The sequence below is a fragment of the Rhinolophus sinicus genome, linkage group LG03 (assembly GCF_036562045.2).
Source record: "Rhinolophus sinicus isolate RSC01 linkage group LG03, ASM3656204v1, whole genome shotgun sequence".
In the NCBI taxonomy this organism is placed as follows: Eukaryota; Metazoa; Chordata; class Mammalia; order Chiroptera; family Rhinolophidae; genus Rhinolophus; species Rhinolophus sinicus.
The window spans coordinates 26,698,830-26,987,187 of NC_133753.1; the positions used below are offsets into that span (position 1 = coordinate 26,698,830).

The 288,358-nt window shown below is 40.1% G+C and overlaps 2 protein-coding genes, 1 long non-coding RNA gene, 2 other non-coding genes and 2 pseudogenes across 7 annotated transcripts; 2 read left to right on the forward strand and 5 right to left on the reverse strand.

Annotated features, from left to right (window-relative positions):
- Positions 1 to 3,246: 3,246 nt before the first annotated feature.
- Positions 3,247 to 3,353, reverse strand: LOC141570971 (U6 spliceosomal RNA). The gene has a single exon (XR_012495396.1). It is a non-coding gene; the product is annotated as a U6 spliceosomal RNA (small nuclear RNA).
- A 6,588-nt stretch (positions 3,354 to 9,941) lies between these two features.
- On the reverse strand, positions 9,942 to 14,120 carry LOC141570534 (protein BRICK1 pseudogene; annotated as a pseudogene).
- A 130-nt stretch (positions 14,121 to 14,250) lies between these two features.
- Positions 14,251 to 144,537, reverse strand: PCNX1 (pecanex 1). Its single transcript, XM_074329172.1, has 34 exons — positions 144,010 to 144,537; positions 109,762 to 109,970; positions 106,228 to 106,333; positions 104,790 to 104,835; positions 103,905 to 103,994; positions 95,719 to 97,428; positions 89,047 to 89,179; positions 83,665 to 83,849; positions 71,159 to 71,249; positions 69,656 to 69,713; positions 67,512 to 67,729; positions 62,057 to 62,210; positions 59,422 to 59,454; positions 55,607 to 55,778; positions 55,061 to 55,171; positions 53,125 to 53,216; positions 50,672 to 50,781; positions 50,162 to 50,267; positions 48,643 to 48,735; positions 46,603 to 46,753; positions 45,802 to 45,943; positions 44,206 to 44,383; positions 41,427 to 41,535; positions 40,540 to 40,661; positions 35,427 to 35,681; positions 33,424 to 33,654; positions 29,488 to 29,588; positions 28,580 to 28,730; positions 25,809 to 26,039; positions 24,715 to 24,989; positions 23,097 to 23,302; positions 20,596 to 21,038; positions 20,044 to 20,184; positions 14,251 to 19,801 (listed from the first exon to the last, which is right to left on the reverse strand). The coding sequence occupies exons 1-34, from the start codon at positions 144,160 to 144,162 to the stop codon at positions 19,661 to 19,663; spliced, it is 6,747 nt and encodes a 2,248-aa protein (XP_074185273.1). The 5' UTR covers positions 144,163 to 144,537; the 3' UTR covers positions 14,251 to 19,660.
- LOC141570838 (U6 spliceosomal RNA) lies at positions 52,624 to 52,725 on the reverse strand. Its single transcript, XR_012495289.1, has one exon. It is a non-coding gene; the product is annotated as a U6 spliceosomal RNA (small nuclear RNA).
- A 9,772-nt stretch (positions 144,538 to 154,309) lies between the features above and the next one.
- Positions 154,310 to 182,421, reverse strand: LOC141570535 (uncharacterized). 2 transcript variants are annotated; one of them, XR_012494621.1, is made up of 4 exons: positions 181,214 to 182,421; positions 174,323 to 174,465; positions 169,187 to 169,340; positions 154,310 to 167,052 (listed from the first exon to the last, which is right to left on the reverse strand). It is a non-coding gene; the product is annotated as an uncharacterized LOC141570535 (long non-coding RNA). The 2 variants fall into 2 exon arrangements; XR_012494620.1 differs by having other exon boundaries at positions 181,095 to 182,421.
- LOC141570934 (U6atac minor spliceosomal RNA) lies at positions 161,044 to 161,195 on the forward strand (annotated as a pseudogene).
- A 6,434-nt stretch (positions 182,422 to 188,855) lies between the features above and the next one.
- On the forward strand, positions 188,856 to 263,436 carry MAP3K9 (mitogen-activated protein kinase kinase kinase 9). Of its 2 annotated transcripts, XM_019733341.2 has the most exons (12): positions 188,857 to 189,777; positions 196,184 to 196,597; positions 231,076 to 231,256; positions 239,739 to 239,887; positions 240,829 to 241,004; positions 245,186 to 245,426; positions 246,987 to 247,109; positions 248,208 to 248,361; positions 250,671 to 250,739; positions 252,157 to 252,269; positions 253,181 to 253,984; positions 255,299 to 263,436. In XM_019733341.2, the coding sequence occupies exons 1-12, from the start codon at positions 189,378 to 189,380 to the stop codon at positions 255,781 to 255,783; spliced, it is 3,309 nt and encodes a 1,102-aa protein (XP_019588900.1). In that variant the 5' UTR covers positions 188,857 to 189,377; the 3' UTR covers positions 255,784 to 263,436. The 2 variants fall into 2 exon arrangements, with proteins under 2 accessions (XP_019588901.1, XP_019588900.1); XM_019733342.2 differs by lacking the exon at positions 250,671 to 250,739 and having other exon boundaries at positions 188,856 to 189,777.
- The last annotated feature ends 24,922 nt before the right edge of the window (positions 263,437 to 288,358 follow it).

The window sequence follows — 288,358 nt, forward strand, 5'->3', positions numbered from 1 at the left end:
GAGTAATAGCAGCATTATTCACAACAGCCAAAAGGAGGAAGCAACCCAACTGTCCCTCAGCGGATGCATGGATGAACAGAATGGGGTCTCCACATACAGTGGAATGTTATCTACCCTAAAAGGGAATTCTGACACATGCTATCACATGGATGAATCTTGAAGACGTCATGCTAAGTGAAAGGACAAATAATGTATGATTCCACTTACGTAAGATACCTAGAATAATCAGATTCAGAGAGACAGAAAGTAGAATGGTGGTTGCCAGGGGCTGGGGAATTAGTGTTTAATGGGTACAGAATTTCAGTTTTGCAAGATGAAAAATGTTCTAGAGATGGATGGTGGTGATGGTTGCACAACAATGTGAATGTACTTAATGCCACTGAAAGACACTTAAAATGGTTAAGAAGCTAAATTTTACGTGTATTTCACCAGTTATTTTTTTTTAATAAAAGAAAAAATAAGGAGGGGTAATAATAGTACAGGGTTGTTGAGGATTGAGTTATGAGTGTAAATCAGAGCTTCTCTACCAGGGAGCTCCCTCCCCCATGACCAGACTTGTTGGGCCCAGAATGTCAAAGTGCTGAGGCTGGAAGCCCTGGTGGAAAGCACACGGCACAGAATAGCTCTCAATAAACAGCAGCTGTGAATTTTACTTCATTTACATGAAAGGAATTTATCATGGCCCAGAGTTCCCTCCTCCTTTGCAAAGTATCCAGAAACACCCATCGGGGCCACCCGTAACAACCAAGGGCTGCGGGTGAGGCCTGAGTGTCCCAGGCACGTGGTCATCAGTCACGCCCAAAGGACCTCCGGAAACTCAGATCTGTTAACACATTTATGTTATGTTACTTTCTTCACATCAAATTAATTGGGACCAGAAACCCTCAACCCTCTGGGCTGGTGGAAATACACCCTGTCATTATTGGTGCCTCCTCCTGCACACACCCCAAAGATGAGCAAAGAATCTGGGGTCTTACACAGGGCCAGGCATCCCAGGGGGCTCCTCTGGCCTGCAACCAGCCCAGGGTCATCCCTGGTGGCCCCTGTCCATACCTGGGGGGTCCCTAAGAGGCCGCGCAGCTGCCTGTGCCGGCAGTCCCAGGGTCAGGGTTCCAGCCTTCCAACACCTTCCATAGTCATTCTCCTTTCCTACACATCCCACCACTACTGTGAGGAACCTGTGACCTCTACCCCCTTCTCAGGTGTGGAGGGCTCTCCCCTCTCTCCTGGCATAACTCTATCACGAGCTGGGAGGCATCTCTGCCCTTCAATACAGGCCTGCCTTGAGGCCACTCAGCGCAGACCTCCGGGCTGGTGGCTAGTCTGTCACCTCCCAGCTCCAAAACCTCCATCCACACGCTGCTCACCACCTTTCTCCTTTGTCAGTTGGCTCCTTCCTGGGGTCTGACAAGGGCTAGCGAGAGAGTAGAAGTTACGAGGGAGAAGGGACAGCTCCTTACCTTCAACATTACTTCACCAAAAGGCCCATTTCAGTCGTCAGCTGTTCCCCACCTGCCCCCCCAGGAGGAGCATGTCACCTCAGAAGTACCCGAGGCTCCAGGCAGAGCCACCTCCTTAGAAATTGAAGTTGCAGCTCAGAAGGGACCCTCCTCCAACCAACTGGGTTCTGAGAACCCCCATTTCTTGCTTTTGTGGGCCCCCCCCAACTCCTGCCAGGAGCTGTTTTCTGTAATGACCAGCTCTGTTCCTTCAGGGGTCCCTGTCCACCCTCTGTTCTCCCTCACCTGTTGAACCACTGCCTCACGTTAAATTCTCTTAAGCCACGCGGTGTGGTTTCTGTCTGTTGCCCTAAGACGGTGTGGCGGGGCGAGGCATGCCGGCACGCATCCATAGAGCAGATCTATAGCACCGAGGATCCTATAAAAAGACGCTGGCTGCTGTGGTGTCGTCAGAAAACTGCCCAGGACAACAAAAATCACTTTGAGTTAACTAGAAGAACAGAAGATGCTTGGCTTCCTTCACTGTAGCACATTCAACTTATCCCTGTCACCTGTCCCCATCTGTCAAAGGTGGAAGCAGAGCAGTTTGCTGTTTGAGCTCCATAGGCTGCCACTTGGTTCTCCTGAGGGGAAAGGCTGAATGGCCTGCAGACACACACAGAATGTTCCTCTCGGGTCTTGTGAGAAGCACCAGCTTTACAGCCCCAAGTGAAGTCTCTTGAGAGGTTCAGTGAAACAGCGGAAAGAAAGCACTTTGCACAACATGTTTCAGCAAGACCCGGCTGTTTTAAGGGGCAATCTTGATATTAAGGTTTATGACTGTTGGGCCCTTATTTAACTGGAGGAAAGAACTCAAATGGGGCAAATGTAAATAGGTACAGGAGTCAAGGTATAAATGTGTGCCCCTGGGAGGGTTTAAGATATGTTGTCTAGACACCCGATGTAAACAGGTTCCAGAGCCTGGCCATTCAGTAATTTTTTTTGTTCCTCACACCTCATCTGGAACGTGTGTGTCAGGGGTATCAACGCAACTTCTCCCGTGTGGGCTGAGCTCCTGCTGCCATCTTGTGGCATTTTATGTGAGAGACTCTTGAAAGACAGAGCCACTGTTCCCCACACCTGTACTTCCATTTGCAGAGATTTGGGAGCGTTCTTGACTCGGAGCTCTCATTTCCTTAATGAACAGAAGGAAAGGCCACTCCTCAACACACTACCGCCACGTGTGAGGGTCCCACTGGCGCTGCCATGGGAATCTCTAACAGTCCATGCATAGTCGAGCTCTCCCATCCTCGCGTGCCATGCCATTCACACCGGGGGATGCGGGGGGGGGGGGGTGTCACTGTGGATAGGGCAGGTACCAGCAGGGTGGGCGCTAACACTAGCTCTGTACTTTAGAGTCTGCCAGGAAGAAGTTGTCTCCTTTAGAGTCGGGGTATTTGGGTGTTTCTAGAGGGAGGAAAAATATGAGCACCAACACTAATTTAAAAGCTCCATTACATCACAGGATTGTCTTGTCTCTTTAGCCACCACCCCCACCCCCCCATTGATGTCGTACACTGAAATCTTGGCACTGTCCTGACTCTTCTGTTGGTGTTTGGTTCCCAGTCGTGAGCTTCTTGAGGCCGGGACCTTTCCTATCCATAACCTGTATCTAAACACAGCACCGAGCACAGAGAAGGAATTCAATGTTCTTGAGTGAAAGAACTCTATGCTATCTGGTCAACGTATCCTGTCAATTCTTCTTCCAGAAGTCATTCTCTTATCCGTAGACCTCTTCATTTTTTAAAAAAATATGGAATGCTTCATGAATTTGCGTGTCATCCTTGCGCAGGGGCCATGCTAATCTTCTCTGTATTGTTTCAATTTTAGTATATGTGCTGCCGAAGCGAGCACCGTAGACCTCTTCTTTATTCTCAGAGTCAATGTAATGGATGCTGTGTGCCACCCAGATTTCCCTTCATTCCCCTTAACCGCTCAAAGCTAAGTTCCTCCCCAGGAACTGCCCTCCTTCCAAAGGAAGCTACTTACCTAAGGTTAAGTCTCCTCCTGGGGGCAGCCCATATCTAATAACTGACCACTGCTGGCAGGGAGGCTCCAGCCTCTGCACCTCACATTGAGGTAACGCTACAGGATCACTGAAGCTGCAGAGCGGCCCACAGAATGGGCTGAGACCTTTGCTGTGACTGTCTCAGTTCACCTCTTCCTGCTGCTTCCTTCCGGGCAGGACATGGAGCCTAGGACAGTGACAATCCCCTCCAGAGGTGCTTCATGGGTTACACAAGTAACAAGTGACTGTATCCAGTAACTGCATCTGGAGAAAAACAACAAGAACGAGTTTCATCCAGCTAGGCTGATCCCTAAAGGTCATCTTGACCTGACCTTTAGCTAATTTTAATGTCATTATAATCTTATTTACATTGTGGTTACTACAACTTCCATCACGCATCTGACACCATGACAGTCCCAGAGAAACCAAACAAGGAAGAAAAAGTGGGAAACAGAGGGTCCTGCCAAGGGGGAGAAGATGAATGAACCATGTCAATGGGACGTCACCAATTCTCACCCTGAGAGAGATGAAAACCCCTGATCGTGATTTTATCAGAACAACTCATTCTATGAGTTCCCCTGCAGTTTTCTCCCAAGTGTGTACTTTCATTTTCAATACACCACTTTCTCTTCCTGCATCTGTCTTGCTCTTGAATTCCTTCTTGCACAGAGACAAGAACTCAGTCACCGCTGCTCCGGGTTGAGTCCGATCTTGGACATCCCATGAGCCTCTGCAACTCCGTCACCCCTGGCAGGTTGAGGCTCTCAATGCACTGGAGAAAGACCGCAAGAGGCTGAGGACAATTACCTATTCAAGGCAAAGTGTCAAAGTCAGAGGAGCCTCCCTGGTAGCATATAAAGGGATTCTCATCTTTAGCCTGAGAGCAGAAGCAGCTGAAGCTTGGACCAGGACATAATGGGAAGGGAACAAAACTCCAGAGAAGACTGAATTTTCAACTTAAGGGAACAGAGATCCAGAGACGATTGAATTCTCAACTTAGGCATGCCAAGGTGAGGGCTCCAGCTGGGAAGGAATTGACTTGAGATGGGCATCGTGGCAGTTCTAGAGTTCCCTGTGAGATTGACTGACACCTTTGTTTTAACTGCATTGCAGTTCAACTTGATACTCTTGAGAACTTTGAAGCCCAAGATCCCCTGAACACGAACCTGCAGATGTGACCCACTCCCCACTGCCTGAGAATGACTCAAAGGCTGCTTATCCCCTTCATAATGTTCCCACCTCCCTCCTGGCTGCTTGGCCAGTAACTGGTCAAGTCACACCACCACCTGGCCAGGGGAGTGCTGAGTCTGCTGAGGGAGAAAGGCAACTGACTACACCTTGAAGATGCTGGAAGACCCTGCCAATGTGTACAAGCAGAAGCAAGGGGAATACATATGAAACTGGATCTGAGGGTGCTGATTCGAGAGAAACACTATAAAGTTGGGTAAGAGAGTTTATTTCTGCAGCCAGCTCGGGATGTGGTGTAAACAGCCTTGTGACATGGTCCATACAACCTGCTGGATCTTATGGTATCAAAGCATCTATGATGGGAAAAGCATCAGTAGCGAGTTTATATAAACCTATCTGGAGAATCACAATGTAGATCCATAGGGTTCTGGAGTAAGGCCATGGCATTTGCAACACAGAACTGCCTTTCGAAAACAGCTCCTGGTTTGCTGCTGGGCCTTGGTAAAGAGTATTTGACCACGTGACTTGTCAGATATTAAGCTGTAAGTCTGAGTAGGCCCAGCAGCAATCCATCCTAAGATGGAAGTGGTGCATGGAGCACTGGACGTGAGCAAGGACAGAGGGCATAAGTAGGCTACATGAGCAGATGGCCCAGACACCCGCCCATGTCATTCACTACTGTCCCACAGGTGCCTTTCCCTCAGCTCACACCTACAGCCAAGGGAGTGGGGATGTGTCCTTTATAATCAACTTACAGAAGAGGAAAAAAGCCAAGTTTGTTTCACAGATGGGTAGATGCAATCCAGAAATGGACTGCTGCTGCAATACAGCCCCACCCGGGTGGACCTGTAAGACCGTGGTGAAGGGTAATCACACAGCAGCCTAGCCGACTCTCTCCCTGTGTCTTTCCTTGAGGAAAGAAAAGTCTGTGAGACTGTGCCTTTTTAGGACTTTGCTTATCTCTATGTTTTACACCTTATGTCCCTCTGTCTGGTCCCCAAAAGATGGTTTGCAGCCAATGACAAGTAAGATTCCCCACGGGGGGAAACAACTCAAGCCAGGCGGAACCGAGTGGGGACCCCCAATGAGCTGCCTTGGAAGATCTGGGAAGGGGCCTTGCCTCCCTTTCCCCCCTGCCTGGGAAAAGCCACTGCTGACTCTGGCTTTCCTCTCTCACCTGATTGTGAGAGAAGTCATGAGAGCGATAAAGATCAGTTCTCTCCGCTTAGCTCAATGGAACTGTTACAATATGAGAGACTTGTCCCCGAGAGGGTACATACCTTAAATAAGACATCATGGGATTTTATGCTTCGGCTGTTAACAGACTAAGGGTGATTGGAATAAGCATTTTTCTGCTATGATGTATGAGTCTCACAGACCGTGTAAGAAACAATGTTACTTTCTTGTATTTGTATACTTGTCAATAAAACCTCCAGTCGGCTTTATTCTGGGCTTGTCTTTCAGAACTGTGAGACCCCTGGCCTTCTGAGATTTAACTGCATAAACTCTGTTTCTTTCTTTCTTAAAAACTTAACCCAAAGCCGCCCCTTCTCGTACCTGCACTGCCCGTGTTGCGCTGGACGACAGTGAAGAGAGATCATTACAAGGCAATAACTAGGCTATCAGTCATCCACTTTGTGTGGAAATAGAATAGGCCCGAGGTCAGAAAAAACATGAACTTATGAGAGTAGCAAATGGCTGGCTGATTGGTCAGGCTCCTAGAAGGAGAAAAAGAAGCAAGTCAGGGAAAGGGTAAAGACACATGGAGAGATACATGGACGTGGAGTATGAAGATGTCTGAATGTGTGTTATTGGTCACCAGAGAGTATCCACTATGGAAGAGGCACTCAACAATCAAGTAATCCAAATGATTTGGCCAGTTTATGTCAGCCATCTTCTCACTCCTGTGCTGGCAAAATGGGTGCATGAAAGGCACGGCCATGGTGACAGCAATGGAAGGTATACGGTGGGGTTCCATTCACCAAGGTCAGTCTACCTACTGATGCTGCCAAATGTTTAACCTGAGTGCTAGAGACCACTGCTGAGCCCTCAGTACGATATGCATCTCAAGAACAACCATGCACATGATGGCAAGCTGTCTACATTGGACCCCTCCCACTCTAGATAGGGAAGTTATTTATCTTCACCCAAATTGACCCATGTTCTAGGTATGGGTCTTGCCTTTCCTGCTTGCAGTGCTTCAGGGCTATGATCATACGAGGGCTTATGACTCAGGATCCTATGGGCACTGAATCAGACCAAGGGACTTTACAGCAAAGTGGATGGAATAGTGGGCACATGACCATGGGCCCACTGGTCCTATCATGTACTGTAGAAGCCGCTGGCCTGATAGAACAATTGAGTGGCCTTTTAAAGGTGTAGCTGAGGTACCAGCTTGGAAATGATATCCTGTGAGGATGAGGCACCATCCTTCAGGATGCAGGATACATCTTAAATCAACGATCATTCTAATGGTTCTGTGGCCCCAACAGGTGAAATACATGAGACTGGGAATCAACGGGTAGAAATGGGAATGGCTCCGCTTAACACCTTTACCAATGACCCACTTGGGGATTTGTGCTTCCTACACCTACAACTTTAGGCTCTGTAGGTCTAAAGAATCTCTTTTCAAAGGGTGAAAACTTCCACCAGGGGATATAGTTAAAAGAGTCTCATTCAACTTTAAGCTATACTGTTAAAAGACTCAGGCCAAGACATGTCTGTACTTCCCCATTTTCTAAACCCAATCCAAATGGTGTGGAGACATCCAGCGACAAGGAAAAAACAGGTCTTCGTTGAATCTTCTAATTCCACACCTTATTTTACTGACACAGAAAATGTTGAGGATCTCAAATTCGGTTGGTTTGAAGAGCATGGGCAGGGCTTGACTAGATGATGAATGACAAATATTAAATCTGCTGGAGTTCCATGTGCAAGACGAAGAGAGACACATTCAAAATTAGTTAAGAGATGATTTCCTTAAATGTGCCTTAAGTATGGACACATAACATTCTACCTTGAGAATGAATAGATTTTATCTTATCTAGAGATCAAGGATGGATTTGGAACAGATTCAGTTTCCATTTGGTTCATTCAAGTTATAAGGCTATACAACAGGCAACACAAAAAGCTTCCGTGATTCTGTTCAAATGTACACTAGCAGGAACTTCCAGGTGTTCCTGTAAATCCTCAATGTATAGTTTCACAGCACTAATTTAATGTCGATGTAACTCTTAGATTAGGATATATATATATATATATATATATATATATATATATATATTTATTTTTTTTTAATTTATTATTATTTTTTTTTATTATTATTATTTTTAAAGATTTCATTGGGGAAGGGGAACGGGAATTTATTGGGGAACAGTGTGTACTTACAGGACTTTTCTTCCAAGTCAAGTTGTTGTCCTTTCAATCTTAGTTGTGGAGGGTGCTGTTCAGCTTCAAGTTGTTGTCCTTTCCGTCTTAGTTGTGGAGGGCACAGCTCAGCTCCAGGTCCAGTTGCTGTTGCTAGTTGCAGGGGGTGCAGCCCACCATCCCTTGCCGGAGTCAAACCAGCAACCTTGTGGTTGAGAGGATGTGCTCCAACCAACTGAGCCATCTGGGAGCTCAGCGGCAGCTCAGGTCAAGGTGCCATGTTCAATCTTAGTTGCAGGGGGCAGAGCCCACCATGCCTTGCAGGACTCGAGGAATTGAACCAGCAACCTTGTGGTTGAGAGCCCACTGGCCCATGTGGGAATTGAACCGGCAGCCTTCGGAGTTAGAAGCATGGAGCGCTAACCGCCTGAGCCACTGGGGCCCCAGGATTTACATTGTTAAGCTCTCACTGTTCTCTTGGGACCTGAACACTTTCCTTTGAGGCTTTGGAGTTGACATTATATTTGACTTTTTATATAGTAATTGACATGTGCCAGGGCCAGGATGGCTTGGAATCTACCCCAAATCCAAGTATAATGAGTACATTTTGCATATATACTTATCATTTATTCCTCTTCAAGAATGGCAGATTCTTTTAGCTAAACAAAGAGTACAAGTATACTGACCTCAGCTAATATCAAATGCTTTTTATATATTTCTGCATTATACTGAATACGTTTTACAATTTAAAAAATGTTTTGAAGGTAAAATTGACAAATCTTAAAATTGAAAAGCCAAATATGTAAAGGAGCCAAAACTGCAAATCAGGTATTTAGGAAGTGAAAACTGAAAACTTACTTACATTACATTCAGAAAAACTTTTATACTTTCTGTACATATTTTCTGAAAAAACTATGAATCAGAATAGCCACAGTTAGAACACTTTATCGGTCAGTATTTCCAGATAGAACCTGATCCTAAGCCTAATGTGGACTTGATTCTGGAAAGTAAATCTTCTCATAACTGCCTCGATGCACAGAAACCTCATTTAGAAGACACTTCTTAAAGTCTTTGATTTGCACAGTCACATACTGATGCTTAGATGTTCCAATATTTAGTATGGCCAGCGTCATCTTGATAACCAGTCATTTTTTCCCATCTTTAGAAACCTACACAGGAACACCATATCCAACAGATCTCAGGCTATTGTGTGTGTGAACATTCCCTCTGTTACATACCTGAGTCTGTACAACTATTTTGGATTATATACTGTGTATATCTATGCTTGGATTCACAGTAACTTCTCATGTTATAGAATTGATTTGCATTGAACACAAACTGTAAATAAAAAGAAATGGCTGAGAGAGAAAAAAAAAAGAACTGGGAATCCTGGAACTGAAAAATACAACTAAGAACTCAACAGAACAGTTTAACAGAAGATTAGATACAGTTAAAGGAAGAAATAAACTGAAAGATACATAGAGTATGCAGATTGAAACATGGAGGGGCTAAAGATAGAAAATTCAGAAAAAAATATGAGATAAGGGATGTGGTAAAAAGGTTTAACATATTTGTAATTGCAGTATGAGTAAAGACAGACAACATGGCAGAAGGAATATTTGAGGAGACAATAATGACCGAGATTTGAGAGATAATAAAAATTTTGGCATAATACAAATAAATACAGAAAACTACTAAAAGTCAAAGACAAAAATGAAATGTTAAAAATAACCAGAATAAAAGGGCATTGCCATTCTTAATATATATATTTATATAGCTATATATCATCTATCTGTCTATATAGTATATTTAAAGCATTGCCTTTTAAAAATAAAAGAAACCATGGAAGCCAGAAAACAATGAAATTATACTTTTTTTTTTTTGAACACACTGTATCTTTTATTGAAGCATAACGTACCTACACAGTAAGTACTTGGTAAATGTCTTCTGAATGACCGAATGATTCCCAGGATGAATTAGTCAGCTTAAAGTCCAAATATGGGGGCTCCAGCTGGTAAGCCACCTAGGCTTTGATCAAACAGCTACCCCTGAAAGTTTTATGTTAGAACAATCCCACACATCAGATTTCTGTAGAATAGGTGAACCCCATCTCTAGCTCCTCTCCCCACCACAATCACAGCAGTCAGATAAAGTTGGAGTTTATTAGGGAAATGTGAGAGGCACAGACACCCCAAGTGACAGAAAGAAAATTCTGACAATGTCCCTTCACGCCAAGTGGGGGCCTGGCCTTGACCTCCCCAAAAGGATGAAAAACTGGTGGGTTAGCAACCACATGCTCTGGCAGCCACCTTGCCAGGGCATGTGTGTCTCCTAGCCCCCAACCAAGGTGTTGAGGAGACAGAGACTGTAGATTCAATGCAGAGGCCATGAGAGCTATGAGGAAAGTCTGAGAGAGAAAGAGAGGGGTGGGGAGGACCTTCACGAAGAGTCCCAGGCTTTTGGCTCTGAGTGCCTCAAATACATTGACAAGTAGTTCTACAAAATGTTACTGAAAAGGTAAAATGCCTAATGTTTTCAAGAGTTCCCCTGGAACTTCTCCCCACATGCCACATCACACGGCCAGATGTACATGGCAGAGCCCAAAGGCCACATTGTTGAAGAAAGAAAAACAAGAATAAGCCCCGTTGCTCTTTAAGAGAGGAAGGGGCTGAAGGCTGCCGGGCCTTTCCCACGGAGGCCTGGGTTCTGTAACACAACTTCCCAGCAGCAGCCTGGCACAGTTCCACGTGAGGGTCTCACCTTTTGTCACCCATGCTTCAATGTACTCTATTCTCCGTTCAAGAGCTGTCAATTTCTCATTTTATGTTGCGAGTCTTGAGCTGTTAACAAGACATATCGAAGGAGTTGAGAAAGTCCGCGATTTTCTTGCTGCTGCTGGTGATGATCTCAATGTACTCCCGGTTCGCCCAGTCCTGGTGAATCTCCCGCTGCACTGGAGCCTCTTGTCCCGCCATGGCTGCCGCTTAATCAAAATTATACTTTTGAAGTGCAAAAAAAAAAAAAAAAAGAACTGCCAACTCAGTACTCTATCTCACCCAAAAAAGCTTCAAGAAAAAAAGACTTTTTCATACCAACAAAAATAAAAACTCAGGGAATTTGTTACTAGCAGACCAACAAACACTGAATGGAGTTTTTTGGGCAGAAGTAGTATTATCCCAAATGAAACCATAAAATCATAAAAGATATAGAAAATAAAGAAAAGTGAAAGTGTAAATATATGGCTAAGTCTAAATAAATATATACTATACTAAATTGTAATGTCTAAAGTTTAAATACACACACACACACAGACACAGAGTTAAAAATGCATGACAAAATGGTACAAAAGATGGGAAGGTAGTAATGTAGTCCAGGAAGTAGTAAGGTAGTAAGCGGACAAGTTGTAATTTCAATAACCACTAAAAGAATAAAAAGATGTATAGATAGCCATTTGTGACAACATGGATGGATCTTGAGAGTATCGTGCTAAGTGAAATAAGTCAGACAGAAAAGGACAAGAACCATATGATTTCATTCATATGTGGGATATAAAACAAAAAGCAACAAACAAACTCATAGATACAGATAACAGTATGGTGATTACCAAAGGGGAAGGAAATGGCGGGGGGGGGGAGGAGGATGAAGAGCGTAAAGATGGGTAAATATATATGGAAAGAGACTAGACTTTGGGTAGTGAGCATATAACGCAATATATGCAACCATCCAGATTGGGGAATGGACTCCAGGCTCAGGGCTAGGCTCTGATTTGTCTAAGCCAACCATGGTTATAGTATTTCTCTTGTCAGTGACTAGTTTAGGAAACTAGGACATGGGGACAAATTAAGGATACAGCACATGTCAAATCTTTTATAATGAGATGCAAGGAGAAATATGCTGAGGCTTCTGGGAAATTTTCCCACTCGAGAGAGGTAATAGGGTGGGGTTTTTTTCCTGGATGGTGATACGTATATAATGAGGTCCAGAAATACAGGTACCTGGCTCCAGCCTGAAAAGAAAGGCAGTATACATAGGAGGGTAGAGTTGAGAAAATTACATACAGACTTGGAATAACATGAATAAACCTGTCCTAAAAGCCCAGCCTATCTTTGATTTTGTAGTGAGCCAATTTCCTATTTCACTAACTTTGAATTGTTTTCTCTTTCTTATAACTGCAAGGATCCTAAGTAAATCAGTATTTTAGAACTATTTACAAAATTGGGATCATCTAAACTGAGCCCAGCTGGCTAACTCTAATTTTGTTCACTATAAAAAAATAGTTTCATACTGCAGTTGTACAAATGGATTTACTCCCAAATTTATAAGCGAGACAAATCTGCATTTTGTCTATAAGAAAAGTACACTTTACTTTGGACATTTGTGCTACACTGCGGATTCCCATTGGGACATCTGTGGCATACTTAATTGGTATAGAACCGAGAAGTGCTGCGTGGTGTGTGAGAGCAAACCCATTAACAGTACTGTTGACCCTTGAACGTGGTGGTTAGGGGCACCAATCCCCCACATGCAGTCGAAAATCAACATGAACTTTTGGCTCCCCCAAAACTGCAGTTGTCCCTTGGTGATCCCTGAGGATACCAAAATCTGTGGATTCTCATGTCCACTATATAAAATGGTGTAGAACAATCTGCATCTGTGGATTCCCAACTGGGGATCGAAAATACTATTTTTGATCCACAGTTGGTTGAATCCGTGGATGAGAAACCCAGGGCTACAAAGGGCTGATTCTACTTTTTAAAAATCCACATGTAAGTGGACCTGTGCAGTTCAAACCTTTGTTGCTCAAGGGCAAACTGTATTATGAACACAGAGGCACAACTTGGTATCTGTTTAAATTCAGTGGTGTCCAGGGATACTGACTGTACCTGACAAAGACAGGTCAAGAGCATGTGCTTCAGGATGGGACTGGAGACCTGGAGTAGTCTCACATGGGCCCATTCTTATGTATTCATACAACATTCTTGGGAGCAAAATGGAACCCTGGACTAAAGAATGACTTTTCCCTTGTGGCACAATTTACTGGGCACTGAAACTGAACGGTTTCTTGTAAGGCTTCCAGACGAGATGGATTCATCTCTAGCCATTTACTGTGAATGTATATCCTGTACACGGCAATCTAAGGATCTTCTTGTAACAATTTTTATTTCCCCAAGTATAAGGTTTAATTATATTTAGTTTCTTTAATAAATACATATGGGAGAGAATAAAACAAATATTTTGTATAGTAAGTGCTGAATGAACACTCAAAGAAGCCATCATTTGGTCATGCCCTTACTTCACAAAGGTGCTTTTTACCTTCCCCAGAAGAAAATGCACCTACATGGTGAGATTCATTGGCTACAGCTCAGCAAAACGTTTTGGATCCTTTAGGAGGAAAAATCCTAAGTAAACTGCACTTTAAAAATAATGAAGAGGGACCCAAATTTCATGTCCACTTCCCTTTGAATCTCTGGCTCTAAGATTAACGTGGTTCACATACGTGAAGAGTTCCTTCCTTTGAAGATGTGTTTCATTTAACCAGCCTGTTTCCTGTCACCAGAAAAAATACTGTCCTTTAATACTAAATACCACTCCATTTACAGTGGTGCCACTGTGATCCCCGGGCAGGAAGAGAGCAAATTGTTTGGGATTCTGATGCAGATAGCACATACCCTACATCCTGCTGGTTTGGGTTGTAACTATTAGTTCAAATGACTCCCTGAAGGCTTAATAAGTAACTTCATCAAGAGTATATCTATTTTCATTGAAAGTCAGCTTGTATTTTCTCTAAGTATTACACATGAAACCAGTGGGTTAATTACACACCCGAAGTTAGCATTTCCTTGATTTGGATGACCATAAACTTTCCTTTTTCTGTACTGTAATTTGGTGTAACATAGTGAACATATATACATTTTTTTATCCTACACATTTCAACTAATATTTTATCATTAGTATGACACATTCAGATAAATTCAGAAGATTTAAACAACCTTTCTGCCAAGTGTGAAAAGATATCTTTTTAATATGAAATATGTACATTTCTATTATTCTATTATAAGATAAATCATGTGGCCAAAGCTTGTTTCAAATGATTATTTCAGAACCAAGCACATGCTTTAAAAATATGCTATGCAAAGTTTAATATTGTGCACTTTTTCATAATTTGACAAAAATGGACAGAAGGCAAAATGAAAAAAAAAATTTATTTCCTCAGTGTTTTATCCACTGTCAATACTGTATTTTTGATGCAATATATTTGCAAAGAAAAAAAAAACAATTGCAGCTTTTATTTTCCATTTTAAACAACTACAATATTTACAAGCTGTTTAGAATAACAAACACTCAGACACACACACTCACAGACACACGCAAGTACATATATTCTTTCTTATCTCTGGTTTTATATTGAGTGCTGGTAGAGGCAATGAATCCTTTCAGAGCCCATGTTCAGAACAGGGAAACCCATTCTCCTTCCTCACACCTACCTTCCTAGAACCATGACCAGTATTCTTCCTTCCATTTCCTCATGCAGAGCTCATTGCCAGACTTGTATAGGGTTAAGGTAATCAGTTCTTACAATTTATTTTTATTTAAACTACAAGCTTTTAAAAAAGCATAAGCAGACATGATTTTGCCCCCAGTTCTATTATTTTGGTTGTAGAATCAAGCTTCATAATACACAAAATCTTGCTTAACTGCAATTACACTAAACCCAAGAGTCATCCGGAGCAGCCATTATTGTCTACTACTACTCTGTTTGGAATTCCAGGTTAGCACCCGATCTGCGCAAGTAACACCCAGGAATTCATCATTATCACAACCTTAGATGATCTTTGTTTCTTCTAGCTTGGCTCCACCGAATCATAAATCGTCAGGTACAGAGCTGAGGCATAAGAAAAAAGGTATAACCCTATATAATAGGAATAAGTCTTAGAACAGAGTTGTCATATAACCTTGAGATGACAATCGGCTCTGGTTCCCCCAAAGAGTGTTACGTTGCTTCCATAAAATGGCAGATAATGAAGTTCAGCTCACAAATGGAACTTATTTTCTAATTCAGAAAGAATATGTGGCTGATAGGAAATAAAAAGAAATTCTTATCACATATAATTCTTGACAGATAACTCTGATGAGGTGATTCAATGCAGAAATTATACTTCTGTTTCAAGCAAAATTAATACTCACATACCTACCAGATCTATTTCTATAATAATTAATTCTTTTCAAATTAGAGTTCTTACCTAAACATTTAACAAGTTAAAAATGAGAAGGCCTAGATGTATATCAGTCATATTTTTTAAAAAAGAGAAATGAAGAGAGGCTGATTTTCTAATATTTTAAAACAAGCAAACTCACTATACATATCCAACGTAATATTAAAATTTATGCTGCACAAATACATGATAATATCTAATTTTCCTCTTTCTCCAGATCAATAAAACTCAGTTTCCACATATGACTGAAACAGTAAGGTCAAACTCCATCAACACGTTCCAAGTATCATCTTAGCCTTAATTGACATTATTCTCTCCATTCTTCTTGGAATGAAAAGGAAAAGCCTTTAAATAAAAATGGATGTTTCATACATCATTTGAACAATGTATCATATCAAAAAAAAAAACCCTAAAAAACATGACTGGGTCTGTGTCCAGGCAAAGTAATTTTATATTGTCACATTACAATACAAAGAAAACTAAGAATGAATACTGAGGACTTAAAAAAGGGGGATTTTGTCCATTCATGAAAAAGTAATAAAAATAAACACAAAAACAACAACCTGGGCTGCAGTTTATAGTTTAGTAGCTAGTAAATACAAATTCAAATGGTTCTCACTCAAAATTACTAAGCTATCTTTTTCTTAAGTCACACATTTAAGAGGAAGGATTTTCGAAAGTTAATAAAAAGGATAGACTCTGGGAAAATCAAGTTTAAACGAGACAGTTCTGGATGAATGACTTTATGCAGCAATCCAGCAAATGAAGAATTTCTACGAGAAGCAAGATGGTGCTGAGACGCAAAGCAGAATTTTTTTAAGGCTAAGCTAAGCTTTCCGTGCTTAGTTACATTTGAGGCTGTTTTTATATCTTGATATGAGATGTAAAAATAACCCAACCCAGGAAGAAAAATACATCTTCTTAATGAGATGTAGTTTCTTACATAAAAACTTGTATTTTCATTGCCTGACATTTATTACACAGAGTAATTTTCCATATCTCACTCAGGATAGAAACAGTCTGACTACTTCTGTTTCATGGATTAGTAGAAGTATCTCCAATGTACTTGAAATATTTTAAAAACTACTTCAAACCTAATGGAAGTTAATCTTCCAGTAATGGAAACCCAAAGAAGGCGGACACTGATGAAGTGTGTTCATCAATTTCCTGAAAGGTAACTAATCTCCTCTTATCTTAAAAATACAGCCTCACCAACTACACTCGCAAGCCTCTTAAATATCAACATATTAATCTAGGCTCTTAAAAAAATTTGACTTCTTTAGAAAAAAGTGAACATTTAAAGTTTTATCAAGTATTGAAAATGGTGTAAAAAGAGGGCACACACCAAGTTACAAGCTGGAAGATTAACCAAAAGCTTAATTTTGAGTTATAAAATTATTTTTGCCACTGAATGAGAGGAAACAAGAAGAGAAGCTAACAATTTATAACTCACTCCAGGACTCTCTCTCTCAAACGGGGGGAACATAAAATGAAACAATAAAAATAAAGACATCAACGAAACTCTAAAAAAGGAAATAAACAAAACTAGTGTTTTAAATACGTATTTTTACTTGCAAATTATGGAACTCTGAAAGTTTTGGCAATTGTGAACTAAAGACACTAATGTATGTATGCTGGAGTCATACACACTAATGAAAAAAGTTAAGCAAGGAACCTAAACAAATAGCTCACTATTCTTGGGGTGGGGAGTAGAACAGGATATGTATGAGCAACTTAATCAATGAAAGTATGTATATTTCTATATAATAATTTAGGTCAAATTATTAAGACATGAATCTTTCTTTAATTATCACTATTTCCCCTGATGCAATTATTAGAAAAGTATTATAATTTTAAAAAGACTATCAATTTTAAGTCTTAAAAAATAACAGGGCTCCTCTTACGGTTCCTAATCATAAAACTTCACAAAAAGGCTGATAACAAAATTCAACTTGTTTTGAGAAAAATGTCCATTAGTTGCTACCCCAAATCAAGACCCAATATATACGTTCCATATAAAATCTAGTTTGGTATTTGAAATACAACTTTTTTGAGTGTGTGATGTGTTTAACAATTGGGGGTCGGGGATGAGGCTAGAAATAAAAGTAATTCTAGCCCTTCTGATTGAATCATCTGAAATTCAGATTTTTTTTTTCTGTGTAGGAAAATGAATTATCTTCCATTTAAGACTGAAAAGGCTCCACGTCTCATCTAGGCAATGACCACAAAAAGATCATATTCATTTCAGAAAGGGGACAAACAGTTGGGAGCCTAATTCCTTTGAGAATAATATATAGATAGATAATCATGTATTTAGCTTCGGAAGAAAAAAACAGAGCCTGAACCTTAATAGCATACTACAGATTTGCCAAAAAGAGGCAAATACAGAATATAATAACAGTATCAGGAAAATACATTTTAATTGGTCAATTTAGAAAGGGTACCTTTGTGTAAAGGTTCAGAAAATCATTTGACAAATGTTTTGAAATAGCAAAATTTGCAAAACGTGAAGTCTGGAAACGTCAACACAAGGCACATAGGGTCCTGATTAACCACAAAAATTTAAATTAGAAAAAGGAAAAAGAAATAGGTTTTGAGTAGAAATGCAGTAAGATGCTGTATAGTAACTATTTACTTCCTTCGTTTTTATTCCTTCTACTGAAATGTTAAGCTACACTGTAAGATCTACATCACAGTTAGCAGAAAAAAGTTTGTCTCCCATCATCTCATCAAAAAGATTCTTTAAACCCAAGCTGTCTAACACAGTAGCCACTAGACACACGTGGCTAGCGAGTACTTGAAATATGGCTAGTGCTACACGTTAAAACAGTAATACTTGGATATATGAGATTAAATAAAATGTATGGTTGAAATTTGTTTCACCTGCTTCTTTTTACTTTCCATTCATGGGGTAGAAAGATGGCTGCTCCTAATGCTCAGAGGAGACGTACAGTCTTCTTTGGAGTTTCACACAAAAAGATAAAAGTTTTCTGAAGGATTTAAAAAATGCCAAAAGTTGACAAATTAAATCTAAACTGCAGTTCTCACTAGCCCAATTGTAAATCTGAGTTACATATTTCCCTGAAAACATGCATTTAAAAAATAAAATAAAATTTAAGTTATGAGACAACATATGAATTAAGTCAATTTCACAGTTATAAATATTTCAAATTACAGCTACACACTATAAATTACAGGAAATAAAATTCAAGTAATAGAAAAAGAAGAGAGGAGGAAAATAAAAGGCAAAGTTATTAAAAGAGGGATATAACAATAAGAACTGCACCATTTGGATAATTTTGTCTGAAAAAATTTTAGTTGATTAACTGAACTGCATGTGAATAACTTCAAGAGCTAAGAGCTCTTAAAATAAAAGGCAATCGGTCCTTTTTCAGATTCCTGGACGTTCATCTTCTTCTTTGAAAAGCACAAGTATTTTCTTCCCGAGATTGACCCCAGCAGAGCTTGTCCCAAGTAAAGAGAAGCAGAGTACCTGGGGCACTCGCCGTGCGAGAGCTCATCTGCAATGTGGACACAGGAGCTGGCAGTAGTGTTCACAGGACCGAGTCACTGACTATTGGCTCCGGGAAATGCCAATGATGAAGCTATGTTTATCTTGAGATTTAGTATTCATTTTAAAGAAAACATCCAAAGTACTGGCATGAAGTACAGACTACTAACAGAAAAATGGGCAGCACAGTTCCTGCTATGTGTATGTTTACAAAGGAAAGGGAAGGGGTTAATCCCAAAGGCAATTTAAATAATGGTATTTTATTTTTATATATAAATAAATGTTCTGAGAAATCTCAGACTTTAGTGCATTGTTGTAAAAAATTAGTGCAGTTTTTTTCATTAAAGTTTTTAGCGCTCAAGGAATAAGATAAATCTATGTCTGTTCATAGTCTCTTTCACTGTACATTAAACTTTTATACTGTTATATGTCAAACTGAAGGTTTCTACACTGGTCTGTTTTTAAAAATGAAGGTAAATGGATTTCATGTTCTATGACAAAACATGGCAATTGTTTTTGGCGAAGAAATTAGAAAAATATGAGATCATACTTTAGAAATCAAGTTTGTTGATTTAAAGCATAGGCAATGCATAGGAAAACACTTTTTTAAAGGATGTATTTTAACAGAACTTTATCCTTCATGCAAAATGTTTTCTCGGCAGCTAACTTAAAAAAATATTTCAGATTTATTCGGGGATGAAGACAGCGACAGGAGTCAGGGTGGAGGGCAAAGGAGAGGCGCTTAACCAAGCCCACTCCATATTCAAGTCTCTCCTGCAGGAGCAAAGTGATGCCTGCACACGTCTTCTGTTCTCTCCTCTTTTCCCAATGTCTTGGAATTGACAGGGAAAATACATGTAGTTATAATACTGGCTCACACTTCAGCCCCAAGTTCTAGTACCCCAGTTTCAATTACAGTCACGTATTTATCATCAATCTGAACCAGAAGTACTGTCTTGTCGATGTGGGATCTAGTACCTGGATCTCTGCTGCAAGGCACCCATCGGTGAATCACCTAATGATTCAGAATAAAACAAGAAGTTAGTGGCAGAGACCTTGAATATACTCACAAACTCTTATCCTTCATTTAGGATTATAGGTAGCAATTCTGTTACATAATTAAGCATAAGTACATAAATCAATTAAAAACATGGATATAAGTCATAAGTACACAAATCAATTAAAAACATGGATACAAGTCAGTCAGGCTATAAAAAAGTCAGACTACCACACAGCTAGCTTCATAAGAGAACTTACATGGCCTTCCATGCCCTCCTGAGGACTCCAGTCTTTCCAGCTGTTTCTCCCAGCTTTTAACCGAATACCCTCATCAGGCCACTGCAGCTCTTTTCTTTTTGACAGGTTGATCCCATCTAGAACTTGACTGGGGTCCACAATCTATGTTTTAAATAAATATAGGTCATTCCCAATTCATTTTTGTCTTGAAGATCAAAAATTATATAATCCTAAACAAAATTGCTTTAACAGGACTCTGTTTCAAGTTCTCCACTGCCTATAATGGAATAAAAAACAATCTAAAGAGCCACCTCCCAAATTCCTTTTGGCCTACTGGTAGACCTACTGCAATAGCCACACGACAATGACTGACTAGTGAACGAATATTACCACTGAAAACCTGCTTACTTTCAGGTTTTACGCTGGCAGAAACTTTTTGAATATTCAAGAATGGCTTAGTCTTCAGACTAAGTAATATAAGGTTATGTTTTCACAAGAGTCCTTCACTCAACCAACAAGAAATAAAAACAAATGAGTAACAGAAAGTGCAAAAAGAATTCCCGGCTTACTCACTTGCACTCTGTAAATCACCTCCCCCTTTTTGGCGTGTGAGTTATTGGCAGGACTTAAGGTGTTTCCTGGCTGTGCATCAGCGACACTGCTCTGACCTCCATCTGTCCCAAGAAAGCCCACGAGAGTGTGATGTTTGCAGGCTGGGATGCTTTGGCTGGAGCTGCTGGAAGAAGGAAGGCCGTGCTGCACGTAGGCCATGCCACTCTGACCGGAGGGCTCCATCTGGTTCACCATAGAGAGACGGGACTGGATGGATGACGGTAAGTTCCGAAGCGATATCTGACTAGTAGAAGAGCGCCGGCAAGGCACGAATCCTGTGGTGGACATCCGGAGGGATGAATGGCGGCTGCTGTAGCAGTACGAAGACTGGCTGGCTACGGAGGCCCGAGCGGGGGACTGTCTGACCAGGCCTGACTGTACAGAGTGAGAGCTGTGGCTGGTGCCTAGGGAAGAAGAAAGGCCAGCACTCATTCTGAGTGATTCAAACACAACTCTTCTTCTTTTTTTTGTAGTTTCTACAACTTCCTCCCTTAAGCAATTACTTGGATTTATTGAACTTAACATTTATACCTAAAATTTTTAAAGTTGTCAAAAAGAAATAAATAGATGAGATATGTTTTCTTGTATGGTTTTTATAATATAATTTTTATTTGCCGAAGCATTTTAAAATTCAAATTCTGGAGCAAAAGAAAGACAAAATTAAATAATTTACAGCAAATGTCACTATTTAAGGTTGGGATAAATCCTAAAATATCTTTCATAGAAGTATTTCAGGATAATAAGAATACCTTTTTAATACATTAGAAATATCTCATGGAAATGAGACTGAGAAATATTTATTAAGAATCTACTACTGTGTTTCCCTGAAAATAAGACCTAACCAGAAAATAAGCCCTAGCATGATTTTTCAGGATGACATCCCCTGAACATAAGGCCTAATGCATCTTTTGGAGCAAAACTTAATATAAGACCCGATTTTATTTTCGTGGAAACATGGTAAGTGGCAAGTATAAATACCCTTACAACCTATCCCAAAGAGAAGCTACACTGCCTACAGACAGACAGTGATACCACATTGTAATTTTCATATACATAAGGGATTACTAATAAATATGAATCATCAGTGATGCTGAACAGCAGGTTCTTCTGTGTCCTTTGTCAAATGGCTTGATATGATTCTTCAGATTTGTCCTTTTCCTGACTCATAAGTGATGTGAAGATTAGAAAACAATTATTAATTATATTGAAAAAATAGCTACATGTACTTTTTTTATCTGAAAATAAATAGAGCCAATCAATGCCAGAACTAAAGGTACATTTAAGGAAGTACATTGAAAGTTTTAGGTTTTTACTCAAAAGTTAATAAATAACCTACAAAATGTTGATCATACATCTATTTAGAGTCTTAACAATTCCAGTGCCACTGGATTTTTTCAACTGAAGTAAATTATCTTAAGATTTTGATCCATGAGAAGTGGGGAAAAGGACAGTGCTGGCAACTAACCAGCCATATGGAAACAGATGAATTCTGATTCTTGCTGCATACCAGGTGGATTGTGGATCTCTTGTGGATGTAAAAGGTAAATTAGTGAAAGAATACCTTCTTTTGGGATCTTAAAATTTTCTTATATAGGATATAAAAAGTACTAATCATAAAGGAAAAGATCAGTAAATTTCTCTACATTAAAATTAAGAACTTCTCACCAAAAAGTGGCAAGCCACTCTTCACAAGAAGTGAATGGAAAGCCAAGAGACAGAATGGGAAAAGACATCTGTAGTACAGAAAACTAACAAAGAGCTCAAATCCAGAAAATATAAACCCAAATAAGAAAAAGATAACCAAATAGAAAAATGGGGAAGAAACAATAGGCACTTCAGAAAGAGGAACAGCTGACAAACTCCTTTAAAAGCTTCCAATCTCAGGTGTCAGAGCAATGCAAATTAAAACAATAAAATAAAGACTACTCTACCTCTTCTCCTGTCCTGCTGAGCAACAGGAAGCAGAAGTGGGAACTGATAATACGCAAAGCTGGTGAAAGTTTACTAGATGGGCATTCCTATATATGACTGGTTGAGAGTACCAATTGGCAAAGAAATTTCTGGCAAGATTTTTGACACAATATATCAAGAATCTTAAATATTCTCATAAACTTTGACATGGTGATTCCATTTTTAAAGTCTGCAGCCTAAGAGAATAATATATGATTCAAAGATTTATATACAAAGATTATTACAACATTCAAATCATTGTCCAACAGGAGAGAAGTTAAATGAATTATATCAATTACATATTATTAGCCTTTAAAAAGGATACTTTCAAAGAAACAGTTCAAATAATATATATAATGATTAAGATAAACAAGTAGGATAATGACCACCTAGAAATCAAACAAAATTTCCATTTATATACTTCCAATTAGGTAATATATCATCCTCTTTATACACACATACTAACTGAACCCTACAGCTATCACTATACACGTAATTTTGTTTCATGTTACCGAGTGGTGGAGGGTACGATGTGACAGGCGGATGGAGTCCTGAGCCTAATCCCTGGCTTGGGTTTCCGGTGCTTCCTTGAGGCACGCTGCTGTGAGGATCATTGACAGCTGTTGCATTGTTACTAGTGCAGGAAGTCCCACCTCCAGTATCAGCATCTTCAATATTGCCACCACTGTTACATCCAGCTCCACAACCTTTCCTTAACCTAAGAACAAATACCAGAGTAGGAGGTATTATCCCAAGATCACTTCAAGATAGCTATTTTATTCTTTTTCCAGCAATTCTGAATGTTTAATGCTACTAATGTTCACCCTTGAAAGTCTTTATAGTGCAATCAGTATTAGGAACAAAAAAAGTCTGCTATGTTTTCATACCCTCATCTTATATTCACTGCCTCAATACTCCCAAGTGATTCCACTTTTACATAATCTATCATCTTTCCTACACCCAGTATAATAAAGAACTGTACATAACACAGTTGTACCATTAAGATCACAGCTGGACATGGAATTCTTGCCAGTGTCTGTTCAGTGCCTCTGAAATATGCAGCACCTGAAGACCTCATCTATTTAAACTAACCCTAATTTATGCTGCAGCACACCTGAAGGGAGCTGCTGCAGAGATTTTCCCTTTTAAAAAAAAAATGTTTTTATTAGTGTGTAAGGTGACCAACTGTCCTGGTTTGCCGATGACAGTTTTGATTTAAGCATTGAAAAGCCTACATCCCAGGAAACCACTCAGTCCTGGGCAAACAAGGCATTTCCACCAGCACAACACATTTTTTGAAAAATACATTTCTTTGAACACTATCCTGGTTTGTATTCTTCCTTCTGTCTGAATAGAGATTGGTGCCATCATCCATGATGATAAAATGGTACAACTTTACTCTTTAATGGTGGGTATTCCTAGAAGACTTTAAAAACACCTATTTGAGAGTCTGTTGCTTTAAATCCAAGATTGTGTTTTTCTTAAGCTCTGATTTAAGGATCTGAACAACTCTTAAGAAGTTGAAAATAATATTCTGTGATTTTTCTTCATCAGCCACCAAATTACGATGTTCCTGTACCATACATACATCGTAATTTACTAGACAAAAGGCAAAGAAAAAATTCATGTGCATTCTTGATGACACCTCAGATTTGTGATTTGAACGATGATTGGATTGTTAAAATGGCAGTAGTGTCTGCACTGCACAACCAGGAGTTTCAACATGTATAGAATGCACCCCCTACTGCTGGAACAAAATAAAATAGAAGAAAGGAATCAATTTGCACAAGTTTTCTCTAATTCGCCCTGTTTGCTGACCCACACATTCTAGTAATTATGGCAATATGCTGCAATGGAGAGCCAAAAAAATTAAACAAAGGGAACTATTCAAGACCGTAGTAAATGCTAAAGCAGTGGTTCTTAACCAGAGTTGTACATTAGATTTATCGAGTAAAAGTTTGAAGATACAAAGCTCAGACTCTTTTTCCTAAAGTTCAGATATAATAGATTTATATTGTGCCACGGCACCTGTGATTTTCCTATAACCTTTCCAGGTGATGGTAATGCACACTGCCTAGCTTAAGACAGGCAGGACACACCACCACTGAAAAATGCAACCCGATGGCTCACCTGTGCCATGTTGACACTATGAAGTTTCTGATATTTCCCAAACTGATAGGTCCCCCAAGAATTTTTTTAAGCTGCTCATGGCTGTCAGAGTAAGAAGTTGTCAGGGGTGAGACAAAGATTGGGTAACCAATAGGTTGATCACAAGATGAGTTTATCATGTTTCTCAGAGCTTGCTTTGCATTTTGGATGCTACCTCTCTCTGGGTTACGATTACGTAGGAAAACAAGCTCCTGCTGTTGACCTGCCCAAAGACCTCGGACACATTCCTTATTCACCTGAAAACCAGAACACATGAGAATTATGTTAAGGGGCTAAGAACAAAATTCATATAAACAGAAGAGCAGAAATGGGAGGGGTACAAAAGACGTTATGATAACCAACTGTGTAAAGCAGGAAACAAATAGAACTTGGCCACATTTGAAGAGGAGTTCAAGTTCTTCCCTCTGCTCTGTCTTGTAAAATAACAAGTAGAAATGTAGTCCATTTAGTTTCCCAATTTATTGAAGCACTGAATTTTGTAACTGGGATAATAAACATTTTTGATAGAAATGAGAGGTAACAAATACTTAGAGTTGAAAGAATGTTTGTGACTTGATTAAATGAAGTAAAGAAAAAAATAAACTATTACAAACTATCAAATTAAAATTTCAGAGATGAAGTCTGCTAAAGTCCTGAGATATTTAAAAAACCAAACACACAAACAAAAAATCCATGGAAATATCAGAGGAAACCATCTACTGATCTCTATTAAGTACAAACTCTGGTATTATTTTGCAACCTAGGAATCACATCATATTAGCAATATGGAGCTGATGTTTTAAGAGATTCTGCCCAAATAACATATAATAGACGACAGATTGTCAAAACAGAACTAAGCAAAAATGTTAAGGCTTTATGGCACATGAGAAAATTTCAGAGGACAGACTAAATCACTGACAAAATAAGTCAAATTAAGTGCTCATAAACAATAAATGCTAATGCAGTATGGTCATTTTTTTTCCCTATAAAAGAGTTTCAACTACTTTTTAAAAGTTTGGATAAGGTTATCTAAGTTCCAATTTCTTTAGGTGCCAGTAAGTGCCTCAGAAACTTACTTGAATGACTCTGAAGCTCAGGTAGCGCCTGTTGAGCATGATGATTTTATATTCGTTGGTGCCATCATCCATGACATGCCGCAAAGCAAGTAGGGAGGGAGAGTTGGCAAGGACTGCACTCCGCCACGCAGGGTCCCCTTCATGGGCTATCACGAGGTTTTTTTCATGAGATACAATGGCTTCATAGAGCACAGTAGGGTCATCGTACTCGTCTGGAGAGGTGAAATGATCCTTTACAAAGAATAAAAATTTATCTTTTTTAGGAAAAGAAGAAAATGACCTCCAGGATGATAAAATCTTCTGTAATTATTAAATCAGTTACTAAATGAAAATTCTTAAAAATTGGTTTCTGTATTTCAAATTAGCACATGTTAATATTCTTAGAGATAAACTACATAAAAAATACTCTAAAAAATGTGTTTATATCCTGGCATTACCATTTACTAATTTTCTAAACCTAGGAAGCAGCTAACCCTATTTGAGGTTGTTTTGATATGTGTGATTAAGCCAGTATCAGCTTAATCAACTTGACAAGGTTGTTTTAAGAGTTAGCTGAAATAGCGTATTGGAGAACTTTTTACACTATGAAGCACTTCACATGTACCATAAAAACATTTATTATTCTCAGGTAGGCTAACCTCAGACCTGGACGTGCATCCTTGAGGATATTGCCTTTTTGCTCTCACTCATCTCCCCTTCAGAAAGCACATATTCCCATCAGTTGGCTTGAGTACAAATGAGTTACTTTACCTGGATATAAAATTTATCACCCTCTCAATTATAAACATGAAGGCAGCCAATATATTCTTGTGTTTCCTTAATAACATATCATTTCAGAAATTCAGATTGCATTCTCTATCTCCTCCCCGCCACAGCCCTCCATGGCTCCCGGGTTCCCGATTCTACCTCCTTACCCTCCCTGTTTGTCAGTTGTGGCTAACGTTGTGTGCTGTACCCAAGTGTGTTGGGCCTGATTATATGACAGAGACCCAGTGCCACAGGCAATAATGCCATAGCCAAAGGAACATGTAAGGATATGGACCTGACAGCAACAGTCAGGAGTACTTGCAGGGAGAGACTAGAGGCAGAGACCTCAGGTATCAGAGGCTTTGAATTCTGTGCCTATCACAATGTCTAGAATTAACCGAAGATGTCTGTCAGGAACTGTTAGATAACTATGCTATGTATAAAAGAGTATCTCTTACATAGCAGAGAAATAATTGGTACCTTCTGAGAAACTCTGAAGTTTTAAAAACATTTTAATCTGAGATCATTACCATTTTCTTTTAAATACACTGAATTTTGTTTCAGAATTTTAACGCTAGTCTGAAGATGGACGATTCTATTTGATCCCAAATATGTATTTTTCCCATCATCCTCAAAACAGTATTCCATTTTTCACAGAGCTTTTAAAATAATATATCCCTTATTAGTAACGTTCCTAAATAATGTGGGACATTAACTTCATTCCAACACTTTTGATCATAGTAAAATTACTTGAAGAGTAATTCACCTTTTATTTGGGAAAAACAGATTCAATCAGATTTGAGCATAGCAGATACATTTTAATGAGTCTTATCATGTGGTCTCTAATCAGATCTGATTAACTACTATCAAGTGAAATGATTAGAGCAGCAAGTGCCAGCACAGCAAGTTCTCAAATTACATCGTTTTGTTATAATGTTCATAAGAAAAAAAATCAATTCCTGGCCGATGCCACTGTCTGTGTGGAGTCTGCATGTTCTCCCCATGTGTGCGTGTGTTTTCTCTGGGCCTCCGGTTTCCTCCCACATCCCAAGGATGTGCACATGAGATGAACTGCTGTGTCTATGTTGTCCCAGGGTGAGTGTGGGTGTGCGTGCGGGTGTGAGTGTGCCCTGTGACGGAATGGCGTCTGTTCAGGGTTAGTTCTCGTCTTGCTGCCTGAGCTGCTGGGAGAGGCGACCTAAACTGAAATAATCAGGTTGAAAAACAATTATCTTATTTGTTTTTATTCACCTTTCTTAAATGTATATATATCTCACATTAATTTCAGTATTTAATACTGGAAGTGTTTTGGAGTTTTATTTAGAAGTTTGGTGATGTTTTTGTGACCAGAAATATACCATAGGAACTTAACTCTCGTTTATATCAATTAGTCTATGGTAAAACTGGTTTAAGCTTCATTGGGCTTAAAGTCACAGTTTCCAAGAATCTATTGACAACGTTAAGTGAGGAATTACTGTACTTAATTTCAAAATACATCCTTGAAATGATCCAGGGCTTTGGATATACATTTTGGGGCCTCACTTTAATTTTTTTCCCCTACTAGGATTATTTACCTAAGGCTAAATCTGTCCTAACCATCTATTATTCTATATAACATGTTAAATGAAACACAGTTCAGTAACAGCAGCACTTATCAGACTCCTGAGATGCTGCTACACTGCACTGGGAGTGAGCCAACAGTCACTCACGGAAGAGGTGTGAATTATAACTACATGAAGTCAAAGCAAGTATTACAGAAGCCAAAGACTTATTTCCAGTTTGTCACTGCTTACATTTTTTCTCAAGCTCATGCTCACACCAGTCACTCTCTAATATTAATCTTCAAATTTACGGTTAGAAACACAGGTGCAGGCTTCTAAGATTTACTATCTTGCCATGAATTATGTTTTTCTTTGTTTCAAATTAGAATCCTTCTCAAAAGGTTCCTAAGAAACATAACTTGGAAGTCAAATGAAGAAGTACCATTAAACAGCAGCGATGCATTAGAAATTTCCTCTTCTTACCTGATGAAGTTTAATGGACATACGAATTCCAGGGACAACTACTTTTCTTAGCAATTCCATGTCAGCAAAAATCCATTCATCTCGAATTGAAGAAATACGGAAATCTCCCTTAAATAGCGCATGCAATCCATAGAGGAATGACTCTAAATTACTGTTAAGATTGGAGATAAAAGTTCACATTGACAAAGGTCTTCCATTACATGGATTCTTACATCTGGCTGTGCATCACAATCATTTGGGAGGTTTTAAAAATACAGATTCCAAGAACCAAGGTCAGCACCCCTGAATCATCATTACAAGTCACAGGGTCTTCTGATCTGGGAACGCTGTTTGTGAATCATTGTAACAGTGAGCCCACGAAAATAAACGACAGGCAAAGAGTCTATAAGTTAAAAGAAATTAAGGAGGGCCTAATGGAAAACACGTAATAATCACAGAAGAAATTTAAAATACACGGTATTTCTTAATTCTAATTCATTTGGATGCATATGTCAAGAAATCTAGTTTATATTTAGAGTTCCAAAATCTAATGCACAGCTATATTAAAAGTATAAATGCTCTAGACAAAAATTGCAAGAAAATACAGAAAAATAAAAAAGAGATGAATTATTAGAAAAACAGATGCATATGGGGGGAGACCAAATGTTATGAAGTGATTATTTTTTTAAATGTCTTAAATGTGTTAAATTCTCATTATCACTAGTTGCTCACGTGTATGTCAATTTTAAAAGCCAGTTCTGTTAAACACTTAGAACTCAACTATGTTCAGTAAAATGATCTATACAACATCTGAGGAGACTTTTAAAATAAATCAGCATAGAATGCTTCCATGAAAAATTCAGATTTTTCAGATTTCAGTTATACAGCTTCCCACCCTCTCTCCCTAAAAAGAGACATGCCTTTCTTACCTGGACATATGGTGGGATGCAGTCCCCAAAGCTCTCCGTCCCAGAACACATAGTCCATAACAAAGAGTCACCAAGGAGGATTCTTTGTCCACATCCAGTGGCTTAAAAAAAAACAAAAAACAAAGAATGAGGTGAAGGGGGTCAAAAGGTACAAACTTCCAGTTATAAAATAAGAAAGTCACGGTGATTTAATGTACAGCATGGTGACTATAGTTAGTAATACTGTATTGCATATTTGAAAGTTGGTAAGAGAGTAGATCTTAAAAGTTGTCATCACAAGGAAAAAATGTGTAACTATGTATGGTGACGGATGTTAACTAGACTTACTGTGGTGACCATTTTCCACTATATACAAACACTGAATCATTATGTTGTATACCTGGAAATAATACAACGTTGTATGTCAATTATACCTCAAAAAATAAAAAACACAAAGAACGTTAATCAAAAAGGCATATAAGCATTTAACAAACCAGAATATATTTAATAAATCAGAGAGGATGAGAAACTCAACTAGTACATAATTTCTATCTCTTCAAATAAAAGTTCTAATACAAAGAAACTTAACAAAACAGTATAAAATGAAGCATCAATGTATATGAGGAGGTTCTCTGGACTCTTTAAATAAAATCTAGTACTTTATAATACTAGGACATACTGAAAAAGAACTGGGTGTACAGAGTCTTAGGATTTTAATTAAACACCTCAGAGTATTTACTGATATACATCATTACTGACATTGCCCTCTCCTAAGAATATATGTTATCTAGTAATTAGTTATTTCTGGACTTAACCTGGCAAGGCAGGCTATTAGTGACAGCTGCATTAGCCTATTAAGATCATAACCATAGTAAAGAAAATTAAATTGGTATCTGTAGAATAGTGCTTCCCCTCAACCTTTTTTTAAACCACTGCATATCTTGATTATTTACTAGTATATACAAATATTTCACATATAACACATAAATATAAACAAAATGGTGCACCTTATATAATACTAAAGAAAATCTTGATAGCATCTCAATTACTGAGAAACCATCGAGGACAATGGTTTTCAAAGTGTAGTTAGTCCTAGGACACAATATCAGCATCACCTGGGAACTTATTAGAAAGGCAAATTCTTGGGCCACTTCAGATCTATGAAATCAAATTCTGGAGATGGTGGTCAGCAACCACATTCCAGGTGACTCTAATAATGTATGCTAACATTGAAAAAGCAGACATAGGCTAATAATGAGCTTAATTACCCTAACTTTGCCAGTGGTATGTATTTTTGCCTTTATTAACTTATGTTCACTAAATTTAATTACCATCAATTGAGAAATTTAGTTAATAGTAAGTATAAGATACTCTATCTGCTTGTCAATTAGAGTGGTTTCAAAGATATATTATCTCTTATACTATATATCCTAGTTTCATCAAGCAGGATCTTTGATGGAACTTTGAGTCCAATTACAAAACAGTAGATAAAGAATTTGAGAGCACTTGTTTTCCTATTAAGAAATGGAAAAGAAATATAAAGGGGGGGTATGTACAGACTTCGATTTATATGAACAAAATAATATTAAAGGTGATTATAATGGGTAATAAAATTACGGATGATTTTCTTTTCTGTCTCCCTTGCTCCCCAACCTAGTTAACTTTCTGAGAATGTATTGCTTTTGTGATGAAAAAACAATTTTTTTAATTTAGTTCTAGCTTCTGCATCTGACCAAGACAGAGCAATGAAGACCAGATTTACCCTTGTTGTACCTGAGCAACCAAGACCATATATTCAGAATATATGAAACAATGGTTTTGAGATACTGGAAACTAATCCCTGAAAGAGGAAAAACAAAAGAGGCGGCCCTACAAGAGTTTCTAGGCCACAGCACAAGAAGGGGAACAGAGGCGGAACCTCGAGGTCTCCACGTTGAGGATACAGCTGGTAGTCTGGGGAGGCTGAGGCGGCCAGAGTTTGCAGGCAAAGTGATGAGGAGGAGAGCTACACAGCCAGCAGGCTCTGGGTCTGTGAAGAGGGCCCCTCCTGAGTCTTCAGCAGATTTTTGATCAGCACAGGCAGCAAAGACCCAAAGCCAAGAAAAGTATTATCAAAAAGGAATAATGGAAAATCTCGTGTAAAGCTACTAGAGTACTCAGAAGAGTACTGTCTGGGTAATGGGGAAGAAAGTTCCAGACTAAAGGCTACCCTGGTCCCACCTAAGAAAAAGCAAGTCCTGAAAGTATCAAACTGTCCCCAAGGAATTTAATTGTGTCACATATAGCAAAGTAAGAATATTTACAGTAACACAAAAATATCCAGCATCCATCAAGGTAAAATTCATGAAGTCTAGCATCCAATCAAAATTATCAGGTAGGCAAAGCAGCAGGAAATTATTACCCACAATTGAAGAATAATCAATCAAAACTGACCCAGAATTGACACAGATGTTACAATTAGTCAACAAGGACATTAAAAGAATTATTACCATTGTATTCCATAAATTCAAATGATAGAGGAATAACAGCATGTTAAGTTGACACATGGAAGATTTATCTAAAAGATACAAATTAAATCTCAAGAGATACAAAAAAATGCAATGTCTGAGATAAAAAAATACCTGGATGGGATTAATGGCATATTAAACAATGAAGAAAAAAAATAAAGGATCTAAAAATATATAGCAATAGAAATTATGCAAAATTAAACACAGACACAAGAGATTGAAAAAAGCCTTAGTGAGCTGTAGGACATCAGGCAGCCTAATATAAATGTAATTGGAGTTCCCAAAAAAAGGGGAGAAAAGAACAGAAAAAAATGTTTGAAAACATTAGTGGCTGAAATTCCCAAATCTAATAAAAACCACATACCTAAGACTTAAGCAGGTGCTACATCTGAAGACAGACAGTATGTATATCCCAGACCATGGGAAAGGCGCTAGCTGACAAGGTTGCTCCCTATGCTCCCTGAAACAAGAGTAATCCTGAACACACGATACTGGTGGTGCAACTACACAAGACTTCTGCTTGGAAACCAGTAATGGTGGGAGCAATCAGCTTTTGGAACCACAGGCCTTGGCATTGCGGTTATGCTAGATGGAGTCTGACTAGGGGAGCAACACAGCCACGAGAGCCATGAGACCTAGAAGGAAAGTAGTAGGTGGTGAAGTCTGTAACTCACCTTACCTTTCGGATAAGACAAGGTACCCAGTAGTGTGGATTAGGAGTCAGATGAATTACAATCACCCAAGGTGACACAGATTTGGGGTCTCCAGCCTAGACCTACAGAATTAGCATCTCTCAGGCAAAGCCCAAGAATCTGCATTTTTACCCATGTTAAAATCTGAAAGCCAATAGTCTAGATGAACCCTGTCCAATATGGTAGTCACTAGCCCACTAGTCCTAAATTTAAACCAATAAAATTTTTAAAAAATTTAAATTCAGTTCCTTAGTCATACTGGCCACATTTTAAGTGTTTAGTAATAGCCACATGTGGTGGGTTAGTAACTGCCATACTGGAACAGCACAGAACACTTCCACCATCACAGAAAATTCTATTGCTGCATTGGTCTAGACTTTGAATTTGGGACAAAGATATAAATTATCCTTAAGTCTGGTGTGTGTGGGGAAGGGGGTGCCCCAAAATGTGTTCTTTAAGAAGGTGCTACATGTAATGTTACCTAAATTTGTGCACATGGCTGTGCACAGGGGGTAGGGCATGCTAACTGGGGAATAAGATTACGACACTGCAAATGAAAGAATGACGGAGGCCACTTTAATTTGTTTGGGCAATTGGTTGGTTTGGCCCAAACATAATGAACCAGACAGGTTCTCTTACCCAGACGGTCAGAAAAAGGAAGATCTGGAAAACCTGACCTCATAATAACAAACAGAGTATTCTTTCCATCTTTGGAAAAATAGACCCAAATAGTTATAAAAGAAAAAAATAAACTCTACCTTTGCTCTTCGGGAAGAGCAATACTCTATCCAGTTGAGGTAAATCACACAGAAACTCTCCCTGGATATGCCTGCTAGTCGATGGTCATAGTCTTCATCAATGTTTGGATTAAATGTAGGGTCCACATCAACATAATTTCGATCCGCACACAGACGTAGTCCTTCCTGCATTGTCTCATTAGCTAGCCACTCCTCTAGCTTAGAAGAGGTTGTAACATAATAAATGATACCCTAATGAGGAAAAGACAAAAAAAAAAAAAAATCCAGGCTAAATCACAATGTGCATTAACTCTAGTTCCTCAGTAAATAAATCCCAACTGTTTATACTGATAGTACAACTCACAAATATTCTAGCTCAGTAGAATAATATACATATTAAGAATGCTATAATAATATATGTCAGATCTTCCTCGTTGAAAAACATTTAATACTTTTAAAATCATAACCATAAATTCAGCAAGGCAACTTCAAAAACAACTCTAGTCTATTGATTTTAGATCTTTTGAATTTAGGATCTTTTAAGAGAGGTGAAAAGATTTTGTTGTGGTGCATTTATTTTGAGAAATTTCTCATAAAAACCTACTAACTCATCCAGTGGTCCTAGGTCAAGTTATACAAATATAACTAATAACAGAACAACAGAAATATACACATTTAGAGACAGAAAATGCCATGCACACACAAATGCATACACATGTGAAAAACGTAAAAATCAATCTCTTCTGCTTCCTAAAATTGAATTTAACCAAACATTAAGTAGAAGACTCAAAGTTCACCCCAATCAGCACAAATAAGGTGGTCCATAGAGCTAACAACACAAGATATGGAAAATTCAGATCCAGTCATCAAAATTTAGCATACATTTTCCTCTTGAAAATATTGGCTTCACCTGCAAGCTCCCAAATCATACCCATACTGTATTTCTGTAAAATCTTTAGCAATTTAGCAATAGAATACTTGTGCAGTAAAGAGGTAATTTCACCCAAAGATAGGTTTAGTCTTTGCATTTGAGTCCTGGGAGGTAACATCTAATTCCTTGGGATGTCCTGCCTGATAACAGAGTCTTTGTTCACCTGGAGGCTTAGAGCCTTGACCTCTAGAGGAGCTGGAGAATAAGGCTGGCTGTGTGTGGTTAACCATGTCTAAATGACTGCACTCCATAAAAACGCTCCACATTGAGGCTCAGGCGAGCTTCCCTAGTTGGCAACACTCCGTGAATATTGTCACGCATTGTTGCCTGGAGAAATAGGTGTCTGCACAACTCCACTGGGAGAGGACAAGTGGAAGCTCACGTCCTGGTGTCTCTGGACCTGCCCTATACCTTTCCTCGGCTGATTTTAATCTTTTTCCTTCCACTGTAATAAATCCTACTGTGAGTGCAATAGCTTTACTGACGTCTGTGACACCTTCTAGCAAATGAATTTACCTGAGAGTGGTCTTGGGGACCCTGAAATTGCAGTTGGCTGTCACAAGTGAGGGTGGTCTTGGTGACCTCTCAAATCTGGCAATACTTTTATTCAGTTTGTCAAAAGCAGAGCACAGCAGTGGTGAACAGCAAGGACTCGGGAGTCAGACAAGCCTGGGTTTTAAATCCCTAACTTTACTTGCTAGTTACAGGACTTCGGGCAAGTAAACTTCTGATTCTTAACTTGTTTATTTGCAAAACAGGGGCGTTAATATTCCTTGAGAGAATTAGGTAAGATACACATATGAGCACATATGCATGCATGTGTCTGTGAATCCCTAAGCACAGTGCCTGCCACCTATGAGCTACAAATGATAGCTAGTAATATTAATGAACTAATGGAGTAAGTTTCACTGAAGAAAGAAATAGCAAGACCTTTATAGGTATAATTTACTGACTGGACTGGATACCTGAGAATTTAAATCACTACATAGAAGTAGTGATTTAGCATAGTAAAAAAAAAATCTGTATCTATTATCTGTCTTGTCCAAGAAGAGCCTCTGATTATTAGAAGATGTAAGTAGGCGCATACTCTTACCTTGACATAGTAGGTGGTGAGTACTTTCCGAAGATCAAAGACTTGAAGCATAGAAGCAGCACTATTGTCAGTGATGCTATAACCCTCCAGAATATACTTGGTGACAATGACTTCCCAAGCTAGCCAGCGCTGGCTAAATGCAGCATTAAATGAAAGCACATGAGGAATGTGGCCAGGTTCACAACAGCAAAATCCTTCATCTTCTTCAACACCTTCAGTTATGGCTTCCACCTCCCGTTGTTGACAGTAAGTACCTTAAAGAGAGAGAGAGGGAGAAAGAGATCACTTACAAAGGGAGGAAAAAAACCAAGTGGAAAAACGAATGCTTTAAAGACCCAGGAAATGTAGAGAAAAGATACATTTTATAGCATATGACAGTATGTGACTGATCTGCCTTGGAATGCTCATTAGCAAACTGCAGCAAGCGTGAGAAACCAGGCCTACTGTACATGCATCTCCTGCAGTCACGATGTGCACTGATTGGCACATTCATGGTTCTGAGGATTTGCACAGTTAAAGTAACCTCCTTAATTTTGATTCGTCAATTCCCAAACTTCTCAAACTTGGGTTTACAATTGCATTCATAACAAATGAAGACCACATGAGTAAAGGTACATATAAAGATCTGAGTGAATTCTGAAAAGGAAGAGTAGAATGAGACATGGATCAGCCCAGGGCACCCAATACAGACAGACATGCAGAACTTAAAAGTCTGAGCTCTGTTTCCCAGTACCATGTCCATGCTGCAAGCAGATATATTATATACATCCTACTTATTTGCCCATATAACTTGTAATAGCTCATTATAATTTAGTATTAAATATATAATTAAATTTTTTTCTGTTGCCAATTCCAACAATTGGATAAGGTTACGTAATTGGCTTTTGAGGTTTACCTGCTGATAAAGTTTCAATTAGGTATGAAATCTGATTATTCTGTACTAGCAAACAATTGAAGTTACATTTTTTAATATAAGATACCTATCAAACATTTTCTGTATTAGTGTTATTGAAGTAAAAATACAAATCAGATTTAAATACCAAATTAGACCCATAGCAATCTAGTGCCAGCAAAATACTATCCATTACATCAAGGCTAATTTTTATTTTGTTCTGTAGTCTTGCTTCATTTAATTTGTAAATTCTTTATATTATATGAAGACTATAAAGTGATTATACTAAACTTCACAAAGGCACATATTAAACTGTTAAAGTATAAAAATAACAAGTAGGACTATACAATCATTTTTTCCTTTAAAGAGAATACATACACCATCCATATTTAAGACACACTACTTTAAGAGAAAAAGATGCCGTGAAACCCAGCCCCACTTGGTGATGGTGGAGGTGGTGGTGGTACGATGAAAGACAAGGCTGAAGAGGTAAGCTTGGCTGAGCTAACGAGCTGAATTGTGTAGTACTTCAGAACCCTTAACAATTCTATTATTTCATTTTCTAGTTTAATTACATTGGCTAACACTTCCAAAATAATGTTCCATAGTGGTGATTAGAAAAACCCTGTCCTGAACATGACATTAACAGGAATGCCTGCTGTGGTGCATGATTATACATGATACTAACTATAGATACACATACACATTTTTTTCCAGAATAAGGATGTATGTAATCTTATAAAGTACTTTTCAAAGCAGTAATGGAAATGAAATTTAATCAAATGTCTTCCGGCATCTTTTGAGGGAATCAGATTATATTGTTTTTCTCTGTGACCTATTAAAAGATGAATTCTATTAATTTGCTTTTTAGTACTTACTTTCAAAAATGGAATAATGGCTAAACTGGTGAGGGATACTTAAAAAAAGTACTGCTGGTTTCTGCTTATTCTGGGTTCTGAGGATTTTTACATCTATAGTTGTAAGTGAATTAAACTATGGTTACTTTTTTAGCCAACTTAGTCATATTTTGAATAATCAGTATTACACTGGTTTTGTAAAAGCCTTGAGAAATTTTCCTTCTTTATCTAAGTGCTAGAATAGATTAGAAAGTACAGAAGAATTATTCAATTTCTAGAAGAAACTTCCTGAGCCTGGGTTTTTAAAATTGTGGCATGAAGTTGGGTCTATTCCTTAGGTTTTATATTTTATTATGTTATTTTATTCCATTTGTCCTCTTTCTGGGAAGTCAGTCAAAGGCATTTAAGCAAAGGAAATAACATAAAGAGAGCTGTATTTTGTGCAGATCACTCTGTTAGCAGTACATAGGGAAGAGATGTAGCAAGAAGGAATTTGCACGTTTTGGTATTTACTCAGGAGAGACAGAATGAGGTTCTTATTCAGAGTGGTAGAATAAAGTGAATAGGGTAATTGAATTAATGCAGGATGTTTTCACTCTATCAAACAAACCCCAAGAATATTTTCTACCCCAACATACCCTAGTAATACATGTTGCTTCGAAAATGAAGTCAACAACATGCACAGGAATATTAATAATTGAAAAAAGAATTTTGAGACTTGGAAAGGGATTCTAGAATATCTATGAGGATCTATTACTACCAATTAGCTAGATCTTGCATCACTTCATAGTGCATGTAATTGGTAAAAATAAACAAAAACAATATTAAAACTAGACATTTTAAAACTAAATTGAGTAAAAATTGAAAGGAATCCAATTAGCATAAATTTTTTTGACCTATAGAGTCTGACTTGGAAAACTGTAGTTGGTAGAAGTAACATTTACAAATAAAAAGTTAACATGGTAGAAGCTGTTACCAGAAAATTTTGATAGACAAAATATACTAATTGATAAATCAAACCTTTGACATAAACTTATATGGAAAAGAATCTTGAGAATATCAGTAAAATAAAAATGGAAATGAAATAAATATGGGGATTTAAACAATACCTATAGGAAACTGATAAAAAAAATTGTTTAGTTAAATGTCATTTAAAATTTAGCATCCACTACAAGAGAAAAAAATCAAAGGAATCAAATTGGCTTAATGGAATATACATATATACCCAGAAAATATATCAAAATGCTCAGCAGATCCAAATATCTGCCTGGGAAAATACTGACACTCCTAGTTAGTATTTTGAGGGGCAGGAGGTAGATGGAACAGAGGCTAACTAACACTGAAGGAAAGAAAATAACCAAAGATCACGACAACATTTGAGCAAGAATATAATACCTTACGAGAGTTCAGGAACAAAGAGAAAACGGAGAAAAAGCTGTATACTTACATTATTTAATCATTCTATAAAGTTAACTAATTACATATTATATGTTAATTGCTGTAACAGATGCTGGATACACAATGATGAATGAAGCAGATATGATTTCAGCCCTGTAGGAGCTTATAATATATAGCAAGGGTTTACAAAATACAGCCTTGGGTCAAACCCAAGCCAAGGGTGGTTTTTATGTTTTTAAAGGGCTGTTTAAAAGACAAATCAAAGAAGAATATGCAACAGAGGCTGTGCATAGGTCCAAAGTCTAAACTATTTATTATCTGGCTTTTTACAGAAAAGTTTTCCAACTCCTGGGCTAGAGAAGAAATAAACTTTAAACAAATAAAGACAAATATAAAATTGTAAGTATGCTAAGAACTAAGAAGATAAATACAGAGTAATATGAGAAATAATCATATGGGACAGGTAGTTAGAGGCTTCTCTGAAAAATTGACATTTGGGCTAAAACTTAAAGATAAAATTTAAAAATTAGCCAGATGGAAGATTGTTGGGAGGAGGGGAGGTACTTTCAGGACAAAGGGAAGGGCAATAAGGAACCCCTAACAAAGAATTTAGCACAGCTAAGACACTGAAGGAAGGCCAGTTGACATTCACTACCCGACTAGTATGAGTGAGTGAGGAGGGTGGCACAAAGTGAGGCTGGAGAAAACTGGCAGATGCAAGATCATGTGGTGTTGCAGGACTCGTTAAGGAGTCTGAATTCTATCTTAAATGCAATGGAAAACCACTGAAAAACTTAAGCATGGAAGGGACATTAATCAAATTTGCCTTAAAAAAGAAAATCACTACGACTGAGTGAAGAATTACGGGTGCCCCTTGCTATCCAAATCCAGCACGAGTTCAGATAGTAAGGGGCACTATGTTCCAAATTGGTTTAATTTGAGTTTTGTTTGGCAAATAATGAGGGTTTAGATGGCAAAGGATTTATCAAAGTTTTATTTTCATTTTTAATTATTTTTTAATTTTTCAATTGCAGTCGACATTCAGTATCCAAAACTGTATTAGAATCTACTTGGTACCAGAGAGAATGTTGGGAGAGTGAGGATTTGAATCAATTATTGATTCGGAGAATTTCTGGTCAATATGGTAGAATGAGCAGATATTAAGAAGGACCCCCTTCCGATTCACACTCTAGAAACACTAGATAAAACAGCCTCCCCACATATATTTGTAAAAAAGAAAAGTTAAATTAAAAAGCAACGGTGAAATCTTCAGGTGCCAACAATTTAAAAAGAAGTTGAAGTCATAGCAGTGGAAGGTGTAGTGGTGAGGGGTGCTGACTTTTGGATGAGTCTATTGGATTGGATTTTGAACAGCATTGGGAAAGTCTCTAGAAGAGATGGAATTAAGGTCCTGGGCTCCTGATGGAGAGGAAGAAACATACCGTAAGACAAAAATAGGACATTTTGAAAGAGAGAGAGAAAATGGATTACAAACAGATTACAAATAAATAACAAACATCAACATTGACTGCCTTATCTGAGTGTTCCACAAGTAAAATCTTATTTCCAGTGAATAGAGTAACTTTACAGATGCACTTGCTCCATTACCAAAAGATATTACATAATATTTGTTATTTAATATTATGTGACTCAACACATGGGTGAAAATAAAGCTAAAAGGTATATAGGTCTGATTTGATCCTCTTTTCATTTTATTTCCTATTTTAGGTTAAAAACACACAGGTACTTCTAAGAATAGATCAAAACACAGCTCTCTCTAAAAACTATCAAGTCCAAATGTTCTCTAGCATGGAAAGATTTGCATTAATAGAACTTTTTTCAATTCCTATAAAACAAATTTCTATTCATGCTTACAAGATATTCAACTTATAGCAGTTGATAACATCAAGTTTACATGTTTCTGAGTACATGATTTTCTGTGTAGAAATAGCTTCATTTGTCTTACACAAAATTGTGGAGGGCTGGTGGGGAAATAGGAAGTGATGAATATTGCACTTCCCAGAAAGGGGTTTAGTGGCGTAGAAAAGAAGGCTGATATAGCAGCCTGAACAAACAACATGGCTGAATCTATGGGAAAACTGGTTAAGGATCTTAACACCCATCTGAGCACACGTGCAAATACACACACACACACACAAATACATCTCACAAACACATTGCAGTTAGAAAAACAAAGGAATATAGAAAAGGGTGACACTGGAAAGTAAATGGGGGTAGAAGTAGAAAGACACAGCTAGAAGTACAGCCTGGCATGACGCTTTGAAGGGAGCTAAATAAATACTGACGAACACGTTTTTTGATAAAAGTCCATATATCACTTTTGGGTAGAGATGCTTAAATTTAATTTTCCAGAAGATAAAACTAAAATTTACAAATACGAAGAGTCTGCATTTCAAATCTAGGTGGTCACTAACCTTTATTTTTATTTAGAAATGATGAGAATAGAAGATTTTGGACATAAAGTTTAATTAAAATCATATGATTATGAAAAATGCTTTGTATTCTCATTCATTTGAAAATATATCTAAACATACTTTGTATTTACTGAAAATTCCTGGACTTAATACATATGTAAACAAAATTTTTACATATAAGAATTACTTCTAAAACATTTATACTTTTCTCATGTTCAGATAATTTGTGGGCCACACATATTAGTACAAGTTAAACAATCAAAATCAGTACAGGTGTGGACACAAAGGATTGCAAATTTTTGATAATTTATTACATAGTAACCTCTATTCTATGTCTGTGAAAGGTTATGCCTACAAACCGACATTCTCACCAAGGATATGACAGCCCTTTCTTATAAAATCTTTATTAGAAGGATACGGGGCACTGCAAAGGGCTGAGCAAAAGCATGGAAAGCAGATCCCCAAGTAATTTGCCATGGTGCAATGTAAGTATACACAAACTGCAATTTATAAAGGAGTTCCCAAAGCTGTAGGAGGAAAAGAAAAACAATCAGTAAAAATCTTATCAGTTATTTGAAAAGAAAGAGACCTCTAATAGAGAAATGGCACTGAAATTATTTTCCATTTGCATAAAAGGAAAAGATATATCAACTGCCAAAACACTATATATTTTTAAGTAAAGACAGCTAGCTGCTTTATGGATTTGTGTTTCATCTGTTTAAAAATTTTTATGTCCTCTATTGGCTACATTACTACTACTGCAAGCAAAACAAAGGAATATAGATGTCTGTAAAGCTTAACTAATACACATATATTTTGATTGTAAGACATTTTCCTCAAATTTTAGTGCTTTGAAAACTGAGTATGTTCCAGCCCGGTGGCTCAGGTGGTTGGAGCACCGTGCTCCTAACACCGAGGTAGGGTTCGATTCCCACATGGGCCAGTGAGCTGCACCCTCTACAGCTAAAATTGTGAACAACAGCTCTCCTTGGAGCTGGGCTGCCGTGAGCAGCTGGAGGCTGGCGTGATCTGCCGTCGGGGTGGAGGCGGAAGAAAGGGGGGGGAAAAAAGAAAACTGACTATGTTTTAAATGCAATGTCAAAAAGAATTTGAAAGCAGCCAGACAGGAGCTAAAGCTGTAATACAAAGTTGTCACTGCCTGTTTGCCTAAGAATTTAGTAGTATGTGTTAGGCATCTGTTCATAATCTCAATTGTTATTGTCAATGGGAACACAATACATTTTAAACCATATTTAAATTAGGATCTGTTCTGTTGAACATGACTTCAACACTGAAACGGAATTACTGTATTTGCCCAAGAATGCCTCTGCAAGGCCCAATTCTCTAAACAGAGCACAGAATCTTAACAGCAAGAGGTTCTGACTAATTCAGTGCCATGATTCACACACCGAAAAACTCATATTTAAATCATTTAGCTTATTTACAATGAATGTATTTAACTTTTCACTTAAAAAAGAAATCACAACTTCAACCACTTGCAGATGAACCCCTGTATTCTTTGTCATGACTCAAAATTATGCAGGCAATTCTCGGTACTACTGTGATCAGGATCACAGGAAGTAAAAGCAGCATGTATATTATATCAAGATGCCATTATAACTGTTTAAAAGCAGTGATTCAGAAAACTTCAGATTCTAAATGTGACACAGACTGTATTATTGAAGAAAAAATAATATGCAATTACATGGTTAAGTGGTTAGTGGGTAAAAATATTTTGTATATATTCAGAGTAATTTTTTCTTGTAAGGTTATTAAATCGATGGTGCATCTTACAATATCTTACAAAATCCATCTAAAGAGATCCATTCGCTCTTACTTGCTTATCATCACTGTTCTTAAAAAATCCATCTAAAGAGATCCATTTGCTCTTACTTGCTTATCATCACTGTTCTATCAAGTAACCATATAAAATGCAAACTCCTTAAGGGCAGAACTTCCTCTGATTTGTTCAATGATGTAGCGTAAGCACCTAGAACAGCTCTGGAATACGGCATGCTCTCAAAAATTACTAATGCGAATTAAGTGTAGTGATTCAAGGATTGTTTGGTTTATATTTTACTGCAACTTTCACTTTTTTCCAACCAGTATAAAAAGATGCAATCCAATTTCCAATATAAATATTTAAATTTGTGAGACACCACATGCTTCTTTATACAAACAATTCTCTGATTAACTTTCTGGCTTCCTCCTTTGGTTAACCATGCTCACTAGAAGAGGAAATAAATGATAAAAATGCATACAAATTAGTGATTGAACAAATATAATATTGCAATATTTGAGAAGTTATTTTTCACAATATTTAGCATAATACTTTGAAATCGCTATCACTAAAACTCTGTTCAGATAAATGGATCCGTTTGTACTGTTCCCATCCTAGGTCAGATCTCTATCACATCTAAATTACTGGCGCAGTCTCTTAAGCTGTTCTCCATACCTTTAGGTTCTCTCTTCCCCAATCCATCCCAAATGTGGCTGACCAGGCTAACTTTTCTAAAATTGGGCTTTCATTGTATTTTGTAGCTGCTCATATGCTTCAGCTCTGTTACCTATCAAATGGGATAATATATGTCAAAGTCCTTTGTATGTGGTCAGTGTTAACATGAAATCTCAGCTCTATTTAATTTACAAATAATATGACTGCACAACCTATTTCATTTAGAAAGGTAGTGTGGTTCAGCAAAAAGATTTTTGGAATGGGAGGCAGAGGACCCAGATTTCACCATCAAACTAAGTTCTGATTTCTCCCACATGTCCTCACTGTCCTCAATATCTACAATCTTCAATCAGCTATCAGGTTATTTCCTCCCTCCTTCTATCCAGCAGCCAGCCCACAGCCCAGTTCAATTATTACCATGTCTATTCCTGAAATTATTCAAAACCACAATCTCTTTTGGAAGTCCCCTTATATTTAAAAATACGTACTTATTAGTGTTTCTCTAATTTTTCCATACTTAACTTTATCTTCCTAGCTATAGCAAAAAATACGTCTTTTACAAATCAGTGACTAGTATTGTTTAGGGATTCGAATATGCTCCTAAATAACTGGTTGAATTAAGAAAAATATTACTTAAAAGAAAAGAAAATGAATGAAATACAAGGAAAAGCCTCACTAAATAGTGCATTACTTAGGGAGGTACTTTTTACGGATAGAAATATTCCTTTCGGTGATCAGTTACCTTGTTGAAGAGTATGGACATGAAGAAGAGGTCCAATAGCATGGTCTCTGAAAAAGCTTCATAGTCAATTTTGAAAAAGAGCACAGTAAAGATGACTGTGACATACTGATATGTAGGGCTGCTAAAAGAGGATCGTAGCAACTTCAGACCAGCAATGGTGATCATTAAAGCACCTAATCTATAATAAAAAGAAAGCACAACTTATCAACCAATGACCGAAAACTTTAGAAAATCTACTGACTTCAGGAAAATCACCATTTCATTTACTAAGCTTACTATTAGGTTGGCGCAAAAGTAACTGCAGTTTAAAAGGTTAAAAATAATTGCAAAACCACAATTACTTTTGCACCAACCTAATATATACAAGGTCTGACAATAGAGTTCCCAAATTCATCCTAGAAAAAGTGCTACATAACTCAGTGCTGAATATCACTACGGTCACCTTCAAAGCACTCCCCTTGAGAATCTGTGCACCAATGCCAACACCTAGTCCACCCTTCAAAGCAATTTTGGAACTCTTTTTCTGGAAGGGCCATCAGAGCTGCCCTCATATTACCCTTGATGTCCTGAATGTCATCCAAATGTCTTCCTCTCAATATTTCCTTTATCTTTGGGTAAAGAAGGAAGTCATTGGGGGCTAAGTCAGGTGAGTAGGGAGGGTGTTCCAATGCAGTTATTTGTTTACTGGCTAAAATCTCCCTCACAGACAGTGCCATTGAGCTGGTGAATTGTCGTGATTCAAGAGCCATGAATTGTTGGCGAAAAGTTCAGGTCGCCTAACTTTTTCATGCAGCCTTTTCAGCACTTCCGAATAGTAAACTTGGTTAACTGTTTGTCCAGTTGGTACAAATTCATAATGAATAACACCTCTGATATCACAAAAGGTTAGCAACATTGTTGCAACAAGTTTGCAAACTTAATTGTCACACCTCGTGTACATATACATATATATTTTAAACTTCTAAAAATGATTTATATAGTTAAGCAAATCACATCCTGTAATAAACTATCATAATATTCCCTTTTAATAATATGTATTATGATTCCTATCTTTTATATAAATAAGCATGTTTAAAAAATAAGTTAACAGTATTGTACTCGTAATTTTGGTATTTGGTTCTCCAGTTTCTCAGTATTTCTGTTGCTTGAACATGAATAGTATTTAGCACATTAAGAAAACACTAAAGCACCTAAATAGTAAAGCGCCTAAAAAACATATATTAACTTTTACCCAACAACATGTACCTAGTCTAGAGGGTAGGTCTATATGATGCCTATGTATCGTCTAAATTACACAGCACACAAAAATAACCATTACCCAAACTTACCATCTAATATTAAAGATTAACCATTAACCTTATTTAATAAATGTCCTGTTATAAAATATCAATTAACAATGAGATGTCTGGAGTAGTGAAAAGCCACGAGCAGAAACAGATGTTCAGAAGAGGGAAGTCAAAGACAGGATTTCACCTGAATGTTTCATCTCACAGCGCCCTGTACCACAGAGGCACTCAATGACTATTTGATGAATAGCTTAAGGCATTGCTCAGGACTGCCCCAGTAGTCCAACTTAGATTAGAGAATTATACTTACTCTGTGTCCAGTTTCTTTGGACTAGCTATTGTCTCTGCACTGCTACTAAGTTCATTGAGAACAATCAATGGATAGATGATATTCTTCTCTACAAAAAGGAGCCACACATGGAGTTTCTCAAACCACATCATAGTGGCTGCATCTAACAATGGAATATAAGTCAAGAAGAGCACACGTCATCAAATGTGTTAAATAGTTCGATAATGTGATGAGAAAGGAAAATCCTACAACTCAAATTCAGCTCTACCATAAACAAATAATGTAAGAAACCCAATACTTCAACTTCTATGATTTCTGAAACACATCCAATTTTGCAACTTAGATCGACTTAAATTTACATGAATTTCATTTTAAACATTCTTAAAACCTCAGTTTTTAAGCATTAACCTTTTCTCACTTATGCCTCTAACTTCGGGAGAAAAGATTATTAGACTGCCCCTTCCCCCAAAAGTAATAAGGTTTTAAGAAAGTCTTAAAGAGGATTGGGTTGCCTGCATATGGCAAGGATAATTGAGGGAAAAGGTAGGGACTGGAAAGAGAGGTCATAAATATACACAAAAGGCTTCATCAATGAGGTCTGTGAAGAATAATTTAGATCAGTAAGTTTTACGCTGTGGAAAGCTAGCATTGTAGCACAGACATTTACACCGCAATTAAAATTAAAAGCACCCTGCAAACGCTCTGACTCACTGAAGCTTCCAGCCTAAGAAAGTGTTACTTGATTATACTTATTTAACTGTCATCTGTTAACAGAGTAAAAGAAAATCATAATATTAAAAAGGGTGTTAATGAAATACTTACTTCGAACTTCATATTGATTATACTCCACTGTCTTCAGCAGAGGGTGAGAGAAACAGTGCCACGGTAGCTGTTTTCTAACTTGAGGCAGCACGTAATGGGTTACAAAACCTACGAAGCCGACCAATGCATACAACACATACTTGAGAGCAGGCTAAAAGAAGAATAAAGATGAGAACATTAAGCCATTTGAGACCTATAGGAGAACTTCTAATTTGTCAGTTCAATTTTTCATTTGATAAGAGAGAATAGCAAAGTCAATTTTAGAATCTAAGAATTAAACATCTGTCTATAGTTAACATTTCTACATTATGTAGTTTTTCTGATTGAGTCGGCTATAATATTACAGATATTTTAAAACGTGTTTACTCCTTCTTTGGTATTCACACTATCGTAGAATGACAGTCTCTTGAGGTGTATTGCTTGCTACTCTAAGAATGTTCTATGTGACTTGCAGAGGAATGTATTAAACTGTTTTAACGAGTAGAGATAAAGGGCATGAGCTACATAAAACTGTAAATCTGAGCGAAGAGCAGATTAGAATGAGAAAAAAGTATTCTTTTTTGTGCTTTCACATGGCGTATCATTAGAACAGAGTTCTTATGCATGACTAAATTCATAAAAGAGGAAATCAAGTACCATCACTTCAAATATTCAAATTAAAAGTCACATATTTAGAAACTCTGGAATCTCTTGGACATGAAGAGGCTTCAATCTGAGCCCTCAAGACCCAATGGACCTAGCTAGCTCAGCTTGCAATTGTTCAAATTGGAAGAGAAGAAAAACAGGCAAAATGTTAAATAAAATTAAATAAATAACCTTTGCTTCTGGCCAAATGGAATAATAGGGATTTACTCTTCCATATGAAACAACCAAAACAGAATAAAATATGCAAATCATAAGGAAATAAAAAGTGAACCCTGAGAAAAAGGAAAACAGATGTCAGGTGTCAGGGCTGCCCCCGTTTATTGCCTCAAGGGAGTTTATTGCCTCCATGTTGCAGTGTAGGGAGGGAAACCCCACACGAAGCCTGGTACCCTGCGTTGAGGAGATGGAACTGAGAGACTGGACAGACGGAGGCAGCTGGAGTTCACCAGAACAGACAGTGTACCAAAGAGAAAACTGCACATAGAAATTGGAAGATCTGCAGAGGGTCCCCCTCAAGTATTCAGGGGAATCAGCACAAGTGTGTGAGGAAACTACATGAGACCAGAGAAAGCACCACAAGGAAGAATTAAAGAGAGAGTATCCAGCACTCACACTGGGCTAGGAATAGTGCCTGTTCCCACAGCCAGACTGGAAAAGCTGAAGAGTCACAGGTCACGAGCCAGATACTCCAAAGGCTGTTGCCTCAGTAGGGGGAATATTAGCCCTACACTAAAAAACAGCCCTGGTTTCACCTCAGATATCTTAAAAGCAAAACCTAAAAGGATCGAACTGTAACAAGTAACTTAACAGTACCAAAAACCAAAATTCAAGAATATTTCTAGAAACATAAAAATATCCAATACCCAACAAGGCCAAATGTATAATGCTTGGCATCGAAAAATGACCAAACATGCAAAGAATTGGAAAACTATGGCCCATGAGGGGGGAAAGAATCAATTAATCAAAACCAACCCACAAGTGACAGAAGGTAGAAATAGGAAATAAGGACAGAGAATTAAAACTGAATTCCGTATGTTCAAAAAGTTAAGTAGAAGCATGGGAGATTAAAAAAAAAAGAAGAAGACTATGCAGAGGTACACCACAATCAAACTGACACCGTGTGGAAATAGGGACCTGCACAAAAGAATGAAGAGCACTGAGACGGTGAGTGCACAGCCTACAGATAAGCAGAACTGTACAAGAGGAATAAAACCTGAGGAGCCTCACCAACACCGGGACCTGATTTAGATGCGAGGTTCTAGCCTCCAGCTGTATTGGAACAAGACTTTGGGGAGTTCATCTATGTCAGCATTATGGACAAACATTACAGTCAAATCAGAAATGAGTCCAAACAAAGTTTTTTCCCTCAATCAAAAGAACTAAATGATTCCTTACCTGCAATACTGTGAACACTGTGCTTACGTGAATAGCAAAATACAGCACCCCAATTACAATGCATACTACGAGGTCAGACTGTAAACGTTCACTCTGTGAAATAAAACAGAATTACCAAATAATTACATAAAACTTTAAAAAAATAGTTTCCTTTATTCCCAACTGGCAAAGTTTAAGAAACAATTTTTCACTGGTCCTGTTTTTTAGCACTTCTAGATATTTCTTACACATAGTAATTAGCTACAAGTCTTATTTTCTTCCTCAATTTCCTTATATTTTAGTTTGACACTGCAATACCAAGGAAACTCATCTAGTTCCATACACTATAGTACATATCATAACAAAGTCTTTTTTATAACGAAGCCGTATATTTTTCCCCCATTGGCCTGTAAGTTTTACTTTTAGATAAGGGAAAAGGAAATGAGGTACTTAAGTTACTGTATCATTTATAGGGCATATCCTTTTGGACAACAAAGTTTTATTTTCATTGGTCTTTTGAAATGTTGAAACTGCATGCATATGTCCTATTTTAGTTACTGGGTTTGGGTTCTTTGGTAGTTGTAGTAAAAACCAGAAATCTTGATATCTTTGGTTGATGACTGACCCATAGATTTACACTTTTAAGCTAGATTCAGAAGTATCCTACTATATTTAACATGAAATATCCTTTGTTAACACGGAAACTAAAGTCAGAAAAAATTGTTCAAATTATATCTTCAGGCAGTTTTGTATTTCTAAAGTTTTCTACAGCTCAAGTTCACTGAAGGTAAATAGTGTCTAATTCAAGACCTGTATACAAGTTCAGTCTTTCACAAATGGAGATTATCTAATATAGTAACTTGGAAAAAATTTTTATTTTGTTCCATAAAGCAAATGTGACTCTACAGATATCATTTTCAAATATTTACTAAAAGAATGCAGGCAGCATTAAAATTCACTAAATTAGAAAAATTTTTAAAAGACTACACTACTTAAGTATATTAAATTAGTATAGGTTCTCTCCTTCAACCAGGAAAATAAACACAAACACAGACACACTTTTCAGACTGCCCTTGAAAAATAAAACACATTAAAAGGCTAGCAGATGACTTACAAGGACACGGTTTTTATCAAGAAGAAAAATAATCTAATTTATAAGATTAGAAATAAGAAAATAAGAAAATCTAATTTATGTTAATATTCATCTTCCCAAATCTCTGTCTAAATCTGAGTAGGATTAAGAATTCTATGAACAATGAAATGACTTAATTTCACCTGATCTAAAAATGAATGTTTAGCATACTATTCTATATAGAAAATAAGTTTGAGGAATGTGTATTTCTTACATGTTAAAAATTTTAAATAAAGGCAATCAACAATGTACAATATATAATTCTCTAAATATAGTTGTAATATATCGCTATGATTTTCCCCCAATTACTAAAGGCCTTAAAAAAGTGTTCATTATATAACATGATGAATCATGATGAACATTAATGAAATCTAAATTTTAATTGTAAGTGATTTTTTAAAAACTTACAACAGAATTTCTAAGTTTTTCAGGCAGTGGATCTTTTACTTCAGAAAGAGGGTCTTCTGGATTTTTTTCTTCTGTTTTTGGAAAAACCTTGGATTGCACCAAAGAACTTTGTATTTTTGAAAAAGAGAAGAGAAAATAATAAAAAATACATATATAAGCTGAAAACCAGTACTTCAAATAGCAATGTTTATAATAAAAAACCAAGTGATCCAAGTATACTTAATCATTAGCAAATGATAAAGTCTAAAAACATTTAAGATGTCATAAATAAGCATAGTGAGAATATTTTTATTAAAAAAAAAGCTTTAATACTTAGGAGAGAAAAAGTTAACAAATACTCTCAGCCAGTGTGGTTAGAATGACCCATAGTTAATTTATTTTGAAACCAAACATAAATTAAGTCAACAGCATTTTGTAAGCCACTGGGAAAGCATACCTTGGAAATTAAATCAGAAAGAAATGCCAGCTTATTTAAATTTATTTAATTCATTAACAACTGATTTCACTTACAAAAGTACAGATGGATCACTGCTTTGGCGGCTGAGATGATAGGATACTGCCACTAATAAACCACAAAAAATGGAGAAAAGTACTGGAATATGCTGGCCATCCCAAGAATCCTGTTGGGGCAAAAAAAAGTATGACAGAATAATATGCTTCTAATTTATAATCTATCATATAATCACTGGATGTCAGTATTTCGGAGAAAGATAACTAAATTCAACAAAAACTTTTTAGCCATATTATTAATTGCATTTTACTCCACCAGATAAGTTTAGATTTATTACTTTCTGATGAGCTAGAATCTAGCTGCTAGGTCATCTTGAGATTTGCTTTCGTACTAAAGCTCTGTTACATACTACGAATAATACATGTGCTTCTGCTACACATTGCTGCCAATTTCTTTCAGGTTTAAAGTACTATTAAGCTTATAGTAAACTATGTTCTCCCTTTTGAAGAACAAAATAACTTGCTGTAGTAAATTTTTGATTATGTAATGATGGAGTAGGAAAAGGCAACACATGATACAACACATCAGGCAAAGAACATGTTAACATTTGGTGTGCTCATGTAATATGCCATTATATCTTCCAGAGTATTGAGCAGGCATTCAGTGTTTCCTGAACGAATGAACTGCATATTCTCAGAAATAAATAACACAAAGACCAGCTTCTAAGGCCAACCACTTCTGAGGCCAACACAAATATGTGGAAATGGCATCTCCCAGGGTCCTGTCCTCATACATTTCCTCTTGTCAATCCACATTAGCAGTCTTCTTCTTACTCTTTATCTAATTCTGTTAATGAATTCCAAATCTATTAATCACTAACTCAAACCTCTCACATATAACTTCCTACCACGAATTTCTGGGTACCTCACAAATATCAACAAATAAGCATGTCCAAATGTAACCAATCATCTTCCTGACTAAACACCAAGGTTTCCCATTTTGTACTTTAGTATTACTATCTAACTAGATGTACAAGGCAGACCCTACCCAGAAGTCATCTGGAGCCTTTCTTTTCTCTTTATCCAGAGTCCCCAAATATATTTACTGAATCCTATTTTAATTAAGTACCGCATAATTTCAAGACTGTAGCACAACAATCTTCCTGCTTCCCCTCCTTCCTGCTTATATTTCCATTTCCTTCACAATGGGGACAAAGTAATCTTTCTAAAATGCACCGCTGATCACTTCCTTGCCATACCTGAAACACTTCTGGGTCTTCCATCCCCACCCCATCACGTTTGGATAAAAGATATTTTATCTTTTCTCACAGTGATAAAAGATAGTATTTCATAACCCAGGCAACTGCCTGTCTTTCCAGCCTGACTGAAAGCCATCTTTCCTCATGTCCCCACACCTCCAGCAATTCCAAATGACTTGCTGTTTCCTATACACAACACAGCTTCTTTACAAATCCATGGCTCTTCTTCCTCCCTTGTTTCACTTAACTAATTCCTATTTGTCCTTCTAATTTTAGGTAAAAAGCCATCCCTTGAGAAATTATGAATCCCTTTAGGCTGAACAAGATAATCACTTCATTAGTACAGCCATAACAGTTTTTCTGGCCTCCATTACCCTCTAGTGAAAGGTTGGCTGACTTATTAATCCCAACAACATATAAGCTACTTAAAAGCAGGAAATGGTGTTTAGCATAGTACTGGGCACACAGGGAGCATTCTATAAATGCCACTGAATAAATGGAGCAAGGAAGGACACTGTGAGTCACTCTGCAGTCCTCTCAACCTGATCATTCTGATTGTCTTGCATTAATCACAAAAAAGAATAGTACCAGGGGTTGAGGGTTGTTTATGAAAAATTGAAATTTTTATGTTTACAATTTGGTAACTATCTTTTGAAAATAAACCGAATAAGCCTCATCCAGATCTTTCTAAACCAACAATGACATTAAATTTCAGTGCACTAATTTTTACTACAATGTATCTTTTTTTTTCTAAAAAATATGGAGCACATCACAAATTCTAACACATGCATAGGGGTCATGCTAATCTTCTCTGTATGGTTCTAATTTTAGGATATGTGCTGCTGAAGCGAGCACGAGAATGTATCTTCAATTGTAGTCCTTGAACTTATTCTCCTAAGTTTTAAGAAGTCTTGATATGAACAGTAGTTGCATATATTCTTAACTAGACATCTAAAATTAAATTCATGTTCTGTTATTACCATGCCCACTTCTATCCCAGACCAGCCCAGTTTTTAATAATTTGTTTCTAATATTAATTTGATTATTGCATGGAAAAGGACTTTCTTTTAATAATGGTTAGCTATGAAATTGCTTTCAAATTCAAAGTAAATGAGAATAATGTTCAGCCTATGAAAATCATAGAAATTTAAGCGAAAGTGACACTAGGAAAAAAGATCATATTAGTTAATTTAAAACAATCTTCATATAGAAAAATGGCCTTAAAGACAAAAAATACTACAACATGTTGCTCACCTTTAAAGCGCCATAACACAATCCATACAGTAAGGCTACTGCTACAATGCTACAGATAAAACTGTAGAGTGCTGCAAGCAGGCTTGTAGTGGCTAGATAGGACAGAAAAAGGAAATCAATATTTTATAAACATTGATGGAAAAAAACATAGCTTAAAAGGGCACTGAAAAGTATTTAAAATGGTATAATATTGACTATAACTAAATACTTTTCATTTGATTTTTAACAATTGAATTACTTCATCTGGTGCTTTCACAAGATCTTTAAACAACAAAGGTTTACTATTCACCATTTTTGATACAAGATAAAATATATTCACCTTGGAAGTAATGAACATTTATACATAGCAAAAAAATCTGTACCTATATTATGTTTCAAGAATGTATCTTATTATATTTACAAAAGTATGCAAAAATGAAGCTTGCAGAGAGAGGCGTGAAAAGGAACTAGAGATACATTAAGTATTCACTGGAAGATATTAGTCTATTTAAACAGAATCTGTGTTACCCACAGAAGTAAATCTGCATTCCCATGTGTTAATTAATTCTGATAAAAAAGTACAGATCTGACTAATTTCTAACAACAACAAAAAATTAAATCCAATGGGATACTAGTAATAGGGAATAGGGGCTGGCTATTACAGCTAGCCTTTATTTTTAAAATATGGATAAACAGATTTTCTTTAATGGTAATTTTATATGGTTCCATAAAAAAAATCTATAGGAAAAATTTTTAAGAGATATTAAAAAATTAGTGCCTTGCACAAGTCTGTAAATTATAATGACAAAACCCACAGTTATGAATAACCTACACTAAACTCTCTCCACAGTATTTAGATTAATATAGCACGTACAACAGTCCCTAAATACTGAAACTGTCTTCTACCCAATAAGCTGTGCTGAAGACCAGCCCAGTTTTAATTCACACCTCTTTCAAAAATTTTTCAAAACATCAAAAATGCTCTAGATACACAGTAACATAGAAAAAGCTTAGCTTCTATTTAAAATTTAAGTCATAATATCAACCTTTTATCAGCAAAAACAATTTCAATACATATATTTGGAAGATAAAGGAGGATTGCAAGTGTGAAGTATGAAGAGAAATGGTCTATAAAGTTACAGTAATTTTTTTCCCTTTCATATTTTTCCTCAATTTGTATACACATCTTTCAGTAAAATTTTAAATGGTTACACCAAGTAAGAGTATGTTTAAACCACAGTGGCTGCCCATAAAGCTATTTTAAAGTTCTGCAAACCATCATCTATTCCAGAGTAACACTGGTCTTACTTATTTTGTTTATTTATTTATTTTCTTCCTTTTTAAATTAAACTTCATTGGGGTTGGTCTTACTTACTTTGTAAATGAGGTATACATATAACAGGGAAATACATTTCTAAGTATTTCAATTCATACCCATACATTCTACTCTAAAGACCAAGGTACTTCTAAAAAGCTTATTTAATAAAATGCTTTTACTGAAAGCATTCTGGTTTTAGTGTTCACATTTTAAAGATAAAACAAAGCACTGAAACTAAATACATAGACATCCCAAATGCATGTACCAGTTCACAATCCAAATATAATGCCACATATCAGAGCTCAATCGATTTGGGATAGATGACCTTTTATAAATATTTCATAAGTCTATACAAGTTCCAAGTAAACTCACTATAACTTTTAGTTTTAGGCAATAGTTTTAGGCATCACTTCTTACAAATCAACTGCATTCATTATTCCTGTCTCTTTCAATAAAAGCAGACTTAACTGCTTTTTCCTATCTATAAATTACTACTCTGTCTTCAATTATTAAATAAGTGTACTTTTCTTTCTAATTTCAATTCTAAAACAAAAACTGAAAAAGCATTTTAATGTTCAGTTTATTACTTAATGATCTGTAAAAGTAACACTGAAATCTTTAATTTTTATAAGTACTCACCATTGCCACCAAAGATATGAATATCCAATTGTTCACAAAGGTACATTACAAATGTATTCACCTGAGGCAGAAGACCAACGAAAAATACTATTGGGAAACAGAGGGTAAACACTACAGGAGGAAAGAAAAGCATGTTAAAAATAGTGTACCTCATCCATCCTTTTGTTACATTTAAGATCATAAAATAAATGATAAAAAGAAATCCAAAATTAACATACACTACTCAGTGATTTTCTTTAACGATACCATTTTAAACTATTTCTCTCCACTATTTTCATATGATAGGAACCTGAGACATAAAATCCAAAGGAAGCTTTCCTTCCATCATCTACTTCAAGAACAGAAGGATTACTGTAATATTTGTTCATCATTAGTTTCATTCATAATAGTCCTATAGGTTCTGTCCCTCACTGAGAAGATTACAATAAACAACAAAATACGCCTATTAAAACTAATTCACCCTATATAATTGATCTACTTATCAGTGAACTGATTCTATACAAGTAAATTAATGTTAAGAACTGAGATACTTTAACGATGACTTACCTATAACTAAATCCCTGGCTGATACGAGCACCAGTGGATTGGTGAAAGTTATTCCATATAATCTGAACTTGGTTGTAGTAAGGTTTCTGCTACCATAATCCAAGAGCCAAATAAGACCACAACATAAACAGAAATAAACTGGTCTACTGTAGGCAATGATACGATTATGACCCTGAAAATGATATTAAAGTCAGTTTAGTTAATTTTAAGAGTCACAACTAGCTATTAAGATCTTTGATGGCTTATATTCTAAGGATTCAAAATGTTTCCATATGGAAACCCAGTTTCTGACTGTAACAGAAGGGAATTACAAATATGGCAAGGAGGAAGAATAGAGTGAACCCTGTGATACTCAATTAGAGGCATCATTATGAACTCATTTTAATATGCATATAAGTAGACAGATATGATAGGTGTGTGTGTGTGTGTGTGTGTGTGTGTGTGTGTGTAGTTGGCCCTTGAAAACCACGGGGATTATAGGGACACTACAATGCCATCTTACAGTAAAAAAATTTGTGTGTAACTTTTGACTTCTCAAAAACTTAACTAAAAGCCTACTAATGAGCAGAAGCCATACCAATAACATAGATAGCTGATGAACACATATTTTATGTTATATGTATTATATACTGCATTCTTACAATAAAGTAAGCTAGAGAAAAGAAAATGTTAAATTATTTTTAAAAAGAAAATCATAAGGAAAATACATCTACAACATTTACTGAAAAACTGTGTATAGGTGGACTAACATAGTTCAAACCTGTTGTTCAATGGCAACTGTATACATGTGTGTACATATACACACACACACACACACACACACACACACACACACACACACACATTATATATTTCCTAGTTTTACCCACTGAGAAGACCTAGAAACAATGACATTCTAGTAATAAAGATTACTAGCATCCAGATCTTAGTATGTAAATATTATTTACTAAAAAGAATCAGGGCTCCATAAAGAAAAGGCTGGTTTCAGGCTAGGGTAGGAAAAATATAAAATGTGCTTGGAAAACTCTTTGTGCCAAAAAAACCAAAAGGAAGTACCTAAAGAATAATAAGGATATGTCAAAAGGACACAGAAGATGATATGATGGCCCAGTGGCTAAATTAGAAACAATTTGAGCACCAAAATAAAAAATGATAGTATCATTATATGTAACCATTGAGTAAAAGAAGAATCCATGGATCCACACCAATACAAAAAAATACAGACATCAGGGAAAGTTATTTCTTAAGAGTAAAAAGTCAATGACTACATGTATAGGGAATGATGAAATTAGAAAATCACTATTTGGCAACCATCAAATGCTAATTTGATTCAGGCAAGAAATATCAACAGATATTAAAAACAAGTGAGTGGGAAGTCTGCAGGGCAACTGGACATACACAGTCTCCAAGTATCTCCCTATGAGATACTTATTAACCACAACAGAAAAATAGTAACATTACTGTACAGTAGTGGGTCTCAAGGGAGTGGGAGGGGATTTTGACCTCCAGGGGACATTTGGCAATGTCTGGAGACATGCTGGTTGTCACAATTGGGGTGGTGGGTGCTACTAACATCTAGTGGGTAGAAGTCAAGATATAAAGCTAAATATCCTACAATGCACAGGAGAGCACCCCCACCGACAACAAAGAATCTCCAGTCCAAAATGTTAATATTGCAGAGGTTAAAAAACCCTGCAGTCACTACTCTTAACCAAAAGATCAAAGTTAACATCACCAGCGAAAGGATAAATCAACATCATGTGCTTCCTGATTGATGCACTGAGAACACATCACTTTCACAGCGTTTCCACCAAAAAAGCATGGCCTGTATCCAATCAAGAAGAAACATCAGACAAACTCAACTTGAGGGATGGTCTAAAAAATAACTGTCCTGTACCCATCAAAAATGCCAATATCAGAAAAGACAAATACTGGACCGGCCTGGTGGCTCAGGCGGTTAGAGCTCCATGCTCTTAACTCTGAAGGCTGCCGGTTCGATTCCTACATGGGCCAGAGGGCTCTCAACCACAAGGTTGCCAGTTCAACTCCTCGAGTCCCGCAAGGGATGGTGGGCTCTGCTCCCTGCAACTAAGGTTGAACACGGCACCTTGAGCTGAGCTGCCTCCCGGATGGCTCAGTTGGTTGGAGCGTGGGCTCTCATCTCAACCACAAGGTTGCCAGTTCAATTCCTCGAGTCCCGCAAGGGATGGTGGGCAGCGCCCCCTGCAACTAAAATTGAACACGGCACTTTGAGCTGAGCTGCCGCTGAGCTCCCAGATGGCTCAGGTGGTTGGAGCGCATCCTCTCAACCACAAGGTTGCTGGTTCAACTCCCGCAAGGGATGGTGGGCTGTGCCCCCTGCAACTAGCAACGGCAACTGGACCTGGAGCTGAGCTGTGCCCTCCACAACTAAGACTGAAAGAACAACAACTTGAAGCTGAACAGCACCCTCCACAACTGAGATTGAAAGGACAACAACTTGACTTGGAAAAAAGGCCTGGAAGTACACAGTGTTCCCTAATAAAATCCTGTTCCCCTTCAAAAAATGAAAGTAAAAAAATTAAAATAATAAAAGACAAATACTAAGGAACTACTCCAGATTAAAGTAGGCTAAAAAGACTAAATGCACAATCAGGGATTTTCTATTGCCAATTGAGAAAATAGGAAACACCTAAGTAAGCACTGCAACTTAGAAAATACATAGTATTGTATCAATGTCAATGCCCTGATTTGGTAATTATATTGAATTAATGTAAAGAAATGCCTTTGTTTCTAGGAAACATAGACTGAAGCATTTAGAAGTAAAGAGGCATCGTGTCTCAAACAGTTCAGAAAAGTGTGTGTGTATGTGTATGTGCGTGTGCAGGGGGGGGGGAGAGAGAGAGAGGAACTGGAAAGGGAATAAGCAAATATGGTAAAATGTTTAACAGGGACATGGGTGAATAGCATCAGGAATTCTTTGTACGATCTTTGCAACTTTTCCCTAAGTCTGAAATTATGTCAAAATAAAAAGTTAAAACCCGTACTTCCATCTATCATTATACTTCAAAAGCATTCTTACAAAATAATACACAATCAGTTGAAAGAGAATCATGTGCCTCCTTGTTTTGTTTTGCTCATCTACTTTCATTATTAAGTATCTCAGTGTATGGGAAAAAATAATAAATATATTCAAGAAAGAAGACATCATCATAAATTGTTCTTGGAGTTTGATTTTGAACTACTTTAAAGAGAATACCCTTTGGTCTTCCAATTAAACTAACACAGGGTGAGGTCTAAAACCGAAGCATGCTTCACAATAAGTATTGTTCAGCAGCTAATACTTTTGTTTAAAGTAACAAAGTAAATAAGGTTTTTAATCTCCTTAGTGCCCACAGGTCTAAACACCAGATCAATGCATTACTTCTTTATTCTTGCTCTTAATGATTACTTAAGCAAAATAATACGAAGTTTTTCCTACTTTAAAATTCTGTTTTTCAATATTTATTCATGACTTATTCTTCAAAATTTACTAAATGCAAGTCATCAAATAATCATGAGTTTATATGAACCATGTCTACCTAATTGATAACCTCCCTGTGAAACAGGCTGTCAAAGTATGAGTTATTATGCTCATTTTCAACCAGGATTTAAAGGCCACAATTACAGTACCATTTTTATTTCATGCTAATAAATCACCTATATTTCTAGTAGTGTGTCAAGACTTAGATGAGAAAATAATAACATAAATCTTAATTCAATCCGACATATGATCCACAAAAGGTTTGGATGAATGTTAAGGAACCATGAGTTACAGGCATATTACAGTGACTTACATGTCTGGGAGAAGAAGAATCTGGTTGAACACTCTAAAAATGAAACAGAAAGATAGATTATACTACTGAAGTCCTGGTAATTTTACAAGCAACCTTCAAAGTGCCTGAAATAATCTCAAATAAATGTTCCATAGCTAAGAAAGGACCTAGATTAATTCTGTTGAAACATCAATAGAAGACAAAAAAATCAGCTCGAGATACTGATGTCACTGTGATATTAAAAATATCTCAAATCGTTCCTGACTCTTAAATTTATTTTGGTTAATAATTTGCATCTCGCTTAATGTTTCTGAAATGGCATATGGTAGATAGATCCATTACTGCTTGGTTCATTACTACGTATAAGTATGTTACGGTAGAATGCTTTCTATCATTCCATTCAGAAAATGCACAAAATATGGGTTAGCTTATAAGAATTCTAGTTCTGTCCACAAATTCCAAGCTTACTAAACCATTCAATGGTATTTGTATTAAATACCGTATTTCCCCGAAAATAAAACCTAGCCGGACAAAGCAGCTCTAATGCGTCTTTTGGAGCAAAAATTAATATAAGATCCAGTATCATATCATATCATATCATATCATATCATATCATATCATATCTCATATCATATCATATCATATATCATATATCATATCATAGCCGGTCTTACATTATAGTAAAATAAGACCGGGTCATATATTAATTTTTGCTCCAAAATATGCATTAGAGCTGCTTGTCCGGCTAGGTCTTATTTTCGGGGAAACACGGTATGTTACTTATATTTTCACATCAAAATCATCAATTAAGTTAAACTATATCTTTGTAAGAAACTTTATCAACTTTCCATAAAAATGTCCAAATGGTATTAGGCAGCTACTTCCCAAACCATGACTTTTCTCTCAAGTTCCAGTTCATTTCCAATAGTATACCAAACCACTTGCTTAGGATGGTTTATCACCACCCTACAACTCCAGATTGGCCCAAGCTTACTGAGTTTGGCATGTGGTCCTTTACTGGATATGAGACGAGGGAATCTTGAAATTCTTTCAATTCCAGCATCTATCCTCTAAAAGCTTCTGTTCCAGCCTTTCTCATTTCTAGTTATGACATTACTGTTCTTCTAGTCAACTCGTAATTTTAAAAAGTTCAGTCATATTTTACCTTTTCCATATCTGACTATATTAACCGAAAAGCACTGGACAAAATTAATGGGACAAGGGATACTAGAGGCAAGGAATTAATTTAAATGGCTTAAGGCAATAAAGGGATGGATTAAGGTGGTTGAAATCGAAAGCAAGAACAAAGGCCAGAAATTTTAACACAGGATCACCACATTTAATCACAGTAACTTGGAAGGAGTAGCTCTAAGATTTTGAGTCAGTATAGTATCGTCAAAAGCAAAGCAATGAGGCGAGGAAAATATTTATCAGAAGATAATGCTGTGCTATTTTTCAAATGTGCCAACGGCCTGGCAGATTCATAGGACTAAAGCTTGTGAGAAAGGTGAAGACTCTGAGATATAAATCTGGACATAATTCATGTGTAGGGGCAACAAACAAAGTAAAAAAGGATGACTTCACTAGCAAGGAACTGCAAACTGACAAGAGGGCCAAATAGAACCCTAGAGAATTCTCATCAATTAAGAAGTGGTCAAAAGAACAAAGAGGCATCAACAAAGGAAAATAAAGTTATCTGAAAAGTAGGATAATCATCAGGGTAATATAAAGTCACAGAACAATGAGGACAATATAAAAACGGAAGATAGTATTCATACGTGTTAAGTGATGCAGCAGTGACAGAGAATGAAGACTATTAAAAGGACACAGATTTGAAAATTTCAGATTATTAGCAACCACAAAGACTACGATTTCAGTGCTGCAGTGAGGAAAAAAAGTATGGATGGGTCTTGAAGAAATGAAGCAGTTGACATTAAGTGGTATATTCCTGATGTCGATGATAGACATGTGGGCAGCTGATGGTATAAACAGAACCAACCAAATAGTTTTCAGGATGGGAAAAGGTTCTTCAGGTTAGCTTGTATCAGGTAAATAACCAACACAAGAAGGGTATTTATTGGCGAAGTAAGAAAGGAATGGGCACAGTCGACATTAACAGTCCACAATGATTTTCCATGAAGGGTTAAAAATTTGGTATTTGATTCTTCCATTTTTGGAGTACTTAAAATTGGTAACATTTGATATTTTATAGCCATTATTAAAACAATAGCAAAGGGACACCAATCTTCTGTTTTCAGTGTCCCAAAGGATTATATATCCCAATTTTGACATTATTGTATCTATTAATGAAGGATTTTAATAAATTTCACCTACAGAACAGAACAGTTAAAATATAGAAGTGGGAGGGTTAATGTTGGCAAATTAAAATGAATTTCAAAAATACAAATTCTTATTTTTAACAAATGCCCAAATTTTTTCTTTCAACACAAAAAAATAGCTTTAAAGAAGCTTCATTTATATATCATTGTTTCTTAAAGTTTATATGTCACTTTTGTTCCCTACCCAATCTAATGTAAACATCTGAGAAAAATTAATCAAAAAATTAATCTTACAATAATGTAATAAATGGCATGAAACCTCTGCCCTTTAACACAAATCTTATTCCATATTCTGAAAAGAAGAGAGATGCTGGTACCTTAAGTAGTGAGTATTGACAGCTGGCTATAACCAGGCAGAACTGGAACACCCAGATATCTCTGAAGAAGCCTTGTATGAGAAGAATAGACCCCAAAAATGCCACAAGAATAGCCAAGATGACAGCTAACACATTTTCCAGGATCTCACGATTTCTGTAGACAGAAAAATTTATAAGTATATCATCAATATAAGCAATTAATCAGAGTGAAGTAAGAGAAGGCATCAATATGAAGTTCATGTTATGCTTCCTGAAATATTTTTATAGTATTAGGTTTGAATAAGATTTTCGATCACACTGAAAAAGAAACTAGCTTATGTGGGAAATTAAAATTCTTATGTGTAAATAAAACACACTATAGTAGATTGTGAAGTTTTAATTTTAACACATAATATAGTTTTCATTTCTATTTAAAAAAATTTACTCTTAACATCTGCTTTTCTGTCAAATTTGTTGCAAAATTACTAACCTACCAGGATGGCAAATAAAGGACCTATACATAGAAACAAGTTTCAAAAACAAACTCTCAAAACAGTTTCTAGAAAATTTAATTTGAAAGTTCTTGGTATTTTATATGATAAAGTTTGTAACCAAATTTTGATACCAAACAATTTCATTTTCCGCATCTCTAAATGATGTGAAATAATCTGAAAAGCAATTTACTAGAACTACTACTAGGCCCTTCCATATGTTGAGAATGAAGGTAGTGATAAAGACCATCAATACTATATCAAAGTTGCTGACAGTTTTACATTTTATTAAACTGACACTGTAAAAGGAACAATCTGATGCCAAGATATTACACAGTAATGAAGATGATTTTTATGTCACACCAAAAAATAAGAACCAGTATCATTATTTCTTGAGGAAATTTTATCACAAAATGTTAAATACTTACTATAAGTCTTGTTTTTTTTAAAAAACATACATGACATAGGAAAACACTCAACACATTTACTATACAAAGAAAGGACACAAAACTGTGTGCATAGGAAGATGTAAGTCCTGTTACTTACAAGACCCAGTTATAGGTTAATAAAGACAAGATATCACAATGATACTACTGATAATGTGTCTCTCTGGGTGAAATGATTATGAATGGTCTCTTTGTCTTAAAATCTTTCCATATATTTAAGTTTTTTATAATGGGTAAAGAATTACTCTTATAATCATAAAAATGCTTTTATTAGTTTGTTGTCAATGCCATATTTATAATAATCAATTGACCTAAAAATGAAATTCACAAACATCTCTGCACTATTTCATTTGTTAGTTCTACCAGATTAAAACAAGTTCAGTAGTATTTTCAGTACAATAAACACTGGTATTTTCTCTGATCTTCTGGGGCAGGCTGTGGAATTCCAGATTTGCTGAATCCAATGATCCTTGTCAACTCTGCTACATTATATACTGTCTATATTGCTACACACTGAACATGTGCTGTCCCCCAACTTTTCTTAGTTTTTAATTCTGATAAATCCAATTTATCAATCTGTTCTTTTACTTACTAATCTTATTTTTGGTGTCACATCTAAGGAATTTTGCCTAACCCAAAGTCACAAATATTTTCTCCTATATTTTATATACTTCTAGGAGTTTTGTTGTTTTAGATTTTACATTTAGGCCTATATATCCATTTTGAATTCTTATAATGTAGTGCAATGTAAGGATACAAGTTTTGTTTTTGGGGGGTTTTTTTGCATATGGAAATCCAATTGTTGAAAAGGCTATCCTTTCACCACCTGCCTGATTTGGGATATTATTTTAATGCCATCTGGGCCTGAAGTTTTCTTTCTGGGAAGGTTTTTTAACCACAATTTCCATTTATTTAATGGATATAGGACCATTAAGATTTTTCTTTCAAAGTGAACTCTGATAATTTATCCTTCAATAACTTTGACAATAGTGATTTATAGTATTCTCCTATTATCCATTTAGTACCTGTAGAGTCTGTAGTGAAATCCTATCTCATATTCCAGATATTGGTTATCTGTAACTTTTTGCTTTTTCTTTTTTTCCAGAATTAGCCTGCTTAAAAGTTTATCAATTCAATTGATCTTCTTAAAGATCAAGCCTTTTGGTTTCCATGATTTTTCTTTATAGTTTTTCTGTTTCCTCACTGATTTCTGCTTTGGTTCTTGACTGTTTTCTTTCTTAAGCTTACTTGGACTTTATGTGCTCTTTTTCTAGTTTCTTAAGGTAGAAGGTGAAGTCACTCATTTGACTTTTGTTACGTCAAGCTATAAATTCTTCTAAGTACTGTGTTAGTGGCGCATCCAAAATTCTGATGTTTTCATTTTCCTTCAGTTCAAAATACCTCCTAATTTCCCTCTTGATTTCTTCTTTGATCCATGAGTTTAGAAGTATTTTCAGTTTCTAAATATTTAGGAATTTCCTAAGGTTCTTCTTGTTATTAATTTATAATTAATTCCATCATGGTCAGAGAACATACAATGCATGACTTGAACCCTTTTATATTTGACCAATGTATTATACGGTCCAGAATATGGTCTACCTTGGTAAATGTTTCATGTCCACTTAAAAAAATGTGTATTTTGTTGTTACGATTGGAGTGTTTCATAAATGTCAATCAACTTAGTTTGGTGGACAGAATTGTTCAAATATACTACATTCTTGCCTATTTTCTGCATACTTGTTCTATCAATTGTTGAGAGAGGGGTATTAAATTCAACTATAATTGTCTATTTATTTTTCCTATCTATCAACTTTTACTCTATGTATTTTGATGCACTATTTTACGTGTAGACACATTTAGGGTGGATTAATTGATCCCTTATCATTATCATTCTCTTTATCCTTGGTAATAGTCTTTGCTCTCAAATCTAATTTGTCTGACTGACATTAACACAGCCACTCCAGCTTTCCATTTGATTAGCATAAGCATGCTATCTCTTTTTCAATCTTTTTATTTTTAACCTACTTCTGTCTTTATATTTAAAGTGCATTTCTTGTAGGTAGCATAGAGTTGAGTTTTGCTTTTTTCTTCAATCTAATAATTTCAGACTTTTTCTGATTGTCATCTTTTCATTTATTTCCTATATGCTGATCTGTTCTTGATCTTTTTCCTTTTTCTACCTTCCTTTAGATTAATAATTTTTCTGAATCCATTTTATTTCCTTTTTTTCTACTTACTAGCTATAATTCTTTCATTATTTTAGTATTTTATTTTTATACTACACATTTTATAACCGTCTACCTTCAAATGATGTTATGCCACTTCACATTTACTATAAGAAACTTAATAGTATAATTTTGTATTTCCCTTCCCAGCCTTTATGCTATTATTGTCATAAATTTTACTTTTACACATTATAAACCACACAATACAATGTTATTATTTTAAACATCCAATTATCTCTCACAAATATTAAATAGTAAGAAAAAAACTTAAATATTTATTCATGAAGTTACTTAGCATGGAAAAGATCCAGTGATCTTTGTTTCTTTGGGTAGGTCCATATTTTCATTTGGTATTATTTTCCTTCTGCTTGAAAGACATCCCTTAATATATCCTATAGTGTGGGTCTACCCACAAAGAAGTCTTTCAGTTTTTTTCTAGTCTGAAAATGTCTTTATTTCGTCTTGGTTATTAAAATAAAGTTTTTCTAGGTATAGAATTCTCGGTTGATAGTTTTGTTTTCCTTTTAATACTTCAAAAATGTTGCTCCATTGTCTTCTCAACTTCATTATTTCCAACAATAAACCTCATAACTTCCTTATCCTTGTTCCTATATAAACTTTTTTTTTTCTCTCTCTTGCAGTTTTTAAGATTTTTATTACTAGTTTTAAGCAATTATGTGCCTTGGTATATAGTTGTCATCATGTTGCTTGGGATTCACTGAGGTTCCTGAATGTGGACGTTTGTAATTTTCATCAACTTTGGAAAGTTATCCATCATTATTTCCTCAAAATCTTTTGTCTCCTGTCTCTTCTTGAAGTTCTCCCACAGGTCACTTCATTTTGTTTGTATGTTTTTCGTTGGTGAACAGGAGTGGAAGAATTATTTTCTTTTTTCTTTCATTTTGGATAGTTTCTATTGCTATGCTTTCAAGTTCACCAATATTTTCTTCTGTAATGTCTATTCACCAATAATCCCACCCACTGCATTTTTCATCTCAGACATTTTAGTTTTCATTTCTGTAAGTTTGATTTGGGTCTTTTTATATATATATTCCGTGTTTCTACTTAACGTTTTTAACATATGGAATAAGTTGCAACCGTTTTAATGTCTTTGACTGCTAATTCTAATATCTGTGACAGTTGCAGGTTGGTTCCAACTAATTATTTTCCTCATTATAATTCATGTTTTATCCCTTCTCTGCATGCTTGGGAATCTTTGAGTGCCAGATATAATGAATCTTAACTTACTGGGCATTGAGAATTTCTGGATTTCTATAAATCTTCCTGGGCTTTGTTATGCTACTTGGCAACAATTTGATCCTTTCAGGTCTCACTTTTATGACCTTGTTAGGTGGGTCTGGAGCAGTGCTCATGCTAGGGCTAATTCCCCACTTCTAAGGCAAGAATTTCCTGAGTATGCTACACATGACATATGCATTGTGAGTTTTTTCCATCAAGCTGGTGGAAACAGGCACTATTCCTGGCCTGGTGTGAGTGCCAGGTGCTGTTCCTCTATTTATTTCAAATGGTTCTTACCCTGGCCTCGGGTAGTTTCTTCTCGTACATTCACTTACCATACTCTGCTGAATAGTCAAGGAGATCCACTGCAGATCTCTGAGATCTCTCTCTGAGCAGCAAGCATTTCTCTGATACTCTGTCCTATGGACTCTTAGCTCCATCTCCAACTCAGGAAGTCTGCTAGGCTCTAATACCTCATCCCTGTGTCATAGCCTGGGAGCTCTTAAGGCAGTAAGCTGGGGTAACTGTAGGGCTCACATAATTCATTTCCCATTTTTCAGGAATCACTGTCCTTTATTGTCTTATCTCCAATGTCTTGAAAACCATTGTTTATTTTTCAATTTCAGGTAGGAGGGTAAATGTAATCCTTGTTAATCCATGTTGACTGGAAGCAGCATTTAGTCACCAAGTTTATAATGGACTAATATTGTTTACTACTAACATTAGTGCTAAGAAATAGGGAAATAGAAGTTTCCCCTTATGCCTTTTTCATTTGGGGTCATGTTATCTGTAACTTCTTCACTTTCTCTGGCTTTTCAGTACAGTTGCATGATACTTATTGATGATAAAAAAGATTTTTTTTTTGTATAAATATTAATATTGCCACAGAAAGGTTTCTAATGGATTCAAGAATCAATGTTTTGGAACCCTATTAACTTAAATTTTATATCAAAAGAACAAAAATAAAAAACATTTTCCAACATGAAAACCAAGTAAAAACCTCAATGGATCACTGGGACATTTCAATTTAAAAATAAAATCTGCACGCATCTTTAATATCACACTATATTCTCACCTATCAAACAGGGCCAAAAGTGTGAGTCTGTCAAAATTAATGCCGATCCATAGCTGGGGCAGGATCCAAAAGCGATAATAGTGTTTAACCTTTTGGGCAGCTTCTTCTGTTGGACCATAAGTAGCTGCCAGGTCTGGGCTTAGATCAATGTCTTGTTGCTCCAACAAATCTGTATCGATGGTCAATAGTCTGTTCAATCGAATCTGTGGAAGAGAGAGCTAAAAGAAAGTCAGCATTGAAAGGCTTAAAATATCTTTAATCAAGTCATGATTCAAGGGCTACTCAATTAGCTTACAGATTATCGAAGCCCCCTTAATTCTCTACACTAGTCCACTCCTTGTGGATATTTTATGACCATTAAAAACTACAGAAGGTGCTGTACACCTGAAACTAATATAAAATAATACTGAATGTCAACTGTAACTAAATACATACATATACATACATATATTTATTTATATGGTCATGGGATGTAAAGTACAGCATAGAGAGTATAGTCAATGGTATTGTAACAGCTGTGTACAGTATCAGAGGGGCAGTAGACTTATTGGGGGTTATCACTTTGTGAGGTATGTAAACATCTAATTATGTTGTTTTGCACACCTGAAACTCATAAAAAATAAAAATAAAACCACAGAAGGCGACAACAGGAAACGAACTAAAATAAAGCAAATTAATCAATCCAGCTTTTGGAAAGGTTTTATTAGGAAAAGTGTTTAAAAATCTTAACATTTTATGATTGTTTAGCTAGTAAATCCAGTAAGATCACTTACTTTGAATCATTAATGGCTTCTCTTCTTCCCGTCACATTTATGGTCTTTTCTCATTAAGTACGAACCTCATCACTATGTTAAGTCTAAGCTCCTCTGCATTGGATTTAATGTTTTCAACTTTCATTTCTTCCTACAGTCTCTTATCACAATTATTGTTGTTTTCAAATCCCTTCAGCCTCCCCTCCCCTTTGTTTTTGTTTTGGCAGGCTGCTCAGCTGAGGCTATACAGAAAATTACCACATTACATTTCTTTTAGCTTTAACTCATCCATTCACCACTTCACCAGTTTCTCCTTCCTCTGAAAGAATCAAAAGTTTATAGTATCTAGCACAACACTAGCCGGCATTTTGCTATCTCAAGGTTCCTAAATGTTTAACCGTAGAAAATAATACTCGTTTTCCCATTTTTGCTTTCCTATGGAGCTGCTAGGAATACATTACAGCAAAAAAAGTAGGGACAGTCTTTACTTTTCAAACACTTATGCGGGTATAGTCCACAAAATTTGCTTTCTGTATGTAACACAGCCACTTCTATCTCTAAGCACTGACAAAGACTTTCCTAAACACTTTTTTTCTTATCCTCTGTGCCAGGGTTTCTCAAATTTGGCAGCCAGATAATTCTACGTTGTAGGAGCTGTGCTGTCCACTCCCGGATATTTAACACCATCCCTGACTTCTATCCAGTAGATACCAGTAGTGTTCCCCACACTGTGAGAAGCAAAAAATGTTTCCAGACATTGCCAAATATCCACTTGTGGAAACCCTTTGCTCTATGCCAACTCACATCCATCATCTTAAAAACCTTGTTCACAACTCGCCATCTTTAGGAAGCTGCTGATAATTAATCCCTTTGGCACCACATTTATCTGTAAGTTTCTCTTACGTGCTGTTTATAAGGATTCCACCATTTTGTCTTTTCCAACTTCAATATATACATCTTGATGTATTATCTTCTAAAAATATTCCTGTTTCATGTGGCATATTTTTATACATCACTAAGCAGCTTTCCCCACACACACTGGTATATGAATAACTAGTAGTTAACCAATAAATAATTGCAACAAAATCATAATATTCAACGTGAAGTTTTAAAATGAAAAAAATTAAAAATGGCACAACCAGATTACGACACTGGTGAGCAAATGGACCTTTACATACCCTTAAAAGTGTAATTACTTATCCATATATAGCTAATTAAACTTCATGGTATTCCATGTTTGTTTGTTTTTTAACAAAGGACTTCTAAGAAGAGATTCACTATGGGACAACAAAGGTATTTGGCCATAGTTTTCAACAAAACTCATATTTTATTTATTTGTGTAGAGACTTAATCTGAAAACACATCATTTTATAAAAATAAAGGAAAACCTACCACATCATGTGGATAAAATCGAACTGAGGTAGAACTGGATACATGAGAATCCGTGTCACTAAAATAAAATGAAAAAGACTTTAGGGACTAAACAACTTGTCAAGTAGTGGAAAAAAAATAAATCCTTTAACAATTGGATATTTACACTGTCTTCCCTTTTCTATGTAAACTTCAAAATGCAAAATATCATTTTCCTACAGCTGTGATTAAAAGCATAGCCTCTTCAAATCTCTTCATTAACTAAATCTTAGACATATTATCCAACCTTTTTATACCTCAGTTTCCTAATCAGTAACATGGGTAACAAGGTTCTTGTGAGAAGTATTTAAGAAAGCAATTGACATATTGCCTGGAACCACAATAAATTTTAGGTATAAATATCCTAGAACATGACAATTAAGTTTCCACAGTTCAGTCAATTTTAGATTTCAACACTGGAGACCTTACCACATTTATGGTGTAAGGAATTGTTCTTGTCTTGAATTATATTAAATATAATTGTTTCCATTGTTCCATCTTCCTATTGTTTCTACTGTTACAAAATCATCTAACACTCCAATTTAATCATTTTTGACACGATGAATTCTGAAAAGGAGCTTAAAGAGTATAATTTTCTGAATGTTCTATCTTTGCAGCATGCTAAGTGACCACGAGATCCTATTAATTGAAATGGCACCTCAAACCTTAAAAAACTAGATGAACTGCCCACAGATGTCTAACATTTAAATAGGTGTGTCCATTATTAAATGGAAGTCCTAAAATACAATCAAATAACCCTAGTGAAAACAGTGAGATAATTAATCAATAAAGGATTTCAATGCAGCTACTTGCATACATGAATAAGATTAAAATTTTACCAAAATTTTAACACATTCTAAACTATAATTATGTCATAAGATCAAGATTTCTAATTTCTTATTTGCTTTTTTTCTAATTTCTCCACTATCTTACATAATTCCTTCCTAAGGGAAGGAGAAAAAAGAAACTAAATGTAATGCCGTATATGATCCATAATTTAAGAAATTCCTTCTTATAGCTGGTAAACAAATTTTATAACAAAATGAAAGATGATCACTTTAAAAGATATTTGACTAAACGTTTACAAAGAAATAAAAGTTTTAAATTACACAAAAATAGAGAACTGATGGGCATGAATTTAGTTGTATAAACTATTTGTCTAATAAGCTTTTTTACATCATATATATGTATACACACACACACGAAATCCATAAATTTGCAACTGCGCAAATCACTATCCCACTATAAGATCTACAGAAAATTTTACTTCGTTTTTAAAAACACAGAATAGCTTTTGTTTTAAGAATGGAAGCAACAAATTCTACTTTAACTCTCTAGAGACAAATGCACTATGAGAAATTATATAAGCCAATATAAACAAATGTTTTCAAAACAACTTTTATATTATATATCAAGGCTTAAAATCTTTAAACATGGCAAACATATGCAAGTACACACACTCTCCTAATATGAATTCACACATACCAGATATTAGATGCTCTTCTTGCTGCTGGTTCAAAATTCACAAGTGACATATCACAGCCACCAGTCTCATAAAGCGTAGAAGAGAACTTACCTAGCAAACAAATGATTTTTAGAAAAGCTATTAGAATACTCAGAATTTTTCCTTCAAGCAACTTGTTACAATTTTAAAAATGTATTATAACTTTCTTCAAAACATTTTAAAAGAAATGATTAGCACATAATTCAGTGTGATGTGAACTGAAAAGGAATGCTGAACAGTGGGGCAAAATGTCAACATAAACAATCAGGTGTTAAACGTAAGGAATTGAAGGCAGCTTTGCAATACAGTCTCCTCTTTTCTCCTCCTAACACATTCTTAAGTAATCACATGAATGGATGTAATGGTCTTTAAAAGTCACCTGACCACTACTTGCAAGTAGTGAATGGCCATTTGGAAAGCCGCTTAAATTTTAAGACAGATCACACTGCAAGACAACAAATTTGTGTGACTACCTTCAGAGTTTGGGTGTATTATTTTTTTTTTTTCCAGAAAAAATGAAGACTTCAAAATGGATATAAGGAAGTTCAATGAAGGAAGTACAATAACGGTGATAATTACAGTACTTAGTGAATATTACTATTTAGTATGATTCCACAAGAACTCTGAAAAAATTTAGGAACACCATTTGCTATAGCCAAAAATCACTACAAAAGTGATAAAAGGTATAGAAATTATGTTGGCTGCAAAAATACACAGGTTTAAAACAAAACTCTTAAAATGAACTCTATTAAGATAAAATGATTTCTGATAATGTAATTTTAAAAAATCCGGACATTGTCTGCAATGCACACTTGTACCTGACGATCTATGGTAGCCGTATCAACGGTGAGTTAGGGAGCATAAACAAGTGAATATAAGTTACCAGTAGGGCAATGAGAAGAGGGACACAACTCTAAAACCAGGCTGCTCTCTATTTATGAGGTTTTTGTTTTACTAGCCGGAATTACTGAGGTTATGAAAATGAAGAATCTTAAAGGGCACTTGACCTTCATGGAAGGGCTAAAAGACTTATCTTCCATGACTACACTGAAAACAGTATACAGTAAGGATTTTTATTTAAGTGATATCTTTGAAAAGTGACAACAAAAGGTCCCTATGATATATTAATAATATAATGAAGGGTTCGCAGAACATTTCAACGATTCCTTCATTATTTAAAAGGACTAGAATCAGAAAAAGTACTTTATTTAACAGGATTATTTGAGCACTAATAATAGATCAGGGATAATATGCAAATATTTTATTTTATTATGTTTTCCATAGTAGCAATTTTTTTGTCATAATAATATACTTCTGAGATAAATAAGAAAACAGCATCCTGGGAAATGCTCAGTTCATCTGCGGTTTTTCAAGGGAGAATTATTCAGCACGTGGATTATCTAAAACTGCTTTTTACTCCCCTGTCTTTTAATCATGAGCCATTCACTCTTAAGCACATCTAACAGAAACCAGATTAATGAACTAAAATGAAATGATGCAAGCTATCAATTTGGCTACTTCTTAGATGTATTACTGAAAAATGTTTTGAAGTGGTAGGATGGGTTGAAGAAATTGTTAGTGAAGAAAAATAATCAAGTAAAACTACTGGCTTGACTGAGATTTAAAAATTATTTTTAAATTGCAATTTTTTTATGCTCTACTCTTCCCTCATTCATCATGGATAATCAAAGACTGGCTATGTTACTATAATTAAGTTACGTTATTGAAATCACAGATTGCATAAATGCAGAGGAATCACACATCCATGTTAAATGACTAAATCACAGGGTAACAGAGCTAGAAAGGCTTGGCTATTGTGTGTGAAACCCAGTAAGAATGAAATGCATAAAAGCATTTATATCACAAAATTTGTGTGTGTTTTAGAAATAACTTAATTCTATATTCAAATCTATATTGAAGTATATGCTGAGTGTTTAAGCATTCCATGGGATTTTTAGTAATATAAGTCCTATTCTTGGGATATTGAAAATAATAAATATTTATATGCAACTGAAATCAATTAATTTCTCTCTGTAACTTTCAAATGGAAAAGGAAAAGAACATTAAGTCACTACATAACTCTGTCTTCTATATACAGATGTCTAATATAAAACTTTTATATAGAAAGTTGTATTTTAAATAAAGAATGCTCCCCCCAAAAGCTTTTTAAACAAAGCTAGAAATTGAGCAATTTTATTACTACATAAATCTACAACTCTGAATGTTTCTATAAAAACCAATGACTAGACAAGCAATAAAATTTAGAAATTATACAGAAGCATAACACATGTCTAAGAAAAGAGCAGCTATAATTTTAACAAATGTGCATGACTTCACAGTGCTTTTTAGTTTTTCCTAAGAAGCTTTTGTCTACCTACTGACTTTAAGAATGTGTTCAGATTCCTAAAAGTACACATGGCACATATGAGAACAAACTAGCATTGCATTTAGCCTTCATGGTATATTCCCAAATTTACTCCAACAAAAGAATAGATTCTATGTCCCTCTTTTGTATCTTTGGGCGTGGCAACTGACAGGACTTCAGAAGTACAAATTTTATTCAGAAGATAAGCAACTCAGAAAAAAAACATTACACAAAAAAGTATTTACCTTAAGGACTCAGTGAAAAACAGTAAAATTTCAATGTGTTAATATGATCATTTAAAGGCATCTTCAAAAATAACCAGAACAAAGTATATATTGCTATTGGTTTATAAAGGCAAAAATCTTTTACTTGTACAAATCTTAGTATGCACAACAATTTTACATATATCTCACTTGAGATTAAAAACATGATCACAGTTAACCTTTAGATTCAAAGTAAAATGTGCCCATATTAATAACCCTATTTTAATATTATTCAGTATTAAGAAAAATACTTCAAGTAATTTCTAATGAACATAAATTGGGAAGTAGAACATCAACGAAATATGTACTCACATGAATTATGATTATAAACTAAGTCATCTCATCATAATTCAACTCCCAGGCCATAATTAATTATATGTAATAGAATGACTTTGTCACTATTAAAAAAGAAAAAATCAATTTCTGACAAAATAAACAAGATGGAGGCTGGAATTTCAGACTTCATAGTGATATTGGCTGTGACATAGCATCTCCAAAGATAATGAAAAGAAAAAGTTAAGGTCACTGGTTTTTCTGTTTTGAATATTCAATAATAACTATTGTCTACAAAAATTAGATTTAATTATGCAAAACCATGTTTTCGAAGCAGGAAGATTTCAAAGTACTAATCATAGGTCGATTTATAAACGATGATCAACAGGAAGATGAGTAAAATTGGACACGGACTTAAGGAACAAGGACACTTGAGGCATGTGCCTGAAGGCATAAATGGTGCTGCAGACAAATTCAGATAAACACTCGCAAGATTCTGATAAAAGACATGAGAAATGAACGGGATTCTCTACCTTGTCCTATAAATAAGAATCCTCATCACATGACACAAAGTTAAATGCATAGATTGTAAGACCAATGCTCACCCAAGAAACCCAACTATTTGGTCTTGATGTCACTCTGATTTTACCTATGTATCCTGGATGGAGATGGTTACTAGAAAGACAAATCATCTGAATAGTTCGTCTAATTATCACAGCACCAACAACACAGGAGGCCTCTTCCATTTCCTGGATGATTTTCATTTTTGGGTCCCCTCCCCAACCCCACTCCTGTTCATTCTGTGTTCTCCAAGCCTAATTCTGATACACTGTTAATTGACTTCTCATTTTTCTAGTATTACTCTTAGGGCAGGAAGGTGCTGCAAGAGCAAACTGAGATACAAGGGAGCAACTGTATAATGGTTTTTGGAAGGCTGTTGAAGGACCACATACATCTATCTGTACAACTAACTCAAGGAGCCTACAACAAAGCGCTTATTTCTGATGGCAGTAAGTATTGTGTTCACAACGCTATCTCAAAGAATGTATCATGATACTTTTAACAGAGGAAGACTTTAAGAGTAGTTCCAATTTCTGGGATAGCAATTCCCCTTATTACCATGACTGGTGACTATGAGTCTGTGAAGAAAAATGAGTTTTCACCCAGACAGAAATGACTCCATTTATTGCTGCTTATAGGTTAATGGACTTGTTTCTCCCTAGACAAGAAGTTAGGTAACTTTTTCTCAAAAAGGCCAGATAATAAATATCTTAGGCTTTGAGGACCAGATGGTCTCTCTGTGGGGACAATGCAAGTCTGCCACTGCAGTGTGAAAGCAGCTGCAGCAAATCAATAACATAAATACATATTTATTTTATTTACAAAAAGCATCGAGCTGGATTTAGCCCTAAGGCTATAGTATGTCCACCCGTCCAAGATCAAAAGTCTTGGGTTTCTAAATCCTCTTTAACTCTTGTGCCACAATAGAAATCAAGTCACTATGCTTCTTTTAATTAAAAGTTTCAATACTGAGAACCAGTCCTTCCTTCTTCCTGGAATGTGCAATACTGTGCTAGGTTTTTAAAACAGGAGGGTAAGGAAAGGGCCGGTACAAGAACAAAGAAGTTGTTTTAGAAGACAGCTTCTGAGGACTGGTAAGGAAAGACAGACATATCTACTCCTTGGCAATCAACAGATTTATTTACTGATATATTTATTGACATGGCTAATGTTCTCTAATTCTGACTTAACAGGACATGTCTTAATTCACTGTTAAGTCTTCCCTTCCACTGCCTAAGCTCCAGATCAGGTGAACTTTCCAAAGTGAATGTACTAGTTCATATGCTGCTATGATTTCATCATCTCACATTTTCTGTCTAATCTTGCTTTATAAAGTAATCCATTACAATGATAACCGATGACATCACAATTGATCACGTAAGCAAAAAGGCAAGAATGGGAGAAAATATTTGTAATTTGTATCTGACAAATTAGTTGTATGTAAAATATCAAAAGAACTCTTACACCTCAGTAATAAGACAAACAACCCAATTTTAAAAGTGAGTAAGCGATTTGGACACAAAAGAAGATGTATGTATAGCCAATAAGCACATCAAAAGATGCTCATTATCTTTAGTCGTTAAGAGAAATGCAAATTTAAACCACAATGAGATACTATTATAAATTCATTGGGGCTAAAATTTAAAAGGCCTACAATAGCAAAAGTCAACAAGAATGTTAGTTGGAATTCATATACATTGTTGGTAGGTATGTAAAACCACTTTAGAAAACAATTTATAAGTTTAATTCACAACAGGCAAAACCTAGAAACAACAGACTCATCCATTAACAGACGAATGGATTGTACAATATACAGTATGCTCATACAATGGAAGACTATCAGCAACAAGAAACCACTAACACACATAACATGATGAATCTCAAAAGCATCACATGAGCACAAAACTAAATACAAAAGCCACAAAGTTCATATTATCATTTATATGAACTTCTTGGAGAGGAGTAACCACAACGACATAAAGTATGTAGCAGCTGCTGAGGCCAAAGGTGGAGGAAGGATGGATAGCAAGGGGCCACAAAGAATTTTTTGAAGATGAGAGAAATGATCTGTATCTTGACTGGTATTTCACAGGTTTGCTCATCCGCTAAAACTTATCAAATTGTACATGTTAAATGGATGCAATTTACCATACCTAAATTATATATCAATAAAATTGGTTTTAAGACAAAGAAAAAGAAAAAAGACTCATCAGGTAAGAATCTAAGTAGATGGGTATGTGAGAGAGAGCATGTAGTCAGTGAAATTCCCACAAGATGCCAACTTAATGTGGCATCTAAAAAACAAATAAACAAAACAGACTCATAGAAACAGAGACCAAAGGGACAGTTACCAGAAGGGAAAGGGTAGCAGGATAGGTTTAAGGGGAAGGGAAATAAAGTCAATAATATTGCATGATAAGCTTACATGGTGACATGTGACTACTAAAATTAGTGGGGTGATCACATTACAAGGTGTAAAAACATCGAATCCCTATATTATACACCTGAGACTAAAATAACCAATAGAAGACTGTACACCAAATATACCTAAATAAAAAATTTTTTAAATTTTTTAATGACTTTTGGAGAGTGAGTGATATTGTTTTGTTTTTGTGTTTCATTTAAAAAATACTACACGTCAGAAGATTCAAAAGTAGTATATAAAATGAAGAAAGTTTCACATTCCTCAGAGACACTGCGAACAGCATTCTGTATTTTTCTGAACAATTTTTTTAAATATACATTTTGTCCCAAGACAAATGGATCATTTTCCTCATACACACTTTCTAAATTTTACTTCTCTTGCTTACAGAATAGATTAGCTTTTTAAGTCAATAATATGTATAATAACAGATATGTCAAGTTCTGATTATTACACTATGTTGATATATTACCGTGTCCCTGAAAATAAGACCTAGACGGACCATCAGCTCTAATGTGTCTTTTGGAGCAAAAATTAATATAAGACCCGGTCTTCTTTTACTATAAGACTGGGTCTTATATGATATATGATATGATGTGATACGATATGATATATGATATATAATATAACATAATATAACATATCGGGTCTTATATTAATTTTTGTTCCAAAAGATGCATTAGAGCTGATTGTCCAGCTACGTCTTATTTTCCGGGAAACACGGTATCATTTCTTCCAGGGTTGTCTAGTAACAGACATTTAGATTATTTAAAGTGTTCCAAATTACAAACAATGAATATCCATGTACATACGAAGTCTGGCAATTAAGTTCACAAACTCATCCTAGTAAAAGTGCTACATCTCTCATTGCTGAATATCACTATGGTCACCTTCGAAGTACTCCCCTTGGGAAGCTATGCACTAATGCCAGCACCTAGTCCATCCTTCAAAGCAATTTTGGAACTCTTTCTGGAATGGCCATCAGAGCTGTTGTCCTATTACCCTTGATGTCCTGAATGTCATCAAAATGTCCTTTCAACATTTCCTTTATCTTCGGGTAAAGAAAGAAGTCTTTGGGGGCCAGATCAGGTGAGTAGGGAGGGTGTTCCAATACAGTTATTTGTTTACTGGCTAAAATCTCCCTCACAGACAGTGTCGTTGAGCTGGTGCATTTTCGTGATACAAGAGCCCTGAACTGTTGGCAAAAACTTCGGGGCGTCTAACTTTTCCACGCAGCTTTTTTAGCATTTTCAAATAGTAAACTTGATTAACTGTCCAGTTGGTACAAATTCATAATGAATAATCCCTGATACAAAAAAAAGTTAGCAACATCGTTTTGACTCTTGATTTGGACTGACGGAACTTTTTTGGTCGTGGAGAATCAGCTGACTTCCATTGTGCACTTTGACGCTTTGTTTCAGGTTTGTATTGGTACACCCATGTTTCATCACCAGTGATAACATGGCCCAAAGCATCGTCTTGCCTCTCCAAAAGGTCTTGGCAAACTTGGACTCTCCTTTGCTTTTGTTCATCAGGGAACTCCTTCGGGACCATTTTTGCAGACACCTTTCTCATGCCAAGATTTTCAGTTAAGATTTTCCTGTTTCTCTATCAATGTTTACTTGATCTGCTATGCTTCTCACAGTCAGCCGACGATTTTACACACAATTGATGAATTTTTTGCAATGTTTTCATCAGTTCTGCTCATTACTGGCCACCCTGACCTCTCTTCATCAGTGACGCATTCTCTCCCCTCAGAAAAACCATCCATTTGTACACTGCCGTTTTCTTCACATTATTCCCATAAACTTGGAATAACATGTCCCTGATTTTACTTCCACTCTTGCCAAGTTTAACAAGAAATTTAATGTTTATTCGTTATTCTAATTCAAGCTCAGACTTTCTTGTGACAGCACACAAAAACACGCAACAATAATGAACGCCACTCAGCAAGACACCGCCACATGTCAACACGAACACGGCTGTGAGACACTGATATACCAAGGCTATGAAACCTTACCAAGCTGTTTGTACAGTGCTGCCAATGTAAGCTCACAGTGGCAAGTACACGAACTTAATTGTTAGACCTCGTAAACGTGTATTTCTGTTATAAGAATAGGAAAAGCACTTCCTAATTTTATCCAAAGGAAGTATAAATAGAATATATCCCTCAAAGCTCTTAACACTTCTTCCTTCTAGCTATAATAAAGCATGTTTATTGTTTCAACAGAAATAAACAGTTTACTTTCATTTATTTATACTTTATGTTGCCTTCCCCCTCAAAAAGGAAAAATATAGAATTTTGTAATTTTTGTATTAAAAAGTAACAATAAAGGACAAGGTCAAGGTTGTTGCAAAAAGAATGTAACTTTGTTTAAATGAATAAAAATGATCTACCATAACCTAGGGGACTGAAATAGAGACTCCAAGGTCCCTATAGCCCTAACTCTGTATTTCTGGTAATGAGGAACCCTACTTATGACATAGCCCAAAATGCCACACAGTGATAAATAAAATATACAATTTTTTATAAACACCAAGAATAACTCTAATGAAACTCACTCAAAGTAGATCATCTGAGTCTCTGCTTTTGAAAGTTAAAAAAAAAAAAAAAAAAAAAGCACAGCTTCATAATGCACAGCTGCTATAAACTGCTTAACAAGAAGGGCAATAGGGTGCTGATAGATTTCCTGTAAGTCTTTTTCTAGAGCCAACTACATTTTCAAATTAATAGGTTCTGTAGTAAAGCAGATTATCTCAAAAAACACTTCCTTTGTCAATCCCTATATAGTAATGAAACAAAGGAATACCTTAGAAAAATCAACTCACTCATCACTTTTTAATCTCTAATACATTAATGAAATTAAAAAAGTCTTAATTCATCAGAGGAACACTACCGCTGATATCTATAAATTTGATATTTATGTCTTGATAAACATAAAACCCATTGTACTCATTTCTTAGCTATAACAGTATTTTTACATAAAAATAAAATAATACATTTGTATATACTTTTTCAAAGCACTGACCTCCACTAATTTCATACACAGAAAAGAACACGTAAATTTTCCTGTTTTATCTGATCTTATCTAGAACATTTCCTCTGAGAGGTTATATTATATATTGAGTTTAACTATCAACTATAATGGCATTTTTCATCATTGCATCAATTAGTCTTCATTCATAAGAGGAATCTGAGATTCACATAAAAACTGAGAAGTGACTGCTAAATTTTATAGAGAAAGCTTCCTAGAGATAAAATGGAACTATAAGGCTACCTAAATGCAGAGTCTCTTGTGTGACTTATCTGGGCATTAAGCATAGCTTGTTTTATTTGGTATAACTGCAGTTTAATTCAGAATATAGTAGGAAATCAACTGCAAGTAAACAAGTCCAATAAAAGACCGATGAGAAGGAATGGTTTTCTTTCTTATTGACGGACTTCATTTCCATGCAAACTTTTTAAAAAAGAGGTTCAAATGATGTAAGTGATGGGTAAGTTTTGAAATTAACATCTTTGAAAAGGAAATTACCAACAAAGAATTTCTCTAATTCTACCAAGTTTCTAAATTATACACTTGCAATTCAGTTTTTCCTGATAACTTTGAAATGACAGTCAAAATGCAAGGTTTCTCAGGGTTTAGTATAGGAAACGAATGTGGTTACCTACTATGACACCAGAGTAAAGATGTACGAGAAAGAAAACTACCTAGGCTTTCAATTAAACAATGCTTGACTGCAAGTTTTCTTTAATCCAAAAAGGCTATTCCTCAGTTTAAAAGTAAACGCACAAATAGTACATACCTCTGTGTACATACATAAACATTTATATGCACTCAAATGTACATGAGTGTATATATGTAAGTTTGAGAGTGTATATGTATGAGCGGATATGCATGTTTTATACAAATGTATTATGTATATGTATACATTGTTACAGATAAATACTGTACATATAAAAACTTTCAACTGAATAGGCTAAATTTGGAAGGAAGCAATCTTGGTAAATAGTCCACACTTTCAGGGACTACTGTGGCTAACTAACTTTAACATATTTGAGTATATAACGCCCAAATTCCCTCACACAAAATTGTTACTATTGTTAACTAAAGTCATGTAGAAAATTAAACCACGCAACAAAAATAGTCTAGTGGAGGGGCCAGCCTGGTGGCTCAGGCGGTTAGAGCTCCATGCTCCTAACTCCGAAGGCTGCCGGTTCGATTCCCACATGGGCCAATGGGCTATCAACCACAAGGCTGCCAGTTCAATTCCTCGAGTCCCGCAAGGGATGGTGGGCAGCACCCCCTGCAACTAAGATTGAACACGGAACCTTGAGCTGAGCTGCTGCTGAGCTCCCGAATGGCTCAGTTGGTTGGAACACGTCCTCTCAACCACAAGGCTGTCTGGTTCGACTCCCGCAAGGGATGGTGGGCTGTGCCCCCTGCAACTAGCAACGGCAACTGGACCTGGAGCTGAGCTGCGCCCTCCACAACTAAGACTAAAAGGACAACAACTTGAAGCTGAATGGCACCCTCCAAAACTAAGATTGAAAGGACAACTTGACTTGGGAAAAAAAAAAAAAAGTCCTGGAAGTATACACTGTTCCCCTCCCCCAATAAAAAAAAACTTAAAAAAAAAAAATAGCCTAGTGGACTATATTATAAAAATCAGTGTCTCTAATAAAAGTCAGTGTCTCTACCAGTTCCTGGAAGCTCAGCTGCAGTTCATCTTCAGAATCTTGTTTGGCCAACTCCCTGGGCTATGGAACAGGTAGGTACACTGTCCATTGACTGATTGCTTGTTTTGTGCTCATTACTACTATGTATTCAATCTGGCAGCATTGTTACCACAAGCCAAGAATTACCTATCAGAAGGCAGCTAACACTAACCTAAAAGATAAAATCCAAATTTCAAGAGAATATCCTGAATGTTCACCAGTAGATGCTAAAGTCACCTCCAATCAGAAAGGCCTATTTGTCTTCAGAACAGTCAAGACAGTTCATACACACGTATTTTCAATAATCTGATGTACATTTAGAGTCAGACTTTACAACTAAAGCTTGCTTAGCAGGTTTTTTGAGCAGTTTAAGTTTTATAGAGGAAAATCATTTACTGTTTTATTTTATGCTTAGTTTAACAAAATCGAAACTAAACCTTTTCATTTTTTTAAACCTTTTAATTTTAATCTACTACCATAAACCCAATAGACAATGGTGATGGTGAATGAAATTTTATAGTCACAACTGACAAGTCCTCTGTTCACAGGAACTTTGGGTTAACCCGAGAGAAACGTCAGTATAAATGTTATTGACTGAATATATCTGCAACTAAAAAAGTATCACTTTTTAAGTCAAAACAAGTGACTAAATTGAAGTCTACCTTGCTCTCGCTCTCAAGCAGCCTTCTTATAGATTCTGTGTCTTCAAATTACAAACTCAAAAGCAAAAGCATTCTAAAATTAAAATGTTTACTGCCCTCTCATTTTATTTAGAAATGACCACACATTCTAACGTTGTAGCTTAGATGACCATTTTCAAGTTTCTATAAGATTTGCTAAAGATGATGTTCATCAATATGCGTATCTAACATTTATTAATATCTCTCTGCAACTAAGGATTTTTACAAAATGGGAAGAGAACAAAAAAAACAGCATTTGAAATTTTATTATATCTAATTTGGGCACCTTACACCATATACCCTTCTAGTCAAAGCATCACCAGGATTATCACATTTATAAATGAAAGGCAATTATAACACTGATAAACAAAACCAGTGAACAAATGTAATCCTTCCAACTGTTTACTTTTTAATAACAAGATTTTCTTCATTCTATTTACTTAAGTTGTTATTAATCTGCAATCTGAGCACAAGAAAGCAGGACTTCACAGAGAAATAGAAACCATAGTATAAAATACTGCCTTTAAGGCACAAAACAGGTGTTTGAGTGGATATGCATTACTGAGGCTTTCAACTGTACCACCCCTCTGAGAATTAACTATTTAATAACTTATATTTATAGATGTATTAACACAGAAAGAAAAAAGCTTTATAAGGTTATTATTTGATATTAGTATAGAGCCATGATGTCCTCAGAGTACTGCCTTTAGAATTACATGAAGTCTTACTTCAGGTGATTTTTCATCTTAAGTAGTGAAAAACAGAATACCTGAAAAAAAGATTCTATAGCAATAGACCATAAGAAAGCATTTTTGTCTTTCCTGTAGCACATTCAGAGAATTCAAAGAAATTAAGGTTCAATCAAAATAAATTTTTTTAAAAATCAACATTTCCCCGCATGGTACAAATTCCAAAGAATAAGAGAACTGCCCAAATTTTATTATAAGAGAACACTAAAGCATGAACATTTATTAATATTTTAACCACCTTTTAATAATAGACATGCTCAAAATAAAATGTAGAATAAGAGTTGAGAGAAACAAAGAAAAGCAAAAGTCAAACGTTCTTATACAGAGCAAATCCGATAAAAAATGCCCTTATGCACAGTTCCAAAATGAAGGTATCTCAAGAAAGAATTGCAATCATTGTTACCCATTATCTGCTGCATTAGTTTCATATCACCAAGATTACATAAGGCCTGCATACCAAGTTCATCGTGCAAACTGCTGCCGCCTACAGCAGATGCATTGTCATGTGATGCTTCTAAGTGGACACTCCCATTTCTCACCAGCAAGGAGGCACTAGCACTGAGCACTGCAGCCTGGGAAGGGGGGCGGGACTGGACTTTGACCTGGGCTGTGGACTGCTGGCCTTGCTGCCCATCTTGAAGGCTAGGAAAAAACATGGATTGGGGAGACATTACAGGGAAGAAAAGAGAAAACAATAGCTAGAATGAAGTCAATAGAGAAAAAGCTGATTTAAAAAAACAACTTTTTCAATGTAACCTGAGAAAGAGCCAACAAACTTTAAAAATATAGAGATCATACTGCCAGCTTAAATCTTCTGGTCCTTAGAAATCTGATTTATAGTGATGAATGCAGTAAACATTTAATGTATGTGTAATTAATCACTCTGACTTTTTTCCACCTTAAGCCAAAAAAAGTTCTTGTATAAGAAAAAAGAAAGCAGCAAAGAAGAATCACAAGCATATAAAATATATGGGGGCTACAGCTGGTCCCCAATAGATAAATCCTATTTTTCCAGTGAAATATGCACTTTTATTTATAACTTTGTAATGCTAATTCTAAAATTGTTCTTTCAAATATCCTGGATCTCAAGTTCACAATAAAACAAAATTTCTATGCACTTGAAAATCAAAGAATCTTTATCAAATGCAAACAGAATGACAATTTTAAATCAAAAGAAAATCACAAACTAGTGCAAGAAGAACCAGAATAACAAACACTGACTCAACCAAGTGAAATGAATGACTGCTGGGATGCTGGAAGAAGTATAATTAATATATTTTTTAAAACTATATTATATTCTTAACTCATCTTAGGTTTCTATGTATATTTATTTTAAATCACTATGGATTTTAATATTCTTAGTACAATACTCAAATTTAAACTGATGGAACTCATGAAAACATTTTCAGTGTAATTATTATGTCATTCTCTACATTATGTCTAGTGCAACTCTATATTATTACTAAAATTATTAGAACTTTTAGGGAAAAAAGAGGAAGAATGCTCCTTAGGATGGCCTCATTCAGTTACTTTATTATTTTCATGAGTGTCAACCTCTCTGATCCTTTGAATTCAATGCAATGGTTTCTCTGATGCCTATAAAATAACAATCTCATATGCTGCAGACAATGAAGACAGCTGTAATTTGAAATAACAATAAAAGACTAAATAGAAAATAATGCATATATTGCGTAAGCCTGTGGTAGTGGCAACAGAATATATTCTGGAACTATAGTGTCTGATACAGTAGCCAAATGTGATGATTTAAAGTAACTAAATTTTCAGTTCCTCACTAGCTAGCATACTTCAAGTGCTCAACAGCCACTGATAGCAGCTAGTGACTACCAGAGCTGAAAGCTACCAGAGTGGGCAGAAGCTAGTAGTTAGTGTCAACCATACTGGACAGTGTAGACTATAGACCACTGCCACCATCACTACATGATACACTCATTTTCTAGGCTTCTTTTAGAGCCAATGAAAGTATACACTTTCAGTAGAGCATAGGAATGTAAGCAATACACGAAAAAAACAAGTCTACAAAATGTTGACTTGTCAATGCTTATTGGCATTGGTATATTTTTTAAGCCATAACTGTAAAAGTATTCATTTGTTAACTTCTTTTGAGTAGAACTTTTGGACAATACACATAAATCAATGGATGATCTTGAGAACTAATATAATCAAATATGTTTGTATCTTTCATACATATATAGGTTGGTGCAAAAGTAACTGCGGTTTAAAAGGTTAAAAATAATTGCAAAAACCGCAATTACTGTTACACCAACCTAATATAGTAAGTCTGTTATTCTTCCTCAGAAACTATCTTAACTGATCCGCAAACCTTACCAAAATGACCCAATTTCACAAGGGAAGAAATAATGTGTAAGTAGTTCAAATATTGTCCCTTCAGATGCAGAAGACAAAAGAATTTCACAGAATATCTACTCAACAAATTCTTCTATCAATTTTTTTTCATTTCAAGTCATAAATAAAAAGTGTGATATGGCAGTTGGGTGTATTATAATGTAAACATGTTTGAGAATACACTAATCTTCAACATATCCAAGAATATCCAAATATACAAAAAGGTTTTCAAAATACTAGGCAATGCATAAAAGCTCCAGAAGAAAGAAACAAAGCAAATTAGCCCAAATCTATGTGGTTGTAAATATCAAGTCTCTGAACACCAAAAGCGAGTCATAAAATGTTTATGTTCCTTGAATGTTTCCAAAATCCTTCAACAACAAAAAGCCTGTCATTTTTTAAGAGATTGTTAGGAAATCTATTCCTGGAGGGTTGTACTCTACCTTAAGCTAATAATTGACAAGAATTAAGCTTTTTTATAACACTATTACATATTAAAACTACCAGTTTGAAAAAGGTGGCAATTATTTTACAGCACAGCAAAAGGAAAGGTAGAAATTTAGGTCTATCTCTGACACGCAATCTTACCAATTAATATTTCCAATTTAAATGACAGAAAAATATAGTTGGTCTTGGTCTTTCCTTACTCTGTACCACTTATTCAATATTTCACTCATTCTGACTTACACTGGTAGTTATCTACGTGTCTCCCCAGCTAAAGAGTAAACTCTTAAGAGTCTGATCACATTATTCCTCTTAATCTCCAGAATCCAGAGAACACTCAGAAGTGTCTTGAACACAGTACACAAACAGCAAATATTTGGTGGATCCACTCCTGAGCATAACAAAATGACCCCTATGAATTTCTAGTCACAGACTCCCAGTTAGTTCTATGACCTTATTTGATTACAGATCTTTCAATCTTACATTTTTTAAAATAAATCTAAGAATACACTAAAGCTTTTTTCCTTCCCCAAACTGTATTGATTTCTTTTCATTCAAGTTCATTAACTAGAGTTCTAAAAAATATCACATTTAGGTTGATAAATATAGATATAAATATAGAACTCTTAATATTACTATAAAATTTTAAATTTTTCATCTTTGAGTTTATCTCTAGTAATTGGGAAGGACAAGGAAGGGCCTACAAAACCTACCTACAAGGCTAACTTAATTAAAAAAAATACTTTTAAAAATAATTCTGAAACAGGATATTCTAACAAGCATAAAAATTTCATGCAAATTTTCTTTGGGAGGAAACTGATGATTCACTCTCAATCCTTGGAGACATATATTTTACCAAGATGCTTTTTAGACTGTCAATTACTTAAACTAGTCATTAAAGTTTAAAACAAGTTAGAAGATTTTACTTGTATTTATATAGCAATTGTAATTAAAGCATTATCACACCTATTCCATTTCTTTTTGACAAACTTTTCAAGTTTTGCATGACCATGCCATCCTGTATTTACATTAAGATGAGATTATGTAACTCACTGAGAATTAACACCAATATACTTTACCTGAATATTTTTGCAATTAAAAGGGTAGTTTTATTAGTGTTTTTCCTAATTCCTCACTGCTAAATTGGATCTTAGTTCATCCGTGATATGGTCAGCCTATTTAATATTTAAGATACATACAACCTTTATGTACTAGAAATATCCTGAAACCTCGACAAAATCTACATGCTAACTACTAGAAGACTACTTTCCAAAAATTCTAATGTAAGCCCTTTGTAAATAAATTTCACACCATATCCTCATTTGAATGGTGATGTATTTAAAAACCTACAAAAACACGGCTGGTGTTAGAACACAGTTCTTTATACTATTCCACCAGGCAGGGAGAAAAACTAATTTGTCTACATTTGTTTGGTGAGTAGGATCTTAGCAGACTTATTTGTGGCAAAGAATGAAAGGATTTTTAAAGACTAAAAAGAGAAGATTAAAAAGAGGATTAAGAAATATCAACATAGACTAGGAAATCAAAGACATCTATGGCAAGTATTAGTCAAGAGGCAAAAGGTTTGAAAACAAAATAGAAAAAGTAAAATGAAATGCTGAGCTCTTCTCTTTCTGCAGATTGGGACCATCCCTCAAACAGATCAGCAGAAAAGTTACTTCAGGGAGCAAAGGACAAGCAGTAGAAAGGAAAGCGGAGAGGAGGGCTCATAAAAAGCAAAGGTGCCCAGGAAAGGTTTCTAGACCAAATGTCTCTTTTAATTGGTGCCTTCCCATTTTTATTTTAAATACTGATTTAACGAATTCATACTATTTTTTTACAGAAGTATGTATTACTGCAGGATTAACTAGGAATATGACCTATGAAAATGAAGTTCCTGATTGTAATGCAAAATCCAGAAAATAATCAGGTGAAAATCCCAGAGGAATATAAAATAAAGAAATAAGGATTTTGCTACTCTCAAGAACAAGATTTTAACAAGGGAAGGGGCTTACCTCTTCCAATCTACTATGCATTCAACAGCAGTTATTTCATCAAATGCTTTCCCTTTTGAATTTCAAATTAAAATGAAATAATTTGGATAGTGGAGCTTCTGCACACAAAGATTAATGAAAGTATACAGTATAACACATGCACTGCTCAAGCAAGCACATATAACATATTTTTGCCTATGTTTATATTCTTAAAATAAAGCACAAATCTTTTGAACAGATTTTTACATTTCTAATTCAAGATATAGACTCATTAGATTTGACACAATTGAGAATAAAACACTAAAATTTTAATGAAAAGTTATTCCCAATATTATAAATATATGCTTTCTTATTTAGGTTACTAGAAAAAAATTAAAATAGTTTTATTCAGTAACACATAGAAGTTGAAAAATACTACATAGATGTACTACAGAAGTGTGTGTGTGTGTGTGTGTGTTTGTGAGTGTGTTTGGCCATACTTGACCATAAATTAAAAATTTTAGTTTCGTGTCATTTACTAGGTCTGGTGATTATGAAATAAAGACACCAATTTTTAAGCAATGCAAAATAAAAAAATACATTTTAGTGAAATAAAATAAACTGGCTTGAAGCTGAGGTGAGTTATCTGTTATTCCTCAACAAGCTTACCACTCAGTCCATATTTGTTCATATTAAACGCTATCAAGACGATGGGGAAAGATGTTGCATTAATATTAGTAATTTGGAGTAGGAAAAAAATGAAAAGCTGACTTAAGGTCTTTATTTTACGTTTCTAAATTTACCCTAAAGTGATTTTTCAATTTAAAATTGGCAAAACCAATCTGATCATTCTGTTTACGGAGTGCAACATAAGACATGCACAATGCAATAGGCTCATGGTCACATGCAGAGAAAGCCTAAAGAGCTTAAAAGTACAGGAGGGAAACTGGAAGAAAAAGAAAAACAAAGCTATTTGAATGCTTTCTTGGGACCGACAGAACAGGTTAAAACATCTGTTACATGCATGCTAAGCTTGGTGGAATGTTAAGATACCGTACCTTAGGGGTGATCCGACGAGCAATGTAGGAGGGGTAGGGTTACTCCCTGCATTGTGCCGGCGCCGCACTGCCTGGCGCCTAAATGTGCTGCGTTCACGGCGAAATGACACCGCCTCCTCGTTGGCCTGTGCTGCTGCATTAAGACAGACTTAGGTCAAATAGGAGCCTAGGTCAGAGGTGGAAAGAGCAGCTGAGCCTGTCTCTCCCTGGCTTCCCACCCTCGAAAGTCAAGGAAACTTGTCTAATGGAGCCAAATGGTTTTCATATATACACTGTTTATCATATTAATACAAAAAAGTATGAGTCCTTTATTTAAAGATAAGTGTTCCTTTAAAAATAATGTTTTTGATCTGTTATCTGGCCTCACCATCTTCTCTTCAACCTTAATTTCCTATGTTAAGATCTCTATTGTTTGAAACTTTTTTTTCAAGTCTCATTTATTTAGTCCCATATTCCGTATTCCTGCTTTAATTAAGTCAGCCTTAAAAGTGCAGTATTTGTTAGTTCCGCCCAGCAGGATGGAGCTTTAGTTTCTGACTCTCATGAGGACAGTAAAAGCAGCAATGACAGTGCCTCCTTTCTGAAGCTGAGGAGTAGACTGTGAGCTTATCTCATACTTTCCTGGGCCAGGACTTTCGCAGCGTTGATGAAACCACTGACTGCCAGGTGGCACAACTAGTTTAGAGGTTCAATTCAAGGCAGCATGAACATCTCCTAACTATCAAACTTTACTCCAATCTATGCCCCCAGCAATGATCCCATCAACATTACCAAGCAAGTATCAGCAAAAAAGAAAGTCTAGAAACTCCTAACTTAATCCAAAAGCAATAAATTTAGTACAAACTAATGCCAATATACAATGAGAAAAACCACAACATGGCTTAACAGAATTACTACATAAAATTTTACAGAACCATACTAATTGACTGATTTGAGCTTCCTAAACAAATGCTGTTTATCCATTTGAATTTAAAACAATTTCTTCTTAATGATATAAATATTTTAAGAATCATATTTATTTTTAGAAAGGGTATTTTGAAACTAAATATGTATAAAGACAAAACAACTCAGTACAGAAACATTTTTCCCAAACACATGAAAATTCATTTTTTTCTTAAGTATGAAATGGATTACAAAATCAAGAATGTCATATTTAGATTTCAGTTCTATTGCAAGCCTTCTTGATATTTTAAAAGCGTTACTAATTCTCAAATCATTATTCTGCTTAGCAATAGCCATTTCCTTCAATTTGAAAGTTGACTTTAATAAAATATTCTTTTAAGTGTTTACATTTTATCCCCTCCCCAGACTATACCAGTAAATATTCTCTGTGTAATTAATCCATTGTGATTAGAAATTTATGGACTACCTCCAGAAAGCACAGGCCTCTCTGTCTTTAGGTACTGTTTTCTTTTATTGAAGTAATGACAAGCACAAAATTATTTCACCTATTTGGCAAGCTTCTGCCAGTAAGAAGTATAAGTCACAAATTACCGGACACTTACTTATATTACTTATTTCTTTTTCAGCTCACAGACTATAACGACATTCTAAAGTTAGGCAGCTAAGTAAGAATTAGGCTTTGGATCCAAACCGTAATTGACTCTGAGATAATATTTCTTTTTTTCTCCAATTGTATTGAGATATAATGAAGAGTCTTGACTTTCTAATCATTTCTTTGTTAAGAAAACTTCAAGAGACTGAATTATGATCATATGTAGTAAGTTTAAGAAGGAACTTCAGGTAATTCAGTTCTTTACTTCTGACATACTAATACAATCACTCAATTAAGTTTAAACGCTTACTGGGTGCCAAAGGTAATTAATGCACAAGGCACAGATATCCTAAGACATCTCAGACAGTTGTGATCTGATCTATTCTTAAAGATCAAAAAGAAAACAGTCCACAAGACACACCTCTGACCTCAGGAGTTACTTCCCATTTATCTCAATGAGTTAAGGAAAATTCTATACATTCTACATTAATTATTTTAGTGCAACTACTTATTTTCATGTGGGAGTATTAAAACAACAGACTATCAGTTTGTTTTACTCTGAATGAAAACAGGGAAAGCACGGAAGGCACTAAAATACTTTCAGGATGGCTGGGATGCACAAAAGCAAAATTTGGTAAGGTAGGATATAAGGGTTGTCCATATTCTACCTGAAAAATTGGAAAGTTTGAGCACAAACATGTACAGAATCAGATGCCACTTAAAAACGATGTCAATTACACAGCTGACTGCTTAGTAAAAGGATTCATATGTAAAAAGTTACATTAATGAAGAGAATATATTTGAAGTAACATATATTTGAAAAGAGAAACTTCCTTACAAATGATTAAAAGGCATCAGTGTCTTTGTTTTCATAATAAATCTACAATTTACAAGGTACTTTTATGCATCTAAGCTCATTAGAATCTGATGGCTAATTGTGAGACAAGCCTAGAAGGGTAGTATTCCTGTTTTACAAATGAGGAAATTGAGGCACAGATTTAAAGGCTTGCCAGAGTATCCAGTTAGTAATTAGAGGTGTAACCTCTATTCAAGTGTAACCATTTGATTCCTTATCTAGAACTTCACTGCTGCCAGAAAAATACTGTAATGTCTATTCCTACCACACAAAATTGGGTATTAGGCTGGTTTGAAGAATTCTATATACAGACCCTTATTTGTCCATCAATAAAATACCTCTTTTCTTGATACTTTTTAAGAGAAGATAATTTTTCCAAGTAACTGAAGCATCTAACCCTGTTCACTACACTTAATGAACATTGTTCTATGTGGTTTTATGTCTAAGCTTTCTTCTCGGTATAGACTAATAAACTCTTTCCTTAGTAAGTCGAGGTCAGTCTCATACACATTTACTACTGTGTTATACCATAATACAGCATTAAGTTATGATACTATGATGGCCTTGATCACAATTAAAATTAAAAAGAAAATTTGCTCCTGCACTGAATGACCCCACACCATTGTGGTTTTTGCTTTGAGTTGTAGTTATTCTGGCTTCTCCTTTGGTGTTAACCGTGTCTTTCTTCTGCTGTCATTACTTTTGCCTCTACAAGCACCCTTCCCTGTCTACTAACTGGCTTCTTCTAACTTGTTATGTTGACTGGGAGATCAGAAAATTATTTTATTGGAATGTAGAGGCCCTCTATTTAGTAATGTACAAAGGATTCAATTTACATGATCTATCTATGCAGTGGTCTTCATCTATTCTTTCTAATGTTTAATGATATCTGGGTTCAAAATAACCAACCTCAATTTAAACGTATGGCATAAGCCCTCATAAATTATTTATTGAAAAAGATTTGACTTTTAGTTGAATAAAGTAATATACCCTTAACAAAAGATTACCTTTGGTTCCCAACACAAAAATATTATAATTGTATCCTATTTCATGCTTACAGAATAATGACCCAAACATTACACTGAAAATGATTTTCTCAAACAGAAAAACAGGTTAAGAAATTTTTTTTAAAAATCCAAAAAAACAATAGAGCAAATATAAACCTTTCCATTCTGGTTGTTCTTTATAATCTGTTAAATCATGCAGTAAGTAAATTTATATAACCCAAACGAAAAATTATTTCAAAGTAATGCAGGCCAGAAGAACAGCACTTTTCTATCATACTTAACTTGTCTGTGCCTTTTTATTCTTAAAAGATGTCAAACTATTAAAGATACACTTTACAATTACAAAAAAACATGCAAAATAAGAGATCAACAATAGAAAATGCCTTAGTTTCAATCTAAAACTTTTTTCCTGTCTACGCTATTGCAGAACATTATTGATTAAATCCAATTTTAACCAAAGTACTTCATTAATGGTGAGAAGTTCTATGAAAAGTTACTGGTTATGCGACTATTAAAAGAGAAGTTACATGACATATTGCTACCTAAATAATATTAAAATTCATATTACTAGATTAGATGTTATAGAAGTTTTTTGTTGGTATTATGTAAAAAATTAGGAATTCTGATATTATTTTTATTTTTACTATTGTTGAGTTTCATAATGGCACAATTAGAATATCTCTAATTATATTTCATCGTTTTCCTCTACTTTATGAACAGGACACATTTGAGTAGCATAATAAACTGCCCTATATAATAGAAACAGCAGCACTATTAAGATTTTCTATGTGCCAGACACTGTTCTAAGCATTTTACATTTACTAACTCCTTTAATCCTCACAACGACCCTATGAGATAGATACTGTTAACACAATGAAGAAACACTAGGAAGCTGAGGCTTAAAGAAGGTAAGTAATTTTCCTAGAGCCATGACTACAGCTGAGCCCATATACAAACAAGGGTGTATGACTCCATGTCACTGTTACATTAACTCCTATTTTAGAGTATTTTATATTAGCACTTTAATAAAGTATACTTCCTAAATTCAATCCTTCCACAGTAGCAACACCACTCAGCTTAAAAATAAAACAAAAAGAAACCGATGGAGAACTCATCAAAACCTCCCAATTTATTTGGATAAAATGTATTTATGGTTTACGTATAGGCATATGAATGGTCAAGCAGTACCCTCGGTTTTGCTGACACATTTCAGAAGTATAGTATGTAAAGCAGACTAGATAGCCCAGAAAACCTTCCCCTAAATTGCCAAAAAGGACTGTTAACAATAAGGCTAAAACAAATTTTTACCAAGTATCTGAGATGCTATGTAATTTTTAAATAGTAAGAATCAAAACATCCCCTCCCACTACCTCTAATTTTCCAAAAAGCCCAAACGAACCCATAATAAAATATGATCAAAACCACCAAATATAAATCCTCAACACAGTTAAGCAGTTTAGTTTTCCTTGTATTTTTATTCTAAACACAATGAAGCTCAAATAAAAACAACCCCTACAATGCCTTCCTTTAGCAAAAAATGTTTAACAGCCCACAGACTATTACATTTAGTCTATCAAAATACATGGAAATGTTTAGTTCAGTATTTGCTTTTTATTAACAATCAGTGATTTATGTGTTTGTTTTTTAAAAAGAACACAAATAAAACAATAGCTGGAATCTGGAAAAATAGAGCTCTTATTAGTCAAAGATCTGCACCGAAAAGTAATTAAGACCTTCCCTATAACTTTTCCTAAAAAACTGAACACTTCACATTTCCTGTGAAAAGGAAATGACATTTTAAAAATACAAAGACATAAGAACTTACTACAGCTCTTGTACAAAATTTTTTAGTATTTACATTTCAACAATATGTAGAACAGCAATATTTTTCTATCATAGCATGTACACTCTTAAATTTTATTTTACTGACAACTTTAAAAATTAAGCTGTATTTTAAAACCCAGTGGTTTATTACATGTCATGAACATATTGATATGATTTGTGTGAGAAATCACTGAAAGCATTTCAGAGCTTATAAAAAACAGAATGATATTCATGTAAAAGACTCAAAAGTATATATTATATTGTCACCAAATGGTTATAACCGCTTAAGATATAATTAGTTCTCAATATTTAAGTGTGATAGACTATTTTCTTTCTTAGGTACTAAATACTAAAGATCATTCTTTTACATTCTCATTAAAAATTATTCTTTGTTAGAAACTATACCGAAAGACAATGAGAATATTTACCACAATATGGACTTCTGAAATTACAATTCTTTGAAAGAAAAAGTATGTTCCGTGTGTTTCAGAATGTGTAAACAAAAAAATTCAGCTTACATTTTAATAAGAGACTGAATGTTATTATACCAACAGACTGAAAGCTTTAAAACTAAAAATATAAGCTTGAATAAAGGGAATGGAGATGGAAGATAAAAAAGTTACAGTGCTGGCAACAGAAAACTTCCTTCTTCTTCTATTTAAGAACCAGATTCCATAATAACCAGAACAGAATAAACAAACTATTCTGAGCAGGAGGAAATAGCAAGAAACAACTCTGAAATAAATATAATGGCCAAACATACTGATAGTATAAGATCACCTATCAAATTTTGGACAATTTCCCATAAACCTGAAATAAACAAGTTATTATTTTAACCAAAGCACCATCACTATTATCACAGGAGCATTGTATAACCATTGATGGATACTAAACTATATATAAACATCGATTTAATAAATCTTAAGGAAAGTGTGTAGTTACAGAAAAAAAAGTTGTTAATGCCTAAAACCTAAGTGAGCAAAAAATAAAACCAAAGCGACAGACATAAAAGAGTTTTCAAAGTACATAGTCTGAGCTAACGTAATATTTGGGAAAATCTTATGTAACAGGTTGAGTGATCTCACTCTGAAAATACTGTGCCACACAGTATGTAAGATTTGACTAAACATGGTTTGGTGCCCTAATAAAATTCTACATTTTGTTGTTGCTATTGCTGTACAAGGAATAAAGAGGACCAATTTTTGTTATTCCTGGTAAAATATTAACAGGTGGCAACTGGCTTAGAAACAAGTGAATGCCATCAAGAACAAACTGATATACTCAAAGAGTACAAGTGAAAAAATATTTCCTTGGTGTTCATACAAAATACTCCAAGACAACCATCTCCTTCGTGGAAGAAAGTCTATTTTAATAACATAGCGGAAGGGGGGATATTAACCCAAGGCATAGTTTAGTGAGTAGTACTCTATAATCAGTAGTAGCAATAACTGCAGTGACTCGGGGGAAATCTCTTCCTGTAATTTACTCACCTCCACTGACTGCGTCTTGTTCTTCTTCACCTTCAGGAAACACAACCTGGCTTGGCAAGCTATTCCTAGATCGAGTGACTGTCTCTAGCTGGGAAGCCCGTCCCAATAAAGACAGCTCATCTAGCACCTCTCCCTCTTTGGCCTCGAGATCTGATTTTGAAGTAGTTAAGGGTTTTATACTTTCAGGTGCCGTGAGCCTGTTGGAGTCATTCAAACACGCTACTGTGCCACTGTCCAGGCTCAGGACTCGCGCTCGAGTCTTGGCACTATTTGTGCTGGAAGTCCGACGTGTTGTCCGTTTTTTGCCAGTTCCTTCATGACCCAAATGAGATTTGTGTGTGTGCTCAGAGTCAGTGCCCCTCTCTTTAGGGACATGTTTGGTCTTCAGAGCACTGTATCGGCCCTCAGGAGACTGACACGAATGAGAAGTGGTGCTAGAAGAGCTATCACTGCTGAACTGGTGAGCAGACTGAACACTTGATGCTCTGCTCAAGTCACTTTGGTCACTAGAGTCTTCATCATGACAGAATATAGCGCTGTGCGGCTTGGTACCTGAAACACCTCGAAAGGAAACATAGTCCCTATGCCGACTGGAATCGAAACTGCTGGCCCGTTTTTTCCCCGTCCGCCTCCTGCCTGACTTATGGGCAGAGGCTGTCCGGTGGATTAAGCTAGAGGATTTGGGTCGTACGTCCCCTTCCTTTAGCTTCCCACCAATGTCTTTCCCAACTTCTGAGTCCACTGGAACAGCGGGCTTATCACTCTGCCCCTCTTTGTTTTCAGCAGTTTGCCCAAGTGGCCCATTCCCCTGTGAAGTAAATTCATTTGCATGGGGATTTTTATTGGCTTCTTCAGATGCAGAGGTGCTGAGACCTCTCTGATTGTGCACGTCATCGGAGGTATTAGAATCCTTAGCCTCCTGAACCCCACTATTTGTACTCACTTCCAAGGCAGTCTTTTCACTACTAGTCCTTCTGTCACTAGTGCAGCTACTTTTGTCCTCTGGGTCGACACAGCACTCTTTTTTCCTACCGCTTTTCTTTCCCACCCTAGGAGACTCCTCATGCTCTGACAAGATGCTCTCGATGTGAGTGGAGCTGGTCTGTTCACTCCTGTAGCTGCTGACAGTACTGTTTGTATCCCGGTCCGTCCCACTGCAATAGCTCTCTGTTGACCCACTGCTCCGTGTGCTCAGGCTCCTCAAGCTGTCCACGCTTTTGTCTGCTTTCAAAGGTTTGCTCTTCCCACTTTTTGTAGGTGGCTGAGAATTGCTGTTTTTCAGCTCACCAATAAGCTGGAATTCCCCAGATAAACAAGAGTTTTCCACCAAGGATTCTTTGGATCCAGAATGCGGCTTGGAAGATTCTAACTCACTAACTGGATCTAACCCACGTCTTTGCTGATACAGAGGGAAGTCATTCAGGGAAGTATCTGGAAATGCCACAGCAGAGCTAGAAGTCCGCGGTACACCTCGCGGCCGGTGATCTTTCCTGTAAGAATGTGAATGTAAAGGAACAAGAGAAGCTACTTCTGTGTCACAGGTGCTGGACAGAGACTGATCGACATGGTGGTGGTGGCTGTGACTTGGCAGGCTCACTTTGTCATTACAGTCCCGTGGTACGTCCTGTCCACAAGAGGATAAGGAAGGCTGAATGGAGATGAAGGAATCATTGGAGACCAGACGGAAGAGCTTCCGATCAGTTGCCAAATCTGTTTCAAACACACATTTGGAAATGTTAACACAAATCTCTGATCTGCTTTTTTACTGTTTTATTTTTGTTTTGTTTTTACCGTTTAACAATGGAAAGAATTCGCGGCATAGAGTAAATTAAGTACAAACAATTTCTCAAGTAGTTCACTGAATAACAGTTGGCTAGTCATTCCAAAGAGCTGGTTTCTATTTCACAGCTGCACAAAGAAAGCATTCTACTGATTAGAATGAACTAATAGCCTCAGAAAAGGTTCTGTAGACTAGCAATAGATCAAGAAGCAACAAAGAATTATATTTAAAATGGACCTGGACTTTTATGTGAGTTCTCTCTCTAACTTACTATCGGGGTAACCTTGGGTTATCTTTCTAAGCCTGTTTTCTTCTGTGTAAAATGCAGTGTCAGTGCAGTACTGAGTAGTACCATGGAATAACTGAGTTATAGCACACATTGTTTAGCGTAGTGCCTGACAAATTAATGGTCACTATCATTATTTTACCTCACTAGCACAATACAAAAATCTTTTTGAAAAACTAAGGATTATTTTACAAATCAACAAAAACCTAGAGTCATCCGAAACAGGAAAAGAAAAATTTCAAAAGGCTGACCAATGCCTAAACAAGGTATGACATAATGATATAAGATAGTCTGATGTTCATAATGACTGAAAAGATTAAAACAATAATTATGAGGCAAAATACTGCATTTTCTTGTTTCATTGTTGATACAATTACAAAATGCCTCGTGAAAAAAATACATATCCCCTTCTATCTATCTGTAAGATTATATCTTTAACCCTCCATTTAGGGCAGTGATTGGTGACTTGAGTTACCATATATACTATGTCTGTAGATATAAATAAATCCATCTACCTACCTACCTACATTGTAATTTATCTTGAAATATAGCTTGACAACCAAACAACACAACAGCTAATTTTTATACACTTTTTGACGGGCAAGGATGGTTGAATCTGCTGTTAGTTCAATAAAAAGCAAAATTATCCTTATTTGTCATAACTGCATGGAAAAAATACAATAATAGATTCTGTAGTTAAGTCAGACTCTTCCCAGTGGAATCTCAACAAAAGCATACATTTCGCACTAAGATTAACATATAAGAATCAATTAGAAATGTTTATATACTTTAAAAAAAATCTAAATCTAGATTAGATCTAAATAATTAAAAACTTAAGAGACACAGTCTCTAGAATGTACCATATAAATTGTGATTTACAAATGACCTGTTAGGCTTTATCTTATGTTTTAAAGTCTTCAAGATAAGTAAAATCTATGTTCTTTATTATTTGTCCAAAACAGCTGTCACTATGCTTGGGTTCTTATATTCTCTAAATTCCAAAATTTAAAAGTTAGTACTGTATTTACTTTTTTATAGTATTTCTAAAAACTCTCAATATCTCTCTAATAAGCAACTACAGACTGGTGTGATATTCACATTTCAAGGTTATGAATTTTATAGAATTAAAAACTTAACTGAACAAGTAGCTGAAAAATCACTAATTTTAATACGCAAAACACATTTTTAAAAAATGCTAATGATCAAAACCAACTCCCTTCTAAGACATTAATAAAACAGAAATTTAAATTTTTTATTTTAAAAAACACAGCCAAACTTACTTTAATACATGCACACTTTTTTCAATGTTGCTAAATAAGTGTACCATCATAAAAAGTTTAACTTCAAGTGGTTTTAGGAAATGTTTAATATGCTCTCTTAGACATTTTTCTTACTGGTAGGAATGTATAATGTAGTCAAAGGAAAGCTCAAATCAACACAGAAAGATACTATTTTTCATATAATTTAATTTTTTTCCAGTGATTTACTAGTGGTGTTGAAGATAAGAAAGGCATGTTCACATACTGCTCACAGTGGTGCAAACTGGTTAACCTTCTGTAAAGCAATCTGGCAACATGGCCAAAAGCCGTTCAAAAGTATAGTCACCACAATCAGTATTCTATTTCTAGAAATTGCTGTTGAAGGATAAAATCAGATATGTATATAAGGTTTTATAAAAAAAAGTTCTTCTCAGGTTGTTATAAAACTTCTTAAAACACAGAGTATAAAAATCTCCAATAAAAAAACGGTGAATAAATTATGATGTCTTAATAACATCAGGCAGGCTCTAAAAATGTTTTCAAAGATTATGTAATAATATGAGAAAATACTTAAGTGAAAAAGATGGCACTATATAAAAAGTATTCCAACCTGTAAGAGTTAAAAAGAATACTAGAGTATATGTGCATATGTTTGTAGGAATGTTAAAAGTAATACACTATATTTAGCCATAAAAGGAATAAAGTCCTAATACACGCAACAACATGCCAAGTGAAAGAAGCCAGACACAAAAAGCCACATATTATATAATTCCATTTATATAGAAGGGGCTGGGTGAATAAAGAAATGGGGAATATAACGGGTCTGAGTTTGTTTTTGGGGTAATGAAAATGTTCTGGAAACGGACAGTGGTGATGGGTGCATAACCTTGTGAATATACTAAAAATCACTGAATTGTACACTTTAGAAGGGTGAATTTTATGATATGTGAATTATATCACAATGAAAGAATGTTTCAAAAGTGATACATCAAAAACATACTAAGAACAGTTTTCTCAGTGGCAGAAGTATGAATTATTTTCTTCTTCATACTTAACTGTATTTTCTAAAATTAACATATATTACTTTTATAAACAAAAATCATATTTTCCTCCTCTTCTGGATCATCCCTAACAATGATAAAAAACAAGCTGTTATTTCTCCTACATATTCTTACAAAGTCCAAATCTCTCCTTTATCCCCATTTTCCCTACTCTCACCTTACATCTCTGATCCCCTTTACATAAATTCACCAAAAGAATAGTCTATACTCACTTTCAATTCTCCTCTAACTCTGTCTTCTACGTATTCTAATCCCACTCCAGTAAGATACTTATCAAAGTCACAACCAACCTCTACACTGTTTACTCCAGTGGTCAAGTCTCAGTCTCCTATCTCTTGACAGACCAGCAACAGTTGACAAAACTGATCGTGATCACTCTCTTTCAAACACCGGCTACCACCCTCTTGGTTTTCCTTCTGCCTCACCAGTTGTTACACTCAGTCTCCTGGACTTATTTTATTAAACTGGAGTGGCTCAGACCTCAATCCTTGGAACTTTTCATTTTTCCATCTACATTCTCTTTTGTGTAGAAAACTCATCCATTTTTCTGGCCCCATGATAACTAAAGTTCAGAAATACTTATAACTAGTTCCCTACATCTCCTACCAAGCCCCAGTACTCATATAGGGATGGGCTAAAGTTCTGATCTTGAGTAGGGAAGACACAAGTCAGTCTGGAAAAGGGAACTGTAGATATCACTTCTTAGAAGTGGAAAAGGGGAGCACACAGCCCCACGAGCTCAGTTTTCTCCCAATTATCCTGAATCATGTTGATAAAACCAATGCCAGCTAATCAATTAACTGCTAACCAACTAACTAAAGGTCACTGTCATATAAATCCAAACCAGCCAGAGAACCAGAAGAGCTCCAACTGACATTTAAGCCCAAATGAACAATTGCCACTAGGTGGTGCCAAACCACAGCCAAGATAACACAGCTTTGGATCAGGGATTCAGGCCATCTAAACTCCTAGCGGGCGAACCATGTAGGCTCGCCCTGTTAGTTTATTAACTTAATAACACAACCTCACAGCTAACGTGACTGAATTTTTCCCCCCCGGTATTTATACACTGAAAACTCCTAAATTTAGAACCTCTACCCAAACTTCTTACCTGAAATCCAGACCTAATTTCTACTAATCATTCCTGCTTCGAGGTGTAACAGCATCTTGTACCTCACATGCCGCAAACGGAACTCCCTCTCCTACCCTCCTCCTCCCTGCTCTCCCTCACCCTAAACCTGCTGCTTCTCAGTCTTCCCCCTTTCAGTTAACAGGGATTTCATCTTCCTCACTGTTTAACCCAAAAACCTTAAGTCATCCATGACTATTGTTTCTCACACGACATATCCAAATCCATCAACATCAACATATCCTCTCAGCATCTTCTACACACAGTCAGACTACTTCACACTACCCTAATCTGTACCCTGGATTACTGCGATAGTCTGCTCACTGAGCTCCCTGCTTCAGCTTTGCGCCTTTTAATATATTCTCAACATAGGAGTCAAGTGATTCTACTAAAGTTCATGACACTCTTCTGCTCAAAATCTTCAGCAGTTCCTCATCTCACTGGAAATTAAAACCAAAATCTTTAAAATGGCTTACAAAACTATACCATTTGTCTCCTCATTTACTCCACACCAGCCACACTACTTCTCAAACCTGACAGGCCTGTTCCTAGTTTAGAACTTTTGCCCATGCTGTTATCTCTGCCTGGAGGGAGCCCCCAAACCCCCCAATATCCCAATAGCTTATTCCTTCACCTCCTTTAGATCTTTGCTCTCAGCAAGGCTTTCCCTCGACCACTCTTTTAAACTTACAATTCCCCAGCCCCACCACTCCTTATCCTGTTTATTACCAGATACAGATTTGATATATACTGGTATAATTCCATAATAGAATGGAAGCCACATAAGGATAGAAATTTGTATCTGTTCACTGATTTATTTCCAGTACTTGAAAGGTGTTTAGCACATAATGAGTACTAAATACTATCTGTTAAATGTTAACTATGAGGAAAAATGTTACCTGATAAAAGCAAATTGTAAAACTATATGAAGGTAGCATAGTGCAGCATTAAAGGCATAATTCAAAACTAGATTTCAGTTATAGGACTGCTACTTTGTAGCTATGTGACTTTGGGCAAGTTTCTTATAACTTCTCTCTAAGCCATACGTTCATCTGCAAAGTGAGAATAATAATAGTATTAACATCAAATGTTTACAGCAAAGATTAACTGGGTGAATGTGTATAAAATGCTTAAAAGAAGACCTAAACCAGGCTTGACAAACTAAGGCCCATGGAGCCAAATCGACCATCTGGCTGTTTCTGTAAATAAAGTTTTAGTGTAACACAGCCATGCCCACTCATGTATGTGTTATTTATGGTCTCTTTCTACAATAGCAGAGCTGAGTGCGTAGTTGCAAGAGAGATCATATGGCCTACAAAGCTACTGACCATTTATAGAAAAAGTGCGCTGACCTCTAACCTACACCGTAGCGTGCACTCAATGGATGTTAGACATAAGTCTCTATGTCAACATGTATCTGCCAGGGTAGGTTTGTGTGTATATAATTCCTAACCTGCCACACTACAAAATTCTTACCTGTACATGGTACTTTCCAGATATACAATATATCTGGAAACCCTAAACATAATGGTATTAGCCCGTGTAAGATCATTACCTATTTTTTGAGACATTTTGATAATTACAAGTTACAGAAAAGGATACTATAATTCTCAAACTGATCATTCACCTTTACTTTTTATAAGAAAATAGTTTCCGTATCATACAGTATGTTTAGGACTATTTTTTTAGTGGAGAGGGACCGGTTGGCAGGGGTAGTCCACAAAAGCAAATAAACAATGGTGGGGTACTACAATTCAAAAAAGGCAGTTACAGTGATCAACTTAAAATTCCAAGTATCAGTAACAAAAAATACTTGTAAGAATTGGACTTGGGTAAAATATTAAATTAATGGAAAAATGTCATAATTTAGTGCTCTATTTGTATTTTCATAAATAAGTACAGGGAATTTATCGGCCTGCCTGCCTACCAAACATCACCCTAGGCTAATAAAAACAAGAGGCTGGGAATAGGGAGATAATTTTCGGTCTCACTGATTACATAACATGGGATAATCTCCACTTGAAAATGGGGATAACATACCCATCTATTCATGTTTGAAAATTAAAAATCAAATGTGAAAATATGGCACTTCTTAAAAAAAAAAAAACAAGAAAATCCAAAATACTCATTTATAATGGAGTTGGATGGAAGGGAAAAAAGAATCATTGAAAGCCAGTATTTCTGTTAAAAATTTGCTACAGGAGGCACCATGTTGGAGGCAGACATACAGTTTCTCAGAAACTCCAACAGCAAGTTATTTTCTGTTAAAATATATTGTTGGGCAAGATAGGAAGCAGTTGCATTTAGAGCTCATATTGGATGGAAAATAACAGTTTTACATACCAGGTTATCACTAAGCTAGGCAGGATGCTCTGACCAACTACATAAATAGCAGATTCGTATCTCCTGTGTCATACTCACTCTGGAACATATGCTCATAAAAGTTTTCTCTCCGTGTTAATTTGGCAGAACATGTATAATTGAATTCCAGAAACATCAAAATACTTGTAACACTGTTATTGTTATCCTAGTAAATAATTTTATTTTAATGTTTCTTAAAAATACCGTATTAAATTATTATGAACTTCTGCCAAAATGTAAGCAGTATATTCTACAAACTTACCCTGGTCACCACAACATACAATGTCGCTGTGAAGTATAATGTTCTCACCTTGTTCTTCACTTCCTTCCTTACAAAGACTAGAGCTCTGGCCCAGGCTTAAGCTGATATCATCAGAAGTCTTAGCAGTGTCTGTATCTCCTACAAAGTTAAAAGAAATACGTGAAGACATTATATTAAAAGTAAAGGCTAACAAGGAGTATAGCAGTTACCTACTATACTGGTTTACTATATACTACATCTACTAAAGCAACCCTCCATTATTATCCAGGGTTATAATAATGGAAGATGCATTGAGCTAATAGGAAGTATCACAGACTATCAGATCACATAATTATTTTCATAGCACTATAAACCAAATAATATGGAAAGCTTCATATTGTTAGCTAATAAAATCACTTCTTTAAAAAGCCGTTTTTAAAAATAAATGGAAATTATGTAGTAACGTGAGACAACATAAATTTCCTTCCCAGGGCAAATTAGTAAGCTAAAAAATTATAGGGTAAAAATAATATGAAGTTATCTAAAATAGATGTACAGAATAAAAGGTATATATAAGATGTACAGAAAAAACACTTTTCCTTTTTTTAGTGTCTCATTTGCACCAATTTAACGGTCTCACAATAAATTACTCAGTTTTCCACAAACCTCATCGAAACCCATGAAAGTATTTTCCTTCAAGGAAGGAAATTTCTTACAGATTAAAATTTACAATTTATGCAATGTAATTCAAATGGTCAAATACATTTGTGAAATTTGGATGATGAAAAGGGGACACAATTTAAATCCAGTAATACAAGATACATGATTTTATCTACAAAAAAATTTTAAGAATGATTTTTCACTACATGTGAATAAACAGTACTCTGTTACCTTTATTACAACCAAAAATGAAATGGAAAGTCATAGTCAACTTTCAAGTTAGATCATGTCTACCTTTAATAGTTGCTGCTGTTCCAAGACGAGAGGAACCAGATCCAATCTGAAAACATGACATGAATTAAGTAAAACTAATTAAAATGCTATGTCATTATCAATGTACACTAGCAAGGTAATCAAACAAAGTTATCATATTATCCAAACATGTTATCAGTCACTTTTATCAACATTTAAAGATACCCTTTAGGCATTTTACATCTGAGCCAGCCACACAAGCTGTCTGCTGTAGCACATACTGTGAATATTTTACAGGTGTGCTGGGACACTGAATCACTGCATACCTCTGCATGCTCAGGATTGATGGAGCCCCCAGGGTGGGATTCCTCCAACCTCAAGCAATCTATGTCATATAATAATTATCATTTTTTCATATTGCATTATGGTATGTTCAAGTTGTACACAAAAGCAAAATTAGGTGTTGAGTCTATCTGAAAAAAATTTAGACTCATCAGGACAAATAAAGGAAAGGTTTGGAGGACAAAACAATATATGCCACAAAGAGCAACCTAAATCTTCAACTGTCAAATTGTTAATGAATCAATATGTACTTTCCTCAGTCCAGACAAAAAAGTACTTCTTTGTAGACTGCTGTAACACATTTAGAAAGAATTAAAAACCAAGGCATCCACGAAAAATGAATTTTTAGCATAAACCATATAAACGGAAAACTAAAATCTACTGAACTTTTAGTGCTTATATTAAAAATGTATAACACTTCCCTAAAACTTCACAATCATCATTTATTATATTATTATAAAAATGATATAAACAAATACTACAAATTCCATGAATACATTAAGGAAACACATGACAGTTACTAAGTCAACAAGTCTTAGTAACTCTTTCTATAATCTATTTTCAAGGGATTCAAAAAGAAAACAGTCAAATTTAATATCTAAGAATAAAATTAAGAACATTCAAATAATACTTCGTATTTTATCAAATCTTTCCTTTCATTAATTCAACTGAAGTATACAGTAAGAAATCTGCTCAAAATATAGGCTAATATTGACTTTGAAGGGCTTGAGGGACTTTCTTGATCCGGATGATAATTAAATGCATACATATATATGTAAAAATCCACTGAGTTGTATGTACACTTAAGATATCTGTACTACACCGTATAAAAAAAGTAAGTAAAAATAAGCATACACAAACAAGTTAAAACTACTAATAAACTTTTGATGTAACCAATAAAAAAATGAGTTTTGCAATATTTTTAACTGTTTATTAAGCTGCATGCTCAGCAAAAATATACTTAATGTGAAAACTCAGTTAAAAATAAGAATGTTAATAAAAGATATTATTAATAAACAATCTAAAAACTAATAATCAGCCAGATAAACCCAAACACCAACTATTACAGATAGGAGAATTCCTGAGAGTACCATCAACAGGAGGGGAAAAGGCAAAATAAAATCACACAGGTTCCTACCTGATTGCTTGGATCTAGGCCAGCATAAGAATTTCTTGAACTACAACCAACTGGTGGTGTGGCCTCTCGAATGAACTCAGACATTTCAATCCCTCCACCAGGATCACTGTGGGAAAAAACGAGAGAGAGTACCTGCCATTATTCTGCCATCAACAGGTTTCTTTTTATCTTAAAAAAAAAAAAAAAACAAAAAAAAAAAAACTAAGAGGTTCTAATTTTTAATAGAGTGAATAACCAAAAAAATGATCATTCTTGATTTGTAAGTCTAACTATAACTATTTTATAAGCACATCACTACTTGAAAATATTTAATCAAAACACTCTCCCAAACTGTGTACACCCAATGTTAGAAAATGACCTTAATTACAATGCTAGCATACTAAATATAGCATGCATTTTATGATATGTGCCATAAAATCACTCTACCAGAGAAACGATTTGCTTTTGTTTCCTAACAGCAAAGAGACATCGGTCATTGTAAACACAGAAAGTAACCAGCTCTCATTACCACTTTCCAAGAGCCATGGGACTGGGCTGCATGACACAATGATGAACATGCAAGAGAACAGTCGTCCTGGTCAAGCTCTTTGTACCTGTATTTTTTAAGTTAACAACATTTAACGGGGATACTGACTCGTTTACAGAACTGGAAACCTAAGATTTTAGATCTGTGTGTATGAGTCAGAAGGCTTAAGTTAAAAAAGGACAATGATGCTCACTCCATAGTAACAACAGGCATTAGACAAAAGAGGAAAGTACTAGGTTCAAAGAACTGAGGAAGTCCACATACAGTACTTAAAGATAAATGGATCCCCAAAATAAGGAAGAAAAAAATCACACCAAATTTCAAAAAAACTTACAAAGTTTTAAAATAAAGTTCCTTAGTAACACAACTTTTAGAACTTAGACCTAAAAGTTATCATAATCCTTTTTTTTGCCCAAAGTCTTTTACTCGTTCTATCTGGTATATACAAAGTAAGTACTCAATAAATTTTTTAGCTATTATTATCAAGGACAAAAGCTCTAGTATATATGCTAGGTATTATAGTAGATGTGAACTATCTTGCCATCCAGGATCTAATTCAATCTCCTGGTTAACAAAAAAACAAACAAACAAACAAACAAAAAACAACCCAAAATTCTTCTGGTAAACCGCCCCATCCAAACTCTCATATGGTTTTGGGTGAAGCTGACCCATCCTCAAGTTTAGGGGAGAGCTCTACTGGCCAAAGTCAATCAGCATGTCCCATTCTCTTGGTCGCAGAGCTTAGTTCTAGAACAAGCACATGACTGAACTCAGGCTAACATGAATCTGGCCAGGAGTGTTCTATTGTTGAGAGAAGAAATTTCTCTATAATGCTGAGAAGACTTAAGGCCTGTAGCTGCGGCAGCCATTTCACAACCACAAGGGGAGAGCCTGTCTAAGAAGCCAATAAGAGGAAAGAGCACAGCCTGGTGAAGGGAAGCAGGACCATGAAGTGACTGAAACCATGTCTTGTCACATTTGAAGACACATCTCACATACAGACTTTCCAGTAATGTGAGCCATAAATTCCCTTAGCCTGTTTGGGTGGGGTATTCTGACAACTGCACAAAAGATATAGGCAAAAAAGAATTTTCTGACAAGTATGGATACCTTCCATTTAAGTATTTATCACTATAGCTGTTTGAACGCTAGTGTGTTTTTATTATTAATGGTCTTATAACTATCGTGTCCCTGTTAATGGGTTCCTAACTCCAGGCCCCTGACTACTCAATAAGGAAAATTAGCTTTCTAATTTGCTACCCATTTATAAAAATAAAACACTGGAACTCAGTCACAAATCTGATGGCTAATTCAGCATACAAATGTCCATGTGTGAGAAAAGTGGAACATGCTCGGGTTTCTTAGTTGTTTGGTATTAACTCATACAAGATATACAGGCCAGAATGAGAAATATTTTTCTAATTTGGCAAAATCTTAAGGGCGTATATGAAGACAGCCATCACCACACTGAATCAGTGATGAGTAATAACCAGCAACATCACTGCTCTCTCCATTGGGATACATTCTCCCAATCAGATTCCATGGAAATCAGACGATGGAGAGCAAGGTAAAGGTTATGGAATAAAATATTCAACAAGAAAAAGGAAAGAGAGCCCTCATCTTGCCTAGTTTGTACACATCAGCTCTACTGATATATAATTCATATACCATCCATTTAGACTGTGCAATTCAACAGTCTTTAGTACAGTCACAAAGGTGTACAACCATCACCACAGTTAATTTTAGAACATTTTTATCACCTCAAAAACAAGCCCCTTTAGCTATTACTACCCAGCCCACCCCCGGCATTCCCATCCCCACCCCAACCCCAAGTAGCCACTAATCTACTTTTTGTCTCTATAGATTTGCCTATTCTGGATGTTTCATATAAACTGAATCATAATATGTGGTCATTTCTGACTGGCTTCTTTCACTTAGCCTAATGTTTTCAAGGTTCACCCATGTTGTAGCATGTGTCCGTACTTTATACCTATTTATGGCCCAATAATATTCCATTGAATAGACAGAACACATTTTGTTTATCCATTCATCAGATGACAGATCATCTTGCCTAGGTTTATGTATTACTTCTGACAGCAAGCCCAAATGATTCCAGTCTGAACGTAAAATTATTAATAAGAAATAAAGACCAGTATTTACTTAGTACTTATTACATTACAGTCATAGGAATACGTACTTTATTTGCATTTTCTCATGAAATATTCCCTTAAAACCTATGATACTAATACTACTATCCTTGTTTTACAGATGAAAAACTAAAAAGCAAAAGGTGTAAAAACCTGCCGAACGTTTCAGAGGAATAAGCAACATAAACTGGGACATGTTTATGTAAGACAGTGACTCAGTAAACCACACTGAGTCACTGGTATAGAGTTCAGGTGAGAAGGGAGGATAAAAATACTACTCAGTGCTCTGTAATGTGTTATCACATCTGTTCTTTTTCCCCACACACCTGACTGTAGGTGAGACAAGATTTGAACCCCGAGTCTGTACAACTCTAAAGCTCACAGTCTAAGACACCATTACTGCCTTTCAACAAATAGGCATTGAAGTTCTCTTTCCAGCTCCAAACCCAAAACAAACACCATTATCTGGAGCAGAGTTCCTTGACCTCAGCACTACTGACATTGTGGCCCACGTAATTCTTGACTGTGGGGTGCCATTCCTTGCACAGCAGCATCCCTGACCTCTGCCTACTCATTGGTTTTGGTCTCTGGTGTGAATAATTATTATACAATTATAACTATGATTGTTCCAACATGTTATTTAGTAGTAAGGCCAAGAATATTGATTTAATCCCCCCAGATATGCCAGGTAGCTTTGCTGTGGTCTAATGTGACAATCTATACTTGTCATTGTATCTACAGGGCTAAGACCTTTCACTGCTTTAAAACTAAACAAACAGAACAGGCACGACACAATAATCACATCACTGTACACATGCATGATCGACATCATTACAAACTGAGTGACATGGGTTTCCATACCTCGGTCCGTTGCTGTCTTTTCTCCTAGTAGAACAGTTGCCTTGCTCAGCTTTGGCTCGCTGATCTGTGAACTCATTTGCATTCCTATCTACAACTTCTCCAGCATCAAGTGCTCTGTGAAGTCGATAGTTGATCATTTTCAGAACAATGAAAACAGCAGCTATCACTGGACAATAAACTGCTACTATAATCATGGAAGAAGGAAGGGCCTTAAAGAGAAAGAAAATAAAAGGCAGCATTTTTAAATATTTTGTATTTCATTCAATTAATCTGTAACTAGAATAAACATACAGTCACACATAAAGTAACAATTATGTTACAGCACTAAGTTGCAAAAGTATAAGACAGCACTGCCCAATACAGTAGCCTCTAGATATATGAGGCTATTGAGCACTTGAAATGTGGTTAGTCTGACCTGAGTTGTGCACTGTAAGTAAAATAACACTGGATTTTGAAGACTCACTATGAAAAAGAATGTAAAAGATCTCAATAATTTTTACATTAATTACATGTTGAAATAACATTTATAGTACTGCTAAGTAAAACAATAAAATGTCAAGTGTTTCTTTTTACTTATTTTTAATGTAGCTACTAGAAAAATTTAAATTACATATATGGCTCACATTACATTTCCATTGGACAACGCTGGCATAAAGTCCATGCCAAAAAGCTCATAATACAATTGGAGAGTTAAGATATCACATTACATAATATGTGAATAAAACAGGGTTGTGATCCAAATATATATAATCCCTGTTTATGTGCTCTCTGTAACTTTTAGGATATAACGTGCTCTGTGTTCTAGAAAATTACAAGTTAAAACTGTCATGAGAATAACCTTAGAACTGTGACTGCAAAAGCAGATTAAGACATGGGAGATAGGCAAAATCCAAGTATGTTTTATTTTAAAATATACTTAAGCACTTAAAATAGTTAAAAATTATAGACCAAAAAAAAAAGAAAAACACAGAACGGAATCAGGTAATAAATAGATTAACTGCAATATGTCAGAAGCATCCTGGGTGCAGGGACTGCAGACCCATCATATTTGAGGGTTCAGTGATATGGACTTGAGTCCAGGGGTGGCAGGCTTAGAGACGACCCAACTTGGATTTGGAAGGCCTGGCCTGAGTCACTGCTGACAAAGACTATAAAACTAGGCTCAACTTATGCCCACGCTCACGAGAAAAAGAATTACTCTGGAAGTCTGCAGCTCTAGATTCCAAATGTTTTCATAAGATTCAACTTCAGTTATCCGAGAACACAGCTCCAAATTTGCTTGGAAAGGTAACCTCAAATTGCTTGCGATGGTGAAACTGAAAAGGTCCTGGTGAACTACGCAGGTTTAGAACACAGATAAGTTTTTTAAAAAGAAGTTATTTGGGAAGGAGAGAGAGAAGGAAAGCATGTGGTTTGGAATTGGCAGAGGGTTAAAAAAGTAACTCAAGCCCACAGTTTAATACTTTTGGGTTGGATATGAGAATAGGTATATATTTGGTATTTTTAAATACTTGGATTAAGAAGCCCTTCATATTAGTGTATGTAAAAAAATAAAACTGTGATTCCAATTTAAAATGTCACTGAATAACTGATTCAGGCTAATGATTTTAAGCTGAAAAACGTATTTAAAATTTTACAAAATCCATCAATATCAGGTTTAGAAGAGTGAAGTACTTAGAAACATCTGTCAGATAATTTAAGTACTTAAAAATGAATACTAAATTTATAAATGCAATTTAAATTAAAAGGATCTTAAGCCATATTTTAAAAAACCAAGCATCTTAAAAATGGTTAAAATTTGTTCAATTTGTAGAGTTGAGTTTAAAATTCTAAGTTGTTTAATTTACAGCTTTAATAAATCTAACATTCATTGTAAAAAAAATTCCCTGAATAACCTTTCCCAAGCAGAAAATACAGACACACACACACACACACACACACACACACACACACACTAACAAAAATTTCAAAGTAAACACAAACATGAACACATATGCTGCTTAGAGTATTTATAAAAGTTCTTCATGATGCTGGTTTCCATATGATATGTTTACATAACAATTAGAATTCTTTTAGATCATTTAATTCAACACCTTTATGTTCAGACAGGAAATTGAGACCTACGATCTTTGAGTGACTTAGCCAAGATCACCCATCTTAATAACATCTTCATGACAAATTAAGCATGGTCTTTTATGCCTATGGTTTACTACATACCAAGATACCAATTCCATTTTCAAATATAAAGTGTCAATGAAAAAATGAGTCAGAGTTCCATCATTATTCACCATAGCCCATATTAACATTTAAATGACTGATTACATTAATTTAAGTAAATGGAAAGAAAACAACTTCACCATTATTACAGTGGCAGCAAATACAATGGAAATTTTTTTTTTAAATTTTATTGGGGAATATTGGGGAACAGTGTGTTTCTCCAGGGCCCATCAGCTCCAAGGCATTGTCCTTCAATCTAGTTGTGGAGGGTGCAGCTCAGCTCCAAGTCCAGGTGCCGTTTTCAATCTTAGTTGCAAGGGGCCCAGCCCACAGTCCCACAGGGGAATTGAACTGGCAACCTTGTTGTTGAGAGCTCCTGCTCTAACCAACTGAGCCATTCCGCCACCCACAATGGAAATGTTAATGGCCCCTCAACTTGGGAAAAAATAAAAAAGACTACCTAATATTGAATGGCCTATTGTATTTGCCCTTACAAAAGAGTCAAAGATCATCAATGCTTAAAACAGATCTAAATAAACTCTCTCCCTACAATTATACTGCTAAGAGTAGTAGATAATTAAGTGCCAAAAAACACACTAAAATGTGTAGGAATATAGTAAGCACAGAATTTCTTTTTTTAAAACATTAACGTTGAAAAGACTGAAAACCAAAAAATTTCAAGTGACCATTTCATAGAAACCAGAATCAGGTGATTAACACTTGTACTTTCTACGCAAACTACAAAAGGTTCCCATTTATTTTACATTACGTGGTTTAAATGCTTAAGTCCTGTCAGAGGTTACTCTTGAGGTTTCTAGGTGACAGAAGACAGCTGTGCTATAAGTTTCACTTTTCCCAAAGGGGGTAAAGTACACACACTGGGCTGTTGTGTGACTTTAAATTTGTTCTCTACTTGCATTATTTCATTGGGCTCTCAGCTGATCCCAGCACAGCTGACATTATTAGTATTGGATCATAAATGGATCATAAACCCTCCCTGTAACTGTGCTGCACTAATATTACAAGAAATTTTTAAATGATGTCTGCCTTTACATGGTTTCAGTGGTCCTCTAAAATCAAACACCAAAAACTAGGCACTAGTTAGGTCACCTGTTTTTCAGTTTTATGGATTGTATGCCAAAGGGCAAACCAAGTAGTATTTACTATTGGCTTTTACATTTTATTAAATTAGACATGTCAATACTGTGTTTTCAAAGAAAGATTTTCAGAGACATTCAGAATTCCATTTAGCAGCATCTCATGGGAAAGCAGGTTCTTTTTCTAAAGAAAAAAACTTTTACAAGATAAAACTGTTTATGTTTCTGTTAAAAAAGACAAGTTTTGTATCCCATTCAATAACCCAATTCAAATTAAAACACCTATTTTGAAATTTCTGGGGCAGGTGCTTACTGATTTAAGGATAATTATGTTCCATAACAAACAAAAGTATTAGTATTTCCAAAAGGACATGCTTTATCTTCTTAGGTTATAATATTTTACTGTAGATGTCATCTTCAAGTTAATGCTGATGCAAACACGCACATTAGCTGCCCTCTGATAATAAAAGCCTATCTATTTTCTCTTCACATGAATGTCTACCTCTCTGTATAAATTGCTTATATAAAAAGACTGGTTTTACTTCCTAGGATACCAAACGTGGACAGCAGAGAATGAAGGTGCCGTACATAGCAGGTGGTGTTAATACTGATGGACAAACAAAGTCCTCATTAAAGAACTAAAAAGGTCACAACACTGCAGACTCAACATAAGGCCTACAGTCATCACAGGCTTTAAGTATTCTGCTTATACATCTTAAACATCTATCTTATACATCTTATGTATCAAAAGATTATAACATTAAAACAGACAAGCTGGGTATTTTTCCGTTCCATTGTGCTATGATCAGTTAATGCCTTGATTTTTGAGATTTTCTTATCATGTAGTTATACTCAGGTATTCAGACCAGTTCAGCCAGAAATCAGTGATCTGGAACTTAAATATTAATAAAATGGCAGACATCACCCACAAATGGGGCCAAGGTTGTGAAAAAAACCTTTTTTTACACAAATCTCTTAAAATAGCCATCATTTAATGCAAGACACCATGAATGCTGGGGGGGTTTTCCACTACGGCCAATTACAGTAGTCCCCCTTACCTGTAGTTCTACCTTCCGCAGTTTCAGTTACCCAAGGTCAACCGCAGTTTGAAAATAAACGGAAAATTCCAGAAATAAACAATTCATAAGTTCTAAATTGTGCACCGTTCTGTGTAGTATGATGAAATCTCATGCCGCCCCGCTCCGTCCTGCCTGGGCCATGAATCATCCCTTTGTCCGGTATATCTACACTGTATACACTACCGCCTGTTAGTCACAGAGGCTGCCTCGTTTGTCAAGAGCAAGTGTTCTGGTATCGCAGTGCTTGTGTTCAGGTCACCCTTATTTTACTTACGAATGGCCGCAAAGCGCAAGAGTAGTGATGTTGGCAATTTGGACATGACAAAGAGAAGCCAGGAAGTGCTTCCATGAAGTGAAAAGGTGTATCTGTATAGAAAATTTTACACACACACACCCACACACACATGGTTTGATACTATCGCAGTTTCAAGCACCCACTGGGGGTCTTGGAACGTATCCTCCATAAATAAGGGGGGACTACTATACCTCATTATTTAAGGCAGTATTTACCAAACTTCTGGCATCACAGCCTTACTGGGCATTCAAGCAAACATGTGAACTGTATATTTTAAGTAAAGATTCATCACATTTTAATTTCTTACACTGACAGACAGATTAAAAACTTTAATGTAAAGAGCAAAACTTTCAAAATATTATAAGAAATATAAAAGTATCTTTGTGATATTAGGACATGGAAGATTTCTTAAGCATGACTGTCAAAGAACACACTATAAAGGACTAAATGAACTAAAATGGAAAACTGTTTATTGAGAGACACTATAAATTGAAAAGACACGCTAGAAACTAGAAGGCGCATTAAAAAGTGCATCACTGTAGGGCAGGCCCAGTGGCTCAGGCGGTTAAAGCTCCGTGCTCCTAACTCTGAAGGCTGCCAGTTCGAATCCCACATGGGCCAGTGGGCTCTCAATCACACGGTTGCCAGTTCAATTCCTCGAGTCCCACAAGGGATGGTGGGCTCTGCACCCTGCAACTAAGATTGAACAGGGCGCCTTGAGCTGAGCTGTAGCTGAGCTCCCAGATGGCTTAGTTGGTTGGAATGCGCCCTCTCAACCACAAGGTTGCTGGTTCAACTCCCGCAAGGGATGGTGGGCTGTGTCCCCTGCAATTATAAATGGCAACTGGACCTGGAGCTGAGCTGCGCCATCTGCAACTAAGATTGAAAGGACAATAATTTGACTTGGAAAAAAGGCCTGGAAGTACACACTGTTCCCCAATAAAATCCTGTTCCCCTTCCCCAGTAAAATCTTTAAAAAAAAAAGTGTATCACTATATATATGTATGTACAGAATTCTCCCCAGAGCAAAGATGTGTCATTAGAGACTAAAGCTAAGATCTTCACATCCTCGTATTCCCAGTTACTATGCATGGATACGAAAGTTGGACAGTGACGGCTGATGGGAGAAAAAATTGATTTATCTGAAATATGGTGTTGCATGAGAGCTCTACAGATAGCCTGAACCACCAGAAAGACAAACAAGTGGGTCCTAGAGCAAATTAAGCCTGAAACATCGCTGGAGGCAACGATGACAAAACTGAAGCTGTCCTACTTCGGTACATCGTGAGAAGGCAGGTTCTTTGCAAAAGACAGCAATGCTGGGGAAATAGAAGGCAACAGGTGAAGAGGAAGACCACATAGGAGATGGACTGACTCCATCAAAGAAATTATACACACGAGCCTGCAGGGGCTGAGCAGGGCTGTTGGAGACAGGGCATTGTGGACACTACATTCATAGGGTCGCCAGGAGTTGGAACTGACATAACAGCACAAAACACAAATATACAGTATATTTGTGTTTATATATATATATAATGTGTGTATGTACACATATTACACATATATAACACATATTACATAAGGAGTAAATATACATAAAGAATTCCTTCAAAATAAGTAACAAAGAGGCAACCAAACCAAAGAAGTTAAAGGACAATACACAGAACTTACACAAAAAAATACAAAAAGCCAATTTGAAAACATGTTCAATTCTATCAGTAATGAGCAAAATACAATTTAAAACCACAACAATATATCATTTAACACTGATATATAGGGACAAAAATTAAGAAATAGGACAAATATTAAGTACGGAGAACCAGAGAGAGCTCTTATCAACTGCTAGGAGAAATACAAATTGGTAGACACAGCACCCAAGATGCAGCAATTCCTCCCATAAGCATAAAACTGAGCAAAACTCTGGCACATGCAGCACTATAAGACTTTAAAAAAAAAGGGGGGGGTGAAAAACTCAATTGAAAATCAACAGGGAAATGGATAACTGTAGACTAGTTACCAGTGAAATAGGACAGTGAAAACTACAGCTATATGTAGCAACATAAACTGCACAGATACAGTATTATATTTTAAATGTAAACTTACACTTTATTGTATTTTGTTGGTTTATAGGTAATGAACATATATTTTTTATAATTAGAAAAAAGAGCTAAAATTAAAATAGTGATAAAACTTTTTCATCTTATATTTATATTAGCTTTCATCTTTTACAAAGACATGATTTATATTCATCTCAACAATGAACTTAGCAACAGGTCAAGTTCCACATCAAGGCAGTTTCTCACCTTACTCCTTATTTGCAAGTTTAAAAAAAATACTTATCTCTCAATTGCACCTCCCTAGGAATGACAGAAAATGTTAAGGGCTATCAGATAGCTCTCAATATACAGATCAAATATAGCCCCAAAATTGTGGTAAGCCTCCTAAGAACTGTGTTCGAGACTTTTAATAAGATTACCCCTCTTAAAGGTTGTATGGAGAGAAATGCAACTCAAAACTACAATGGAATATTACCTCACACCCAACAGGATGACTCCTATCAATAAAGAGGGAGAAAGAGGAGGGAGGAGGCAGGAGGAGGAAAGGAGAGGGACAGAGATGGAAGGGGGGAAGAAAAAAAGGAAAAGAAACAAAATAACAAGTGTTGGCAAAGATAAGGAGAAATTGAAACCTTTGTGCATTGTTGGTGGGAATGTAAAATGGTGCAGTCTCTATAAAAACAATATGGTGGTTCCTCAAAAACTTAAAAGTAGAATTACCATGATTTAGCAATCCCACTTCTGGGTATTTAAACAAAAAAACATCAGATGCAGTAGCTCAGAGATATTTGCACACGCATGTTCACAGCAGCATCATACACAATAGCCAAGAGGTAGAAGCAATGCAAATGTCCATCAATGGATTAATGGATAAACAAAAGTGGTCTGTACATATCATGGAATATTATTCGACCTTAAATAGCAAGGATATCCTGTAACCATGTTACATGGATGGACTTTGAGGACATTATGCTACGTGAAATAAGTCAGTCACAAAAAGACAAAATACTAGATGATTCCACTTAAATGAGGTGTATAAGCAGTCAAATTCTCACAAACAGAAAAGCAGCATGATAGGTGTCCAGGGGCTGGTAAGACGAGAAATGGGGAGGTGTTGTTTAATGAGCACAGAGTTTCAATTTTGCAGGATGAAAAATTTCTGGAAATCCACTGCACACCAACGTGCGTATACTTAAATACTACTAAACAATAAACTTAAAACAACACACTTAAATACTACTAAACAATACACTTAAAACAATACTTAAATACTACTAAACAATACACTTAAAACCACACACTTAAATACTACTAAACAATACACTTAAAAATATGTTACAATTGAAAATTTTATGTTTTTTACTACAATTAAAAAAAAGTTAGATGGATGAATATTTCACTTTGTCTTCTCTCAAGTGAGGAAAGAAAGTCAAATGTTGACAAACAAGCTTGGAGACTAAGCCATTTATACCACAGTTTAGTCTTCTTCAATTGACAATTTATCATTAATATTAAAAAGTTGTGATATTTCAGCCAGGAGTGATATAGGTTCAAGCTATTCAAGGTGCCAAATATACTTCTGATAGAACTCTTCAGAAAGCCAATTGGAATCACAGAAATGGTCACACTAGAATTATCACAGTCATTATGTTTCATTTCAAAACTCAAGTGAATAATTCTCCCCTACGGCTAGCACACTGCGTGGTAGAAAAGTAATCTACACAATGCTCATTTCCGTGTACAGCAATGTAAAGACATAAGCTCAATGTCTATTTTTTTTTGTGCTGGATTCCTAATTTTCAATATTTTCTATACCACTGAACCAAGAACTAGAAGTATACAGTTAACAAAGGAGTACTCCCGGTAGTATTTGTAGCTGTTCTCAATCAGAACTAATTTCAATGTTTTTTTGTGTGTTTTTTTAAAATCACAGGATATATATTTTTTTTTAATTTTTATTTAAGTGTGTTTTTCCAGGACCCATCAACTCCAAGTCAAGTAATTATTTCAATCTAATTGTGGAGGGCACAGCTCCCAGTGGCCCATGTGGAGATCAAACCAGCAACCTTGTTGTTAAGAGAACCGAGCTCTAACCAACTGAGGTAACCGGCCGCCCCTCAGTGCATTTTTTCCAGTTCATGTCACAAAGCCATCATCAACTAAATTTAACACTTACTGCCAATTAGCATCTCATACTTGGATATCAACTAGTATCTAATACTTAGTGATTACCATATGCCAAGCACATTTCTAAGTGGTTTATGTATATTAACTCATTTAACCCTCATGATCACCTCATGAAGTCAACATTGCTAATCTTCCAATTTTACAGATGTAGAAACTGAGGCACAAAAAGTTACTTACCAAAGGTCTCAGAATGAGACATTAAGGAGCAGTTTGGCTCCAGACTCCTTGCTGTTGTTAATCACTGTACTTAACTGCCTCTAAATCAGGGTGGGCAAACTTTTTCTATTAAAGGTCAGACAAAAACTATTTCACATTTTGCAGGTCATATCTGTCATAACTAGTCAACTCTGCTGTTGTAGTGTGAAAGCAGCCATAGACAATATATGAGCATGGTGTTTCCCAATAAAACTTGATTTGTGGATATTGAGATTTGAATTTCATATAATTTTCATACAGCATAAATATTACTCTTCTTTTGATGTTTTCAACCACTAAAAAATGCAAAAACCATTCTTTCCTCATGGGCCATACAAAACCTACATGGGCATAATTTGCTGATTTCTGCTCTAAATGAAAATTTCTTTTCTTCCCTCACCAATAAACCAAACATCTAAAAGATCAGCAAGCACTTTTCCCTCTTAATATGCTTCAGGTCCAAATCTACAATCTCCAGCATCACCAGTTTCATCCAATTATGAAATAAAGTAACTGCTGGCAAACATAGGCCAGTAATTTTTCGGGGACAATATACTTCCCCTGAAATCAAGTCATATTCAACAGTATCATGTAACAACAAAATTCTGAAAATCGCTCATCTTGCTTGCTCTCCAAGCAAAACAACTGTAATCAATGTTAAAAAGTAGGTTTACAAGTTTTTAGGCAAAAGCATGTAGTACAGTGTACCTGTTTTTTACTACTATAATTTTAAATAAGGCCTCTATATTTTTGGTACCTTCCCCTTTAGAGAAAAATTTATCAATTTACACTAGAAAACACTGGTTTGGGATTATTGTGGGAAAATCCCACTGGTTCCATAGAAATCACCAGAAAAATGATAAAAATTCAATGGCAAATAACTAAGTAGGGACTAGGGCACAGGCTCTATCAAGTACTAGGAAGGAAAATTTTTAAATAGACACAAACATAAACAGTATCTCACTGTCTCTCTTAAAAAGTAGATTAACAAGAAGATAATCATAGAAGTAAAGGAAAAAAATTAGGTCAGCCTTTCAAAATACAAATAGATACACAGGTCACATTTCTACAAAACACCTCCTTGGACATATTTTTTCCCCTCAAAATGTTTAACAAATTTATAGCTAATAAATACAAATGTCATTCCCCTGGGGCCTTTCTTTGCTGCCTTATGATAACCCATGGTTCAATATCCAGCTACAAGGAAAAACTTGAGTTACAGTTTTGTTTCTAGGTCCAAAACATTAAATTCATTGATCCTTCTTCTCAAATCCATGCTTCTCTCGTATGGTTTGGAATTTTTGAATGATGCCAACTACCAAATCAAGGTAGTTGGTATTTCTACTGAACTACAACACAATCAATCACTGACATATTTAAAAAGAAAAAGAACTTCAATTTTTCTTAGCTTTAAAGTTCTGTCTGCTCTGCCAATCTGTTGCAGAAAATGGAGCAAAAATTAAATGATAGGAAAAAAACTATCTAGGAAATGAAAACCAAAATTAGCAGAATTTGAAAGCAGTATGCCTTATGACCTAAGCACGGGAGGGGAGGAAAAACCAGATACTAATCATGTCCTAAATTATAAGTTCCATCCATCAACAACATGCGGGCTAACTTTAACACTTTTCCAGGAGAAGAAAAACTAGACAGTTGTAACAATAAGGAGTGCTGCCCTCTTTCCATAGTACGTCCCCAAATCAGTCAGTCCTATGGCTATCTACGCTGGGTACAAATGACCAACGGGGCAAAGAATTAAGAACCATTTTTTGTAAAGCTCTACTGAGATTATCCAATTGGCCCTGGGTTCTAGCTTTTCTACTGGTATGCCTGAAGCTGGGAACACCTGTATTTACTCATCCTGATGGAAAATCCCTTTTAGCATATTCACAAAAAGGATATATGCATATGCTAATTGCTACAATGCACAGAATAGTTCTATATCTGCCCCCCCTTTCATTTCTGGCAGAGAGAGAGAATGTTGGGAGGAAAGGAAGGAAGAAGGGCTTAGTAATCAAATATTGCCCATGAGTTATAGAAAATTACTGTTAATTAGGGGTAAGGGAAGTTAGAGCAGAAAGCTTTTAGGCCTTAGTTTTCATATACAGGCTGCCCCCACAGAACTTAAAAAAGGCCCTCATGTCACAGTCATGGCTGTGTGGATTCGGCCTGATTGCCAGTCTCTCCTCCGGGGGTTGAAGTAAAGCATTCCAGGTGGATATTTCCTTTCAGAGGATGGGGCTGCAGAGGAAAAGGAGAAAAGCATTCCCAATGTTGAAATTAAGGCATACTTTCCCATAGGAAGTGTGTGAGTGTGAGTGTGTGTGTGTGTGTGTGTGTATAATTTTCTATAAATTCAACTATACAATGAGTCAAACTGATTTCAGAAAGCCAACTGGGAACCTCTGTAACAAACTCAAGAATACATTTTCTCCAAATGCAACTTGTTTACAAATGAACTACTGGCACTTGAGCCTACCCATATTGCTGCATAAGTTCTGAATTTTATCTACATAATAAATATTTTAATATAAGTAGAATCACTAAAAATACTAGGCTTATCTTTATTGTCTGCTTCTATTTGCATTTTATATTTATATCACTCTAAAACATATATTTGTGTTTACATTTTTAACTACAGTAGAATGCTCTTAGGGAGGCAACATTCAAAATGTATTTAAATACTACCCATCTGAAAAGGCACCAAAGTAATACAGTACATACAATTCATCATCACCATATATGTACTAGGAGCCAGAGATGGGCAATTTAAAATACATGAGAAGACAGCATGGACATGAAAAGTAAGGGAGGGGAAAAAAAAACACCTTAACAAATAAAAGTAAGGCTGACAGACTACAATAATCTTATATACTTTATAGAAATTTTCCTATTACTTTTATTTTTCCCAACAAGAAAAGAAATAGCTTTTAGATAATTTAAATCTATGAATTTAAGGTTAAAGTCAATGTCTTTACAGTTAAAATGTTATATAAAGCTTTTATTTAGATAAACTATTTTTCTACTCTATTTCATGAAGCAATTTTGTTCATTTCATTCACATATATCTTTAACAACAGAACTCTCCTTACAAAAGCCATAATGTTACCTAACCTAGGCTTACATAGCACACCAATGTCATTTCTTCATATGGATATCATTCAACTTACAACACTTTGTGAATGTACATATGATGCTGTCACTGGAAATTTTGTTTATCACAAATACCCATTTTTGCATTTCATTACAACTGTTCTTTTATCATTAAGCTCATTAAGTGCATATTCCTATCTCCATAACCTAGCAACATATATTGCTTTTAATTTAATCTTTAACATATTATGACATTCAACACTTGTGAATTATTAAGCTATAACCCTAGTAATAGTTACTATATCTGTTAGTTTCTTAGGACTTTTTAAAAAGCCAAGCAGTGTTGTTGAAAAGACAAAAAAAAGCAACTGGGGGAAGAGAGTACCTGAGCAAGCAGCAGGTAATGTAAGAGATTTTGTACTGACTCATATGATACAGTGTTTCTTTCTTTGCTGAGAGATAGTTGGGGCAGGGGATCCAGCCTTATATTGAAATATGCATAAGAATATATACATATAATATACATATACATATGGTGGACGAGAAATGGAATGCTGCAAAACAAGAACAAGATGGTAGGAGGGGGAAAAAACACTCAAATGTACTTTACAGCAGGACTTTCCCTCGGTTTCCAAAATCATCTTTAGATTACTATCGAGAACAAAAGGGAGGTTAAAAACAATTGTCAAGTAATTCCAAAAAGGTTTCCAAACAATTCCTGCCTAGAAGAATTTGTCAATAATGATAGCACATCGAAGATCTGAAAATTTTTCAAAAATGAAGGTAACAAACAGGTAGATCCCCAAATACAAATACTACACAACAATCTAAACTAAATAGATGGAATTAGTGATTCCAAAACTCCTTTCCAAAACTGATCCATCCTCGGACGTGCTGAAGTGCTTTTCTGATGAGATTAAGGTAACTATTCCCCAGCCATCAAGCAGTAGCCAACCTAAAGTGTAAGAAGTAACTGATAGGTCTGCAAATTATAACTGGTTATTATAATATGGCAGAACAGAAGTAAAGAAAGGTAGAGATATTTACACATTTAATAAAACATAAAGACTGGTACAGAGATTTGTCTTTCGATATTATCTAGATGATATACCTAGAGAACTGGACTTCATTCTTTACCAAAAAAAATCCCCAAATGAAATCATTTAAGGACCTAAATTGAGAGGCAATGTTTTGATTTACGTATGTTTTTCTAAGTAAACTAACCATCCTGGAAAAATAGTAGGCTATCCTGTATTAAGAACTATCTTGATTCATACCTCCTTTGTAAACCAGTAACTTGACATTTTGGTGTATGAATCACTCTTTTATTAGTTTAACCAGACTAAGTAAATCCAAGTAACTTGATAAAAAAAAATTCAGAAAATTGATAAAAACAATTCATCTAAATGGTAAATATCATATGAGGACAAGAAGTTGTCTCATAAAGTTCAACTTTAACAGCCTGACCTATTTCTTTATTCCATTTGTTTCTGATCTATTCTATTGAAACAATTTTTCAGGATTCACAGTAAATAAAAATAAGAATTCATTAACAAGCTCTGTCTGCATCACTTTGCAATTCTGAGGAATAGCAGCTAGGTTATAATATTTTTACTGTACCTCACAAAATGCCAGTTGAGAATCTATTCAAAGGGATTATTTTATAGGCCAATACATAGAAAACAATGCGATTCTTCTCACACTTATTAACTATACTGCTATAGATGTTGTACACTATACAAACACAAAATAAATAATAGCTCAAATTTAAGGCTTAAAAATAATTTAATTCAGTAACAAAAACATACAGCCAAAGGAAAACTCAGACTATGAGGATCAAGTAAAAGTATTTTGAAATAAAATAATATACACAAAAATTAGGTTTTCAAGTTATTTGATTGTAATCTTTTCTGTTTCACTAAAATTCAGTGGAGTTGCAAGCTGACATCCTAATACAAAAATGTAAATCAATAAGATTTATAAATTTAAAAAGGTATGTTAGTTCTCTTAAGAGTATTATTAACAGAAACCACATATCATTTTTGCCCTGAACTCACTCAATTTGCTTGAAACATAATGATGGTATTGCATGCTTATACAGTCCATTTCTACCTTTAAAAGTAAATGCTAAAATTAGGCAATGTATCACACACGAGATTTAAGGTGAGGTAAATATGAAAGACGCCTAACAGGAAAAAAGAATGAAGGAAAGTATAGTATGTCTTACTACCACCATTTCCTCATTTTCCATAAAGGCAACTCGGACACACCTTAATTTATTCATTCAACATGTATTTACTGAACGCCTATTAAGTCCCTTCTGAGGAATGGTAACACTGCAATAAACAAGACCCTTTCTCTCCTGGAGCTTTTTAAAAATGACTAGTGTTTACCAAGCACCACGTGCTTTAAATGTTTATCTCACAACAATCCTTTGAAGAAAGTACTATTATTATCTCCATTTTACAGACCAAAAAATTGAGGCTATGAAGTCACTTGCTGGCAGCAGGTAAGTGGCAGAAACAGAATTTATATCCAGTTTGACTCCAGTGGTTTAAGAACCTGAGTTGTTAACCACTACACTAGACAGTCTCCCTCCAAGGCAGTGTTTTCCAACCTTTTTCTCATTATCACTCTCCTAAGGAGACTTTTTGTTTGCTTGTTTTTCCTAATCACTCTCTGAGAAATAAAAGAAAATATATACGTTGGTTTCTGCCCCTGGTTCCTGGCACAGAGCTCCTAAAACGCTTGGAATTTCCTAAATGATAAGAGCACTAGAAGCATCTTTGTTCTAATATTTGGTTTTTGACTCTGGTTCCTGACACCTAAATCCCTGGGAATCTCCTAGGTGATAGGAATGTCTCTGATTCTAATGAGGTGACTCCAGCTGGGCTCCTGGATGGGGGTTGGTCACCCAAAAGAGCAGGCAATATTAGAATTTTCACGGCCTCACTCTATTCTCCTGAGGGGAGGGGAAAAGGCTGGAAATGGAGTTAATAATTGATCATGCCTATGTGATGAAGCCTCCATAAAAACCCCAATAGTAAGGAATTCAGAGAGCTTCTAGGTTGGTGAACTCGTGGAGGTGCTGGAGAGCTGGCACACCCAGAGGGCATGAAAGTTCTGCACCCCTTCCCACATACCTTGCCCTACGCAGCCCTTCCAGCTGGATGTTCATCTGCATCGTTTATCATATCCTTTTATAAGAAACTGTTAAATGGTAAGTAAACTGTTTTCCTGAGTTCTGTGAGCTACTCTAACAAATTATCCTAACTTGAGGATGAGGTCATGGGAACCTTCGATTTAGAGCCAATCGGTCAAAAGCAGACTGACATCCGAATGGGGGCGAAGAGAGTCTTATGGGACTGAGTCCTTACACTACATCCAGGTAGATGGTGTCAGAAATGAATCTAATTATAGGACACCCAGGTGGTGTCTGAGACAACTGCTTGATGCGGGGAAAAATCCCACACATCAGGTGTCAGAAGTGTTGAGTGTGGCAGCAGGGTGACAGCATAAGAAAATCATACAGAAGTACAGGTTTTCTAAACGCTCCCCCCATGAAATTTTACCACCACAGATACTCTGTATTTCTGTATGTACATCTGTACTTTATAAAGATTTTTTTCACCATCACCCCCAAGAACTAATTTTCACCCTTTGAGGGTGACATCATACCCATGAGGGTGCATACTTTAAAGCAAAGTTTCTCTCAGCCTCAGGACTGTTGACATTCTGGGCTAGAAGATCCTATGTTGTGGTGGGCTGGCATATGCATTATAGGATGTTTAGCACAATCCCTGGCCTGTACCCCTTGGAACCAACAGCACCACTGTGCCAAAGTTAGGTTAAAATCTCCAGAAAAATGTTTCTGGCCCTTGAAACATACAGTTAAGTTGCAGCAATTGCTTCTCTTGCTGCTATTTACACATGCATAAGGACTACAGTTGCAGATTTTGTTCATAAAATCTGTACTAGACAGGATATAAGCTGATGGCAAATGCTGCCTCTCTGGAGTGAAGGAGCACATGTAATAGCAGCAGCAATGGCAAGAAGGAAATAGTGTTTTATATAAACACAGCAGGGAAAAAAACCCACATTAGACCAGTGAGAGGACACTGAATTTTTTTTTTTATAGGGATTTTCCCCCCTTCTTGCGCCTCCCCGCTCCCCACTCCGGTTCAAGCCATTGTTTCTCAATCTAGTTGTGTAGGACACAGCTCTCTGGCCCAGGCTGGTATTATGAGCCTTGCGCTCCCCACGGCGGAGGCAGTTGGTCACTGGTCATCAGTTGGCCGCTCATGGCAGCACACAGCAGCTCACAGAAGCCCGCGGCAGCTCATGCTGGCTGCCAGCCACTTACACTGGCCACCCGCCACTCATGGCCGCACACGGTAGCCCACGGCAGCCCACAGCAGCACTCAGCAGCTCACGCCAACTTCCAGCTGCTCAGGGCAGCCCAGCTCCAGGGAGAGCTGCTGTTCACAATCTTAGCTGTAGAGGCGCAGCTCGCTGGCCCATATGGGAATCCATAGGGCGACCTCAGGGTTAGGAGCACGGCGCTCCAACCACCTGAGCCACCAGGCCGGCCCCGACATTGAATTTTAATAAGATCCATTTATAATACATGCGACAGAAGAAGGCTAACTAAGCCCTCTTTCCAAAATGATGAGTGAGACAAATTGTCCCACTTTGAGTATACGCGAGAACCATAATGAAATCCCTGGGAGAACGCTGTGCTTCATAATGGGCTTCCACTGTATTCACACGATATGTTGGTAAAGAAGGAGAGCCCAAATTAAGGATATAATGAGACAGTGATGGAAAGGGCAGTTCTGATACTTTTAGATCCAGAATACCTACTGAAAAAGATGAGGAGACACGTAGGTCATCTCAAATCAATCACAAGTAGGCTTTCAGGAGCAGGTTAGTCAGAAAAGCGTCTTGCATGACTGTGTACAGGAGGATGGTGGCCGGTGATTCTGGTGGTGGTCCTGAGGCCAAAGGGGAGAAATGGCAGAGGCAATCTGCAGAACCCTGAGCCAGTGATTTAACTTCCAGGAGCCTGTTCCCTCATCTGCAAAATGGGGATAACAACAGCTATCTTCATTTCACAGGACTATGATGAGGAATAAGTGAGAAAACTTGTAGATGGTGCATGGGCACATACAGCATAATAGCTATGTGGTGTTTTTAATAATATTTAGGCAATGTAGTGACCAAGCTAAGATAAGCAAACCAAAAGACGTCTGAGCAGAAACGGTTCACAGGAACCAGTGATGAGCTAGCTACAAGACAGATGAGGTAGGTAAGACCTGAGACCTCAGAATACATGAAGCTGTAAATACTAATCTGATAGTGAATGACAAGAAGTCACTGGAAAACAGATAAATACTTCTATAACATGATAAAGAAAAAACAATCTATATTTCAAGCAAAAACAGTATGCTTAGTGGTAAAAACCTAGAATTCCTATTACAGTAGGGAATAAGGCAAGGCTGTTCATATTTTCAGCATTATTTAACGCAGATATGTAAAGTACCATGCAAAGCAATTACACAAAAGAAAAAAGTATAAATATTGGAAAGAAGTTAAAATTGTTATTTACAAATATAATTACATATCTGAAAACCCTTTTTAAATAAACAGAAAAAGTAGAAAGAATAAGCTAATTCCATAAAGTGGTCACAAAATAAATTAATTAAAATCATTAATTTTAGATGGGATCTTGGAACAGAAAAAGGACATTAGGTAAAAACTAAGGAAATCTGAATAAAGTATAGACTTTAATAATGACGTATCAATATTGGTTCATTGGTTGTACAAATGTAGCAAAGTAATCTGAGATGTTAACAATAGGATAAACTGAGTACAGGATATATGGGAGCTCCCTGAACTATCAACTTTTCTATGAACCTAAAACTATTGTAAGTTTTTTTTTTAATCAATAGTCTTCTTATCTACAAGCAGTGACCAGTTAGAAACATAGTGAAAGAAATGGTTCCATTTACCCTAATGTTAGAAAGTAAAATTTATTATCTAAGAATAATAACCTTAAGGGAAATGTGCAAGGTAAACATAAAGAAAACTTAAACAAAAAAATCTACTGAGGAACATAAAAGAAATTAAGAGATCACCTTAACTCAGTATTATAAAGATGTCAAACTTCCCTCCCTAAAAAAATCCACAAATTCAAAGCCTTTCAATAAAAAATTCAATGGCATCCTTGGGAGACTTAATAAAATGGAGAAATAAACACGAAGAATAGCCAAGAAAGCAATGATACAAAAGAACAAAGACTACTACTATGAAAGAAAACCGTATATTATAAAACTAGGGTTATTAAAAATATGTTATTCATGTAAGAATAGACAAATCGATAAAATAGAAAATGCAAATACACCAGTGAGAACTCATATCATGAAAAAGGTGACATTTAAACCACTGAGAAAAAGATGGAATTGTTTCATAAATTGGGACAATCAAACAAATACTTTTAACTAGACACTTAATTAGATACATGGCTTACAGCAAAATAAATTCCAAATGGGCTACATCAGAAAACTATTAGATATTTGCAAGTGCATTACAAAGGACTAATCACCTTAATATATAGACGCTCTCAGATATCAATAAAAATTAACCAAGTAGAAAATGGATAAGGCACATGAACTGTTCACTGAAATAAAAAAAAGACCGTAAGCTTACGAAAAGCTGCTCAACCCTCCTCGAAGCATTTACAATAGCCAAGACATGAAAGCAACCTAAGTACCCATGGATAGATGAAGGGATAAAGAAAGTGTGGTGTATATACTCAATGAAATATTATTCAGCCATAAACAAGAAGGAAATCTTGCCATTTGCAACAACAATCATGGACCTTGAGGGCATTATGCTAACTGAAATAAGTCAAGAAAGACCAATACCGTATGATCTCACTTATAGGTGTGGAATCTAAAAACAAACGATGGAACTCATGGATACACAGAAGAGACTGGTGGTTGCCAGAGGCCAGGTGGTAAGGGTTAGGCAAAACAGGTGAAGGGGGTCAAAAATAATTAAGTCATGGGGATGTAATGTACAGCATGGTGACTATAGTTAATAATACTGTACTGCATATTTGAAACTTGCTGAGAGAGTAGATTTTAAAAGTTCTCATCACAAGAAAAAAAATTGTAACTATGTATGGTGACAGATGTTAACTAGACTTACTGTAGTGATGTCAAAATATATATTAATATCAAATCATTATGTTGTACACCTGAAACTAATATGTTACAGATCAAGTATATAATATCTAAATTTAAAAAAAAACTGAAGAAACCCTTTTGCACAGATGTTTAAGATATAGTAAGGGGGGGCAATATATAGATTAGCGTGGTGGGGGAGAATGACAGACATTTGAATTGGATCTGTATGCTATGGTGGGGTTCACAAGAAACTATTCACAGTGGTTTCTTGTAAAAGGATAGTGCAGGTGGAAAATTGGGAGGATGGTGGGCAGGTATAAGAGGGCAAACTTTCACCATCTTTTAGAGTTTTTGTATAATTTTTATGTAATCATGCAAATTTATTCCCAAATTTAAAAATTATTAGACAAAAACATGAATTTTTTTTTACAAGCTTTTAATAGGGAAAGTCTTTATAGCAGGGAGAAAAACAGTAAATATGATTACTAAAAATATTACATTTATATGCTCAAAAAACCCAAAGTTAAAAGACAAATTAGGGGTAAAATGTAATACTTTGCAAAGAGCTAACTTTCATACATACAAAGGGCTCTCAAAAATAACTTAGAACATGACTTCCCAAAAAGGTCAAAGGATATGAAAGGCAGTTAAAATAGATATAAATGTCTACTAAGCATATGAAAAGATACTCAAAGAACTTACTAAGAAAACACAACCTACAACAAGATGCCACTTTACACTATCACAATGAAAAAGATTCATAATAATCAGTGTTGGTGAGAACAAAGGGAAACAAGTCCTTTCAAATACTCGTGAGAATATAGATTGGCAAAGCTTTTTTGAGACGTATTTTGGCAACATCTAGTTTAGTTTAAAAATGAATACTCTGACCTAGCAATTTCTTTTCTAGAAACCTATGCTATAAACTCCCACAAGCAAACTCTCATATACACAAATGTGCCCCACAGGACTGCCACGCACAGCTTGCTTTATTTTGGACTTTTACTTTGGACTACATATAGTTGAGTACTGTGTGGAACAGTTCCTACAGCTAATATTATTTTCATGATGAAAACCTAATAATGGCTTTTAACTGGAAGGTGAAATGCTCAAGGAATATACAATCATGGGTAAAAAGGACTGTACAAGCATTACTATTATCAGTACCATGAAAGTCTGCACTGTAACCAGTTAGTCAATAATTTATTAACTGCTGAAACAAAAAAGAAATGAGTTAAACCAGCAGCTTAAGCAAAATCATTAAGGTATTTTTAGACACTCGCGAATAACAGACTAAGACCTTGCAGGGTAGTAGTGACTTTTAACTTCAGGTACCCATCAGAAACACCTATGGGCTTTTTCTGTTGGTACATTTAGGGGGAGTTATCAAAACTCGTATGCCTGGAATCTCCCCTAGACACCGGCTTACTGGAGTGGAGCAAAGTAGGACCTCAGGCAACTTAACGCAGTTATTAGATTGTGGGTTGTTTGCCTGCTTTTTAAAGTAATGGCAGCTCTGTCCCATGTATCACCTGTGTAAAAGCCTGTGTCATGTGCAATAGGCCAGCAATTCTCAAGTAGTATGACAGACACTAGTAAGGAATATACAAAGTATTCCTAATAATCTCCCAAAGCTGCTGAATAAATAGCCTTTAAAGAAAAAAGGCAAATTCAGGATTATCCCTCATTCTATTCTGTGTTGTGATACGCATCTTGCTACAGAAGAAAATGAGATGAGCAGTGATTCAATGAGCATAGGAGTGGCGGGCATATAGTTTGAAACCATCCCATGGAAAATTACAATTTTCCTCACCCGTATTAGTATGCAAAAATATGTAAAATTGTAATAGTTGAAAGCCACATGTCAATCCCTAGAAGAGGATGAAGAGCTATTTGATGCACTTTGTGATTTTATTTGACTTTCCTTATTTTAGAGACATATCCTATAAATGCGTCTTTAAAAAGGAAGAAAGTCAAAATAGATACACAATGAAAGTTTGAATAACACTGACACTACATAACAATGTGAACAAAAAATGATGCTATAAACATGTTGGTAATTGCTTAAGATTATCAAATCAAAGGCAAAACAAAAATGAAAGGGAAATTTACAACAGAACACTAATCATGTTTAATATGTTAAAATTTATAAATTCTAGAAACTATAACTTTGGACAATAAAATAAGGTTTAAGTTTACAAGAACTACAGAATAGAACAGGGGAAATGACGTCACAGACACATCCATAATGTAGAATATTCTATAAGGTTAATTACCCCAGACTTTTTAAAAGCGAATTGGATAGGAGAGAAATGATTAAACCCGAACTGAATCCTGGGTTTGGGAATAACTAGGGAAATCTAAATATGAACTAGATGCTAGACATTAGAGAATTGTTGTTAATTATCTTCAGTGTGATAAGGGTGCTATGATTGTGTAAGAGATGAAGCCTGAAGTATATAGGGGTGAAGTGTCAGAATGCATCCAGATGTATACTTTATGTGAGAGAATGTGTGTATAGATATAGGTACCCTGTTTCCTCAAAAATGAGACCTAGCCGGACAATCGGCTCTAATGAGTCTTTCGGAGCGAAAATTAACATAAGACCTGGTCTTATTTTACTGTAAGACCAGGTATAGTATAATATAATATAATATACTATACTATACTATACTATACTATACTATACTATACTATAATACCGGGTACAATATATTATTATATCGGGTATAATATAATACCAGGTCTTATATTAATTTTTGCTCCAAAAGACGCATTACAGCTGATTGTCCAGGTAGGTCTTATTTTCGGGGAAACACAGTACATATAATGCATCGGAATACTCGTACAGTTGAAGCAAATATGATTTTGTTAAAAAGGTTCATAAATGTTGAATCTATGTACAGATACGGGTGATCAGGTATTATTCTTTCAACTTCCTTCTTCATCTGAAAATCTTCATTTTATAAAGAAATTGGAAAATTAAGATTACTTTAAGTTTATTCTTCAGTAGCACATACTATATAATATTCCTGTGAGACAGGGACTGAAAAAAAGTAAGTCTTTTTGATAATACAGTATAATTTTTTTTAGATTAGCCACACTTACTTTCACTTAAGAAAATCTTTACATTGCAGATTTCATTACTAAAATGCCCCCAAAAACCCCTTTCCTCCCTTGCAAAGTTCACTTGGGTTCTGTCTTAAGTTTTGTGATGCTTGTGGAAATCATCTGTAATATACATATTATAGCATTAATAAAATACCGTTTAGTGCAAGTAATAATCGCTTTATTGGGGTTTTCTTAACTGTTTGTTCTTTATCCTTTCTCTTAACCATTCCAATTACTGACTAGGAACACTAATATTATGGACATAAATAATATTCTGAGAAATTAAAAAAATCATTCACTGAGAAAGCCTTAACTTATTGGGTATATTACAATAAGATCCTTGATAGCAGAGCAAACCACTACATCCAAGAACATATATTCTTGTAATAAACAATCTTTTCCCTGAACAAAGACTCATTTGCCTGATTGGAAGATTACGGGGAATGCTGTTCCAGAACAAACATCACGGAAGTCCCCACCGTAAGGCCTACCACAGTGCCCAGCATACAGCAAATGTTGTGTATGTATGAAGTATCTTCTGCATAAATCCTTCTAGGAAATAACTGGATGCACCTTCCAATTCCTGAGCACTTAGTCATATTCTTCCCTGAAATATGGCTGTGTATTTGTCTCATTGCCTCCAATTTATAAATTAGAAAAAAGCAGCATTATACTGGAAGCTAGGAAACTGGTGTCCATTCTGCATGAGTGAGGTGTAAAGTCTTTTCATATTTAGAATCATTTCATGTCACACAATTCTTCATATGTAAAACACATCCATTTTAAAATAGCCTAACATCGGTTAATGGTCAACGCATGACTTAAAAATTCAGAGGGGCGACTGGATGGCTCAGTTGGTTAGAGTGCGAGCTCTGAACAACAGGGTTGCCAGTTCGATTCCCACATGGGCCAGTGAGCTGCACCCTCCAAGACTAGACAAGACAATGAGCTTCCGGAGGGGTGGCCAACTGGACGTGGAGCTGAGCTGCGCCCTCCACAGCTAGACTGAAGGACAACGACTTGGAGCTGATGGGCCCTGGAGAAACACACTGTTCCCCAATATTCCCCAATAAAATTTTTTTAAAAATAATAATTCAGAATACTCTCCACTTTTGTCCACCTAAAATGAATCTATCACAGACATAAAACCCTTTACTAGTTTTTCTTATAATACAGTTTGATAAATTGTTATAAATCGTAAAATTCCTTAAAGAATAGAATTCCAGCAAGGTAAAGGAAACAGTAAGATAACCATATTAAAGATGATGATACTAAATTCAATTTATCCTGGATTGGATCCTGAAACAGAAAAGGAGGAACGTTAATGGAAAAAGTGGTGAAATCCAAATAAAATCTATAGTTCATTAATAGTACTACATCAATGTTAGTTTCATAATTTTGATAAATGCTCCATGGTTATGTAAGATTTTAATACTAGAGGAGGCTGGGTAAAGGACAAGAACTCTCTATACTACTTATGCAACTTTTCTGTAAATCTAAAATTATTTCAAAATATAAAGTTTTAAAGACGTTAACAATGGTGGCTCAATCTGTTTAGTTTATGTCTAGACAACACTCAGGGAGTGAGGAATGATAGCAAAAGTAAAACAGCCAGATACATGATTCAAGCTTCTCAAATTTGTGACTAATCTTCCTTCCTATTCTTAGGGCAGTTGGCATTCAGGGTTCTATTTGGTTTGTACAAAGCACTAGAGAATAGAACTTTTTTTTTTTTTTCCATTAAAACCTCAAAAGGAAATGGCTTGCAAATCCCTAGGTTTTCTTTTCTTTCTTATCATAACACAAAGCAACAGAGACGAGCACCAACAGTGCAAGTTATAAAAGATGCAACCCCTCCAGTTCTAATAATAAAGGAAGCAAAATCTGTTTTACTATTCTACCAAGAAAGCATTTAACCAACTTTTGGGGGGACAGGCAGAGGAACCAGAAGAATCTGAATCAGTAGCTACTTATTTCACTGAAATTGGGTAAAAATTCATCTTTATGCTAAAGAACTGAACAGTAGTAAAATCCACAGAATGTTGTAATCTGCCCTTTTCCATACCACTAGTCTATGCTATTTTAGTGTTACTATTTCTAGGTGTCCGAGGTACAAAGTAATTCTCCATTCTCCCCAGCTATGCAGAGACAGAGGAAAATCATTTGATTTAACTCAGATTAAACATCAGAAAAAAGTAATCAATTTCCTCTCAAAGAAACATTTCTGCTTATTTATCAGTTGCCTGCTGTGAAAATTATCTGAGTACAGAACACAGAAAAAAATCAGATAAAAATTATGCGCTATGTTAGTGCAGTAACTAAATTTGAATCAGAAAGTACTTTACGGAAAATGCTGCCTATTATATCATAAACAGAATATTACTAAAATGATTTTACTCAACATTCCACTGAATATGAAACTTACAACACTAACACCGTGTTTTGTAATGTGTTGAATAAAGGTGGGAAGACAAGTACTCTGAAAACTGTTGATGAAAATTTAAATTAGCACTACCTTTCAGGAGGGCAATTTGGCATTTTCAACCATTTTCTTCTTTTCAAAATATTCTCTAACCTTAGCTTCTGTAAGAGGTACCTCTCTTAATTTTCTTCTTACGTTTCTTGTCTCCTTTGCTGATTCTGAATTGCTGTTGAGCCTTGGAGTTCTGCCGGGTCCATTTTCTTTTTAATGAATTATACTTTTCCCCAAATCTTATCTACTCTATAGCTTGGATTATCCTCTATAAAGCTCATAACTTCCAAGTATATTTTACCCCAAATTGCTCTCCTGAACGTTCCTCTTCAACACACTAAACTCATGTTCTCCAACCTCAACGGCATCCTTCCAATTGCCCAGCAATCCTACCATCTCTTGCTAGTCAGTGCACTTTTCCACTCTCCAAAAATAAGGTTCGCATTTCACCTTCTGGAAATCCTCCTCACCTCCACCCTTCACTACCAAGTGAACACTCTCACTCTGCACTTCAAGGATATTAATTACATAAATCATAAAAGCTATACCTCAACTTTCACCCCCACCTGTTTATCCCTTCTTCCCTAAGCATTCATCCTTACCTCCTTCCTTCCTCTTCTGAGAAGGATCCCTTACTACCTGTGCTCCCTGGACCACAAACCTATTTTGCCTTCAGAGGACCCTCATATTATTAACTATCAATTTCTCATTCACTCATCCATATTCTCTCTTATCATAAAGATTCACTCAATGTTTGTAAAATGAATGATTCTTTCTCTAAGAAAAATATGCATATCCTTTAATCCAACAAGTCTACTTCTAGGAATTTATACAAAGGACTGACACAAAGATTTACAAGAATATTCACCCTAGTGTTTTCTAAATAGCTAAAAACTACAACCTACATAACCAACAACAGGAAAATGATTAGCTATACTGTAACACATCTGTGATCTACTACAGAATTATTAAAATTGTTACTTTAAACACCCAAAAACATTCCCAATTTATAGTCAAGCAAAACTAGGAGGCTTCCAAACAGTACAAATTTTACGAGCCCATTTTTGTAAGAAAGAGACATAATATGTATTTATAAGCTCCAAATACATTTTGATTACTTAAATGTTCAATAGACAGAGTGAATAGGATTGCAGGTGGTTTTCATTTTCTTTTTACTTATCTATGATTTCTAATGTAGCATACATATATTTGAACAAAAAGGTTCTACTGTGTTGACAAAATAGACAAAACTCTAAATGCTGAGTAAATAAAAGTACAGTATTAAAGACTTCTAAAATTTAAATGAAAGGATAAAGTATGCTATTATCATTAATTTAGTTTAATTAAAACATGGTTTTATTTGACAAGATAAAACATTTCTGATATTCAATTAAGTTTTCCAATTTCTCTTAGATTCTGATAAGACACACCCTCAGGCTGGGGTGACTCCTTTTACATAATAGCCAAAATCTGGAAAGAGGTCCTTACCTACAGAATGGATAAAGTTGAACAAACTGTAGTATACTCATACAAAGGAATATTACTCTGCAATAAAAAGGAACAAGCTACTAAGATACACAACGTGGATGAATCTCAAAAACACTATGCTAAGTAAAAAAGACTTACACAAGTACACGCTACATGATTCCATGCATATGACGTTCTGGAACAGGATAAACTAATCAATGGTGGGAAAAAAACCAGAACAAGGGTAAGAGGACTGACTGAGAAGCGTGAGCAGGAACTTTCTGGGGTGATGCTAATGTTCTACAACATGATGAGTTTACACTACGCAGGCGTATTCATGTATCGAAACCCAAAATTCAGCCAATGATGCGCTTAGGATTGGTGCCTTTTAGAACTCTAGCTAATGGTATGCATGCTGAAGTATTTGGGGATGATCTGTGCTGATGTCTGCAACTTATTTCACATGCATCCCTCTACACAAAAGGTATTGATAGGGGGATGCAGAGACAAAGACATGCAATGAATAAAAATTGCAGAATCCAGGTGGTAGGTACAAGTCTTTCAACTTTTCTATAGGTCTGAAAATTCTCATAATAAAATGTTGGAAAAACATTACTTTCAGTAAAGTCAGCTAGAGAAAGAAAACTACTAGCTAAATCTATGTACCGTGTTTTCCCAAAAATAAGACCTAGCCGGACAATCAACTCTAATGCGTCTATTTTGAGCAAAAATTAATACAAGACCCTGTCTTATTTTACTATAGTATAAGACTGGGTCTTATATATCATATTATAATACAATATAATATAATATATAATGTAATGTAATATAATATAATATAATACCGGGTCTTATATAAGACTGGGTCTTATATTAATTTTTGCTCCAAAAGACGTATTAGAGCTGATTGTCTGGCTAGGTCTTAATTTTGGGGAAACAGGGTATTCAAAAACTAGAAAAGAAATAGAAACTTTCCTAATTTTTCAATTGCCAAGATTTTACAACTTGGAGTAATTTCTCAAATGGCACGAAACATTCCATTTTTAACCACAAGGTACTAAAACATTTGTAAATCACAAGTTTTTCTACACGCTGATAAATATGGCTGCTTTTTTGGAAACTGCATTTGTAAACCGTCTATGGATAACATACCTTTAACTTATTAAATGTGACATAACAGAGATAAGAACTGTATCTATCCCATAGCCAATTATGGAAATAATTACATTCATCTCAATACTAAATATCGAAAATACGGTAAGAAAAGGCACAAAATATAGGTCAAAAGAAACCATCCACTCTTTCTTTAAACCATTCCTAAAGGACACAGAAAATACTCTAATAGTAAATAATCTTGTTTTTATTGCTAATTTATAATATAACTTTCCTAACTCAAAACTTTTTAGGAAATACATAAACTTCAGTTTTAGTCATCAGAGCTTGATCTTGTTTACACTGATCTTAAAAATATTTTTAAATATTTTAAAAGAAAATGACTTGAGGCACTCAGAGAAATGCTCACTAATAAAGGATTTATCATTCTATAGATGATAAAGATCAGCTACAGAACATAACAATAAGATAACCAGGGGAAAAAAAGGAAATAACTTTTATATGAATGATTTAGTTTCTGAGTACAATCTTTCCAAAGATTTACAAGGTATTTATTACTGTATATATCATGTGTATATATGTGTATGTATATACGAGGTGTGATCAAAAAATATGATGAATGTTTAGATTTTTAAAAATGTTATAGTAAAAGATACATTGCCATTAATCCCCTCAAAATACTCTCCCTCACTTCAAATACATGTACCCCACGGTTCTTGTCACTTTCTGAAGCAGTTCTGGAAGTCCTCTTTTGTGAGTGTCTTTAGTTGTGCTGCCATGGCTGCCTCGATGTCGTGAATCATTATGACTTCGGGGAAGAGCCAGAAGTCGCACGGTGCCAGATCAGTGAAGAAGGTGGATGAGGACACACCGTAATGTTTTTATTTTACAGAAATTGCTGTACCAGAGCCATGTGTGACACAGAGTGCTGTCACGATGGAGGATGATTTACAGCACACTTTAAAACACACCTTCTCTCAACCGTAGCTCACACCTGACTGACTGCACCAAACAAGTTGAAACTTGTCACCCACTGTTACTAAGGTTTCACGCGCCACTTCGTGTGTTGAAGATCCTGCCTTTCTCTGTTGGAGGGCACTCAGCGGCAGCATTCACCGCATTTTTTTATTATACCTCATATGCTACACTTTGACTTAAGGGTTTTTTCAAGAGTCGTTATATATTTGATTTTTCAATAATTCTGTATTTGATTTATGTCTTGCACACTGATATTTAATCTAACAGGCTATCGCAGTACTCCTTCCACCCTCAACTATTCTGTATCAGTTAAGTTGCTAAGTCTAAAAAAGATTCATGTACATAATACAAAATTCATTCAACAAATGTTTATCCAGAACCTAATATAAGCCAAACACAGTACAGACACTGGATATACAGTGCCAAATAAATCCAACATAGCTCATGCCATCATGGAACTTACAAGATATTGGAGGGAGGGAATGTTAGAGACAGCATATAAGTAAACAAAAAGAGGTGTAAATATGTTTGTGATAAGCACTGTGGAAGAAAAGATACAGGATGGAATGATGGTAAAAAAGAGAGTGAGAACCTGTTTATGGTTATCAGATCAGGCCTCTTTAAGGGGATGACATTCAAGTCCAGTCCTAAAGACCAAGCAGCAGCCAGCCCTGGAAAGCGCCAGTAGGAAAAGTATCCTTTCAGAAGACAGCACATACAAAAGCCCAGCAGGAGGAACAAGCTCAGGAGGTTAAAGTAACAGAAAGGAGGCCAGTACAGCTACAGCACAGAGGGGAAAATGCCCCAACTGCAGACAAACGCAGAATTGGTTTTGATGAGGCCTTGGTAAGGATGTTAGATTTTATTATAAATGCAAAAGATAATCATTGAAGGATAGCAAAGGGGAGGGGAATGACATGAAGAGACTGGTGTCCTTTACTGTGTGGAGAAATAGTTGGAAAACGGCAAGAATAGACACTAAGGTAGTAGTGCAGACAAAAAAAAATTGTTGTGGACCAGGAAGTGGAAAGAGGTCTGAGGTGTTCTGACAGTAGAATTGATAAGATTTGCTCATAAGGCAAGGGTGGAGCGGATGGCATGAGCAACTAGGTAAGAGATGGTGCCATTAACTAAGATGATAAAGACAAAGTAAGACTTTGTGGTGGTGGGATGGTGGGTTTACTGAGGAATCAAGAGCAGTGTTAGACATGTTACCACTGAAATGCCTACAATACGGTCACCAGGAGGTGCTGAGTAGGCCTGGCTATTAAGTCGGGAGCTGGGAATTAGGGATGTATTGAGCAAGTTCTTTAACCTAAACTGGATGTTTCTAAAACACAGAGTAATGGTCCACACTCCAGATCTTTTACATCAGAATGGACACGCACAAGTGCATTTTTTAATATGTTCAAGGATTCAGGTCAACTGGAGTCCGAGAACCACTTATGGAAAGAGATTTTCATGTTACAGTTCATCACCTGGGGATATAACTCTTTATAGAAGAAAACAATGTTGAACAATATGCTAAGATAATGATTTGACTTACTATCTAATTTCCTCTAGTCACAGAACATTATAGAGGAAACACTATTTTAATTAGTCATTCTTCAAATGACATTTACTGAAGGTCACTCTGAAGGTGAATAATTTCTTCTATTTCATAAATATTTCCTTGCACACTACCCATGAAATAGCTCACAAATTAGTAAATCAAGGTTCAGAAGGTGGAAAGTCTTACCCAAAGGACACACAATCAATAACAGAGCCAAGACACAGAAATCAAGAAAACACCAACTCCACTCTACTTTCCAGTACACAAAATGCCACAAAGCTCAAACCCACAAAGCTCACCACCTGTGACATGTCATGTACAAAAATAATTATAAGATAAAATGAGCTGAGTGCCTTAAGGGAAACAGAAAGGACAATGAAAGTGAGAGGAAAAAATTACTTCTTCATTTTCACTACTTTAGAGTTTATAACTGCAGAAACTATGAATTCTACCTTTCAAAGTATCCACAAAAGCTACTAATAGCAAAAATGCTTGACTCCTACACAAAAAGTCCTAAGACCTGAGCACATTATGCTAAGTGAGAGAAGTCAAACAGAGAAAGACAAGTACTGTCCGATATCACTTATATGTGGAATCTAAAACAGTCAAACCCATTAAAAAAAAAACAGAGAGCAAGTGGTGGTTACCAGGGGAGGGGAGGTGGGGTAAGATTGATGTTGTTTAAGAGTACAATCCTGCAACAAGTAGTAAACCAGAGAACTCATGCACAGTATAATAAATGCATACAATACTATACTATAATTATGTAATGTGGTAAATATCACTACAGCAGCAATCATTTACAATATATAAATGTGTCAAAGTAACAAGTTGTATACCTTAAATTCACAAAATATTATATGTCAAATCTGTACAAAAAGTTTTTAAAAACAAAAAAAGCATGGACTGCATTTACCCAAACAAAATAAACAGATGTTTAAAAAAAAAGTCCTAAGACTCTAACTCAATTTACTACCTCGTCACAGACTTTGGGTCTTAAAACAAACAAAACAAAAGGCTGCCTGTACAGAGGCTTTAAAAGCCCTGTGTAAATCAAATCCCAACTCATTATCTGCCTAAGATCACAAAACAAGTCACTGATGGCTAAACTTCAGGTATCTTCATCAGTAAAATGAAGACACAGAGTTTGGGATAAAGAACCTATATACATACTTAACAGTTATCATTATCTGTTAATTATTGGAAGAGCATACAAATAATAATCTATAACTGCCTGAGATTTTAACATGGAATGTTGGGTTTTGCTTCAAATGTGTACTTGAAACTATCTACCTCAACACTGTAGTACCAGAGTGTTTCCTAAAATGTTTACAAATCCTCTTCGCTGACTGGCCCCTCGACTAAGATCATCCCCAGACTTTAAGCTCAGCGTCAGTCTGTACTTAGCCTTTTCACAGCAGGTCTAATGCTTGTCATTGTTCGTTATCCCCAAGCTAGACTTTAAGTTCCTTGGAGGCAAAAGCTGTGACATATTCATTTCTAATCATTCACTACTGAGTACTTACTATGTGCTTGGCACTGATCTAGGTCTTGACAATACAGTAGTAAACAAAATAAGTCTCTGACCTCTTAGAGCTTATATTCTAATGAGACATCAAGTTAAATAAATACATATCAACTAGTGATAAGAGCTCTTAAAGGAGGGTAGGAGAGCTAGGAAGTATTGTAGGAGCTTGTAAATTGGTATTTTACATAGATTATCAGGGAAAGCTTCCCATATAACTGGAAGCTGAAATAAGTGGAGCAGGTCACACACACATCTGGAGGGAAGAGGTCATCCAGACAGAGGGGAAAGAGCAAGTGTAAATGCCAGGAGGCAGGAACATAGCTGTGTGTGGGAAAAATTCTAAGAAGGCAAATGTATGTGTTGGGGGCGGGGACACACAGGGGAGGGCAGGCTCTGAGAGCAGAAGAGTGCCGTTATCTGATTTGTTTTAAAGAATCATTCAGACTTCTCTGCGTGGAGAACAGAGAATAAAGAATGGAAACAGTGAGCCTCCTTAGAACACTGCAATAATCCAGAGGAGACATAATGGTGGCTTGAATCAAGGGAGTGATGATGATTAGCTAGATTCTAGTCAGGTTTTGAAGACAGAACCCACAATATTTGTTGATGAACTGGATGTTAAGAGAGAGAAAGAATCAAGAAGAGCGTTTAAAGGTTTAAGAAGAGTTGGCATAAACTGAGACAAGAGAAACAATTTTATTTTCCCAGAACCCGTCAAATTGCCCAGTACATACTAGTAGACACTCAAATATTTATTTGTGAATTAAATTTAACTGAATAAACTTCCAAAATGAAGCAGTAAACTAGCGTATTGCTTTCTATTTGCTCTAAATTTTCTTTAGCAATGTTTGTTAAATACACAAAGAGGCTTAGCCAGGGAGGAGCACAGTTCACGTGCTAACATGGAAACCTTACGCTAGGACACACCAACTAATCCTTACATCTCAAGAACCAGTTTCAGTTTGAAATTTACAATTCTCCTGGATATGAGAGAAACCTGCTATGAAAGCCCTGTGACAGCCTGAGGATTCTTACACCCAAAGTAATTAACCTGTTCATTAATGATGTCATATTCCTGGAAGGTACCGAAATGCAAATAGAACTCCCTAGGCCAGAATTAATTGAAAATTATAATACTTTGTGATAAATTTTCAGAATGGGTCAAGATTGAACAGGTTCCCTAAAATAAAAAAGTCATCAGCACTTTCTAAAAATGGTATTTTTACCTCAAGCAGTAAGTCCCTTCAAAACAATTTCAAACAATTAAAATCTGTTTGAGAAAGTGAAATTTGGCTCATCTTCCCCTAAACAAGCACTTTTCCTGCCCGTGAGTGAAATTGAGTTTCACTCAGGAAAGACTTGGGTGTCCTCACCTTTAGCATTATTACAGTCCTATTCCGAGATTTTCTAAACCAGCACATTTACTATTAGCTCTATGAAGAACCACAAAGTTAACAGAAACGAATTCAAAGGAATTCTCCTAAAATAAAGTCACCATCCTTCCCAATCTTCCTGTTACTTACAAAAACTTAATGGAAGCTTAAGTATCATTTCTCTTCCATATTAGTTTCCCTAATGCCCCACCCTAACCTAACGTGTTATAAAAAAAAAGGCACTTACAACTTTCAGTTCAAATACAGCTTAAGAACCTTGATAATTAGGAGAAACTGATCGTACTGAATTCAGCAACAGGCAGTACAGTACTTTCCTTTTGCCAATCATTAAAGGCCTTGAACCAACCCAAACAAATCTGCTGAAATGCCAGCCAGATTCCCCGTATCTCCCCCGCTTCCTCCCCCCAAAGCTGGCCTGGAAACACAATAGCCACTCGCTACGGAGCTGAACTGAGAAGAACCAGTGGTAGCAAAATCAACAATTTTTAGGGGCAAAAAGGTTAAAAGCCAGGTTTTCAACCATCACCTATATTAGTGAATAAGAGCCCGGACGACCCACAAACGCATTCGAAACTGAGCGGCACACATTCTCCCTCGACTCCGAAGGCTCCGCACGCGGATTAGAAGCGAGGTGAACCGAGGGTTCTTCCCGGAGAAGAGCGAGAACCGCCTCGGGTGAAGGGAATGCCCAGGGGTGCCCGGCGCCCGAGGAACCGAGAGCAAATGAGCACGCGTGCCAAGGAGGAATGCGGTGTCCCCCACGGAGCAGAACGCTCGGCGCCTACCACAAAACGCTAAGGGCAGGGAGGCCCCCTAGGGCTTTGCCTACCCGGGTGGAAAAGCTGGAGAGGCTACCGGTTCAGGACCCCCCAAAAAGGGGCCTAAAAAGCTACTCGTTCCCCAGTACAAGGGTTGGGCGCACGGGGACAGGAGGTGGGGGCTGCTGCTGTTTCGTTTCTCGTGTCATCACTGAAGTAGGGGAAACCCTAAGGAGAGGAGAGTGGGGAGTGTGGGGGAGGGGAGCATGACAGCGGACCGGGTTGCGGGCTCCGAGCGGCGGGGGGCGCGCGACAGTGGGGTATGCGCACCGGGAAGGGGAAGAAGGCGCAACCCCGGCCCGGGGCCAGGGAGGCGCGACCGCCCGCGGGACTCTAGAAATCCGGCGCTTCCCTGCCAGCCAGAAGGGGGAAGGAGCCACCCTCCTCCCCGCCCCCACACTCACCATGTAGAGGGTGAAGGGCAGGCCGAGCAGAAAGAGCCACAGGTAGAGGTGCAGCGCGTTCACGAAGGTGGCCTGGTGCGGGTCGTAGTACCAGCCCCCGCTGAGCGCGGCCCACACCCCCTGCCGGAGGATTTGCAGCGTCTGCGACCCCATCCCCACCCGGCGCCTCCGCCGCCGCCGCCGCCGCCGTCCCCGCCCCGGCCCCAGCTCTGCCGCGGTCGCCGGAGCCCGCAGCTGCCCCGTCTATCCCCCTCCGGAGCTCCGGGAGAGCGGGCCGGCGCTTCGGCGGTCGCTAGGGCTGCTGCAGCAGGAGGAGGAGGAGGCAGCGAACGAGGAGGAGGAGGAGACCGAGGAGGAGGCGGCGAGCGGCGGGGCGGAGGAGAGCGGAGAAGAGGAGGAGACCGGCTTCCAGGGCGCCGCCGCCATCTTGTCTACTAACACTCGGAGCAGGAGCTAGTGCCCGCCGCCCGCGGCCCGCGGCCCGCCAGCGCCGCCGCCGCCGCCGCCGCCGCGACCCCCGTCAGCCGCCAGCCCTGGGCCCGGCGGACAAGGAGGCCCGGCGCCCGGGAAGCACCCGGAGCAAGCCGCGCCCCCTTCAGCTCCTCCCCTCCTCTCCCTCCGCCCCCTGGGCCGGCTTCGCGAGCGTGCGCGCGGCGCCTGGGTCTTCGCGGGCGCCTCCTGCCGGCGCCCGGAAGAAGCGCGGGCGGGCGGACGGGGCTGGCTGTGATCCCGCTCAGGGGCTCTAGGGAACCCCATTCTTCTCCTGGCAAGTGAACCTGGCAAATCCATTGATCAATGCCTGAACCTGTCTTGCACTCTCCGAAACCTTGTCTTTAGAACCTCGTCAGTATCCTGGCTGATATTTTATGATATTTATTAAAAACCCAAGAATAATGAGGCTAATTGAGATACTCATTGAAGGCCTGGAAGAATAAGGTACAGCGGCTGACGCTGTTGAAAAATCACAAATGCACCCAATTTGAGTAAAAACTGTGTTGGCCCTTGGAGTGGGCTGGAGGCCCTTGGGTGAGAAAAACAGCCATAGCCATGTCACGTATGGCATGACTTACTTCCAAAGAGAGAAATTAATGGAAGTTACAAGAGATGTAACAGTATGGAGTGGACAGGTTTATTTTTGTGCATGGTGATTTTATTTTTTAACTGTGCGGTAACTTGTAACTATTTTTATTAATGGGCCTACCTACAAGGGATGAAAGATTAACCGTGCTGCACCCGAAGTCACAATAGGGTCTTGTACTTCTCTATTCACAGCTGTAAAGACTGGGAATCATTCTTGGCTCTGTATAATGTTTATAAGGCATGTCTGATCTCACTGAATGACATTTTTTTAAAGAGTTTAGTTTGAGTTTATCATAGCAGTAAAAGTACTGTTTTATATTCCTGGATTAAAGTAGCTATAAATAATGAGAAGAAAAGCAAGAGAGCCAAAAGAAACTGGTGACATTTTAAGAAGAGTATTGAAAAACTCCATTGCAATACCTCCCAGTGCCATACCACTTTACAGTTCAAATTTTTTCACACCTAGTTCATTTGACCGTCACAACATTCCAGGAAGGGCAGCATAGAAGCTACTCTTATTTTGTGAATGAGAAAACCCAAGCTCAAAGAAACCAAATGATTGCCCACATTCTCGAAGTAGTAACTTGCCAAGAAGACCTCTGACACCAAGTCATCCTAACAGCGTGGACTGAACTTTGGAAATCTATTTCTCAGCACTCTCTCTCTACCTTATCCATTCAGATAAGAGTTTGAACTGATGAATGAGTAGCTTCTGGTTACTTGTGGCCAGTTTAAATGTACAACCGGTTGTTCTCCAAGTGTAGTCCCAGGACCAGCTGTGTCAACATCACCTGAGAACTTGTTAGAAATGCAAATTCTCAGGCACTGCCTCAGAGAAACTTTGATCCATGGGACCCAGCATTCTATTGTTTTTTTCTAATTGGGGAATATTGGGGAACAGTGTGTTTTTCCAGGGCCCATCAGCTCCAAGTCAAGTTGTTGTCCTTCAGTCTAGTTGTGGAGGGCACAATTCAGCTCCAAGTCCAGTCGCTGTTTTCAATCATAGTTGCAGGGGGCGCAGCCCACCATCCCATATGGGAATCCAACCGGCAACCTTGTTGAGAACTAACCAGCTAAACCATCCAGCTGCCCCTCCAGCAGCTCAGTGGCAACTCATTGTCTTCAATCTAGTTGCAGCTCACTGGCCCATGTGGGAATCAAACTGGCAACACTGTTGTTAAGAGTTCCCACTCTCAGGGTCAGCGGATGGCTCAGTTGGTCAGAGGGCAAGCTCTTAATAACAAGGTTGCCGGTTGGATTTCCACATGGGCCAGTGAACTGCGCCCTCCACAACTAGATTGAAAACAACTTGACTTGGAGCTGAGCTGTGCCCCCCACAACTAGATTGAAAAAACAACGACTTCACATCCTGGAAAAACACAGTGTTCCCCAATATTCCCCAATAATTAAAAAAAAGAGTTCGCGCTCCAACCAACTGAGCCATCCAACCGCCACCCCCTTCCCCCTTTTCCCCCCCATTCTATTTTAACAAGCCCTCTGGAAGATTCTAACGTACCTTAAAGGTTGAAACTACACTATAGAACACCATCCCCAACCTTGCTTTGTGTCCTTATAACCACAAAGCCATCAAGTTCCAGTAAGATACCTTGAAATTGAGAGACATGAACAAATACTAGCCAAAATATACTTTTAAATAAGGATGTCTAAAAGCAAAATTAAGATTAAATAATACAATTTTACAATTAAAATAGTTGCTTTGAAGCCTGGTCATAGACACAAGATATTGTCAAGTGTTCACTTGTTTCTTCTTAAGGAGACAGGGAAGCTCTCTAAGCAGGGTTTTGGAACTGATCCCAAATTTTCCAACACAAAGAAAGATGTAAACAAGGATAAAAGTCCAGTACCACATCAGTTTCCACACCAGCAAATATCTGCTGTAGTTTACTGTAAAAGGATTAACTGTAGTATGGGTGAGGTGGACTGGAAGAAACGGAGACTAGAATTAAATATAGATCCACGGAATCGGAGGCAGACCCCACCAGTTGGATGAGCTTGCAGTCAAAAGACAGTATCTGGAGGGAATGGAACTAGCAGCAGCCAGGAAGGCAGCCAGCATCCGGCTGGTTCAACACAGAGAATGTGACTGTTGTAAGTGAACTGGCAGCTGCGACACAACCTTGGGAAATCGAGGCGCACACAAAAATTGGGAAATCATGGCAAGCTTAAGAAAATGTATTCCTTATAGCAAGGCCCCAGCTCAATGCTCTCTTCCAGGTCTGAATTCTTCTCCCTATGAGGAACTGATGAAAACAAATAGAATTCAAAGTTATAAGATGTACTGGGCAAGGTTTGGGGGCAAGAACTTGGGCTCACAGCAACAAGATAAGTATCCGAAGTCCATGTCTGGTGGATTTACTGAGACTTAGAAACAAAGCAGGAACTTAATACCTAGCACTGAAATTTTCACACTGATCGTGATAGCCTTGTGTCCAGGTCCCAGAATGTTCATACAGAACGTTAATTCCCCTCCACAGGGCTGGAATGGATCCAAGAACCTAGAAATGGCAATGGCATGGCACCAGCCACTGAATAAAAAGGGGTCAGCAGGGTGGGTAGGCCCAGAAGGTCGAAAAGCGACTTAGACTACATCTTTCAGCTCTGGACTAATAAAAGCATTTTCGAAAAATGCTAATGAACTGACTTAGGGAGCTAGCAATTGAAAGAATTCAATGAAATGATGACCTTTCCAAAACACTGACTCAGTAGTTGGAGTGGGGATGGGAGGAGAGAGAATCCTACAGTGCTTTTTATTTGTAGCTTTCAAAATGTTTATGAATGCTGCCACAAAAGCTTCCTATTTTATAAACAGGAAGTCAAGGCATGGAGAGGCTAAATGTTTTGCCCAAATTAACATACTCTATCATACCCATAAATTATAAGAGCAGGACAAAAACTAAGGAATGTAATTTGCTAAGTGTTAACCCTCTTAGCCACACATAAAAGCCATTAATAATGTTACACTTAGCATGTCAGAGTTAGCAGCCATGATATACTACCAAACCATCGCCTGCCATTTGCTTGTCTTTAGTAGCTAATTCTATTAAAATTATACTTAGTGACTAGCTTATATGCCCCTTGAGGACTGGGAATGCTCTCTTCTGCCTGAAAGGCAGATGCTGTCTCCTGCCTGAAAAGGACAAAGCTGAGCCAAACCTAGTAACACCCACCCAAGCCCACCTTGGAGCAGAGACATACAAACTGGAGCCCTGGTCAGTTTATGTGCCAGGAATGATGTACTTGAGACATTGTAGCCCACATGTCCTGCCTATAATCTACCTAATGTAGTAGGTTTCCAGGTCTCTCCCACTCCACCCCAAACCAATCCTTACTTATCTCTCCCAGTGAAACCAACATTTTCCAACTCGTTCAGACTTGCAATCTCATATACCCTCCCCCATGGTCTGGTTTCCTACAGTTTTGTGGGGGTTTTTTTCCCCCCCTGCTCAATCCTTCTTTTACATTGCCAGAGCAACTATCCTCCCGGATGCCCTCATCAACTCAAACCAAATAGCCTCCTATTGCCTCCAATATCTCTTCAAAACTATGCTACATTCCACTAACAAATTAATCTCCCTAATACACTTTTCCCACACCCCTTCCTTTCTCAGAAGCTTTCAATTCTCTTCTGTTGCCAATAGGACTAAAAGCAGACTCCTTAGCCAGGCATTCAAGGTCCCCCATAACCTGAATCACTATTTTCTCTAACTTAGCTGCCACCACTCCCTAGCATGAACCCTTTGTACTAGTGAATATCAGCATATTTGTTTATTTATGTTTATTTATTAGCTCATCCATTTATTAATTTCCACCTCTATGCTCTTACTCAGGCCATTTGCCTTACCTAGAAAACCTTACTCCTCCATTTGCCTCCTAAAATCCATATGACTACTTCAAACCCACACATCTATGTTTTGAATAGCCTAGAGCACTCATATGTTCCATTTATTTAGCACTTAAACGTGTACTACTTTATATCCCTCCAACTAAACTGTACATTCCTTGAGGACAAGGCACTTCTCAGCCTGTTTGCACGATGCCTAACAGAAAGCTGTTCAGGTCAACTGACCCTCAGTCAACGTAAGTTGAATAAATAAAGCAATACAGAAAACAATGACTTGTCAATGAAAGATTTTAATCTATTTCAGTTTCATCTGGTAGCGCTTCAACATGCTAAAGGATTTTACCAGCTTAGAAGGTCAATTCAAGGTACAGGGGAAAATATGGGAAAAAAGGTAAAGATAACTTGGAAGGAAAATGCCCTAAAATTCTTCCCTGACTCTCTTTTTAGTCATTCACTGTATACCACTTTTATCACATCAGGACGATAAACGTCAAAAGGGGAGAGGGGGCCTTCCCAAATCTTAGATCATTACAAGATACCAATATCTGAATATGGAACTAAATAAGTAAAATAAGAGGAGCTCATCCTTCTTAGAAACCTCAACTCAATCTACTCTGTTTTTTTTAAATGTCAATTCCATATGATGAGTACTTTAGAAAATGTTTTAATTGACACTAATAAGTTCTATAATTCTTGCTATGGTTTTGTGTCATCCTGAAGTTATATCTCAATACACTGTACGTAAACTCACACACAATACTCTTGGGGCAGGGCAATAAAAGGAAAGAGGAAGTATATCGGATATTGCAAATCTCCCCAAATTAGGGGATCCCTGAATTAGAAACAATATACACACGCCTTATTTCTCATTTTAGACATTACAGGATTCTACTATGTCAGTTAGATATCCAATGTGTTTAGCTATACCATATTAAAGAGCTTATTTACCTTTCTTTTTCAGCCAGGGTAACATAATTCCAGCAGGACCTATTAGGCCAACGGATGTAGCTGGGTGATTTTCAGAAGAGCTCAGCCAATTAGTAGTTACCACTGTCATCTGGAAGACCTGCCTGGAGTTATGCAGAGATGAGACATTTGTCACCTCTGGAAGTTGGATGTCTGGCTCTTCTAGCCAGGGGCGCCAAGTACATTCCTTGGTGGGAAGGAGTGTTTCCTAGTGGAAAGATCATGGGGCATGGAATCAGGTAAGACCTGTGTTTCAATCCAGAGTTTGCTCCTTTCTAAATTGGTCCTAGCCCCAAGTCAAGAAATCCAAGCAGAAGTGAAGAATCCTGGAAAATTCAATGTTGCAGACTCACTGCATTTCGTTTCAATTGGTAGAATTTTTTTTCTCATGGCAAAAATGAACGTTCCAATGAGGTAATAAAAGGATCTTTCCCTTGGAGATTTTTCACAGCTTTCTTTATGGAAACCTTGACAGCACATGGGCCTGTACTGGTATTTCTCACTTCTTTTGTTTATTTGATTTGGTTTGGTTGGTTTTGGTTTTGGTTTTGATTTTTGTTTTTGTATTGCCTATTGTCATTAGGATTCAGCAGCTGTCAATACACATAACCATTTTCTAATTATGCACAAATAATACATTTTGTATATTTACATAGGGGAGTGATATATTTAGGATAAACTCTCTCAAATAAATCAGTAGATTATGATGCAAAGTAAAATCTCCTTGTCACTCCAGTTTTCTCACTCAGTTTCTCTCAGTATTTCCAGCTTTTAAACTCATTATGCTCTCAAGTCCTGTGACAAGTGTTTTTCAATGTGTAGTCCATGAGCCACCCAAGTCTCAATCTTCTATTAAAAACGTACAATTCCAAGTCATAGTACATCTATACATAAGGTATTGAAAAAATTCTGTGTTGGGACTCCCTGAATTAGAGAATTAATATAAACATCCATTGTTTTCCAACTTCTGGTATTAAAAAACAGAATTCCAAGCAACCAATAGAATATTGAAGTAGCTTTTAATGAACTGATCTTTAAGAATTATAGTTTTGGGGCAGCCAGTTAGCTCAGTTGGCTAGAGCACGTGCTCTTAGCAACAAGGCTGCTGGTTCAATTCCCACATGGGCCAGTGAGCTGCGCCCTCCACGACTAGACTGAAGACAAGGACTTGAGCTGAGCAGCCGCTGACCTGCCAGTGGGCGGCCAGATGGCTCAGTTGGTTAGAGTGCGTGCTCTTAACAAGGTTGCGGGTTCGGGGTTTGATTCTCGCAAGGGATGGTGGGCTGTGCCCCCTGCCACTAGATTGAAAAACGGCAACTGAACTTGGAGCTGAGCTGTGCCCCCCACAACTGGATTGAAGGACAATGACTTGACTTGGAGCTGATGGGTCCTGGAAAAAACACACTGTTACTCAATAAAATTTAAGGAGAAAAAAAAAGGAATTATAGTTTTAAAAAACATAAAACTGTATTTAGAAGAAGCTATGGAATATATGACAAATTAAGAGCTGCTCTCTAGCTAAAACAAAAGAGAGAGGAATTACGGTTAAATGAAATATTAATATATTTATGCAAATACAATTATGTACTGAATGTCCCTAACAGGACATCTGAGAAAATGGCAGCAGGGATTGCCAGAGCAGAGGGCAGAGGGGTGAGAGAAAGATTCACCTTTCATTGTATATCTTTTGTATTTTCTGAATTTTATGTCATGAACATGTTACCCCCATTTTTAAAAAGCAATTGATAACCTGGAAAAACAATGCAGGTTCTACTCAAGACTCACTAAACTGAAATCTCTCACATGAAGCCCAGACATCTGCATTGTTAATAAGCTCCCTAGTTTCCTGCAAACCAGTATTAAGAACCACTCCCTGACCTTTCCTTTTTTTTTTTTTTAATTTTTTTTCTTTTCTTTCTCCTGACCCCTCTACCACAACCAACACCACCACCACCACCACATCCCTCCTCATTTTCTTATCTAGTTTAGGTGTCATGGTTTCACAGTTCAGTTATTCCAAGACTAGTGCCTTTTCACTCCTTTGCCTCTTACCCTTGCGATCAACCAAAACCATAGCTCTGGATGGACCTGCTTTTTCTGCCCCCAGCACACAAGCTAACTTTCCAGGTTCTAATCTCAGCTGATACCTCGACTCTTCCTGGCAATTCTTGTGTTTCTACTCAGTACCTGTAGCATCCCTCTTAATGACTTTTAAAATGTCACCAATCTTCTCAAGATAGCTATACCACTCTCAGTCCGATAACACAAAGTCAATAGAGGATATCAGACTATAGTCTCTCAATTTCCTGCCCTCCTACTTCTGAATTTATCTACACGTGCATCCATCTTCCTTTCCTTTCCTTTCCTTTCCTTTCCTTTCCTTTCCTTTCCTTTCCTTTCCTTTCCTTTCCTTTCCTTTCCTTTCCTTTCCTTTCTTTTCTTTTTCTTTCCTTCTCTTAGTGGAGTAGGTGTTGTTCTGCCAAAGAAATTGCTCTGTCTGTGCTCTGCACCCCATGCCCGATGGTCTTCTAAATCGTACTTCATTTATTAACCTTGGCTCGACAGGTACCACAAGCATTCTCTTTCTATTGGCACTTTCCTTCAGCCTATAAACAGGCATTCTCATCCCTAAGCCTCTGTCTCCTCTAGCTTCCACCCTTTCTTCTCTCCTTCACAGCCAGGTTTCTTAAGAGTAAAATGATGCTGCTCACCTGCCTTGAACTTGACTCTCACCACTGCTCTTGCCCTAGTCAGTAATGGTATCCTAGTTGCCAAGTCCTACAGGCACTTTGCAGTCCCTGTCTTATTTAATCTTTTTGCTTCTGGGTTATTGCTCCCTCTTCCTGGTTTCCTCTTACTTCCCTGATCATCCTAGACTCAAGTCTCCTTTATGGAGTCCTTTTGTTCCTTCTCCTCCTTAAATGTCGTCAGTTAATTAATAAAGGGGGGAAAAATCTCTGCCATGCACTTCCAGGATTCTCCTTGGTCCAGAAAATGCTAAAGCCTCCCAACTTGAATCTTATAGTGACCTGCTGGGTATTACCAGAAAATAAAAACAAACTCCACGTGAGGGGTGATTAGGAATTAGACACAGCAAAACTATTTGTGAAAATCATTGTCTCAAAACAGAAAAATAAGTGCTCCTTTAAATATTATAGCTATTAGGTTGGTGTAGAAGAAAATGTGGTTTAAAAGGTTAAAAATAATTGCAAAAACCGCAATTACTTTTGCACCAACCTAATATAATCTTAATTTGCTTTTTGGGTTTTGTTTGTTTTAAATCTCTCGCTCCTAATAGCCTAACAGGAATTCTTAAACTTCCTAATCTCTATTTATGAAGAGATTTTTTAGCATTTATTTATTTATTTATTTATTTACTTAGCCATCCGTCTTGTACTTTGAAAACCTGACAGTAACTTACTGAGGGTTTGCTTGGCCCATCCTCTCTACCAGTCTGCTTTCAAGTGGCCTCTTGGGCTGGTATTTAATTTTTCATCATAAAAGTATTACATTCACATTTATTATCTAAGAAAATATGGAAAAGGACCTAGTAGGCCCCCTACCCAGTCACAACCGCTATAAATGTTTGATATCTTTCTTCTCAGTCTCTCCACCCCTTCCCCCAAACTACTTCTGTACCATAATCTAATTGGAGTTCAGAGCTTGATTTGGAAAGTTTTTGTGTCAACACATGCCATGTGCCTTGGCAGTTTGCTAAGTCTAAGAAATTTCAGGATGCATTTTTTCCTTCTGACTTAACCATGTGTTTCACTTAGATTCTTGGAAACATATTCCTCTATGTGACATGGGTATTAGCCTACAGCTGAAAGTAACAAAAAACTCAATTCAAACTCACATAAACAACAAGGAAAAGTATTGCTTCATATAACCACAGGAAGTAGGGCAGGATTCAGGGGCAGTTTAATGTAGTGGCTCTGGATCTATTTCTCTATAATAGCCTGAGATGGCCTCCTCTACATGTTGGCTTTGATCTTGGGCTTCTTCCTTCATGGAGGCAAAATGACTGCAGCAGTTACTGGTGTCACATAGAGGTGCCATTAATTTGGGTGAAGTTCACCTAAGAGCAAGGAAACTTCTTTCCCAGGAACCCCTAGCATATTTTTGGTCACATGCCTATTCTTGAGTCAACCCCTCTTCTCCGGGCAATGCCACACACTGATTCTGGCCAGGGTTCCTGAACAAATTATTGGCCAGAAGAATGGAATTACCCGTACACTAGGTAGTCCCAGGTTTGGACTGAGAAACAAGAGGTATGTTGGGAAGGACAGATGCCTAAATAAAACTGGATTATGTTAAGAATCGGAGAGGAGGAATAGAGATTGAACAGACAACCACACATGGGTTTAGAAACTTGGTCATTTAATTAAATTAATTAATTTACAATTTTTTACTTATTAATTTTATTTCATTTTTAAAGTTTTAATAGGTGATACCTTCACATGGTTCAATATTCAAAAAAACAAAAAGGATATATAGTGAAACATCCTTTCCACTGCTGACCCAGCCATACAGATATAGTTTATGCATACACAAGGAAAAAATTATATACATATACACTCTCTTTTTGTACACAAAGTATACCCCGCTACGTAAACTGTTCCGCACTTTATTTTTTTCACTTAATATATATTGAAGATTATTATCGGTACATAAAGAGCTTCGTCATTCTTTTTTTCACTGCATTGTTTTAAAATGTTTGGATGTGCCACAGTTTATTTAATTCCTCTGGATGGGCATTTAGGTGACTAATAATGTTTTGTTCAAAAACACTGCTATAGTGGATAATATCGTATCTATTTCAATGTGTACATTTGGGGAATATCTAAAGCGTAAATTCCTAAAAGTGGAGTAAATGCCAAATTGTTCTACCTAGCTGTTGCACCACCTTGGACCCCCACTAACAGGGTGAAAGTGTCTGTTTCCGGACACCCTCATCAACAGAACATGTTATCAGACTTTTGGGTCTTTGCTAATCTGTTCATCAAAAATTAATATCTCCATTTAATTTTAATTTCAATGTTTTTCTATTGTGAGTGAGGCGGAGTCAATTTCATGTGCCGGGGAGCCGTCTGTGCTTCCTCTTCTAGTCCCTGCCTGTTCATACTCTTTGCTCATGTTTCTATTGCACTGTTGGTCATTACCTTTCTAGTTTGTAAGAGCTCATATACGTATTAAGGGAAATCCATCTCTGTGTAGAGCTGCAAATATTTCCATCCAGTTTGTCATTTGTCTTTCAACCTTGCTTATAGTGTTTTCCATGCAGAAAATTTTGGTGTTATGAGATTGAATATATCAATCTTTTTTTAATGGTTCTGGATGTAATGTCATAACTAGAAATGCCTTCCCCACTCTAAGGTGAGTAACTCTTTTAGTTTCGTCTAAAAGAGAAGATGGTTGCATTTTATACATTTAAATATTATATCTACTTGGAATTTATCCTGGTTAGGTGTGAGGAATAAATCCAACTTTCTTTTTTTTTCTCCCCATTTGATTGACTTTAATTTTATGTTGTTTCATGGTGATACCTCTTCTTGTTGTGTGACACTCAAGGTATTGCAATATTCTCTATAAATGTTTAAAAATCTAAGTTTTCATTGGATTTAATTAGCAAAATAATATCTCAGAGTTTCTGTAACTTACCCTAGGTCATGGTAGTTTTTGTAGGTTGGGGGAGGGTGATGGGGTAAAAGACCTTGAAATCATACAAAGAATAGTGTTTATCGCAGTTTCATCATCAATGCTATTTGGAAATGTGCTTACTCAGGATATGTACTCACAATATAAACAATTAAGAACAATAAAGTATGGCTTAAGTGATTTAAGTCACTTAAAACTGGCACGATTAATTGTTCTAATTATTAATGTAGGCTCTTTTTTGATATGGTATGAAGAATCTCCTAGAGGATGGGAGCAGCTAGCTGGCGCCTGTGTGCATTCTAGGATGCAGCTGAGCCCCCCGAGTCTTAATCAAGAGGCAGCCCACCATGAGTTATGAAGCCCCGCTCCAAGGCTGCCCATGAACAGGGGGCCATGGCAGCAAAGACAGAACAAAGACACATCTTGGTTCCTTAAGCTGTGCACTTTAGCAGCGGAACTGGCCCAATCCAGATAGTCAGGGATACTACTCAACTCTCACTGCAAGGAAAATGTCATATGCATTGATTCTCTACTGGGATAGAAACTAACATCTACCCACAGCAACAGAGTGTCATGGTCCTGATGAGTAAAAATCCTTTGACAAGTAAACACAGAGTTCTGCTGTCTCACTGTCACATTGCATTATAGTTATCTGTTTACTTCTCTGTCTTACCTAGGAGATGGGGCGTTCTTTTAAGGGCAAAAGCTCTGTCTTCTTTGAACCCCTATAGCTTAGTACACTCACCCTGCTCTATAGGAATATGCCTATTATTGCTTTCTCTCTTATATGGGCAGTCTTCCTGCATATCCCAATCTTCAATACTCACTATTTATTAAGGAGCTTCCTTGTGTCAGCCACTGAACTAAGAAGCACGTCACACATTACCTTTTGCAGTTCTCACAACAGCTGTATGAGGTACATACTGTATTCCTTCGCCCTCCCACTCTTCCCCATTGTAACTGTGAGGAAACTAAGGGACAGAGAGGTTAAGTATCTTGCCCAACTCACACAGATAATAGAGGGTGGAGCCAAGATTCAAATAACAGATGTTCTAACTCCAGTGCCCACTGCTCGTAACAGCTACATCACATTGTTGTTCCCCAGTCTGTTGGGGGGGAAAAATTCTATGTAAAGAAAGTACTTACATTTTTGCCTTCCAGAACAGCGTCAACATTTATTCCAGGGGATACAGGAGTATTTTTGTTTGTTTGTTTGTTTCGGTTGTTTGTTTGTTTGGGGTTGGTGTGTGTGTGTGTGTGTGTGTGTGTGTGTGTGTGTGTTTGTCTAGGAACAAATCAGAACTTTGATGTTCCTATTTGAGTAATCCCATTCCCACCCCGCTCAGGGCAGGGGAAGAAGAGCGTGAAACAAAGAAGGCCAAATTGCTTTATAGCATAAGAAAGAAATAAGAATTTGTGACTTTTTAGTTGTCCACTCAGGCAACAGACAGCCTAAGGGACAGCAGGAGTGAGATGTAAGAGAATAAGGAACTCTGGCAACTGGGTGGGACAGCTAAACCCTACGCAAGATCACGGCCAGTGAGATATTTCTTGTGATGAGGAAGACTTGAGAAGTTCATAAATAACCCTGAACAATAATGCAATAGTTGCAATGGTTTGCAACCCACAATACGCATATGTAAGAGGTGCCTGGTGAGAAAGAGGAATGGTATCCAATGTGGAACCAAGTTGTCCTAGGAGTGGGGCCGCAGATGCCCGAGCTGAAAAAAACAGTGTGGAACAAGCCGTAGCAGTAAAAAAAGCAAAAGCAAATAGTATCTACAGCTAAAACAAAAGCCACCTGGAAACCCACAGGAAACCTGCGTGCTGGGGGCTTGAGCAAAACAGACGCCCAAAAGTTGAAAGACAGAGGGACGGCTGGGGTATAGTAAAAAACCTTTTTCCTCTTCTATGATTAAAGCCGGCTGCAGTTTGCTCAGCAGCATCAGATATGAATGTCTACCAACACGCTTACCATTTCAGTGTCAGTATAGATCAGGGTTTCTTAACCTCCGCTCTGTTGACATTTGGGGGTGAATAAATGTTTGTTGTGGGGGACCGTCTTGTGCATTGTAAGATGATTAGCAGCATCTCTAGATGCCAGTAGCAGTGGCATACCAGCCCCCAGTCAGGACAATAAAAAATGTCTGCAGACATTGCCAAGTGTCCCTTGGGGTGAGGGGAAGGCAAAAATCATGTTCAACAGCACTATTTTAAGTAAAAAATGGCTCCCAAATGTATTTTGAGTGTTTCTACGAAGTCCCACTAACTGGTACAGCTTCTGCACATCTGGGGAGTGGCCAGGAGTAATCCCACAGCAAGTTCCTGGTTCTTCAAGAATGTTTACATTGTATGTGTGTAATAAAAGTGTTTATAGTTTTCTATAGCCTAGAGTACAGAGATAGTAATAATAGTACCATTACTAGAGCACTGTGGTATTAACATTATGTACAAATAAGAATGGAGGTGGTGATATAAGTTTTCCCTACAAACAAAAGTCCATTAGATTCACATGTTAAGGCTGAGTACCCAACTTTGACAGGGATCAGTGGCCAAAAGGAACTGAACCATGTCCTACCTATTGGGAAGGCTGCATGAGGAACCACAGTGATTCACCGATTTTGTCCTTTGGGGAAATTCAGAACGGATGACATCCACACAAGCAACACACTCTCATGTCAGAACCCAGATTCAAACTTTGGTGAAACTGCATATTTTGTGGGGACATAAAGCAGGATGATAACTACCCTGTTTCCCCGAAAATAAGACTTAGCGGGACAATTAGCTCTATTTTGTCTTTTGGAGCAAAAATTAATATAAGATCTGGTCTTATTTTACTATAATATATGACCGGGTCTTATATAATATAATACAATACAACACCGGATCTTACATTAATTTTTTCTCCAAAACATGCATTAGAGCTGATTGTCTGGCTAGGTCTTATTTTCGGGGAAACACGGTAATCATGATATTATTGTCTCCCTGGGCCTGGTCCTTCGATGCTGTTGCACAGATAAAAACTGATGTTGTGCAATTCCTCAGCTAGCTGGCTGCAATCTGACCCATTCTTCTTGCTCAAAAAGCACATTTGAATACGAGAAAATGAGAGAGACATTACATACTCTGATTTATGATTCTAAAATATATTACCATCAATCTCACTTTTTTGTTGATGACATTATTCTGTGACACATCTCACAACTGACGGCCACGCCATGGAACAGAACCTTCGGTTTATTGGGAAGGATGCAGGACTGGGACTGGACTGGGTTCATTTCTGGGTTGCAGCTCACATACGGTTGTTTAAGGAAGTGAGTCTACTTCCTCATCTCTACATAATAGAATAATATAATAAATTCACATCTTTATTTCAGGCTTGTTGAGAAGATTAAGTGAGGTTTCAAACAAGCTGCTGTAATTGCTAAACTACCTCCCACCAGCACCAGCACCTTGCACAGATCACCGAGTCTACACGGCTGCCCTGTAAGGTGTCTGGCTTTCTCCTGCTACAAGCCCACGGAAAAGCCTCCTCAGTGCTGTGGTGCATTACTTTCTTAAGGTGAAAAAATAATTTCCCTAAATTGGGGTGAGTTGATATGTTTTTCCAACCCAAATGTCAGGTCTGCTTAAGCAGCTGCTGAAGGAAAGGGATTAGCTCAGCTCCTATTTCTTGCTGCTCCTGTGGAGTAAAACAGCAGCTGGGAGCCAAGATTCTCTGACATCAGTTCCTTTCTCAGCATTATAGGCTGGTATCCTGGGACCTGACACGAACCATTAGGAATTTCTTCAGTAGCGGCAGATTGGGAAAGGTAACTGCCAGTGCTACAGAAATATGTTAAAACGTTTTTCTTTTAACAGTAAAAGACATGAAAGTAGATGACTATGCTGAACTGACTCATACCTCTCAATATAGTCATCTTGATGGTGACATTCATCCTGACGATGCTACACAAGTGACCTATTCTGTCAGCAATAGGATCCAGAGCAGTTGGAACACAATGTGTATCATTACATCATCTATGGGGGGAAAAAGTTGACTAAGGCTCCAGGATCCAAGGGTTTTAATTACCAGGAACATTTGATTCAATAGTAGTCATTAAACAAATGTAGGGAAACAAGGCGTCGGAGTGATCAGGGTGGGGAGCATAGGCAGGAAGCATGTCAGAAAATGCCCAGCAGGCTCGCAATGGGCACTACTGCAAGTCAAGGCTAGACCAGGGAGGAGGCTGAAACTGACTCGACCCTGACAGGCACAGAGGCCGAGAGCTACCGCCGCGGTCACTTTGACTGTGTTCCCTTATAAGCAAATCCGCTATTGGCTTCCCTTGTAGTAACAAGCCCAACTATTCCTGCTTGGGTAGGAGCAGAATGAGGAAGACATCTCAAGATATTTCTTACTGTCCTCTCTCCACCCGCATGAACATCTCCTGCTCCCAGTGCCCAGAATTTGCTCTTCTTGGTTTAAAAAAATTCAAACCTTTCCACAAAACTCACCTCTTCCATGAAATCTTTCTTGACTTCTCCAACGCATACTCTCTCTCTCTCCCTCCCTCCCCCCTTCTCTCTCTCTCTCTCTCTCTATTTTAAACAACACTACATTATTTATTTATTTGTTTGTTTATTTATTTATTTACTTAAGGAGGGCGCGGCTCACAGTGGCCTATGTGGGGATCAAACCGGCAACCTTGGTGTTACCAGCATCACGCTCTAACCAACTGAGCTATCCGGCCACCCCCCATACATTTTCTTTTTTCTTAATACCTACAACCTGTACATAACATAGTTAATGAACACAGACATATTTTTCTATCTCACATATGCTGACCTTTTCTTCCCAAGTAGATTATAAACTCCTTGAGGACAGGAATCACCTCTTAAACTTTTGGAAATCCCGTATCTAATTCTATGATTTAGCAGTTAGCCCAGCTGAGGCCCTAGAGTATCTCTGTGGAGCCCAGAGCTGCTTTCTCAAGAGAACAGCACCAAATCAGCCTCCCTGTTGGGCCTACACAAAGCTTTCCCCCTGATTCCAATAGCCAGGCTAATGCCTGGAGAGGAAGTCCCTAGCAGCCTGAATCTGCATCCCTTTTTGGTGACCCTTGCTCTGTCCCATTTATTCTGGGTTGGGTGCTGTGCTCTTGCTCCTGTCAGTCCTCCCAAGCACCCAAATCCCACCTGTGAACCGCGTTCCCCGAGGCACAGTCCCTGCTCCCCACTAGCCAGAGCAGCTCACTTGGATTTCAGACAGCCCAGACCTCTTTACCATGTGGCTTATGCTCCACCCACCTGTAGTTCCTTTCTCACCCTCCCTGGCACTGACCAGCCAAGCCACTTCTCAGTCTGATTCCTTCTGCCAAGACCTTCTGGGAATGCCTGCCTTGCTCCAGGGTTTCTGGCTGGTCTCTGAGTCCTTTGCAGTCTGTCATCAACTGAGCCATCATTCTGAGATTTAAAAACAACAACAAGTGTTGCATGAAAGGAGAGAAGTTTAGCACTCCCCTTGACAAGGCTGGAAGAGGCCCTCGGGCCTGATAACACACATACCCACAAGGGTAAGGTATGGTGAAGGCATTGCCACCTACCCCACCTACTTTGTGGCATCTAACCATTGTTTTTATTATAATGAAAGTCAATATCATGGTTGCTTTTGGGCGAAGAGAAAGTGTTGTATTGGAATAGGGCACATGGAGGGTTTTCTGGGATGGCCAGCAAAATTCTATTTTTTGATCTGCTGGTGGCACTATATATTCGTTGTATGGGCTTTTCTTGTATCTGTATTTTGTTTTAAAATAAAAAGATTAAAAAACAACAATAACATCTATATCTATATATATGTTGGAGACAAACAGATATATACACGCATACATACTCACAAATTCATTTATCAGTTAAGAAGATTTCCACTACTTTCTTAAATTCATATTCTTACTTTTGAAGCATTTATCATTTCTTTTTTTTTTTTTCTGTTTCTTCTCACTGATTTTTTTTAAAGTTTATTGGGGTGACAATTGTTAGTAAAATTACATAGATTTCAGGTGTACCATTCTGTATTACATCATCTATATATCCCATTGTTTGTTCACCACCCAGAATCAGTTCTCCTTTGCATTTATCATTTCTAAGTCTTCCAATGTCTAGCTTGGAATTTTCTTTAAATCAAAGGGGTCCTTAGAGATCATTTACTCCAACCCTCTTATTTTATTCCTAGTCTCTATTTATTGTATGTTTACACTTCTATTTAGAACCTAGTGGGATAGGATTTTTGCTAGTGATCCTTTTAGCAAGGAATTCTCTTTGTCCATTAGTAAATTGCCATAGTGCTACAAGGCTTCATAGGAGGTCTCAACGTAGTAATCAGTCACCAGCAAAATGCATGTATCTATTGCTAAGATGAGATCATTTCCTTTTCAGCCCCAGAAAGGAAACACATACAGGACAGAAGCACACACCACTCACACTCACACTCCCAATGTGCTCAGCCAGCTTTCTGTCTGGAACAATCAAAATACCTCCCGGCTGGAATGACAGCATCATTTTATTGACGCTGAAATAGGAGAGTGATAAAGCAAGTCTCAGCCGGTACAGCAGAAATACACTGCTTTTATGAATCATATTTCAAAAATGAGGCATGACACCAAGAATGCAAAGCAGAGTTTTTCTGTATTGGCAAAAATGTAGTTAAGGGCAGTCACCCCAGCTGTTCCTTTCAAGATCTGGAGGAAGCAATACCACTACCAATTCTGCAGCCTTGCCTGAGGTTGCAATGGACTCTTGGATTTTCCCACAGCCGTTTCCCTAATGTGTTCTACACTGAGCAGGCTAAGGAAAGCGTGGTATTTCCTATGTAGGGATCTTGCTTTGGAGGTAATGAAGAGAATTGCGGTGGGAACAGCACCGCCAGGATTAGGTCCTGTCTAGCCCCATCTCTTAATGGTGGGCTGTCCTGGGCCACGCGCTCCAAACCCAGAATCCCCAGGGTGTGCGTATTTCTTCTTTCTCTGCTTTGCTGGGGAGGGAACTCTCCCCACTGTAGAAAACCCCTGGGAATTCCATCCCCTTGAAGGTTTCTAGCAGCTTGTTTCCCACTTCTCAATTTGACTTGTCTTCTATCAGACCCAAGTAATAAAAATAACCCTGGATAACATTTTATGAGTCATGTAACTATAGGACAGTGTCACTGAAAGGATAGAACTCAGAAAAGATAAACTTACGTCCTGGGACTTCAGTCAGATCTTTGATGCCAGCCCTTCTTTAAATTGCAGGCACTAATATTTATCAGCTCACGTCACCTATGGCGCACTTAGAGCTCCTTGAGTGGAAGCCGCTGCCCTCATGTAAATATCACTGCATCTGGAGACTTATTCCTGGACACTGGTTATGAGTCAGTAAAAAACCCGAAATGATCTACGCATCAGTTGCTATTTCATGCTTTCAGTTTGCACAACAAACAGGAAAAAGGGCTTAGCTCAATTTGCTGTAATCTCCCCCAAGACATTTCATTTTAATCTTGAAACCATTGTTGGTAAATTTTAATACTAAAGGAGAGATTTAGACAAATGAGTAGAAATGAAAGCAGAAATGGGGCAGTTTATATAGTCTCAATTTCCATGACTCTAAAAACATTGATCAATCAACAACACAGCTCATCCAGGAAACCAAAACACTGTTATAGGCGGAGTTCTCAGATGGCCCTGAAGATTTCTGGCCCTTGGTATACTCAAGCCTTCTTCCAGTTATTCAATCAAACACTAATCTATGTCCTGCTATGAAGGAATTTTGCAGACATAATTTAGGTCTAAAATCAGATAGAGAGATTGGGTGGTCTTAACCTAATCATATAGCTTTTTAAATCTGGATCTAGAGGTCGGAAACAGAAAAAGTCCAAGAGATTTGAAGTGTGAGAAGGATTCATCAAAAGGGAGATTCTCCATTGCTGGCTTTGAAGATGGAAGGGCCAGATGGCAAGAAACGCAGCCATGTCTAGGAACTGAGAGTTGGCCCAGTTCACAGCAGCCAGGAAACAGGGACCTCAGTCCTCCAGCTGCAAGAAACTGAATTCTGTGACCACCTAAATGAGCTTGGGCAAGAGCTCTGAGCTCCTGACGAGAAAGAACTTAGCCTGGCTGACACCTTGATTCAGACTTCTGAAAACCTGAGCAAAAATGTCATGCTGTTCCCTGACACCTGACCCACAAAAAACTGTGAGATAAATGGGGTGTGATTTGAAGGTGCTAAATTTGTGGTGATTTGTTACTCAGCATAGAAAGCAATACATAAATGGTTTAAAAACTTCTTACCTAAGACCAAAATCCAATGTCCTCAAGAGGAAAACCTACCAACTACTGTGACCCAAATCAATCAGGCAAGCCCCTTGCTGCTCAAAGTACGATCCATGGACCAGCAGTATACACATAGCCTGGGAGCTGGTTTGAAATGCAGCATCTCAGGCCCGACCCAGGTCTTCTGAATCAAAATCTTCACTTTACCAAATCAAATCCTTTGGTGACTTATATGTACATTAAAGTATGAGATGTACTGGTTAGCATTCTAATTCGGAGCTGGAGATCTGGAATCAGCTAAACCTGGATTCCCAACAGTTTACTAGCTGTGTGGTCTTGGACAAGTTGCTTAACTTCTCTGAGCCTCTATTAATTTATAGTGCCGACTTCATAGGGTCATGGTAAGGCTCAAATGTGACAGTATGTAAAATGCATTAGCTCAGTGCCTGACATGCAGTAAGGGCTTAATAAATGTTCGTTGTTATTGGATTGGGCACTAAGAACTGGGTGAGTGGAATGTAAGGTGGGCAAACCACATCATTTGGAAACATGCAGGACCACTGCATTGCCTGATAAAATACATTGTCACAGACTCCTCAGAGGCTGCAGAAGGTCATGACCTTGGTTTTCTACCCCAGTAAGCATCCCCTAACACAAAGCTGGGTTGGTCATGTCTTCCCATCATAAGCACCATCTCTTGTAACCACCTGTGTCTCCCACCCGCTCTGCCAGCCCCGCAAGTCCCCTGCTGGCATTAATCTATTAATCTTACTGGACTCCACTTCACTTAACTAATTAGATTTGGCCAGAAACCATAGAGACAGTGGGGGAAACCCCGAGCTGGTTGTGTCCCTGGATATTGAGTACAGGTCACCCCACAGAAAAGACGAATGGATAGGCCAGGGGCAAAACACAAGCGGTGTGGCTGGTTTAACAGAAATCTAAGGTTTTTTCTATTTTTGTTGGAGGGAATAATGACTGATGACAAGGGTGATAGCAGCACTGAGTATAAGAACAAATGAGCATATTGACAATTACAAATGGCCAAATGTAAGTGAGAGAAGTCATTTGTGATCAGTTCTGGGGAGGCCCAGCTCCCCCTCCTGGTTTCTCTGTTCTTGGCAAACACTCCTCTCAGTTGCTTCATCTCCTCAGCCTGAGCTGAGACATCTCTGTGGTTCGATACAAATAAGGAAGATGATGTTGATAATAATAATAGCTCTCATTTGTTGAGCTCTCCAAGTGCCACGCACCTTTCCTGAATTATTTATACTCCTTATAACAATTCTGTGAGGTAGCATTATTACGTTCCTCTTCAGGCAAGGTAACAGAGGCTCCGAGAGGTTAAGTGGCTTGCCCAAGTTTACATCGCAGATAAACAGTTGCCCTTGGATTCAAACCTGGGTCTGCTCAGTTGAAGCCTGTGCTCTCTTCACTTTGTCTCTGCCACATAACTGTGGTCCTGACTCCTTGTCCAGGCTCTTGACTCTGCCTGAACCTCTATCCTTGGGCCTTTGATGCTACTCTCCGCTCAGCTCCTGAATTGCCTTTCGCCTGTCCTTCCCAGGTATGCACCCTTTCTGGGTCTTGTCTTCTCTGCTCAGATGCACACCTGTTTGGCCCTTGGTCACATACAGCACTCACCTATTTCTTGTTGGTCCATGTGGTTTCCTTATTTCAATGCTCGTAAGTGTGTTGACTGGGCCTGACCAGTGAGAGGCTGGCTTGACACTCCTAGACAGACTCTGGATAACCATCCTTCCCTCCAGACCCCACCTTGCAAGTAGAGTCATGCCTACAGAAGAGTATTTCCTGGATAGTCCAGGTGTTAGAGCAATTAAACAAGGAGACCATTAGTTTGAGGCGGCTCTGATGCCTCGGTAGCCTATGTAAGCAAACCAAAACCTAAGCCAGAGTCCATGCACTCAAATCCGAGAAAAGGAAACTTAAAAACAACCTATCACAAACAGCCAACTAGGCTTTTCCCAAATAAGACATCTGCTTAAGTTGTAACCAATCAAATAATTTCCTAGCAGGTAGTAGATGCTCAGTAAGTATTTTTAAAATAAAAAAATTAAAAATATCAATAATGCCAGTATGGACAGAAGGAATTTTTTGGAGGGAACATGGTAATGCAGACGTCCTCACAGCCATGGGGCTACATACGCAGTTTCTATATTAACCTCAGAGTAATACTAGCCATCGTTAGGAGTCACCTTTCATATATGCATAGGGTCTGACAACTTGAAATTGCACACAACAGCGTGTGGCAGTGGTGTTGTAGCACACTTGGAGTTCATGTTCTAAACCCAACATGTAGGGCAAACATCATATATAGAAAAAAAATGACCATTAAAAATCTCTCAAATCACCCACCCAGTACAGATTACATGGTTTTATGCATTCTGCACCAGCTCTCAGTAAGTGCAACACAGCCAGGTTTCCCCCAGAATTGGAACAGATGGCCGTGGCTGTTTCTTTGATGGAGCAGCAGATGAAGTAGTTGGCTTGAATTGAAGGGCCATATTGTTGAAGGGGAAATGACATATATATGTACATATTCGTGGGTATTATTTTCTTTTGTTGAACATAGAGTTGACTTCAAGCAACGTAAATGCTTGTGTACATAACTCCATTGTACTATTGGGTCCGCAGTGTTGTTGAGTGCTCTTCATTGTTTATCATGGAAACAGGAGGAAAGGAGATGAAAAATAACCCTCCGGGGGCATTGCAATGGTTGGCATGACTAACTAGTGGAATGTCAAGCACAATGATTTTCCAAATTAAAAAAAAAAAAAAAAAGCCTTCCATCTAAATTGTATACAGGCTCTAAGTCTCTACAAAAAATCATAAAGGGCATCTGTGGAGTGCTTACCATGTGCTGGGCACTCGGTTCTTTACGTATATCATCTCGTTGAACTGCCTCACGGCAGCTCTTTGGAAAAGGTATGGTAATTCCTGGGACCCTGCTGTGATTCTCCACAGCAGCCAGGTAGGCACACAGGCCTGGCCCACTGCCTGGAAGAGCACACTTAGCTGGAGCCAATGGCGGAGACTCTCTGAGCCCAGGGCATGATGCAAACATTCTTGTCTTCTGGGGTTGTCGTTTAGTCCACACTAAGTCAGCTTTGCAGGGGAGCCTGGAAACCTCTTTCCCTTCTACCCCCAACGAAGGTAACTGTGATACTACGGCATCTGTCCAAAACAAGTAACAAGAGTAAATCAACTTGTTTGAAGAGATCTGAGTTATGGTGCTCACTCTGTTGGTAGGGTTGAAAAATAAAAAATTCCGTTTGGGGGGAACTTAAGAGTTATAAACCAACTCATTTTAAGAGGTGGCAGGAATCGTGCTCCCTTCTATGGTTCTCTTTTGAACATGTTATGTATTTCATGTCCTAGTTTCTGCACTGCATAAATTCTTTGCTTTAATGTGCTCCCACTGAGAAGACGACTAACACAGCACCATCGCTTCAGATCAACAGCGTTGGAACAGTCCATCTTGTTCCTGCTTTACACCTCTTCGTATATGTTTTCCTTACTTCTCGGTGTCACAGCTTTTTCCACGTCTCCCCCAAACGTATCTACTATTGATCCTAAGCCTGATCCATGTCGCCAATACCGTTTCCCCAAAAATAAGACCCAGCTGGACAATCAGCTCTAATGCGTCTTTTGGAGCAAAAATTAATATAAGACTGGGTATTATATTGTATTACCTTATATTATATTATATAAGACCCAGTCTTATATTATAGTAAAATAAGACCAGGTCTTATATTAATTTTTGCTCCAAAAGATCCATTAGAAAGGATTGTCCAGCTAGGCCTTATTTTCAAGGAAATATGGTATATCCAAACCTTCTATCAATTTCCCTTCCTTTCTTTTCTATTCCCTCTTCCTCAGGAACTTGGCTTGGTCCTACCACCAGACATCGTGTTCAAATTGGGGACAACGAACACTACTTGGCCACCCTGGTAAAGATGGGGAAGGAGCAAGGGTTCGGAGAAGGCAAAGATGTGAGATTCTGCATCTCATATTTATAGATGACAGTGGTTCTTGGGGCCTTTAAGTAGCTTTTCCCATTTTATCCAATTATTCAGTTGATGCAAAAGTAATTGAGGTTTAAGAGGTTAAAAACAATTGCAAAAACTGCAATTACTTTTGCACGAACCTAATACTAAGTAGCAGAGCTCGGTCAGTAAGGATCCCAAACACCTACTGTTTCCATTCACCACACTGCTTACCATAGACAGCAAATCCCATTAAATGCAGGTATTCAATGACGGGCAGACTTTGTGTGAACAGGTAGTACCATGTATGATTCACTAAATGATGCTAGTGTGACCTTGGAAAGAGGGGGCAGACTAAGTGAAGGACTTTCCTGAGCTCATCAACAGCTTTAATGACCGACGTTTACTTTGTGCATGGGACTATGCTAGATGTTTTGAAGGAAACACAGGGCATCTTACCATATAAGACTGCACCCAAGAGACAGTCTAGCTGAAGAGAAAAATTATGCCTTATAATAGTCAGGGCACCTCTTGGAAATAGAGAACACACTCAAACTGTACACGTAAGGAGAGTTTAAGGGACTAATCTATTTATAAAGGTGTGAGTGAGGTTTAGGAAATTGGAAAAGAAAAATGTAGTACCCGCAGGTGAGCAACAGTGGGATTCAGTTACCCAACCCCCACACGTGCAGCGGCAAGTAGAAGCAGCATAGCTAAGCTGCATATAAAGAGGAAGGGACACTCCCCTCTCCCAAGAGCTGTGACCTTCAATAGAGAGAAACAGCCAACCCACGGTGACCCATCAGGGTGGGACCCACAGTAATAAATATCTCAACCTCACTCTTTCTACTCTTCAATCTCCTGGTAATTCTTCCCATTAGCTAACACCCACCAGAAACCACAGAGCAAGCATTGATTCCATCCATAAAGACGGGTCTCCCAAGCACAGCAAGAAGTGAAAAAGGGTAGCTAGTGAATGTGAAAGGACAAATGAAGGATCATTTTATAAATTGGCACACCAGTTAAGTGTATTGTAGAGGTTGCTAATTACAAGAGTATCACTGTAAATTATTTTGTGAAATAATATCGTCTAAGCACTTTCAATTCACAGTATCATTTTTATATATCCTGATGTTCTCTTATCAGATTAACTTCAAGTAAGAATGGCTCAAACTAAATATTGAACTAGACTAGTTTCCTGGCTCACCCAAAGCGAAAGGCAAGGTGAACTTCAGTCTCCTAAACAAGCGCATTTCAAACGCATTGCATAAGCAATGTTTTTGCTCAATTCTTTTTCCATTGTGTAACTTTATTTCACTCACTCAGATTTTCTCCATCATTTTTTATGTCTTCCTTTTTTCCATTTTTGCTCTCTCCTTTCCTCCAGTAAAAAGCGCTGTTTGGCTCACACCTCCATCAACAGACGCTTGGAAATAATGCACTGTGGCAGCTTTTCAAGGATTTTTCTCTTTCCTCCTTCCAGAGAGAAAAACAAAAGGGTAAGGATGGCTTGAGGGATTGGATCAGAACATTGTTTTACTGGAATTTGCAGCTGTTTCTAGGTTGCAGAAGTCACCGGAGGGAAACAATGTGCTCAGGGACTGAAGGAAGTAGTTTGGCTCCAATCTGTCCCAAGTCATCTGGGGAGGAATTTTCTCATTGTTATAGAGGTGCTACCCAACAAAGATTCTGCATCTCTCTACAGAGAGTGTGTGTCAGGGAGAAGCATGGGAACTTCACATATGACAGGAATAGAGAAGGCAAAGGCAAAAAAAAAAAAATAACTGACCTTGGGTCAAGGCACAAACCATTCTGTGGCTCTCTCTGGCCTAGATGTGTAGCTCATGAAAGTTTCGCCATTTATGTCTAAGAGCCTCAGGACTGGGGTGAGTCAATGAGGTTTTCATTTTCACCCAGTAGTCAAAATAAAGATGGTGTTTACACAGGGAGGTGAGTCTAGTTGATGAATGAATGAGTGAAAACAGTCCAGTGGAAGGGTTTCAAATGATGTTTATGTAGGAAACTCACTTTGGCTTCTCCTCAAGCGTGAAGGGCTTGATTTATGTGCTTGAGTATTGCTGGCCCTACAGATAGACAAGTGAGTCCATATATACCTTTACACTTGTGTGTATATATTATGGGTACTACCTGAGCAAGCCTCTGAAACTGTTTTCCTCCATGGATACTGTCTCTGCCGTAGATCCCGTAATCTCTATGGAAGGCGCCTGCAGTTAGACCAAGATCATGCTAGGTGGGCAGCTGTGCTCACCTACCCAAGATTCACTCCAGCTTTTCTTGGCAGATATTTCAGTTTACTTTTAGGTTCACATATATTCCCCCTTATGATTTTTTTCACAAAGTTAGTGCTATGGATTGAATTGTATCCCCCTAAAAAGATACTGAAGTCCTAACCCCAGTGGCTGCGGATGTGACCTTATTTGAAAAGAGGGCCTTGGCAGATGGCCAAGTTAGGATGAGGCAATTAGGGAAGACCCTAATCCAATATGACTGTGTCCTTATGAAAAGGGCAAATTTGGACACAGAGACATAAAGGGAAGATAATGTGAAGATTCAGGAAGAAGACAGTCATCTACAAGCCAAGGAATGCATGAAGCTATCAGAAGCTAGAAGAGAGACAAGGAACAGACTCTCCCTCGCGGCCCCAACGCTGCCAAAACCTTGTTTTCAGACTTCCATCCTCCAGACTGTGAGACAATACATGCTGTTGTTTAAGCCACCCAGTTTGTGGTGCACAGTTACGGCAGGAAGTAATGCAGTGGGTTTGATGAAATAACTGGATTGGAACACCCTCCCTACTCACCTGATCTGGCCCCCAATGACTTCTTTCTTTACCTGAAGATAAAGGGAATATTGAAAGGAAGACATTTTGATGACATTCAGGCATCAAGGGTAATGCGACAACAGCTCTGATGGCCATTCCAGAAAGAGTTCCAAAATTGCTTTGAAGGGTGGACTAGGCGCTGGCATCAGTGCATAGCTTCCCAAGGGGAGTACTTTGAAGGTGACTGTAGTGATATTCAGCAATGAGGTATGCAGCACTTTTTGTAGGATGAGTTCTGAACTTAATTGTTCTTTCTTATCAATTGCCTTTTGTATCATTGAAAATGCTTCCAAAAACTGTTGTCTCATTTGCTTGCAAAAGCTCTTACCTGAGCATATCATAATGCCAGTGAATTTTAAATCTCCGAGGCTGGATTCTTAATTGAGGAAGCCTATGCTCACATCACTAGAATTTTGAGGGTTAGCTATATCACCAGTCATAGGTAATGATGTGGAAACTGTTATCTTCAATATGATACTATACACTGACATGATGTAATTTTACCTGAGTGGTTCCAGTACAGAAGAAAAATGATTACAAGGAACTTCTCCAAAATGCTACGGGTGATTGTGTTAGAATGGTAGAATTCAGGATCATTTATTATCTTTTCCTGAGCTCCTGGCTTGAGGAAAGCCCTAATTCAAAGAGGAGTTAGGGTACCAAGTAAGGGATGAGGATAAATCTCAGCCTAGGACAACAGGGCAGAGCCAAAGGAATACAGATATGGATAGGTGGACGCATGGACAGGAGCCAACCAGGAGGATTCCCCTAAAAGATGAAGAAATAAGAACTTTCAGAGCTGCGGTTTTGTGTATAATTATGACATTCGCCAGACAAAAAGAATGAGGGAGGGAATGAGGAGAAAAGTGGAAGAGAATGAGAAAATTTCAGTAAGCTGCTTGTAAGGACAGAGAGGACACGTTTAGATCAAGGACTGGTTTGCTTAATGCAGAAGTTATTTTTATTATAGTTAATGGGCTTGCTAGACAAGCTGACTCTAACACTTGCTGTTTTCCTAATCTTTTCTATCTGCATTTCCATTGCCTTTCAGGCTCTTATAAAAAATTAGCTTCAGTTACATTTTGTCAAATGAACTAGCTTCAGCGAGCTCTATTAAGTCAGCCTCATAAATCAGCTTCTCCTTTCCTTAATCATTTATTCTGTTTTCTCCTGGATTCCTTCCCACTTATCTCTTTCCAGCATGGAGTTATCAGTGGCTGAACACAGCGTCCTTGGTCACAGTAACAACTGTTATTGTCTGTTCTCGCTCCCATCTTTCCTTTCTCTTCATTTCTCCTTTCCAAGGTCTTCATCCTAATGGAAGGTGGTTTAGACACTATGTTGTTCTCAACTCTGCCCCCGACTAGACTCCAGGCCAAATCTTATCTAGGTACTTCTCATGTATCTGCCTACACACTTGGCAAACTTCTTCAGGCAAGAGTGACATATGGTGCATTCCTGAAACAAGAAAGTGTCATGAAATTGAGGCTCTCAAAAAACCTGGGGGCTGGATTAGTTGTTAATGGTGAGAAAACTGTTAGGGGGGCCTCAAGGCCAAACTTAAGACAAAATTGTGAAGCTGGCAGAATTAATCTTCAGACCTACCACTCCCCATTAAGCCCTCATCACCCTCATCCCAGCTTTCAATGCCCACATACTCTTCCCGTATGTTCTCATCTCCTTTCTCAGGCCTTCCCAACCTGGATAGCAGTAAGATTTTGGATTTAATTTTCTATGCTTACAGTTATTCAAATTTACGTTTTAATTAGCTCTCAATCAATAATAAAGGGGCAAAATATTTAAACAGATACCTCACTAAAGAAGATACAGGGGGGCCGGCCGGGTGGCTCAGGCGGTTAGAGCTCCACGCTCCTAACTCTGAAGGCTGCCGGTTCGATTCCCACATGGGCCAGTGGGCTCTCAACCACAAGGTTGACAGTTCAGTTCCTCAAGTCTGGCAAGGGATGGTGGGCTCTGCCCCTTGCAACTAAGATTGAACACGGCACCTTGAGCTGAGCTGCCGCTGAGCTCCCAGATGGTTCAGTTGGTTGGAGCGCATCCTCTCAACCACGAGGTTGCCGGTTCGACTCCCACAGGGGATGGTGGGCTGTGCCCCCTGCAACTAGCAACGGCAACTGGACCTGGAGCTGAGCTGCGCCCTCCACAACTAAGACTGAAAGGACAACAACTTAAAGCTGAATGGCACCCTCCACAATTAAGATTGAAAGGACAACAACTTGACTTGGAAAAAAAGGTCCTGGAAGTACACACTGTTCCCCAATAAAGTTCTGTTCCCCTTCCCCAATAAAATCTTAAAAAAAAAAAAAAAAAAAGATACAGGGATGGCAAATAAGTACATGAAAAGATGACCACCATTAGCCATTAGGGAGCTGTAAACTAAACCCACAATGAGATACCACTATACATTCACCAGTGTAGTGGTGACTTAAATTGCCATCAAAAATTTAATTTTTTTAAAAAATGAAATCTTTTAAAATTAAAAAGATTGAGCATAGCAAGTATGGCAAGAATGTAAAGCAATTAGAAGTCCTATACACTGCTGGTGGGGATGCAAAATGGTACAGCCACTTTGGAAAACAGTGTTGACAGTTTTTAAAAAAGGTAATGTTCTTGGGTCATATGACCCAGCCATTCTACTTCTAATATTTACCCAAGAGAAGCAAAAGCATTGATCCGCACAAAGATTTGTACACAAAGGTTGCATGGAGTTTCATTTGCAACAGCCTTAAAGTGTTCATATAAACGACCTGTATTAGTCTATTCAGGCTGCCACACAAAATACCGTAGACTGGGTGCTTAAACAACAGAAGTTCACTTTCTCACAATTTGGGAGGCTGGGAAGTCCAAGATCAAGGTTCTAGTAGTGTTCACAGTCTGCTAATGGCTTGCTTCTGGACTGCTTTGTTTTCACATGGGCTTTCCTCTGAGGGTGTTGGGGTGCGGGTGCAGGGTGGGGTGGTGGTGGGGACTTGAGCAGCGCAAGGGCTCTCAGGCGTTACTTTCTTATAAGGACACTAATCCTACCTGATCAGGGCTCTACCTTTATGACCATTTTACCTTAATTACCTCCTAAGGACCGTGTTTCCAAATATAGTCTCACTGGGGGTATGGGCTTCAGCATGTGATGGGGTCAACTTCAGTACATATCACAACCCAAATCAATAGGGCAATAGATAAACTAATTATGGTGTATCTGTATAATGGTACACTACTCAACAATTAAAAAGAATATTGACGTAGTTAGCACTTTGGGTAAAACTCAAAATAACCCTGCAGAGTGAAAGAAGCCAGACAAAAAAAAAGAGTACATACCAGGTGATCCCATTTATATAAAATCTTAGAAATGCAGTCATAAAAAGCAACAGAAAGTAGATTAGTGATGGCCTGGGGAAGGGGAAAGGGGAGAGGGACAGTGGGAGGGATTACAAAATGGCACAAGAAAATTTATGGGTTGGTGTATTTGTTATATTGATTATATTGTTGGTTTCATAGGTGATGGTCTCATTATATTGTCTACTGTAAATATGCACAGCTTATTGTTGTTAACTATACCTCAATGGAGCTGCAAAATCATTTGCATTTCATTAGCCCTCACCTGGACAGGTTTAATTCATTTTTAGCAATGTTGACCTCTCTTAGATGTGCTGCACAGAGCCATTTCTGGCTCTTGCCTCACTCATTGGTGTCCTTGTCTGAGCCCGGATTTTCTCACGTTCCACCAAATACTGAGAGGTCTGCCTATAAAGACAAACAACAATCAAGGCTGGCAAGGTATTTTCTTCTAAAACATATCTGAAGAAAATTACTAAATTCATTTATATGGTTTTACTTATTACTCTAAAGTGTCTACACAATGCTTGACAGTCTGCAACTGCATTTATAATTTCAGCATGTATTTGGGATAATATCTCAGGAGATTGGATATCATCCAGGGACTAAGGCTAAGTGTCCAAGCCCCCAAGCTCCAATGTAGAAAATGTTTCTTTCCACCATCCCCAGAGGCAGCAGGGGCTGGTAGATGCTGGCTGGTTCCTGGATGTGATAATAATAGCTAGTGTGTGTAGACTGGTAAAAATGAGCTAGCTATCTCTCACTGTGAAAAGCATAGCCACAATACTTTGCAGCTTCTGCCATCAGGAGGTGGAGTCTATTTCCCCACTCCTTGAATTTGGGCTGATATTGTGACTTGCTTTGACCAATGGGATGCAGCAAAAGTGAAAATGTGCAAGTCCTAGAATCTAGGCCTAAGAGCTCTTGTATCTCCACGGTGGCCGTCTTGCCACACTCCTGCAGCCATGCAGCCTGGGCTAGCCTACTGAATGACATCAGCTGGAGAGGAGAAGCTGACAGCTAGCATCAAGGCCCCCATTCTGTAAGTGAGGTCATTAATAATATGAGATCATCCTGTTCCAGTCAACCTGTCAGAATATCACAAGCTTGGGCGGTGGGTTAGCTCAGTTGGTTAGAGTGTGGTGCTCCTAAAAAAAGGTTTTCCAGTTCGATCCCCACATGGGCCACTGTGAGCTGCGCCCTCCACAACTAGATTGAAACAACTACTTGACTTGGAGCTGATGGGTCCTGGAAAAACACATTCAAAATAAATAAAAGTTTTTAAAAAACCAGACATTTGTATTAAAAAAAAAAAAAAGGATATTGTAAGCTCGTGTGTGAGCCAGGTGAGATCTGAAGAATTGCTCAAGCCCAGTACCAGCTGCAGAATTGTGCACGAATAGATGGTTACGTTGTTAAGTGGCTATACGCTCCTGGGAACCAGTGTCTAGCATTTTCACTGCCTTGTGTCATAATAGTGGCAAGTCATTCACCAGCTCCAGCTGAATTATTTTGCTCTTCAATGGGAACAGCATCATGTATTTCGGAGGCTGTGTTGAAAAAATTATTCTGGTGGGATATTTCTATATATAGTTGTGGGGGAGTGAAAAGTTTAGCTACATATTTAGAAAGTGGGTTAGCTTTGGCTAGTAAGATTTCTCTGTTGAAACTGTCCTTAAATTGACTTAATGTCAGGCTGTTCTGGTTTTACCAGCAAAGAGTCTTCAGACCACTGATTACTGCCTCTTCCTGCTTGTCTGTCTACCCCTGTACCGCTTCTCCCACCCTCCCCATGCCCTTCCTGTTGTCTTTGGGGCAGGACACCTAGGGTGAATGCTGCAGTCTTGTGTGCCTTTTATCCTTTTCAGTTAGGAAAGCCTGTATCTTATTTCTACCTCTTGCTCTTTGCACAGTGCCCTACATGTAATAGGTGCTCAATATATGTTAAATGATGATATTATGAAACTCCCAATGCCTGGGTAGAAGGGCCCAAGAAAAGTAAAAATTTAATTATTTCATTAGAGAGAGAAGCTGACCGCTAAAAGAGGCACCTGCTGAAGCCCTGATCTAGGATGGGTACAACAAAGGAACTCGGGGCAAGGAGCTTGGGGCAGATCCTGTTTTGCAAGAATTGTCTGAGTTGGCTCTTAGGTTATGCAAAAAATAAAGTTGGCCATGGTCCATTGTCCTGGAGGGAGGAAGCAAAGAGGGCAAGTTTCACGGCTAAAGCTTGGTCTAATCCCAGGTATGTGGTTGACTGTGGGGGTGAGGTTGAAGAAATATGCCTTGGAGGCCAAGGCCCCTACTTGAATGAAAGGGATCTAATACTCAGATTACTTCTCTATTGGGTTTTAATACTATCCGATACTTCTGATGCCTGAGGTGGTCCCAGCTAAGGTCAGCAGTCAGGAAGGGGCAACTTGAATTGACAGGGAGGGAAGCCTGGAATGGCAAGTTGGACTCCACAGCAGCACTGAGGTTGTCACATTGCAAAGGCTGGTCTGGGCAGAATGTCTAAGGCAAGGCTGGAAACCCTTCCTGACCTAGTCACCTAGCAATTTGGGTGAGCTTGGGGAACAATAACTGTGGGTACACGAGAAACAGAGATGAAACTGTAGGAGCCCAGGCCTTTGGAGGGGTGGTAAGACCATTGTAACAGCCAGGATGCATGAAATCGTGGAAAGAACGCTAATCTAGTGGTAAGAAGATCTGGGTGTTGGTCCTCCATCTGCTATTACTTAGTGAGTATTATTAGTGAGTTATTGAGTGTTAGTAAGTATGCCATTGCCTTTCGCTGCACCTTAGTTTCCCTGTTTGTAAAATGAGGGGGTTGGATTAATGGTCCATTACTTGGGATTCTGCAAGTGTTACTTTAGGAGGCAAGCTTTATGAGATTAGGAACGCATTTTCATGAGGGATCTGTGTTGACTATAAAGAACACATATTTGTCCACCAAGAAAATTTATGACAAAAATTTCATGACAAAAATTACAGGCCTGTTTCTTTAAGTACCACTTGCATCCTGCTTTGGAATCTGGGTCCTGATCCTTTTTTCTTTGGAAATGAGCAATGGGTGGCTTGGCAGAAGAGAGAACAGGTGTGGAAGGAGCTAACTGCGGCTTTGGGAAAATGATAGTAGGTATGCTATTTCCTTTCTCAGACTTGCTTTCTTGAAATAAGCTTCAGCCTTCAGTCAAATGACTTGTGTAGATTTCCCTGAATTAAAATACCTCACAGTAAATATAGATTCATGCAAGGGTCTTAAAAATAGAATCTAGGCTTGGGCTATAGGCTTGGGTAGGATACATGATGCAACTCTCGTATTTCTCTCACCCTTTCCTTCTCTTTATTTCACTCATCCATCAGCTTTTGTCTTAAGAGGAGATGTGTCCAGACTCTTCAATTACTAATAATTGATTGGCTACTTAGGTCGAAAGATGCCTATTTTTTGATTGATGGATACTGGAGTGGCTACAGCTTTAAAGGAACAAATGAACAACTGAGTTCAGGGGGCCCGCTGCCCTGATTCATTGGGGCACCTGGGGATCTTTTCTAGGTGGTGCTGCTATGAGATGACCCTATGTATTGGTCTCAGCTCAAAATTCAGACTCAGCAGAAGGCAACTCTGCTTGCCCAGCTTTGGTCCCATGTCCACCCTGTGGTCAGGAGAGGGGTCCCGTGATTAATGGCCTCCTCAGAGGAGCATGGAATGGGGTGAGGCAGCCCCCAAAGTCAGTGTGTCTGTGGTAGGAGTAGGGTCTAGGGGTAGAAGTGATGGGCAGATAAACGTCATAGTGTCTAAGGCTCCAGAATTTCTCAGGGATAACTACAAGTGACAGCAAGTTCAGGTGTCAACACAGTGCTTCCACGGCACACCTGGGTCATTTCAGGAGCTTTGAGGGCTGGCTGGCCGGAAGGCTGACACCCAGTGGCCGGTTTGTATCACAGAGGATACAGCCAACCCTTTTTCTTCTTATGAGCCATGTAAGTATTTGGTATTCAATAATATTCATTGACTGACTGACTGAATGAGTGACACAGCTCTTACATAGGCTAAGAAAGGGTTTCTGTTCTCCATTAGCCTGACTTAAATTAGTTTAGAAACTGTTTAATTATGAATCTTTTAGCTGCAAGTGATTGAAGCTCATCCATGCTACCTGTAGCAAAAGATGGTCCTTCCTGGGATGTCATTTCTAGCAGGCAGGGACAGGCTTCAACCAAGACCTCTGCCTCTTATTTTCCCTCTTCTCTGAACTTCTGCTCCACTTTTCTATTCAAATGTGGTAGTTTGTCATTCTTTAATTATCAGTTCACCTTGTCAGAAAATCATGGCTCTGGGACTTGTATCTCCTCTACTCAAGAGCCCAGGGTGGCTGAGACCGAGTGACATTCACTTCCGTTCTAAACCCAGAGCAAGGCCTCTACATGGCCCAGCTCGGGCCAGGGGCCTGCATCTAGCTCAATCAACCAAAATGGCCAAAAGGGTGCTTGGGGAGGAGATACCTCCGTTACCATGTGGATTTGACTATAGGAGCATTTCTTGGAAAACAAGGGAGATTTAAGCACACAGCTCAACTGGTGTCTCCCACAGAAGCCAAACAACAATATTTGCTTACATTTGTATAATGCTTTAAGAATACTTGACATTTATGACCTCATTTGACTCTTGGCACAACCCCATGAGATAAGTAAATCAGGTATTAATAGTCTTTCTTCCATATATACTTTATTTCACTCTGCCATGGGGTCTATTTTTTAATTCCTGTCTCTCTTGTTTGACTTTATTGAGAGCAGAGACTATGTCTTATTTATCTTTGCATCTATATTCCCAGTACCTAGCTCTGGGCTCTGTATGCAGTGGCATCTAGTGGATATTCGTAGAACTGAATTTCTATTTTACAGATGAGAAAACTGAGGTCCAGAGTACTGAATGGCTTGCTTCAGGACACACAGAATGTTAGAAGCCCGAAGTCTGGTGGCCTCCAGAACAGTCTCGGTCCCCCAAGAGGCCTTGCCAGAGGACACAGATGACACAGGTAGACAAGGTAGAGTAAGTAAAGAGGGCAGGTTATTAAAACCTGCGTTGACTCAGTTATCTTAGCTGCCTGACATTTGAACTTGATGGACAAGAAAAGAGAAAGAAGTCAAGGGGGACAATGCCTTTTTGGAGAGGGACACTCAGGGACACCTGCAAGCTGGGATTTATACCCTCTGAACTGGGTTACAGCTTCCAGTTCTGCCACTTACCAAACGACCTGTCACTTCGCCTCTTTGTTTTCATCCTCCCAGGGCCATGTGAGGACATAATGAGAAAATGTAGGGGGAGAGCCCTTTATAGATGGTAGATCATTATGTAAGTTCTATCATTTACCTCCATTTAAGTAGGACAAACAGGAATTGTGCCAGGCAAAGATAAAAAGGGGTAAGTCCCTTTCCTCAAAGATCTGATGGTCAAGGGAGGGGAGCAGATGGCAGTGCAAAGTGGTGAGGGCTCCAAGTGTGGGTCAGTCCTGTGAGACCCAGAGAGTCAGCCTCCTATGGGTCTTCAGGATAGTTGGGAAGGGGATCCCCAGGGAAGTACTGTCCCAGACAGCTAGGTCTTGCAGGATAGGTAGGAATGCACTAGGCAGAGGAAGTTATGTTTGCAGGAAGTGGTGGAATTACAACAGGATGATTATGAAGAGATAGAATTAAATAAAAGCCTGAGGGTGATAGTACTATTGCCAGAGCCTTCATATTGATGCTGTAGAGGCCATACTTGGCCATCTGACTTCAGGGATACCAACCAAGAAAGCTCTTTGGAATCACAGGCTCTTAAGATTCCTTGTGTCCCTTCCTCCACTCAGCTCCATTTCTTCAGAGCTAGAAGAGATCTTAAGAAATGATCTGGTGCCATCCTCTGCACCAAGGTAGGTATGGATTGATATCCCCGTTTCATAGATGAGGCAACTGTGGGTGAGAGAAGCCACCATTGGTACCGGGGGACATAGGACCCGGAACTGCTTCTCCTAGAGTTCTTGTTCTCCTCTATCAAGATACTTCTTTTCTTTGGTCCCTTTTATGTTTCAAATCCTCATTTCAGGTAATACTTGAGGTATTATTTATTTACACTTCAAATTTCAAGTCTTTCCTTGGCAGTGGGTTACTGTATAAATAGAAGAGACACTGAGACAGGGAGAAAGCAAACAGAATAGGGAGGCTGAAGTCTTCACAGACATGAAGATAAACTTCCTTGGCTGTTAGTGGATTCAGCTTCTGTAGCAATCCCACCCAGTGGGAAGGCTCCTTATCCAAACCACAGACCTTGGGAGCTCTGAGAACCAGGACCACTATTTTCAAAGCCAATGACTAGAAGAAATCCAGGTGTATAATGTTAAGGGTTTATCAGAATAAATTGCTATTATTTTATTTTCCTCTGTCCTTTCCTTCTCTCCAACCCCTATTAATGACCTAGATAAGAAGAGAGTTAACAGCCAGGATAGAGGAGCAGGCAAGTGAGGGGAGAATGTGGGTGGAGAGGAAGGGGGAGAAACTGTAATGCATTTGCAGACCCAGCTGTAGTTCATGAAGCCCACAGGTGGCCCGGCCTGTGCTTGTAGGGCTGTGGGGAGGAGGGTTGGGGAGAGAGGGGTCACGGTCAGAGGGACTGGGGTCACAGGGGACAGTGTGCTGACTGTGGGTTATTAACAGGCACACAGGACATATATTTGCAACCAGTGGCTTAAATTAGGGGCAGAACAGTCACACCGAGCCAGATCCACGCCCCCACCAAAGACACCTGAAGCATGTACAGTGATCATTTGAACTCAGCTCACCCAGTTAGTACAGGCGGAGCAGCAAGACCTTGGGTGCTTGTCAGGGCTAAGCTGCCATCTGCCTTTGGGCTGTGCACCATTCTCTTTGAAAGGGGAGGAAGGGATGGGGGGTATTGAGGGGAGAGAGAGAGAGAGAAAGCAGGATGCTAACATCAAAACCTAAGCCTGAATAAGGAAATTGTTCCATTTAACCAAGAGAAAGAAATCCTAGTTACAACATACCGGAGTGGAGCATGGGAACATCAAGAGACAAGGAATCAACGCAGACTCCCAACACTGACACCGGAGGGCAGCACGGAGGGGTGCGAGTTCCGGGTCAGGAATCGGGACTGAGTACAAACCTCAGACTCCCTCGGCACTCTCCTCAGCCCCATGCAGAAGCCCTCAGTCTGTCCTCCACTTCCACGCTGGGAGATAACCTCTGGACTAGGGATTCTTTGCATCTGAAGTAGGCCGGAGGGTTTCAGCCTGGTCCTGGGCTTGGAGGGCTGCCAGCCTGCACAGCTTCTCTGTTTAGGAGGAAGAAAGGGAAGGGCAGGGTTGAAGGCTAGATGGGACTCCCCAGGCGTCAGTCACTCTGGCACATCACCACTTGGCCAGCGGGGGTGGGGTGGGGGGTGGTTGTTATCATCAAGGGGTGGGAGGCAACCTGCCTCCCCTCGTTCTATTGAAGTCCTGAAAGGGAGCCTCTGTAGTGCAGTGAATTTTGCAGAGATAAACTGCTCCCAGATGAGTCTTCTGCGCATAAGCTGGGTGGATCTTGAATTCTGCTCCAGCTCATTCCACTCCTGTAACTTAATGGCTCTGGGCACCGTTTTTAAACAAAGGCCTTATTAAAAGACCTAGGACATAGAGTTTGGGGGAAGATGAAAAGGGAAAGGCAGGAGAAGTGCTTGGCCCAGGCCTGACACACTGATGTCCCCAAGAAACATTGTTTATTTTGGCTGTTATTCCCCTGCAATCTCAGTGTGCCCTTTCATAAAGACAAAGCCAGAGGACACCAGGAGACCTGGTGGAAAATTTTGGTTTGTTTAACACAAAACCCACACTCGTGGAGGAAGTGGATACCAAGTGGGAAAAGCTTGGGAATCAAAGGCAGTGACTGGGTCTTTTAGTGCTCCTGCCACTATTCATTACAGTGTTGTCACACTGACTGGCCTCTCTGAGCCTCCATGTCCTTATCAGTCAAGTTGGGAAAAAGAGTACCTACCGTACAGGATTTTTCTCAGGGTCCAAAGAGGTAAGGCAATCACTCCTGTCCCTACTCACTACGTTGTAGGCACTGCTCCTCGCGCTGCTCATGCATGCCCTCACTTCATTATTAAAACCACTTTAGATCACGGGTGTTTGCATATGTCCAAACTCGTCAGATTGTACACATTAAGTGCGCGCACTTCTTTATAGGCCAGCTTATACCTCAATAAAGCTATTGAAAACACTTTAGGACGTAGGTCCGATTTTTTAAATCCCCATTTGGCAGTTGAAGAAACTGAGGCTTAACAGAGAGGTTAAGTAAATTGTCCCAGACCACACAGTAAGTCATACCAGAACTGGGATTCAAACCCAGGTAGTCTGGTTCCAGAGTCTATACTCTTAGTCAGCGCACCCGTGCCTATATGAAGACGTGTTGTGGGAACTGTCAAATACTGTTTAGAAATTGGTTGTTTTTACAATCAGTGGCATAGGTGATAGGTCGGTGGTGCTGTCTTTATAGACTAAACGAATGAAGGCATGTGGATCAGCTCCCAACCTGCGTACTACCTGGTACTTAATAAGCTCTCTGTCACTCTGTCACCCTTGACCCTTGTCTAAGACAGGACATGCTACAAAAGAATGTCAATTCCATCACATACAGAGCTATTCGGAGAGAGGGGAGAGATTAGGGTTTGGGTTAAAGGTTGGTAATAAAATAATAGACATACCACACAGCTGCAAGCCTGGGCATCAACAAAATCCAAGGAAGCAAAGAAGAGAAGCCCTCACATTGGGATCTCCTCCACCATTAGTAAAATAGGAAGCACGAAATCGTTTCCCTGATATTCCACTGGTCTGACAGGCCGCCCTCTGGGGCTCCCACTGACCTCACGCAGGGCTCCATCTTTTAACCCAAGGAGCATACAAATGTCGTCCTAAAGGTCTCACCAGTGTCAGGAGACTTATGTCTCATGTCTGTGAGCAAAAGGTTCACAGCTTCAACTATGTGAGGCAGAGCCATTAAACAAAGACTTCTTTGGGCAGAAATCTGGAAAGCCAAATGCTAAGAACAGGGAGTATTTTATCATTTGGGCTTAAATGTTTTCCAATCATTATGGTGCCTTTATTTACTTCACGGAGTTACTGTTTTCACTGACCGGACTGTTGCTACTTAACAGCTCTTGGCTGAACACCAGACTTACATAATCAACTGCCTACCTGACATCTCCACTTGGGTGTGGAGTAGTGATCCACACGTAGTGAGTCTCACAGCTGCAGAGCTGCTCCCCGTTCTGCATTAATGACAATGCTATGTTTCCAGTTGCTCAGGCCCTAAAACGTGGTGTCATCCATGACTCCTCTCTTTCCTTCATACCCCTTATGATCCATCTACAAAGCTAGTTGCTCTCCCCTCAAAACATATTTTTTAAATTCTTGCCACCTTACACCATACCCATTGTCGCCTCCCTGGTCTAGCCTGCACTTAACTCTGGCCAGGATTATTGAAGGGCCTCCTCAACTCACGTCCCTCCCCTTGTTTTCTGCAGCCCTTTGTGAACCTAGCAGCCTGAATATTCCTGTTCTAAAGTCAGGCAGACCATACCACTCCTCTGCTGAAAACTCTTAAATGGCTCCCATCTCATGCAAAGTAAAAGCCAAAGTCCTCCTTTGACACGAAAGTCCCACATGATCTGGACCCTCCATTACCTCTCCAACCTCTTACTACCTGGGAACTCGCATTCCCACTAGGTTGGCTTCCTTGCTCTTTTCTTGAATACACAGGCACATTCCTGCCTCAGGGCCTTTGCACTATTGTTTCCTCTGCCAGTACTCTCAACCTCCATATCTGCATGGCTGGTTTCCTCAATTCCTTCAGATCTTTATTTCAAGTCATCTTGTTAAGGAGGCCCTCTCTGGCCACTCTGAAATGTAATCCCCTCTAACCTTTAATCCCACCCCCCACCCCCCCACATATACCATTTTTCTTTTAAGCATTTCTCTCTTTAATATTATGTATTTTACTTGCTTATCTTATTGGTCTGTCTCCCCTATTAGAAGGTGAGATTTATGAAGGGACTTTTGTCTGTTTTGTTCACTATTGTATCTCCAGTGCCTTGAACAGTGCCTGACACATAGTAGACACAGGTAATAAATATTGAGTGACTAAATCAATGCATGGAATAAAAAACAAGGGACTTAAACCTAGCTGTGGACACATTAACAAGTCACTTATCCTTTCTAGGCTTTGGTTTCCTTGGACGTAAAATTGACTTTTGCACTAGATAGTTCTCAGGTTCGTTGCAGCCGATATGCAGATATCCTTGAATTAACCTGAAGAATTGGATGCAGTTGTGTGGCAAGAAAGGGTCTGAAAAGGGTCCATCTGAAGATTTGGGTTCAAGCTCTAGTAATATCACTTGTCTGGGTCTTGGTTTCCACAACAAATCGAAAGAGGTCCACCCAGCGACCACTAAGGTTACTTTCAGCACTTAAATTGTAAAACTAGAAAAAAAGTCCTTAAAAAAAAAGAAAAATATGGCTACCATACTCCTCAATACCACACGGTGGCGCAGTTGTCTACCATTGTCTTTAGAGGACGTTCCTGTGCCAAGTTCCTAACTAAACGGCTCTGGCTATTGTAAAATATCTTTCACTGAGTTGCTCATTCATCAGATATTACTGGTTTGTTTAAATAAAAAATAGCAAAAATATTTAAGTTGATTTGTTTTTCAGGTAAGAAGGCATAAATCTCAAAAGCAAAACAGCAAGCTGATGTTTCGGTTAAATCTTTGTCACCAACATGATTTAAAGACCAAGCTTTGAAAAGCTGAAAAATAAAAGAAGTCTATGCCAGAGTTAGGTGAGTTAGCCCACAGCTACACTAAATTATTTCTAAAAGTATGTGGCCACATATCTGTCTGCATATAACCAAGAACGCTCCCTCTAGAAAGTAGGATAAGGGAGGAATAAACTGTTTATATTCCAAGCCTTTTTTGTTTGCTTGGAAGAGCTGTTAAAGACTCTGATAAATAAAGAAGATTGTGAACGGTGCATGGTATCCAGTAAGCCCTCAATTCACAGTAGACATTATCATTATTGTAATTAATATTATTGTCATCCTCTGGTGCTAGTTTTTCCCCCTCTTCTACCATGTCTCCAACTAACAATAAGCCTTTCCGCTTGGAATTTATTTCATTATTGCAAAAAATAAAAATGATTTTGTGGTATTTTTTTCTAATTACAAAAGTATTACATGGTTCTTTTAACTACATGGAAAATTTAAAAAAGTAAAATAAAGGCAATCCAAATTACCCATACTCCACCACTCAGCTCAGAAATAACTAATAAAATAAAAAGATTTTGATACGACAAACACGTACATGCACACATTTATGGTCATAACATATAAAGGGCTTTTTTCACTACTTTATCACTTATCATTATATTATGCACACTTCCATACCATTAAAAATTTTCATGATCATCATAACAATAATTTACTTTCTGATTAGAGAATCAGTACATTTTAATGGTAGAAAATACTGAATAGTACGGGACAAAAAAAAAAATCACTCTTAATCCCATCTTCCTTCCTTCCTTCCTTCCTTCCTTCCTTCCTTCCTTCCCCCTTCCTTCCTTCTCTCTATCCTTTCCCCTCCCTTCTTTTTTTTTTAAGGGAAAAACCCTAGTTCAACTTCCAGTCAGGAAGCCTCTGAAGTTTTCTAGGGTGCGATTAAAGGATGTTTCTGAGCGTGATGGGCAAAGAAAAGGAAATAAGTATGTTGAATTGTTGGTGGATGCTCAACAGCATGCTGAGAGCTTTTGTACGTCTTGTTTCATTTAATCCTATAAACCTCTAGAAGAAGTAGCTTCTATTTTACAGCTGTTTAAAAATGAGGAAACTGAGGTACCTTGCCCAGTCACATGGTTTTTCATGGCCAGAGACAAAATAAATCACGATTTTCTGACATGTCTAGTGCCAAGCTGCATCACTGATTGCTATCAGTTTCTCCCTGACTTATGCTATACTTTCCAGTGGGGTAGAGAAAATGGTCCTTTTTTGGGTGACATTTGGCAACTCCTGCTCAAGAACTTAATAGTGGTGAAATCTTAGTATTTATAATTCCGCCTGGCTTTCAAAATCTTTTGTAATCTGCCCTTCTTTTATTTAATCAATTGTATTTCCTATCACTCCTTTTTTTGCACTATCTCCTCTTCTCAGGCTGATATTTCTATTATCGCTATCCATTACATTAATTTCCATTTCCACACTTTCTATTCTCCATTAATCAAGTTGTATATATCTTTCAATGCCCAACTTAAGCACCTCCTTACGTATTTCCCATCTATTTTAGTCCTCAGTGACAATAACATCTGATCTCCCCGCAGCCCTCCTCAAAAGTTTTCAGTGATAACCTTTTATCTGCTAAACAAAACCCACGCTTCTTAGCTGGGTACTCCAGTCAGCCATTCAAGTCCCAAATATGTACAGAAGACTATGTGCTAGGCACTCTAGGTGCTGGGAGAACTGTAGAGAACCAGACAGACAGGTCCCCGCCCTTATGGTAAACAAACTGGACATTAAATAATTACAAATAATCAATTAAGTAATTATTAGTGTGAATCAAGTGATGACAAGGCCCTTTATAATCTAGTCTCCAACTATCTTTTCAGAGATCTTTCTCATTGTTTTATTCCATCCAAATGGGATTACTCAAGCTTTCCCACCTCAGTGGTTGTGTCCATATCATCCCTCCTTTCCTGAATACAAGTTCTTCCCTGTTCTGCTCTGTCGCACTTCAGGACCAGCTTTGGCTCTGTCTTTTCCATGAAGCCCTGCTAGAGCAATCTTAGCCTAAAGAATCTTCCCTCATTTGAATTCCTAGCATTTGCGCATTCAACAAATATTTACTGAATGACTTCTTGAAATGTTTGATGAATGACTCTTCATGAGGTCCTAAACACATGCTATGGTATTAAAGATTTAAAGCATATGGGAGTTAGACTTTTCCTACGGAGAGGGATCAAGTTTTTTTCCCTTCTCCTCTGGGTGGAGAGCCACAAAACTATAGTAACACATCAAGAAAATCAAATCTTTTTTCTTGTGGTCTTTTCAAAAACACAAAGTACCTCTATCCCCACTATCCTGCTCTCTTCTGCTTGGGGGTGAAGTAGTTTTGTCTTAAACAAAACCTAGAGAATTGACTTAAAGACTCATCCATATCTTTTTCAGTTCACTGACCTATGTACAAGAAGAATCTGAGCATTGTTTTAGAGCATCTACTCAGGAGTCCTTTCTTAAGACCCACTCTGGATGTTCTTCAGAACAGCCCTCTCACCTGTCTTCTTCAAGACCTCAAAATGGGTGGCTATCCAGTGCAGCCATACTTGTGTGCAAACCACCGAAATGGTGGTCTGCCCTCAAGAACATTCATCTCCAGTCCACCCCCTCACTTTATGGATGAGCACACTACACTCCAATGTTAAGCACTTCCCTAAGATCACGCAACTGCTGGCCACGCAGCCCAAGATGCCAGCCCTGCTTATCTTTCCAAATTGCCCGAGTGTCCAGTTTGTCCAACAATTAACCCCAAACTACAATTAAAAAATACTCAGTGAAGCACTAACTCTTACTAAATAAATCATATCTATTCCTACCATTGAAGGGGGAAAGGTACGGCAGCTTGGTAGAGCTCAGTCAGGGTAGATCTTTCAGCATTGATGTGTTCTGAAACATCTCATTGGAAATCTACATTACTGTGATAGAATTAAAGCACAGAAGAAATAACTAGGGGCCACCTATCTCATTCTTTCTTAATGTTTGAGAAATGGAGAATAACAAAAGGATCTAGGAAAAGGTCAGCACTTAATCATGAACTGCAGCATCGTCTTGTATGTATATTATACTTTGGTTCTTAATATGAATTCTACAGAAGTCACCATGACGTGAGGTGCAATTCATCCAAGCGAAAGAAACCCACTATTGTAGAAAAGTTGTCTCTTCAGAGACACCAAGCCCACTTCACCAACAGCTTTCCAGCCTCAGTTTGAAAACTCTGTAAGGTGGTCTCTCGTCTTTCTGAGTTCTAAAAACCACGGTACTGGAATCTCTTCTTACCGGAACCCAGGAAAGGGCGGGGCTGTATGCAGTCTTCATAAAGGCGTTTTTAAGAGTTTTTCTGAAGAACATGCCAGTGGACCTAAAGGGCTTAATAGTAAATGAAAGGTTTCGGAGGTGGGGTTGGAGGGTGCAATTCAGTCCGGTGCGAGCGGAAGCTGATCCACCTGGTTGGACTAGGACAAAGGCAAATCCAAGAGAGGGGAGAATCCAACTGTAAGAGGGAGCTGGAGAAGAAAGAGCTCTCAAGGGGGTACAACCCAACTCCCTTATCTGCTCACTTTTAAAAGCTCACTTTAGGATGAAAAACACCGGTGCGGCCGAACGGAGCCCCTACCCATACAGCGCAAACAAAGAGAACGGCCTCCTCCAGCCCTTTTGGTCTGAATGAACTCTCGGCTTTACCTTTCAGTATCCACCCATCCCTCTTCGTGCACCCAATGAAGTCACAGCCTCCTCCTGCCGGGAGGTGTTGAACTCTCCCAGGAAATGGACAGGTACCTCGGGCCAATGGTGGGAGCTGTGGCGGGCCAATAGGAGAGAGAACTGCTTGACCTGGGGTTTGAGCATAAGAGCCCGCAAAAGGGGGCGGGTATGGGGGGGCGACTAGCGACGTAGGCGCAGTGGGTGAAGAAGGGTGGGCCGAGTGGCTGGAGGGGCTGCCCCAACCACAGCGGGGGGAACCTGCGGCCGGGTCTGCGGCGGCCAATGGGTAGGCAGATTGGCGCAGGGGCGCACCCGGGCGCGGGGAGCCCCGCCCCTTCGGGTCCGCAGGGTTGGGGCGGAGCCAGGCCCACGTCAGGTGGTCCCGGGCGGGCTGGCGGGCTGGCGGCGCTGGGGGCGGGGCGCGGCGCGGAGAGGGGAGCGGCCTTTGGCAAGCGGCAGCGGGCACCGGCTGCGCGAGCAGGTAGCCGCGACGGAGGTAGCCAGGTCGCCCCCAGGGGGCGAGCTCGCAGGCGGGGGCTCTGGCCCGCCGCGCCCCATGCTGCGGTGAGCACTCGCGATCGCTGCACTTGTCGCCGTGCCAGCCCCAGGCAGCCGCAGCCGGCTCTCTCCGCCCCGCCAACCCGGGCCCTACCTGCGGCCGCCGTCGGGGGAGGGGGTCCCCCCAGCTCTGCGGAGCCGCATGAACAATAGGCGGCGGCGGCTCCTGCGGGCGGCGGCAGCCCCGCACCCTATGGATCGGCCGCTCCATGGAGCCCTCCAGAGCGCTTCTCGGCTGCCTGGCGAGCACCGCCGCTGCCGCCCCGCCGGGGGAGGATGGAGCGGGGGCCGGGGCCGAGGAGGAGGAGGAAGAAGAGGAGGAGGCGGCGGCGGCCCCGGGGGAGCTGGGTTCCGACTCGGCGCTGCCCTACTGGACCGCAGTGTTCGAGTACGAGGCGGCGGGCGAGGACGAGCTGACCCTGCGGCTGGGCGATGTGGTGGAGGTGCTGTCCAAGGACTCGCAGGTGTCTGGCGACGAGGGCTGGTGGACTGGGCAGCTGAACCAGCGTGTGGGCATCTTCCCCAGCAACTACGTGACCCCGCGCAGCGCCTTCTCCAGCCGCTGCCAGCCCGGCGGCGAGGACCCCAGTTGTTACCCGCCCATTCAGTGTAAGGCGAAGGCGGGGCCCGGGAGCCTGGTGGGGAGGGGGGAGACGATGGAAGCCTGGGGGTGGTCGCAGAGAGACGGCAGCCTTCTTCGAGGGTCAGGTTGAGGGTAGGGAATGATTGACTCGGGGTTGGCTGTATGCGCGCGAGCTCGGACCGCAGGGGCTTTGGTGGGTGCGGTGGGTAAGATTAGAGACGCCGCAGGCCTTGCCTGGAACTTCAGGCGCTTGGGCTGCTTAACCTTCATCTGACCATCTCAGCAGCATCCTGATGCCACATCATGAAGCCCCAGCATGACAATCTCCCCACTTGCCCCCCCCCCCCTCCCCTAACATGGATGGATTTCAGGCTAGCTGGTGGTTTCTGTCATAACCTTAGTCCCCAAATCAGGGACCTTGCCGGCCACTTCTATTGCCTGTCCCCGCCCATTAAAGTTATTTGCTTTGAAGAAGATGGGGGTGTCTCCCGCAGGGTTGAGCTGGCTCACAAGTCCCGGATGCCTATGTGAACACAGGGCTGAAGTGTCTTTGAAATGTCGTGTGGATTTCTTGGCTCCTAATCTTGTACCTCAGAAGTTGCACCTTCAGGAGTCTCAGTGTATAATGTGCTAAGAAGGGTGTGTATTGTGCAGAGGGGCAGGTGATGGGGTGGAGAAATGCTTAGAGAGGGAAAAGTATGTCATTCCCCCAGGAGAGATCAGGAATGCGAGGTACAGTGGCTGAATCCTAGTCCCTTGGCACCCAGGATGTTCAGACAATACATTTGATCTTTTTTTCTCACCCTAAATACTTGCCTATATTTGGTATTTGCTAAATCTCAAGGGATCATGCCCAGGAGTTCCTCCTAGGATCTTTCTTCCAATGCCCTGGTTTTCACCAATTTCCCAGGAGCCCCCTGTTCCACACCCTGTTATGAAATTTCCTGTGTTTTTTTCAAAGGCGTTAAATTGCCATTAAAATCCCTTAATCAATGATGCTAGTTGGTGATAACTTCTGGTACAGTTTGCACTATTTTGTATTTGAGAGCTTCCATAATTTCTTTCCTGTTTAAAAAGTACTCTTAATACATATTTATCAGTTTATTCCACATTTTGTATACTTTGTGTCTTAGTTGATTTTTTAAAAATCATTAGAAAGGGCCAACTTTAAACACTTATTTTTTAAATTTCATTTGTAACAGTTATCTTCTGGCCCTGTGACTTATTTTCACCTGAACAGTTGTGTTATTATCCTAAGATAGTTATTAAATACTATCACCTAATAACAAAACCATAATCTCTTTCCCTGTTTTTCTACTCACTTTTATTGGCATTTTGACTGTCTAATCGGTCTTCAAATCTTTAGTTCCCTTTGTTTCTCTCCCATTCAATTTAAAACTCCTGTTTCTACATTTGATAGTACCTGGAGGCAACAAATTACTTTAAATCGTTTCTAAGTGTTCTTTTTGACACTTGTACTGGGAAGATGAAGGACAAAGGTCCCAGCACAGTGTCTGAAATAGTGTTGAAGAACTTGGTCACACGCTGGAAGAATGGCTCGGCGTGTTAGAAAACCATGTTAGGAAACTCTGTAGTTTTAAATGTGTCAGATTTGGAGATTCTTTGTGGGTGGGTGAAGTTTTGTGATTTTTTTTTTTCTTTTTTCTTTCAAGGACAGGTAATGTCAGAGCAGAAAAGCTGTGTGAGGTTCACGAGCAGGAACTCAGTTTCTTGCCTATCTTGTGGTCCCAGCTGTCCAACCAATCAGGAGTGACTGCTTAGGCAGGAAGACCCCGGTCCACAGAAAGCCAGACAGGTCCACAGTGTGCAACATTAGAAATTCTTCTCCATTAGGTGTCCAGGACTGCAACTTTATTGTAACAAAAGTTACCTCACATAGAGTAGATTCCTTTAGCTAGAACTCAGAGGATGAAAAAGTAGGAAGTACCTTGTGCTTTTTGAAAGAATTGTCTTAAAGAACATGGCATTTGAAGGTCCTTTTGTTAAAGGTACTTTATTTAGTATTCCCGGGAGTTCTGATCTTGACTGGAGTTAATTCTTGATAATTCAGAAAATTTAATCCTAGTCAAAAACCAGTTAGAGGGCCTAGTCAAAAATGGATACTATGTTAAATACCTAGGGATAGAAAAATAAGATAAGGAGGTGATTATATGAATAAGTCGCACATGAGGGAGACTGGTGATATAAATGTATAATTTCAGTGCAGTGCTTTGATAAAGATGAACACAGGAAGTCACTGAGAGGTGTGCTTCTGATCTGTATGCTAATGTCCACCAGCTGGTGTCAGAAAATAGAGGTGATTGGCAATCTTGTCTCCAAAGGTTTGGAAGGAAGTTGAGCCACTGACAACTTTTCTCTAGTTATCCTTTTGAACTTCTTCTCTGGGGCATGAATTGTGACATTAGATTGTGAATAGAAGACAGGAAGTCAAGTAATAGTGTTCCATTTTAGTTTTAACTATGACTTTTCAAAGTGAAAATTTTGTTTCAAACTTTATTCAAAACAGAAGAAGGGACAATTACTAAATTTGTGACAAATAAAAATATAGTGATATTATAAATCACCTAACATTCATATAGTGCTTTTATCCCCTCCAGTGTAGATATTAGAATATAGCTCTCCATATGGCTGACAAATATAAATAGCCCAGAAGCTCTCTCATCTTCCTTATTTTAGTGAAAGATGGAAAACATACAGTTCCAAATTTATCTTGGGAGATACATAATTCTAGGTATTTAAAAAAAGTTTCTCCTATAGAAGAGTTGTGTCTATTTTCAAGCAGGGCACAAATTAAAATTATTTCTGATGTATGTTTATTTTTCTTGCACCCACTAGAAATATAAGGATGTATTTTCAGATATAGTCTGGATTTTTAAATGAATGAGATACGTACCATTTACTTGCCCGACACCCACCAGAATGTGCCTATACACTTAGTTTCCAAGGATGCAATTGAGAGGGAATAACATCTTCATTCTGAAAAGGAAAGAAGTAAGGTTTTATTCCTGATATTCCTAAAAATGGCCTTCCACAGAAACTGAAAAATGTGATGAATGCAACTTGACCTGATTTTTACTTAAAACCAGGTCTTGACCGGAGCAGGGAAGGGGAGGAGAGCCACATGTTCTTTCAGCTGCAACTGAAGGTCTAGTTCCTACCCCAAGGGACTTCTTGGGAGGGAAGCGAAAAGAACCTTCCTCCCTTGCCCCCATCCCCCACTGTTCTGTGTCTATGTGCTTGTAAGCTGTGTTCTATACTTTTCTTGAAGGCTGGTGATAATATTTTCTTAACTAAATAGCAAGAACCTGAGAGAGGTTATTGCTTTGCCTTCCCCACAGAGGTTTTCTGTCTTCTGCAAAATGCCATCAGAGGAGCTGTCCTTTCAGCACCCTAGTTCAGAAACACATCCTTTAGATTCTCATACATTTAAATAAATATTTAACACCTCCAGTGTGTTCACAACTATGTTTTAGACCAGAGGAAAGAAGGTAGGGTGCAAGAGAAAATACAGCAGTTAATCCCCTGTAGGGAGAATTCAGATATTCAGTTAAGAAAATAAGATGTGTAAATACAAATTTGTTAAATAGGCACATGTCTTTTCATCAGTGTAAAAGCTGGTAGAAAAAAATGAATGTGCCTTCCCTCCATGATCAAAGAGACTCCTAACATAACTTACATATTTCTCCAAGAGGGTTTCTAATCTCTCTTTAACATAGTCATATTTTTCTCATTCATATAGTTGAGATATGGCAATGATTAGTAATCAGTCACGTTTTATTTTAGGACCTAGAAACACTCAAGCTATTTTAAGCAGAAAATGCTCTAGTACAGGAAATTAGATGCATACAGAATTATTGGAAGGGCAGGCAGAAGGGACTGACAGCCGGACCTATGGGAAAAATTTTCAGAACATTGCAGACCTGGCCTACTAGGCAAGATACAACTTCTCTAACTGGGAAGGTGCCGAATCAGGAGTTGTCATTGAAGCTGTTGACTTCAAGAACATCTGGTTGTAGTTGCAGTCCAGAAATTAGGCAGCCCTTTGGCCTTGAGCATTCTTCTCCACATCCACAGAGCTAATGATTGAACACTGATGTGTTGTTGCAGGAAAACCCTACTTCTCCACAGCCATGCTTGCCAGGAGAAACAGCAAGAAGATGGTCTCCATCTTACTTCTGCCTTCCAAATCTTGTGCATCTAATTGGCAGAAGCTAATCTGCATCCAGAACTCCAGCTGTCAGGGATTCTGGGAAATGTAGTTTTTAGCTTTCTGGCATCTGTAGTACTAAAAGGCATGCTAGAAGGATTTTAGAATGGATGCTGATGGCTAGTCTGCAGAACCTGCCACACCATTTGTTCTTCAGGAAGAGTGCTAGATAAGGTGATAAGCTTGAACAATTGGAACTTCTGGGATCAAGAGGGCTAGTCTCTTTGTATACCTAAAAACAGTCCAACTCACTTTTCCTAAGAGTTTCCTTTGTGCAGACTGCCAGTTGCATTACAAAATACAAATGAATATTAGCCCGAGGTAGGATAGAAGCACTGTAATTACGCAAGAACAGTTTGGAACACCACCAGCATCAGAGTAGAGAATGGAGGCATTGTGGGGCCGGCTGTGTAAGGAAGGGAACAGTCAGCAGTGGGCAGTTCCTCTTTTGGTCTTTTCAAAAGTTTAGAAATACATTTTTGTTTTCTTAGTTTTTTTAGCAAAGTTGCTTTTTATTCCCCCCCCCCCCAGCAAAAATATAGGTGAGTCTCTGTATTTGTTTTAAGAGGTACAATTCAAATTTTTTTTTTTTTCCAGATCTAACTTTAGTTTTATTTTCTACTGTGGTCAATTTTTCCCCTCGTTTTTCTTTACCTACTGAATATTCGGTATGATGAGTACAGTGGTGAACAAGGCAGACAGAATCCACCCTTGTGGATCTCGCAGGATGACAGGCATTGAACAAGTAATTATAACCATGTTGAGTCTTGCCAAATAGAGATGGCTATGGAAGTGTTTGATGGGGGCCTACCTCATTTAGTCAGGGCTTGGGAAAAGTTTCTCTAGAAAATTGGTGTTTAACCTGAGACCTGAGAGATGAGTATGAGCAAGCCAGGTAAAGACCACGAGGCTGAGAAGACAGAGAACAGGGTTTTCTTGAGAGAAACGTAAATTAGCACTTTGCTCGTCTAGGAACACCATATCTAGCCCAAGATTTATAATCATTGGTAGCTGTTATTATCTGTCCATAGAAGCCTTTCCAAACATAGCTGAAGATATAAGCTAGTACCTCAAATTCGAACTCTGGGTTTTGGAAAGGAGAATGAGTGGTTAGGTGTGGCAGTGGGAACATCAGGAATGGAGCTGCAGCCCAGGTGACCACTGGAATAAGATGTCTGCTGTGAGGCTCCTTTCCCGCACGTCTTAGTTGCCAGGTCCTGGGAGCACCAAGTTTTAAAGGTCCCCCAATGTACTCCGCCCTCCCGGTCCTCACTGCTGCCGAGGTTCAGACTCTTGTGCTGCTGTGCCTGGGTTACTGCAGTGGTCTCCTTAGTGGTTCCTTTTGCTGTGGGCTCTGTCCTTCAGGTTGGTTGCATTCCCCATAATGCCAGAGTTGGTTTCCTTTCTAAAGCACAGGTTTAATAACACTCTCCTTCTTAAAGATACATGACTCCTATCATTTACAGTGTGAAGTTCAAGCTCCTCAGAATGGCTTTAAAAGCATGTTATGATCTGGCTGCCCCCAACAAGGCTTTGGGTTTTGAACCACATCTCCTAATACGTATAATCCAGCTGCACTGGACGCCCTGAAATCCCTAATATGCCCTATACTCTCATGCCCCATGTTCTTGCTCACGACCGTCCCTCTGCCTGGATTGTCTTTCTCCACCCTGATCTTCATTGCCTGATGATATCCCTCCCACTCATCCTTTAGGGCCCATTTCAAGTGTTGCCTTCCTTGAGAATCCTTTCCCCACTTACGCTCTTAAGCACTGTCCCATGGTGAGAGTTAGTGATTTTCCTGATCTTCTGATCATGCTGCTATGAAAACTTTTCACTCTATGTTTTGGTTGTTGCATGTCTGCCTTGGTACTGGATTGTATACTTCTCACCACCTAGTACAGAGTAAAATCTGAATAAGTCTCATCAAAATGATCTTCCCTTTAGTTAAAACGGTCGGTCTCGGTACAAGATTCTGCACGACTATTTATTGAATCCCTGCTATGGGCTAGTCACTAAGGATAATGCGACAGAAAGTAAATTAGTCACATTTCCTGCCCTTACGGAGTTTACCTTAGAGCGAGTGGGGAGACAGAAAAGCCAAGTGAACAGACAACTTGTCTTTACCCATCCAGGTAAATGGGTGATTCAATGGTGTCTTCAGAATGTTTTTGACGTGCTTCTGTTTTTCTTCTATTTCTCAGTGTTAGAGATTGATTTTGCGGAGCTAACCCTGGAAGAGATTATCGGCATCGGGGGCTTTGGGAAGGTCTATCGTGCTTTCTGGATAGGGGATGAGGTTGCTGTGAAAGCAGCTCGCCACGACCCTGATGAGGACATCAGCCAGACCATAGAGAATGTTCGCCAGGAGGCTAAGCTCTTCGCCATGCTGAAGCACCCCAACATCATTGCCCTTAGAGGGGTGTGTCTGAAGGAACCCAACCTCTGCTTGGTCATGGAGTTTGCTCGTGGAGGGCCTTTGAATAGAGTGTTATCTGGGAAAAGGATTCCCCCAGGCATCCTGGTGAACTGGGCCGTGCAGATTGCCAGAGGGATGAACTACTTACACGATGAGGCAATTGTCCCCATCATCCACCGCGACCTTAAGTCCAGCAACAGTGAGTATGAAGGGGTGGGGCTGGAGGGCTTACGAGCAGTTTCAGACTCAGCCCATGGCTTCAGTTGGGGTGGGTTCCTAATGGAACCTTAGTGGGCAGGGAAACTCCTTGCCTAAAAACATTCCATCCTTGAGTTGAGATGTAGGGATGGAATGCGTGCCAGGAAAAACTGGTTTAGAAAGAGAAGAATGAGGCACCCGAGGGGTCTGGAGATAATTCTGAGCTCAAATTAGCAGGCAAGTTTCACAATGTGTGATTCTGATGTACTGTGCAACTATATATATATATATATATATGTATAATTTGTATTTATTTTTACACTTGAGGTAAGTGTGTCTGTAATCACAAGAGGGATTTTCCTCTCTGGTGGAACAGAAGTGAACCTATACTACCTGTTTGCATTTCTGTGTAAATACCCCAACTGAGGTGCCCACCAGAGAAGAGAAGGGGCTCTAAGGAAGAGGAGGCGGCAGGTGTTTATGCCGTGAGGCCGATGCAGTGTCAGCTGGAGAGCACAACCTGGCTGGTAGTGTTAGACCTCTTGATAGCCTAGGGTGGTATTAATTAATTGTCATGACTACTTAGTGTTTAACAGCAGGGAACTGAGGAATAACTGTTTATTAAACATCCAGAATCCATAAACTGGATTGTAAAGCAAGTGTTAGACATAATTAAATGGTGAGTTGGTCGACACTTGAGTCTCTTTTCTTGGCTGAATCAGCAGGTGCTGGGAATATGCTTCTATTGTGTGGTCATTTGTGCCTCTCGCCTAAAGTGCGTAGTAGAGAGGCTACAATTGGCTACATAGTATATGCTTAAAATCGCCGTGAGCATCCTGTCCAGAGAGGAGGGCATTAAGACTTCAGGGCTGGCGCGAGCCCCAGGAACTTCACTCTCTGTGTCCCTCAGCTTTGAGCCCAGAAGTCCTTCAGGCTTTGTTTTGTTCTAAGTTCTTCCAGATGTGGCTTATGTCTCTGTTGATGCTATTGTGAATCTGTTTACTTTCAATAAATACGTTTTAAAACTATGTAAGTAGTAACTTTTTTTTGTACAAAAATTAGAGAGTATATAAACAAAAAGAAAAGAAAGATAACGCATAATGTTTTCCTTCAGGGAGTATAACTAGTGCATTGGCATATCCTTCCAGACATTTTTAAAGAATATATGGTTTATATAGCTACAAATATATTTTCCAATTTACCTTAAAATAGCCTTTGTTACTGTTGTCTCTTCTACCTGCACTCTGTTCCCACTTAATAAAGAAAAATTCATCCCTGCGAGCATATAGAACATTAGATACATATTTTAGATATAATGTATGTGAAGGATTTAAGTTCCATAAAATAAGATCTGGTTTCTCTTTTCCTTCTGCCTTTATTCTATCTCTTTACCATATGAATATTCTTGTCCCTCCTTCAAAATTCTGTTCTTTAAGTGTATGAAATAAATCAAAACATTTGGTGATCCCTTTTCAAAGTAATTTCTACTTAGAGATTGCTTTGGATGATGGAGTAAGAAAATATGTTGGTAGAAAATGAGATATAGAAGCTGAATTTTCTTTATTGTACTTAAAAAAATATATATATATATATCCTTACCGTGCTGGGAGAACTAGGCAAACTGCTCTAACCTTACATAATTGAGCCCATTAGAAAACTTGGGCTAGGATAATAGAATTGCAAAAGTTCATTTCCTCTATGACATTTTAAATTTGGGTGTAATTTCAAGCTGTAAATACGAGGGTTTTTGTTTTGTTTTGTTTTTTACCTTTTATGATACTGTGTTTGGAAGTCTAGGCTTCTGTGAAGGAAAAGCTAACTTGTCAAGGTTCTGCTGTTTGCAGGAGATGGCAAGAGACCTGACTGTCATTCTGTCATCCAGGAGACAGAGCCCTGGTCTTTTCTTTGTCCTTGAGTGGGTTTTAGGATTGTCAAGGGAGAACCTTCAGGTGCAGTGTATTGTGGCAGGAGTTGGACTTACACATAGGGCCGTATTTGAAAGGCCCTCATCAAGATAGTTGTTATGTGGAAGTGTGCACGGTCTGTTGGGTTGTGTGGTTGGTGCTAATTTTCATGCCGGTTGTATGCCTCACGTGTGGGTTGGGGTACCTCCTGGGCATTTGTCTGTGGGCGGCCATTTGCCTGGGATTATATACAGCATATCCAGTGTGAGCCTTGAAGACACGGTCAGACTTGTCACATTGCTGTGTGTGCATAACTTGAAAATCATTTTAGAAATGTTATGTCACTTCTTTGCCTTCGGTTGGAGAGTCATAACTTTTTTGTGTTTTGCAGACCTGAGGACACTGGCCTGTCTCCCTTGGCTTTTATTAGGGATTCCAGAGAGTTGAATTTTGGTCATTGTCCGGTGAATTATAATTCCATGAATTATATGTATTGGTTGACTTTGAACTTCTAGAGAAAAGAGTATGTGTGTATATGCACACACACATGTATATATGGGACTATCTTTGTGGGAAAAAAAGAAAGTAGTTGATGATAAACATCTAGCTGTTAAAAAGGCTCAGTAAAAAAGTGACTTATTAAAATGTTTTATCACGCTGGTCACCTACTTAAAAAAGTCATGTGCTGTTTGTTGGCAGTGAAATCTAAGTAATAGCATGAAGCATCCTATGTTGATATATGACCAGCAATGAGTTTAGGTTTGACTGCACATAACCTAAAAAACAAAGCAAAATAACAGTGGCTAAAACAAGGTATACATTCATTTGTCTTTTGAAAAGAAGTTGGGAGGGTTTTAGGGCATCTCCGTTTTAAACCCCATTTTAGTATCATCAGGGACCCAGGCTCCCATTTTTCACTCCATCACCCCAGTTCATGGCTGGTATCCTCAGGGTTGTGGTCCAGGATGCATGCTGAAATGCCAGTTATTTGGTCTAAGTCACACGCCTGAAGGAGGAGGAAAAGTCGAAGCATAGACTGTGTTCCTGTCGCTGAGTTGCCCATTAACCACCCACAGGTCCAGCACAATCATTAGCTGGTGGGAATGGAATCACATAGCCATGGCTAGCTCAGAGGAAGCTGGCAAATGGGGGATTTTGTTCTGGGTAGCAGTGAGCCCAGCTAATAATCAGGGTTTATTACCAAGGAAGAGGGAGAGCATGGCTGGTGGCAGTCTTACCATGGAATCATCTGCGGGACATGCATTTGGAAGAACTGTTATCTCAGATAATTGGCGTCATACAGCCAAACAAGGTTAGCCAGGCCCTGGGACGTGTGGCTCAGACCCCTGATTTAACTAATGGTTTATGCTGCTTTACCACATTGCATCATTAACTTAAATATCACTTCTTGAAACTACTTGTAAAAGCCCTGGCTATAAAAATGGATTTATATGTCTCTGCCCTCTCAGATTGGGGAAAACCAGCTGCTTGATTGCTAGCAGTGGTGTTTGTGAAAATGGTCTTTTAGTGGAAAGATTTTCCTTTTGGGGGTAGGTCGATGAATTTCAGGATTTTGACTTAAGGGCATTTGGCAGAATAGCAGTTTAATAGTGGCCATTAACAGTTAAATTAGTGTAAAAATGAGATCATATAAAAAGCTTTGGAAAATGGAAAGCCTTGCCCAAAGTGAAGGTTATTACTTTTATTATGAAATAATTTATTTCCTCCTCTTGGGAAATGTAGATAAAACTGAGGTGAAAGCAGTGTGTGTTTTTCCAATTTTTGCCTTTATGCATATTTGTTTTCACTCCTAAATCATGTGCAGGAAATCCTAACAAACATATTCCTTGGAGCATGCTTTCCCCTCTCCCACGCATCAGTATACTGTGGCCACTTTCATGTAAGTAAATATCCTTCTACCACAAAATATAACATTTAAAGGTTATACAGTATTCCACTATTAAATATATAATACTGTAGTAACAAAGTGAAACCCCTGTATGATAGTAACAACAACTAATACTTACTGAGTACTCTCTTTAGGTGAAGCACTGTCTAAGCACTTTATGAGGATTCTCATTTAATTCTCACAGCAACCCTACAGAGTAAACACTATGAATGTCTTTATTTTATAAATGAGGAAACTGAGGCTCAGAAGGGGTCAGCCATTTCTCTACGATCTCACTGCCAGGGCTAAGATTTCATTGCATTATTTCTCGTAGCCCTGTAGTACTTTAGTGTTATATAATTAGGAGTAATATTATTCTGCTCACAGAGTCATAGCATCCACATTTCATTAATGTATGATCAACTTACTCTTAATCTCATAGTTCAAAGAACAGAGATGGGTGGTGAACTGTATTTGGTCTGGGACTAGCCACACCCGCCTTCCTCTTTTCAGATGTCAAACTTCTCATGAGGTCTTTGCTGCCTTATCTCTCTCTTCTTCCTCTAAAGGTAATTTCCCCTTAAAGCCAAACTGGTTTTCTCTTTCCCTTGGGACACATCCCGTACTTCCCAGCCACTAGGCTCTCATTACACTCACCCTTGCTGTGGGAATAAACTTGCTTTCAGGGGTGCCTTCGCCTCATCTTTCTGCCTATCCAGACCCAACCCTACCCATTTTTCGGTGCTTAGCTCAAAACTGGCTGCTTCTCCTTCCTGATGGCTTGTCATTGTAATCAATGCTACATAGTCGCTGAGTGCTAAGCACATATTACCTGATACTATGTAGAAGAATACTAAGGTGACAAGGACTAGAGCTGCCAGTCTGGTGGTTGCAAGCTCAGATGCCTTCCAGTCGGGGTCAGTAATTTTGTGACGCAGCTGGTGTGAAGCTGTAGGGTTTGTTGAGAATGATGGTGAAGTAAGTTTCTCCTCCACCCAAAACAGGCTATTGAAAAACAAAGCAAAACACTGCTAGCCTGCAGCCAGTTGCCAAATTGCATCCCTGGCCTCCTGTGTTTGTTGGCTATGATTTCCCCTACTCTTCAAATAGATTTTGTCTTTAGCTTCCTCGCACTGGAAGGAAGGAAGGAAGGAAGGAAGGAAGGAAGGAAGGAAGGAAGGAAGGAAGGATCACTTGAACTGGTCTACTTGCAGGATCTCAAAATGTAAAAATTCCCCTTTCTCTTGTTGTAGGAGGTCCCTCATGCCTCACTTGCGTGTTAGTTGCTTTTCATCATCATCGTCTCCAGGCCCTCGATCCTTGCTAACGTCTGTATTCATCAGCGTGTTCTGGGTGCAGAGCGTGGCGTTTTTATAGCACATTTATGGCTAACCTCCAGTGTCTCTGCACTCTTCGTTCTCTGTACCCTTCCCCAGTGCTAGCCCAGAGTAGCTCTCACCAGCTGATGCCTCCACTGCTGCCAGGCTGCCAGGTGCTGCTGGAAGAGGCCACTATGCTGTGCTATCTGTATCCACTGCCAACTTTTTTCATCCAACCTCAGCGTTCCGTTGTTCCCAACTTGTAAGTTCCTGTCATGCTCCTCACTGTGCCTGGGCCAGTTTCATTGAGTTGTTTGATTGGCTGCTCTTCTTGCAGCTGGAGGCCTAAGTAGCACCCCAATTCTTTGTTGACTCGGAGTTCACAAGCTAAGGAAGCAGAAGACCTGCTTTCTTGAAGTGTGAGGAGGACAGAGCTTCCATCTTGCCCTTGGCCTCGGGCCGGTTGTAACATTCTAAGCCCTGGTGTGCAGCTGGAGCGGATACTGGCCACAGTCCTGACTGTGTTCCCTGGAGCACTTCTCCAGGCTGAGACTTGGCTGTCTGCAGGCTTGTGGAACCCAGCAGCCCACTGGATTTCACGCTCTAGTGTCCTTGTTCCCACACACAGTCCTCCTGAGGTGGAGCACATTCTCGCCTTAGGGACGAAGCCACTACAGCACAGGCATCCTGTGTCCACAGAAGGGACTTGCCTAGAAAAGGGTGAGGAGTAGCCATAGAAGGAGCTTTTCCTATAGGAGAATAAAGTATACTATAGAACATTCCTAGGGTGGATCTGGGAGGCCATGAAGTATTGGATAGAGAACCCATTTCCCATTCTTTTTGAGGGGTGCATAAATGACTTTTTCTGTGTCTCGTGAACGTATCCCCAAATGAGACACTTCCATCAGTACCTGGCTCATGCACTTCTGAATCCCTCCCTGTTATTCTCCCCATTTCTGGTCTTTGGGGCTCTTTGCCACAAGTGTCCCCTCACAGAGAGCTGGAGGATGACAGGTGTGTTTTGAGGATTTTTCCTGGCAGAAGCATACAAGTGCCTAGTGAATTGGATGTCTCCTTTGGTTGCAGGAAGCTGTACCTGTGGTCAGCTAGTGGCTACCAGGCACAGCCCGGAAGATTGTGTTCAGTTGATGGGTGGTATTTGGTATCAATACAGAGATATGTTCTGCATGTAAAAATAAATACATAAGTGAATGAAGCTGAAATGAAGCAAGTAACCAGCCAGGGGATGTGACTGAACAGAAGAACCCAGTGAGGCCAGGAGCATGACCTGCAGATCGCATTATGTCCTAGTTGTTTAACTTTGTCTGGGAGCCTTGCTTTTCCCTTGGGCGTGGCCATCTCCTGCACAAAGGTGGTTCTCATCTGTGTGTTGGTTTGAGTGCTTGGTGTTGGGAATATAACGGTAAGCAAAAACAGACATAAGCCCCACCCTCACAGAGCTCCCTGTGGGGTCAGGGAGAATGACGTAGAATGTAAAGTCATGACTCTGGGGAGTGCTGTGCAGGGAAGATGTGGGTGCCAGGAGAATGACTAATAAAGGGACATGCCTGAGGGTTTCCTGAGGATGTGATCTGAAGGAGTAAAGGAGACAAAGTGACGAGGGTTGGTGAGGCAAGGACATTCCAGGCAGAGAGCCTAGCAGACACAAATGCCCCCGCCCACTCCCAGGAGGCAAATAGTGCCCTTGACATTCCCTGTGGATTGTCTTGCCTCACTCCTTTCCTGCGGTTGGAGGGGCTTCATGAGGGAAATTGATCTCTTTATGTTCTTTATGGAGCATTTGCCTTTGTTTCCCCCAACCCTGCTCTGGAGCGCCGAGCACCTTCCCTTCCTCTTTGCTGACTCTGGGAGCTTCTCTGTAGCCTACTCAATGGGACTGGAGTAGCTTGGGGCCGTGGGCAACATTTAGGCACCTATAACGCCTGTGTTGGAGTTGGAGCAGAAGGTTGTGTTATGTGAAGGATCTTGGTAGGTATTTCTGGACTACGATTGAGCTGTTAGCTTGGGGTAAACAGCCTCCATGAGGGGTCGGGTTGGGTCAGGTTGAGGGCAAGAAGGGCTTCGAAAGGTATGTGGGCTGTCATTTCTAGATAACTTTTTTTTTTAAACAAACATGAGGTACCTAATTATTTTTTATTGGGGAATATTGGGGAACCGTGTGTTTCTCGAGGGCCCTTCAGCTCCAAGTCGTCCTTCCATCTAGTTGTGGAGGGCACAGCTCAGCTCCAAGTCCAGTTGTCATTTCCAGCCTTTAGTTGCAGGAGGCACAGCCCACCATCCCATGTGGGAATTGAACCGGCAACCTTGTTGTTAAGAACACGTACTTTAACCAACTGAGCTGTCCGGCCGCCCCTCCGGAAGCTCAGTGGTAGCTCATTGTCTTCAGTCTAGTTGTGGAGGGCGCAGCTCACTGGCCCATGCGGGACTCGAACTGGGAACCGTGTTGTTAAGAGCTTGCACTCTAACCAACTGAGCCATCTGGCTACCCTCCAATAAATTATTATTATGGCTTCTCTTCCCTGCAGCCCTCCTCAAGCAAACCTAGTAACATTTAAATAGTGACTTCTACCTTCCACAGGTGGCCTATGGCACTGTCATCACTCAGGGTCAAGGTTTGTGCTTCCAGATCTCTAAGGAGATAAGACAAAAGCCTGCCTGTCTCTCCTTTCCTCCGTGTCTCTTAGAAAATTTTCCATTTCTGAGTTGGTGCTGTTACCTCATTTCCGTGAGGTAGCTCAGGGTCACTTATGGATAGGAAAACTGAGACATAAAGTGGTGACATCAGTGGTGTGGTTGAGTCAAGAGAAAAATGTAACTTTTTCCCCAGGTCGCCCATCCTTTTACCTTGGAGTCCCCTTCAATACGCCCATCAGCTTCTTATAGAACCACACTTGTTCCCTTATTAAGGAGGGGTTGTTAACCTTGAACCCCATGGACTCTATACAAAATGTGTGTAGGTTCATTTTGGGGGAAAGGGTTATAGCTTTTACCAATCCAAGGCTCAGACAAGGTTATGAATCAACAGTGTTATAGAGAACTTCTTAAATTGGGCATCTAGGTAAGAGGAGGACTGGTGCAGTGAGGGGGACACCGGCCCAGGTGCCGCCCTTGGCACTGACTGGCTGATTCCTCGTCTGTGAAATGAGAGATTTGGATGGATGGTCTTTGGGGTTCCTTGCAGGACTGATGTTATGTGTCTTAAGAGTGAATGTGTGGGTGTGGGGAGCAGGCGATAACTACGTGGTGTGTCTGAATCTGTGCATCAGGCTATGGTGTGCCCAGGTTCCCCCCTTTCTGGCTTCTAGTTGTGGGGCCAAAGCTCCTGATGGGGAATCTTTGCCAAGCGGTTTAGCGAGAAAACAGCTGACAGGAGCGCACAGGTGCTCCCTTCCCTGCCCATGGCATGACAGATGGCCTTGTTGAGAGCAGATGCTCTGGTCCTATGAATCATGACAGGGATTCACAGTAAACCAGGGCAACCTACATCCGCAAGCAGGACTCGGTTAGTCAAATGTGCTTCTGTCCTTGAAGCTAAGCGATGGGTATCCTGGTCTTAGGGCGTTGCTACTGGCTTCCCACCCACTTCTCCAAAGCAACATAAGGCTTTATCACATGGGGCTCAAGACCACTTAGGTGGTTTGAGTTGTGTCCCTCTGTCCCCATTCCTACAACAGAATTGTAGGAAGACTGTGTTCTGCAGTCCATTGACAGTGACAGTGAGATGTCGAAATGAGACATATTAAAGCCATGGATTGCATGTCCCTTTCCCTCCTAATTTCCCAGGGGTTTTTGCTCTCTGTAGGAAACCTGGAGGTTTTCACTTGAGAAGAAAGCATTCCCCCCTTAAGCTTGGTTTTGGGAACTACTGCATCTAATGGATGGGACACTAGCTTGGGAGTCAGAGAGGCTGGGATTTCAGCTACTTCTTGAGCACCTGACATTGGGCATGTGGTAAGCTTCTTGGAGCTCCAGGATTCTCATCTGTAAAATGTGGACGATACAGAAAAGAGCAGTGTTGTTCTAAGGTAATGTGAAATGATATGTGCCAGTGTCACACAGGAACCACCGTCACTAGGGGGCTGCACTTTCTTCCCTCTTTCCAAGGTGTAGGAGAAACTTCTTTCTATTCCTGTTGTTTTAGGTATACACAGGCCACAGGACACAGTTAGGTTTGAAGTGGTATGAGGATTTCAGGCAGCCCTGAGCTGCCCTCCCCAAGTCAGCCAGTGTGGTTTCCCCGCTTTCACTGAAATGGGCAGATTTATTTCAGCTGAAGCTGCAAAAAGGGGATTGATCCCCAACAGCCCCTTCCAACTGTACCTGGGCCTCTTGTGGAAAAGGCCTGTGCCCTTTGCTCCCTCTGGACCCAGCTTAACTCTCAGTGCTTGGGCCCCTGAGAAATGCTGTCTCTTCTCCTTATGGCCTTTGGCCTGATTGAATGGGACAGCTGGCCAGTTTTATGGCTCTGCTGGCCTCTCAGCTGATAATTAAAATGCTTTTGCCCCAGGAGGAAGGCCATATAGTTCTCTCTCTCTCCCTTCTCTGCTACCAAGGTCAAAAGGAATTTCTTTTTTCAATCCTTCACCCCCCGCCCCCATTCCCCTAGCCTCCCAAATCAATTTAGGATCCAGTCTCTTTTAAGACTGGAATATTCAGGAAGGGCTGAATGATTTTATTTTGAGTGGTCTTCTTTTGGAAGGAGAATGGAGCCTGATTTCCCCTTTTCCCTCTCTGTTTAGCATCTTTACTTCCTACAGCTATTCCAAATCTGGTTGTGCCCAGCACTTAGTATGTCCTCAAGATTGGTTTGTGGTTTTAATTATTACACATTCCAGTGCTGAACCCTTCCCCATTCATTACCCCCCCCCCCCCAGGACATTCTCCAAACAATGCCAGAGCTCTTCTCCTTTAGAGCCCACATTTAGGATGTAAACCCCCTTTCTTTGGAGATGACCCCACGTGAGCTCTGGGTGAGACTGGGTTTGAACTCTGCTTCTGTTGCTTGCTAGCTGGGACCTTACACAAATGATAAACTCTTGGTGCCTTAGTTTCTGTACATGTGAAATGGGAATAATTATAATCCCACCTATTCATTTTACAGAGTGTAAGTGAGGATTGCATAAATAATCTAGGTGAAGCTCTGCACGTAGTAAGGGCTCCGTATATTGATCATTATTATTGTAATTCCAGTGGCTGCATTTATTCCTTCAGTATTTAGATCCACAATGTGTGATCTTGTACTTTTGAGTATAATTTGCTTTGTACCTGCATTTTCGGTGTTTTAGTCATATTCTCTTCAAATGCACTATGGATTTTTTAAATTAAAAATGTAATATAATACATACACGTGGTCAAAATAGTGCAAAACTGAAATACAAAGAAAAGTCAGTCTCCTTCCTACCTTAAACGCTAAGTTTACTTCTTAAAAGCAAATGAAATTAAGGTTTTTTTGGGGTCTCCTTTGATAATTCTTTTCTTATGGAAACATAGAAATCCAAATAGGATCTTGACAGCAGAGATGTTTTGTTTCCTTCTGCCATCTTCCCCTGCTCCCGTCTCCCTCCAATATATATAATAGCGTTTGCATACGGCAGTCCACATGTTCAGCAGGAATTTCAATTTTGCTATGAAATGTTGCCTTTTCTGTCACTAGTTCTTTTCTGGATGGATTCAGACTCCTTATCTGAGTGAGCTATATTTGCTTCCGTCAGGCCCTTGCTTTTTATGTATCTATTTTATAAACTTTTCAGGAGCTTAGGACCCTACAGGAAGGTGTGCCTTAGAGTTGCTCAGAGAGTCAGGATCCTAATGTTTGCCTCTGGAATTGCCCACCTGTAGAAGCTCTGTCTGCCCAACCTGTCACCACACCAGTGGGGCTGCAGGGCCCTGGCAGTGACTGATCTTGTAACAAATTCTTGTCACTGTGTGTAACCTGATGTGCCCGGTAAGGCAATGTAACAAGAAAAAGTATCACTGAAAAAAAAAAAAAAAAGTTATCCCAGATTTCACTGTGCAAATGTGACTGTTTTTATTTCATATATGATTTGCCTATTCTTGTCTATATACCTTCGCTTCTCCTGCCATTTTAGTTGTAGTGTACATGCTGTCTGGACTCTTACGATATTTTTTTGTTTCTATATTCTGTTAACCTCCAGAATCCAGAAGGAAGGAGAAAAGGTTGGGGAAAATAGTAATAGTCTTCAGTTGCCAGTCATTCTTAACTTTCTTTGGTGTTTACTGATAAGGTCAGCACTTAAAGGAACCTTAGCGTTTGTGACGCTGAGAAGGTGGTTGGCTTGCCTACAGTCCTGTAGTCGTCCATTCCTGAGCCTCAGGACAGGGTTCTTTCTTCCAGCCGCCCCGGCCCTGGCAGTGGGGCCTGCTACTTTGTCAGGCTTTCCAGTCAGGTCCCAAGTATTGTGGACAATGGTGGGATTAAGATCTATACACCATCTGAGGCCCTGGGATGACTTGCCTGTAAGGCCCTGAGGCCAAAGCTGGGGAGGGAAGTCTGCCTCTTTCCTGCCCACTGACAGGAGCTCTGTCGTTCTCTTCACTGTGGTAGGTGGAAGGGTAAGAATGTTCCCTGCTCTCTAGGTGGCTTAATTTTCAGGAAGAAAACACAGTAAAAACATTTTAATTTCTTTTTCCCAGCTTTATTGAGATATACTTGGCACATAACACTGTGTAAACAAAGAGATGATTCGATACACATACATATTACAAACTGATCCCCACAATAGGCTTAACGCCCCTATCAACTCATGTAATTACCTTTGTGTGTGTGTGATGGTAACATGTAAGGTCTATTCTCTTAGCAACTGGCCAGTATACAATGCAGTATTACTAACTGTAGTCACATGCTGTGCATTATAGCTTATTCATCTTATAACTAGGAGTTTGTACCCTTTGACCAACATTTCCCCATTTCCCCCACCTCCCAGCCCCTGACAGCCACCATTCTGCTCTTTATTTCTATGAGTTCAGCTTTTCTAGGTTCCACATATGAGTGATATCATATAGTATTTGTCTTTGTCTGACTTACCTCTTAACATAATGCCTTCAAGTTTCATTCATGTCATCACAAATGGCAGGATTTCCTTCCTTCTCAGGGCTGATTGATATTCCATTGTATATATACCATATCTTCTTTATCCATTCATCCGTAGACGACACTTAGATTGTTTCTTTTTTCTTTTTCTTTTTCTTAGTTTCAGGTATGCAGAGCTACATAATAGACATTTATACCCCTCACATTAGATTGCTTCTTTATCTTAACTATGTGAATAATGCTGCAATGAACATGGGAGTGCAGATACCACTTTTAGATAGTGATTTTATTTCCTTTGGATAAATACCCAGAAGTGGAATTGCTGGGTTGTATGGTACTTCTGTTATTAATTTTTTGAGGAACCTTCATATTGTTTTCCATAGTGACTGCACCAATTCACGTCCCCACCAACAGTGTACAAGGGTTCCTTTTTCTCCACATCCTCGCCAACACCTGTTACCACTTGTCTTGTTAACAATAGGCGTTCTAACAGGTGTGAGGTGGTAGCTCCTTGTGGTATTGATTTGCATTTCCCTGATGATGACTGATCTTAAGCATCTTTTCATGCGCTTGTTGGCCATTTGGTTGTCTTCTTTCAAAAAGTGTCTTTTCGGGGGTGGCTGCTTAGCTCAGTCGGTTAGAGCGCGGTGCTAATAACACCAAGGTTGCCGGTTTAATCCCCGCATGGGCCACTGTGAACTGCGCCCTCCTTAAAAAAAAAATGTCTTTTCTGGTCCTCTGCTCATTTTTCAATCAGATTGAAAAACATTTTTATTTCTTAAGCAGTTAAGTTCTGGTACCTCTTCTTAAGGAGAGGAATCCTGGGGTGGCTCAGTACCAACAATCTCTCTGTCATTGGTGGTTCTCCCTTCTACTCCTGTAGGGGACCTCCATTCTAATTAATTGGATTAAATTAATAATAAAATTAGCTTTTCTATCCCAAGTGCATGGCAGCTGGTGACAAGGAAAGAGGCACCATTGAGTTCCATAGGTGGCAATAGAAAACCATGAAACATTTTTCCCACATAAGCTTCTTTCAGATGATTTAAGATTACTAGTGTAACGTGTCATTATCTGTTTTTTTTCCTTAGACTGTTATTCATGGCGACAACAGTAAATGAAACTTCATTCCCCCCTAGTATTCCTAGAAATGGAAGAAGAATAATCACATTTTGTATTTGGTACTATAGAATTTTATTTGGAACTGTACTGTGTTTCCCCAAAAATAAGACCGAGCCGAACCATCAGCTCAAATGCGTCTTCATAGTAAGACCGGGTGTTATATTAATTTTTGCTCCAAAAGGTCGTATTTCTGGGGAAACACGGTGTCTATCTTAGGTAATCCAGTCGGGTTTGGTGTTAGACCCCATTTTACAGTGGGGGAAAGTGAGGCTCAGAGAGGTTTAATGCCTTGCCCAAGGACACACAGCTGGAGAATGGTGGAGCCTGAACTTGAACCCCAGGCTCTTCATTCTATTCAGGCTATTCTTTCTGCTCTGTTCTTTGGGAACAGATTGCAGTAAAAAAACCTCTTCTGGCAGTTTGTTCTGCAGGGTGGACTCTTACTCCCCAGAGTCTGGGTGTGCTGGGGCTAGTCCTAGGGCCTTTGTGGGGCAGATCATCCACACATCTGGAAAGGGATCCTTCCAGGGAGGGGATCCTTCACTGCTCCAACCCAGGGGCCTCTGACATGTCTGGACCTAACGGTCCCAAAATGCACAAGAACTGTGAGCTAGTTTCTAATTTCCCCTTTTCCTAGGACCCCTCCAAAAGCACAATGTGAACCTCAGCCTTCATTCTGTAGCCTCAGCTTTGCTTCTTGTTAGTGTTGATGCTGAACCAATGTTAGGCTTACATGTAGCTGTCCAAAAGCTGGGCCGTAACAGAAATTTCCACGTTATTTGACTCTTGTTTCTGTGTTCGTGTTATGGTTTTCTTTTTGTTGAAACAAAGGAAGGATGTATAGATTTCAGATAAATTCACAGATGCCACTTCACAGACTTAAAATTTTTTTAATCAGAAAAGTAATGTAAACATTCAAAAGCGTTTGGACACATCTGTTAATGGCAGAGCCCTGGGTGGTTCATTCAGATGACATGGCCTTTACCGCCTTGTATTCTTGGAGGTGAGCAGGCCCAGCTCAGTTTGTAGCCAGATGGACCACGTTGGACCCGCACGGCGATTCTGTTCCCCGTGGAGGAGAGCTAGCTAGGCCTGCTTTGTGGTGTCCGCTTACAGTTTTTGATTAATATCGTGAAAGAGAAAGTTGAGTTTTCGCCGTTCGTTATTTAATGTTTCAATTTGCAATGATTGCTGGTGGAACAGGCCCCCAGACTGTTATGAATGAAGCTTCCCCGAGGCTCCCTTCTTTCACCTCATGAGGAGAATTTTGACTTTGTTGCTACTAGTACTTTTGAGCTTTTGTGGTGGGAGGGAAGGAGAGGGGACAGGTACTAGAACTCTGCAAATTCAGCCTGACAGAAACTCTTTTTTTTTTTTTAAGATTTTATTGGGGAAGGGGAACAGGACTTTATTGGGGAACAGTGTGTACTTCCAGGACTTTTTTCCAAGTCAAATTGTTGTCCTTTCAATCTTAGTTGTGGAGGGTGCCATTCAGCTTCAAGTTGTCCTTTCAGTCTTAGTTGTGGAGGGTGTGAGCAATCAGTGGGAGAAAAAAAGGGGATTTGAAGAAGTGTTGCTATGGACCACATGAACCCTCTGGTGCCTGAAAAATAAGGAAACAGTCCAACTCTTTTAGACTTACTTTAGTATTCCCCCCTACCGCCCCCACTGCCCCACCCCTCCACTGGACATATCTATGCCCTGTGATTATAACCTTGAGTCTGGCTTTATATGCCTGGTTTTTGGTTGCACGGACCATGAACCTGGCCAATTTTAGGTTCCTCTAAGCTTTTTGGTGCTTGATTTTATATGTGGTATTTTGGGGAATGGGAAGGTCACCGGTAATGACCTTCCAGAAAGAGTAAGAATGTCCCTGTTCAGGAAAAAGGAGATATTCTAAGACTCTTCCTCACGAGGAGGTTCCTCAAGGGCAGGAAATAAGGCATTTGAGTCTTTTCCCAGCAGTTTCTGGATATGCCCATTATGCCTACCTTCCCAGGCCGCAGGGAAGGAAGGAACAGGCTGACTTGCCACTGGAAACTGGTGTACCACCTTGAGAATCTGTGTGGTTTTGAGTTTGCCCAACCATGGTAAGATTCTCACCTCCACCACATGGGGAATAGGATTTGTAGAGTAATTTTTGGAGCTAGGCTGGGAAGGTTCAGGCACACACCTTGTCTTACCCCTTCCCAGTGGGCATGGAGGTAGAAAGAAGGTACTCGGAAAGGCATCCATAGCATAGACAGACAGACGGTAAGAACAAAGCTAGTCTTAGCCTGAGGAGGTATTTGAGGTTGGTCTCTCCCTACTCTTAGATGGAGAGTGTGAAGAGTGACTCATAGGAAACTTTAACCTGTGTTTCTTAGCTTTTCAGGACTATTAAGGACTTGTGGTTCAAAATGGCAACTCCCTTGTTTTGAGCTTTTGTGGTCAAGGCTTCCTTGCCTGCCAGGTGCTGGTGATGGGTATCTGTGGTGGGTCAAGCTGCTTCCTCTTTGCCCTCAAATCCATTCTCCTTTGTGATGTCCTGGGCGAAGTGCAGGTCACGGAGCCTGGAACGTTTGTGTTGTGCGTGGGTTATGATTTGGAACCCAACAGGCCCTTGTGAGAAACTGAGGTGCCTGCTAGTGTATAGGTGCTACAGGTGAGGTCACTTTATCATAGTAACTTAGACACTACTTCCACCACATTCTTTCCATCCTCAGGAGCCATTCTATATAACACACGCAAACAACCAGAACCGTATGAGGCAGTATGGAACAGTGTACGCACGGTACGTGAGGTGGTGTCCAGAGAAGGCAGAATTCTCTGCAAGGACTTGATGGAGGAGTTAGGCCTTAAAGAAGGAGTGGGATTCAGGGGGAGCTGGTAATAGGGTGGTGGAGCTAGCAGTGACTTCCAGGGAAGGGGGGCCTGCTCCAGCTCAGACAAGGCCAAGTGTTTGTCGATGCTGTGCCCCTGTCACCCGAGTTCTTTAGGAAATTCCCACACCTGGACTTTTGAACAGGAAAGCTATGGTCCCAAGTAGTTGAGTCTTCCATGTAGAAACAGCTCCTGTCTCCAAGTGGCTGGAGAGCAGAGCGTGGTACAGTGTATGGGCTCTGAGTCAGGGAGGTCTGGCTTTGGGCAAGTTCATCAACCTCTGAGCCCATTTCCTTTTCTGCAAAATGGGGATAATCTTAGTGTTTACTCATAGCATTGTAATGAACATTAAATTAAACTATGCATGTAAGCCCTTAGCATAATGCCTGGCACAAAGTAAATGCACAATGAAAGCTAGCTTTTTTCTTTCCGAAAAATACTTTTTCCAAGAGCAGCTGCTTCTCTGGTAGCAGTTGATGTGAGAATAGACTGAGAAGTATGTCACCAACTGTTTCCATTACTGTTGCTTTGGAACAAACCACCCCAAACAAGAACCATTTCATTATGCTCATGGAAGCGTTGGGTCAAGAATTTGGAAAGGGCTCAGAAGGAATGACTTTTTTCTGCTTCTCAGTGTCTAGGGCCTCAGCTGGAAAGATTTGACAGCTCAGGGTGAGGCCAGAGATGGAGGCAGGAATCACCGGAAAGGCTCGTTCACTCACACATCTGCTACCTGGGCTGGGAAGACTTGAGGCCCGGACTACTGATGGGCGTGCCTACCTCTAACCCCTCCATGAGCGTGGCTGTCTCATGGCTCTTGACTTCTCACGTGGTGACTCATGGCTTCAAGCACAAGTGTCCAGTGAATAAGGCAGAAGCTGCATCAGCATTTCTGATCTGGCTTAGAAACATTACAGTGTCACTTCCACTGCATTCTATTAGTTAAAGTGAGTCTCAGGCCCACTCCGATTCAAATGGAGACCCATGTCTCAGTGGGAGGAGTGTCCAGGTCACACTGGGGAAAAGCATATACAATGGGAGACGTTGTTGTGCCATTTTGAAAATGCAGCCTGCCATGCCTGCCAAGGGAACTTGGGTGGCAGAGCATGGGGATACAGGTCCTGAGAGCCTGTGCCTTTAGCAGCACCCCATGCCCACATGCCAAGAAAGATGAATGACTTTTTGTTGACAAAATCATCGAACACCTGACGTGCCTCCTCTCTTTTGATTATTTTTATCCAGTTTGTAGCTGTGTGCTTCCGAGACACGACAGAGATCTGGCAGCTCTTCTCAGTCCACTTGAGCTGGTGTGGGGGGAATATTCATGGCAGGTGGGTTTTTGAGGAGGTGTACTTTCAGAAGGAAAGTAGCTGCAGAAAAGCTCTGCCTTGGCCTTTCTATTTCCTGCTGGTGACAGCTGTGTCTGGAGGAGCACAGGGCTAGAGTCCCAGCTGTGTTATCTGGGCTTAATTTGCACGAGATGGCAGTGGCTATAGGTACCCAAGTTGATGTCTTTTGAAACAGTCATATTTCAGGATGCGGGAGAGAACAAGGTGTCCTGCAGACACATGCTGGGAGGTTTGGCCAGGGAGACAGCACTGAGGTTTCTGTTTTAATCACAAGAAGCTTGGTTATAAGAAAACCTTTACTCGGCAGCATGAGAGAGGTAGGAAGGGGATACAGCATCCAAAGAAGAGATGAAAGTGAAGTTCCTCTGGAAAGCTAGGGTTGGTTAAAAGGGTCATTGAAAAATAGCTTGAAAAAGGCTGGTGCATTGTGCTATCCTTGCTTGAGACCAGCCGTTGTTAGTCTGTAAACGTTTTACTTCCCTATCATGTCCCCTTCTATGCTCCAGCCCAACAAGACAGCAGAAATCCACCCCTCATGCTGTTGAATCATGTGGCAAGCACATTATGAAGAAGGCTGGTCTACCCATCTGCATCTGATTTTCCCATATTCTCCATGGCACGTATTGACAAGATGGCTGGCCAGAGGTGGGAGTGGCCCGGAACCCTGGACACTCTCTGGGTTTGAGCCAAGGCCCCAGTTGCACAGTCCTGTTACCTGACTAGCCTGTCTGAACACCATGCCTAAGGCCCAGGGGCCTGTCTGAGCACTGGTTCATCTGCCAGTTCTGTCCCCTTTGGCCTCATTCTTAGTTGTGCCATTCCCTGCGCTCTCTGCTGCACGCCCATGGCCGACATCCTGACGCACAACCCATTGTCCCAGATGAGTGTAGGACTGAGCTTCTTTTGGCAACAGTGTCTGGTCTCAGCCCGTGAAGGCTGGAACTGTATGTGGTCCAGACAGTGGCGGTTAGTAATGTATGAGTTGGTGGCTACAACTGGAAACAGCGGAACCATGCTCCTAGGCGGTTGTGGAGTGGGTGGAGGGGGATGGGAAGCTTCAGTCCTGTTGGAAGGGAAGAGCGGGTGGGTGGATGTTGGCGCAGAAGTGGCGGGGGATGGGACCTCTAAAAGCCCCTGTACTCACAGAATGCTCGTAGTCAGAATGCTTCCGGTAAGATTGATGACATACAGGTACACAGCTGGAGAAGGTGGGTGATGTGAAGCCAGAAGGACTCATTAGCCACCCTGCTCCCTGTACATGTAATTACTTACTCCATCTCTTGGTCCCATCATCCCCATCTCCAGTACCTTAGTTGATTCTTTCCCACCTTACCCTGGACAATTGTATCACGTTATTGTGTCCTGGCTGCCGGTCTGTTGCCTTTTCAGTTCAATCTGTCTTACCACAGCCATGTTATTTTGGTAAAACACAAATCTGATCATGTCACTTCCCTGCTTAAATACTGCCTGTGACTGCAGAGGGGATTCCAAGACCCTGCGTGTGGCCTGTGGTCATCCAGTCCTGGTTCTTCCAGCTTCATCTTCTCCCTTTTCCCTTCATGAAGGTTCAGCTCCAGCTACAAGGAACTATTTCCTAGGTGTGTCAGGGTGTTTTTTCCCTTTGCCCTGGAACCACATTATTCCCCCTACTGAAAGTGTCCTGATTCTCTCCCTGTCCCTTCTTTACAGCTCTGAGGGCAGCTGTGTAGTCTGTGACCCATTTCTTCATCTCTCTCTTTCTCTCCTGTTTGCCTATGTAGGTGACTGCTGACCTTGTCCAGTAACCAAAGCATTTGGTATCTTTTACTGACCAAAGTCAGTAGATTCCCAGGCAGGGATGTTAGCAGGGCAGAGTCTTGATCTCTTGCGGTAAGAACCTGGATTCTTTCCTGGTGATAATTCTGATCCTGGATGTTGGTTATATTTTTAGAAGCTTCAGCTAACCCCAAGTCCCTTTCCACCCATGGTGGTGGTGTCACCTTCCCAAAGAGGAGGGTGGACACTGCAGTTAGTCAGGGTGGGGCTTTGTGGTCAGAGGACAAAGTCCAGCATCTCAAGAGTTGACTTGCTGGGGAGCATATGACCCTCTGTGAGGGGCTGATTTTTCTGCTTTTAGAATTCCACCCAATACACCCTGACCACTTTTAATAGCACCCGTCTGGTCTTATGGCGGAGACTTACTGACCCTGGGGTTGTGATGGAGCAAGGAGAATCTTCCTCTCCAAAATAACCTTTCTTTCCATATTTGAATGTGAAGAATGGTCCTTCCTGGGGCGAATGAGCAGTGAGTAATATTTCTCCCATGGTTGACTGCAGCTGTTGGTAAACAGTGGAGCTAACTGAGGTCCAGAGATTTGGGAGTTGACACTTGTTCTTCGCCTTTCTGATATATGAGGATCAGCCATTCTTACCACTCTCTGGAGGCTCTTTCTGCTGGTTTGGGGATGAATCACTGGGCAGGACACACATTATAGAACAGGACAAGGAGACGTGGGTAGTGACTTGGGTTGCATAGGGATGAGCACTGAAGATTTCCCTGTGAAAGTCAGAGATTGGTCAGTCAAGGGTATTTCCTAGTTCTTATAGCCTAGTGACTCAAAGGCTGATGAAAGAAGATTCTGTAAATTAGAGATCCCAGACTGAGAACAGTTCATTTTGGGCTTGATGAACAGCTCTATTGGGCCCACCTGCTACTGCTCAGCGCCAGATAACATACCTGTCATGAGGTTGGACGTCCAATGGTGATGGCAGAACTTGAAGATCCTAGGATTCCTCTACGTAATTAGTTCTTATCCTGACACATTTAAGTTTTCTCAGCTCTCCCACCAACCTTCTTACTGATGGTTTGCCTTGACGTACTTACTATGTACAGGGCTTAAAGATGATCAGTGGTATTGAACTTACAGGGTACGGCCTGTAAGACTCAAAGCAAAGCTCACAACTTCTAAAATGATGTCAGACGTGGGCTTAGGAGGGTTACACGTCCTGCCCATCAACACATGCGCTTCCCCACAAACCCTCAGCTGATGGACTGTCTCAGCCGTGGTGCTTTAGCCCACATTTGCCCTGAATTATGCCTGGTGAGGTGCTGCCCACCAGCAAGCTTTTGCCACCACACCTTGCCAGAGCTGTCCTAGTGTGAGTGTCTGAGCTTCCCAAATACTTAGTTTTCATTTCTAAAGCACTCCCCTTTAAAGGTAAAAGGTTGTTTCCCTTCCCTGGAAAGATGCAGAGCACTACTCAGGTGGTTTGGTTTCACTCAGAGACCCCTTGGGTTCTAGTGGAAAGGGCAGTGGGCTCAGAGGTAGAATTAGGTTTGACTCCTAGCTTTGGTGGCTTCTCTGCCAGTTCTCTTCTGTTCTCAACAGTTATCCCTCCTTGTCCTGGCCAGTGAGAAGTAGCCATCATCAACTTGACAGTGCTACGAGAGCACCATTCTTAGTGGTGACTCTTCATACGGGACATAGGATTAGGTGAGGTGCCTGCCCAATTAATTTATGGTATGAGTCCACCCCAAGGCAACAAATAAAATGAAGCTGTAGGGTGCACTGTGGCATAGGAGAGACCAGCATTGTAGAGATAGATGCACAAGGTCTTGTAGAGCTATAATTGCTAGACATTTGAATCGCAAGTGTAGGGGACAGCATGGTTTAATGGAAGGAGCGTAAGCATAGTAACCAGAGCGGGATCGAAATCTGGCTTCCTTTCTTCCTAGATATGGAAAAGTTACTCAACCTTTAAGCCCAGCTTTGACATCTATTAAATGAGGGTGCTACCCATCTTGCAGGTTGCCATGAGGACTGAATGAGGTAACATATGTGAAGTTCCTAGTATTGTGCCTGGGACAGAGTAGGTATGCAAGAAATGGTATTATTATTATTATTGTTGTTGTTATTATTAAATGATTTAATTTTTTATATTAACAAAAAATATATACTTATTTTAGATGACTTCAACAATATAGATGATTATAAAGAAAAACTTGTCACCTCAAGTTACCTGGAGAAAATTGTTAGCATTTAGGTGTATATCGTTCAGGTTTTTTTCCTATGTGATAGATAGACAGCATATTCTTAACAAAAATAAATATCGTCAGACTATGTATTTTTGTGTACTAATATTTTGTTTTCATAGTCACTTATATTATTAAATTGCCTGCTACATCTTTTTGATATGTATTTTTAAAGTAACACATGTATAGTGTCTAGTGTAAAAGCCAAAGTATGTAACAAAGCTTATAATAAAAACCGGAGGTCGTCTGCTCCAGCCTTTCTTACTCCCCGAATCTTCTCCTAGCCAGTGAGCTTCTTGAGGAGAGGTACTGGTTTAATTTATATTTGAACACCCCGAACTTAGCACGAAGCATGCAGGCCTTCTATACATGTAGCCTTTTTTTGAAAGATTTACGTCAACACTTATTATAGAATATGACATACTACTTTAAAAATATGCATCTGAAGCATGTTTCAAGTTGATTCATTTTATAGCACCTCGGGGAGGCCATCCAAATCTTCGGCTATATTGTACGGAAATTTTATTGACTGGAATGTTGCTTTTGGTTTAGGCTTTCAATTTTAATATGTCTCTTTCTGTTTTGCTATAACTAGATTTTGTATTTGTAGAATTGAACTTTGTATTAGTTAGGTTAGCTCTGAGAAACAGACACTCAAAGTAACAGTGTGGCTGAAATAAGAAGTCTGTTCCTCTTGTACGGAAAGTCTGGTGGGAGACAGTCCATGGTTGGCATGGCATCTCTGTTTCACATAGACTCCTTCCCATTCACAGCTGTGCCATCTTTTGGGTATGATCTTCTCCTCATAGTTTCAGATGGTAGCTAGACCTCCAGCTGTCACATTCCTGATCCAGGCAGCACAGTGTAGGAAGGGATGAGGAAAAAGGGCCGAAGACCCTGAGCTGGTGTCGTTTAAAACAGATTACAGAAAGCAGCTGCAGGGCCCTCCTTGGTCACCTAGTTGTATCTTGGAACAAGGAGACTGGGAAATGTAGTTAATGTGATACGTGGCCAGGTGCCCATCTTAAAATTGAGGGTTCTGTTACTCTAGGAGGGGGCAGAAAAACCACTGAAGGGCGACCAGCAGTCTGGGTCACAGATATCAGGCTCTTTTCCTATCATTAATCCGTTAGTCCTTCCACAGTGTGTTGCCAGGATTGCTAATGTAGCAATTCAATTCTGCTGTGTTTTCAATTTGTTTTCTCTTTCTCACAAATGCTGCTGACTCTGTATTTCTATTTTAACCCTTCCTTGGAGAGTCTCCCATCTACTCCTCTGGAGTCGGAGACTTTGAGACACCTGCTTGGATGTGAAATGAGGGCAGACAGGTAGATCCTTTCCTCATGGGCAGTAACCTGTTGTTTTCTGCATAATGGGCTATGGTCACTGAGCCCGGTGGTTCCCAGGGGTGGGCTGTAGACCCCTCGGGAGTGGGCTGCTGCAAGGTGTCTTTGAATCTAAACATGTTTGTAGAAAGCACAGATATTCGTATTTCTGTTTTTCAAATGTGTGTAGGTGCCGTTGTGTTGATAAAACACACATCCATTGAAAAGTGTTTCCTTATTAGGTGTTTAATATGGCATGGTGGTCTGGGGCCCAGACTGTGATTTCATTCCGACCTGGTTTATATCCTGGCGCTGTGGACCAACCTCTCTGAATTTCAGTTTCCACATCTGAAATTGCCTTCCAGAATTGTTGAGACGATGAAATAAGATTTGGACAAATCGCTTAGTCCAGGGCACAGCACACATTAAAGCCCTCATAAACATTTGCTCTGGTTGTTGTTTTCTTCTTAATTGACACACATTAAAAGTACATCTGCCATCATAAGAGCATTTTTTAAGGCCTAAAGGACTTATTTTAAAAGGTTAGGAGTCATCACTGTAGCTTCCTTGGTGATTCAGATGTAGCCAGCCCTCAAACAGATATTTGAGGACACTGCCTTAACTGATTCAATCAGACACCTTTTGGAGTGATTTGTGTCCATTCATTCATTCAAGACAGATATTTATTGAGCACCTATGATGCCTCTTCACGTTACAGGCATAGAAAGGGAGGCCATTGTATCCGCCTTTGCTCTAGCTCTGGGTCACAGGAGAAGGTCACTGTGCTGAGTGTTCCCTGGCTTTGCAAGGACTGCTTTGCACACATTCAGTGGTTTCCTTTTCTGTGCCAAAAGCAGGGGGATCATAAGTCCCCGAGGACCCAGTGCTCTCCACGTGTCTCTAGTTCTTCTGATGGGGACTTCTCGCTGCCTGTGCCTGAGTGTTTGTCAAGAAGCAAAGCTTCGCTGGTTGTGCCAATGGGACTCGGAGCATCTCTGCTGACATTGCTGAACCCGGCTGGGGCCTTAGCTGCTGCTGGCATCTCCCTGCCGTGTCCAGGCAGCACCACACCTCTGCTGAGGCAGACAGTCGGGGAGTCGAGGTGGTGAATCATTTGCCTGGGTAAGCAAGTCTGACCTCTCTTGGCCTTGCCTGGAGGGACAGAGTGGGTGAGGGCAGGGGCCAGGAGAGGCTGGGGGATGTATGCTGGCCTTGCTCTCACAGCATGGTTGTAGTCCATGAGTCAGGCTCTTCCATGGGGCTCCTGCTGAGTCAGCACAGCAGGGAGCCTGCTGTGTATGAGCCGCTGGCCTATTGGCACTCCTCTGGGCTGCTGGGTAGGGCTGGAGCCCAAGATCTTCTTCCTTCCTCCACTGGAGACAACGTGCTGTGGGAAGCGAATATCTCCAGTGCTGAGTCAGGTATCCAAAGGCCTGGCCGTCTGTGGAGCTTATCTCTGGGGTAGAATCCTCTTGCCTGACTTCTCTTTGCCCTTGGGTTTAGCTGTTCTTAAGCTCAAATGGATGGTAGAGCTTGGCTGGGCCCAGGAAAGACTGACACTACTTTCAGGGAACTACAGACTCAGAGAATGTCAGCGATGGAGGAATGGGGCCCTGGTAAAAGGTCATACAGTGGAAGAGCTAGATCCAGACATTCTGGGTCTTCATCTGTTGCTCTTTTCTTTCTACCTTGCTGCAGCTCAGAGATTATTTTTGTGAAAGTGGTAGAAGATGATGTGACAAATATCTGGTGGCTGATCTGAGCTTTGGCAGGAACAAGCAGGAATACAGATTTTGCATACTAGGAGAGATTGGAAGAACCAAGCCAAGGAAAGCAGGAAGCCCTTGCAGAAAACCTCTGGGTACAGATTGTACCCGTTTCCTTCACCCTATTCAAGAAAACAAAACTGAAGGCAGGGTTCCAGGCTAAGATGGCAGATTGAACACGTACAAATACTACATCTGCCTGTGTTCTCGCTTGGAACCTAGCTAGAACCACAGTAACTCACAAGGCCAACAGGAGAGGAGACAACAGCAATAAAGTTTTGGAAGCTGGAAAACAGGTGGATGGATGATTTGTAACTGACTTAGGACATTTGAGAAAGATAATTTTAAGCTGACAATGAGGAAAGCAAAGAACAAATCCCTTTATATCACAGACTCCTAACATGTCTAGGAACTGACAGGACCAAGCATCTCAGGAACGGGGGTGAAAGGGAGGACTAAAATAAGATTGGGTCGCAGTTGTGTGAAACTCATTTGGATCCCATGGACCACTTCCCCTTCTACTCCATGCAGTCATTTGACTGCCTTTCCTTTTGGAGGGTGAAACAGTTTCTGGACTGCAGGACTCTAAGCACATGGAGGGTATGGGTACTTTATTTTTTAGAAGGGGGGAGATGAAGTCACTGTTTGTTACTGAAGCCTGCATTCTGAGACCACCTCGCCCTCCTCATGCCTGGCAACCAGACCTTTATTTTCCTAGCAGTTTGGAAGATTACTGACTAGCTCAAGAGAAATGGCCTCAGATATTCTTGTCTAGACTTACCTGGATATCCCTACAGCAAAGCTCAGAGCTGATGTTTCTCCTATGTGCTTAGAGATTCTACTCAGCTTTTGATACCCCCCAACTTAGTATTATGGAAAAAAAAAAACACAAGTAAGGGAAATTGGCATCATGAACCCCCATGTACTCAGTTTCAACAGTGACCAACTCGGAGCTTATCTTGTTTCTTCTGTCACCCCACTTACTGCCTACCCTTGATTATTTTGAAGGAAATCTGCTATATATATATATGTATGTATATATATATATATATATATATATATATATATATATATATATATACATACATATATATATATATATATATATACACACACACACACACACACACATACACATGTATATACATATATATGTAATTTTTTTGGGTAAATATATCAGTATGTACCTTTGAAACACAAGGGCTTCCTTTTTAAAACCTAAGCACAATTTGGTTCTTAATCATGAACAGACAATCAAGGATTACTATCATTCTGAGCAGAAGTACATTAGAGACCAAAGGACAAATAGAAAAAGCAGCTGAAACAAACTACATTGGGAGAAAACAAAGAAATAAAAAAGAACCATCAGTAATACACTTGGGTGAAAGAAAAGATTTTGTACCCACACTAGAAAAACAGCTTTTACACAGCTATGTTTGTGTTTGCCATTCAATTAAAAAAAAAATCAATGAACAAAAAAGAGCTCTCTTAGAAATTAAAACCATGATAGGGAAATGACAAACTCAAGGGAACGGTTAGAGGTAAAATGATGATGTCTCAGAAAGAAGAGCAAAAAGAAAAAATGATGGAAAAAATAGAAGAGAAAGGATAAGAAAATTGGAGTACCAGTCTAGAAAGACCAATATCTGAATAGAGTTTCTAAAGAAAGAGAAAACTGAGAAATATAGGAGAGGAAATTAACATTAAAATACTTCAAGAAAATTCCCTGTAACTGAAAGACATGAGTGTTCAGATTTGAAAGTATTCACCAAGTTTCTACCCAAGGTGCATCCCTCTGAGATTTCAGAATACTGGGGTTTAAGAAGAGACTAGAAATTTCCTGTAAGAAAAAGACGTCATATACAGAGCATCAGGAAGCAAAAAGGCTTGGGGCTTAATAGCCACGTTGGAAGCAAGAAAATAGTGCATGATGCTTTTCAAAATTATGAAGGAAAATCTCCAATCATTTTTATACCACCTATGGGGATAGAAGATAAACATCTTCTAACAACAACAACAAAATGCATTCCATACATTCTTTGTAAGGAGCTACCAGAGAACACACCATCAAAACAAGAGAAGAAACCAGCAAAAAAAAGGTGGGGTACAGGACATGGGAAATAACATAGGAGACAGATGTAGGGAAACCCCTGAGGACCATAAAGGAAGATCTCAGGAGAACGACTGTGCACGAGACATAGAGGATGAGCAGTTTGGCTGCGACAATGTGACTTAGGGCTGTCACCACCGACTCACCTATGCCAGTGTTCTAGCCATTCCACCAGAGGACTGACTACCTGGGGGAGCCTGGTCCGGATTCTCATCTGCACTTGGCTGTCTTGTTCATGTGCTGGTGAGGCTCCTGCTCACCCCTCCTTGCTCTGCTAACTGGATAGACAGAGTGTTTTCTGTACCCAACCCTGAGAACCAGAGGCAGGCCAAAGTGAATTTAGAAATAGAAAATCAGAGCAGCTCACTCCGCCAACCATATTCCTGATGGTGTCCGGTATCTGCACCTCCCCCCCGCCTCCACTGCCAGGTGTCCCCACTGTGGCTACCTACCCAATTTTTTAGGGCTCATTTATGATTTTGCTTACCGCCTTTCCAAGGAAGGACTCTTGGCAATTCTCTGGGAACATGACCAACACTTTGTTTAGCTATTCCCTTCTGGGAGGCCTCATCTTGCAAAGGAAATATTTTTACTGTTATACAGTATTTTGGGTAGAATTATGTCCCCCTTCAAAAGATGTATTGATGTCCTAACCAGTGAATGTGATCTTATTTGGAAATTGGGTCTTTGTAGTTATAATCAAGTGAAGATGAGGCCGTGCTGGATGAGGACTGGCCCTAATACAATGACTGGTGCCTTTATAAGAAGACAGAAATTTGGATACAGAAACACAGAGATGAGAATGCCATGTGAAGAGACAGAGATGCACACACAGAGGGCAGAGGGCCAAAGGGAGATTGGAGTTTCGTGGCCTTCCCTAAGCCAAGGAACGCCAAGCATTGTAGGCAGCCCCCAGAAGCTAGAAGAGGCAAGGATTCTTCTCTAGAGCTGTGGAGGAGCATGGGCCTGCCCACACCTTGATTTTGGACTGGAATTCTAGCCTCCAGAACTGTGAGACAAGAAATTTGTTGTTTTAAACCACCAAATTTGTGTTGATTTCTTAAGGCAGCCCTAGGAAACTAGTACACACAGCTACATTTGTGCTGGTCTCGCTCACTGTTGCAAAACTCAGCAGCATCTTATTTAGGGATGTATATGTAGGTGGTAAAATTACAAAGAGAAGTAAAGGAATGAATAACAGAAATCAAGATTGTGCGATGTCTAGGGAGAGGGAAGGCATGTGACAGGGAGGGACACACAGAGCTTCTAAGGGACTGGATTTTCATCTTATTTTCTTTAAACCATACATACATGTTTTATACACTCTTCTATGTGTATATACATTTGAACATAAGCTTGAAAAAAAGACTAAACCAAGCAAAACACAACTCTCAAAACAGAGTTAGACTAGTTGCTTAACCTAGAAGAAGTGATGGGAATCATTTGAGTTAAATGAAGGCCTGCAGATGGGAGCCTTTGCTCCAAGGTGAGCATTTAGCAAATCATAGCCCCTTGTGCTAACGGAGATGAATAATAAATAAGAAGTCTCCAAAAGATAAATCATCATTTACCATCAAGACATACGGAACAGTCTCTATAGTCTCTCCAAGTACTGAAAGCCTGGCCTCCAGCCAAATGACGTGATCATTTCTCTCTCTGATATCCTAGCAGGAGATGGTGGTCTGTGTTAAATACCATTCAATTCCATAGAAAGTCATTCAACCGCTCTAGATTCATGGAGGATCGGGTTCACGTTAGTGCTAGTTTGCCTTGATTCTTCTCTAACACTAGTAATCTTTTCTAACCGAGAAAGCAGGCCTTGGGCTCAGAACTTTGGCCAGTAGTGGGATCTAATGAAACGGAATAAGTTATTTTCGGTGTATTTATTTGTACAGGTTACCTAATATTAGAATATTTCTTTTTTCCATTTAAAGTGATGAAATTAAATTTCTTCTTTAATTTTTTAAAAATTCAATTTAAAGAAAAATATTAAGTAAATGGTATATAGGCAGTGTCCTGATCTGGAAATAATCAAGAATAATGGCTTTCAGTCACTGAGGTTAGGACAACTGTAACTACCGTACTGATTGTAGTGAAACCTGGGTCCTTGTTCATGCACACGTGGTCTTTGACCATGTATTCAGTCTTGCCATGTATCTTTCTGTATAGCTTGTGGAAGGTCCTTGAGGGCACAGTCACCAGCTTACCTTTACTTGTGTTCCCCTACCTCACCTGGCACTGGCTGGATGTGTTAGTCACTAGTGAACCCTGGCTGAGATGTTGGTCTTTCTCCAGAGTCGTCATCCTGCCTGGTACACACTTGGCTCCCCTTAGTTCCTTAGTGATCAGTAATATTGGGAAGGTGCTCCCCAATACCTGGCAACAATAGGACGGAGAAATGAACAGTCTGAGAATGATGCACAGATAGCCCTTCAGTCACATAAGGGACCAGTGAGGGCTCAGTTCTTTCAAAGAGCCCAGCCCTGTGCTTGGCTCCTGGAGTGGAGATGGTGTGGGTTCCAGAAGAAAGAGAATGAGGTTTTTTTGCCCTCTAGGAGTCATATTCCATCACATTCTGGGGGAAATGATGAGACACATGAGTGCAGTAGTAGAAATGATTAAAAGAAGTAAATTGTGTTAAATCGCGTGGTATTGGTTTTGGGTGCTGAAGGAATCGTTCAGGAGAAGGGACAGCAGTGAAGACTAGCTAATCAAAGACAGGTTAGGGACCAGGCAGAAATTGAGATAAGCCTTAAAGATCAGTGGGGTTCCTTTCTGTCCTCTGATGGCACAGCACTTGAAGAAAGATCTGGGTTTGGATCCCATCTCCATCCCTCACTAACGTAAGCTTTTGGTGTCTGTTTCAGCATAGGTAAAATGCAGAAAATAATTGCTCCTACTTCATAGACTTGATTTAAGGATTAACTAAGGTGATGTATGTGAACTTCTTTACATGCGTCATGTAAGAGCATCGTGTCACTGCATAGTAAGTGATTGATAATGGGTAGCTATCATTATTTCATCAACCATTTTATTTATTGATACAGCAAAAATTTATTGCATGGTTATTATGTGTCAGGGACTGCCGGGCTTCCCACATCAATACCTTGAGTGCTGAGTCCTATGGTTTCCACTTACGTGCAAGACACTTAATCATAACAGTAATAATAATAACTGTAGTGTCCTGAGTACCTATTTATGTGTCAGGCGCTCTGCTAGGTGCTTCATTATTGTCTCGCCTGTAATCTTTATCTCCGTTTTATAGAAGCAGGAATAGAGGGGCAGAGCATATGAAACTTGTGCAGGGTCACAGGGAGAGTGTCGAGCCTGGGATTTAAATTGTCTGTTGTTTTTCCTTTTCCATACTGACTCTTATTACTGTCAGTCTAAACCCATTATGTCCCAAGCTGATCTTGGCTTCCTCGAATGGGCTTTGTGTCTTCTCACCCAAGGTCACCACCATTCTACTTGTCAGCCACGTCTGAAAGGCTGAAGACCTATCTCTTCTCCATCAAGTCCCTTTATATAATTAATCACTAGGTTTTTTAGTTCAAATGCATCTTTTCCCCTCTGCTCCCTTACCCTGGCCAGGGCCCACTGACTTGGGCCTGGACTTGTTACAGCATTTGTTCCACTGCCCCATCACATGAGAGGTGAGGTTTCCACAGTACATTTTCATGGAATTCACCAGATTTTGATAAAATATTCTTAAATTTTCCAAGAAGGAAAGCACAATAATTTGTTATTTCTGCAGCTGTTTGTCAGTGGTAGAAGCTTGGAGTGGGCTCACCACAGTGATACAGATAAGTAAGCTTCCGTGAGTATAACCTTTCTCTCCCACCCAGGAAAGTGTGTTGGGAGAGAATTGTGTTGCACTCTGTTTTAAAAAGTAAATCTTTTCTCTGTAACAAATGGTATTGGGACAGCTGGATATCCAAATGCAGAAAAATGAAATTGGATGCCTTTTTCATACAATATACAAAAATTAACCAAGGATGGATGAATGACTTACATTTGAGTATAACAGCTGAAATCATACAACTCTTAGAAGAAAACATAGAGGTAAATATAAATCTTCATGAACTTGGATTTGCTAATGGATTCTTTGATAGTATGCCAAAACCATGAGCAATACAAGAAAAAAATAGATAAAGTGGACTTCATCTCAATTAAAAACTTGTGCATCAAAGGACATTATCAAGTAAGTGAAAAGATAGCCCACAGAAAGGAAAAAATATCTGTACATCATCTATTTGATAAGGGTCTAGTATCCAGAATATATAAAGAACTCTTATAACTCAAAACAAAAAGACAAACAACAAATAGACATTTCTCCAAAGAAGACACACAAATGACCAACAAGGGCATGAAAAGATGCTCAGCGTCATTAATCACTAGGGAAGTGGAAGTCAAAATCACAATGAGATACCATTTCATATCCACTAGATGGCTACCCCAAAAAAAGAAAAGAAAAAGGAAAATAAGTATGGTAAAGATTGGAGAAAATGGAACCCTTATATATTGCTGATGGGAATGTAAAATAGTTCAACTCCTGTGGAAAACAGTTTGGCTATTCCTCAAAAAGTTAAACATTGGATCACCATATAACCTCATAATTCCATTCCTAGGTATACACCCCAAAGAATTGAAAACAGGTACTCAAAATATGTAGACACATGTTCATAGCCGCACTATTCACAATAACCAAAAGATGGAAACAACCCAAATGTCTTATGAATGGACAGATGGATAAACAAATTGTTGCGTATACATATAATGGAACATTATTCATCTATAAAAAGGAATGAAATATTGATGCAAGCTATAATGTGAATGAACGTTGAAAACGTGCTAAGTGCAATAACGAGATGTGTCACATATTATGTAATTCCATTTATATGAAATATCCAGAATAGGAAAATCCACAGATAGAAAGGTGATTGGTAGTTGCCAGGGCCTGGGAGGAGGGCAAAATGGGGAATGACTGCTTAATGGGTGTGGGGTTTCCTTATAAGGGTGATGAAAATATTTTGGAACAAGGCAGAGGTGGTTGTTGTACAACACATTATGACTGTACTAAATGCCACCGTATTGTTCACTTTAAAATGGTTAGTTTTATGTTATGTGAATTTTATCTCAATTAAAAAAACTACAAGAAAAGTAAAGCTTTCACAAACTTAATTACCATAATTATTAATAGTAATAAGTGCTTAGTTGATACCACTATGTCAGGACACCATTATTGAGAATCATTGGCTGTAGCCATCTGCCAGGATTACTAGCTGGCTTCTGATTACAACCTTTCCTCTTGGCTGAGTACAGCACCCCAGGCCAGAGATTTCTAACTCTGATGCCTTCAGGGGCCCAGCCTATTGGGATAAATGTTTGAGGTCACCTGGTGTAAGGCAGCAGAGGGTAGTTAGTGGGGATTAGGTGGGACTGGGCTGGACCTGCACAATATAAAGGCAATCAGATTCAGCCAGACTGACCTTGGACTTATTCTTGCCCCATCTCCATCATTCCGCCATCCCCTGACAGACTAGTCTATTTTAAAAATCATCTTCAATTTGTCATTCAGTTGCTAAACTATTTTTTTATAACAGAATGTAAACTTCTGTGCTTCCCCTTCCGGCAGAGAACCTGAGGAAGCTCAGCTGGTTCCCTACGTACCATGAAACTTTTATCCTCCTGCCCATTGTACCCTGTCTCAGCCACCCTGAAGTTTGGGGTAACTGGACTGAACCCAACTGGTTCTGTAGGCTATTACCATGTTTCCCCTGAATCTTTGGTTTAAGGACGGCTCAGAGAGAAATGGTAGCAGCTGATGGCGCCCTCTGTAGAGGGAATGGTGGGCTTCTTTAGTGTCTCTTTCCTTTAGTGTCAACAACCTGAGTGCATATTTGTCCATTGTCTCTGCTTGAGAAGAGGAGAGAGACATAGAAGAATCTGGAAAGATTTTTGTTATTAGATGAGATAGAGAAAGTTTGTTTGTTTGTTTGTTTGTTTGTTTTTAATCCACCCAAACGTCAGAGGCCTGGACCCATCCAGGATGCTGGAGGCTGGGAGTCGGGAGGGGTGTGTCAGGGGGGTGTGATATGGGGGAAGGAGACTTAGTTCATTAGATCTAGGGAGTGGCTGGCACTGTTTTCTTTTGTGCCTCCAGCTCTGTAGCTGTTTGTAATCCCTCTTTACTGATTATTTTCTGAGAAGCACGTAGGACATAGAGATCTTTGACCCACGTCCTTCAAAATGGTAACAATTCAGTGGACATTTGCTGGTGGGGGGTGGACAGGAAAAGTACAGTTGTGTGACTTGAGGGACCTGCCTAAGGCCTGTGCCCTAACCCCCTCCCCTGCTTTCTGAATGGCAGAAAGAATCTTGCTTTCTTTCCTGAAATCCCGTGTACAGAACTCTGAATTCCAGGTGGTTCAGTATCTGGCCCATAAGAGGTTGTGCTTGTACAGCGCCTTCAGAACCATCCCACTTTTGAAAATGGAGGCTTGGCTTCCACAGATTCAAGGAGCTCACTGGCTACCCACATAGGCACAGTTCCTTGGCATAGCTTACAGGACTTTAGTCAATTAGCTTTTTTGCTCTTTTTGGGGAGATTGGCTCCCACAAGGGCACACTTATCGCTGGAACCATCCTATAGGTGAGGTGATTTTCTCAGCTGCTGTCCTAGGAAAGCCAAAATGGTTCCCACATTTCGGTGCTTTGATGTTAGAAATTGGGAGACAGGGCCCAGAGTATAACTAGTTCAGTGTACTAGTTCCTCCTTCCTGGACCATGTTCACAGAGAACATATGTGGGCCCTCTGACCCTATCAGCCAGTTCTCAATGGGTAGGGGCGAGTTCCTGGGTTAAGGGGAAATCTCTGTGCCCAGAAATGTGTTTTCTTAAGAGCTTAAGTAAAGTAACTTGGATTGGTTCATAGAAACTCTATAGATACTGAAACCTTGAAAATCCAACGTGTACCTCCATTCTTTGTGGTCTAAGAGAGGTTATAATCCAGGGGTGCCCTGGCAATAGGAAGCCCAAGTAGCCGCTCGTCAGAAGGGTCAGCTGTGACATCACACGCAGCTCCTTTTATGGGCTGTGTGGTATAAAGGTTAAGAGAGGCTCTTGAATCAGGCTGCCTGGGTTTCAGTCTTGGCTTATTACCGTGTTTCTCCGAAAATAAGACCTAGCCGGACAATCAGCTCTAATGTGTCTTTTAGAGCAAAAATTAATATAAGACCTGGCATTATATATTATATTGTATTGTATTGTATTGTATTATATTATATTACATTATATTATATTATATGATATTATACCTGGTCTTATATAAGACTCGGTCTTACAGTAAAATAAGACCGGCTCTTATATTAATTTTTGCTCCAAAAGACACATTAGAGCTGATTGTCTGGCTAGGTCTTATTTTCAGGGAAACACAGTAGTTGCATGGCCTTGGAAAATGTATTTAATGGTGCTGTAACTCAGTTTCCTCATCTGTAAAACAGAGATGGCAATAGTACGTATCACATAAGGCTGTTCTGAGGGTAAGAGATAATGTGTATATAAGGCTTGGTACGAAAATGGACATATTGTATATGTTTAAGAAATGATGGTTCCTACCATCATTCCACGGTAGCTTCATGATGGAGCCTGCAGGAGAGGACAGCAGATGGCAAGAGGGCTCTGTATTCGGTGGTTTCCTTGTGATTAATGCAGATTCTCTGGTTTCTTCTGTATTCCTTTCCTTGCCCAGTATTGATCCTCCAGAAGGTGGAGAATGGAGACCTGAGCAACAAGATTCTGAAGATCACTGATTTTGGCCTGGCTCGGGAATGGCACCGAACCACCAAGATGAGCGCAGCAGGGACATATGCGTGGATGGCACCCGAAGTCATTCGTGCCTCCATGTTTTCCAAGGGCAGTGACGTGTGGAGGTAAGGGCCATAGGTACAGCGTCAGTGTTCCCCAGGTCTGTTTTGGCTGCACACATACTTCAGGACTTGGAGAACTGAAGTTGCATAGACTCCCAGGCACCCCAACTAGGTATAAGTGACCCCTTTAGAGCAATCTACACTAATTCCCATGTTGCCAGGGGACGATTTCCAATACCTTCATCTACCAGCAATTCCTCCAGTGCTGTGGCAGGTACCACCTCTATGCAGACCCCTTTGTGGTAGTGATTCTTCCTAGAGAAGATCAGTAGATGCCAGGGGCAATGTGTACTCCGACTGTAGGATGGTGAGGGCACTCAGTCACTCCTGCAGACCTTCCTCAGGGTCACCCTGGCTTGCTTCGCAACAGTGGCTATGGCTGCTGGACTTGTCCTCACTGTAAGCTCTTGGGCTGATAAGTATTCTTTGTGCGCTTTTTTCCTGGTGGGCTGGAAAGTATCCTTTCCAGTTACCAGTTAACCTTTTAATCAAGGCTCTGTCTATCTGTTGAATACTGATAAAGAAATGGAAAAAGACAGATCCCCAGCATCCAGAACTGCAGAGTCACTGATTAGACCAGCCACCCCCCTAACAATGGTCAGCTCAAGAGGTCACAAGGATATGTGTCTAAGAATCGTGTCACCACTGAGGGGAGGTTGAGCGTCCACAGTGCACGCATCGTCATGGCTGAGACAGGGACATCCCCGTGGTATGCGAAAGGAAGGACTATAATTTATCATTGTACTTCAGTCTATGAAGTTGTTGCTTCCTGGTGTGTTGTAAAGTGAGCTTGTGTGTGCATATGTGTGTGTGTGTGTTTTAAATAAAAGCTATATTGAGATACTATTTATATACCATAAAATTTACCCTTTAAATAGTATAAGTCAATGGTTTTTAGTAAATTTACAAAGCTCTATACCAATCACCATTTTTTATTAGTTTCCTAGGGCTGCTTTAACAAATTACCTCAAACCTGGTGGCTTATAGTCCAGGGGCCAGAAATCTGAAATTAGTGTCAGCAGGTCCACGCTCCCTCCAGAGACTCTAGGGGAGATTCTGTTGCAAATAAGATTCTGGGTCTTGAGACATGGATATAATTTTTTAGGGCCACAATTCAATTCAGTACAACCACTATCTATTTCCAGAACATTTTTATTATCCAAAAAAGAAACTTTATACCTATTAGCAGTCATTCCCTAATCTGCCCTGGCAACCATTGATTTACTTTCTGTCTCTATAGGTTTGGCTATTCTGGACATTTCTTACAAATGGAATCATATACTATGTGGTCATTTGTGACTGGCTTCTTTCATTTAGCATAATATTTTCAAGGTTTATCCATGTTGTAGCATGTGTCAGAACTTTACTTCTTTTTATAGCTGAATAATATTCCACTTATGGACGTACCACAATTTGTTTATTCATTATTCTTCAGCTGATGGACATTTGGGTTGTTTTCACTTTTTGGCTATTATGAACAAGGCTGCTGTGGACATTTGTGTACAAGCTTTTGTGGGAACATATGTTATCAGTTCTCTTTGGTATATACCTAGGAGTGGAATTGCTGAGTCATATGTTAATTCTATGTTTAACTTTTTGAGGACCCGCCAAAGAGTTTTTCACCTTGGCCGCGCCATTTTACATTCCCAATAGCAATGTATGAGGGTTCCAATTTCTCCACATACTGTCAACACTAGTTATTGTCTGTTTTTTTGAGTCTAGCCATCTTAATTGATATTAAGTGGTATTTCATTATTGTTTTGATTTGTATTTCCCTAATGACTAATGATGTTGAACATCTTTTCATGTGTTTATTGTCCATTTTTATATCTTCTGGATAAATGTTGATTCAAATCCTTTGCCATTTAAAAAATTGGGATAGATGTCTTTTTATTTTCATGTTGAAAGACTTCTTTATACATTCTGGATACGAGTCCCTTGTATCCCAAGGGATATATATATATATATATTTTGTGTTCCAAGATATATGATTTGCAAAAAATTTTTTCCCATTTTGTGGGTTTTCTTTTCATTTTCTTGATGGTACCCTTTGAAACACAAACATTTTTAACTTTGATGAAGTCCACTTTATTTTTTCTTTGATTGCTTGTGCTTTGGTGTCATATCTAGGAAACCATTGCCTAAGCCAAAGTTATGAAGATTTATACCCATGGTTTCTTCTAAGAATTTTATAACTTTAACTCTTATATTTAGGTCTCTGTCCCAATCTGAGTTAGTTTTTGTATGTGGTATGAGGTGGGGTCCAACTTCATTCTTTTGCATACGGCTATTTGTCCCAGTACCATTTGTTGAAAACGCTGTTCTTCCAAATTAAATTGCCTTGTCATACTTGTCAAAAGCAATTTACCACAAATGTAACAGTTTTCTTCTGGACTCTCAATCTACTCTATTAATCTAAGTGTCTACCTTTATATCATTATACCCTTATACCCTGTTTTAATTACTGTAGTTTTATAGGAAGTGTGGGTTCTCCAACTTTATTCTTCTTTTTTAAGATTATTTTGGCTATTCTGGATCCCTTGCATTCCCATATGAATTTTCGGATCATTTTGTCAATTTCTGCAAAATAGGCAGCTGGGATTTGGATAAAGATTGTATTAAATCTGTAAATCACAGATTTGAAGAGTCTTACTATCTTAAGCCTTTCAATCTATGAACATGGGATATCTTTCCATTTATTTAGGCCTCCTTTAATTTCTTTCAGATGTTTTGTACCTTCTGTATATTGAATCTCATTTCATTACACGTTAATTGCAGGGCAAAGTAGCTATTGTGAAGAAAATCGTTTTCCTTTACTTAAAGTAACTGACCAGATCTCATTGGGTTGACCTATATACTGATACTCAACTGGTTTTGACGTACAAAACTAGCAGTTTCATATGTATCAACCTAATACTTTCATTGCTTGACCATAGACTAATGAGCTTAGTTAATATTATATGTTAACTAAGCTAAGTTGCTATTACAAAGAGCCTACAGATGTGGCTTAAATAACATAGAAGTGTATTTCTTTTATAATAAGGGGTAGTCCAGCCAGTCCAGGCTGGTGGGGCAGTTGTGCCCTTCAAGATCATTCAGGAACCTAGGTTCTTTCAGCGTCCTTCAGTGCATTGTTTTTGTTTAAATGGTTGCAACTGAGTGTCTGTTACTTCTACATTATACTCTGCAGAAAAGGGGAAAGAGAGTTTCTTCATGGCAAGCAGCTCGTCTTTAATTTGGAGACGACCCAGAAGGTGTGCACGTCTCCTGTGTGCACTCCCCATTGCCTGCTCTAGGTCACGTAGGCACGCCTGGCTCCCAGAGAAATAGACAAATGTAGGCTCTAGCTGGGCAACTGTGTGCCCAGCTAAAACTCTTACTATAGAAGGAGGAGAAAGTGGATTTGGGGGAACAATCAACCACTTGCCACATTCAACTTCATCTTTCCTTTCTTCATGGGAAATCATGACTTCACAGTAACATGCTTGTTTTCTACGTTCTATATTCCTGCTAGCCTCTTCCTCCAGGTTGGCCCTGAAATCATTTAGCTTTTGTTGTCACATACTCCAAAGATTTCTGCTACTACAGTGATTTGGGCAGAGTTGCCTCTGCTATCCAGGTGCATTCTTAGTGGGAAGGGAAAGCCCAAATGCCTCATGTAGAATCTTCTCATAGTGATAGAAATGCCAGGCAAGGAAGGGCGAGGCCATTGCAGGGCTTTGTCCATCATGGAAGGAACAAGGAAGGGCCTTTCAACTTTTACCCAAAGTGCCCTTGTTCCAAGACTAACCTGCAGGTTTTGCCCTCCAGCCACAGATCCTGAAAGCAGGCTTGAGGAGCCTGTGGTGAGAGGCATCTGATGAAATAATTCTGCTGTCTGAAGGGACTGGCTTGGAGGTAAACTCCAAATCAACAGCACTTTGGATGAGGTGTCTTGGAATTTGTCACATGGTCTACTGTGCCAGTTGGTCTCTATTTTAAAATTGTTCCTGGGACTTAAGCCTCCTAACTCAGTTTGGTTGATGAATGTCATTTGAAAACATATATTACCCTGTTCCATTCCAGCTTTCTTAACTTCCATGCTGCAACAATTCTTTCTAGGACATAATCTATTAAACCCATTAAATGGGACTTTCATCCCTCCCTCCTCAAGCCTAAGTGGCTCAAATGATCTCGCACTTTTACCACAAGAAATCATGTGTCCATTGCTCTACGTACAATACACATACACTGGTAACAGTATTTCCTGCCTACAAATGCTTAAGGCTAGTCTCTATGCTGAATGCTGTCCATCTTTTATCTCATTTGCCTGTTGTGTGTGGGATGAAATGGAGGCATTTTACTGATCACTTTAAAAATTACAGTAGTAAAACATGTTCACTATAGAAAAATTAGAAGATACGTATAAACAAAAAAAGAAAAAGAAACTTACCCATAGCCCCCTTCTAAAGATAACCTACATTGATATTTTGGTGCATTTATTCCTGTACACGTGCTCATCCACCCATCCCTTAAAATGGGATCATTCTGTTTTGTAAGCTACTTTATTTTTTTTAAGGAGGGCGCAGCTCACCGTGGCCCATGCAGGGATCGAACCGGCAACTTTGGGGTGATTAGCACTATGCTCTAACCAACTGAGCTAACCAGCCACCCCTGTAAGCTACTTTTAAAATATAATACAGCACGAGCCTATTACCCCATCAATAAATATTTATTATGTCAATAAATATATTAATGTATGTATTACATATGTATGTTAATAAGTGTGTCATCATTTTGAGTTAGGGTCTGGTACAAGAATTGTACATTACAATTTACAAAGTGTTTTTACATATGATATAGTTCATTTGTCTTTGGGGTCACAACTGATTACCAAGTGCAGGAGCCCATTCAAGGGTCACCGTCTCCTTTCAGAGTGTGGACCCCTGAGGTAGTCTTAGAGACAACGCAGGTTAATAAGGAAAACAGTCCTGGTCCAGCACAGGTGCAGAATTGCCATGCCTTTTGTTGGGAAGGGTTGCTCTCCACTCTGATGCTTTCCTTTACTTTGAAAAGAAGGAAACACCCCTCCCCCACCTCTGATCAAATGGTGGGAAGGATTACCACACCTCTGGAGGTGGCTAATTATTGACACAAGGGTGAATTCTCCCAGGGTTCCCGCCTTGGCTCTGAGGATGGGGAGTCATTGGCAGCGCCGTGGGAGCTGATGGTTCTCTGTGGGGGAAGGGACTCCGCGGCTATGTTTTAGCTGAGCTGGTCCTTCCAGGCTGCTTGTAAATGGTCTTGAAAGAACCTCTTGACCTTTTCAGTACTGGGAGGGCAACAAAGTAGGCTAAATCTGAGGTAAATCGGTAGGCTTCCGCCCACGTCTCCCTACAGCTCAGACCCATCTAACTCGTATTTCTCCAGTTCCTTTCCTGGATTCTATTCCTGCGAAAGAAATGCAAGACTTCATTTATATCACCCACCTTCTGTTACAAAAATAAAGAGGAACATTGGCAGACGAAAACTTTGCCTGGTTTAGTCATCCCCAGAAAGGCTTCTTACCTGAATGCTTGTGTCCCTCGGCAAGGCTCTCACCAGCCATGGTGGGCTCTCCCTCTCACCAGACACTTTCTCATTGCAGGTCCTTTCCAAGGGGAAACACACTGTTTACTAGCCATAGATGGTCATTCCTGGATGAGGAGTAATTGTTATTTTTCCCTTGCAGCTATTCTGTGAGGTTGGTGTAGGGATGGCTGTCTTTGTTGTACAGATGAGGAAACTGATGTTTGAAGAAGTGAACTTGCTCTCCTGGCTGGTCACTGGTAAAGCAGGCATTTGACCTAAGTTTGTCTAAATCTTTCTTGAGCAGCAGTTTCCCCCACCCACACCCTCACCCCCGCCCCACTTGAGCATCAGCTCTCCCATTTCACTTAGTTGTAGAGCCCTTCAAATGGAATGGAATGCTGACGAACAAAGAAACAAGCCAGGTATGAGCAGATCTGCCCTTGTTGAAGCTGGGAGGGGTAGAGTCCCTGGCTCCTCCCTCTCCCAGGTGGTCCGAGACAACTCCATGGGCCACTTAGGGTTCCCTGTGAAAACCACCACAGAGGAGATGCCAGGACACAAATAGGACACATATTTGGATCTTGAAAACACTCTAGTATTTTTCCAGGTGGTTAGGGTTCAGACACCATTTGTCTTTGCCTGGATGGGAGAAAGAAGTTCTTTGGGTTTCTGTTCCTCAGGGTGGAGATGGGCGGTAGTGCCAAGAGCAGACAACTGAAGATGAAAGTGGCTCTAACGTAGGAATCTAGTCAGCAGTGCTGAGAGTTCCTAGAGGCCACTTGGTAGAAGCTGCAAAGCATGACCAGTGCCTGGATGAGTCACATTAAAGGCTTGGCAGGAAGTACAATAATGCAATTGTTGCTGGTCTTCAGGGCTTATTCTAGGGTACCCAGTGCAGTCTGCAGGACCATCTGACCAAGCACTCACTCCCACACCCATCCACAAACTCACTCACCATATGAGTGTCTACTGTGTACCCAAGTCTAGGCAAGGTCCTGAGAATGTAAATTAAAAACTATTATCCCTGCCCTCTAGGAGCCCATAGGCTGGTAAACAAACAACTATAATACCTGACAGCCCAAACAAAGGCTGAGTAACACCGGGGTGTCAGGGAAGGCTTCCTAAAATATCCAATTGTTCCCATCAGTCTCAGTCTAAAATCCAACTCCTTGTCTAGACAAGACACGACTTGGAATTGTCTACCAGGCTTTCTTCTGTCAAGATAAGGAAAGAAAGCAATCGTATTTGGAGCGGTTACTGGGATAAAGCCATTGTCCAAGGAGACTGGCCAGGCTACTCAGAGGGTACACCCAGGGATCCCCCAGGGTGCCCTGGCACATTGGTTGGCACGTTGCTGCTCTTTGGAGCCATGCCAAGCCAGTTGGGCTTCTTTGACAGCAAGTTCATGCCCTTGAACGTGCTCGATCTCTATCTCTGGAGCACTGGCTGTTCACTCAGCAGTCAAGGTTTAGCTCAAGGTTTAGCAATGTCCCGCCTCCATCCTGGTCTGGTTTGGGTGACCCTCCTCTGTGCTTTCATAGTATCTCTGTTGTGACTTATTTCTCTGTATTCTAATTGCTTTTTTTCTGTTCCTCTCACGAATCTATAGATAAGATCTGTGTCTTATCCTGTATCCCAGGCTTGGCATCGAGCTTGATGCATAGTAAATATTTAGTAGATGTTTAAAATGAATGAGTAAATGGTGGTGCATTTGAATCAGATCTTGAAAGATGATTAGAGTTTATCAAGCAGAGAAATGGTAAAAGGGCACTCTAGAGAGAAAGAACTGAGAAGACGTCCAGGGTCCACTATGACTTATTTTGTGTATGCCCTTAATCTATGCTGTTAAACCTATCTGCTTTCCTCATCGGCAAAATGATGATAAAACTTATCTTGCAGGTTTGTTGTAGGGATTCAAGATGATGTTTGTAAACGACTTAGCACCCTACACATACAAGGTACCATGATTGACTAGATAATGGGTTTTCTTTTTTTTTAAATTAATATGATTTTGGGGGGAGTTGTAAGCCACTGATGAATATTAACATTTTTGAGGTTTGTGTTGAAAATATAAGGAGAGTCACTCTTCCAAATGTTCATGGCCTGACATTTTCTTGTCCTGACTTATTCCTGGAAGGATTGAATGCTACATGATTTTGCCTAGTTCTGATGGTGAATTTAGAATAATTATTCTGCTAAGCCTTGTGCTCCACCTTCCCTGACTCCCAGGACATTTGAAAAGAAATTCTTTGTGTGGACGTGAAAGGTAGGGAGGGAACTCTGAAGTCCTCACAGCTGACGCTCTGATCTGCTCCACTGATGCAGGCTGCCCGTGTGAAACGTTCCCCTTTGAATTAGACAGAGGTCTCCATTAAGGACTCACTCACGCTGATGGGGGTAGGAATCTATGCAGCCTAGTGGGCATTACAGAAATCTTTTACAGGAGAAAAATCTGTTTGTTTTGGGTGGTCAGCTCTCTACTTTTCTCAAGCTAAAATAATGTATTTGTGACTAAAGCTGAAGTTTTCTTAAAACAGAAAACAATGTACTTGTATTCTGGAGAGGATATTTCTTCTTCCAGTTTATTGTATGAACAATAACAACAACAAAATAGCTGTGGCCCTTGAGCACTGAGTTAAACACTAGAGTAGCTCATTTAATTTCATGGCAGCCTGTGAGAATGCTAGTGTTATTTGCCATTTACAGATAAGGAATTTGGGAAGCAAGACTTTGCAACCTGGTGTGCCTGACTCTAGAGTTTTTGCTTTCAGCCAACAGGCCTTATGGTCTCCCTTTTCTATTACATTAGTACATCTATTTTGTTAGTCTCCCTACCTGCTGGAGACAATGTGGGATGCTCAGCAAGGCCTCATGAGCTATTTCCATGAAGGTGCACATGTGGTTTATTACATGGCTTCTGTCTTCTTTTCCTTAGCTATGGGGTGCTGCTTTGGGAGCTACTGACTGGGGAGGTGCCCTTCCGAGGAATCGATGGCTTAGCGGTCGCTTATGGAGTGGCCATGAACAAGCTCGCCCTTCCCATCCCTTCTACATGCCCAGAACCTTTTGCCAAACTCATGGAAGGTAAGTGACCCGTGGCCAGAGCAAAACTGGACACGGTTTACCTTCCTATTGGCACTTGATAGGTTTTGGCCAGTTCTGCAGGATCCTTTACTGGCAGAGGAGAAGTATTAGTCACTCAAGGAGGAATCCTGTGGGCCATGGGAAGAGCTGCTTTAAGACGATGCCAGCACCCTGCTACATTGATGTCACAGATGTTCCTTCTCTCTGTCTCCAGCGACTATAGAACTTAACTTAGTAACTAAAGCCCGCTATCCAGTACTTCAGTATATTTATTATTAAATACAAAATAAAAAAGTAGAGCAGCTTTTACTGCAAGACCTCTGAGTGTCTTACATATAGAAACAAAGAGTATCTGAGAAGAAAAGAACTCCAAAAGTCATCTCGTCAAATCTGATACTTTTGTAGGTGAGAAACCCAAAGCTGAGAGAGGTTAAGTGGATACGTGGCCCCTCCATTAGTTAGCGGCTGAGGTGAAAGTGGAAATAATTCACTTTTCCTGACGCCCACTCCACTGCTTCTTACCCTTACCTCTCATTGAGGTGGGGCAGGGTAGCTCATTTATTTGCAGGAAAGTGAGGCCCGAGGTGTAATAGTCACCCACTGTGAGGACTAGAGTCCTGAATAACGTGATAACTTGTGGTAGTCGTGCTTCACCCAAGGGAACTCTTTGGATTTGTTTTATCTTTATGCTAAATCAACCATCAGAATCAGATGGGTGCAAAACTGCTGCATTTTATTTCCAAATTCACTCTTTATGATTATGATATTGGACAGCTTGCTTTACTTCTTAATCCCTATCTGTGGTTTCCAAAAATCCCATCTCTGTTTCTGGAAGGAGAAATAAGAGGTGATTTTCTGGTAAATGAGGCCAAATGATATCCAAAGTCTTACATTTGCCTCTGGCCATTCATGCTTTTTGTCTACTCGCGTGTTCCATGAAGATTGCTGGAATCCCGACCCCCATTCACGACCATCCTTCACAAGTATCCTGGACCAGCTAACTACCATAGAGGAGTCTGGTTTCTTTGAAATGCCCAAGGACTCCTTCCACTGCCTGCAGGACGACTGGAAACATGAGATTCAGGAGATGTTTGACCAACTCAGGGCCAAAGAAAAGGTAAGAAAGAAAAGAAAAAGGCATGCAGGGTTTGAATCCGTAGACCCTCTCTACTGGGCCTAACAAGACTACATTCTGGCTTTGTTTGCGATAACAGGGCAGGTCTTTCCTTTCCGGCTTTACATGGAGAGAATTCTCCAGGCCTCAGGTATGTCCTGAAATGGTATAGACTTTTTCTGTCTTTTGGGGATATGGCAGGATTAAGTAGGGGGAGTCATGAGTCCAGAGCTCTCCTTGAGGGTATCTACTGCATTGTCCAAACCAGACGAAGAGCACCACTGGACAAGTACCAGTGGGGTGTCACACCCTGCCAGCTGAATATACGACAGGGCTCTAGAAAGGTTTCTTGGTTTTGTAATGGCCTCCTAGAGGGGATAACTTGATACAAGGATACTTCAACATTGAGAACAGTTACCAGAACATCTTGCCAGTGTCTTGGTATCACCATTAGAAATAGAATGTGGACTAAAAATACCATGGGTCTGAAATTGTTTGGCATTTTTCATGTTTTTATGAAAAGGGCTGAAAGCCCAAACCAACTAGCGGGGTTCAGAGACGCTTAGTCTACTAGAGATCCACCTTTTTGTTTTGGGAGCCATTCCTTAAGTGGCCCCTCCCTATGCCCTGAGTGTCTAGAGAGCAATCAGTGTCTATACTGGCGAAGCTAATCAAATCACTGGTAGGTACAGGACTAAATATAAGGGCTACAGCTAGGACAGGAGGAATGCCCATATAGAGACTTGTTCCCTTCTCACTCCCCACCATGGGAATTTGGGAAGCAATATGATAATAATAGTAGCTAAAATTGTATATGTCTTTCACTTGAAAGTTCTGATGAGACCTTTTCATCCTTTTTATCCAGGAGTCTTATGGCCCCTGCGACCAACATGTAGGGTAGGTGTTAACTATCTCCTTCTCCTCAGAGCTGAGGGTCAGTGACTTGCCTAGTAAGTGGGGAATCAGAATCTTGAACCTGGATCTTCTGATTCCAGAGCCATCTGCTTTCCCGTATCATTATTGTTTCCCTAAACAAACGAATTCAGAATCATTCCTGGAGCTTATTTGAGGAGAGTAAACTTTTTATGCAACATAGCAGTTCTAAACCTGGTACTGTTTGGCAAGTCAACGAGCATTCTACAGGAGAATGGAGGGAGCCTATGATGAATCTTTAGGGCGTAGTGAGGGAAGGGGGTGAACCTGCACTGACCATTGAGCAGAATGATGAAAAAAGACTTCCTGTTATTACTAATGCTATTCCAGCTAGAAGAACCCCCAAGTTGCTAGCCTTTTTTTAGATTACTGAATCACTGACTCTTGGTTATTTCTTCTGATTGATGAAATTATAAGAGTAACAGCCAGTAAGAAAAATGAAAGTTGGCTTTTGTCAGTAAGCAGTTACTAGGAAAAGCCAAGCCCATTCTCATAATAGCTAACATTTACAGAGCATGTACTGTGTGACATACTCTGTTATAAGTCACTTATATGAATTCTTACATAAGCTAATTATCTTACGTAATACAACCCTCTGATGTCAGTGCTTTTGACGTCGTATCACGTTTGATGCCCGTGTTAAGTTGCCCAAGGCCACAATTCAGGCACTTTGTTCCAGAGTCTCTGCTCTTAACCACCATGCTCTAATGCCTCTCCATTATAAGGCTCATAGTTGGGCAAGTGAGGGTAAGATGAACGATGAGTTTTCTCTCTGGAGAGATTCCTTTTAAATCATTGTATGTGAAACATGTGATTTGTATACTATGAGGTTGATCCCCCAGTAGGTGTTTCGCAAGAAAGGGATTTACCATATTTGGGGTTTTCCAGGTATATGGTACCATAGGCAAGCAGTCCAGGGATGTCGTGGTTTCCCATGTGATTCAACTCATTCTTTGGGTTGACTCAACCTACTGCTTCTAGGTATTGTGACGATGGATTGGTCTCTGGGTTGGGGTTTGACTTCCCTTAAAGGAAGGATCTTATACCCAAACCATCCCTTAGACAAGGGCATGCAGGAGAGAGGATTCAGGAAGGCTGAAATGAGCTTGAACTTTTCAGCTTTCCCATTTAACAGCAAATCAATCAACTCAGAATCACTTTTCTGACTCTTCCTTATGTTTTTGTTCTCCCAAAGGTGAAAACAAAGTAGTGGGACAGGGAAGCCAATGATTTGGAGGGTGCATAATTAATCTGTTTGGGGCTTATTTCATCAAAGAAGAAGCTCAAACCTTCAGGTTCATCTCACAGATAGTTGTGATGAATTTATGTTCTCATAAAGAAGGGTTGCATTTATAAAATTATTTTCTATTTCCTTCTTCTTCTTTGTCATTCATTCATTCATTCATTCATTCATTCATATTTCATTGACTCAACAGTTATTCAGCAACTACTGAGCACCTACCACGTACCAGACAATTTTCAACGTGTAATCCTTTTCTCGATTTATCTCCTTTCTATCACTTTTATGGTTGTTTTGATATTCTCTTGGGAATGGAGGACAACTCGAATGAAAAGCAACTAATATCAGAATATTTTATTCTCATCTTGTCTCTGTTCTCTCTTCTGCTCTCTACCTGCTGCTCAGCTTCCCCACTATGTGTTCGCATACCTTTTTTTTTTTTTTTTATAGCTGTAGGTTGTTTTTTCTATAGTACAGTGTTACCTCGGTTTTCTAACATCTCCATTGACGAACATTTCGGTTTATGAACGCCGTAAATTTTATGGATCTATGGTATCATTAGATAGTACAATTCATGCTAAATTTACAGTTTTAGGGATTGATTTTAAAGGTCTGGAATAGATTAATCCATTTTGCATTGCTTTCTATAGGGAAACCATGCCTCGGTTTTTGAACGTTTCAGGACTCGAACGGTCTTCCAGAACAGATTACATTTGAAAACCGAGGTACCACTGTATTTTGTTTTAGTCCAGAATGACTTCTTCTGGTGGAACATTTCATTGAGAATTTTAAGTTTCAACCACAGAAATTTTGCTCTGGCTTTTTTTTTTTTAAACTTTTACTTATTTTAAGTGTGTTTTTCCAGGACCCATCAGCTCCAAGTCAGATAGTTGTCTCAATCTAGTTGTGGAGGGCGCAGCTCACAGTGGCCCTTGTAGGGATCGAACTGGCAACCTTGTGGTTAAGAGCACTGCACTCTAACCAACTGAGCTAACTGGTCACCCCATGCTCTGGCTTTATTGAAGAAGCTTCCTACTTGAAAGACATGGTTCTCTCAGGTTACTGACAAGAAAGCTTCTTAAGTTTTCCCTACCCCTACACCACTTCAATCCTAGGTCCCGGGTAACCATTGTTAACAGTTTAGAGTCCAGATTTTAAAATTTTATACACATGCTTTATGTGTTCCTATTTTATCTCCTATTTCCTGATTCCATATTTCGCCTCTTCCCAGAGACTCCATGGTGGGTTCATTTATAATAAGCTCATGCAGAAGGAAAACAGGGAGGCAGGGAAGAGGTTCTGCCCCCTTAACATGGCAGTAGTTCTAGAGCAAGTGTCTGGCAAAGACTTCAGGAAATGTTCTCTCTTCTCTTTGCTGTGCTATCATGATCCTTCCAGAGCAAAAGGTTTGGCTTTAAGATAAGATAAGCATTTAGACCTCGTGCTTCTGTGGATTCACTCATCCAGTGAACATGCCTTACATACCTTTTGAAAAGCCACCCTGGAAATAGTTCTATTTGAATGTTAGCTGATGTGGGAGGGTGATTCATTTACAATGGGCACATTTAAAGCTAGATCACATTAAGTTGGCTCTGATTTTTTAAAAAAATATTTTCTATAATGGCAAACAAAAATAGAACCAAGTCTGTAAAATTTAAATACATATGTTTTCTACCCAAGCCCTCAATTTTTTCCTCAGTCACAGGCAATTTTAATCAATAATCAAGGAGCAACTGGGAACTATGAGCCTCTGACCCCCGGGCTTAGCCTGTGGCTACTCTACCTGTATCCTCAGTATGGCTGTTCTGAGATTTCCTCTCCCCACCATTCAGGTGGTCAGGTTTTCATTTACTAGCTATTGAGCCCTCCTGTCCACCGGGGACTTGAAGTATGGGGCATTACAGGAGTGCTCTCCAGGGTGCTGTGCGCAGTAGTGCTCTGGGCTCTTGGGCCTCACCCCTCTGCACTGAGCGCCCCACTCTTCTCTCTGATGGCTCTACCTGCCCCACAGGAGCTCCGCACCTGGGAGGAGGAGCTGACACAGGCTGCGCTCCAGCAAAAGAACCAGGAGGAGCTGCTGCGGCGCCGGGAGCAGGAGCTGGCCGAGCGGGAGATTGACATCCTGGAGCGGGAGCTCAATGTCATCATCCACCAGCTGTGCCAGGAGAAGCCCCGGGTGAAGAAACGTAAGGGCAAGTTCAGGAAGAGCCGGCTGAAGCTCAAGGACGGAAACCGCATCAGCCTCCCTTCTGGTCAGTGGCCAGGGACCTGCTGGGACTTGGGAGCGGGGCAAGGGGCTGGTGTGGCCGGGGGTTAGTGGGAGCCAGGGACTGAGCTTGGAAACACAAGCTGGTTTGGAAAGAGCCATTCTATTCAATGGAAGGACGGGGCTGCTGAAAAGCTACCCACTTCAGGGGAAATTTTGAGTGTGACTGAAGGGAAGAGAAGGGTGATGGTCCTGATGGTCCATGGTTGCTCACATAGGCACATCTCACTTTAGGTGAACTTAGAGGAGGAAACATGTAATTGGGGGGGAAAAATTCCCGGGTGTGTATGTGTGAGACAAGTGAACTCTAGTCTCCACGAAATAACTCATCTCAGGGTTTCTTGAAATAATTGGTTCTCTACATGCAGTTGAGATGAGGATTAATATATAAGAATTTGATTTACACATACCCTTTCAGAAACACATCAGCTGAATATGAGTACATTTGTAGAATCTTTAGCCCTGGGAAAATTCTAAGAAATATGAAACTATGAATTAGAATCTTGTGGGGTGCAGTGTACCCATAGAGAGAGATGTGTGCTCAAGCGTGTGTTTATGTAGATAAAAAGAGTTTACTGTATTCGGAGTCCGTAAGGCCTCCAGGAAGCAAGGTTATCAGAAGTGCAAGGAACCAAGGAAACGTGACACAACAGGAGCAGAAGTGGATGATTTTAAGCACTAGGTTGGTGGCTTACATACAGACAAGGGAATTCATTTAGTGAAAGTCAGTGAATGTGTTCATGGGACATGTTTACTGGTTTCCCGGTTGTACATTTTTTTTCTTTTCAGGTAACAGAGTCTTTAAGCGCCTCTTGAGCATATAGCATGTGCCAGCATACCGCAGCATACGGGGGAAGCAGATATAAAAGCAATAGTTCCCACCTTCAGGGAGATCACAGTCTAGTAGGGAGATAGGTGTCAACTCACAGTCTAATTATAATACCTCTTTGATAAATGAGGAGAATGAAACTCAGAAACTCATAGCTGTAAGTTGTACATTCCTGGTGCGATGCTGTAACTGCCTTTGGAATATGTCAGAATTTGGACCTTTCATCCCAGGTCCCTCACTCCGCTGAGTTCCCACCAAGGACTAGTTGCTGTTACCCTGCTCTGCCTGCGCGGAGCGATAATCATTAGTCTGCCTGCTTTGGTCCCTGAGAAGAGGAAGCGTATGCTTAGATTACATGAAATGGAGAATTTTAAGTTGGATTTCCTAGAATAATTAGCTCTCCTGAACTAAAAATGACTATTCTAAATATGTAATTGCTACACCTGTATACATTATACAGACAGCTTTATGAAAACTGTCTAATGGCGTTCACTCAGATGAGGAATTTCCTTCTCCTCGTGCGTTCATCTTGCCATCCTACTGTCTGTTGGGAAAGCAAGAGGATTCTAAAACAGAATATTTCCCAGGTGAACAAGGAGCTTCTCAGGAAATGGGGGCCTGTCCCTCAAGCCTGCCAGGAAGTGTCAGTTTTCCCATGAATTTGATGATGGGAAACTTCTAATGCATACACATGTGTCTGTTTTTCCCCCCAAGCAGATTTCCAGCACAAGTTCACGGTACAGGCCTCCCCCACCATGGATAAAAGGAAGAGTCTCGTCAACAGCCGCTCTAGTCCTCCTGCAAGCCCCACCATCATTCCTCGCCTTCGAGCCATCCAGTGTGAGACTGTTTCCCAAATTAGTTGGGGCCAGAACACACCAGGGGCACCTGTCCCCTACTCTGTCCAGCCACCGACTGGTCCAGGCTTGCTCCATCCATAACTTCTGCCACCTCTTCTCGACAATGTGTATATACATGCACATATGTACGCAAACCGAGCCCTCCCCTTGTCTCCCTCCATTAGTTTTACTGCTGCTTCCTCTACCTTTTGCTCTTAGTCAGATACCAGAAAAAGGGTATGTGGGCATTGTGGGTATGAAGCAATTTGGAAACAGGTGTGTGATGCACGTATAGGTTGGTACCGTGGCCTGGGAACCTTGTGAGCTCTGCCATATTTGGTGCATCATTGTTTTTCTTCTGTTCATGCTTCCCAGGGAAGAGTGGCTTCAAAGTGTAGTCCTAGGGAAACTTGCCAAATATTTTATGATAGGCCAAATCTGGACCAATTTTATTTTTATGGCAGTGTTTATTAAAAAGAATTTATACATACACATACATGTACACATGTGCATGCATGTGTGTGTATGAATGAAATAGTTTCCCTAATTTAAAGGTAGAAATCATCAAAAAAAACGCTGGATTTCTGGCTTTCCTTGAAACTAAGTCATTGGATTCATTTTTGCATGTGGCCACTGTTGGCTGGAACTCACGGCAGCTTCTACATGCCCTGCATTTTGCCTCAGTTCCCTCACTTCACTCATTTGTGGTATAAGCCAAGTCTCTGAAGCATTTGGGTTTCAGCCCTTGCTCTCAGGTACCAATCTCTGAGGACTGTTCCACCTCTTATCTATTACATTTCTCTAGGCCTATTCCTTCCCTGTCCTCCAACTTCCTTCTCCACAGTCTTGAAATCCTCATTTTCTTCCTTTCTAGCACTTTCTTACCAAATTTCAGGACTTCCACATCTTCCTTACCCCTTATCTTTTTCTCTTCCACCTACTTCCCCACCCACCCCCACCCCACCCCCAATTCCACCCCACAGAACGTGTGTGTGCGCACGTGTGCATGTGTGTGTGTCTGCCTGCTTGGGTAGAGGCTAGTTATGGGGGGACTCTTTGTGTCTCTTTTCAGATCCCATCCAACCTTTGTTATTCACAGTGACACCAGGTGAAAGCAGCAAAACCTGGGGCCGGAGCTCAGTCTTCCCGAAGGAGGAAGTGGAGGAGGAAGAGAAGAGGGCCCCCAAGAAGAAAGGACGGACGTGGGGGCCGGGTACACTTGGTCAGAAGGAGCTTGCCTCAGGAGACGAAGGGTAAGATCCAGATGATGGGAAATTCTTTCTCATTTAACGTCGGGTGCACTGTTTTCAACTATGATGTGAAATAGCATTTTCTCTGTTGTGTGTTTCACTCCTTTCTGAGAAATTATAAGCTTCTTGATCTTTACCACAGAGTGTTCCAATCTCCTTTTTCCCTGGAATCTCCTAGGATAGGGGTCGGCATACTTTTTCCAATAAGGGCCAGATGATAAATATTGTAGGCTTTGTGAGCCCAGTGGTGTCTCTTGTAACTACTCAACTCCACTGTGGTAGTGCAGAAGCGGCCATAGACCATGGACAAGACGTAAATGAATGAGCATGGCCGTGTTCCAGTAACAGTTTTTATAAAAACAGGTAGCAGGCAGAATGTAGCCCACAAGTTATCGTTCACTGACCCCTGAAGGTGTCCTAGTCAGAGTAGCAAGTACTCCAAGCATTAAGCAGATAGAGAGTTCTGCCTGAGCGTTCCCCTTATACCTGGCTCTTCCCCTTAAAAACATCTGCTGAGAAGTAAGAGTGGATTATGAGACTCTTGACTTGAGGCTCATCCCAAAGCAGCGGCCCACAGAATAATCTAGCTCTGGCAGAGCAGTTAGACATAATTCAAGGGCCACTAGAACTTCTCTTAGGCCCCGCCCCACAGCCACACTAATGTGTATGAGCTCCCCCTCTGTTCTCGCTGTGGGCTTGCGGCCTAGGAGATAAGTTGTACCCAGTTCCAGTCCTTCAGAGGCTAGTCACTAGTAGTGTAGTAAAGAGTTTGCATGCTGACCCCAGCCTGCCTGGGTGCAAATCCTGGCTCCACCATACCCAGCTGGGGGACTTTATATTTTCTCATCTATAAAATAGGGATTATATCTGTACCATCTCATGGAGTTGACGGAGGATTAAATAAATTCATCTTTGTGAAGTGCAAAGATTAGCTAGCTCATGTGGCTGGTTAGCTCAGTTTGTTAGAGTGCGTTACTACTAACACCAAAGTTGCCAGTTCAGTCCCCGCGTGGGCCACTGTGAGCTGCGCTCTCATTTAGAAAAAAAAAAAATTAGCTGCCTCATAGTGAGCATGTGTACATATTTGCTATGGTTCTTCCATGCTTCTCATACAATTCTCTTTCATACCTGAAGAATGAACATAGCGGGTTATGCTTCTTATTCATGGTGTTAGAATCTAGAACCATGTTTCTTGACTTTTCCTAGTGTGAGTATAAGTAGCAACCCCCTTTACCTTTTTAAGTGGCTCTATGAAGAGCTTCCAAGGTTGAATATTAGGCTTATATGTGCCCTGCACCTATAAGGTAACTGCCCTTGGTATTCCTCCAAACACTAAGATTTCATGTCCAAAATCTGTTTCTCTGTGTTATACCTTGGAATAGAAAATTTAGATATGAGGGCAAACTTACCTAAGCATTGTAGGAATTCAGTGATTGAGCTCTCTGGGGATGACAGATTGCTCTGCTATACTGAATTCTACAGTAGCAAGAGCGCCTCAGTTTGTCCTTTGAGCCCTGGCCTAGAGTAGAGCTGAGCTGGGGATGAGAAGAAACTGTCACCCTGAATCCCGTGATATTTCTGACATTAGTGTGATTCTAGGTAGGATTTCCGAGGGTGGCTATGGATCCCAATAGTTTCTACGGCTCTGCTTCATTAAAAGATTTTTTTTTTTTGTCTTGTTAGTAAAGTAACTTTATTTTGCATTACCAAATATTAACTTTGGGATTTTCTTCCTCCTTATATAGATTTTTTCCCTCAAAACTTCTGAATGAGTTCAAAATATGTGACTTTATTTTTCATGATTCTTAATTCCTATTGAAGAGATAAAATATATTCTATCCAGTCTCGAGTAAAGACTTCCTTAATGTCAGATATTTTTGAGAGCCTCTGTATGACAATATTTCTAAATGTAGTCCCTGTTGACTGAAGAAAATACATAATGGCAAAAAGCTATATTGAATTTCGTAAGGTTAAGTGAATTTGCATCTCCATACTTTAAAAAAATAATACACATCTGTAGGAAACATACACTCTTATCTGTAGTCAGCTTGGGTATCTATGGGTTCACAGGACCCCTGCAATTATGCTGTGGCTGCCCAGGACCAGTCACACAGATTTGGAATGTCTGGCCTGTACCAACTCAAGCAGGGCCATCTTGTTAATACTCTTTAATGGTGTAGGCTTTGCTGACTGGACAAGGGGAGGGTGGATGGCGATGTAGCTAGAGGGCAGCCCTGAGGGTTCTCGTGTGGGAGAGGCTAAGCTGGATGTGCCCGCTGCTGCCCACTACTGATTGTCTTTATTCATTGAAGATCCCCTCAGAGACGTGAGAAAGCTAATGGTTTAAGTACCCCATCAGAATCTCCACATTTCCACTTGGGGTGAGTCTACTCTTCACCCTTGCAAATGTATTGGTAATAATCCCCCTTCCATTTCCTTGTTCTCACAGCATACGCCAGAGACTCAAACCTCATTATTACCGGGCTGTGCTGATGCGTTTTTTTTTGTTGTTTTTTTAAGCAGTACCATCGTGCACCTTGGGAAAATTCCTGTGTTGGGCTGACTGTTGCTTGTTCTCCACTTCCCTGACCTGTTGGGGTTCTCCGGGCACCCTTAATTTTACGCAGACGGTACTTGGCTATTTACCCTTTGATCTGTAGCCCTGGCTTTGACTTTACTAATCTGGATTTCCTTGGACCCAGAGCTGGAGGCGGTGTTACAAGATTATCAGTTAGAAGACCCAAGCTAGGGGTTTAGCAACGTGCTCATTTCTGGCTGTGTCTTTTGGTGGACACCGCTGGTGGCTGGAATGTACTTGAATTCACTGGTGTTTGTGATAGCACTTGAAACAGAGACCTGAAGTCAGGACAAAGGTGGTCGTTCAGGATGGGCGGGCAAGAGGAGGCTATAGTTGAACAGCTTTTTCTGTCCCTAAAATGAGCGCCACCTCTGGTTCTAATCCTCGTATCTCCAAGGCAACCATAGCACAGATTTCTCAGTCCTCCCTCTTGCTGTCCTCAAGCGAAGAGACCAGTGTTTCTGGGCCCCTGATTCCCCCAGTCTATAAGGGGATTAGGCGGGGCTCCCAGCCTGTATCCTGGGGTTCCTGGCTTGTCAGTGTGAGCTGATCACAGAGATTTGAAAGTGAGCTCCTGTCCTTTTCCTCTCCAGTCCCAGACAAACCGAGGGCTCAAGTACAGCACTGTGTCCTACCCACATAGGTCTGTCCCAAAGTGCACTGTGTGGGTGCAGCTTTGTTGGCTGGTTTTTGTTTTCTGAGAAGTGGATGGCTTTGAAAGTTGCCTAAGCATGCCATAAGCTTGGAAGGAGAAATTGAGAAATGGTGTGAGTGGAGTGGCCTGGCCCATCTCTGCTAGCTCATTGCCCAGAGCTTGCCTCGCATCACAGGTCTTGGCATTGCAGTATTTCTAATGTCACCAATGTGTTGTATTCAGTGTCTGTGGATTGATGGCCTCTCCCTTAAGATGGGCTCAGGCAAGACCCTGGCTTGTGCTAGGTAGTCCTTACGTGCTTCCAGCCTGCTCACCAGATCTTGCAATAGCCCATAGCAGCATGTGAAGGGGATGGCTCATGCCACTGCTTTTATTTCCCTAGAGCATGTGCACTTTTGTTAATGAAGCAGGTGGGCTCAGTAAGATTTATTGCCTGTATCCCAAGGTTCTTGGGTTTTGATGTAATTAAGCAGACAGGGAAGGACATTTCCACAGGCCCGTGAAGCTGAGGATGGAGGAAGAGAAGTAAGCAGTTTTAACTGTTTCCTCATTTCCCCTTATTTAGCCTCAAATCCCTGGTAGATGGATACAAACAGTGGTCGTCCAGTGCCCCCAACCTGGGGAAGGGCCCAAGGAGCAGCCCAGCCCTGCCAGGGTTCACCAGCCTCATGGAGATGGGTAAGCATAGCCCTCGTCTTGATTCTCCCCTGTTACCTCAGGGAATTCTTGGCCAAGCTTTTGGGACTATTTTGGACCCTTAGTATTACTGCATGGGGGTCGTTTCCTCTTACTCAACTCCTGGTCCCCCCACCCTCTTCCCTCTTAGTCTGCCCTACTCCCATTTTGAATCTTCCTAAATCACTACTGCTGCCATGGAGCCTGCCCTTGGCCTTCTATCCCATGGGGCTAGTTATAGTCTCCTTAGGGGAGTGCAGAAAGGTGCGGCTTGAATCAGCCATCTCCCTTTTCTGGGTCTGTTTCCTGGTATTTTAATGTGGGGAGTCCACAAGAGATGGTGGTAGAAGACGCTGCAGTCTTCCTCTTAAGGAAGCCTTACAGTGTTGCCCATGATTGCTAAATGGGTAAGTTCTTCCCCCGGTTCTCTTTCAGGTAGTCCTCTTATGTCTGTAGATTTCCAAGGTCATAGCAAGTCAGTCTATAGAGTAGATTGGCCTTTACCCATGTAGGGGATTCTAATCCTTTCCAGGAAACTAGTCCTAAGACAAGTCTCTAGGATATCATTCTAGAAATCCAAGGTCCCTTCCAATTTTAAGGTGCAAAAAATTAGGGATATTTCTGTTTTATCCAATGTTCTAGGAAACTCACACTGCGCTTCTTGTGTTGAGGGTCCCTATGCTCTAAAGAAAGAGCAGATTAGCAGATCCCCTTTCGGCAAACAGAGAAACAGGCTCTGGAATGGAGAGTGATTTTCCCACTGGTCAGAGTTGAGTGTGGAGAGTAAAGCCCTATTGGTTCAGTGCCCAGTCCCTTGACCTCAGGAGGCCTGGAGATGGAGAAAAAGACCAGAATCTTATTCTTGTTGCTTCGTTCCCATTTCCTCTTTCCTGTTCCTCTTCTCATCTTCACAGAGGATGAGGACAGTGAAGGCCCAAGGAGTGAGGAGAGTCATCTACAGCATTCACCCAACCAGTCCTACCTCTGTATCCCATTCCCTCGTGGAGAGGATGGGGATGGCCCCTCCAGTGATGGAGTCCACGAGGAACCCACCCCAGTCAACTCAGCCACCAGTACCCCTCAACTGACGCCAACCAATAGCCTCAAGCGAGGTGGCACCCACCACCGTCGCTGTGAGGTGGCTCTGCTTGGTTGTGGGGCTGTTCTCGCAGCCACAGGCCTAGGGTTTGACCTGCTGGAAGCTGGCAAGTGCCAGCTGCTTCCCCCGGAGGAACCTGAGCCACCAGCCCGGGAGGAGAAGAAGAGGCGTGAGGGTCTTTTTCAGAGGGCCAGTCGTCCTCGCCGGAGCACCAGCCCCCCATCCCGGAAGCTCTTCAAGAAGGAAGAGCCCATGCTGTTACTAGGAGACCCCTCTGCCTCCCTAACACTGCTCTCTCTCTCCTCCATCTCCGAGTGCAACTCCACCCGCTCCCTGCTGCGTTCCGACAGTGATGAGATCATGGTGTATGAGATGCCTGTCAGCCCAGTTGATGCCCCACCCCGGACCCCCTGCACCCACAACCCTTTGGTCAATGTCCGAGTAGAGCGCTTCAAGCGAGACCCTAACCAATCTCTGACTCCCACCCACGTCACCCTTACAGCCCCCACCCATCCCAGTGGGCACCGGCGGACTCCTTCAGATGGGGCCCTCAAGCCAGCGGCTCTCCTAGCCAGCAGGAGCCCCTCCAGCAATGGGTTGAGCCCCAGCCCTGGAGCAGGTGAGTCTTGCCCTCCTCCTCCTTTCTCTTTCCTGCCTTCGTGCCTCCCCCGGGAGTGACTTCCATTTCTCTGACTCAGCCAATCAAGACATGCTGCTCTGGGGTGGAACAGTGGCTGACTTCTCTCTGTCCTATGCCTCAGGGGGTCTTGCCTGGGGAGCGAAAGAGGGCAGGCAGGTTCTGGGACCCCTGCAGATGTGCAGGCACTGGGTCTTCGAGTGCACAGTGCAGTGCTTTCAGCCTACAGGAAGGGCAGGAGTCTGGTGCTGTTTGTTCCCTGCAGAGGAGAACGAAATTACTGAAAGAAGTCCTGCTCTGCATACAGAATGGCTATTTTCTGCAACGTAGCTGGGCTCTTGCTTCTCTTTACAGCATTAGGATAGAAACACTCATAAGGCAAGCGTCCACCTGTGCCTCACACCCTGCGCCACTCATCCCTTTCTCATGCCTGACTCTGGATGTGGAGAGGTGGCCAGGTAAATTGCAGTGCCTGTGCATACGCCTGCCTTCACCATATGACACCTGTGACACCTGGGCAGGCATACGCCCAGCCTTGGTCTTTCCTACCATTGTCTCTTGCTCCCTAAAAGACTTGGATCTGACTTGGAAACTGCCTCTAATCCAGTAGGAGAGGGATGGCAATACCCTTCCTACGAGATTTGAGGATGAATGACAGTTGGATTTGACGATTCAGGTATCCCTCCCCCTTCACATTTTTTTGTTAAATTCAAATATGTGATCTCTTTGGAGATAGAGACCCTTATATTACTCATCCTTTTTAGATTTCTGGTATCTAGCTTTGTTCCCATCACATGTTTATTGAATGAATGAACTGTGAATGAACAGACATTTCCTTAAATCGGGGGTCAGCAAACCTTTTTGGTAAAGGGCCGAATAGTAAATATTTTAAGCTTTGTGGGTCATACAGTTTCCATTGTAACTACTCAACTCTGCTGCTGTAGTGGGAGAGCAGGAATGAGTGTGGCTATGTTCCAATAAAACTTTATTTACAAACACGGGGCTAGCTTATGGGTTGTAGTTTGCTGCCATCTACCTTAAGTCATTTCATTACAGATGTGACCCCCCTATGTCTCATTATTATTATCAGATACAGTGACCATGGCCTTCTAGTTCACTGGTATATTTCCAGGGCTCCCAGCGCTGCATGGCACATAGTAGATGCACATTAATTATGTATTATTCATCTTATCCTAAGTGAGTAGGGCTATGGCAAGGTGGGGAGGGAGCAGCATATTTCTGGCTCAGAAACGAAGTGCCATCATCTGATGCCTCTCCTTTTGTCTTTTTGACCAGGAATGTTGAAAACCCCCAGCCCCAGCCGAGATCCAGGTGAATTCCCCCGTCTCCCTGACCCCAATGTGGTCTTTCCCCCAACCCCACGACGCTGGAACACACAGCAGGACTCTACCTTGGAAAGACCCAAGACCCTGGAGTTTCTGCCTCGGCCACGTCCTTCTGCCAACCGGCAACGGTTGGACCCTTGGTGGTTTGTGTCCCCCAGCCATGCCCGTAGCGCCTCCCCAGCCAACAGCTCCAGCACGGAGACGCCCAGCAACCTGGACTCCTGCTTTGCTAGCAGCAGCAGCACTGTGGAAGAGCGGCCTGGACTTCCAGCCCTGCTCCCGTTCCAGTCAGGGCCACTGCCCCCCAGTGAGCGGACGCTTCTGGACCTGGATGCAGAGGGCCAGAGTCAGGACAGCACTGTGCCACTGTGCAGAGCTGAACTGAACACACACAGGCCTGCCCCTTATGAGATCCAGCAAGAATTCTGGTCTTAGCCTGTAAAGGGTCAGGGGTGGGCAAGGAGGAAGCAGGAGGATATGGGGGCGGGGGGAGCTGGCTGGCACAGCCCTTTCTCAGAGTTGGACCCCCTGAGATCCAGTCCTACTTCTTGCACTGATAATGCACTTTGAAGATGGAAGGGATGGAAGCAGGGCCACTTCAGAGGGTCTCTCGGCCTGCAGGGCCTTTCTACCCATGTCCACTGGAGGCGCTGTGGGTATCAGCTCTGGCTGTCCAGGGGAGGGGGTGCATGCATGTCCCCCACTCTCCACAGTCTTCCTCGCCTTTGGGGTGACCCTGCAGTGTCACTCAGCCAAATCTGTCTGCTGCTCCCCCTCCTAAGCCCCCTGGGTATACCCAGAGTCTGTCCTGGGGTCCCTCTGTTGGCCCTGATTTCAGCCTTCCCAAACACCAGTATTGGATGTTCTGTGATTGATTTTGCTCCTCTTCCACATTCTTCCCCAACACCCAAGAATCCGAATCTTGTTTGGTGTGAGATAAGAGCTTTTCTGTGTCCTAAGTCCTTTCATGTTAGCTGGAGGACTGGAGGCAAGGTGCCCCAGTGTGGGGCATGGGAGTTGATAGACTTGGCACTACCTACCTGCACTTCCAGGTGCCCCACTTATTTATTTGAGCCAACCAGTGGTAGGGGGAGTCGCCTCAGAACTGGGGGGAGGGAAGGGAGTTAGGGAAAATTCACTGAATTTCAGTAAAGAGGGTAGCAGAGTCTGTCTGTCTATCCTTGTTCCTTTCTGAAAAACGCAGAAGGGAAGAAACCAGCACTTGTTGATGGCACCCATCTCCTGCCTGGGGTCCGAACATGGTCAGACCAGATTCTGATACAAATATATGCTCATTTGTGCTCGCTTCGTCAGCACATAGACAAATATATGCTCATCCCATGAATAGTTTCTTGGGATGCCAGAGATGAAGCTTCTGTGTCTGTCCCTTTTGTTGTCTGATCTCTGTGTGTTATTCCCTTCCGTTGACCTTTCCTGCAGCCCCTGGAATTAGTGGACTTTGGGTTATAGATACCTCTGCATTGCACCCAAATAGCCGATGGGGTCAGGGTGAGGGGTCCTGGACACTGGGCGTTGGAACTGTGGGTATTCCTTCTCAGCCAGGCTATCCGTTCTGGGACACCCTTGAAGTAAAACGGAGCCATTAGCATTACCTTCCAACATGGATGTGGTGAGGCGATGATGTTTGTAAGATGCTTAGTGAACCGCTGATGTACAGTAGCCTGTAAGTCCCAAGCGGTGCACACTGACGAAGGCCTCCTGTCTCTGAGCACAGAGAGCCCCTCATGCTGGGCTCTGGGCCATGAGCTAGGCAGTAAAACAACAGCGGCCAACTCTGACTTTTCTGGAATTTGTTTCCTTAAGTAGAATGTTGAACTTCTTCTGGAGCTTTCTCATGTGTATCTTCACTATTCCCCTTACCCTGAGGCCTCCTGTGTCAAGTGTGAACAGTTGTCTTTGTGCGGAACTAACAATTTGATGGGGAGTAGAGTTCTTAGGTCTTGCTCCTCTCCCCTCAAGACTCTCTAAATGTTGCTCCACTGTCTTTTATCATGGAATATTTCTCTGGAGATGTTGGAAGCCAACCTGCAGATTCCTTGAATTCTGGCATTGCCTGAATGCCAGAGTAGGGAAAGCAGTGAAACAGATCCAAGTGGTGGATGGTCACCGCCCTCACTCTGGAACTATGATAGACATCCTGCCCTGGGGATGACAAAAGGGATGACCTTGGTTTTCAGAGTGTTCCTTGTTGGTTCAAGGGCCCCACCTAGTCTTGAGTAGGGAGATTATGTTTGCCTCTCCTCTCCCATTCCTCAGCTAAGAGGGAAAAAATGTGAATCCTGTCAGCAGTTTCAGCAAACCAAGTGACTTCCTCTTCATTCTTGGTGGGGAGAGGGACACAGATGGTCTGTTCTGTGCCCTCTCCCTGGACTCCCTATAGCTCCAGCCCCTGAGCCACTAACACATCTGTAAAAGTGTGGCTCCACTAAATGGCGCTCTGGTGGGGTACGGCCTACAGCGTAATATAAACCGTGCTGGCTCTGGACAGTGCTCTCTGATAAGAGGCAGGGATTTTTCCTTTGCTCATTTCCTGCTTTTTGTCATTTTGTTAGGTTGCAGCCATCTCTCTTGGAAGTGGTATATAAGTGAGGTAGCGTAAACTGAATGACAGCCACTTGCCATTGAGTGAGAGGTTGAACCCAGTTCTTACTCCTCCATCCAGGGGGACGACAAGGGAGACCTGGGTCTGTGCTAAGGGAAGAATTATACCTTCAGAAGGAAGAAGCAAGATTGTTCTGGAAATGCTTCTGTGAGTTTCCATGAAGAAGAGGGAACTTTCCACTCCTCCAAACCTGCTTGCCACACTCTTTCTCTGTAGGGCAAGGTCGGGATGGGATATGGATCCTGTACAGTAACGGGATTGAGTTGCTTCCTGTCCGCCCAGGTTCCCTTGCCTCTGCAGCGGTAGTAGCGGCCTTCCTTTTCCCTTCTCTTTCTTCAGAGATTCTTCCTCTTGCTCTTGGCAGGGGCTCACTATGTGGACGAGGGTGATAGGATCCTTTGGCTCCTTCCTCTGATTCTAAACAGGATTATCCTCCGTTTTTCCCCTTGGGCATCCAGGTCACTGCCAGGGGCTGAGTAAAGGTCCCAGTTATCCTCGTATTATTTCTAAGAGCTGTGGTGGATGCTCTTAACTTCACATCCTGCGGGTCTGGTAGTGACGACAACGGTCACGATGACGATGAATCCTGTGTTTGCATGACTGGGAATAATGCTACCCTTTCCTCCCGACTTTTGCAAAATTACGTCATTTTCCTTCTGTATTCGATATCCTTGCTGATAGAGGTGGGGAAATGCTCAAAGGTGAAGATTCAAGTGAAGAGAGATTAAAAAGCTGCGTGGATGGTTTGCTGAGTCGGCCACCAGGCTCTGAGACCTGAACAAGTTGGCTCTCTTCCCTATTCTGCTTTTGGTGTCTGACCTCAGGCTCGTCCCTTTGCCCCTCTCAGATTTCCTTCCTGTAAAAGCTGCCGTCACCTGCTTCCCTCACAAGGGCAATGAGAGTAAGTATCAGCAGCAGGTCAGTGAAGCACGTGGCTCTCTGCAGGCAGTGACTAGGACGGACTGCTGAAGGTGACTGTGGTTCTCACCACCTTTATTTCAAGGAGATTCACCGACTGTTTCTTCTTTTGGCTTCTGGAAGAGTTGTGATTGGGAGTTGGCTTTGCATGACTAATAAGGACCATGGTGAGGCACGTGCTTTTCTGCATTTATGTAGCACCTGATGTTTACAAGCATCCTTCCTAATTCCCTCACTTAACTTGGCAGGCAGGTCATCCCTACCATTAGTGTCTGATTGACAGAGGAGGAAGTAGGAGACGGGGAGGTGGGAAGCAGCATCAGGATCACAGTTTCAGGTCTCTGATTTCTTGGAGTCACTCGCAGAGTCTTATTTATTTAGAGACTGGAATCAGGCCAATTCCTGGAAGAGATCTTTGGGAAAGGGTCTGCTGACCCTTGGGACATGTGTCATGGTATGGGCTTCCTCACAAAGCCCTTTTCCTTCAGACCACGATTGCTCAGGGACACGAGACACGCCAAGGGCAGCTAGGCCTGATTCTTGCTCCACAATCCCCATATTGGGGAGCCCTCCTGCCTCCTTCCCCTATGAGGAGGGAGACCCCCTCATCAGCAGCCCTAACTCTTCAAGCTTGCTTTTAACCAAGCACAGAGCTGTGGCTACTGAAGGCTGGATGACTGTGAATGGTATGCTTCAGGGTTGAAATGTCCGTCCAGCAGGCCCTTCTGAATGCAGAACCTGACCTTTCCCTCGTGTTTTATTAAGCCTGTGCCTTTGACCCTAGCGTGTGAGGCCCTGACAGGTCAGGAACTCTCCATTGCCTCTTGAAGGGTTGGGGGAAGAAGCAGGTGCTGCCGTTTCTGGGATGCCAGGCTTTTCCTGAGGGCCCTGCCAGAGACTGTGGACTGGGTGGGAGGTGAGAGCAGCCCTCACAGTGCGTTGTGGCCGTAAGCGAACGTGGTGGCAGGAATCTGGTGACCTGAGCAGCGTCTCTTCCCCTCTGTGGATCTCTGAGCCCAACCACGAACTAAGGATGATGCTGCCTTTCGTACCGGAAGCCGGAAGCACGAAGCAGAACTTCTAACTTTAAAACGTAAGGTCCTGGAGCCCCAGGTCCAGCACTGAGAATCCTCACCTGGCTAGATTGCTTCCCTTTGTGGAGAAAAGTGGGGCGGAGAGGGAGGAGGGTTGTAGGTCAGAAACATTTGGAAAATGATCAGCTCTACATGGTTCAACCTTCTAGACCTCGGGCCTCTCTCTTTGGCTTCAGACCTGAGGATGATTTCTTGTCAAGCCACAGTAATTGTTCGGAACACATTCTCAAATGTGCCTCTCTTCTTTCAGGCAAACACTGTTTTCTTAGATCAGGAATTCAAATAAATAAAAATCCACATCAGAAAGGAAAACTCACTGCTGCTTCTGGGGAGTCCTCAGGACTTGGCTTTTTCCTGGCTTTGCCACCTGGGTGCTTGCCACCTCAGACCACTAGTGTTGGAAGGCAGGAGGCAAAAACTGGAGTCCTGGCTGATTAAGGCTAATTAACAGGGCTTAGGTGCCTAATTAGGCTGACCCAACCCTGGGTTTCTGGTTGGCTGTGCAGGCCAGGTGAGCCCCTCATCTCAGACTGTTGACTGAATATTTTCCATTAGACTTGATGAGATACTGACAGGCCCCACCCCCTCCTTTGTCCATTACTCAGCCTGGAAAGCACCCTGCACCCCCCACCCCACCCCAAGGCTTCTCAGGGAGCCCTGGCATTTGTTCTTCCAAAGGTTGGGCTCCCTCCTTAATCTGGAGCCAGTAGGACTGGTCTTTCCTGATTCTTACTGTCTGGTTCCCTGCATCCCCTCCCCGTTGCCTCGCTTTGGGTTTTTAGCTCACAACTGCAGCTGGAAACAATAAATGGAGAAAGGCCCAGTTGGTTACCAGAGCCAGGAGCTTTTCCACACCTCTCTTTGTTTCTCTTGGAAACAGGCCTTTCTCCTGACCCATCTTCCCTCCTGACTGGCCTGACCCACCCTCCCTGCCAACACCCACAACCTAGTTTTACTAGACTGATTGGCAGGCGTGGACCTGACAACGAGATAGGTGTCTCTGGATGAAACACTGGGACATAATTCCTGAGGTTCAGAGACAGCCCTTTCCTCCTGGGACACGTGAAGTGGACATCCAGGAATTCTGAACCCAGAGGTCAGCTTGGTTTTATGAAGAGTCCTGGGGAGTGACGGCCCTGTGGATATGGTGTTACTTGCCCTGCACTTACTAAAGTGCAAGACCAAGTTTCAAAAGCACTAAGTTGTCCACATTCCTAAAATCCTTCACACCCAGACAACTGTATGGACAGATGCTGACTTTATTTAAAATTTTGGTATTGTATTCAACATGGATTGTTTTCATTCATTTTAACTTAAAATACTGAAATATGATTTATCTTGATAACTGTGGTCTTTTTGGTGCCCCCTTAAGTTTTGCAACCCAAGTGAGCACTTCAGTCACCTCGCCCTTGCCCTGGCCCTGCCTGCCCCTCGTCTGGATCTGTGGTGGTGCTCAGGCAGAGTTGGGAAGGAGGTTTTAGGCTTGTTTGTTTGTTCTGGTTGACCTTGCCCTCAAGTCCTCAGTGAGGTGGTAGCTCTGGGAGTGTTTGCATTTACATAGGAAAGAACGGTGAAACATCAAGGACAGTTTTCATCTTTGGACCTGTAATTGGGGGTGACTTTTTCTTGATATCCTCTGGCTTCCTTTCAGCCTCTCTGAAACCTTGAGGCCACTTAGAGGTGTGTACATGTTTTAAGGGAAAGGTAAGTGATTGCAGTAGAGAGGAGCCTTTCTTAAGCCTTTTTGGGACATCTTTGAACTTCTGGAGATGTGAACAAACCATACTCATTCTCTCTCCCAGATTTCAGAAAGGACTCAAGTGGGTGGAGGTGTTTGCACTTCCTTGCCCGCCTATAGCGGTGTTCCGTAGCACTGTGCCTGGCCTTAGGGAGCCTTCTAACGTCAACACATCACATCACTGCCACCAGTATCCTTTTTACTATCATTATTATTTTCTCATCTTTATTTCACTCTCATCATTTATCTCTGCCTCCAGTTCCAGAAGCCATGCTGGCTATGGCTCTTTCCTTCATCACTGTCAGAGTGAGAGATGGGTTTATCCTGGCCTAGGCCTGGGGAATAACCAGAAATTATAGGAAATCATTACATTTCCTCTATGTGGGAGGTGCTGTCATGTATGTGTGTGTGTGTGTATACACACACACACACACACACACATATATATATATATATATATATATATATATATATATTTTTTTTTTTTTTTTAACTCAATCATTTTGGGAGGGGAGGTGTGACCCCCATCCGGGGATGTGGAAACTGAGGCTCAGATCATTTTGTATCATGGCCAAGATCACACAGCAGCTACATTGCTGATCTGCTTGGCTCCAAAGTTGTCTCTCATTTTCCTCTGAGCGCATTTTAGGCCACCATTTAGAAGCCCTGGGATAAAATCAGTCTAGCTTAGATACACCTAGACCTTGTGATGGCTCTTTGTCCCAGGAGGAGTGTGTCCCATGGCTAACCCATCATCTGCTTTTGTGACTGGACTTACCCAGCAGAACTTGTAACCTCCCGACACTCAGCCGCCTTCCTCTCCACTGGCTGCTTTCTCCTCCCCTGTTTCCTCTCCACAATTTTTCAGGGTTTGTTCCACACGGGTTGAATGTGTCAATTCTGTAGCTCTTCTCCCAGGACCACTCCAGGCCTGTGGGCTCCTCTCCTGTTTCTAGCCTCCAGTTGCCCCATTACTGTTCTTTGCCATCGCTTCAATGTCCCTCCCAGCCTTTCGAGTTTGGAAGCCTTATTGTAGCTCCTTGTGTGGAACTTGAAGCCAGGCTTTTGCCTTTTTTGTTGTATCTAGGAGTTACATGCCCTTGGTACCCAGTTGTAGCGAAGAAGGGAGATGATGAACTTGTCAAATATTTCCTCGTTTCCCTCATCACCCATTCCTCCCCCCCACACACACACGTTCCCGTGCGCACACACAGATTTGGTCTAAGACTGTATCTTCTAGAGAATTAAGGAAAGGAGTTGGAGATGGGTTTTATCTACTTACTTCGCAGAAAAGTTTTCTTTGGGATTTCCCCCTGTTAGAGCCTTTGAGTCCAGGTAAAGTGAAAGTTCACGTACGTGTTTGTTTTCCTTCTCTGTAATTAGCTACTAGTTTTCATCCTAGGCCCTCCCTGCTCTAGTGTCCTGTCCGTGTGTCCTGACCCTGTGTCTTTGAATTCCCATTTTGCTTTGGGATTTAAGTTATTGTAACTTGTCAACAATATTTAAAATAGAAAAGTCCTGAAGAAAAATTTTCAGGTTCTTTTCTTTGGTTTCTTTTTTTTTTTTTTTCAAGGTACTGTAAATTGTTGACTAGGGATGCCAAGCAGGCTTGGTGCGATGGCTAAACCTCTCATTGTATTACAGTGTAATGCCGATCTCAGCCTGGTCTCACCGCCAGGCACACACAGACTTGAATAAAACTGTTACAACAATGACTTCTGTTTTACCGTGGTGCTTTGTAAACTTGTCTTTTCCCCTCGTTTCTTTTTAATTAAACAAGGTGTCCAAGTAACTGGCTGTTTCTGGGGAATTTTCACATGTCAGAAGAGAGAGACAGATATGGTGCAGGACACAAGAGGGGGCTGAGGAGCCTCTCTGAAGGGGCTATGACCTCCAGCTGGACCACAGGCGGCTTTTCTGAAGATGACGCTGAACAGCGCCTGCCCAGATGATTCGGTCTCTTCTCACAGCTGACTTTGGCACAGATCATGAGTTTTGGTTTTCAGAGCCCCTAGTGTGTGCTGTCTCCAGCTCCCTGTCATTATCCACCCTGACACTGCTGGTGAAGTTGTGAATGGAGTTAAGAGGATAAATACAAGTGGAGTTGTATACTTATGGACAAGATTTGCTGGCTGTGAGTCATGGATTCCTTGTGGTCTTGATACAAATGGCATTTTTTCAGCTGTGTGACCTTGGGCAAGACACTTAACCTCTCTGGGCCACTTCTGTAGCAAGCTGATCAAAAAGCAGCCTCTGTGCTCTCACTTTGAATGATTATGTACTGAGTGGGGATGGGACTGAAAGCAGACAGGAAAAATTTTGTTTGGGGCCATTCTCTGCCTTTTTAGTCCCCTATTTCATTATTCAGCTGAATGTGGAAAAAATTGACACCCTCATGCCTTAATGCCATGACCTTTCACTTCACACCATACTTCTTAGCTTTTTCCTTTGTAACCTTGGGATGGGTGACATTGAGCTAGGATTCTATGCTGGATGCTTAGATTGTGAGGAGAAAGATCCTTTTGCTGAACTTCAAGGTAGGTTTGACCAGGGCCCATATAACCTTTGTAAAGCAGATTGGGTAAAGATGAAAATTGAACTAAACTCCTTGCTGGAGAAGATGCCATGAAAGGCACCATGTGCTGCATACATGTATATAAATTGTCTCATGTTCTGGAAAGCAGTTTGACCATATGGCATTAATTTATCACATAGGCCCAGAAAGTCCATTTAGTAATAAAACTGGCTACAATGTGCCAAACATTGCACTAAGACTTGACAGACATTATCTCATTTATAACATCTCGACATCCTTAAGAGTAGATCCCATTTTCTCCATTTTATTTTGAGGAAAGTAAGGATCAGAGTCAAGTAACATGGCCAAGGCCACACAGCTATCAAAGGGGCTGGGATGTGTCTGATTCTAGCATATGCACTTGTATCCTAAGAATAAGTCGGATACAGACAAAACTTTACAGGTCATCCCAACATTATTTACAGGAGGGTTCGAGAGACTACAAATGACCCAAACAAGATTGTCTTTTGGTCTCCTTCCACCCTCCACCCTCTTCCTCACTCAACACAGAATCTGAGAAAGTGAGAGCATGAAGGCTCTTCACAAATGAGAAATAGTCTAAATGCCTGGCAACGGGGGTTGCTTACACTTCGCTTCTTTGCAAGGCATTTGTTGAGTATCTTCTAGGTGCCAGGTGCCAGCTGCACACTGGAGATTCACAGCTTGTTCAGATAGAGCCCAGCTCTCAGAGACCCTATGGTCTGGTGGGAGAGATTGAAGTCTACAGTAATCTGTTTAATATAATAATGTTGTCAGTGCTATGACGGTGCTAGAGGAGCATCATGGATTGGTGTTAGCCTGACGTGGGGAGTCACAGACTTCATGGAGGCTATGACACCTGAGCTGAGTCCTAAGGGACAGAGAGACACAAAGGCACCAGACGTGAGATGGCTCTGCCTCAGAGCGAGCAGCACATTTCTGTCTCTCATCCCTTTTTCAGAGTGACTCCTCATGATAACTCACGCTAGGTTCCTATCTCTGGATGTATGATACAACTATATGTGACGTTATGGAGCCATTACAGTTAGATTGTTCAAGAATCATTAGGGAAATAGGGAAATGTCCATAAGTTAAAAGGTAGGATACAAAAAAACTTCAAAAAACAACTTTATCCTGATTATATAAAGAAAATGTATTTCCTTTCCCCCCCCATCTCTTAAAATAAATACTTGATAGGCATCAGAAAAAGATGGAAAGTCAGTAATTGTTATCTTTATGGCGAGGTATTATGGATGATCTAAAAACGTTCTTTACTTTTGGAATTTTTTTTTTTTTTTTTTTAGAGTTAGGGTTAGGGTTAGGGTAAGGGTTAAGGTCAATGTTAGGGTTAGGGTTAGGGTTAGGGTCAATGTTAGGTTTAGGGTTAGGGTTAGGATTACGGTTAGTGTTAGGGTTAGGGTTACGGTTCTACTTTTGGAATTTTTAAGACTTTTTCTAGAAGGAATATATGTTACTTTTCCATTGAGCAAAACCATAGTGAATACAGCAGTTTGGGGGTTAATTTCCCATGATGCCAGGTCCCTCTGTAGATGTTCCAGAGCCCCAGGCCACTTGCTTCAAGGATGCCCCCTGCCCTGAGCAATATAACAAGCTGACTCAAGAAGCCCTGCTCTTGGAAGGTAGAACAGGCCGGGGCCAGGTCCAGCTTCCAGTTCTAATGGAATCTTCCCCTCATCCCTTTCCTCTTCTCTTCCTCCTAGTTGATAGACGGTGCTGGAATGGTGAGTCACACGCGGAATGCGAGCAGAAAGTAGTACGGACACATGAACAGAGGAAGTTCTAAGAGGAGGTACCATGGAGGTCTCCTAGAGGGCACAGCCTGGTTAGAAATGTCAGGTCCTGGACAGGCAGGTAGCATGCTCTTGCTTTTGCAACACATGCACACACACTCTGAGCTGGGCTGGTCCTAGGTACACCACACCCTGTTTACTTGACTACTGGAATGTGCTTCATTAAGGCTGGGACTGATGTGCTAATCCTCTGAGCCGTCCAGTCCCCACCCAGTCTAGTCTGACCAGCTTAAGTTGAGAACATGTTTTGGCATAGGAGAGGCGGGTGGTGGTGAAGGGTGGGCGTCTGCTGCTCTGCCCGGCCTCTCCTCTCAGACTGTGGTCACACTGCAGCCACCCAATCAGGAGGGCCTCTTGTACAGTTTCAGTGGTAGGCACTGGAGACTCCTTTGTGATAAGGGGAAAAGGGGGTGGGTTGGGATAGATTAGCCTTAGAAAATATGCTCGTGGAACACAGGTCTGATCATGTTACACCCCAATGTCCGTAGGAAAAGATAAGCATTCTTTAGCTGGCCTTGAGGGCCTCTCATGATCAGGTCACAGCCTACCTGACTCCTACTGCAAGTTCCCTGCTCCCAGCTCTTCCCCACCCTTAATACCACACACTTCCCTTTTTCCTGTAAGACTTGATCTTCCAGGAACAGAGGCCTCCTGCTTAAGAAAGCATTATCTTCCTTATGAGCAGATTCTCTGCTACCTACCCAGCTGTCTGAGCTGACTGCAACCTAATTAAGTGGTTAAATTGGGATAGGAGGAGGCAAGGAAGAATTAGGCAAGAGAAAGAGGGAAAGAGAAGAGAGACTTGGATTCTGCTCTCTGGAAGGTCACAGATTCCCTGGTGAGACCAACTATGCTGGGATGCACTGAAGCAGTTGACTGAGCACAGTGGGACTCCTGCAAATAAAGGCAGTCCTGGGGGCCATGGTTAGTGAAGGGTGGCCAGTTAAAGAAGCACTGACTCCCACCTTGTTCTGTGCTTTACCCAACCTGAAAAGAAAAGAATGATCCCTCTGATAAATACTTATGGAGGGCCTATTCTGGTCTGAGATGCAGTGTGACTGGCAAATTCCAATTCATTCAGTGCCAGGCAGGTCAATGAGCGATGCATTCTTATGACAATAGAATGGGGGACTATAGCAAATGGAGAGGCATGTCCCATTTAAAGTCATCCACTTAAAAAAGCAGTGCGTAGGGGTGGCCGGTTAGCTCAGTTGGTTAGTGTGATGCTGGCAGCACCAAGGTTGCCGTGTTCGATCCCCGAATGGGCCACTGTGAGCTGCGTCCTCCTTAAAAAAAAGCAATTCATAAACCATCTCCCTACCCCCTTGTTTTAAAACCCCTGAGAGTGAGTGATGAAGACAGAAAATAACTGCTGCCTTTTTGGAGTTTACCATCTAGTGGGGAAAATCAGGTAAGGCAAGACAATTAAGGCACTGTGAGCCTCTCTCTGCCTCTCTCTCTCTCTCTCTCTCTCTCTCTCTCTCTCTCTCTTCCTCTCTACCTCTCTCTCTTCTTCCTCCCTCCCTCCCTTTTCTCTTCCCTTCCTCCATCTGTCTAGAGAGTGCAGTGGTGTCTAAGTTGAGACCTGAATGATGAGTAAAACTGAACTGTCAGTGGGTTGTGATGGTAATGGGGATTCCAAGTATTGCGAGGGGCCCCTGTGAAGGGGATTTTTATCCCGGCCAGATTGGTTATCTTGCATTCCTCACCTCACAGGGTGCTTTGTTCTTGAAGCCTGTTCTTTTTCTTTTTTCCGCCTATCTTCTGCCTGCCCCCCAATTCCGGTTCAAGCCGTTGTTTCTCACTCTAGTTGTGTAGGACACAGCTCCCTGGCCCAGGCTGGTATTACGGGAGGCGGGCAGCAGGCGCCAGTCATCAGCCTGCCGCTCACAGCAGCTCATGGCAGCTTTAGCCAGCTGCCGGCCACTCATGGCAGCGCACAGTAACCCACGGCAGCACACAGCAGTCCAACTCCACTCATGCTGGCTGCCGGCCACTCACGCTGGCCACTGGCCACTCATGGCAGCCCACGGCAGCTGACGCCAACCTCCGGCTGCTCACGGCAGCCCAGCTCCAGGGAGAGCTGTTGTTCACAGTCTTAGCTGTAGAGGGCGCAGCTCACTGGCCCATGTGGGAATCTAACCAGTAACGTTGGCATTAGGAGCACCGCGCTCCAACCACCTTAGCTACCAGGCAGGAAGCCTGTTTTTTTAATCAGTGTTAGGGTTAGGTCATAACTGGGAGAGATAAAGAAAAGATAAATTTTAGCCTAGGTGGGAAGTGGAGTGGGTGTTCTCAGCTGGGTTCCACCTGTGCCATTTAATCTGCCCTCAGGTGAGGGGAAAAAAATGTGGCTCTTAAGGGACTTTCTATGGGGAATCAGAAAAGGGTAAATAAGGGAAAATAACATGTGGGGAGAGGGTTCAGGAGATGGGTTCTGGGGACAGAGATCTTTTTCTTGACCCATCTCTGAGCAAATGATATTAATGACAGAATACCAGGGGTGGGTGCCAAAAACATGTATACAAGTGGACACTTTGGTCAACGTTGCTCAAGCAGTAGTTCTCTGTAATCAGACATGTCCGGATGCTGATGGTAATGATGTAGGATTTGCCGGCAATTTCTGGGTATGGGCCAGGATCATGTTTCATGAAGCCGAAGAATGGACACACGGACCAGGGAGAGGCAAGGAGTTGTAAAGGAAGATAGTTTATTAAAACCAGGAGAAAAGGTTACAGCTCCCGAGCAGGAGGGGGTAACCAAAACTCGGAAGCTCACTAGTTAAGGCAAAAGGCTTTTACTATTATATTTCTATTTCTACCTGGGAGGGGAATATTGGAATGCTGGTGTGGTGGTGCTTACTGTTAAGGTGTTTATTAAATTTGTTCTATTCTTTAACCTGGGGAAGGCTATTGGAAATGTCCTTCGAAATGTCTTTGCTGCCTTGGGGCATGATTGATGTTTCTGTTTTGTGAAGAGTGTGTTGTTTTGAAAACTTAAAAAAAATGGCCAGTGTTTCGTTTTTGGTCAGCCCACCAGGGAATTCCTGACTGCCTGATGTCATACTAACTAAACTGTCTCACTAACCACTTTGAGCACCTCTTGTAATGGCAGAAGTCAAACGTGACTTGTATTCATCTTTTGTTGTCGCTGTATATTGAGTATTACAACTTGAATACAGTTTTCCTTTCTTAAAATGTGTATACATTTTTTTGGCACCCTCTGTATAACAGCCCATTCCTTCTTCCTTTTGTCGCGCACCTTGGGATGTCTGTCCCAGTACAGCAACAATTTTTAAAGTGTGCTCTATAGACCCCTGGGGGTCTGTGAGGTTGAAACTATTTTTACAATCATATTAACCAGTTGTTTGCCATTTCACTGTGTTGATATCTGCACCAGGGGTGAAAAGCAATGGTGGGTGAAACTCCTGGCACCTTAGCACACGGCATGGCAGTGACACCAGACTGGACAGTACTCTGTGTATTTATCACTACCATGCACTCACAGTAACAGAGATGCCAGTTTCACTTAAGAATGTCCTTCATGAAACAGAAAACATTACTAATTTAATTACGTATTGACTCAAGAATACACATTTTTAACATTCTGTGTGATGAGATGTGAAATTCGCATAAGACACTTTTGCTGCCTATGGAAGTACAAGGGTTGTCCTGAGGTCAAGCACATATATGACTGAGTTGCTAGGTTAACTAGCTGCCTTTTTTCCCCCCATAGAACACCATTTTTACTCAAAAGAATGGTTGTCAAGCAAGCTAGGATTATTTGGGCTTACGTATTTGGCAGGTATTTTTTCGAAAATGAATGAAGTGAGACTGTTACTTCAAGGAAAACAACTAACAGTATTTATTCCTAATGATAAAATTTGAGCTTTCAAGTGAAAATTAGGATTTTGGAAAATTTGAGTTCTGTCATGAACTTGACAACTTCCCAATACTTACAAACTTTTCTGATTAGATGGGTAGCGATATTAATGAATATGACTTTTTGATGTCATATAACGAAATGTGTCAACATTTGGAAATTTTGCACAATTCAGTGAACAAGTATTTTCTACATGACAATGAATGAAGTTACAAAATCAAGCATTCAAAAATACACTCAACACCTAAGATTGAGCAATGAATTTTGATACAGCATAGTACAAAAAGTTCATGGATATGATTTCAGATTCCACATCCTAACTAACTTGCAAGAAACTGTATACTAACTTGTTGAGTTTGGGTATAGTATCAAAGAAGAATGCCTACAATTATCTGAAAAAAATCTATTAAATATTCCTCCCTTTCCAGCTATGTATCTGTGTGAGGCCAGATTTTCTTCATATGTTTTAACCAAAAACAAGATATTGAAAAAAATTGAATGTAGAAATGGATGACAATTTGGCTGTCTTTTATTAAGCCAGACATTAAAGAGATGTGCAGAAATATGAAATAAGGATACTTTTTCATATAATTTTTTTGTTTTGGAAAAGATGGTTATTTTTCATTAAAATATGTTATGTTAAACATTTAATGCACTTATTATTGTTATTTAAAAATGAATCACTAAATTTAAAAAATTTTCTTGGTTTTATTTTCTAATTCAATAGCTAAATACGATAGAACGTACACAGACACTGGGGTCTTCAGTATTTTTTTAAGTACAAGAGGATTTGAATCACCACCAGATGGCGATGATGAGAATATAGAGCAGATTGTGTGTGTGTGTGTGTGTGTGTGTGTGTGTGTGTGTGTGTGTGTGTGTGTGTGTTTGAGAGAGAGAGAGATAAAAGTGGAATTTGCAGTAGTGAGTTTTATATGAGATTTCCTAATAGCAATGATGTTTGTAGACTCCACAGGAAAAATAAAATGACAGGCTCAGGGCTTAATCAGTTGGGTTTTCACAATCTAAATTAGATAGGCAGATTTATGCCAAATAATATGTTGGATTTCTTTTTCCCCTTTCTCTAACAAAAGCCAAGCACATTCCTTAGAGAAACTCCCTGCAGCCTCGGAAACTAAGTAGATTAAACTGAAAGAGCTCAGTCTTTTCCATTTTGTGTTGCTAATAAGATAACATTAATCTCTGGGGTGTAAGAGCAAAATTTAGGCAAGGAGTGCATTGTGGAAACCTAACAGCCTGCAGTTTGTTCCCAGAGGTCCTTGGAGATCCTAAGTAGGGGAGGAGGTAGTTGGGGTGGGGGTGAAGAGAAGGTTACCTTAAAGAGCATTAGCTGGCCACGGGATGACAAAATAGTATAAATGTCTGGGCTTTGTATGAGGAACTATAAATGGGCTTGGGAAAACTTAAAGCCAAACTTATTTTCCTTCAAGGGCAGTCTGAAATAGCTGATAAAGGATAGAAGTCTTTTCCAGAAGTGAAGTTTTTATTGGCAGTGCTCTTCTAAGGGTCGGCAATAAAAGGAACTAGAGCCTAAGGGTGGTGGGGTGGGGCTAGCTCTCTGAATGGATTTAGAAGCTGCTAGTGAAGTGGCTGTAATGAGGTATCGACCCTCCCTAGGCTGGGGGTTTATGAGTGTCCCCCTCTGATATTTATCCATCCATTCACTCATTCATAATCAACTCATTCATAATCATTGTTTGGAACCTACTATCTGTGCGCTAGGCGCTATGCAGGGTGCTGGGTCTACCTTGGAGACTGAAGCAGACATGGTTCCTACCTTTTGGGGGACCTGTTTGAAAAAATCCAAATCAATACTGAAGGAATCTAGACATCATGCCACCCCCTCACCATAGACTTTTAAAAATGTTTCAAAGTCCACTCAGCCTATTGTCTAGTAAAGCTACCCGTGCAATTGGCCAAGTTGAATGGCAGATTTCCCATATAAAATGAAGGTGTCTCAGAAAGAGTGGGTGGGGAAGCTGTTTACCCTTGACTGCCCTTTCTCCCTCTCTTCTTCCCTTCCTTCCTTCCTGCCCTTCCTCTTTCCACAAATATTTACTGAGCACCTACTAAGTGATAGGTGCTGGGGCAATAAAGCTGAACAAGACATACTTGGTCTCTAACCTGGTGGAGCACTCAAGTATGTAAATAATAAAAACATATTTACAGATTGTGGTTAGCAACGTGAGGGACAAGGGGCATGAGAACCAATTTTAAATAAAGATGCGCAGGGAAGACCTCTCTGAGGAAATGAATTTAAGCCAAGATTCCTCAGCCTTGGAACTAGTCACATTTGGGGCCAGACAATTCTTTGTTGTGAAGAGTATCCTGCACATTGTAGAATGTTTAGCAGCATCCCTTGGTGTGGGGACAGAGCCCCAGAGAGCAGTTTCCAGGCTCTCGGCCTCACATGGAAAGGTGCTGGCTCCGGTAGTAAACAGCCATCAACTGTGATTGGATGGCTATCAGCTGTGGCTAGTTGGCCGTCAACTGTAACCAGTGAGCCATTGGCCACTAATATAACTGCCGTGGCTACGCTAGCGGAAAATGGGGGCTAGCAAGAAGATGGTGGCTGAGCCTGCAAGCGGTGCAGTGAGGGTTGCGAACAGTGTGGCTCCTGCTTCCTGTGTCCCCAACCCAGCCGCCAGTGAGAATATAGTGATATGACTCCCCTACCTATGGCTCCGTGAGTGTTCCTTTTTGGTCTCACCATATCCTGCGCTCTTATGTGGGGATGGGGAGCTGAGGCCCCACAGGCCGCCCCACATGACACCTGGCCTCTGCCTACTCAATGCCAGTAGCACCCTCCACCCCCATTGTGACACCAAAAATGTCTCTAGATGTTGTTGTGTCCCTTAGGGGCCAAAATTGCTTCCGATTGAGAACCAATGGTTTAAGCTGACACTGGACAGATGAGGAGCCCATCAAGAGAGGACTGATTGCATTGCAAGTCTTTTAGGCCATAGTAAAAAGTTTGGGTTTTATTCTAAGTAGAAAAAACTCAATGTTTTTAATCACAGGTGACATAATCCACTCTGAATTTTGGAAAGATCATTCAGGCTGTGGAGTGGAGACTGGGTTGATGGGAGTAATAGAGAAAATCATAGCCGTCAAAGGAGCCTGTTGCAGTTGTCCACCCAACACCCAGGAAGTGATGGTAGCCTGGACTGGGTGGTGGCACTGAAGGTAAAGAAAAATGTCTACCATTTTTGAGGTAGAACACCCAGGTCTAGCTGATGGATTTGACGTAGAGATTCCATCCTTAAGCGTACCCAATGGTGCCCCCTTTGCTCCCTGGTCAAGTGGTAGCATTTTCTGGGGAGGGAGCATGGTTAAACTTTAAGCCTGACCACAGCTGCCTGCTAGGAGCTCTCATAAGACTGTCACTGGGGCTAACATTTGGTTGGGATGATGTATAGAAGTGAGTCACTGTGGTCACAGTTCTCTGCCCCCTGGGATTCTGACTGATAATGTCTCTAGGCACCAAGGCTGAAGTCTCACTTCCAAAGCCATGCATGATGTAAAATCCACTCAGCATCCCTGACTCAGGAATCTTGTGTTTCTCATCTGGGAGAAATGGAAGCACCGTGCCCTGGAAACTCAGACTGGGAGTAAGCAAAGCTGTTTGAATGGCACCTGACCGAGGGCCTCTTGACTGAAGTTGGAGAGTGATGAACAGGCATTAGGCAACAGGGGGCTGAGGCTGTTGGGTGAAGAGCATTAAGTGTTCCCAGAGAAGCGGGAGAAGAGCAGGGACGAACTCTCATGAAATATTAGGGGTGCAAGAAAGGCCTGTTTGTTAGTTTGTTTTTAATTGCATAGAACACGGTTGCCAGGATTTTAAATTGTAGTGCTCTAGGCATGTAATTAAGTAACAGGGCTTAGTTGGCACCAACTGGGATACCAAGTTGTTGATGCAGCTTATGAGAGTGATCTTCTGATATTAAAATTCAGGGCTGAGTACGTGTGTGTCCCTAGCCCTATTTGTGTGTTTTTCCTCTGGGCCTCTAAGCTGTAAGCGAAAATGACCAGACTCCCTTTAATGATGATTTCTTTGTTTTCTGCCTGTGTGAAAAATTCCTGTCTAGGTCTCAGTCTGGCCTGTGGTGATGACATTCAGCTGACAGGGTTTCTGGACCTAAAACAAAGATGGATCATTCAGCCCAATCATGAGCCATCCTAGTCATTACAAATGCCCCATTCAATCTCTTCTTCTGCTTAACAATCACAGAATTTTAGAGCTGAACGTGAACTTAACAATTACCTTCTCATTTTATATATGAGGAATCTGAGGTCCAGAGTTGTGAACTGACTTATTCACGGTTGCTCAGCTGATAACCAGGATGGATGGAACCTGAACACAGGGTCCTCTCTGGCATAACCCCGAGGCCCGCCCCTTCCAGGACTCTGGAGCAGTCTCTTCTCCAACTGCCCCGCCTTCAACACGAATTCCCACCCTCTTTGAAATTGATGCTGTTTTCCCAGTCTTTTTTGCCAGAAGTATGGCAACTCTGCTACGGACAGTTCATGGAGAGAGAAGAGGGTTATCATAGACCAGGTAACTGAAATGCTTTGTGAAATGGTACAAGATAGTTCACTTTTCAAGTCACAAGGGAACCATTTCACCTTGGCAAAGGCAACTTACTGAGTGGGCCATAATGGCCTGGAAGAGTTCCTGCCCCTCCCCAAAGTGAGCAATTTCCTCTGCTCTGCCAGCACAGGCCCATTACATCATAAAGACAGTGAGTGTTTACCTGGTAATTATCTGGAGTGGAAGCCAGCTCTTTCAAGAGGCTCTCTTTGATCCTTCCTAGCAATATCCTCAGAGATGGGGGTGGGGATGGGAAACAAATGAAGGTCCTCAGAGGGTCCTGAGAGTGACCAGAAGTCACAACCAGATCTCCCGGCTGCCGGCCCACCCCTCCTGCACTCTGCCCATTTGGACCTTGCTGCTACTATAGCAGATAGAGGATTTTAAAGAGTCCCAGTTTCCCCTTTCCCAGGCCAGTGAAGGCGGAGTTTCTGAGGTGCTCCTCATTGGAGGTGGATAAAGGTAAATTAGCTGCGGATCTTTTGGGATAAAAGCATTTGTGCTTGTTTAAGGTGACCACACCCTGGATATCTTGGATGTCCTGATCTCAAGTGTTCTGTCCTAAGCTCAATAAATTCATGTACTTATTGAAACTCATATTCTGATTTTTGGTTCTGAACATAGAGGCATTCCACTTATTTAGAAATGGAATTCTTCACCCCTTTCCTGGTATCTGACTTTGAACCACACAAAGCTCTCTCTGGAAAGTACAGAATCAACCCCCACCCAACCCCCACCATCACACCAGCCTGTCATCTAGGGAACCGGTGATGGGGCCCGAGCAAGGCAGGGTGTGTGTAAGCATGGGTTTGGGAATCAGTTCTGGGCTCAAACGCCAGCTTCCAGCCCCATTATTTACAGCATTTTCTAAATGCATCTCCTACTGCTCCCCCTGCCGCCTCCGTTTCAAAGCACTAGCCTCCAGCTTGTCTCTTTAATACTTGGTCCCTGCCTCCAGGCCTTTGCACTTGTGTTTCCCTTTCTCTGGAATGCTCTTCCCTCACATACCTACAGGCCTGCTTTCTTCAAGCCTTTTTGCTCAGTGTCATCAGGTGGAGGCCTTCTATGACCTCTTTCTAATATTGCAGCCCTCCATGCCCTCACTCTGTCTCCTTCCTTGCCTTGTTTCTCCATAGCACTTATCATCCTCTACCATGTCATGTAATTCACTTGTATATTTTGTTTATTGTCTGTCTGCCCCAGACATGATGTAAGTGCCATGAGGGCAGGGACTTTTGTCAACTTTGTTCACTGCTGTATCCCCAGCATCTAGAACGATGTCTGGCTCTTGGCATGAGTTTAACTAATATGAAAGGATACATCCATTTGAGCAAGTAACTTACCTTCCTGAGCCTATATCCTCCCTCTCTTAAAAAGAAGGTGTGAGAATTAAATCAGACAACTGCTGTAGATAAAAATGATAGCCAACATAGATCAAGTGTTCATTCAGTGCCAGTTTTCAAATGTGCTAAGTGCTTTATGTGGGTTATTTTATTTAATCCTCTCCCAAATCCTGTGGTAGTCTTTTTGTCATCGTTTTACAGAATAGGAGCCTGAGGCTTACAGAAGTTGAGTCACCTATCCGGCATCACACAAAGTTCACGTCCATATTTGTTTGCGCCCAGAGCCAGCATTTTCAACCTCGACGACACAGTGCACAGGGCCTGGTATGTAGCCACAGCTCAACCAGCGCCTCTCTAAGCCACACAGCACCCTTGTGGTCTATCTACTCCTCCTCTTTTGGGAACCTGGCCCTCTCACTGAAACCTGACATTTTTGAAGCATTCCCTGTCCTTGGAAGGCAGTGTGGTATGTGTAACAGTGAGGTGGTAGGTTTGTTCACGGGGAGACCTGGGTTCTGGCACCTCCCTTGCCACTAACTTGCTGTGTGATCTTGAGCAATCACTTTCCCTCTCAGGGCCCCCCGGTTCTACTGGTGCAATGAGCACTGAGGTCCCTCCAGCTCTAACAGCCCTCCGACCGTGGGAGGCCACTTCAAGGTATGAATTACCTTGGAGTATCCTACTCCCAGGCTGTGGCCTTGACCCTACTCTGCTCAATAATGCAGTCTCTCCTGCCTGGACAATTGCTGGTCTTTCCCCTCCCACATCTCTTGAGTTTCAGGCTGCTGGATTTGAGTGAGAGAATGGAGGAGGCAACATTTCCAGGGGTTTTCTAAGCTCTTCTCTTCCTAGGAACGAGACCAAGAGAAAGAAAAGGAAGGTGTGAAGGTTTGAGAGCCCTTCCCACCCAACCTGAGACAAAGTCACTGCAGGAAATGGATTTCCCTTGGTGGGGGTCACAGGAGAGATATGCTTGGCTTTCTTGAAGCTCTGCAGAAGGGCTTGGGGACTGCTTGTGTAAGACGGCATCTGCACGACAGCCCCTTCTCACTTCCCCACCCCACCGCCTGCCAAGAGTTCCAAGGATTCTCTTATTTGCCAACCCTAAAACTGTCTCACTTCAGTTTCAAGTTCTAAACTGGAATTTTTCCCCCTCATGGAATAGAGGTGAAATGGAGGTTGAGTAAGCCTAGCTAGCCAATGGCTTGGGTTATTTTCTTCATTTCATTCATTCATTCATTCATTCATTCATTCATTCATTCAACATTTATGTGCTAGACTCTTTACAAGGGATTTAAAGAGGAAATCAGTCAGGTCCCACCGAACTTTGGTAATTGGTAATTCGAGGAGGGTTTAATAAAGAGACTACTTTCAAAGGTGAGGACAGAATGTAGGAAAACAAGGGATAATGTAGTAGCCTGGAGCTAGTAACATCAGGGAGATTGTTAACCCTAGGCTGAAGGGATAAGAGAAAATTCACAGAATACCCAGGTGAGAGCCCTGTGGAGAGGGCCACCTGGCAGGAGCTGTGTGTGACCTTTGGTTGAGGGACTCATCTAGCAGGTGAAAACCTTGACCTCTCTCCCTTCTTTCCATTGGCGGAACTCCATGGAGTTGGTATGAATCAGACTCCTGGAGCTCACAGCAGAATGGAGAAGAGTGAGAATCTAGAAAAACAAGGAGATTTCTAGCACAGAAATCAGGCATGGCCTCTGTCCTCAAGGAGCTTGCATACTAGCAGGAGAGATAGGAGTGTAAAAGTAAATTACAGTGAGATAAATGCTTTAATAACGATATGAACAAAGTACAAGAGATGCTCATGTGTTAGAAAATGAACTCCTCCAGGAGGGTTTTAATGTGTGTGGAGGTTGGGGGAGGAGATTGGTTCCTGGGAAGCGAGTGCAGAGGAGTTGTTTCTCAAATAATGATCGGGCTTCTTGGAGGAAGTAATGCCTAAACTGAGACCTGGAATATGATAAGAATTAGCCAGGAGAAGAGGAGAAGTAAATGGAAACTAGACAGAGTGAAAAACATATGTAAAAGCTGGAGACATATGTAAAAGACTGAGAGTGTAGAACTCTTGGGGAAACTGTAAGTAATGTAATATAATAAAATATAATAGTATATAGGAGGATGGGAGACAGATAAGGCTGAAGAGAAGAAGGGCCCAGAGCATGAAGAATTATTTTGCCAGACTAAGGAATTTGGAATTTTGCCTAAGTAAGTCCTTAAAAGGTGTATTTATGGACAATGATTATAGATATCATTGTATTTATGTTTTAGAAAATCACTTTAGAGGAAGAGGACAGAGTGGATTAAAGTCAAAGAAGTTAGAAAGCAGGTTGTTTTTATCATCTAAGTGAGAGATAACAGTGGCCCAAAGTCCACTGGTAAAAGAGGTGGAAAGAAGTATTAAGGTAAAACTTGGTGGGATTTGGGGATTGGATATAGGAGCGAGGGAGAATTTAGTTCTGGAGAGATGGTGATATAGCTCACTGAGATAAGGTACTTTAGAGAAGGAAGAATATGAGTGTGTGAGGGGAGGAGAGGGATGGTGCATCATGGTGGAGAAGATGGAGGAGACTGAGAACTAATCCAGTTTGGTACATAGTGATGTGTTTGTATCAGTAGAATATTCAAATAGAAATGTCAGTGCTTTGAACCATTTGTTAGAAGAGGTTGGTGGGAGCTGTGGATTTGAGAACCATCAGAATGCAAATGATTATTGCAACAATGGAGTCCATAAGACCACCATGCAAAAAGCTTAGATTTAGGAGAAAAGAACTTCGAAGAATACTGACTTTTTCAAGGATGGTAGAGGGAGAGGAACTCACAAAGGAGATAGAGGAGTAGCCTGAGAAGAAGGAGAAGAACTAGGAGAGAGCGGAATCATAGATGCCAAAGAGAATAGTGAGTTCTAAGAGGCGGCAGGAGGAGAAGTAACTATGTCAAGTGTTACTGAGAGTTCCTAGGCATGGGAGTTAATTAACAACGGCATGGTTGTTCTTTCTCTTTCCATGTCTTCTACTCAGATAGACAAGGAATATTTCCTGAGCATCCACAGTATGGTTGTTATGGCCTGGATTTTGTCCCCCCAAAAAGATATGTTTGAATTCTAACTCCTAGTACCTCAGAACATGACTGTATTTGGATACTGGACCTTTAAAGAGGTAATTAAGGTAAAATGAGGTCATATGGGTGGGCTGTAATCCAGTATGACTGGTATCCTTATAAAGAGGAGACTGGGACACAGACACAGAGAGAAGACTGTGTGAAGACACAGTGGGGAACAGCCATCTACATGGCAAGGATAGAGGCTTCCAGAAGAAACCAACTCTGACAATACCTTCATCATGGACTTCTAGCCTCCAGAACTGTGAGCAAATAGCTTTCTGTTGTTTAAGCCACCAAGTTTGTGGTAATTGATTATGGCAGCTCTTGCAAACTAATACAATGTTTTACGTAGGGATTAGAAAAAGTAAACATGAGTGAGGACCCTCAAGGAACTTAAAAGTCTTTTAGGAAGAGAAGGAGCCCGTAGATTAATAATTGGCTATTCTAGGAACTGTAACAGCTATATACGATGTCAGAGGGGTAGTAGATTGGGGGAGGCGGGTTATCACTTTGTGAAGAGTGTAAATATCTAACTAGTACATTGTTTTGTACACCTGAAACTGATAAAAACAAAATAACTGGCTGTTCTAGCCAGTATAATACTCAGGTTTGGGTAATTAGGTTAATAAGCACTATACAAGGTTAGAGAACACAGCACTTGCTCTAGGCTAAGGTAATTGGAAAAGGACTCAGGAGGATTGAGTTCAGCCTTAAAGGATGTACAGGATGGGGGGTGGCAGGGAAAAGGGGAAGGAAAGCCCTTGTAGGGGACTAGGCTAGAGGAGAATGGGAGATGTTGAGGGAGACAGTAAGTAGTTCAGGCTGACTGCAGGGTGGTTCCTCGAGTAGGATAGTGAAAGATGGGGCTATAGACTGATACCAACACTGCTATACTTCCTCCCAATATCTGTGCTCTCATCATGGTAGTATAAGGTTTGGCTTAGCACTTGGCCACTTACTGAAAGACATTTCCTTTGCCGTTAGGTGTGGTCGTGTGACTAGGTTCTGGCAAAGAGGATGTGGGTCGAGTGGTGTGGACAACTTCCCAATTGTGCCCATGCAAAGAAAGAGACGTACCCTCCCTTTCACCCTTCTTTTCTTCTTGCTGGCTGGAAGTGCAGACATGTGGTGGTGGGGCGGGAGCAGCCATCTTAGACCACAAGATGGAAGCCTTGTGTTGAGGATGGCAGGAACAAGATAGAGCCTGGATGTTGACAATATGTGGTCACCGTATCAGCCCTGGACTGGTTTCACTTGGACTGCTATTTGAGAGAGAAACTCCTATCTTGTTTAATTCATTGTTATCTTATCCCTTATAATAACAGACAAATGGATATTCTAACTAACACACACAGGATGGGGCTAAATGCTGGTGGAGTCTGTGGTTTGTACTGTGTACAGTGGTAATTTCCAAAGTCTTTTGGATGAAAGAATGGGGATTAGGGGAAGAAATAAATATTTACTGAGTGCTCATCGTGTGCTAGGTATTGTATTAGGTATGTATTATATGTTAGGATTATTTTATTTACTTCTCACAATGGTTCTGTAAGGTAGATATTATTAGCCCTGTGTTAACGTAAAGGAAACTAAGGTTCAGAGAAGTTATGTCACTTACCCAAGGGAGCACAGTACTGATGGAGTCAGAATTTGAATCTGGATCAGTAGTTCTTAGCAAGAGGCAATTTTGTCCCTCAGGAGACATTTGGCGATGTCTGGAGAAATTTTTGATTGTCACAAATGGTGGTGGTGGTGATAGGGGTGGGGGAGGGATATTACTGGGTAGCAGGAATGCACAAGACAGCACCCCACAGTAAAGGATCCACCCCAAACTGTCAATAATGCTGAGGTTGAGAACCCCTGAGGTCTTTTCTACAAAAAGCTCATGTTTCCATTACACCACATTGGGGGCTGGGAGTTGAAGAGGGTGTTGTGTAAAAAGAATACAGTAGGAGAAGAATGTCACGAAAAAAAATTTTTAGGAAGGTAAACCTACAGTGGTTAAAATAAGAGTTGAAGACAGGAGACACTGAAGCTAAGAAGACTAATGGAAACCACTGACACAGTCCAGGTGAGAGGCAGGAAAGACCTGAAGGGCTGGGTGGTGGGGCCGATAAAGTGAAGAGAATTTCAGTATCAGTGGCAAGAACTTGCTGACTGAGATTATAGGAGGATGGAGAGGCAGGGAGAAGTGAAGACAGAATAGTCAATGATTCCGTTTCTCTCCCCTTCCCCCTCTTTCCCCTCTTCTTTTCCCATCCCACCTTTATCCCTCTCTTCTCCCTCCAGCCCCCTCCTGCATCTCCCTCTGCTGCCCTGTCTTCCTTCCTCCTAACCCCTTTCTCTAACTGTGTACTGTTTTCCCCTGATGCTCAGTTCTAGGCTGTGGGTCTAAGCTCCCACCCTCACCAAGGGCAACGTGGAAAAGTCTGTTTCCTCCGTTTTATCCCTTATGACAAGAACCAGCAAGCTCCTGCAGCAACAGTTACAAACTCTGACACATCTTTTCAATCTTGCTTCCTTCTCCATTTCCTGTTTGCAGAGTAGGTTAAAAACGTGGACTAGGGTTGTTAAAAGACAGACCCGTAGCTCCTGGAAGAACCCTGAGGGAATTTCTGACATGCCAGAGGAGGAAGGAAATCCTTTGTCTTACTGTTGCTGTTTTCTCTGGAGTGTTTCCAAAGGACACTGGCCTGTTGACAAGGTATCCCAAGGGCCTTGGGGTGGCCTTCCTCCCTTCCTCACCCCGGGCCTGTGCCTGTCCTGGCAGCCTGCTTCAGGGCCAGGGCACTGCCAGGCATCTGAGCCCTGGTTTCTGGTCTCAGTTTTAGCTTCTTTCGCCCTCTGGGAACACTGTTGAGAGGCCACTGCCATCTCATGCCTTTGGAAAGACTTGGTCAATAAGAAGCCTACAATGATGAACTGATTGCTTTGAGGCCTTAGAGCTAAAGTTGGTGACTGCCTGGGTCCGCCCTGACCCACACGGGGTGGGGCGGGGGTGGGGGGTCAGTACCTCTGGGGTGATGCTGGGTCCCCACTCCTCTTCCCATCATGCTTCCCTGATGTTCTATATCCCTCTCACCACTTCTCCCAGTTCAGCCTGTGTGCATTCCTTTGCCTCCAGGTGCCCTCTGCTCACTTATTCTCTATTTCCTTAGTTCCCTCTTCTCTCTCCCACTCACACCACACCGTCCATGAGAGCCAGATCTCCGAGAATATGGAGAGTGAGTCCTAGTTCCTCTGTGGACTTTGGCTTTCTGCATTCTTTCCCCTCCCTCTTTCAGGTATCTACTTCCTCATTTGCTACTCCACCCATCCCAGCACCACCTGTTCTGAAGAAAGGATTGGGTATCAGTCCTGTGTTCCTCTGGTGGCCGCATAGCATGATGTTTTGGACAATGCCTACACTTTGGAGATTAATAGCTTGGGTTGGAATCTGGGCTCTGTTCCTTACATGCAGCTTTGGGTATGTTACCAAATTTTTATGCTCGATTTTTCTCTCCCAGTCAGGGCTAACAATAGTATAGACCTTGTGGAATTGTGAGGATTAAATGACTAATGTATGTAAACCTTTGGACAGTGCTTGGCACTTGAGAAGTTTTATAAAAATTAGGTGTTGTTATCTATACAAATATGAATTGATGTTCTGGAGCTTAAAGTTCTGCATGTAGGAAAGGTTCCCCTCCAGCTGTGGCCAGCTTACTCAAGGGCCATCGTAGGGTGGCCAGCCTGCAGGGGTGGCCAGATTAGTGTCTGCTGCCATCAGAGTGGCCAGGGATGACATCATTCGAGCACTCACTAGACTCCAGTGTGACCATCAGGCCAGCAGTGGTCAGGAGAACAGAGGGTACATGCCACTGCTGGGGGAAGACTGAATGGCCAAAATGGAGAACATGTAGGCTTCTCTAGGAACCTGCTGGGGATGGGTAGGTGGGACCCGCTGCATGTGGAGGGCCAAGGTGCCAATAGAAACCGTTTTAATAGTCACAACCTCCTCCTCCTCCATTTCCTGCGTCCTTTCTCCCTTGTTTAGGCCCTCAATACCATTTATGGGCTCCGCCTTGCCTTCTCAGGAGAGACCTCTTGGAAAAGCCTCTGACAGCAGCCACACCTGAGGGTGAATGACTTTAGGTCTTTTATATGAGTATGTCTTATAAGTTTTCTGTATATGGGAGGGATGGAGGTTCTGACTTTTATTAAGAAAAAACAGTATCATCACCCCGTAGGAGGGCAGATGTTGGAGGTCCAGGACCTCCTTCCTATTGGTCCCTGGCTCAAGGGGAGGCCTGTCTTCCCAAGTGAGGAGCAGTACACTGCATGCAACGCCACACACTCAGAGGGTGGGGGCACCATCCGTCCGGAGCACCACTCACATCTGACCTCTGGAGTTGCCCGTGGACCCTGCCCTAATCAGGGACTTTGCCTAAGGATTCCTTCCTCCTTCTTGGCTCTTTGCTTATGAAGGGCAGGTGTTGGAGGGAGGCAACTGAGGGAGTGGGAGTCATCAGATTGAAATGCAGGGCGGAGAGAGACCATTGCTTGGGGCAGGAGGAAAAAAGCAGCAGCAGAAGGAAGAGCAGACCCTCAGCTTCCACTTCCCCTTTCCTCCTCTCACCTTGTGCCTCAGAAGGAACTATACCATCTCACAGATGATGAATCGGGGGCTGTGCAAGGAGCAATAAAGTACCAATAGACCCAGCTCTCCACTGGTTCATTAGAAAGAGAAATGACAGCCAAAGCTGCCAAGAACCAACTCTTTAGCATTGTTTTTTCTGACCTTTCACAGCGTTGCCAAGCTGATGGAGGAGTCAGGGATATCGGATGCTGGGAGCAACAGGAAAACCAGGCCTCCATAAGGTGGTCGGTCAGGTGTGTGCCTAACATGATGGCCATGCTTGATGTCCTGAGAGGGACTCTTGTGGTCTCCCTGGGCTCAGAAAGGAACCCTCTCGAGGTCTGTACCTTCACACTCACATATAAGTGCCTCATGGTGGGACAGGGCTGCTGCCCCAGTGACTCAGCAGGAAGAGAGTTTCCTGGCAATGCTTACTCTCTTTTGTAGGGATCTCTCCTGAGGACTATCTGAGGCCACAGTGCAGTAGTTGGATCTGTTTGTTTTTTCAACACTGTTCATCAACTGCCCTGCCCTCCTCCCCATTCATTGATACAATTGTTGTGTTTTTCCATCTTAAGAGAAATGCTGTGCAAACTCATCTTCAAGCCAAGTCCCCTAGCCCCAGGGGTGATTTTCAAAATAGTGCTAGACATTCGTCCTTTTATAGCCGGATGTCAGGGAGGTCCAGGGGTCCAGGGGAAGGGGCCTTGGGTGGCTCAGGGCAGTGCCATTTACCAGCTGGAAGGAAAACACTTGAATGTATTTGGGGGGAGGATAGTCACTTCTTTTTTTTACTTTATTGTAAAAAACATAATATTAAATTTACCATCTTAACCATTTTTAAGAGCTTATTTCAGTAGTGTTAAGTGTATTTACATTGTTGTGCAACAGAGCTCTAGAAATTTTCCATCTTGCAAAACTGAAATTCTATACCTACTAAATACAAATTCCCCCTTGTCCCTTCCCTCAGCCCTTGGCAACCACCTTTCTACTTTCTGTTTCTATCATTTTGACTACTTTAGATGCTTTATATGAGTGGAATCATGCAATATTTGTCCTTTTGTGACTGGCTTATTTTGCTTAGCATAATGTCCTTGAGGTTCATAACAGTTTTGTATTTTAACAAACCATATTTACGCACCTGTATTGGCTGAATGTCAGCCCTGCCTCACCACCACCTCAAATTTAAGCCCTATTGCACAATTCTAGAAATTACTCTTGCTTGAATATTAAAGAAATCCCCTTCCTCATCCCCCAATCCTACTACGGTTCTTTCCCCAGTGTATTTCAGGAGACTCTTGCAGTATGAGAAATCTCTCTGCTTTGGCCTGTATTTTGGTCAAGGCCTCCTTTACCAATACTTTTTAGTTCATTCCCAACTGTTTCCTTTAATATACCACATACTATCTAAATGGAATTTTTTGCTATTTTTTTTTAAGACACATACTAAACATTCCCATCTTTATGCCTTTGCTCATGCAGTTTCCTCTATAAGGGGTCCCCTTTTCTCTTCTTTTCAAAAATTCCCAAAGAGGTGTGGAAAAAGGAGAAACTTTATTCAGGAGAACAGTTTGCAAACCAGGAAATGCAGTCTCCAGTGAAAATCAAAAGTGTGCTCCACCAAGACAAAAGGAAGACTGCCTTTTATAGAGCAAGTTCCCACCCAGATTCTTGATTGGTCCAATTTTATGCAAATGAGCTTTGCAAATTTGTACATTTCTGATTAGTTCGAATCATGCAGTTCTGATTAGTTGGCATTATGTGTTCTGATTGGTTGTTATAGAGCAGTTCTGATTGGTCAGTTTAGATGCAAATGAGGATATAATTGTGCAATTCTGATTGGATGGGGTAGGTCTCAGTCCACTGGTCAGAAGACAAAACCAGGGGCGGCCAGATGGCTCAGTTGGTTAGAGCACAAGCTCTCAACAACAAGGTTGCTGGTTCAATTCCCACATGGGATGGTTGGCTGTGACTCCTGCAACTAAAGATTGGAAATGGCGACTGGACTTGGAGCTGAGCTGCGCCCTCCACAACTAGATTGAAGGACAATGACTTGGAGCTTATGGGCCCTACAGAAACACACTGTTCCCCAATATTCCCCAATAAAATTTAAAAAAAAGACAAAACCAGGCACTCCCTTATAATGGTTGACTCAGATGATAGGCGCATACTATAGGGGGTTGAAAGCTCAGTCTGTGGCTCTGTGGCCTTTCTTGAAATGCAGAAAGCATGAGAGGCCTGTCAGCAATGGTTATAGACTCTGGTTATAAATTTGGGCCCAGTTAACCATGGAAGTCCATTTTGACAGATACATTTCTTCTCAGGATTCACATTCTCTTCTCATTGAGTCCAGCTCGAACTCATCTACTAAGGCCTACTCAAATGGCACCTTCTCTATGAAAGTCTCCAACTATTAACCTTGTTCAGAAATGATCTCTCTTTCCTCTGACAACCTAAAACAACTTTTTCTAAAACTTCAGTATGGCACTAATAATTTTGTCATCATCATCATCCTCATTTGGTAATATTTATTGAGAACCTACTGTGTGTCATGAAAATATTCTGAGTTTTACAGTCTCATTTGATTTTCTATCTTGTAAGATAATTATTTATACATGTTTTCTTCCTTTCTATATTGTAATAGTAAAGCAAATGGGATTTGGCATCAAAGAGACTTGGGCTTGGACACTAACTAGTTCTATTATTGGCTGAAGCACTTTGGGCACATTTGTTATCTTCCTAGCCCTCAGCTTTCTTGCTGGTAAAACACAGATAATAATACCTCATGTTGGGTATTTATATTGTATGAAATAGTAGCAATAGCTAAGTAGCATTTATTGAATGTTTATTATGTACTGAGCAATGCTCCAAGTAACTTTTCTGTATTATTTTATTCAGTAATTTAAATCCTTATAACAACCCTGTGAGTTAAGTTTACAAAGGGAAAATCTAAGGCAAAGAAGATTTAAGCCAGTAAGTGAAAGAGCCGGAATAAAAACTTTAGAATCCTTACTCTTAATCATTACCAACAGCTGTTTCCCTAGGGTGACTGATCTCCAGCACAGGCTGGATAATATCTGTATAATACTTAGCCCAGCACTGGCAAGTGGCAACTGTTCTTATTCTCATTCTTATTGTTGAGGGCTGGGGTCTGTCCTCTAGCATCTTTGTTTCCCTACTACAGGACATCGTGGTAATAATAGCTTGCATTTGTTAAGCATTTTCCATGAATTTGCATTTGCCAGGAATTGTGGGAAGTCTAGCCCTAGCACAATTAACGAATGAGTGATTGAATGAATGAAGAGGGGACAAAAACTCTTGAACAAGTAGCAATAATGGTGTGAAAAGACAGGTCCCCCCCCTCCCCCCAGGTTGTTAGGCAGGCAAAAGGATGTCGCAGCTGAGGAGAGGCCTCCCAGGAATCTGACTTACACCCAGTATTCATCAGTGTTTTCATTAATGACTCAAAAGGTGGAGTACAGCGTATGCTAATCAAATTGGGGAAGCCTGCAAGGCAGGATAGAAGCTGAGCACTTAGGAGGAGAGCTCAAGCTTGCAGATAGTACTTGACAAATTAGAGAAATAATCAAGAGTCAATAAACGGAGCTCCAGGAGCTGCAGACTTCAAGTGGCTCTGAGGGAGCAGCTACCTCTAACAGAACTGCCCAGAGAAGGATTTGACCCACTTTTCTTTGGGCTTCACCTGGCTTGACTGCCTATTTGGGGCAAATCTGAATGCAGTTCCCTTGAGGGACTTGGGTCTGGAGGCCTCATGGCCAAAGTCCCCGCCCTAAAGGCTAAGCTGTCCCCAATCCTTCCTGGCCTCTTCCCTCCTCACCCCAACCATCTGCTCAGCTGGGTCATGGAGGGAAGGAGACAGCTCCACCTGCTCCCGCAAAGAACTGAGACTTGGTAACAACATGAACTTGTCTCATGATGCCCCATCCCAACCCACCCAAATGATGCTGCCTTTCTCTTCCTACACATCTCATCGTTAAGTAACTTCTTTTCCCATTTGAAGCTGTCCTGGAGGTCCCGTGGGAAAGTGTATTGGGTGTGACTGGAGGAACAAGGAGACAGTGTGACCTGGTAGGGAATGCTCTACCTCTGTGCTGCTACCTCTGGGAGGAAGACAAAGTCTGAGTGATGAGGCAGTTAGAGAAATGTGTGGGCTTCGGAGTTCTAGATTCATCCTTCTGGAACTATGTGGCATTAGGTTAGTTACTTACCTTCTCTGATTCAAGCTCCTTTGGTTATCAATGATTGAAAGCCACTTGATTTACCTTAATCAAAATGTAGTACTTAATTTGAAAAATAAGAGAGATTTTAAGAAAACCTGGGAGCTGCTAGGAGAGTCTCTCCTAGACTCTGTGGACTGTGGCATGGTCTCTCCCTCTTTCTCCTTCTTTGGAGCTGCGAAGTGCCCTGCTCCTGCTTTACTCAGCACATAGATTCTTTCTTCTTTCTCAATTGGCCCTCATGGTACACATGACCACACACTGGTGTTTCTGCCTTTATGAAGGGCCTATCAGTGAGGACAAATGTCTCTACATCCAAGTCTACTTTTCTGGGATAAGAAACTGACCTGCCCCACTAGGGTCAAGTTTCTCCGTGGCCTGAGGAATAGTGGGATATGCCTGGTACCAACATGCCAGCAAGAACCCACTTTGTGCATAGATGGAAAGTTCTCAGAGAAGAGGAAAAAGGGA

Excerpts from the sequence above, each read along its gene's own strand:
- PCNX1 (XM_074329172.1), bottom strand. The coding sequence starts at position 144,162 with ATGGGGTCGCAGACGCTGCAAATCCTCCGGCAGGGGGTGTGGGCCGCG. Across the intron at positions 104,836-106,227 it reads GCCTAGATCCAAGCAATCAG|ATTGGATCTGGTTCCTCTCG; the intron begins GTAGGAACCTGT and ends TCATGTTTTCAG. Across the intron at positions 35,682-40,539 it reads CCAGCCCTCCACAATTTTGT|GGTACTTACTGTCAACAACG; the intron begins GTAAGACAAATG and ends CTCTCTCTTTAA.
- MAP3K9 (XM_019733341.2), top strand. The coding sequence starts at position 189,378 with ATGGAGCCCTCCAGAGCGCTTCTCGGCTGCCTGGCGAGCACCGCCGCT. Across the intron at positions 250,740-252,156 it reads TCTCCACATTTCCACTTGGG|CCTCAAATCCCTGGTAGATG; the intron begins GTGAGTCTACTC and ends CCCCTTATTTAG. Across the intron at positions 252,270-253,180 it reads CACCAGCCTCATGGAGATGG|AGGATGAGGACAGTGAAGGC; the intron begins GTAAGCATAGCC and ends TCATCTTCACAG.